Raw genomic sequence first — 236,221 nt, 5'->3', positions numbered from 1 at the left:
TGCTTTCGGGGGCGAGTTTGGGGGGTGTATGGGGGCAAAGAAAACTGGGAGGAGGGAAAAAAATGTACCCCGCTGATCCCCAGCGTGGACGTTCAGCCCTTGGGCGATGTCTGTGCTAAGTTTGTAAAACGCTGCAGCGCTGCGGGGGGCTGGGAGCGCCCCGAAATGAAACGCGAGGTCACCTTGGAAAAACAAGGCTCTGACCCGGCCACAGGCTGCAGCAGCGCTTCAGGTGCGCCCTGCTGCCACCAGCCGCGCTCCGAACAAAGGACGCCCAGCTCCTGTAGCTTGACAAAAGTTTCAGGTAACTTCCAAGCCGGAGTTTGGAGCTCCAGCTCACGGCTCTGACCCCCGCTGCTACAGCTGTGCGCTCTGCTTCAGTTACAAACATTAAGCAGGTCGTTTTGTTTAAAGATCTGTGACTCTGCAAAGTTCGCCTGACTTTAAGCACTCACTGTATTTATTAAAAATGCAATGACAAAAACTTGATTCAGAAGATCTTAAAAGCATACATTTTTGCATATTTCTTTTACTTAAAAACAGATTCTTAGCATGAAGAAACATGAGCTAATGATAAATCTTTTCCAAGGTCCCCTTCCCATCGGTAATCTTAATTCCCAGGGATGTACAGAGAGCAGCCCTTCATTTTTTTTTTTTTCTCCTAAAAAATATAGCTTCATTAAAAGTCTTCAAGGGGAGGGTTTGAAGACTTTAGTTAGTAACATTCTTCTTAAATAGCCTCATGGCTCAAAAAATACACTTTTAGTTTTAAAACATAATGGCCCAAAAATGGATGTGGGCAACGCACTGAGCGGAACTTCTTCAAGAAATGCTTGGGCAGGTTTTTGGGTTTTTTTCTGTTAAAAAACATATTAAAATTGTTTTGCTTTTAAATTAAGATCTGGTTATATTATCTGTAAGCAGCAGCAGTTCATATTATAATACAGGAAATAAAGGTTAAGCCTGGTCCTAAACACAAGCTGCAGCTAAGGTGCATCTGCAGTTCTTGTTTAATTGCATGCCCACAGCAGAAAGTCTCAGATCACTGCCTGCATGGGAAGGCCCGGCCTAGCATGCATCCAGCAGGTCCTTCATGCAGCCCAGGCAAACTATGCAGCAGCATATAGCACTGCCTGCTGCATCAGACAGTACATGAGCTGCACTTGCAAGGATTGTGAGTGGTCCATAATATGGGAATTGACACCACACGTTGAAGAGCTCAGCACCCAAAGTGCTCTTACTTCTGATATGAGCATTAGAAAATCAGAAAGGCCAGACTTTGATATCACAGAATCGTAGGGGTTGGAAGGATCTCTCCAGAGATGATCGAGTCCAACCCCCCTGTCAAAGCAGGTTCCCTACACCAGGTCACACAGGTAGGCGTCCAGGCAGGTCTTGAATATCTCCAGAGCAGGAGACTCCATAACCCCCCTGGGCAGCCTGTTCCAGTGCTCCGTCACCCTCACCGTTCTTGCACATATTCGTGCAGAACTTCTATGCTCCAGTTTCTGGTTGTTTCCCCTTGTCCTGTCTCCACACACTGCTGAAAAGAGCCTGGCCTCACCACTTTGCCCCCCACACCTCAGATATTTATAGGCCTGGATCAGGTCCCCTCTCAGTCTTCTTCTCGGAAGGCTAAACAGACTCAGTTCACTTAGCCTTTCTTCATAGGTCTCTAACTTCAGCAAATCTTCCAGTGGCTAAAACTACTCTGAATGAAAACCTGCTTGGCCTCACTGACTTCAGGGAATTCTGTGCAAGTAAGAACCTTTGCACTGGAGAGATGCCACAAGCTGTTCTGATTTGGTTCACAGAATGGAACTCGGCTTCAGAGGGACACCACTCTGAAACAGCCTGATCAGTGTGCTGCCATCCTCCCAGTCCTGCAGAAACCACAAACAGGAAATAAGCAATACAAAGAAGGAGGAGGAGGAAGGAAGACAAATGGTTTTGAATTGATTGCCTTGTCATAGGGAACACACAGAAGCTTATGTAAATTGCTGAAGACTAACATTGTTTACACTTATTTTCCCTGAGTGACGTTTCAGAGCAGTGCTGGCAGTAACCTTATGAGCAGGGACAGTACAAAAAATGTGTAGCTAACATCTACACAATGAGACACTTGAAGCTATAAGACTTCTCAGGATCTACACAAGTCAGCCAGCATAAGGATGAAAACCCTTCACATTGCAACTGAGTAGACAAAACCAAAGCAGAACCCATGAGAGCCATCCTTATTCTCTGCAGAGGCAAATCTGCATGTATTTCTCTATTTGCTATATCTGTTCAGAAACAGTTACTGAAAAAAAAGATAAAAGACAAGCATTGGGTGTGACTTTATTGGTCACAATGAAGTATATACCCTTAAAGCAAAATTAATGTTACCTTCAACACTAAGAAGTTTGAAATCAGTCTTCAGCTGTACCGTTCTCACTTGCTGGTGTCCTACAGAATTTCCCAAGGCACATCTGTAAGGCAGTACTTACTGCCTTTTGTGATGAGGTACGCATGCTTTTTTTAAGAGGATCACATGATGTTTCTGAACAGAGTCTCATTGCCCCAGGAGCTCCCCCCTCTTCTCACTGCCTTACTGCATTAGAACTGAAGACCCCAATGTGTCAGAATTCCTGTACCCCAAGGTCACCTGCCCAGAGCTGTCCTTCTTTACCAGCCCTATCCTCCAGATTACGTGCAGCGCACATTCAGTTGCTGTCTCTCCGTAGCTTCCTCAATCACATTCACTCATTTTCTCATTCAGTTTCTCATTCATTTTCATGTATCAGCTTCAGGAGGAGTAAGGGAAAATACGCATGAGAAAAAAAGACCAGTGTCAAAAAGGAAGAGGAGAAATGTGTGGAAGACAGACGTTGGCGTAGTAATTCTTAAGTACCGCTACCAGGAACATCATGTGCACCCGTCACACAACATAATACTTGGATATATTTTGACATCAGCTGTCAAACTGTGACCATGCTATTTAACAACTACGGCTCTCATAGGTGTGCAAAGACACCAAATCACATTTGGAATGAGCTGAGATACAGAGCCCTGAAATAACAGATTGTGTAGAAGTGAAAAGTAGGCTTTGATAGAGAGATGAAGAAAATAAAGGGATACAAACCACTCCCCGTTCATTCTGCCTCCAGGCTTCTCCAAGGTCAAAAGCCTGTTTCTCCAGCTACGTATCACAAGCATTCTTGTTCTCGTGCAATCCAATGTTATTACCCCAAAAGATCATGAAGATCACGAAGCAGCAGATTCGTGTGAAAGAATTTAAGGACTAAGCATTAAATGAATGAATTCCACAGTCATCCTGAGATTCTCACATGAATAGCTGCTTTGTAACCTCAGTGCACTGCATCCTCACTGAGCTACATCAGATGGAAAAGAATGCCATTTGCTCCAGTGCAGTCCTGCTTCCTCTTGCTGACTGCAGACCCCGTACTACTTCAGCTCTATTTATGGCACTCCTTCCTCCCATACTTCTTTATCCCTCCATCCCTTAACATGGTTGTTGTGTCAGCTCATCAGCAGACACAACACTTCAACTACATACTGCTTTTAAGAATTACTAATTTAGATAAGCATAAATAACCCTGAGCTTGACGGCCCAGAAACAAATAGGTCATCGTTAAAAGCTACGAGCAATAGAGAAGTAGAGGTCACAGCACTTGAGAAGTGGGGCACTCAAATACAGTAGAAACACAGAATTTAACTTGGAATAGAAGTGCAGCATGCTCCATAACAAAAATAAATCAGTTACCACCAACATGTAGGTGATCCACCAACAACATTTTCCTATTTCAAATTTCAGGCTGACATTATGCCTTACACAAAACATTACCTACAAAATGAGGGTCGCAGTTGCATGAAGTAACATACAAAAGCTGCACAACACAAGTATCAGTTATCAGTGCAGGACTATCTAACCAATACTTCTCTTGAGGGGTGACTGGTTACAATGTGGGTAGGAAGAGGAGGTAACTGAGAACAAGAGATTCACACCTACACCAGAGGAAAGGCAGGTTTGGTTTATGCGAGCGGAGGTTGTGTAAAGGCCAACAGGGCTGTTCTGTGATGGATTTAAGATGAGATTCTGGAGAATTTTGCCTCCATGAGAGGCGAATTCATAGCATGACAATTGATCAATAGAAACAAAAATGTGGCGACTGGACCACTCATTGAAACAAATTACACAGGAATATTACTACTAGAACAGATAAAGAATAACTTGATCGTGCTCCAGGTTATTTAAATAGAGGCTCACATTCTTCAGTTTAGACTACCATAAAATGGATAATTGAGTCTGAAAGATTAATAATTCTCACTCCCAAGTTAAAATCACCTCAAGAGATTCAGCTACTGGATTGTACTGAGGAAAAACACCTCTGAAGAGATGGAGCTTTACAGCAGTATCTGGAGAAATATTCAACAATGCCAGAATTTACAGAAGAAACATACAAAAGCTGCACAACACAAGTATCAGTTATCAGTGCAGGACTATCTAACCAATACTGCAAAATTGGTTACTATTACTATCTAACCAAGACTGCAAAACAATGGCAGAAAACTGAGAGCTGTTCATAGCTGGTTTTGAATACACAGATGGGAAAACAACGGGTAAACGTGGATACAGAAATACACAAAGTTATGTTTGCAAGCTGACACGAGATGAAAAAAATATAGTAGCAATTAAAAATAGCAATAAGGCAAAGAAGCTAATGAAAGGGCCATTCCTAAGAGAACAAAGTGTTGTGGGTGATTTAAGAATAAATAAATACGTTAATTAATAGATCTGGATATGAACAAAGACTGCTGTAATGTAATAATATTATCACTAAAAGGCGATTCAACATGAGTGGAGTTTAGTTCCTCAGATTTAGACTGGAGGTCAAATTCCAGTAAGAGGAGGAAGTAGTCTTTCAACATGATAACAGAGATGCTGTTCATCATTGCAGGGAGAAAATCTGTGCAGCCAAAGCTCAGTTAGAGTTGAAGCTGGCCAATACTGTGAGGAACAACAAAAAGGTCATTTTTGCGGAGCCATTTAATGCTGCCTTTGCTCGTCTTCAACACTGATCTGGAACCCCCAGAGCCCTCAGCTGGAAAATTGCAACTGCAGTAATGACAAACTCCCAGCCAGCCCTGAACTTGTGCAAGGTTTGCTACTCTCGCTGCGTGTATATATGAGGCACAAAGGGATTCATTCCATAGTACACCAAGAACTGGCTGATGTCATCGTAAGACCTTTCTCAATTATTTTTCAATGGTCTTGGGAATCTGGAGAGGTCCTAGTTGACTGGAAGCTGGCAAACACTGTCCTGGTTTTCAAGAGCAAGAAGGAAAACCTTGGTAATTACAGGCCTATCAGTCTCACTTCAGTGCCTGACAAAACCATGGCAAAGGTTATTCTGGGAATTACTGACAAACACCTGAAAGACAGTGCAGTCGTGGTCAACACAAATACACAAGGAAGGGGCCTATTTAATGAAATCAGTCTCCTTTTAGGACAAGGTTACCCACTTTGTTGACCAAGGGAAGCCAGTTTTTGAATTCCAGCAAAGCTTTCCATACTGTTTCTCACAATGTGCTTCTGAGTCTTCTGGACAAAATGAAACAGCATCTTCCATTTACATACTTGAGTCTTCAGAATTTAACTTAGGTCAATTAGCAAGTTGGGCCCTAAATATCAATTAGACGCTAGGCTTAGACTAAACCTAAGTACACTTCTGGAGCTTTTGCATTGTGTATTTGGGCCTTGCTTTATTAATCATTCAGTGTCTCTTGTCATAATGTGTTATGCTTTGAAGTCCATCTTGGCTGTTGAAGGATAGCTCATTTTAGTAGAAATGAATTTGTTTCTCCACCTCTGGCACTGGGAATAGCAGGTTCTCTGAAGTGACCAGCTCAGACTTGTTGCAAAACAAGTGCATCTTGACTGGTCAGAATATAATTAGTATCTTACACCTTCCCGAGGATTGGATTTCAAAGCTTTTGCATTACTCACTGCAATTAAGATGCACCAAGTCTTATAGTTGTTATTCTCTCTAATTAATGATTTTAAAAATACACATATTTTACATTGTCTAGCTTTTCCATATGGCCAAATGTTTAAAGAAGATCATTTTAGTTCAACAGAAGCTTCTTTAAAAGCAATTGGTGTAACATCCCTGATAAAGAAATACAGAGCCTTGACAACCCCTTCTAATGAAGCCCCAACCCACCATGAAAAACGTACAGTCAACAGTATCTTAAATGAATCATAATATAGCTTACATCTTTAATGCCTGATGACAGTGCCAGACGAGTTAGAAAAGATCTTAGTAAAACTGGCAGTAGCAAACTATGGTTGAGCAAGTCACCGAAGCACCTACTTTGCAGCCAGAAGTAATGACATTCACCTGCTAATCTCTTCTGGAGAAGCTCAATCTAACAAGCATTCACAGATTGCATCTATCAGATAAGAACTTACAAGAGACAGAGGCTGCTGCCTTTCTTGAAAACAGGGCTAAGGGATGAAACGGCACTTTCTGTGTTTTATGGTGCAATGTACATCTATTAAACCCTTTGAAATAAAAAGTGTCAGCATTGGAGTTATGTAATGATGATAAGGAATCACTGTGCTTCCTCCCTCTGAGAAGGTGCAAACCTACATCTCAAGACCACAGTTATGAAGTTCTTAACTTTCACAAGCTCAGGAACCTCAAGATTAAGAATCCACTGCACGTATTTTTCACAGACACTCAGTTGCTCCTGTTGGTCTTGCGTTTATTTCCCTCTCATTAAAATAATGCTCAAATGAGACAGGATCTTGAGCCTTCACTCTAACTATGCAGTACTATTCAGTCATTTCAAGAAGATGGTGAGTGAATTCTGTTGAGTCAGTATAAATCAGAATTAGCTTAAATCAGTACAGTATTTCCAGGAGGGTGGCATCCGAGGGCAATAAGCATATGATGCAGATTTAAGCCAAGAAACATGAGTTCTATAGCTCTTTTTTTTTTTGGAGTTCCACAGCTCTAGATCCAAGTAAGCACATGCAATCTGCAACTTTGCCTAAGACAAACAACAGCATATACTGCAAGCAACAGGAAAACATATCACTGAAATTAGTATTATCTACTTTCAAACCAAAGAGGAACTAAAGAATGTCAAGGGAAAAATCATTTTTTTCCCGAATGATAACATAAGCACAATTGCTCCTACCAGTATTACATACAATGGTGGGAGCAAGGCCTGTTAAGAAACTTACACACCTTTCTTATGAAACTAGTGAGATTATTTCCTTCTTACAGTGAATCAATCACACGCTGACATGACTGCAGGTACTGCAGGAGTAGATCTGACTAATACCACATTCTGATGGAACAGGCCATCTCTAGTTTGTTGTGCATCCATTACAAGACAGCAATACAAACACCTTGCAGGTTCCACCAACACGCTCCAAAGTGCTGCTGCTACCAAACAATCATAGAACCATTAGGGTTGGGAAAAGATCATCTGGTCCATCCACCAACCCACCCTCACCGTGCCCGCTGACCAGTCCCTCAGTGCTACATCTCTACCTTCCCTGAGCACCGATAGGGGCAGTGACTCCATCACCTCCTCAGGCAGCCTGTTCTAGTGCCTCGCTGCTATTTCTGAGAAGTTCTTTAATGCCCAAACTGCACTTTCACTGGAGCAACTTGAGGCCATTCCCTCTCATCCTATTACAGTTACCTGCTAGAAGAGGCTGACTCCCACCTCACCACCACCTGCTTTCGGGCAGTTGTTGAGAGCCCCGCTTCTCCAGACCGAACAGTCCTAATTCCTGCACCTGCTCTCCATAAAACCCGTGTTCCAGACCCTTCACAGCTTTGTTGCCTTTCTCTGGACAAGCTCTGGGATCCTCAGCCCTCGGCATCCCTTGATTTCTCATTGTAGCAAGCAGGAAATATATATATTCTGTATCTCAGTGTAAGTTCTAACAGCACAGTTGGAATACCCACTCTGAGTTTATTATGCTTTGATATGAACGGATAGTTCAGGTTGCATTTTATTTTATTGTAGGCAATTTTGAAAGGCGAGGGGAAGGCATGTGCTAGCTGCAGGCCTGCAGAGGGGCCGCACTTACATCTATGTGCGCACACGTGCTTGGCGTTCACTTTCTTTGCAGACATTACCGTTCCCTGAAGCAGAGAGTGAGCCGCTCTCAAGGAGGCTCACGAGAATGACGGTCCCTGCTGTGCTCCACATCCATGTGCACTCCAGTCCTCACCGCACCTCCACCTCAGCCACCTCTCACATCATTTACACACGCACCCGCAGCTTTAACAGCCACTGCCACATCCCGTGGAGCTGTGTGCGGACATCTCACCCTGCTCCGCCGCACGGACACCGCTCTGGCGGCCCCTCAGCCCCGAGCGCCCTGTGTTACAAAGCGCTGCGCTCACACCGCGGGCTCACAACAGCACGGCACCTGCCGTGCACACAGCTTGTCCGCGGTCACTCCGCTGCGGGAAGGAAGGCCGCGGAGAAGCGTATAAAGCACCACAACCGCATCCTCCAATAAGCCATCCCACGAAGCATCACGCGGGCCCGCACCCCGAGCCCGGGTCCCTCCGGAAAGCTCTGCGGCCGCGACCCTCCCCCCGCCCGGCTGCCGGCTCTGCCGCCTCCGGGCAAGGCTGGGAGCGCCCGAGGGCCGTGCGCGCGGCCGGCGGAGGGGAGGGGAGGAGCGGGCAGCGCGGCGCGCACGGAGGCAGGAGGAGAGCGGGCAGCACAACCCGCCGCCCGTTCGGGAAGCCGAGGCCGCACCCCGCGGCGCCTGGAGCCGGCACTCACCCCATCTCGCCGCACGGCAACGCCCCTTTAAAGGCCCCGCCCCTCCCGCCGGCCGCCGCGCAGCGCAAGATGGAGGCGGCGGGCGAGGAGCGGAGGGCGCCGGCCGCCTTCGTGGCGGCTGTGGGACCCGAGGCCGGCGGTACCGCGGTGCTGCCCGAGCGGCTGCAGCGGCGGGAGGCGGAGCGGCAGCGCGGCGTGGCGCGGCAGCGGGAGCTGAAGGAGGCGCAGGCGGTGCGGGAGGAGGGCAGCGAGTTCTTCGCCGCCGCCTTCGGCCGGGAGCGGGAGGCGGTGGAGGCGCTGCTGGCGGCCGGGCGGCCCGAGGAAGCGGCGGAGCGGCTGCAGGGGCTGCGGAAGCTGCTGACCGAGAGCGTGCGCTTCCTGGCGCCCTACGAGGTGCGGCAGGGCCAGGAAGCCGTGTCCCGGCTGCAGGCCGAGCTGGAGGCCCGGCGGCAGCAGCTGCAGCCCAAGAAGAAGTTCGCCTTCCGCAACCTGAAGAAAGAAGCGGCCCCGGGCGCCGAGCCGCGCCACGCCGAGCCCGAGGAGCCCGCCCAGCCGCCGGCCGCGGGCAGCGCCGAGGGGGAGTCGGGCGGGGCTCCGCTGTGCGGCTTCAGCCGAGCCGAGGGCCGGGAGCTGGAGCTGGGCCCGGCCGAGCTGCTGCAGCGCGACGTGGTGCTGGAGGAGCTGCGCGGCTGCCGGGTGCGGCTCCGCGGCAACCCCAACACGCTGCGGGTGCGCGAGTGCCGCGGCTGCACCGTGCTGTGCGGGCCCGTGTCCACCTCCGTGCTGGTGGACGGCTGCAGCGAGTGCCAGCTGGTGGTGGCCTGCCAGCAGCTCCGCACGCACCGCACCCGCGGCAGCCGCTTCTACGTGCAGGTGACCAGCAGGGCCGTCATCGAGGACTGCAGCGACGTGTCCTTCGCGCCCTACGCCTGGAGCTACCCGGGCGTCGAGGCGGACTTCGAGTCGTCCGGGCTGGATAGAAACAGCAACAACTGGAACCTGGTGGATGACTTCGACTGGCTGGCGAGCGACAGCCCCTCGCCCAACTGGAGCCTCATCCCCGAGCAGGAGCGGGTCAGCTGCTGGGACTGACCGAGCCACGGAGCTGCCGGCAACACGCCGATCTGCGGGTGGGAGGGATTCGCCCCTGCGGGCCGTAAAGTGATTGATTGCACGTGGTGCTTCAATGGGACTTACAGCCTGTGGCTGCCTCTTCTCCTTGAAAAATGCCACTGGGCTGTAGTTTACTATTACTAAATTTGCTGCTGTAATCTGTACGTATCGCTGTGGGGTTGGCCAACTACTGCAGTACCTCATTGCTGAATTTCTTTCATTAAGATGGGGCTGGGAGCACTGCTATTCATATGGCAGCAATCCTCGATTGGAGCCGCTGTGCTGCTGTCATTCAGCCAGGCAGAATCCAGGCTCCCTGCTAGTGCAAGCTGTAGTCAACTGAAAAGAGGGAATGCCAGATCCATCCCGTTTCTGTGGTGCTGCAGTTACAGACTGCTGTTATGGGTATGGGGGAGGGAGGTGTTCGGTGAAGCAGCAAATGGAAGTTTAAAGAGGGAGTTTGTACACGGGTGCTCTATGTCTGAGGTGAATCCTGGGCCACAACACGTCTGGGCCCCAGGTTCTGCTGTGTGGGTGACAGCTGTTAGTCAGAATTCTGTTTCAAGAAAAAGTTAATGCAAATATAACACTGTCCTGTTGTATTAATGATTGAAATGAAGCAGCCTCCAGAAGGTAGATAAATACTAAACAACAGCAGTCTCAAAATGTGTGAGAGGGAGCTGGCTCTGTCAACAGCACAAACCAGAATAAGATTACACTTGGGGTTACCCCTCAGGGCACACACTGCTGTATGCTGACAGACATCACACGTTGCAGGGCAGTGGTGCTCATGCACCTCCCAATGGTTGGTTTTCCTGCCTGCAGCCAGCGAGCTTTGCTGTGGGTGTAGCTCACAGCGCTGCCACTGACTATCACATGCAGTGCTGACAGAGGGACTTCATAAAACGTGACAACAGAGTATGGCATTTGGGTTCCAGAATAGCATCTTGGTGCACAGTTACTTTCCAAGTCCCATTTATTCACTCTTGTTCAATACCAGAAAAAAAATAGAATGATTGGGGGCGGGGGGGGTCTCTTTATAATGACCTGTTAATGAGCAGTGTGCAAAACCAGCCCCTTAGGAAGGAAATCATTACCTTGCTTAAGCAGCAGCTCTGAAGTTGTATTTAAGAACTCTGCCAAATATTTATGCTGCACTGTCACTGTATGTGCCTCTAACAGAGCAAAAATACTGGCTAATCTATTAAAACTGCATCACTGCTATGAGGAATACTTTAAGTTCTTAACTGCTTTGGGGCAACAGAGAAACTTAACCTGTTTTTTCAGCATATTTATTTAAAAGGGGATGAAAAAAGGGGTGATTTTTTAAAATGTTTTTTCCACAGTTTCACAGTTTTGTTTACTTTTGTTTGTACTTTTTATGAATGAACTGGATTTTGCATTTCAGTTTCTGGTTTGGGGTTGAGTTGTTTCTTCACTGTGCATTGACAGCATCATAAAGTCATTCAGAGGGAACACCTACACTCTTGCTTTCACATATACAGTGACCCTTTCCAAAGGTTGGCTATTGAGATCTCAGTTCACATGTACTTCACAAAGTACTTTTGTCAAACCAAAATTACTTAATAACGCCTCTCAGTGATGTGACTGCACAGCAGACTGCTCTATTTGCAGTTACCTCCTCTTGAGGGTTCGTCATTACTTCAGTCATACAGATTTGCTATCTGGATCTTGGTCTCCAGCACAACACAAGGCGAGCAAATCCAATCTCAGGCAGTGAGGATAATTGGTCAGCCACCTTTTTTAATGTAAATTCACAGTTCCATGTATGATAAAACACACAGCCAGGTAGTTGAACATCTGTGCACTTTCTGAGAAGGTAAAATTCATAACAGAATCATTTTAGGAGAAACAGACCAAACTTCTGAAGCCAATGGGCGTTAACAGTACTGTGTTACGTGAACACAAGCACTAGAAAAGCTTTGTTGAATATTCACACAGCCTGTGAATGTGCCAAACTGCAGCTTCTGGAAACCTTTTTAATGGAAGAAACGAATAGCCGTGTATCCCTACCTAGGGAGTGATCTGAGCACTGCCAGCTATCTGTAGGATAACTTCAGTTAGGGGAAATCACTGCTGTCCCTGAAGAAAGCCTTCATGCTAGTATGGCAGTGCAGGGCACGTTCACTCACCTGTGTGGTGTTTGCCAGCACTCTAAAGACATCTGCAGGAAGGAAAAGAGGACAGTTAAACAAGGCAAGCGAAGGAGGAGCCACCTCTATTTAAAATGCTTAGTCTGCTAGTAAACCAATTTCTTCTCACTATGTTGGGAACAATTTCTTTTAGCAATGATAGACTCTCATTTAATGTTTTGGAAATAGCATCTAGAGGATACTTTGGCATGTCTATAGAGTGTGGGGTTATCCAGACTGTTGCATTGGAACTACTTACTGAGCAAATACTGAACACTGAATGACTAAGAGCCGAATCTACAGTGCTTGCAGCTTGATTGTGTTCGTTTACCTTCTGCCATCAGAAAAATCACTTCCTGCTATTTTCAGGTAAGCCTGGAGTGGTTTATTCCAGAGGACTGATGATATCTTCAGTATGTTAGCAACAAAATGCACTCAGTGCCTGGTTTTACCAAGTCAGGAATTCGATGGCATCTTGTCTCTGTGGTGGAGCAGCTCATGCATGGTCCTGTTCAAGCAGTACGTGAAGATGTACCTGGAGCTGTCTGAGCAAGGCTGATTGCAGCAACGGACTCAGCTGCTGCTTTTTCCTCCTGAATCACGCTCCTCCAGCACCCAGAGGCAGAGCTGGGCACTGCTGGGGCAGCTCTGTTGGGAGCTGTGCCAGCCTGTCAGCATGCTCCTGGGTCAAGGAGACTCGCAGTCCTGGCTGGTCAGAGCTGCTTTGTGTCCCTGCTAATCGCAGCTTGCAGGAAGGAGAGTGGCACGCTGCTCCTCCTTCCCTCAGTACAATAAGCAATGCTGACACAAACTAAATAGCCTGACGGCCTCTCCTAGGCCAGAAGCTAGCATTGCTTAATGTCTTACCTATTAGAGCTTGCAAGAATCTCCCGATGCCTGTGGGGGAAAAAGCAATTGTATTAAGGAGACAGTGCTCAGCCATGGGCTGAGCAGAGCTGGTTTGTGACTGAGCAGATAGCAATGAAGTCAGGCTCACAGTCTAGCTATGGGGAATGTGAAAGCAGCATATCTGCTTCGAAAGAAAACTGATTTAATGCTACCTTGCCCAAAAGGAAGGCACAGAGCCTAAGACCTAATGCAAGGGAGAAGATGGAACTCAGAGGTTGTCTCACCAGGTAAGCAGGAACACCAAGAGTTGATTGCTGCCTGCAGGCAGGGCAAACACCAGCAGCATTCACACTGTTCCATCTTAGCACCTGCACTGTTCATAACATGAGACCAGAGCAACGTCTGCTCAAGATCTGTACTTCAGGTTTGCGTTTCATTACCACCAGAATAAACAAAGCACTTTAGAACCACACGTGCACAGAATTACTTTTGCTAGGCTTCAGAGGCTGAAAAACAAATGCCTGCTGGGGCCACGGTTATGAATACATCATGAGGATAATAAACACTGGCACAGTAAAGCTAGCTGTAAATTGGCCCTGAACAGAGGGCTCACTGGCAGAAAAGCAGAAAGTCTGAGCAGTACAAAGCACTGAAGCATGGAACAACAGAGAGTTGCAAGAGCAAACATTCTTGCAAAGCGATTTGGTTGGCTTGTCCTTCCAGACAGCTCCAAAGCAAGAGTTACTGCATTAGTTCACCACAGCAACCTTGCTCAGCTTTTAGATTTCATGTGCCCATGAACTAAATAAAACAGTTTAAAAAAGGCAGTGCTTCAGCACTGCACAGATCTATGAGTGTTCATATCTGTTGGCATATTGGGATATAGCACAGACAAATGGTGAGAAACCTTGACCCTAGAGAACAGAGAATTCTGCTTCTGTTTCCAGTGAGGGCAGCAGTGCATCTGGACATCCATCCTGAGTATGGGGTCAGTGCATTTCTGTCTGTCTCTCAGGTATCATTGCTTTGGTGCTTACCTCCCCACTCTTCCTTCCTTCTTTCCACCTGGCCTTCCCCACTTGTGACTGTGGTATCTTTTCCAGGTAGGTCCATCTGATCCACACAAGAAAGCTTATGTTCTACACTGCACTGGAAAGCCAGTTTCATCACCTTTAAGGAAAAAAACCTGTGCTACTTGGGGAATTTCAGCATTTGTATTCACAACCTGATCTAATTTGTCTGATTGACTTGAGGATCCATCTGTTTTGTTGAGATGTTTTCCAGCAGTGCCTACTGCGAGTCTTTTATAAGCTTCTTCTATTTCCCAACCTATTTCTCTCCTGTCTCTGCAAGTACAAACGCTGACTTATGACTCATTCTTTAGCAGTCAACTCTACTCTTTAAGCATTACAGCAATACAAGTAAATACTCATAATGAGCACCTCATGGGAAGCATGGTCTGCCTTTGAACCAGCATTCTACCCACACTGCAGATAAAGAATGGCTTGAAGTGCCAGAAACTGTCCAGAGTAAATCTATGCTGAAGACCCACAGTACACAGGGTACGTCACGCTGCCCTTTGGGACATACAGCAGTCACAACACGGAATTCAGCCACACACCTCTGTTCCCAGCTGATCTGGGATACTTTGTGAGGGATACATACAGCAAGCTACCCAGTTGCTTGCATGCACAGGAAGGGAAGTCACAAAACAGGCTTTTTCTGCTACCTGTTATTTATGTAACATGGTACAGCCTTGCAGCACCTTGCATCTTAGGGCTGCCCTTGAACACTCTAACAATCAGAAAGATCAGAATGGCAATAGAAGTGATGCAATAACAAATGGAAAGGTGTTACAAAGGAAAAGCACTCACCTGTCTCTGAACATCCAGGTTCACAGGGAAAATTCTACAAAGAATGATCTCCAGAAACAAATGTGTCCCTGATAGCAGTCAGCCCTTAAATGGGGTCTAGGAGAGGTGTAGCCAGGCTCCATCCCTTCCAGTCACACAGCTGAATTGCCTTCACCTGTGCTCCCACGGCTGACCAAGTCCTTTCCTCAGGTGCTCAATCAGTGGTTCAGGCCATGACTCAACAGTTCCTATACAAACACTGCATGGTTACAAATCCAAGCAAAACCACCAACTAGAGTGCATAAACACATTTCTTATCTCTACACAGTGACCTCCTATGATATTTAAAGCAGACACCTTCACCCTCGTGGTCAAAGCATCATAGAAAAAGAAGAGATACAACAAGAAAACCACCCATTTTGTATCACAGAGCAGAAAGATTAGGCCACGAGTTTTTTTGTTTTGCTTTTTTTTATCACTATACACTTGTGATATTAGCTTTAGGTTTTCAAGATTTTTCCAGGTGAAGTACCAGGCAGGAAATTCACCCAGTTAATGGTCAGTCTGAGCTGAGATAAAGGTTTTCAATAAGAGCAAAGAGCAAATAAAAACAACTTTATTTGCTGTATTGCTTACCCCACAAAACACTTCTCAATGATCCTCCCCATCACTTTTCTCTTTTCTATGTTGCTGTGCTAGAGCCAGCCCTCAGCTCATCAGTTTGATGAAGCTCATGTGTTGTTACTTCCATTTGGCATGAGCTAGAAACATCATCTCCACGCTTCCTAATTCCTAGCTTCATTTTCTGAAGGGAGCATAGCCAAAAATTCACTGTTACCAATCACTGGTAAATCTTGCAAGCATGGTGATTTGATAAATAGGAAGTTTTAACTACCATGAGCCCCAGGTTGGTATTGAACTCTTGACACTATTTAAATAAACAGCAAATTTCCAAATTGTTGTTGTTTTTATATTTCCCTGTGATAACTTTAAAGGAGTCACCTGAAGTCATAGAAGTCCTGAGCATCAGGTGAACCAGGGAACATCTCCCAGAAAGCATTCACCATTTGGGAGCAGCTTATTACAATTCCTTCTGTTGCCTGTGTGTAAGGAAAGGACTAAGACAGTAAATCTGGAGATACTATTGAGCCTTGAAGCATACTGTATGGGAACTGTTGAGTCATGGCCTGAACCACTGATTGATCACCTGGGGAAAGGAGCTGGTCAGTCCTGGGAGCACAGGTGAAGGCAATTCAGCTGTGTGAGTGGAAGGAATGGAGCCTGGCTGCACCTCTCCTGGACCCTGTTAAAGGGCTCACTGCCACCAGAGAAGGATCTTTGGTTGGAGATCCCTCCCTTGTGGAGTCTGTGAGCCTAGATCTTTGGAGATGGGTGTATTCTTTTCCTGTTTGTCCCTTTTGCCATTTCATTCCTGTATCACCTTTCCACCATGCTGATCTTTCCAATGTATGCTACATGTTCATACTTTACCACTCTTGTTCCTGAATTAATAGGAAACACCAGAGTATATAAAATTAAATTAAATCAGATTTATTGAGGGCACCTGAATGTTAGGTTATTAAGGCAGCAGGTGTTACCTATGCTCCTGAACTCTGAAAGCTTCTCAGTATCACAGTATCACAGTAGCTGCAGTGACACCAGGCTTACAGTTGCCGTGGGCAAGTTACTGTTTCTCATCTTATTAATTGCACTGCAGAATGTATTTCACTGTATTTCACAGCTGTTCTTCCATCTAGATGGGGAGGAGCATCAGGAAAGTCTGCAGCTTTATGTTCTTCATCACCACTTGAGCAGTTTCCAGTGTCTCAGGATATAAGGCAGCAACCAAGTAGTGCACATGGTCCCATGTAGCAGCAGGCTACAAAAGTACTTCTTTGGAGCACTGCACTCTTCTGCTCCCCTTCCTCCCAAGCAGACCTGACCCTGTGCTGGTAGCCGATGCCCTCACCAAGCCCTGGGGCTGCCCCTTTACCCTCTGCCTCAGCACCCACACCCTCACCCACCTGCCCTGCTTCCAGCCTTACAGGGCCAAGTTTTTCCTTGCTTGGGTCCATTTTTCCCTGCTGCAAAGCTTTTCCAAATAGGGTGTAAGGTTATTTATTGTGTTTCTCTTAACTTTTCCTTTCGCCTGGAGATTGTACAGAGCCTGAAAGTAAAGAGAAATGCCAGGTGTGGGTTTTTTAGGTCACTATAAACGACACGCTTAGCTGCTTTCAGAACACATAAGCCACGGGATGTCATCTGGGGTAAACAGGGGAGGCTGAGGACTGGAAAGGTGTTGGTATGAATAAATTGGGGTCACACAGAGGAACTGCACTTATGCATCCAAGCAGCTGCTTTTATCTCCACACCCTCTTCCCTTTTCCTCAAAGCATCCATATCCTGCTTGTAACAAAGATCTTTTTGTGTCGCTGGGTTTTCACATTCTGTCAGGCAGCCTATCATAAGAAAGCCCAAATCTACTCAATAGTAAAACGAGGGATTATTTCCACTCATCTGTTGACAGACATTTCTCCAAATTGGATCAAATGATTAAAGGTATTAGAATGACGTCTTGCAGATCCAGATCAAATCATTTGAAACCTTGAGACTGTCTCTCCTTTGCTTGGAAGGAACCACCAGAAATAGTTGTAGGTGCTAATTGCCCATTACTCTTACTAATGTGAATTTGTGAATTTGGATCTTATTCTACTTGCTTGAACCCGAGTGTGGGGAGCTGAAGATGGAGGGACCATGCAGCACTTCACTCTGGGCTGTGTCAGCCGGAGCTTTTCTAAACGCCTGAATGGTTCTTTCTCGAATCGCTTACACGGAAAAGAGAGGTCCAGGCTGCAAAAGGTTTCAGCGTCTCACGTATTGCGACGATGGCTCTGCTGAAAGTCAAATTCAACCAGAAGAAACGGGTAAAACTAGCCCAGGGACTATGGCTCATGAACTGGTTTTCAGTCTTTGCTGGAATCATTGTTTTTAGCATGGGGTTGTTCCTCAAAATTGAGCTCCGGAAGCGAAGCGAAGTGATGGACAATTCTGAAAGCCATTTTGTGCCCAATTCCTTGATACTGATGGGTATATTATCCTGCGCCTTCAATGGTTTTGCTGGCAAAATTTGTTACGATTCTCTGGATCCCGCTAAATTTGCCAAGTGGAAGCCTTTGCTGAAACCTTACCTGGCACTGTGCTTCTTCTTCAACATACTCCTCTTCTTGGTCGCTCTGATTTGCTTTCTCATGCGGGGCTCCCTGGAGAGCACACTGGCTCAGGGGCTGAAGAACAGCATGAAGTTCTACCGAGACACAGACACCCCTGGAAGGTGCTTCATGAAGAAGACAATCGACATGCTCCAAATCGAGTTCAAGTGCTGTGGGAACAATGGCTTCAAAGACTGGTTTGAAATTCAGTGGATCAGCAACAGATACCTGGACTTCAGCTCCAAAGAAGTGAAAGAGTAAGTGATTTAGCAGGGTTTGTATTGCCTTGTATCGTTATTTGGTCAGTGTTTTGCTAGAGAAGGGTGTGCTAAAACAGGTGCTGAATGGATACTTTTTGTATTTAGTGCTTTTCTTTTTTTATCTGTCCTTGCTTTAATAGGGATGTCAAATGTTCTCCTAGATTACTTTCTCATCTGCCAAATTCCTCTAACATTACACAGAATGTAAAACGAAATGTAGGGAAATATCCCACTCTTAATTGGTACAGTGTAAACAAACTCCTAAAATATTCTCTTGTGTCTTTTACATCTTTATAACTCTTTACATAGAGCCGATTCCCAAAATCAAGTGTGCGACTAACAGCAAAGTAGCAGAAGCCCACTATATGTAAAGGAGATCTCTGTGAGACCCAAGGTCCTGTTCAGAGGCTTCTAGATAGACACGGTCAGCACCACTTTTGGAATTCCACCTTAGATACTGGTAATTAATCTTCAGGACACAATCAGAAAGACCATCGCTTTAGCAATAACCTGTGTGCTTTATATCCTTCAGATTTAGAATTTCATGTTAAAATTCACTCAGTGGATTGCTTCAGCCCTGAGACGATTCAGAGCTGTCAGCATCTATTTATGTTCCCTGCTTTACATATTATCTCTTCTAGGAGTTGGACTCAATGATCCTTATCCCTTCCAACCTGAGATACTGCCATTCTATAGTCAGATGCATTTTATGTTTCCTCATGTACGAACAAATTCAGAATCAATACTCGTGCTGAACTTTTTAAACCTGATATGAAAATCTCACTATCTTCCTCTTTGCAAACCAGAACATATTGTTGAGCAGAAACACCATTGTGGCACTAATGTCAGTGTAATAAGAGGTATTAATCTCAAAATGAGCTTAGGCACATAAGCACAAGTGAAAAATAAATGTGAGAGCTAATGAACTTTTGAAATGAAGAGATGAATTCTTTGGGACTGGCGCTCATTAAGTGGGTACTGTGTGGCTACACAGAGGGGCCTTCTGCTTTTGAGGTATCCAGTGTATGTTAAAAATGTCTGAAGTAATGCTGAAAACAGCTTTGTGTACCTCATGGGATCCCTGTTTGACTGTATAAATGCGGTTTCATTTGTGTGCCTCTGCATATTGCTTTGCCGAGCTGGGTGGTCTGCTTATTTTTACAGTTCTCAACCAGGACAATATAGTGAAAACTCCTCCAGGGATAAGCTATTGCACTGCAGGGTTAGAACAGATACATTCACTACTTAATGAAGGAGTATCTGCGTTGTGAAGGTATGCCCATGGGTATAAATAACTTCTTAAAAGTGTAATAAGTTCACCTTGCCAGCATTATATGGAGATTTGAGAGCTGTATCTTAATCCAGCAGCAGTGGAAGGGCAAAGCACGGAGGGAAAACCAGGTTATACTGCCCTTATAAATTATGTCTTATTCAGGAATGAGAGTCATGGCAACTTCTTTGTGCTGCTGAAAAAGGGAAATAGAGCATTAAAAACCAATCCACAAGTAGTTGTTAATGAGGGAAATCAGAGTTTGAACCGCATGGTGAGGCATGATCTCTGTTCACGTTCCTGGTGGGGTGTCCTGGCCCCTTTCAGGTCAGTAGCAAAGTTCCCCTTATTTCAAGGGAAGTCTATCCTCTGCAAAGCAATTTTCATATTATTCATAGAGTGAAGGTCTGATCCAGTCTCTTTGAAACTGGTGGAGCATTCACACATCAGTGGGAATTAGACCCAACTCAAAGCATCCAGAGATAAAACCTGCATTTGGCATTTAAATGGATTTAGGTCATGACTGCAAAGAGGAATTTTGTCTTACCAGGCTTTTGCCATCATCTGCTCTTTATTACACAGCTTTAAAAAAAAACACTCCATTAAAAGCTACAAGCAACTCTCAGGCCTTTTTCCCCTTTCTAGATCAATGGGGCTCTCCATTCATTCTGTACCATTTTCTTAGTGAAATGATATTTATTGGAGCTGCAGCGCTCTCATAGTTTTCTCCTGTATTCTTGGTGGAACTACTCACAGCCTAAACATCTCGCGTCTTAACAGCTCAAGAAGGCACCAGACTAAATGGCTATCTATTGGGAGCAACCATGGTCTCAAATGAATTACAGCTGGGAAGCTCTTGCAAAGAATTCATGAATTCAGCACCTTGTAGCTGAAGTACATCTCGTGTTTCCAATACTGGCTGCCTTCTGTGGTCTGGATTAAATGCACGGCCCCTTCCTGGAGCTTCATCATGAAGAAGATATTAGATTTGCTGGATCAGTGGTCTAGCTGGTGGGTTACTGTGGGTCCTTTTCCAAGGTTACCTCCAGTGCTCTTTCCACCCTAGCTATGTTGTGATCACTCTTTTTCTGAACGCCTTTCATGAATTTTCTCTCTACTTTTCTTAAAAATTCAATTCTTTGAAGGAGCTCCCTGAGAGGGCATATGTCTCTATTTAACTATTCCATACCAAAGAGTTAAATATAGAGTCAGCATAGCCTTGACCAAAGCCACCTGAGGGGAATGGCGCTGAGTAAACAGGAGATGTGGAGAAATTGCACATCTGGGAAGCACTGAGGAAAATCTTCATTACCCTTACTTCATTTTCTCATTTGAGTTCGTTTTGGTGTATCTTTACATGTGCAAGTGTGTATTGATGCTTCCTTCTGCCCTTGCCTGCATGCAGTCGAATCAAAAGCAACGTGGATGGACGGTACCTGGTTGATGGCGTCCCCTTCAGCTGCTGCAACCCCAGCTCCCCGAGGCCCTGCATCCAGTACCAGGTCACCAACAACTCAGCTCACTACAGCTACGATTACCAGACGGAGGAGCTCAACCTCTGGGGCCGTGGCTGCCGGGAAGCCCTCCTGCACTACTACAGCAGCATGATGAGCTCCATGGGTGCTGTCGTCCTCCTTGTCTGGCTTTTTGAGGTACTCTGTCAGCATGGTAACGCTCACCCCTAAAAATTTGCTTAAAATACATCAATTATTCACCACCATGGTCAGGAAATCACAGAAGGTCCCAGGCTTAAGATGGGAAGGGAAGACTGGAAAGGGCTGAGTTTACAGTCCCATCAGGGCCTTGAATGTCCCCACAACCAGGGGAAAAAGCGAACCAGCTTTGTGCCTGATGCAGAGCACTGGGTGGGGAGTGTGAGAGCTGAGCTCTCCAGGTGCATTATTTCTACCTGTGTCACCCTAATGGGGAATAGAAAGTGCTCAGAGCAGCGTACCAGAGGGAGATGGCTGAAAGTTGTGGAGTACAGAGTGGAATTAAGGGTTTTATATGATGATAAAAATAAAACCCAGAGCCTTGTACAGTGTCCAGCTTCAGATCAGCATTTGGTTTAAGGTTCTCCATCAGCTTTGTCTGCTATTTTTGATCACAAGATGGAATTTTGGCAAAGCAGGCAGATCAGTTTTGTTTTAGTCTGCTATCAGTTACCTCAGTGTGTGTGCAAACTGGTGCTGACATGGGCACCATCACCTGGAGTGCAGCTTTGTTGATAAAATATTGTTTAGTTGATGTGCTTGAGGAGAGGGCAGCTCTGCTGTACATGAAAATCAAGAGATCCAAAACTCGAGCGCTGAATTGCACAAAAATGCTGTGAAAAAATCATGAGCAGAGCCTGTAATACACCTCTGCTGCCTCCTGGGAGAGCAATGATGGTGATAATGTTAATAGCAGCAATAAAAATACTGCATTTTACTTCTAACTTTTCAAATTACACCCTGGCAGCATTTTCAACCTGTGGAGTAATGAGGAATATGATCTTCTCTTCTTTTTCCTTCATCTTTTTTGAAATAAAAGGTGAGATTTTTTTTCAGGTAATCAGAGGATCCTCCAGGCAAAGCTTTATGGAGCTCTCACCTGCACTCACAGGCCTGAGTTCTATTAATTGTCCTTCTGGGTATTTATGACTTGCCTGATATTCCGTATCAGGAATGGAGCCATATTTGGGTCTCAAACTTCTGCTGTTTGGGGGAACTTTGGAGGGAGGAAGCAAAGCAGGAAGCAGACACCAGTTTGCCCTCTCTTGGAACACAATTGCTTTCTCTAAATTGCAGTTTGGATTGTAAATGGTTTTGTGCTGAGCTGTGGTGCAGCAGAGAACCGGGGCTCTTGGCAAAGGTTGGGCTCCAGCCTCATGAGGGTGTGACATGGGGAACAAACCCCAAGGACCCTGCCAGTGAGATCAGGCGGTGGGAAGTGTGGCAGGGTCCTAGAGAGATGTCCTCATGGCTCTTACCTGCACGTTGCGAGATGCCAGAGCACCACTGGGCAGGCTGTTGGGTCTCAAGTTTCTGCTGTGAAGTATTAAGACCTCTATTTGAAAAAAAAAAGGCAGGCTGTCATGTTTTCTGGAAGTGTATAATTATCCACATGCTGCTTTTACTAGCAAAGCTGTAGGATTCCCTGGAGTGACGGTCAGTCATGAGGGTGACAAAAAAAGATCATACTGTGCCCTGGCTAAGCCGCCTCAGGCTAAAACCTGGCAAACAGATGGGCTTGGCTGCAGAAGGTCAAGCAGAGCAAGCTCAGCCATCTTAGTGACTTCCTGAGACAGAAAGAGGAAACTAGGGGGTTGAAGAGTGCATTTCTAGAGCAATGGTGAGAAGGCTGGTTCTCCAGACAGTTTGTTGGCCAGAGGAAATCATCACTCTGCAAAACTGGGCTTGCTTTGGGATGTCCTTCTCTTCTGAATTGTGATTAAGCACAGATCTACAACTCAGAGCATCACAAACTGAGTGGGGTCAGCAGGGACCTCCAAGCCCCCTGATCAAGCAGGGCCACCTAGAGCAGGTTGACCATCACCTTCCCCAGTGGCTTCTGAAAATCTCCAAAAACTGAGACTCCAAAGCCTCTTTGGCTTAGTCACCCTCATGTTAAAATAGCTTTCCCTCATGTCAGGATGGAACCTCTGGTGTTTCAATTTGTGCCCGTTGCCACTTGTCCTGTCACTAAGCAACAGTGAAAAGAGCCAGGCTCCATCTTTGCACCGTCCCTTCGGGTATTTATATACATGGACCAGATCCTGCCGAGCCTTCGTTTCTTCAGGCTGGCAGGCCCAGGTCTCTCAGCCCTTCCTCACAGGAGAGGTGTTCCAGTCCCTCAGTCATCTTCATGGCCCTACACTGGACTCTCTCCAGTCCACGTCTTTCCTGTATTGGGGAGCCCAGAACTGGACCCAGAACTCCAGGCAAGGCCTTACCAGTGCTGAGGAGAGGGGAAAAAGTCACTTCCATCCACACACTCACAACACTTTCCTAAAGCAGCCCATGGTACCATTAGCCTTCCTTGCTGCAAGGAAACATTGCTGACCAGTGTTCAACTCGATGTCTAGCAGGACTCCAAGGTCTTCTTCTGCAGAGCCGCTTTCCAAAAGGCAAAAAGCAGAGCTTTTCCAAAAGCCAGCCTGTACTGATGCCTGGGGCTGTTCCTTCCCAGGTTCAGGACTTTGCATTGGTTGAACTTCAGACTTGCTGTCCGTTTCTTCAGCCTTTCATGGTCCCTTAAAGTACTTCTATAAACAGAGGCCAATTCAAACTATCTCTACAAAGCTGAAGCATGCTGAGGCATTAACATACATTTCTGAATTAACAGAGAAGTGCAGCTGCCATTCATGATTTCTCTGAGAATGTGATAGACTCAAGAATGGAAAGCAATGGGGCTATAGGAAAGTTATCTATCTGCATTGGAGGTTCAGGATAAATAATTTACAACACAAATTACTTCTGCAAAACTGGATGTGGGAAATGGTTTAGCAGATAGTTGTCTCTTAACTTGCTGGACCCTCTTCCCATCCAGCAGAGGAGGCAGGTTCAGGTCAGAGGCTACAAGAGCTGAAGCACTTAGGACTGCTTTTAGCAAGCCTCTTAAGCCTGGGAACTCAAAATCTTTCTGAGTATGACTTTTAAGAAAAGGAAGTCTTAAAATGAGAGAAAATGTCATAGAATCTCATTTGAAGGCAGGTCTGCTGGTCCCTTCAATGTAAGCAGTTTCCTTTTTGAAGCAAGACCATATTTTGTGACTAATTTCTCTCCAGGAAGCCTGAGAGTATGATTAATTACACTGCCAAGTAGTGGGACTTAGTAAATCAGTCACAAGGGAAAGCTACTGCTGACATACAGTGAGGAGGCACAGGTAGAGAACAACATGGAGACCACCTTTTAGGTCCAATCCTATTAATATATTAATCTTTACCTGCAACAACCATCCATATGGAAGTTATTAGCCTCATTACTGTCAGCAGGAAAATAGGGGCTCAGAGTGAAGGGAAGATGCCAGATGTTAAAATCCAATGACTAGTAAGATGTAATTTATCACTTCTAGTGGCCTTTATAGGAGGGTGCTTCAGTTGATTCACACCACTGTAGTATTAGGTAGATTCAGAACAAAGTAGGACTGTCTCCAGATTCAGAGCTATGAGAACCTTTTTGAGGACCAAGGAATCAAGGAGGTTGCTTGATTCATCCTGACAGGATGAGAAGTTGCTTTTGGATACTGGAGTACTTGATGAAGTTTGTTTGTTTGGCTGAAGTCCCTTTTGTGGCCTTGAGTGAAGACAGAAAAACACAAACATCTGCAAATGCTGAGTGCAGCCAATGATTGCTTTTGTCTTCCACAAGTTTGGAGGTGCTGATCACACACGGACAGCACAACCAGGATAAGAAAGTTAAGGAATAGTCCACAGGCTTGCCCAGTGCTCTGTCTTAAAAGAGTCTAAAAGCCAGATGTGAATTTTACATTTATCCGTGCAATGGGTCAGAATCACAAACATCCCAATGCATTGTTAGGAAACCGGCAGCTTTAGCAGGGTGAGCACCGTCCTGCTGATAGCAGAGGTCAGCAAAGACATAAACAAGGATAGGAAGCCTTTCCTGACCGTCCCTCTCTTTTCCATTGCATGGCGCAGATGTCTGTGATGGTTGGCTTGCGTCTTTTGCACACCTCTCTGGAAAGCATCGCAAATCCTGAAGACCCCGAGTGTGAAAGTGAAGGGTGGATTCTAGAGAACAGTCTGAAAGACACTCTGAAGTCTGCATTGGAGAGCTTGAAAAAGATTGGTAAGTTCAATCAGGTGGAAGCAGGTGCCGAAGGGGCTGAAGGAGAAGAAGCTGGGAAGACTCCAGCCATCACAACAGTCAGTTGAGCTTCTAAATGATGCGAACTCTGATCAAAGAGGAATGAAAAAACTGAGGATTGGGTATACCTGCTTTTTGAAAGCTATGTATCAACCATCAGAATGCGCGTTTCTACACATGCTATTTTTTTTTATTATTGTTATATACAGAAGGATACAGCATAGTGCACCTTGGGATGATGCATTTATCCACTCAGTGAGTACACCATATTCATAACTTCTGGGGGGAAATGACCCCCCTAGGACTTTCAGTACTCACGTGTTCCCTTACCAGGGACTGCTAACATTAAAAAGAAATCATCATAATCGTTGGCACCACACTGATCCATTCCATCTTATTTTGAAATCAAAAGTGGCATTTGAAATGTTAGTATTTTTTTCTCAAGTTGGCTTACCATCATGCTTAATGTACGTTAACCTATAAGGACAAATGTCTTGGTTTTCTGGAGAGTAACACGTTAAAAGTCAAAGGAAGAATAATATCCAGAGCTGTATATAATAACTTAGTGTTTTGACAGACCTCTCATATCATGTGTTTTTTTGTTGATGTGCTAAGCAATGGTATTTTCTGCTGTATTAAGATGTACTTCATAGAACAAAACGTTATTCTGAGAACTTAAGTACTAAACAAAAGTCGTAACTTAAAGAACAGAGCGAGCATGAAAACAAGACCAAGGTAAGATTTATGGGTTTTGTTCTTGTTGTTTTCTTTTTTCAGTCGGTATATCCTCAATGTATCCTCATTGTAGATTTATGCTTTACCTTGTACTCAAACAAGCAGAAGTTTAGGAGATTTCCTCAGGTAGTGGGTGGAACCAATGCTATGAGCATGTGCCAGTCAGGGCTATTCTGGGTGTCTGTAAATACATAATCTCATAGCTTTCTCCATGGTATTCAAGCCCAACTACTTCTACATCTAAAATTAAAAAATTTTAAAAATTAAAAAAAAAAAAGAAAAAAGAAAAAAAAATTAAAAAGAGGATACTTAGAACAAACACTTGAACTGTTTTCCAGTGTCATAGCAAATGGATCCCATTCATTGGTAAGTACATCAAGCCTCAAACTTTGAGGCTGGAGAAATGTAAATTTAAATCTGCCCCCAGCTTGAAAACTTCGCAACCCTTGTTTTCCTTCATCAGTGACCGAGTTCCCTTCATTGTATCCTACAAGTCAAAGGGAAAGTATGTTTTGCATGTGCTGCCTGTCTCCAAACATTGGTTATAGATGGAGGACCCTGTTTTAATACATAAAATTGCAATAAACCATGGGAAGCTTGCTGTGGTACACATCCTTCAGTAAAGGAGCAGGACATCATCTTGAGTCTTCCTACAGCTGCCAGATAAGTTCAGCTAAAGGGAAAGAAACCAGAGAGAGCAAAAGCTGACCTTCCTGTTCCGCACACCACCATCCCTCAGCTAAGAGACAGACTCCACACTCAGGTCTTGCTCTGCTGTGCAACACTTCTACTCTTCTGTGGTGCACCTCAGGGAGTTTTCTCAGCAGGTCCCGTCCACTGGCTGGTGGCCGTTCTTCAAACCAGCCATGTTTGTGGCTGCCTGAGCATTGCACAGCTCCTTGGTTTTCATTCTCAGTTGTTTGTGCTCTCACTCCAGCGGCACTGCAGAATTACAGCTCCTCTGGCTTTTCAGAGTGATACGCATTTCCTCCTAGATGGGCAGACCAGTCCATGACAGGACAGGTAGGAATGTATCCATGCATCAATCTGGGGTCTCTGTCCCAGGGGCCAAGCTGCTTCAGGCCACCTGCATGCAAGGCTCGAATTTGACAGGTATTTATGGCACACTTTAATTTTTTGAAAGCTGATGACAGCTTTAACCTTTAGTTACAATAACAAAGAAAAAACGCAAAGCCAACTCTGAAGTACACATAAGAGCAAATGGAAAGAGGGGACCAAGCTAAAAGCCAACTTGCTATTCACCACAGCCTATCGTTGATTGCTTTGCTGAGGGAAACTGCACAGCAGAACTGGGTAGAACAGAGCAGTTGCTTTCTTCTCGGTGAGAAATCCATTCAACCAGCCGCTCGTCTCAGCTGGCCCGTGAGAGAAGAACAAGGTTTCAAAGGGTGTGTGACGCAGCCCCATTTGGCTGAGAAGAGCTTTTTGGAGGAAACACATTATGAACAGGGGCTGCATTACAAGGATTACAGTTTTTCCTTGTGAAGCTTCAGTGTGCTGTGATCCACACAGGTTATTTGGCCAGACATCAGGTTTTTCAGAGAGATCTAGATCTATTGCTGTCTTAGAAATTCAGTTTAGGATGTTACTTTAGACGAGACTCTGCAGTTGTTTGTGGTCTCCATCCTATTCAGTTTGTTGCTAGGGAGGCAGATTGTCAGATTATCACTTTGACACCACCTTGGAGAAGCCAATTCCAAGAGCAATGCTGTCACTGCATAAGTTGGGTAGAGACCATCTGAGGGCGGGTTTATGAAGAATAATACTGGGATTGGGGTTTTGTGCAAGTAAGAACCAATATATGTATGCTCACACTGTCTAAAATAAACCCTCTTTAATGAAGATCTCTGTAACATCTCATGATTATTACAGAATTGTAATATGGCTGTTTTGTAAAATATTACATGTAATATATCATTGATTCAATCTTTAATATATTTTCTTGTGGCACAGCAAATGCTGTTCTAGATGAAGATATCTCCGCTGCACGCAAATGTCAGTTTAGGTATTAATGTTCTATTGCAAGTAGAAAACCTCTTTAAAGAAAATATTTAAAAATACATTCAGTTTAATACAGGTTTGTCTGATTTGCATTACTACTGACTTTTTGCTTCCACGGTCATTTTCTGGCCCATTTAATGTGTTCTTATTGGGAAGTTTTCACCTTTACAAAACAGCTCAGAGAAAGCAAAACTTCCCCTTGCCTTGTTCCAAGCCAAGCTCAGGATGTACAGATTGCCTTTTCCTTTTACTAGAAGCAGACTTTGCCAGAGCAGTTCAGCGTCCTTTTTTCCAGTGCACCAGAATTATATCATCTTCACAGGCCTGCACTTGTAGAAGTGCTCAGCATCTTCAGGATCTTTGGCAGTCATCTCAGCTGGGTTTGTAAACCCCTATTTTCCCCCCTCAATCCCAACCTATGGCAGACATTCAGAAGTAAGCGCTGCTACAGTTTAAACTTGCTCCTGAATCCAATGTAGCCAGATGTGCCTGAAGCAATCCCAGAACTTCCTGGGCACTGCCCTGATTCTCAAATGAACTTCAGAAGGATGTGAGCTTAATTTGTACGATCTGGGACATTTCTTTTTGGGGGCTTCCATATGGGTTACTGGCTTCAATCTCAGTACCCAGATCTGAGAGCCAGCCCAAGGCCTTGAAGTGCAAATTGTTGAGAAATATCCTTTATTTTAAAATATACGCCTGCACATGAAAAACATTTGTTCGAACCGACACAGAACATTCATTAAACGCTTTAAAGGAGAAAATATAAACAGCTTCCTTAAAGCTATTAATTCCTAAGTAGCCTTAATACAGCTGATGAGATTAGCCTCCATGCATTACATGAGCTCGGACATTTTGTAATAGCGGCCAAAGGCACGCACGTGGCTTAGCGAGGAGCATGGGGCTGCTGCACTGAGCTCTGGGTATCCCTCACCAGCAGGCAGGGAAGGCTGATAGAAGAAAGAAGATGGGAATTCCAGCAAAACTCTTTCCTTCTGCCTGGTACGTATGTTCAGGTTAAGAATAAGGAAGTACTACATGTCCCATGATCGATGCAAAATGGGGACGGATCACAAATGTAAAGAGCATTATTAGAGATTAGTTAATTAAGAGATAAGGACAGAAAAATAGAATGGTGTCATGTGGTAACAGCCCCCTGCGGGACACTGAGGCTTAGGCAAATGCGTTTATTTATGGGAACAGGAACGCAGCCATATCAACAAAATCTGCAGCTTTGCACACATTAAACTTCTTTGTTTGTTTGGTGATATGAGATCTGTGCTGCTGGGTGACTGACTCAAATACAACAGCTCTTCCCCAGCCATTTTGCAGCCCTGGGCCTGGCAATCCCCATGGAGCCCTTGGCACCACATAGTGCAGAATGAGCCCTACCTCACCAACAGCGTGTTCCTGCCACGAGTCACCAACTAAGCTCATTATGAGGTTCATTTCCAAACCCTGGCACAATCTTTATTCTCAGAGCCATTTTTTCCACAGCAAAGGCAAGCTTGAGGATCAAAGGCCACAGGAAAACTCAGAAACCCCCTCATAGGCATAACACTGCTGTGTGCATTCAGGGCAGCTCATTCACCTGCCAACCTGTCCCTAGCAAGCAGCCCCCACATGCAAAGCTTCCTCGCTATGAATTGCTTTCAGCCTTCCCAGGTTAAGCTGTTTCCTATGAGAAGAGGCAAATGCTTTCACAAATGAGATGAGTTTTCCCATTAACACCCATGCACTGTCTGGCACAAAGAACCAAACTGAAGAAGATAAGAAACCACAGGTGCAAAGCACAAACAACTTCACATGTATGAACCTGGCATTCATTGTAAAAATTAAGAGAGGAAATAAAATTAATCCTATAACGTTGCTGTAGGCATATTTTAAATAAATTGTGACAGCATTTTTTTTGTTTGAACCTCAGAATCTAAAATTAACAAGTACCTAAATTTTAATTTATTTAAGTACTTCAGATTATTCTTCTGATTAGGTGGTTAAAAAATGGATTAAATCCATTTCAGGAAGCATTTTGCAAGCATGCCTGGATCTCAGGTACAGGTTTCTGCCATTCCCTACTGCAACACAGCCCCAGGCCCAAAGGACAGGATGGCTCTGTCCCCTCCTTCCTGGCCATCTCCAGCCCTACCCAAGCAATTAACAGCTGTGTCATCTGTGAGGGCCTTCAGGTGTGTGCTGGGGGTGTGGGCAGGAAACAACCCTCCATCCTTCCACAGCTGCTACAGCCCTGTGAGCCCTGAGCACGTCTGCTGCCACAGAGCAACCACAACCTTGGTTTGGCTGTCTCAGGTGGACGGGACGCCTTCCAACACCCACATAACCACTATCCTTCTTCTGCCCAACCAGGTGTAATGCAAACCACACTGAATGTTTGCCCTTAGAAGCATCTCCCCCACACAGAGACTGCATGGAGCAGTAGATTACATCAGCTGCCCGTCTCCTCGCCTTCGTTATTTTTAAATAACCTTTCATCTGATTTATCAATATGCTTTAGCATCCCTCGTGTTCAGAGTACTGCAAGTACAGAAATATGTTCCACATATTATTCCTCCAAAAAATAACCTTATTTTGTAAGATCAGTAAAGCATCCCACACAGGGTTGTGCAGATGCCACCCCCGGCCTGAGCCCGGCTGTCCCACCCTGCCTGCCGCTCACCACACAACCGGTTTTCATGCAAGGAGCCGATGCAAAGGGCAGGCTGGAAAACTTGGCATCCCCAGACTCGTGCTGTCTGGCAAGAAACCATGGGAACATACATTCACAGCTGATGAAAATAACATTTAATCACTGCTGTCATGGAGACGAAGATCAGAACTTGCCATTTCTCAGCTCCTACACCTGGTGCACTGCGGAAACTCTTCCTTTTTCTCCTCCAAAGGGTAGAGAGCTGACAAAGCTCTCCACTGAGACACAAAGATTTGGGCATTTAAATGTTTGGTGGCTGAGAGTGGCAAAAGAGGAGAAAAACAGTGTGAATGCGCACAGCAGTATTAATACTTGGCATAGAGATTAGTAGGATAAACGTTAAAATTGATATAAGCACAAATAGAGACATGCTTGCACTGAAGGGCAGGTGAAGTAGACAAGCAAGAGTTAGAAAAGTAGCCTGTATTGATAAGCATAATATCGATAAGCAGGGAGGTGACTAACTGCAGTGAAACAGCAGGTACTGATACCTTGCCTAGATGCAGACCAGGAAACCTGAGCTCCAAAAAGGCCATAGTACAGCTCTATTAGAGACTGATCGGCACTTTGGTCACAAGAGAAAGAAAAATGAGGCTATAGTGTGCTATGTATTCCACGCCCGTTCCTGTGTTTCCTTACTTTCACAGTAGATTGAGCATCCAGCTTCTAAACAACCACCAAGAAAGATGGCACACAGTAAAATGCACTGAAGTGAGGTGCCAGGCCGGAGCCTAAGAGCCAGCACAGCTTTGGAGCAGCAGCACAAGCTCAGAACTGAACACCTGTGCACCCAGGCCACTGACACCCACTGTCCTAAAGACACAGAGCACAGCAACACTGAATCCTTCACAGTACGGGTCATTAGCAATGCTAGCAAGGAAAATAAGGCCTGAACCCATCACTGCTGCAAACCCAAACTCTCACACACCCCCTGTATAAAATATAAGTTACAATCCTTTTAAAAGATTATTAGACTTTTTGGTAGAGGTCAGGAAAGGTTTAGCTGACCAAAGCATACGACACTAATAATATAATCATCTTACATTTGGAGCTGGGGAATTGCAGATGTTGCATATCCAGTCCTTTGTTAGCTGATGATTAACAAGGTGACACGCGTGAAGGAACAAGCTCAGCAAAACTCTACCAGCAGTTTAGATGTTGTTTATGTAACAACAGCACCAAAACCAGCTGATACCTTCACTTTCCTTATGTTTTCTGTTGTGACGGTTTCTGGTTTGGGGATTTTGTGCATTTTTTTCCTTGTTGGGTTTTATTTGGAGCTGGTTGGGCTTGTTTCCCTCCTCAGACACAGAACACATTCCAGACTCTGTAATCTGCAAATATTAAAGTTATACCTGATTTATTACAGAAATGATTCCCCTGATACCGAACCGTTAAAGCAAACTATTTTTACAATTAATGCATGCAAACAAATAAGAGATGCGAAGAAGTACCAATGCTCAGAAAACTGTTGATGTGTTTATCCCCCTTAAGTAGGGAGACAGCAGAGATGAAGCACAAGAACCCTTTTCTATGTGCTACTTCTGCATGGTTCTGCAATAGAGGTGACAAGGACGGATACAGGATGACATGTGACATGCAGTAGAGATGAGAGCAGCCTGTGCTGTTTTCAAGAACAGGGAATCAACGTTGGCCAAGTTTATTTATTTTGCATCTTCACTCAATACTGTTACCGAACGTGAAAATCGCCCCATACACCGTGAATATACAAAAGTTATCTGAAGCATTAGATCTGTAAAAATAGAAACAATCCAGAGTGACGCCAAGTGGAACTGAAGATACTGCAGACAGTAAGGGGACTGCTCGTCTGGGCTGAAGATACAGTCAGAAGGTAAGATTTATTAAGGAAAATACAGTTATTAAGGAGCGGAACTATGTAAGTTATTACTATTCGTCAAAAGATAGGAGAGAGAAGGGTAATGGATTTTATTTTAAATCAATAAAGTATAATGTCACTTTTTAGAGACACCTTGGCGGTCTAATTACATACAACTAGAAAACTCACTGCCTTCAGGCACCCTTGTATCAAGTGCAAATCTGCGCAGTTATAGAATATATTTATAAAATATACTATATGCAAACATCTTTACAGAGCTTTAAATCAAGCCAAAAGTAAATATACTTGATGGTACAACAAAAAAAAATGAACAGAGGCAAAAACGTGGGCAGTGTGATTGCGGCCCTTCAATGTCAGAAGAAGCCACTCAGCTCATCCGCAACAAAATGTAGGTAGGATCTGCACCGTGACAGTTGACTCTTAACAGAAATGAAGGATATTCCTCTGTGCTTCTGCAAATCAACAAAATCAGCTCCCATGGCATTTTTACACATCGCCGTTATCTTAAAATATCTTCTAAAGCACAAATGTCAACCCTTGAATAGCAATAACCAATCACAGAACTGACGTGGAAGGGTTTCCCAGCTAAATTCAAATTACAAACTACATAATTCTAAGGAGTGCAATGCTCTGGAAAAAGCTTTAAATTAAGTTATTTTACTGATACAGCTAGTGTTAGGGTTTGGGGTTTGTTGGGTTTTTTTCCTGTTTTTTTCTAGTTAAAAACAACCGGAAGCAAGAAAGCTGCAAGAGTACAAATAACAAAATCATTTCAGGTACGCCAAGTGTAAGATTGAATTATCCACCGATGCAGACAGAAACATCCATTTGCTACATTATTTGCTTCCTTACTTCATTCCATTGCATGTACACACAGCTTAGGTATTAAAATGCAGAATAATAAATAAAACGGCTCAGATTACTAGCAAGGGGCACGACACAATCCGTGATTGTGCTCTATCTGGTTTCCGTTTCAGCAGTCTATTTCCTCTGGTAGTTTGTAAGAAATATCATAGTCAGACTTCCAAAAAGAGTCATTCTTTTCAATCAGAAACTCAAGTTCGTTTGCCCAGGTTTATAAACCCAAGAGGTTTCTGTGAAGGAAGCACAGTGCAAATTATATGACTAATAAAACTTGCTTACATACAAAGTTTACTCGGTTATTGTTAACTGGTATCTTTATGAAATACAATGTAAAACAAAGATTAAATAAAAGGACTGGGTTTATTTCATTTTCTCAGACCTTTTTTTCTTTTTTTTCCTCCTAATCCCTCCTTTGAAAAAGCTTATTGAATTACAAAAGTCTTAATCAAGTTCCAGTCTTCAGCAGATGACCATTATAAATGCTGCCAATCGATGCCAACTAGCGTCTGATTTGCTTCCTGTGCGTGTCCAATTTCCTCCGTGATGCCGTGCTGCTGCCAGAGTTTTTGTATCTTTTTAAAGCGTTCTTTGCACAGATGTAAGGGATTCCCACGCCTGAAAAAGAGAGAATGCTTTTCAGATATGATAAATCACTGCAACCAAGCGCAAACACTCCAAGTGCAATACAGAACACTGAGACGACCCTTTAACATTGTTCCCCCACCAGAGCAAACTGGCAGTGACTTTATGAGTAAACCGGAGCACTATCTGGTCTGATCTCCCAGCTGATCACCCAAGGGTTCCCTCCACATCTTGCCACTCAGTGCAGGTAACAGTGCTCTGAATACAGAGCTTTTCAGCAGCCCCTCTGTGCTGACCCAGCTCACATTCCATGATTCTGACACATTTCAGAAACAGTTTTAACAACACGAAGGCCTCAGCCTATTCCCATAGGAAACAGAGACAGAAGACATGATTACCACATTAACGTCATCTCCCAACAACTTCACTTAGTATTAAAATAACACAGATGGTACAAATACTCTATACACATATGTTGGTTGCTCCAAAAGTAATGTCCTCCTATTAGTTTCTATGGAATCTACAACACTTACATTAACACTGTTTGATAGAGCAAATTCTCAGCTATAAAATACTATTTTTCAACATAATCACCACCCCTGGCTATGCATTTTTGCCAGCAATGAACAAGCCTGCATGCCATACTTGTAAAAATCCACACCAGTGGAGGTGACATGTTGTTCTACAGCTGCTATGATGGTGTCATTGTTTGGAAACTGTTGTCCACACAAACTGTCTTTCCTCAGCCCAAACAGATGGGAGATAGAAGGCATCAAACTGAGATTACATGGTGGGTGTGGTAGGACAGTCCAGTCATGACTGGCAATGTGTTCCGCATCCTTCAAGAAAGGCTGTCATCTTCTCCGGTTTGACTCTAGAAGTTCCAGCCTTCAGCTTAGTCAGTGTAGCAATCAGAGTTAATATTTGTCTGGTTTCACAGAAATCTGGAAGGATTGCCTCCATCCTATCCTTAAAGTTAGTGCACATCACATTATCTGCTGCAGGCTGCATCTTGAACTTCTTCTAAGATGGAAAACCACATGTCGCCACCCCATGGACTGCTGTCTTTACTCCAGCTGATGGTGGTGACATCACTTGCAATGATGCAACCCAGGACACCGTCACCTCCAGCCTTGTCCAGAATGTAGCTTGTCTTTCACACTGCCATTGCAACTGATGAAAAGCACCACCCACTGCCTCCCTGTGCTCACATCCATTGCCTCCCAAGCATTCAACAAGCATTGATGGCTGTCAGTGGATGCCACTTTTTCCACGTGAAGGAATTCAGTGACACACCTTTGCTTCATATGCACTTCCATCTCAGATGCCATTTTGTCAGACTGCACCCTCTGTTGCATGGCAACAAAACGTAACAGATTACTGGTGGGAAGGTTCATCCTCTACTGCCATACCACCAGCATCCTCCTCTGATGTTGAGGGACAACATCACAAAATAGGAGGCACTACTTTCAGAGCAGCCCTACTGTCTAAAGCAGCCACAAAGATGCTATAAATTACAGTTTTTAGACCTCAAAACCGTTCATAACTGCAGAATTCCTGTCTTTAAATGTTATTTACAAAAGTATTTACCGAAGTCCCTGGTCTGTCTCTCCGTAGTCATCAAGGTAAGGAGGAGGATAAAAGCAGCCCTTTGTTTTGCCAGCTAAAAAGAGCACCTGACATTCTCGTACTCTAGACAGAAACGCAGAGAAGATTTTAGGTGTTGATTTTTAGACATAAAATTCCTCATACTTTCACAGATTCTATTTTATCCAATTCTCAACAACTTTCATTCTGCGTAACCTGCATGTGCAGATTTTTAAAGGCATTTATTTTTTTTTGACCTACAATCTTATGCTCTTCCTGCTGTAACTCCTTAGTAAGTCACATCACATCACCCACAGCCTGTAAATTAATGCACACAACCACAAGAAAATAAAACAATATCACATCTCACTAACCTTTGCCATAGTGAAAATAGATATTATCTAACCTTTCCTTGCATGCATGTAACAACATAATTACGGCAATGTTATTATCCAACTGCCAAGAGAATTGTAAATTAACTCTGCAGGAAGCCAACTAAAACATATTCTAATGTTTTCAACAGCAACAAAAGAAGCAGTCAAGGAATTCACCTTGTTTCTTAGTACTTGAGTGAAAATAAACAGAGAAATCTACTTCAAGATGAAATTCCTACTTCCTGTTTTTCCAAAGAAGTGACCCCCAAACATACAAAATATAAGGAAGATGAATACACTCCAGTCTATTCACCCCACCAGCTCGTCTACAGAACCATTCATTTCATGTCCACGCATCACCTAGCCCAGCAGGATAAGCAGAAGCACTCAGCAGCACACAGTTCCTTACCTAAGGAATATGCCCACTCCAGAACCACAGCTGTATGTATGTGCAGTACAGGCTCCAACATCTTCCCCTTCTAACTCAGTCTGACAACAGTAACTCTGAGAACACAGCATGGTCCCACACACAAGGCACAATGTTGGAGCTCTGCTTTTGTCACCACCTGATTTTGGACACCTTTCGTTAAGCAAAAAGAAATAAAATTACGTTGTATTTATGCTCCCTATGTCATTAAAAAAATAATCCAAAGGTTTTTTATTTAATGCTTATACAGTTAATAGTTACACCAATGCCTGCAATTTCCATTTCACTGAAATACAGTGTTTTTGCTGGAAAAGATGACAACCAGTAACCGCTATTAACTTTGTGATTCCATGAACAGTTTATGTGAGACTTTTAGACTGGATGTTTTCCAGTTCGTCAAAAGCAGCAGAAGACTTTAGGGGTTCTCACTATAATTGCATACAACTTACGAGAAATTAGAAGCTTGGTTAATGAGGCAGCTGTAGTCGTCCGGAAGGTCTATTAACTTATTGGATTCTCTTGCATAGCTGGAATGAAGCAATCAAATGAATCACTGGAGGTTTAAGAAGCAATACACAGTGATTTCAAGCTAATTCATATTTTCCCAGATAATTTAAACAGCGTCTGCCAATAATTATTTTTTTTTAAAGTTTTCCTCCTCTCTGCTATTCAAACACTAAATGACACTGCTTTTACTGACAGCACAGGGAACCTAATATTGACTTATAATTATCACTGATGACCATTTAAGTGAAACAGATCTTTATTTTTACTCATTCTTCATAAAGTAAACACTCCAATCTAAGTTCGCTATACTCGGAATTCAGAGAGCATTAAATATAATCGCTTAGCAAACAGAAACGTGTGTGTGAAAAGTTGTTGTTTTTTTTCCACTAAGTGTTCATTTAACTGAAAAATATGTATTATTTCAGGATATAACTAAAGATTTTGAGTCTTGCAATAAAAGTTAAGTGCATGTATTTGCAGAAGTACAAAACTTTAGAAAATTCAAGAAGAAAAGCCACGGGCTCTTTCTACTGCAGATCAGCCTGAACAGAACTGTCAAGTTTTACTTTCACATCAAAATCTATCAATATAAGCAATATTTCACTCGCAACATTCTGAAATTTCTTTGCTCAACCCTTCAACTCTTTGCCATTGAATAACACAGGGCTGCTTTTATGTTCTTAGAAATGCCTTCTAGGAAAAAAAAAAAAACAACACTGAGAGAAAACTGCAACCTCAAAGCTTGTTGTGTATGCTTAACATTTCTCCACACCATTACCTGATAGCATGCCTCTTGCCTTCTAGATATCTCTTTACCTCACTGTTACCGCACCAACTGCAAGAAAGCACAAAGGAAAAAGATTCTGACTTCCCTAGATAACGCACGCCATGTTATATCTACGTATTGATTTACATTTCATAATATAGCTCTCAATCCACAACCAAAACAACTTTTCAAAAACATTTCTTTCATAAACGCTCCTAAAAACCTGATTAACTTCCACTTTCATATATGGACCCCTTGGAGAATTAATTACAGAACTGTGTTTGTGTAGAAATCTATATTAACGTAAGCATAAAAATGAAGCTTACCTTTCTACCAAGGTGTTCATAATCTCATTATTTTCTTGAAAAAGGCAGGTGAGGTTGTTTGGCAAGCAAAGATAGCTACATAAGTGTTCAAACTGGTTTGTTCCATTCACTGTTAAAAAGGAAAAAAGCGAGATTCTCATAATAATCTTCCTTAAATTACATCTATGATAAATGAAATACAGCCTGAAACAACAGCTATCTTAAGAAGTCACAACTGAGTTGCCGTCCCTGGTGTGTTTAAGAGTCGTTTGGATGTGGTGCTCAGACATAGGATTTAGCAGAGGGTTGTTAGAGTTAGGGTACTATGGTTAGGCTGTGGTTGGACTTGATGATCTTCGAGCTCTTTTCCAACCTGACTAATTCTATGATTCTACAAAAAGAAAAGAAAGAAAACTAAAAACAAAAATGTGTTGTTCCACCCCGAAGTGTGGTCTGAAGTATGAAAGAATACAGGTAAATGCAGCAGACAGCAATGTTGGAAATCTGCCAGCAATGACAAGCAAATTTCCTCATATACTTGTATGCATATGTATACATATTTGTGTCTTTCGGAAAACTGACTTAATACAAAGTGTTAAGTACACTGTACCTTGAAGTTCTGAGGGTGCTGGGACTCCATTTAAGTAATGAAAGAACATAGCAGAACATCTCAGAAAAGGCATGATTCCAGCTTTTAGATTCCTCCACAGGTGCCATCCTGAGGAAATTTCTTTCAAGGCACTTAAGAGAATAACAAAAAAAAAGGCTTTGCAGTTTGAAAGCTGTATTTAGCAAGTCTTCAGTCACATTTCCTATTAAATAAAGCTTGTTTAAACTGAAGTCAGTAAATGTAGTGTTTACATCAACACTAAGAACAACGCTACAACAGATTCAAGAAAAGGTGACTAAGTTGGACACTTAATTAAGGGAAACTGTATAGGTATTTCAGATTCTAACACGTTTACTCAGACATGGAAAGACTGCCATACCTTCCTGTACACTGGCAAAGAAATTTATACAGCGTAAGCACAGCTACTTCTTCTTCACTGCTAGTGTTCTCTTGATCCATGCCATTCTCTTCTGACAAGCAAAGAAACAAAAGAAGTTACTTCTATAACTCGTATAGCAAGAATAAGGTTAAAACTAAGTGAAATATTCCAGTGGACAACTCTTAAAGAGAATACCACATGACAGTCATGTTTTCTGCAGCTTATCTTATATCCTAATAATATACTGCTGTTAATTCCACTGAGGTGTCAAGCAAGGAAACTTGCTTGACTGCTTTTGTTTTTATGGTAATTGCTTGGAGTTGTTTTTTGTTGCTTTTCTTATACTATACCTTTCCCAGTTCCTCTTGCTAGAAGAGGCACTGAGTCCTTATGCACTAACTGCAATTTAGACATCACATAAAATTTAAGCTGTTTCTGCAGTAAGCATTTCTGGGCACAACTATATTAGCTGGAGAGCAGGGTTCACAACGAGCTAGGCTACAAACAAGTCTCTAACTTAAGTAATAAAGACAGAAGGGTGAATTTTCATGAGTTATCAGTATTTTCAATGGAAGGAAAAAGAGCATCAGCAATTTTATTTTGCCACAGCAAGCGGCATACATTTACCATTAGTTACTGATGTGTTTTCTAAGTGCAGATTTGAATAATCATTTCAGTAAAAACTGAAAGAAAGTGGCATTACCTGTCGATGAGGTAAGTAAAATTTGTATTATGTGTGCCATTGTGACAAGATGAAACAGGCGAAGATCTCCAGTGCCAAGACTAATCCCTGAAAAATCCTGACAATGTATGGCAGGGAAAGAGAGCACCAAGCTGACCTGGGAAAGAAAAAGCAGATGTATTATTTCCTTTCTAAATCTTCCAGTTTTCTCTGTTTATAATGCAACTAGGCTAATTTTAAAGCCAATTAACCAACCACTGCTTAACAGAATGATGACAATCTTTTTTTCTGCTTAAAAACATCCAGAGATTTTACATTTCTCCTCACTTAACCCACTTGCATTTAGAGAAACAAACTGCAAGAAAAAAGTCTTAAATGCTCTAAATCAGTGATAAATAAGGAAATATTGTAACGATGGATATGCTGAAAATGTTGAACTTTTTTGAAAGATTCCTCACACAGAGTTAAAGTTTCCAAGGAAGTTTTTACATGGTGTTACCTACTGGAACACAACGCTGTTAATATATATTAAGGAACACTTACCAATAAATGAAACATGTCGATGTCAAGTATGCACGGAAGGTTTCCATTTTTTTCATTAGGCACCAGTGCTAAGTATTTCAAAGAAAAAAACACATTTACTGATTCAATATTTAAATATAATAACATTTTAGCTTATGTCAGTTACAAAATGAGATCAATCTCCTTGGTTAAACTGCTTAAAAAATGTAACATACAAATATATATATTTAACCAAAAACGTGAGCTTAAGAGTTGTTCAACACTAACGGTACAAGACTTTTGCTTACTTTCATATACTGTATTGAAATGACGTAAAAGCAAAACAACTGCAACTAAATGCTGCCAATACTACTGTTGATAGTGCCCTCTCCTTCACTGCTATGTTCCCAGTGGGACAGAAATTGTCATAGCATTTTGAGTTCTGACCACAAACAGACTCAACCAAACACTAATCCTTGTCAGTCAGACAGCCATTCAAATGGAAGCTTCTAGTTTGCTTAAAGCTCCCTGACTCACCTCATTTAAATCAACTGACTTATAGACTCAAAAAGCGCACTGCTAAGTCTTAAATTCTTTTTTTTTTTCTTAATCTCTAATTAGGAAAAAGCTAACAGTTAGCTATTCTGTCTCACTAACACTTACAGTAACCATGAAATGTGAACTGAAGCTCTCCAGATGACAACAGAAGTCCACACACTTAATAGATTCCAAGTACCTCAATTTAAAAGCAAGCATAAATAAAATGACTTGAAAATGCCATGACTTGTTTAAAACAACATGGGAATGGCCACAAACATCCTTACTCTGAGCAGTAAAAACTGATTATATAAAAAGCTGAAACTGCAGCTGTGAGAACAGTTCCACAATTCAGCTGTAAGCATTAAGTTGCAAAGTATAAAAGCACTGCTACAGTGGAAAAAAAAAGAATCTCATAATCAAAGAATACCTTAGTTGAAGACTGAAGCCCGATGGCCAAAATATTAACAGCTCAATATTTGTGATGTTTTACAACTATTTCTAGTAACAAATATTTCATCACCACTCAGATTTTGGATGTTTTTCCTTTCATAAGCATAACACTATGGAACTCAATCCATATTTCTAAACAGGCTTCTGTAAGAAAAACCTGACAAGGGTCTTTCAAAAAATCTTTATGAATAATTCATTGAACACTGTCAGATCAAAAGATTATGTACTGTACAGAGGGACTGCTGGAAGGAAATAGAGCTGTAAAGAAACATATAATCTCAGATTTAAAACAAAAACAACAAAAATAAAAAAGCAAGCCATGTAGAACTGCATGCTACAAAGTTCCAGTCAAACCAGTTGGCAACATCCTGTTCTGTGGCTCAATCATTACTACTATAAACTGATGTGAAATAAGCTCTGTCTCACCAAACTGTCAACCATTTGCTGAAGTAGGTGGCATCAGTTTCACCAGTAATTTCAGTGTGGGAATGCACGTTAAAAATCTCCCTGCTCTACCTGACTGTAAACACTCAAAGTAGCCCAGCTTTTAATACCCCTTCAGAGCAGTCCCCATGTGTAACTACTGTTCCTCATCCTTCAGCTTCACTACAATTCTACCCCTTAGGAAAGATTTATTCCACTACGGAACTTAAAATTTGACACTGGAATCCCAATGATATTCAAACTAATTTAATTATTTCATTCTTAGTACCGTTATTACTCATTAAAAACTTCCTATGCTATTTAGAGAAGTCTGACTTCAGAAATGTCAGTCACCTGTAACCTCTAAAAAAGGCCTCATATATTCACTTGACTTACACAGTAGGCCAAATTCCAGATATTTTTTTTCTCCTATTTTTTTAAATCCCAAGATATAACTTTTCTTTTGTGAAAGACCACACTTCTTCCTCCTTCACTCTTGAACGCTTCCAGAAGTAGCAACTAAAATCCTGGGATAAAAATCAACACAGCTTCACATGATTTGCTTGAAATTCATGTTGGAACTGCAAACTAAGAGATTTTTTTCAACAGTACAATGAAATACATGGGTACACAGGTAGAAATACTGCCCCTTGGTCTGTAAGCATCTTTCTCATCTTTGTGTGGGGGGAGAAGGAGAAGAATGAGGTGGCAAACTTACATGCTAGGAGAGTACAAAAGTGACCCTGTATAGCTGAAAGAGATGAGACTGTCCAGTGAGCTGCTGCAAATCTTGTTAATGATTTAAGGCAGTCATCCTTTAAACACAAAGAAAAAGAGAGATTGTCACAGTTAACTAAATTCTTCATTATGAAAAATGCCTTCTGATTTACAGCAGTCTTTTTGGGCTCCTCAGCTGAAGTTTGAGGGAGCAGTCTGAGTGTTTAAGTCCACAACAGAGATAATGATGTTCATACAATTTTACACAAGTTACCTTGGTATTCTCATTTTGACTGCTGCACTGAGAAACTTCGGCTTCACTGAACTGCTGCGCACTAATGAACATCATTTTTGTCAGTATACTTAAAAAATAATTTAAAATAGATTTTTTTAATAATTAGATACTGATTGACTAGACAGAAACATCCTGAAAACTATCAGAACTATAGCTTACAATTTAGACATTCTGCACTAAAGAAGCACAATTCACTTTTTCTCCTGATAGAGAAAGAAATTGCTATTTAATCCTTACCTGTCGACAAGGTAAATGGCCAAATAATGGCTTATCTTCATCAGATAGAATTCGTTCTGGGGAAGACAAGAAAATACAAAAACATTTTAATGCTGTACGTTTAACTAAATCCTGAAATCCATGTCGTAAAGGAGCAAAATGATTACAGTAGTACCTATGGTCTGTATTGTGTAAGCACAGCTTCCCCAGCACATTACAGGTACACGTGGATCTTCTTCATTTGGATGAACCTTCAAGCCCACTTTATACGTTGCTGTACCAAATGTTGTCAGCATCTCCTTAATACTTCCAGAATATGGATTCCTGAAACAACAGAATATTACTAATTCATTATTTCCCTACTGACAGCATAATACTTTTAATGTTGAGCAGTCATCCTATAGATTCATAAATTTTCAAGTGAGAACTCCAGTATCTCTCTGGATCTTTGGACTCTTTAACCTCTTTTCTGTGCTAGCTATGTTCTTTGTTACTTTCTTGTTTGAACCAGTTTCATACCTTGGCCTTAACAATAGTCTTCAATGTAAATAGTTAAGAATAAACTAAAAGAACCACGGGTTAGTGATGACAAAATCCATCAGCACCTAGGATGGGTATCTTGTTTTTTTGTGCACAGCCTGAAGACTCATGTCCATAGCATGTAAATAATTATTAACTTCTTCCTAGATCAAGAAGTGATAGAGCCAAATACAAACATAGTAATAGCTGAAATTACTCTCAGTCTCCAAGACCCCCTTCATGCTTTGCTTGTTGTGCTGAGCTATAATGCCAACTCCTTAATCCATTTAAAAGTAATAGAGGGAAAACATCCACAATCCTCACACTGAAATTTATACAACAGCAGGTCTTCCCTGCAAGCACATGAACCATATCTTCCTCTGAAATTCTATCACACAGTTCACTACTTGCAGTTTGGACTCCAATATCATCATAATAATCAGCTTTTCAAATAAAGCAAAATTCATATTTTTCCACATCAACTGTTGAAACAGCACAGAAGTCCCATTCTATTTCTAAATTATCGTCTCATGAGAAGATTTTAAAGATTTTAAATGTTAATACATACTTCGGTTTGTAATCTGGTCTAAATCCTTCAGGTAGTTGTAGTTGATCCATTGTTTCTGAATGACCAGAATTACCTGAAACAAGAAGTAACAAAACACTTCTTATTCACCCATACAGTCTTTACATTATAAAAAGGTACAGGAACACATCACCAGAAACTGAAACGCTAAGCCATTCTTGTGTCTTCTACACCCTCCCTGAGCTCCACAGTGGTAGAACCATAACACACTAGGTCTTCTGCATGAGTAACATAACACTTACACATACAGACACACAGAGTTTTTCAGACTTACTTGAACGGTCTTCATCTCGAAGTAAATACAGTGCTTTTATTTGCTGAGATATTGTTTTGATCCATTGAGCAAGGTTTGGTTGGCCTGAAAAGTCTAACCTGTCCAAAAAGAATTATAAGATGACACCTTATTTGAAGACAAACTATATACAAAATTAATATTTCATATGCATCTGATGATCTTCTGTTTCCTCAAGAGGGTCATCCACATTTTTTCACTCTCTCAGTGGCCTTTCACACCATTCCATACCATATAAAAACTGAGAAAGGTCCACAGACCAAAAGAAAGAAGCAATTTGAGATTACCAAAGGAGAAAACAGTAAGCATTTCCAAAGGCAAAAAAGTAACCCAGAGAGAATTTGTTGTTTCTGAGACCATTAATTTGGTCCAGGTGATGGTTTGGGGAGATTTTACTTTTGTTTTTTTTTTTGTTTTAAGTAGATCCCAGAGACAGCAGTGAGAGACCGAACCTGCAACTTACAGTACCTGGCTCTTGTAACAGTTTGTGAAGCATTAAATTGCTTAAAACTAAAAGTATTCATATCTCATTCATATAAGCTGATTCCACAACATAAAAAAAAAAAACAACACAGCTCACAAAAAAAAACACCCCATATCTAAAACTAATTTCAGGTAATTTTAAAGTCAAAACACTGAGTTTAGCTAAGGGTTGCCTGGAGCATTGAAACTCTAAAGCAGTTTTGAGGTTTGTGTTTTTTGGGAGGTTTTGTTTTTCACACATAGCAAAGGTGTACATAAGCAAACAGACCTGTTAAACAAAACTCTTGGTGGTGGAAGCAGAGGAATAACAGTGTTGCTTAAACATTCACAGAGCGGGCAAAGGAATTCACCATTTTCTACATCATAACTTGTGTGTACTCGTAATCTTTGTTGTCTTCGTTGCTCTTTTGCTTGGACAGCATCAAAATACCTACAGAAAACAGCAAGATGTATTTGAGATGCTATTAAAAATTTCCTGAGTACAGAAACTCATCAATACCTATGAAGATACTAATTTTCGTTTTGCCAGACAAGTGTAAGAATTATTTGAAGGAAAAATCTCCACCCTTTCAGTAATCAAGTATGCGATCAGTCAAATAATTGCAGACTACCCCAGTTCTGAACAGTCACAAAGTCCTCCAGTTTGTTAGGCAATCACATTTAAGCTTACCAATATCTTTTTATAAGAAGGGTGAGAAAGAAAGTTAGAAAAATGCTGAAGGATTAAAAAAAAAAGTCTTCAGTTTCCCATAAAGTTACAGAAGATGCCATGAGCAATGTGATTGTGATTACCCGTGGGCAAGTGGAAAAACTGGTGTTTGATCTCTGAACCCTACAAAGAAAAGAACCAAATCCAACACTTTGCTACGTGTAAGAGCTGCCAGAAGTCTCTAGGACACTTTAGAGTGTGCCCTGCAATGTCACACAGCTGGTCTCTGAACACAGGCAAAGGACGTTTCCAGGAGTTAATGGAAACCACATAGGACTGTACATCAACTATACACTAAGAACTGAAGACTTCTTCAGTGAGCACAGATCATAGACTACGAATGGAACTTGCATGGGAATCACCACACAGCTGCAGATACAATCTCCAGGAGCTCCTAACAGCCTTCCCAAGTAAGGCAGAATTTGCAATGAGGCACCTCAGAAGCCACACCAAGGACCAATGCAAGGGCCTAATAGAATACAGAGGCTTACCAGTTCATGTTTGCCACATAGAATTGGTGATACAAAGCACGTTTATCTTTATACTCTCCCACAAAAAAAGAATAACTGAAAAGGGTTAACAAAGAGCAAGGGATAAAGCTTATCTTTGTCAAAGATAAGCTCAAACGAGGACAATATGCTTCTAGTTCAAATGAAACATTATGGAAGAATTAGAAGCGCATAAAAAGCACAAGCAGCAGCAGGAAAGTGTGTATTGCTGAGCAGCAGAAAAAGAACCTGAGCTTCAGTGTTCAGATGTACATGTAACACAGGGTATGATGTATATGGATAAATATTCAATTCAAAAGGAATGAAAGCTGTCACGTGCAGCTTCAGATTCCCCGCCACTGAGATGACAGAGCAAATGAAAATTATTTAAAACATGCCTACAATCTTTATAACAACATACATATTTTTCAAGCAGTAAGTTGCTTTCATTGCTTTATGGCGCTGCTTTTTATATTTACTACAAAGTATTAGTTTTGCAATTAAATGTTGTACATGCTGTGCTATTTGGACTTAACTGAAATATAGCTTTTTACCTTTGCCAACAATGAGCGTGCATAATATGGCCACAGCTACCTGTGTGCGTTCCACATGACAGATCTGGATGCATGAACAAAGGGTCATGATTTTCTGTATTCAAAAATGAAACAAAAGAACATTGAAATTAACATTTATCTGAAGAGTTCACTGCAGATAAAAGATTTAACTGCATTTGCATTACAACTGAACTTTATTACAAAAGAGCAATTCATTTAACGAAGCATAAAGCGCACTACCTGATCCACAACTGAAACCGTTTAGCTCATTTTGAATTTTTGTTTTGAGAGCATGTGCTGTGCTTAGACTTCAAACCTGGATCTCAGAGTTTCTGGACAAAAGTCCAAGACTTATCTGCAGTTTTGGTGATTCAGTTCTATCAAATAAGGAGACTAAGAACATTAATCTTCAGGGTCAGAGTGCAACATGATTCAGTATGCAAATTTTTTTTGTGTGTTTGCATATATAGAAACCAGAGGCATCTTTATAATGTCATTAATCAAAAGAAGTAAGCTGCTGCTTCGCAAAGACTTTTTCTTTTAAATCAAGACCACTATGAAGCATTTCAGATGATTTAACTGAGAAGAAAGCACACTACTGTAAAAGCACCAAGATATACCAGCACTTCTTTCCCTATAATGTTACGAGTTAGTTTAAAAACAAACATTTCTGAGCTTGGTTTACTGGTTTTAATATTTATAAATAATTTATCAAAAAAGGCTGATAGAACTCTTTTAGATAACGTTTCACAGTTACTTCATGTAGTTACTTAGGACATGTTAGCACCTCACATAAAACTCAAAGAGTTTTACCACTACTTGTAATGAAGTCGTTCACAATTACACAGTTAAGAAGGCAACACTGCTGCATTAAAAGAAAACGAGGTCATTACAGTGACTCTGACATTCATTAACAATAAGGATTATGAATTCTACATACCAGGGTCTGGAATAATTCTGTTTCTATTTTTAGATAATACAGTTGATCTCTGAATGAATGCTGCCAACACCATCGCTCTACTGTCCACTTTAACTTCCTGTTCCTCCTGACACAATATACACATAACAATCTGTCTGTGTTCAGCTACCCTAGTTTGCTCCGGTCCCAGGGCTGTGAGTTTTGCATCTGAAATTACAGGGCTAGAACATACAAAGAATGTTAGTGAGCACATTATTTGGAAAGCATACATAGTCAGTTTGATCATGCTTCAAATGTAATTAATATGCACTTTAGCTTTATGGTAAATGCTCTCTGACAGAATACAGTTTTGGCACATACGTAACAATTCTTATGACTCCAGAAAAAGTTATGCAAAAACACTTTTTTTCTCCTTAGTAAGAGAGCTGTTCCAATTCAACACAGAATTGTATCTGTGACCCTCCAATACCGCTGTATCTTAATTGCCTGGAAAACACTTCTCCACAAAATCATTAACACGCTTCAATTTGTATTTCCAGCTACAAGCAAATTCTCTTTCAGATCCTCACATGCATATAATCAACTATTTCCTATTTACTGTGTCAGTCTTTTCAGCATTATCAACAAGCTACTGGATGACTCAATACAAAACAAAATTATTTGCATGTTGATGTTAAGCCCTGCAAGGATGGGAGAGATGGGAGTAATAAATATGCATCCATCATCTTGACAACAAGTGGGAGGAAAGGGCTCAATTAACTGCTCCTTTCTTGGTATTAAAAAAACCCTTTTAAATACTTTTCCAAGAACACTTTTTTTTTTTTAAACAAAAAGAAAAACTCACTTTTTAAAGCAGTAACAATAGACAAGATGATATAAAATTGAAAAAGAATAAAAAATAGGATCTCATTACCTATTATCATGCACTCCAGAAGTTGAAGTATCCAGTTCCTCCAAAGTCTGTTGAAAGAGTTCTTTGTTCTCATTAATGAAGTGCCGCTGCATCTCTGACATCTGGGCCATTATCTTCTCTCTGCGCAGCCGAGCAATCTCAGCTTTTCGCTTCCTCTCAGCTTTGTCTTTATCACGTGAACTCTGAAATTATAACATTCAATTAGTACTAATAATCAGCCATTCAAAAACAACATTATAATGGACAACTTACGTTAGCTGCTGCCGTATGTAACTTACATTAACCTCTAAGCAATTAGAGTCCCTTAAAAGAACAAACTAGTCTACTGAAAAGCTTGAGGGCCCTCTTGTCTGGCTCACGTTCAATGCCAGGAAGAACTGCAGATCCAGAACAGTACTTCCCCACCACATTTCATGTTTCTCTTCCCTTTGAGCACTCATAAGATAAAAAGGGAAGTGACAGAAAGGGAAGTGACAGGTGCCTCATGCTGCTCTCCCTTTGCACTATCTATATTCTTAATTGCACTACAGAGCTTTAAGGTCCATGTTTCTGAGACACTGTGTCCAACTAAATTAAACAGCAGAGCTCATCTGGAATGATCTGCAGAGTAAGAAACAATATATGTGTATTTTTAACAATTTTCAGTGAAACAGAAATCATAAGGAAGAGTTAAGTCTCCTAACTGTTGTGATCAGTGCTATAAAAAGTAGTGGTAAACTTGCCTAAGATTTGGAGGCTACAGTACGTAAAGCAAGGTAAAAATAGACCTGAGATTCTCCTAATAGGTCTTGCAAACAGACAGGTCTGTTTGATCTACAAGCTGAGACAGAACTAAAGTTGAAGAAATCCACTGACGTTTTCCATCTTTGATTCAGAATAGCAATCAGAAACACAGACTGCTGCTAGTCACAATGTAGACCTGTTTCAGATCAGCAATCTGCCACAGCTTTGTGTTACCTCCTCCATAACAGTTCCTTCGGTCTCAGCAACAGGACTTGTAGAAGAGCTTTCTCTGAGTTTCTTAATGGCATTAAAGGTCTGTACAAAAACAAAACAAAATCTCTCAGTTTGTGACACGAACATAACTGCACAAACTACAGTGCTGGCCAGATAATGTGTTGTCTATGATTCCAGGAAAAGCAAAAATAAAAGCTAGGTAGAATAAATCAACATGGAAAATGAGAAAATCATTGAGAAGAATTAGAAAAGTTTCAACAATCCATGGTTTTCATAAACTATATGGAACAGATTTACCTTCAAAATCCACCTGATCATGTCCTTGTGCACTTCCAGATGAGGTGCATTTTGCAGTGTTTCTAGCATAGCCAGTATACTAGGAGAATTATTGGGAGCCTCTCCTGGCCCTGAGAAAAACCAGAATGACAAACTCAATGCTATCTGCCATCAAAGAAAACAAAAACCAACCAACACCTTCATACATTCAACAACTACAGAATTCCTTCAACTAATAGATAACTTTCACCCCCTAAACATTTTCATTAATATCATCTAAATCCTGAAAGGTTAGAGGAAATTGTCTTAGAACTCTCATTCACAAACTTTACTTTCAAAACCAAACGTATTGTACACACAACTCGAATGTTTATTAACCTGGAAGCTGCTTTGTCAAACTTGCAACATTGTATTTCCCACCTATTTTCAATTGAAGAACTCTAGCAGTTTCATGTCTTAATAGAACTACAGGCACTGGTCAGAAGATGCAAAGAAGTATCAAACAATTCCAACTTATTAAGACTTTAGCAACAGTGTCTGATCATCTACAACAATCTTCGTTAAAAATGCCACACTGATATTAAAAATCAGATTTCATGGGAATTATTCCAATTATGGATTTTTCTGTACAAAGGATTAAGCCTCACTGCTATCAAAGCTACTATCAGTGTGACACATATTTGAAGTATATATATATAATCTGGTCAGCTTTTCCTGTATAATCTAAAAATTTTTATGTATTAATAATATTGAAAACAATTTTTGATGGATCAACAAATATACTCCTTATTAATATAAATACTGTTACAGAAGAAGAAAATACGATGGACTGGCATTTTTGTTTGCTTAAAATTTGCTCTACTTATGAAGAGAAGGACATACTTGATATTTTCTGAGTGAAGGTAAATGTTACAACGTTCTCCTCACTGAGATTCTCCAGGTGCTGTTTTTCTTCTTGTAGTGCCATTCCAATCAAATGCAAAACCTAGGTAAAAATTACCAGGTTTAGTTCTTTTTTATCTTTTAAAGCATGCATAATCTCTTTACATAGTTCAGGTAATGCATCAAAAGCCAAGGAAGTCAATATAACTAAAAAAAAACCACACCATAAATAAGAACACATTTGAAGTTACTTCTATATTTGTAGGACCAAAGCCAGTACTCCAGACATGCAGTAAGCCATCTAAATCTACAAAGGAATCCATTTAAAGGGCTGAATCACATACTCATTCTTTACCATACGCACAACACTAAATAAGGGATCGTACCCTTTGCAGCATGGACTCTGACCAGGCATAGCCATTGTGTTCTACTGCCCACTGTAGTATTGTTCCCATAATGCACAGCATGACATCAGACTGCAGAATATTAACCAGACTTGCAAAAAGCGGGCAGAAAGGAGGCAACACTGGTGGCGGAAGTGCTGAAAAAGAGAGATGAGTGACACATTTCAGCATATTAAATTTACAACACCCACATCAAATACCTGACTTTCAAACAGCTTAAACCCTGCACAGCATACATTCCCACCAATATCTGGTTAATCCAACACGTTATTCAGGGCAATACACAGGTTGACAGGTGCTTTTCCCTCCTTCCCTCTTCCCTCTCATAAGAAAAATACCTGTATCTTCTCTGTTCTGTCTCTTCAGCTTTCTTTGTGCTTCTTCAGCCTGAAATAGAACGATGCCAATATTTTTCAAAACCTTCAGAAATACAAAACTCTAAAAAGTGCTCCTATTTTCTTTGTTATACTGCTGCTGTTTCTCTCCTCCTTACCCTCACCTTAAATAAAAGGAGCAAGCTTCCATGTCTTTCTAGCACACGTTATATTTTTCATGTCAACCTCTTATAAGGCTTGCATTTTGGGAATTAAACTTTTAGCTTGAGCCAGCCTGGATTCTTTAGTAGCATCAAAATCATAAGACAAATTATAAAACAGTAATGCCCATAACGATTAAGTAAAAATACACTATTAAAGCACTTTCAGTCTAACAAGATGTAAGGGAAGCCAGAGACAAAACTCCTGAAGCTCCACTGCTTCCAGCAGCTCTCTATAAGATAAAGCATCTAATGAGGAAAAAAAATCGCTGCAAAATCTGGGACAAATTCTGTCAAAAGTCTCAAATGATTCAACTTCAAGAAGTAACAGCTGGTATTTCCTCACAGAGTAAAGTTTTGTGGAAAAAAAAGAAAAAAGAAGAAAATTCAAAAGAAAAATGAAAAACAGAAGCTTGAAATGAATTACCTTTGATTGCTCTGCCCTTGAGAAGTGATAGAAATACAGATTGAAGTTCTTGGTACATTCTGGTTTTAATTCATACAGTCCTCTGCCAGTTAGTCCAGGTTTCCTACCGAGAAATTAGAAAAACGTGTGTTTGTCAGTTATTAACATTTGAGCACGAATGGTTAACTAAAAGAGCTAAAAACATCGTTCAGTGAGCACTCTAAAATGAGCACTAAGAACGATGCACTTCCCATTGGGAAAACCCAAGGTGGGTGACAGGGAAGAGATTTACTTACTACTCATAGTAAATAAAGTAAGATTACTTCTGATAGCAATCAAACTTTGTTCCTATGAAAACAGACTGTTATGAGACAAATAGCAGCTGGGCACAGTTTCCACTGATACTCAAGCCTAATTCTCAGCAGCGAATATGGAAATCTCTCTAATGACTTTCATGCTGGACTGCTATATCGTCATAGATAAATATTCCTTTTGAGTTAACTTTCACAGGGGACTGTCTTTCTTGCTTTCATTACTCACCACTACTCCTTTCCTCTGTCCTCTCATTCTCACCAATTTAAATATTTCATTTTCAAAGATAAAATATTAAAATAGAAGGGAAACGTACTTGAAACAAGCCACTTCTTCAATTACGCTTTCCATTCCCGTCTCTCTGTTCTCCTATATTGAGTCAAAATGCAAAACAGCGTGTTACTACAGTTCCTGGATTTAAATACATCCAAATAACATACAGCACTAGATGAACGAATAAAACAGATGCAGAATGAAGTAACTTTCACAACACTCCTAAAAATGCTAAAATAGAAAACAAGAACATACAATCAGGAATACCACATCTGCAAAAAGCTCTTAAGAATACTGCATCTTCACTGTTTTTCCCCTGTCAAAATAAACTTAGAACATAACAGAAGAAAACCGAGCCAGGTTACTCAATATAACTTAATATACAGTCACTATTTCCAGTATCTAGGCATTTAAAAATGATGAAGAGGATAAAAGGATAAGGCACTAAAAAATGATCATCATAAAAAGAGATTTAAATAAATCAGCTCAAATAATCTGTAAGTTCTTTTTCACAGTCCTTTCCCTTCCCCTGTACAGCTGTTAACAGGTGAGGGAAAATGTATTTAAGGCTGAAAGTATAATTGTTGATTCTAGCTTGAATTAGTAGAATAATGCAGTATAAGAATAATGTTTTAATGTTGACTTCCCTCTGAAATCACATTTAAAGGTCACTTTAACAATCTGCGAAAAAAAATAAAAATAAAAAAATCATACTTTGCCATCCTTACAAAAGTACTTATACTGGAAATCCAGTAAAACCTTCTATCCAGGCAAATAAAGCATTTATGTTTCACAAGTCATTATAATGTGTCTGGTTTCATATATTTTCAGTTACTTAGGCTTTCAAATATGAGTTTATATTTCTGGGTAGCTCTAACAACCCACCTGCATACATCTATTTAGGATTTACAAGCAGACTGCTGTCCAGATGGCCTGATAAGAAAGTATATTAAAGAGCTGAAGAAGCTCTCGGGCTCCTGCCTATTTTATACACTGTTTCTTCCTGTACATTGTTTTCTTGCCTTCTCTATGACAACTGTTAATCTGTCCTCATGTTAACTTTACTCTGCATAATCATGCTGCTACCATTAAGCAGCATTAACTCATGTAAGAAAGTTCATTTTCACCAATTAACTTTGTAAAACTGAAGGCTTTGTTTTGTTTTCCAAGTTACTCACATCTTCAGGTAATGCCTTTACTAATTCGCTGTGAGCCATCGGCCTGATGCTCAGCTGATGGATGATCTCTCGTTTGATTTCATCTGTTGCATTTACCTGCCCTATTCCAGGACTGAACCTTTCCCCTAGAAACATTAAAAAAACAGTATTTTATTTCAGAGAATTTTTAAACATTATTTGTTCTTTTCTTGCCATTTAAAGGAAAAGACTGGAAAATAAGTTTCTGCTGTGAAATCTTGTGTTAGCCCACTCAGAAAATCATTATGTTAATGAAAAATACACAATGCTAAACTAGTTTCAAGAACTACGAAGCATTCAAAGTAGAACTGAATTTGACATAACAACAACGAATGTTCATTCCAGATCATTATACAGAATCTTAAAAAAAAAAAAAAAAATGGATTAAGTGTATTCTGAGCTTACCAACAATCATTATGATGAGGTACAGCATCTCCTCTATAAGAGTATTATTTTGTTGAACAACATCCTGAATTAAAGAAAAAGAATTTACATGTTTCAGTTAAAGGCTTAAAAAAAGTCATATGCTGAAAAGATTTTTCCATGCTTCAAAACATTGCCTTTTTTCACCCTTAGTATTCCCCATTATTTCTGCTGTAAAGCAGTCACAATTGCTTTAAACTTCCTCAGCAACATGAAAATCCTGCAGCAGCTTCTGACATTTATCATTTTGACATGCATAAACATTATACATGTTTTAAACTGGCCAAACTAAAGCAAAATAATTATTTTTTAATCAAGAAACTGCATAGATGTAGCACAACGACATTCAATATATTCTTGAAAAGAAAGTCACAGATTTTCCCATAAAGTCTGTACATAAGATACCTTGTTAGTATTTTCTGTGCTAAATCTTTTGCCATAGTCTGGAGTACTAAATATCTGATAAAGTTCAAAGCGACTCAGCATTATCATCAGGAAGTGGTTTGGATCCATCATAGACACACCTGTCTATTAAAGTAGAAAATGATTACAACAGAAGACAGATTCAGTATTATTACAGAATGTTTTTATATTCATATACAAAGTCAACAGTATATTATTTAATAAATTCATCTCTCTCTATCCTTGGCATGGAGATTTAATTAGACTTACTCTTTTAGGACTCCAACAGTGCAACAGCACAGGTTTGAGTATGTAGGGTGCTATGATTTATTAATAATTTTTGATAGCATTTAAGTGCAAAATATTCAGGATTATTCCTTCCATCTCTAATCTAAATAAAAAACAGAGAAAGACTTTCATTTGTTTTTGTCTCTACTACTCTGTTCCCATTGATCCAAGTTTTAGAAGGCATAATAAGTACCATCCATTATCACTCATTATATAGCACGTAGTTTTATAAAACAAAAAGATTTTGAACTCCCATTCTCAAAACAAGAGCTAGAAGAATTTAAAGAGATTTTCCAAACTTACTGTGAAAGAGTACAAATGTCTTAATGTAGCCACACACCTACTTCCATTTCTGAATACTATATTCCAAGACATTATTTGCTTATTAAAGAATGTATCTAAATTAGCCAATTATTTGTTCTTAGTTCACTAATGCTAACGAGACCATTTTTACACAGAATCATTTCAATGTAACCTCAGGATATCAACCCAAATAAGCAGATGCTGAAGATAATTAAGAATCAGGGGTAGATCAAACAAATGCACTTGAATCCTGAAGGTGCTCGATAAAATGCAAACCAGCACACAGGGTTTACCTGAAGCATTACTATGTCCTTGTCAAACATCTCTCTCCTGCATTTCACATTATGATAGTAATAAATCTGGAAGAAAAAAACCAACCAAAATTACTAATAAACATCACATTTTACATACATTTATTTTTATTCTAGAGAATTACACGGAGCAGTTAGTTAGGTGTGCCTTCCTCTATTTTCTCAAACTATTGATCCACACACAGGTGCCCATTCAGATCAGAAAATATCCAAAAGCAGTTGGCTGAATGTGAGCCATAGTCAGATAAGACAAGAATTCCAGACTGGGGGAACCACAGTACCTAAACTAAACTCAGGTCACCTTATGATGTTGGCAGCCAGTGCAATTTAACACAGCTTTGTTCCTCTATCAAAAGCTGAAATTTCAGATCTGGTAACTTGAGTGATGTTAAAATTGTATGCAACCAGAGCTGCTTTTGCATTAAATAATGACAAAGGCATTGCCTTACAAAAATAAGCTTTGGGTTTTTGTTGGTTTTTTCTTTGTTTGTTTGTTTTTAAGACTAAGATGCAAGAAGCATCAGCAAAAAGAGTAGCTTAATTCAACCTCCCAGAATGCATACTCTGCAATTATCTACTGAAGAGGGGGGTTTATGGGACAAAAGACACAAAAGACACAGAGTTGATTCTAATGCTTCTATGTGCCCTTAGGATTTCAGTTGCCTCAGAAAGGGTAATAATCTGAATGAGGTATATTTTAATATTCAAGGCACTTTTATGTAAAAGTAATGAATGCATTATCAAACACGCACAGGTCTAATTGCTGCTATTACTGGGCAGCATACAGGGAAAAGGGAAAGGGGCATTAGCTGTGTTATACTTTGTAGCTTCTTTACACATGAAGCACTAAGTTCACTGAGCACCACAGCAGACTTAAAACAACAACAAAAAAGCAATTTCTGACTAAGATATCAAATTTTCAAGTAATACATGAACTGATTTAAGTGCCTACCTCACACAAACCTTATGAAAGTTAATGCAAGTGAAATTTAGAATGGACACACAAATAAGAGATTTGGAGGTCTGAAATCAATCCTGGGGGAGTCATCTGAATACAGTAATTACCCAGCTACGACGTACTTACCTGATTAACAAGAGAGAAGCCATTTCTCCTCCACATCCCTGCATGCACTTGAGCACATAGAACTAAGCATCGTAGAGGATGTTCTATTAACGTAGGTGGGCTAAGTTCACTCTGAGTTAAAATAAAACACAGTATTTTGATATATTAAAATAGGAGGAAATGGAACTGAAAGAAGGATGGTATTTGTAAAAAAGTAGATGTTTGAGGAATACAAAAGAGAAGTAAATTCAATGAACATATTACAAAGGCTTGATGTGCCTTTTATGATCTATCCAATCAACGTTAACCAGCCTCACACAGACTTTGCCCCACAAGGGTTTTCATTTATCCTTAAAAACAGTAAGTTTTGTATTTTAAAACATCAGCTGGTCAATTCAGTAACATTAACTGTATCTTCTGTTTAAACACAAGAGGTCTCCTTTGCTAATTACAGTTTCTCCTTTTAAAATTTATTTTGTTCTTTTTAAACTTCCATTTAAATAAAGGAATCAGTGAGAACATGCAGGAAGGAAAACAACTGAAGAACGAAATTAGAATCCACGGCAGGGAGAAGGAAATCAGGTCCTGCCAGTGGTTTCTATAAATAATTTCTATCACAAAAAGAAAGTAATGAATGAAGAACAAAATACAAACCTTCCATCAGGGTCTTAAATAATTCAAGAGAGCAATGCTGATTGCTCATGCTCCAGTTATGATTATCCAAATATTAATCTCTTAAGAGGTAATTTTATCTATCAAGGATAGTCTTTGTAAACAGTCTGCATGGCCAAACAGCCCTTGCTTTTATTTAATAATATCCTACACTTATTTAGGCAATTTCATCTTTAGCACTAATTACATTTAATGAGTATGCTACATTTAATTACATACCAGGGGTAGCAGCTCTGGAAACTTATATGCCACTTCAGTTTTACTCAGCAAAACATGCAAGCCTACATGAATAAATAAAACAAATGCATATATATTACATACAATAGCTAATACAATTCCAAAAGGCCAAAAAGCATCACCTAATTTTCTGAACATAATTACAAATCTGTAACATTATTATTCTGGAGCTACACAGCTATTTCCTAAAGAGAAATATTAAAAAAAAAACCACAAAAAAAAAACACCCTACACTTTATGGAAAGTTGCATCTGTATAAAACTTGTAAAGCAACTGAGTTTTGCCTTTCTTTTGTCCATGTCATATCCCCTCAGTGACAGCCAAATATCATTGGGCATCCACAGCAAGTTATCCGTGACAGATATATCATCCATTCTGTCGGTCATGAGAAGTTTATAAAATACTTCAGGAGCTATAATGAGGCTCCTGCAAAATACATAAGGATTTTCTCATTTGCTTCGCTTTAAAACAAGGGAGTTTGCTTATAGATTGAAAAATCAAAAGTTATTAGACTCTGGTCTGTGTAATATTTTACTTAAAAACATCACTCAATTATCCATAAATTAATTTTATTATCATAAGACTATATGTTCAGATTAAAACAACATTACCCCCCACAACACAACTGTTCAGCAGGTTAGGCCCAGTGCAAGTTGAAAAAACACACCGCTTAATTTTCTGGTGACATGTCCCTGATAAATCTATTCTCTAACAGACTGTTGGTTTGTCTATTCAATCTGACAGTTAAATATACTTAAAAATAATCAGACAACAGCAGTTCTGTTGCATTTCTTTTGCACCACGCAAACTACAAAAGCAGCTGTAACTTCCTACACCCACCAGTGACAAACACATAGACAGGAGACAACCTCCCCCCAGGACTAACACAAACCTCTCCAATGCCTGGGTACATTTTGCCTTCAGGCTATCAAACTGCTAGAAAGTGGCTAAATTACACCCAAACTTAGGCCCTCAACAGCTGTTGTGTGGTTCATTGTATCCACACAAAAGCAAATTACATTCATGCATTTATATTTTGCATTTCCTGAAATCTTTTTAAGCAAGTTTATACCTGCAAGTAAACGTGAAACTGGGAGATGAATGCTGACTTTTTCCTGGGAAACGCAGTATCTGATGGTCTCAACTGAATGTCCACACATACTGAGAACAATAGGCTGTTCTCCATCAGTAAAGCCACTATGACACTGCATCAGCACAGCCAGGCATTTCTTGTAAGCTTCAATTAACACTTTTTCCTAAAAGAAAGAGCACAGTTCACAAAAATTATGAAAAAAAGCAGAGCTCTGACAAATAGCACAGCAAGCAACAAGAAATCTGACAGGTGTTAACAGGCTTTGGGTTTTAACTGTATTAACAGACCTACAAAACTAAGATAAGGAACTCAGTACTGATCTGAATTACTGAGATGTACATAGACCATGAAACACATAGATATGTCTGACCAGAAGAAAAAACAACTACCAAGCAAAAAACAGTTGCAAAGCTTTTGTTTTTGTAATTATGGGAACTTTCTGAAGGTTTTCATAATCGTGCTAGGTTAGTCAACTTGTACATTAACAGACAGTGACAGATTAAGGTCAGATTGAATATTTAGACATTCCAGGATCACTTGTTCCACAACAACATTTCATCATGCTGAAGTTCTAAAATGCTAGAACTTGAAACTTACATGCAGTAGAAACCTGATTTACAATCCTGAAGCATTAAGCAGATGCAGCGCAAGTTTCTCTACACCCTGTTGTTTGGCATTGTTAACTATAACCTAACAGCGTTGTGATGATCACAATTTTTTTATGAGGAGAAAGCACAATTGCACACAGCAGATTTTGACTTATGGTGCCATTACGTGTTTTGTTCAACTTCTTACACACATTGATGCTTCCTTTACCTTCTCATGACCACCACTTCCATTACTACATATTCACACAGAGAAAATACTTCAGAAGGAACTTACATCTAAAGCACACCAGTCCTGCATCATTGAAATAACAAGTGTTAACTTCATTTGCAGTGTAAATGCTGCTTCCCATTCTGGCTCCATTTCGATGTGCTGTCCTACTTGGCGGGTTATTGGGTCCATACCCTTAAAGAGAAGCACTGCACGTTTCAACATTACCACTTAAATAGCTTCACGTTAGCCTAATTAAGGTACAGTGGTTACCTATTCTTACAAACATATTGCTGCTATAACAAGAAATACTTGGGGGCATCAAGACAACAAGAAAATGGAACAGGAAGTGCAGAAGATAAGAACACTGGGTCAGGGCATTTGTCAGGTATTAACTCTGTTATTAACACCTTAAAGTTTCTTTTCAAAGGATGTTTACATACATACATTAATCATCTTAAACATTTATTTTGCTTTTTAAATGTATTTTCTAGGGATGCACTAACAAATGCAGGTAAATGCTAAGTAAAGACTGGGCACCCATAATACCTAATCAGATCTTGGGATAAGAAATAAGAAAATCAACAGCATGATATAGGAGAAAGTACATAGAAGAGACTGCTATCAACAGGCTAATAAAAGCTAAAACGTTGGGATGGGTGTGCTAGTGAAGTACTGAAAAAACGCGAGTAATTCTGATTCATGCAATACTGATGTGAACTTCTTGCTATAATCTTAACATAGTGCAAATTTTCTAACAGATTTACATACCTGCATACATTTGAGCAACTCTAAGAAGGCATCAAAACCCTCTAGAAACTTGTGTCTCAAGTCTTCTGACCACTCAGTTGGCTTACTTATCAACACATACCTGAGTACATTAGAAACAGATACAAGTGTTAATTTTCATCCTTTCTGTTTTCTCTTTCAATTGATCATATCAGCACATAGCTACTGTACTTACTTGAGATCCAGAATAAGGCTCTGAACACGCCTGAATTTGAAAGCCTGCAGAGCAGTGTAACGTTCGAACTGAAACCTGCCTTGGATGTCACGGTGTCTTAAATGGTCCATAAAAGTTCTGATGATAGTGGTCATAAGATTTTCCTCTGTTATTAGCATTCGAGCCTATATCAAAAGTATACAGAAATTTGCTGTGACTAACAGACAACTATATAAGAGTTTCACATTGTACCACCAAGTTAAAAAAAAAACGTTTTATTCAAAACAGTTACATTGATAATTAAAACAGAGGAATATACTAAAAGTCAATCATTCAAATATTCACAGAAGAAAAATGTGTTCTAATCAGAAATTGTCATAATTCAGATCTCTTTTCAGTCTCCTCCTGTACAGAAATTTGACTACGATTAGACTCCTGCTAACTTATGCATGCAATTATGACAAAACATATTATCTTTCTTATAATTAACTTGTACCTCCCTTTAAGTACCTGTCATCTCCTATGTAATTTAAGAACAAGCCCTTTGGGGTAGTGACAGTTTTGTTTTTCTGTTTACAAAAGGCTGAGCACTGTGGCAACTGATGAGTTTTCTGAACATCTAAGGAGCTATAAAGAGCAATGTCCATGTAGAAATTATGTGAGATGACCTTTAATTCCCATCAATGGCCACTGCATATTTCTGTGCATTGCAGGAAACAAATCAACACCCATCACAAAGACCAGCATTGCCAGATGGCAATATGGCACACCCAGCCTAACTGTCATCTGCTACTTCCAAACTCTTCCAGAACTCCCTCGTCCTGCTGGCTCTCTAAGGTAAACTGTATTAGTCTTGCAGTTTCCAGGACCCATGATGTTTATCTGAGTGGCTAGTATATTCAAGAACACTGGCTCTTCTGATCTACCACAATGACAATGCAATTGTTGGCTAGAGTTTCTGTGTTCTATGGTTGCTAATGAGGCTCCAAATACATATTTTAAAATGCTATTGAGGGGGAAAATCTAATGGTTAACATGAAAAATAAATTACTGTCAACACAACCCAGCATCCTTCAAACCAAGCAACCTCAGTTACTTGAGAGCTCAAACTCAAATTACAAACGCACGTTTGAAAATGTGAAAACCACCCCCAGTAGCATTATTCAACTTATTTACTCAACTAAGAACGAACACAAAATGGGCCAAAACCTAGAAAAAAGAATTTTTCCCTCCTATTTTACTTTCAGACCATCACCCTATTTTCTTTTCTATTAAATTAGCCCATAACAATTTGCTCTACCCTTGTTTTGCAGGCTTTAGAAATAAAAAAAAACAAATAAAAAGTGAAACTGCAATTCTCCTCCTCTAAGGGAGCATTTGAAACCCTTATAAGATATTTATGCAAACATATTTTATCACTTCATCTGTCAGATAAAAAAAAATGAATAATACTAGTTGGATAAATGTATGACTGAATAGTGGCAATATTCTTCCTGCCAGCATCAACATTAAGAGTTACAAAACAATGTCCCAGCCCATGAAAACAAAATCCTGAGGTTACAGATTCCCATTAATAATACGATGAACCTGTATGAAACTAAAAAAACAACTTCTGGCTCAATATCATAAAATGCCATTGTACTATTGAATTTTAGAGCTCAATTAAATTTGGGAGGATTCAGAAGTATTCACCACTGAAATAAATAAAAAAAGTGGCTATGAAAATCAAACTTATATTTTCAGTACAGCTCCAAACATTAGTTTGTATTGCAACCAAGGAGAGACGTCATTGGTGACTGGAGCAAAAAACAAGCATAAGCTCAAGAATGAGGGGCGGTATTGTTAGTGAACAGGATGAAACATAACTTGAAGCGCTGTAACAAAAATTAATTGGAAACTTGAAAGAAGGCACTGACTGAGTCAAAAAGCATCAAAGGAAGTGGGGAATATTATGAGACAATTATTGCCTGCACTTCATTTGACTAGAAAATTAAGATAAACAAAGTGGATCATGTATAAAATTGCACCCAATAGGTACACTCTGAAACTATAATAAGCAAATCACAATGCAGATTTCTACAAACATAACAATTTGTTGTTTATAATGAGAAATGTAAATGTTGCGTGTCTCTGAACAAGCATGGAATACACAAAACACAATCCTAAAATTAAAAGGTAAAATGAAAAAATACCCAGCCCACTTTGGAAAGTCCAATCCAATTTTTGCAGTGCTAAATTTCTTTAACTTCTAAACCCATAGTAATGTACGTAAACAGACTGACTCACGTGCAGTAGCAGTGCCCCACATTTCGACAGTAATGTTAAAAGGAATCTGTGGTCTGGATTCGAGAACCTCAAGTGGCTTTCAACAAATAAAGATTTCCTTTTTTGGTCTTTTAGTACTTACAAGAGAAGGCACTGTGAATATCTGTATCGAGAGGTCAGCAATTGAGAACTCTCTGTCGTGGTCATCTTTCATAAAATCACTCTGCAATCGCTCATAGTTCTATTAAGAAGGAGGCAAAAAGAGGCAAGGAGTGCCAACTATCAGTTTTGAAAAGAAAGACAGGCACTACTCACCAGAGTAGGTACAGTGAAGAGTTGGACAGACAGAGCAGCCACCGACACTGCTCGTTCGTGATCATCCTCCATATAATCTCTCTGCAACTGCCGGTAATTCTAAACAACAAGGGGAAATTCACCTCTAATCCACAGACCTGATTTTTTAATTTAAATGTCTGCTCTGGGAAATTTTAATTCCACGATAAAGGGAAGAGTAGTTCTTACAGATTATGATATCAATACTTTGTAGAAAAACAATTTATCAGCTCACAAGTGAGAACTTCTCACTCATTTTCACAATAAAAGCTAATATTTTAGTTCTTACATACACGCACAAACTTGTCTTCAGCAGAGTGAGCTGAATTTTGTATCAGTGATTTAAAGCATTTCAAGTACTACTTACTGCAGAAATAGCAATCAGCATAACTGAATTTCAGCCCTTGACAACCAGTTTTTTGGAGTGCTGTAAGACCTTATGCCTCAGCAATGAGATGCAATTAGCTCTCAAGAAGAAGAGCCCGCATAGCTGATGGTGAAGACAAAACGTGAGCTACTTCAGTTCTGGGGAACTTGGAAAGTTTACCTTCTCACCAGATGAGATGCCATTTCAACTAGTATTTTGAAGACAGAAATAAAATGTTGGCATTTCATTCCAACTTTCCACATTTAAAAAAGTAATTCTGGCAACAGCTCATTTGAAGTTCTACATGCTAACTAAACTCTCTTCACTAGAATGTTTAGGCATTTAATAGCTCTTTTAAGAAAGATACTTACTCTTGCAAAACGGATAGCGAAAAGCTTCTTGTATTTCAAGTCCATAAGTAGACTGCTCATGAATAACTGGTGATACACATTTCTAGCTCCTGTCAAGGAAAACAAATGATATATGTCACTATTTTCTAACAACACACTACAGAAACATTTAGAAATACAAACTCTTACAGAATGAAGCATATCTGCACTTCAGAGCAGAAGTTGCTTTGACCAAGTCTCTCAGGTGGTAGCAAAGAATTAAGAAGAGCAAAGAAAATGAAATGCTTCAAGTGGCATTATTTATTATTCCTGTCTGGGTAGGATCCCAGAAAATACTATCAATGCCAATAGAGAATGGACTGTATGTAGCTTAGAAACATAAGCATGTTTCTGTTATTTCTTTCCATAGGTCATTTAAGTCAAAAGGCATTCAATTATCTGCTTAATACAGAGTAACTATGGAGAAGAGGGATAAGCAGAGAAATATTAATCTTGAAATAGAAATGTAGAAGTTGAACATTACATCTTGTTTACATGAAAAAAGTTATCCTAACAAGTTATGAAATCACTTCAATAACATACCACAGTAAAAATGATCGCACACACGGTAAGGAAAGAACATCATGCATAGCATTCCTCAGCATTCCCCAAAAGCTTGGAAAAAAAAATCTCACCCTTCCACAGTTTAGAATCATACAGCATCAGCTTATCCACAAGAGAAGAATTTTCCCCATCCGGTCCCTCCTGTAAACCAACCTGACACAATACTCGACGAAGGCCATCTTAATGAAAAGAAATGATGGGAGTTAGTAATGGCTTCAACACAAAACTTATCCATTATTTTGACATGCCAGAGTTTTCATGAGACACAACAGAAGACACCTGGCCCTATTTCCTTGACAACCAGTTAACATTTCCTATTTTGCTGATAGAAACACAAATATTCGATACCCTGATGTCTTATACCAGCCTTATGGAACATCAATGACCTTTATGAAAACTACCAAATGGAATGATTTGTTTCAAAGTTAGCAAATAAAAACGTGTTCCTTAGAAATGCTACTGGATTATGAATATAAGTTCTTATACATCAGGCTAATTTTAAAGTCATACTTTTCTCATTTAGAGTCCTACCAAAAATAAAAGTTCACATGATATTTGTCAGTTTTTTTCTGTATACTTAGTACCCATTATTATAGTAAAGCTTCTCTGTTGTTTTGTTTGTTTCAAATGGAAAGTAATAATAATTGCTGTCATATGAACAAGTTATAATGAATCTTCAACATACCACAACACAGACACTCAGATGCTCAATCCAGCTATTGACTGCCAGAAACTTGCTCTCTAACAGAAATAATATGGCTTCCAAGTAGTAAGCCACTGTCTTTGCACTCTGCTGAGACATCTTAGCTTCTTAGGTAGAGTTGGCAGTGGCTCAGTGCCATGCATACCATACCATGCACTACATCGTGCAGTTCTATACAGTTTGTGAACACCTATAGCAAGACTATGTCTGTGTGCACCAGAGAGTTCAGTTTGACCTATATTATATGACTGCATGCCAAGGTCCAAAGGCAATTTGAGAAGTCAAACACACACATCACAGACAAAATATATACATACTGCTCACTGAATAACATTATGATTCAGAAGGGCAAAAATAAAATACAATGGATTCAATGATTCTGAAATTCTGCAAAGTTACTTTCATACATACTCAGACTATAAATTCTATGCTTTTACGTGCATTTTGGTATCTTACTTTCATTAATGCATTCACGTCACATCTTTGCTGTTGCAAAAAATGAACAGTACTAAAATGAATAACCTTGGTACCCAGCACAAATAACATGGCAGAGAACTGGGCTCAAAGAAAATGAGAAATACAATGCTTGTCTACAGGTCAAATCAGAAGGAGAAAAATATGTCAAATGAAATACCCCTTAGTCTCTCCTTTCTACTTCTATCCATTATTCGCCAGCAAATATTGTTTGCCATCAAAACTAGCAAGTACTTGAACAAACTTCTACAATAATTTTTCAAAAGTTTGATTTATGTATCTTAAAAATACGCTTATACAAACAAACTACTTATCCATCAAAAATAGCATCACAGAGAGACTCCATGCTTGAAATTGCCTTTTTTTTCCCCAAGTATCAGTTTAATATATAATGTGTGAACAAATCTTGCATTTACACAGAAGAATTTACACGTGATTTACATGAGAATCTCCCCTCATTATCTGCAACCTCACAACTTCAATTCATCGAGACAAAGGAAAAAACACACCAGAAAACAAAACAGTCTTCCCAAAAAAGTGCTAACATGCATCTTTTTTTTTTCCTTTTCTTAAACTGTGCATACTGTTTCTTTGAAGAAACCTCTAAATATCTGATTAATACTTCATTGGCTTCTATACTTGTCCTAAAGCAGCCCCCAGCAGTTTCTCTGTTCTACTTACACAGCAATAAACCTGAGGCAACCGCTTTCATCACCATCAAATGACTTCTGATTAATTTTGTATTGTCTAAGTAGAGAGGTTATTTTCAGCTTACTGCATTCATCTGAAAAGAACTCGGGACTGAAAAATAGCTAGTTGGCATGTAGCACTTGACAATGATTCCCAGCTTCTGTTCAATATCAACTAAACAGAAAACAGTACATGAGAAGACTAACCAAAACTGGTAGCACTTACATATGGAAGTTAGAACAGCTCTTCAGTGTAAGTTAAAAAAAAGGATAAAGCCTGACAAGACATGAATTGCTTTACCTTACGTGCTGCATGCCTGAAATAAGAAGGCAACATTAAGAAGCAAGTTGAATTCCTGAAGCAAATATTCTGTGTTCTCAAAAAAGTTCAACTTTGCCCACCTGAATATCCAATAACGCTGCCAAGCCAGGTTAGGAGCTTCAGACCAAAGCTCTGATGGGCAACGATGGATGAGTGCATAACCTGTACTTTCAATGGCTTTGTCTGACGACTGGTATTTCTCTTAAAAAAAGAAAAAAGAGTTAATGCTTTTTTAATGAGGACTAGCACACATTATTGTACAGAAACACAGCATTCCTATGATTAATTTCAGTAACTTGTAATATTAATACATATTCCAATGACTAACAACTACATGGAGAAGTAAAAAAAAAAATCTGAACTTTGTTTATCCTATTAGTATTTGAATGACAATATTATGCAAAAACAACATATTTAGGCCAATTCATTTCCCACTTTCTCCCTCTTATCAACACACACATGGATCTACTGCATTTTACTGATAAGCAGCCTCACACACAGCCTAAAACAACTGCTCACATTCGTTCCTCACCACATGACATGCAACTCACACAGCAGCCCACCAAAAAAAGAAATTTATCATCCTCAAACTGTTTTCAAAAATGAAAAACAAGTAGAATTAGAAACAAGAAAATATCTCCTCATCTGTGGTGTTAACCTTAAGTTAGACATTACACACAGAAGTAATTTTTCCTTTAACTGCACAGGTAGCAAATTAAATAAATTGCTTAACAACCTTTAAAAGAGATCTTAATGTTTTCAAAATATCTTACAAATAGTTTAAGTCTAGTAAGTCTAGTTGCAGCATTACTTTTTCCCAGCAGCAGCAGCATCATATGTAAGTTGTTGCATGTAATTAAGAACCCCACAGCTTAAACTTTGTTCTTGCATGGAAGGATCTGATATTGTGTATCACGAATATACACACATTCCACAATAAAAACAGAAATGAAAATGTAGTTGTACACTTGGGCTCAATCCCTCGGTTACAATTTCAATGGTTGGGGCTATCACAGAAGGACAAACAATTTGATATTATAGGGGAAAAGTAGTTTAACTTCACTGATTTGAGCTACTTATTACTCTATAAAACTGCATTTTAAGTTCCTATCTGTTTTCTGAGAGCAAAAGTTGCCTAGTAACTTACTGGGAAATGATTTTGGGTGCAAGCTGAACTACAGGAGGAAAACAAGAACATAGTCTAAAACTGCATTTTGTTACCTATCCCATGTGTACCGTAGTGTTTCCAATGTTTTATATTATATGAAGAGTCACTACAGTAAAAATACCACAAAACTCTGTACGAAAACCATCTTTCAGCTAGATGAGGAAAATAAGTAGATACTACTTACCACAATTACTGATTTTGCTTGATCACAGTACTGAAAATCTCCATATCGGACAGACCTACGGCCCTTTAAATTTGTGAGAAAGTAACATTATCACCAGTATCTAAGCAAGAAGTACAAATGCAGTGTTGTACATTAGTATAAAAGATGTAGGAGAAGTTTCAGGTGGAACATAACCACTCTTGTTTTCACATCATTTTCATCTTTTGAAAGTACTACATACAGTCAGATATCTGAGTTTCCAAAATGCACACAGTTCTTTTACAAAGAAAATAAAGCTATGCCACATATGCAATTACATGCTAGACAAAAATTTCTGCATATATTGATTTTAAGGCACAGTTATTACTTTTTACTCTAAACACTGAATACTCAATCACAGTATTTTTCTTATAGTTCAAATATTTCAGAGATTCCAATGCATTTTAAAAAGCAGTGCTCCCACTGCCATTTTGGAAGCTCCTTGTTCCACTCCCCCCAAAAAAGAGGCATAAGGAATCAAAACAATATAAAGGACACATTTCCGCAGCAACAGACTATGGCACAAGTAACAAGATGCAAACGTCCCTAGAAAGTTGCCCAGAAGAAAAGACACCCTTCCTTAAAAATAAGTTATAATCACATGAGCCAGAAGACAAATGCAGCTGGGAGAGTGTTCCACAGATCAACATACTAGTTAAAATTATACTCGGCGTGTTATTTTTTTGAACTCATTGTTCTTTCTAAGTGCTGCATAAAACGCTTCACCTCTTCCTGCCATTATCATCTAACAACTATGAAAAAAGAAAATTAAATTTAAAAACCACAAACAGTTTCACAAGCACAGAAACAAAAGCCATCAATTAAGGACTTTTTCCTCATAGTTGATAGCTGTTATTCCCTTCCCACGTTCAAAGCAAGCACAGGGGATCTTCCAGCATAAACTCCCTGGTGTCCAGTAAGCAATGAGCTAAAGCTGCTGCCTGCCCTTGATAGAAAGGGCTAAGAAACACCCTGGTATCTATGTTCATGAGACTTACTAGAATTATGCTGAAAAATATATTCCATTTCAAATGTAATTTTCCTTGGTCAGTTAGTGGCCTAACACATGTGGCTTAATCACATTAGCCATACACCAAGAAAAACTGAAGTATGTGCAGTCATAAATCAACGTTAACATAAGTATAAACTCTAACAAGGGATTTACTTACATCTCTATCTACTGTTGTTGCAAAACCAATAGCTTCCTTCTGTGTGCAGTTGACAGCTTTCTGAAGAGTATAGATAACTTGCTCATAGGTGTGGACTTCATCATTAAAGAGCATGCAGTAGTAAGTGTCACTCTTCTCACTTCAAAGCAAGCAATGAATTTATACAATTCAAAGTTAAAAATTATAAAACTTATATAATTCAAATTCAAAAGTAAACTCCTAGTTATTATTTTACCATTTGTTTTAAGGGATTTCATTGTAGTAATACGTCTTTTCAATTGGAGGAAAACAAATGTATCACAAAAATTATTTCACCATCTTTATAGAAAGAAATGGGACGCATAATCACACAAAGACAAAGGCAGTTATTTTGGTCTACTGTCTTCAAAATATCCCTGATAATTTTAGGAAAGAGAAAACAGGATTATAGTAAGAATCTACATTTCTATTGTAAATATCAACATGTATTTAGAAGGAAAAGGACAAATACTGTACTTACGTCATTTCTAGGCCAGGCAATTCATTTTCTTTCTCCCATGTTAATATATCTACTGCATATTTAAATGCGATAGCAAAAATATTATAAGCTCTTGCTACCATATCTTCTGGTAAGTGCACGAGAGGATCCTGAAAAATAAACAGGAATTGAGAAATTAAGTGGTGCTCAGAACAGGTATTTTGAGAAATCTGCATGCCTTTGCACCAAAGATGATGCAAGCATCCTTAATGGTGCCTTCCTTAAAATAACTTCCCACTTGGAAGGAACAGTCAATAATCTGTTCATAATAATCTTGTTTTCTCTTCCCTGTTTTTCACAGAAAAAAAAATCAGCAAAGCAGCCATCTAGTATTTAATGTCCAAACATTAACTTGCCTCTGATCACTCAATTAGATTTTCACACTTCCATATTTTCACTTTAATTGTTCCCTCTTTCATCATCAGCTGCATTAGAATCTGCTTTTTCAGCAACGTATTCAAAAAAGCCCCATCATTTGAAGTAACTGTTTTGTTCTACTTAGTTAAATGCAAAATACAAATAAATATGCATTTATTTCTTTCTTTCATATGTAGTACGCTTTTAGAGGCAGAAGTCCAAGATTCTACAGACAGCACATGCATGGATCATGAGTTATGATGCAGGTTTCTTACACACTACAGTAGGATATGCTCACATTCACAGACATCTATTCACCTTTTGCATGGGAAACACACATCCACCACTTATACCCATTCTGCACTCTCAAGAGTGCCCTCCATTTGATGCCAGGTCAGTCACACCTACTGCTGACTCACATTCAATTAGATTTTGACCAGAACCCCCAGTCCTTTTCAGCAGCGCCACTCTCCAGCTTCTCATCCCAAAATCTGTATGTATGCTGAGATAAGGGAACTTAAATGAAGAGGAGAAAGAAGTGCCACCTCAGCTAGCAAATGCCAAGTAACTTCTTTCTGGAGCAGAAAAAGAGAACCACTACCAAGTCACACACTCATAGTTCCCTAACCCATGACAGCTGGACTAAGTTAAATTCTCAGTCAACTAGTACAAGCAACACTGCCATTCCCTTCCAAACCATTTAATGGGATTTGCGTATAAACAGACATTAATAACCCCATCTTTTAAGAGCTTCTTCTTTTATCAATTCACATAACATGTTGTAAATAAAAGCAGACCAAGACGCAACCATCAGCTCTCAAAGTTTTGATTCTCTAAACAGCTACAGCTTCTTTTACAAATCTGGAAAGAGAACACTAAAATATCCTCTTCTGCTAACACTATTAGAGTAGCACAATTTGCATCCCAGGAATACATAGAAATAAATTCTGTGCTTCACTAAAGTTTATCAAACCATACATAATAATCTTCTCTGAACAAGTCTGTATTTCTTACAGCAAGCTCTTGATAGTCAGGAATTCACCTGTACTGTGAATTGTATGCTTTGCCTATACTGTAAATTATATTCATACTGTAAAAAAACAAAAAAGAAGTGTATTTATACTGCAAATCTGTTAAGGTTTTTCAGCCATCCACATAATCCAAATTCTTTTTGAATACTTGGAACCACAAAATCTTAATATCATTTGAATTGGAAGAGACCTTTAAAGGTCATCCAGTCCAACTGCCTGCAATGAACAGGGACACCTACAGCTAGATTAGGTTTCTCAGAGCCTGGTCCAACCTGATCTTGAATGTCTCCATGGCCAGGTCATCCACCTCCTCTCTGGGCAAACTGTTCCAGCGCTGGAAGTTTTACAGAAATGTTAATATCTGCCATTTCTGGGTTTTGAGTCATTTAAAATGTATCTAGGGCATGCAGTGTAATCAATCGCTAAAAGCAAAGGCAAACCTTACACAGTTGCAGTGCCTCCATTCCCTGCACTTTCAAAAAGACACATCTGATCAAAGAGAAAACTGGCTACTACATTACTCAGCAAATGCACCTTGATGTCCCCTGGCATACTACGTTAAATAAGCGATCCTGATCTGATCATATATCATGAAGAAACACACAGTATACCCAGTATCTTAGCTTTTACATCGTCCACAACATTGCCACCTTTCATGAACTACCATAAGTATCTTTAAACATAGCACTAGCAGTTCACCCAAGATTTCAGAATATCAGTCTTCTAAAGCTGTCCTATGACGTAAGCTGCATGTAAACCAAGCAGCAAGGCCATATAGCAATTCCTAAGCATGAGACAGCAAGGACAGATTTTAGAACTGTTGTTACTGCAATACAGTTAGAGTTGTTTCACTCAGACCAAGAGATCAGCAAAATTAGTACAAAAAGTTTTCTTATATATTCTCTTCAAAAAAGATTTCACAAATTATATTACACAAGAACTGCTTTAAGTGGCCAGACAAGAAGTCCCACTAGCCACTATCATTCCTGAAATGTAATAAGAGATGGTTAGGAAAGAGTATAATGGCAGAATACTCCTTTAGTCTTCAGTAACACAAGACGTGGAGATTTCTCAAGCTAAAGATGGGGCCTGTAATTTTACAAAGCTATCAATTATTTTTTCCTCCCCAAACTCATTAAATAGCTTTCTGAACAAATACAAATTTTTAGCAAGACCACTGTTTTGAAGCATTAAGTTCAGTAACTGGAATTTATACCACTTCTTCTTTTGCTAGCTTCATTTCACACACCCAACTTGTGCACACCCAACAGCTATAAGAAATAGTGAAGAGATCTTCCTTATTTACCTTCTTCATACCAAACAAGCTTTTAGAGACTTCCATCCAATAACTCCATTATGGCATTTCCACAATAGCCAGTTATTTTGATATATATATATTTTTAAATTTGTCTATTTTACTGTGTAAGAACCAGAACATAAGTTGCACAGACAGCTTAATTTGGCTTATTCAAGCACGTGATTACATACAGATTTTTTCACATTGAAGATTGCCTTCAACTTTCAGAATAAGACGGAAAAACAAAGAAAACAGAACTTAAGGCACAGCTGCCCAGGAATATAAGAAGTAAAGTCCTCAATTAGAAAAAGGCATTCTAAGCATCTCTAAGTTCGTGCTGCTCATTTGAATTATTTCCTATATGCACATGTATACACACACACACACACGGTTAACAGTATTTCAAAGCACAGTGTCTCAACCTCTTCTTCTGCAGTCTCTGAAGTGTTAAGTTCGTGCTTTTGACAGTAAGGACCTTCTTTCCAAGCCTCAGTATCACCACAGTCACAGAAACCTCCTCCACCTGATGTTGTCATCTATAATTTTCAAAAGCAAAATAGTTCATGTGAATATGCATATAAACATATATGTATGCACAATACATGTGCATTAACACAAATAGTCATGGCTAAACTACAAAAACCAAACAAACAAACAACAAGATCACAATATCCAATAGCTTTTTCCAGTACCTTGTTACAAAAAGTAGTGAAATGAAGCTCATTTCTATAATGACTGAGAACTTCATCAATCTGCCTATACCAAGAAGCTCAAACATGTCTATTCTCCAAGGCTGTGTAGAATTGATGTACAGTTTATGACAACACAGTTGAAATGTGTAGTTTCTCTGAATTCATTAGCTGTGATGCTACCTTCCCTATTTTGAATCCTCACACTGTTAAACTGAGCAAAGATTTTTCACTCCAAACAATACAACTACAGGGCGAGGTGCAGATGTGCTAGTTATAATAACAGGGGTTCTCAGGCAAAACTCTAGGTTGTTCATGTTGTAAATCTTCATGAGCATAGTAAACAGGACTGCAATGACTATATATACATAGCTTTGATTTGAAGGCAGATATCAGCTCATGTTAATAAATTTAATGCTCTTTAAACAACAAATAAGCGATTCATACAAGAATCCTTCATTCACCAATGTGTGGCAGAAAAGTATATTCTACACATACAGGCACTTCCTACAGTATCAACTGAATTAGATATCTGAAATAACATTTGCTTACACTTTGAGTATAAAGGTTTTTCAGCACCTTCTAAAAATAAAAATAGTCAAGCATCAAGTTCAAAGTGAGTGAAAATGAAGACTAATGCTGTAGAACTCTCTGAAGAGTGCAGATTAAAAACAGCACACTCCTATTTGTAAAGTTAACTGTTGTGCATAAAATTTCATTGCTCAACACTTTAGAATAGCTTCAGAATTTACGCTCAAATAAAAACACTCAAGTTCCTGTGAGATTATTGCACAGACTTAATCCAAAACTTTGCATGCATCCAACATTTTGGAACTATGTGTACATTCTTAAGCTGTGAATAAAGAGTTTCTCACACATACATAAATACTAATGACTATATCACATACCCCACCAGTATTACTTACCCTGTATCGGTGCTCTCTGTGAATACTTCCAAGAAAGCACTCCATGCACAACACACAAGTTGGGTCAACTGCACAGTCTCTGAAAACAGCAGGAAAAAAAAAGAAAAAAAAAAACAACAAAAACAGCATTAAATAATTTTTAGCCTCTGTTAACATAATCTACAACAGGTAATTTTAAAGTATGACCAGTATGAGCCTTTTGACTACTGTCTGTGTTCCTCAAAGACAAAAAGGGATAGATTTCAGGAGAGGGGAGGAAATTAAATGATAGTGCAAAAAAACACTTGTTCTTAAAAAGAAGAGATTATAAAAATGTTGTCTGAGTGACATAGCCATCATTTTCCAAGAGATGAGACATGTATATAGGCAAGTGTAAAGACAAACTACAAAATGCATTACAGGCAGGTACAGAATATAAAAACAAGCAAATTTTTGCAAGTATAGAGTATGAGCACTAAGAATCTTCAGCTATTAGAGAAGCCTCTTTTTTTTCTGAACAATGGAAAGAAAGACAGCGCTCAACAGACGAGATCTGCTTCTAAGTTTAGCCCTACAAACCTACTAAGCAGGTCCAAAAATGCAATTTCCTCAATCAGAGGACTGTAAAGCATAATAAAGCCCTGTCTACAAGCACTGTTGTATTAGATGGAAGCAAGGGCCTAAACCAACAAAGGATACAATTATGTATTACATTTAACTCCCTCCCTAAGAAGCACTGTAAATACATGAGTTTATGTAAGGCAATTGATTTCAAGGCACCTCAAGATTAAGGGCCTCAGATTTTGCAGAGTAAAAACAACCACCAAGAGAATGAGTATTATGACAGTTACTTATAAACAAGAATTCCATGAAGTAACTCATACTCATGAACTCAGAAAAGTTTAACTCCCATTATTGCTCATTACCAGCTGTAAATCAAAGAAAACTGCTAAAATACAACAGATATCGGTACCGGTTTTACATATATGTCCAGTACATGTAAGAAGAAATGAGGAGTTTTCTCCTTGATTGAAAAGACCGAACACACCCCCCCCAGTTAGATCTCACCTACCTCATGATGAGAGGCCTTAAAACACTACTGACATTAAACGCTTGAATTACATGACGTGCATCTGCCCACTTATTTCTGATTAACGTACTTAGATCACACTGACAGTTCGCCTGAACTATTTTTTTATTCTTGCATTTCTTTTGTACAGAAAATAGTCCATAACTTATTAATAATTTTCCATTTACAAATTTGAAGTAGGTTATTTTTGCCCGGTCCTTCCCCTCGTGAAAGGGAGCTGCAAGTTTACTTTAAAAATACATTGGAGGTAGTAAATTTTCACTAGCACAATATATTTCTATCACCTCAATTTGTTCTCTGTTCTTCACAAATGAGAAATGCTCCAAATGCTAATTGGAACTACCTGCATGAATATGTAGGTTCTCCCACTTTAAAAACACGACCACAGAGATGGGAAGGTTTGTTCGCTTGCTCCAGCTTTGGAAAACCAAATGCAGAATCTTCTCCACACAGATACCATTCCATTGGTCCCAGCAACACATGTTGTGCCAGCATGTCTTCTCTTTCTGGAGCAGGGTTGGGACCCCTGCAGTAAATTTTTGGTACATAGTAGGCCAGATGCTGGTATACTTCCTTCTGAAGCTCATTTGCTTGTAGCCATTTCTTTTAAAATAAAAAGAAACAGTAAACATATCACACATTAATAAAAATACAAACCACGGCTCTACCCATAAGAAAGGTTTTTTCTGTTTCTAACTTACAAACCTAAAGTGGCATTACAAAACTCCAAGTGTTAAATCTAAAAGATTACATGAGAAAGACATTACAAAAGGCATCATTTGTTTACTAGTTTACATATTTTGCCCCTTTGACGTATTGTGTTCTTTTCAAAAACGTAAGATTTAAGAGACCAAATCTTTATATGTTTTCATGACTAGTGAAAAGTTCCAACATTTGCAATGACTTTTAGAGTTATATCAATATATCACTATTATCAGTAAAATCATATCAAACTAAATGGTTTATGTTACAGGTTGTTTAACTCTGAATTACTTAGATGCACTCTTAAGAAGTTGTTTGAGACAACACAGTTGCATGGTAAGTGATGAAGATGCTTCTTATACAATATGAAGAGTCAGCAGAGCATCTGGGCCATTTAAGGGTGGTTGTGTTGTTCTTTTCTGGTTTTGTAGGTCCTTTCTTGGCTTTAACAGATTGCAATGTTTTCATTTACTAAACTGCTTTTTTTCTAATGCAGATCTTCAAATAAAAAACTTATTTGTCAATATAGCCAAGACTTTTTCCAAGTCAGTCCATGGCAAAATGCTGCTAACAAGCTCTAGCCATCGAATAGTTTACATATCATGTCAGTGATTCAGCTGTGGGTTCTTAAAGTTAGGGCACTACGGTCAGGTTGCAGTTAGACATGATGATCTTTAAGGTCTTTTCCAACCTGAGCAATTCTATGGTTTTATGATTCACCATTACCACAAAGATACAGACAACACTGGAGGGGAAAAAAGATTCAACTGCAAAGGATTTCATTTTTTTCCCCTCTAACTCACAGAATCACAGAATGACCCGGGTCCCTCAAGAATCATGTAGTTCCAACCCCCCTGCCTGGCAGGGCCACCAAACATTCACCTTTACTAGATCAGGTTGCCCAGGGCCCCGTCCAACCTGGCCTTGAACACCTCCAAGGACGGGGCATCCACAACCTCCCTGGGCAGCCTGTTCCAGGGCCGAACCACTCTCCTAGTAAAGAACTTCCCCCTAACATCCAACCTAAATCTTCCCTCTTTTAACTTAAAACCATTTCCCCGTGTCCTGCTATTGTCAGCCCTTTCCAAGAGTTTACTCCCCTCCTGGGAGTAAGTTTCCTTCAGGTATTGAAAGGCTGCAATGAGGTCACCCCGCAACCTTCTCTTCTCTAGGTTGAACAAGCCCAACTCCCTCAGCCTGTCCTCATAGGGGAGGTGCTCCAGCCCCCTGATCATCTTTGTGGCCCTCCTCTGGACAATTCATGAATATTTTCATCTTCTTTCATCATTTGTGCCAAATATCTCCAACTGTTAGGAAATGACACAATCACACTGCAAGTGACTTAGCCTCTTCCATGACTCCTATTCAACAAGACCATTCTTTTGTGATTTTCCATAGTATATATTAATGATTACACTTGCTTTTTTTCTCAGCAAAGTATCCTTAATTGCAGCCTTTTAGTAGAACCTTACTAATTTCTGTCTGGAAAACAATATGGTGCACATTAGCCACACTCGAGCAAGCTCAGACAAATACCTGACCAGAAAAAAAACACCTCATTCCCTGAGTAAACAGCTTTTCCATCCCCAGAATTCTGGGAGAGATTGCCTGCAAGTTAAGTGTAACAATGCTAAAGGTCATCACACCTAAATCTCTCTGTGGATCCACATCTATAGACATAACTGTGCAGACATCTTTGAATATCAGACCCTAGCTAAAAAAGTAGCAGAGGGAAGATGGTAAGGCCAAGTAGGACACAGAGACCAGTGCCACTCCAAGAGCAGCAGGAAGGCAATGCAAAATATTGTTGTGCAATATACGTGTACACGTATCTAGGTTATGCTACTATTCTAAATCACTGCCTGCACTGAAGTGCTGGGAAATTACTCAAAACTTTGGAATGTATTCTTTAATAAACACAATTCATATTTATTCAAGTTTTCCACGCTAATCTTCTATCCTGAAGTTGCACGTAAATAAAGGGGACAGTCTGCTCTTCCAAGAGAAGTTGTTATTAAGAAGAGAGGATTATTTCTCACTTCCTCTCCCTTTAGAAAGGGGTAACAACTTCTGACAGCCCTAACAACTAACCCAAGGAGCACTAACCAAATAACATTTATATGTAAGCAAGTGGTCCATCAAGAACTCCTCTTAAGACTATAATTAAACGAGATACTGGAGAACAAAACTTGCAATACAAGTCATGAAACAACTTATAACTTCTAGATTTTGAAAGGATAATTTCATTAATCTATGTTTTGTTAGTTGTATAATGGCTAAATAACATCTAAACAAATACCTGTGCTTCAGGTTAATGTAATGCTGTAGGTAATGTAATACATATATATTTTTTATCATTGCTCTTCCAAAGTTTATAGTTACAGTGTTTCAAGAAGAGCTTGGATTGCAAAGTTTAGTAACTGTTACTTTGGACAGGTCTTCCCTTTTGTTGCTACTGTGCTATAAGCAAAGTAACACTATTAGAAAGGTCAGAGAAAAACAGAGCTAAAAATCAAGGGCAGTGCTTATTTACACAACCAGGCAGAACCAGGAGCATTTAATTGCTGGCACATAGTAAATGTGACAGCGCTAGAGCCCTGAACTGTAGATTGTAATGGAGAATAAAAACGAGGAAGAGTTGACTATGGTTAAGATGGCACTTGTTCCTACAGTGAATCTGTAAAAATGACCCACTTAATGGACCTTTGTCTTGGGTTTATCCAGTGTGACCCAGGAAAGCGGCTGCTGCTCACACAGACAAGGCAGCAAGGGCTTGATTTGTGCTATTTTATGAAGCGTTTGATGGTATTTCTGGGACTGAGGGGAAGGAAGAGTCACCCCGCAGCTAAACCTGCTAGAATACAGCTAACTATGCATGTTTGCCCCCTTAATCATAGCTTTTGCCTGTGAAGTAGATTTACCACGATAAAAACACGAACTATAACATTGCCTTCTGGAAAGCAGCCAGCATAACTCAGGTCCTCCAGGACTAATCCTACAGAAATACGTTTAACACACACATATACATATATATATTTAACACATATATCCAACTCCTCAAACGCAAAAATACTTAAAATCCAGCACCTACATGTTATTAATATTTCCTCTACGAGGATCTCATCCTCTCAAACCTGAGCGCTGGCACAAGCTCTCACCCCAATTATCTCTTAGTCACGTAGGGGTAGAACGCTGGGACAGAGCTTCAGAACCACAACGCATACGATCGAAGCAGCCCCCACCCCCAGCGCAGCTCTCCGGTTAAACGTGGCTTAACACAGCCGCCAGGCAACAGAACGCTCGGAAGGCCGGGAGCGACAAGGTCCGTGCGGGGCGCTGGGGGTCACCCAAGCAAACACCAAGGCCCCGTTCTCCCTCGCCCGGCCCTCCGTAGCCCCGAGCGCTCCTCGCCCCTCTCACCCCCGCGATCTCTTCGGCCGAACACTCCAGCAAGCTCTTGTCAATGGCCTGCACCTCCTGCTCCAGCTCCGCCGCCATCTTCTCCCCGCCCCGCCCCGCGTCGCCGCCACGGAAGCGACGCCCGGAACCGGAGCCGGCGGCCGCTCAGCCCGGGAAGCCACATCCGCCCCGTGCGTCACCGCGTACCGTGCGTCAACGCGGGGCATTCTGAGAGCTGTAGTCTTTCCTCGCCCGGTCGTCTCCTAGGAGATGGCGCTGAAGGCCTGGGACCTAATCACAGAATCACACAATGACCCGGGTTGGAAGGGACCTCAAGGATCATGTAGTTCCAACCCCCCTGCCTAGCTTAAAGGTCATCCAGACCAACTCACCTGTAATAAACAAGGGCACCTACAGCAGCTCAGGCTCCTCAGAGCCCCCCCAGCCTGACCTTGAGTGTGTCCATCATCATCTCTCTGGGCAACCCGTTCAAACACCTCATCGCCCTTATCTCTGCTTCCCACACTTTATGCTTCTGAATATACTCCATGCACTAGAGGTGAATAAACAATCAGGAGAGCAAAAACAGAGTTATAACTGCCTGAAGTACTAGCTGCCATTGCCAAATGGGACTCATTTACAACAAAACTATTCATTAGAAGTGAGTTCCAGTTAGCAGCTGATATTCCTTAACAATTTTTAAACACTGTCATCATGCACGTGCAAAGCTGATTTTTCACTTTTACATCTCGCTTCATTCTTATTCCTTCCCCTCATGCTCCTCTCAGCTGTTAATTTAAATACTGAGTTATCCAGTAGAGGAACATTATCTTCTTACATGTCCAAACAGTGATGAATGCATCCACAGCTATGTATTAATAAAAGAAAGAAGGTGGGCTGCATGCCATTGCCTGGCTCCTCCTGAACAGATTTAATGCTCTTTGCATCAGGGGGCAACAGTGCGTGTTCGCACGTTATTCAGACCATGTAAGAACTTAGTTCTGAAATCTCAAAGGTTTATAGATCATCACATTTACTTTATACTATGTTTGGGAATTCTGGTGACTTGTAAGATGGAGGGAACATAAATGGCTGAAAAAACTGATGGCAAGAACTGAGAAAAGAAGATGCTTTTAGCCAGTGCCACAAGAAAATTATAGAAGAATTTAGAATATTAATTGTATTTAGAATATTAGTTTAACCTCCTAAATTCTAGGAATAAGCTTAACTCCCTTCTGTCTAATTGTACCCTTAATACGTGAAGAGTACATCTTTCTACTCTATTTCTTTTTAAATTGTTTGACACTTCTTGATGATTGTTCACAGAATGCAGAAAATAATTATCTATTCCTCAAAAGATCGACAAAGCCCACACTGCTTCTTATTCATGTGCTGTTGATGCCTAAGAAATACAGAAGATGACACATCTTCGCAAGAAGGCAGAAGGTGAAAGAAAGCTGTGATTTAATGGTTTCTCCTGCAAGTTGTGTAGAAAATGCCAGGAAAATCCAGGGGGTTAGTAATGTGAAAGGCATCTTATTTTGCCCAGGAATGTGTGAAGCCCAAACAGAAAGCAGAGTGTAAACACATTATTTCAATAGGAGTGTAACAGCTTCCTCTAGATAGAATATTTCATAACTTTTTGTCTCTGTCATTAACTTCATAATAGAAGATATTATTCAAATTCAGGAACAATAGTTAAAGCTGAGGACACATACCACCTCTATCTTCTGCCAAAATGCCTAACTCATCTCAGGTCTATTATGAGATAGAAATTGAGGAAAATAGATCTATAGAATGTAATTTTTCAGACAGGCTAATATTAAACCTTCAGAGCATCTCCCTTCTATAACTGGTATGTCTCTGTGCTTCTCCTTGCTCCCAACATAATATACTTCATGCAATGGTTGTGAAAGATGAAGGTATTATCTCTCTTTTTCACCTTCTGACCTGCCTGTTTAAACATCTGTTTGTCTTCACCACAAAAACAAGCAAAAAAACAAATAAATAAAATAAATACAACAAACCAAGACAAACCAAACCAATCAACCAAAGGAAAATAATTCACAAAACAAAATGTGAATGTCACTTTGACTGGGGTCAATTCCTTCTATTAAATCCCATTATGGTTAATAAATACTGTATCAATTAAAAAAATGTAAATAGGCATAATATTATAATAGGCATAATATAATATAATTGGGTAAGTATTAATCATGGCAGCGGAGATTAGTGGTTCCTATCTGCCTATGAAACAGGGTCTTCCACATTGGAAGACTGTCTCTTGCCACAAACACAATAGAAACTACCAGCAGCAGCCAAGCTGATGTCCAGCTATTTTGAAGAGACTTCAGTAGAGCATGCACCAGAGGGGTGCTCTGGTTACAGAAATGGGCTTCTTGGCTGAATACTGTGATACGTGATCATCTTTAGGATCTGTTGCAGGGTCCTTTGCAACATTTGAGCATAGGAATGGATGAAATCATAAGATAAAGGGATGCTGGAGGAATTTAAACTATCTGGATTGCTGGCACATTTACTTAAAAGCAGTTGGTTTAACATAGCTGTACTAATTTGAATGCAAATAGGAAACTATTGCATATCTAGACTGCAGGGACAGATGTCTTCTTACAGACTTAAACAAAATGCTACTTATTTTTCCCCACATCAAAGGGTTCTTCTGGCAATTATTAGGAAAGGTAAATCCTAAGAGGATTCCAAAACATGTTCTGTTCACTGTGAAAGGTCCATCTCCTGGTACAATTCTTTTTCAAAATACCAGACAATTTGAAAGCATTTATGCCTGTCTGCACAAAGTTTAGTTATTAAAACAGATGATCAGAATTTTACTGCATTGGGTAGATATCACTGTACCTATATCTAACACCACAACCTTGCAAAAACATCTTTCTCTTTAATCTTTCCTAAGTCAGCAGTCCTTTTTGCCCAATAAAGCATGTATCTAAGATCCAGATATTTGTAATAAAAGTAAGATTTACTTCCTAGGCAACCAAAGTAGTAATTTTTACGCTAAAAATGTGTTTTTTAAAGCTGTTATCATTATCATTCCATCCCTTCCTATCCAGGATGAAGTAGGTCTGTAGTCACCATCCCCTACACTGTCTTCAGATAAATTCAGATAGTAATTCCTTTATTTCTGTGCTGCCGATTCCAATGACAAATTATGCTGACCAGAATAGAATTTTGCCTGTGATAACGTTAATTAAAAGATGAATTCTGTATGAGGTGAACAATGACACCCAGTACTTGGTGGATTGATAAGACATAGTTCACTAAGCAAGACATTATTCAGAACAAAAGAGCACACGGTAATCTGCAAACACGGGTTATTTTAAGAATGTGGTTCAAAATTAGAGTATTAAAAATACTATCTGACAAACTGCAGGCGATGCTTTGTTCTTTTTGCAGCAATAATGCTATAATATCAGCCCTTTTAGTCACAAAGCAGAATAAGCTTATTTATTTTCCCTTCTTCATCTCTGCACAATCTTAGAATTACAGGTGTATAGATTACACATGAAAAAAGCAAAGATGTAAAAAGTATCCAAACCAGAATATATAGCATAGTAGCGTTGAAAAGAAGACATAGAGGAAAGCATAAAGATACTGTGGCCATCTTCCCTGTGAATTCTCTGTGCAAGTCTAGCAAAGGCAGTTACATAACTGATTTTTATTGCATTAGGCAACAGCAATATTACCATGCAAAATGATGTTCAGAATGAGAAAGCTTCTTCCACAGTGAAAATAAAGAAAAAAGACAGTGAAAGGGTTCTCACTTAACATCCAGTAGGAGGGCAGGGCAAGAGGGTGTGTATCTTCATTAATGTATCATGTCAGAATGACAACATGATTTATTCTCATCACGCAGTGTCTTAGAAAAAATACACTGCAAATTCAATCCGTGATAATTTTGCTGCTTTCTGCAGTGTAATGTGTCAACTATATAGAACTCAAGCTGGTGAGTTAAAATGCCAGCCTCGGAATGAGAGAGGTTTCAGGGGAGTGAAGACAGTGGTTAGTTAATGAGTTATACAGGGGGGGGAAATTAACACAAGAGTGAAGGAAGAAATACACGCACACCAGAATGTGCCTCATCTCACTCATTTTCACTGTAAATTCAGAATGCTGCGAGCGTATATTTAGACACATCAGTAACACAAACAGTCTGAGCTTATGCTAAGAGCCTGTGTTTGTGGCTGGTTGGTGGTCACCTTTGTCACGCAGGAGGATGTAAATACTACATGAAACTTTTGCTGTAGCTAACGCCCTTTCCCAAGCTGGTTCTCTGGTGCCTGTGACCATGCAGTCTGATGTTGTGACCTCCTCCATAGACAACTTTTTCTTCAAAGGGCTGATTATTTTTCTATCTATCTTGGACAGACTCAATTATTCTTGTGACTTCTTCCACCTGTGTTGCAGCAAGTGACAAAGTTGCATGGAAGGGTGCTGTAGTCACCTGTATGAAGTGTAATTGTGTGCTGTGTTGTCTCAGGAGCAGACTTAAAACCTCTGTATTAAAGAGAGTAGTCATGATTTTAATAACAGCAGCCAGGCAAGGAAGCGCATCTCAAAGTTGAGTCTTAAATTAGTCTTATTAATAGGTACAGGGTACAGTGAGGTAGGTGGGCAAACGGAGAGGAGATGAGGATTAAGGGCAGGCTCTAAGAGCCCAAGTGCTGCCCATTTCCTCACCTCTTCAGAAGAGGAGCCTCGCGACCACTCCGGTGGCTTCCTGGCAAGACGCTCAGCCTTGAGCTGAAGCAAGATCTTGCTTTTCCTCACTGCAGCACTAGGTGGCAATGCTCTGCACAGGCAGTGCAGAAGTCCTCTTCTGCTGCTTCCACTCTAAGCCCTGCCAGCTCCCACTCGCTCCAGTCTGCGACCGGAAGGGTGTGGGCGGTAGGGATGGAGGAGCAGTCCGACTTCACTTTTTTTTTCATCTCAAATCAGGCTTTAACTACTTAGTGGCTGCTCTTAGGAAAATTCAAGGCATTTTTGAAACGAGACAGGTGTTAGGAGATGAGAAATGTGCTGTGAAATTCCTGGAAGCAGCAGACAGGGCCTTGGGCATGAGGAGAGGATGACAAGGTAGAGAAGCAGGCCTAGTCAAGGTGTGGACAAGAAACAGAGGTCCTCTGGAAGAAGAAACTAGAGCATTTTTCTCCTCCTCTCACAAGGCCCCAAACCCCAGCACTTCAGTGTAGCTGCTGGGTGTTAGGAAGAGCTGGGCACTGGGACAGTGACATGCGATGACATTGCTTGTTCTCAACAGATGTAGATGAACTGACACCCAGATGCTGGGGGTAGAGACCTTGGCTCAGGCTGAACTCTTGTTCAGTTACGTGGTGAATGCAGAGAAAATGGGAGCATAAAGCCCACGAACAAAGACAGAGGGGATGAAAGATTTATCTAGGAGTATGAAAAAGCTTTGAACAAGTGAACTAACTCTTCATTTTTTCCTCTTCATTTGCACAGCGGAGCAATTTTAAATTAGAACAGGTTGTAACAGATTTAATTTAGATCACCATGGTGCTTAGTGTAATGCTACAGCATTTTCTAGTGTTTTTTTTTCCTTCTTCTTCTTTCCTGATTTTTAAGGGCTAAACAGTTTTTAAACTGTGAATTTTACAGACTGCATAGCTCCCTGATGGTCCTAACGAAGCAGAATTTTCTTACTGCAACATGATTAATTGTGTCAGACAAAACTACTGCAATACAACTGAAGGTAGAAATAAAAAGCATATAAGTGCTGTACATCCACGATTTACTCTTCAGAGATGCATTTAATACTGTCTCCAGCAGAACAGCTTCATCCATTTTCCAAACATTCATTTGTTTATTTCAAGATTAGCCTCAGTTATAAACAGACATTAAATCACCTCCAAGCCCTAATACATTGTAATGAAGTATTGTAAACCATGTAGTATGTTGGTTTAAACAATGTAATCAAAAAGCAACCAAACTATTCTCTCCTCCTCGCGATGCCTCCCCGACTTGCGCTGCCTGCTGAAAGAAAACTTCTTTTGAGTTTGTAAATGTCAAGGTCAATCAGAGGTCAAGTTTGTGCTTTTGAGCGGTGGTTCCTTTCAGGTTATTGGCTTTGTTTTATTACTGAAAGGAGCCATCCATTTTGGCATATAGAGCAAAGAAGTCATGTAATCCTATTAAACACAAAACCAGCCTCTACAAATAATGGGGAGGGGTTGACAGTCACACAAAAGCCCCCTTTTTCTGCTCATGGTTAAGACCGAACCAAGTAATTAATGGTCTTTCTATGAGCCCGCTGCAGTGGGAAAACTGCCTAAGCAGTTCTCTAAGTGCTTGCTTGAGGATGGCCACAAGAGCTGCTGGTGGGAGAGCTTGTAGCAGCATAGAATGACATGGATGGGAGGTGGACAGAACCATAGGCAGAGGGACCCCAAGAGGAAAAAGTGAGACTGGAAAGAGCAAGGCTGGAGGAAGGAAGCATCTGCAGAGAGTTAAGGATAAAAGTAGGCACTCGAGGTTATTAGAAAATCAACTTACTTTGTTGGCAGCAGAGAGGAAAAGGGGAAAGCCAGGGTTACAGCACACAAGTGAAGATGTAACTGGATCATGATGTACCGGGCACAAAATCTGACGCATAAAAAATTAACTATGAATATGTCACCAATTTCCTTAAGAGGAATGTTTATGCGCAGTACAAGGTCAGTAGAAGAAATAAAATAGGAAGGGGAAAGAAGGTTAAAAAAGAGGTTAAAAAAGAACCAAGAAAATGAAGGGTAATTTAAAGAAAACTGTCCTCAGAGTGGTCCTCTCAGCAAGGGAAAAGCTGAGGATTTTTGTGTTCAGTTAGTGACAAACAGATGTAAACAAGGGGCTGGTGATGCCATCATCTCTACTTGTCGCTTCTTTGAGGGCGGTCAGATGCAGCGTGTGAAAACTACTGAGGCTGTGCAAAACCCAGTTTTCATAAACAACACTCACAAAATTGTTTTCACATCCCTCAGACAAACAGATATACGTTATCACAGCATTAAAATCTGTTTGCTGGCAAGGCAAGACGTTACTATCCTAAAGCATACGCAACATGCGAACCAGCAAGATCTATCACTAATAAAAAGAGATGAGCTGATTGAGAGTGCAGATAACAATTGCAGATAAGATGATGAACTGCATGAAATGTAGGCAGAAGCTGTAGAAATGAGCACCAAACCAGACATACAATTGAATATGATAAACATTACAGAAGTGGGAATGGGAAGCTGAGAAACCTACATTACCCAGATTGTGAAACAAGCCTTGCAGAAAGCCAAGCAGTAAAAGTTTCCAGCCTATCATATTGCAAGGTCAGATAGGCAACAAAAATGCTTGGAGTTCAAGTGTGGAATGGGTCCAAGATCTTCAGATAGCTTGCAATAGCAAGGGAAAAACACTGGCACATCTCTAGCAGGGACCTCCACGCAGGACCAACCACAAAACACAGGCTCCAGAGTTTTCAGCAGATGCTTCAACAAGAACGGCCTCTGACATTGCAGTCTTAGAAGAAGACTGGAACAGGCCTCACTCTACTCTGTACTCGCTCCTTGGGCTGATCATATTTTAAGAAGGCAGTAGGTTCAGAATGAATCACCAGAGCTGATTATTTTTTTTTTCTTTTCACGCTCCTTTCTTCCCAGCGCATCATTCAAGCAGTGCAAAGAAAGTGAAATACACCCCCAACTGCCCATCGGGGGATTTCCAGAAGTTATAAGTAGCTGCTTTGCCCCTCCCTGGGCTGCAGAAGACTTATCGATGTCTCAATCTCCAGCTATCACTAGCTCCCATATTATTCAGCGGCGCCGGTCTCAAAGCAGAGAGTCAAGGAGCTGTACCTTTACTTCTGAGGGACTTGTGAGAGATAATCTGTGCAATGACAGAGCACAGATGTTATAAAACAGAACCTGAAAAACAAAGATACATGTCTTGCTATTGCTAAAACTTTTGAATACAGAGAAATGGATCATACAGACCAACTAATCATCTAAAGCAAATGTCAAACTGAGAAACTTTTTTCTCTTCCTCTTTGTGATGGCCCATATTCCAAGCCTTTCTGGCAAGCTGGCAAAGCCTTGGTTACCACAGACTCAAGGGATGAGGCTCCAGCCCTTACATCATGCAGTCATCTTTGGCGAGTTCCCTGGGAGCTCTCAGACACAAGAGAGCAAGTCTGTACTATACAGAGCTAGAAGAAAGCTTCAGAAGCTTTCACGGGAAAATCCCTCACTCAAGTGACATGGGAGAGAGTCTTTCTTTTCCTTCTCTGAAAACAGTCTTGCTCCCAATTTGCACCATTACCTCTCTCTGCAAGAGAGAAGACCCAACACTCTGAGATGTTTTGTTTCAGAAACTGAAGCTTGCCCCAGACTTTTGCATTTGGAGCACAGCACAGAGATTGTTTTGAGGAACTTCTGCTTTGTTTCCCAGATTCTGTACTTATTTGGAGAGTCACAAGCCATTTGAATGTGGTGGAGGCAGTTTCTTCATCGTTAGAAGCAAAATTTGCCCATCAGGAAACATATACAGTAAGACATTACATATTTACTTATCATCTACTGCCAGCAAAAATTCCACAGCTATCAAATTGCTCTTCCTCTATTATTAATGTTAGCCTGCTCTGCAAGGGTCTCCACAGGCTCCCAGCCTCTCTGCATCAATACAATAACTCCATTGCATTCTCTGCTTTCTGTTTGTCAGTGCAGAACTCAGCTCCCCAAGTATTCTGGGGCAACCAAACAAAAACAGTGACACAGAAATGTAAGTGTGCTTATTCTCTACCGTAAGTGCCTTTCCATCACTATAAAACTATGTGAACCAATACTGCTTATTTCAATTTGATGTATAGCACCCTACATCAGTAACTATAAACACATATATTATGTATACACTGGATGTACGGTTACAGTCTAGACTTGTTAGTTAACAGTATGATTTTAAATCATGACATCTGCATCCTTACATATCTATGCATGGTCATGTATGTCAGAAATAACTAAGCAAGAAGCAGCGAGAGCTACAAGTAACCGGTAAATATGACTATCACAGATTCAGGTTACAATTCTGAATGGGAGGGTCAAGAGAAGAACATGTGGATGGTTTCTTTCTTTTAAAGTCTCTCAATGAAACAGACATAGAGCACATGCAGATCTGCATAAATCAGCCAAATAAAGCACTCCCATGCTGAGGAATATGGAATAGAAAATAGAGAAAACGATGATACAATTACAGTGATAGTTCCAATCAGATGCTTTTTCCAGACAATGAATGGTGCACTATTTATGGTGGTGTATCCACTTCCAAAGGACAAAATCCTGAAAAAAAATAACACTGTTGTAACTGGACTGAAATTCACTGTGTGCACTGGAAAACTTTAATCTCGACCTCTGCTGTCAGCGTGGACTTGGACATGTTACATGTTGTGGTAGGGAACCACACTGACTTAATCATATCTGTAGTTAGATACCATCCTCCTGTTACAGAATATGACCTAGATTAACTGTAATTTAAAGTTAAGATGCCAGGCTTTCTTCTGCTCCCATCACCTGTCTTTTCCATGACTGTACACCTTTTATCTTTAAAAAATTTTTGCATACAATCAGCTTAATTTTTTTCCTTCTCATACTCAGAAAGTATTTCTCCCATGCAGCAAACACCCTGTAAACTAACACAGCTCTGTGCCATAAGCCCCACTCAAGCCTCTTTCTGTTTCTGTCGATTTAACTCCCTGACAGGAATGTAAAGCCAAGCAAGCACAGTTCACAAGGACTAGTGGGGGGCACTCAGCAGAAGTCGGAGGAGATTCAACTTTTAATCTGCTACTGCATTTTTCTGGATTTAAATTTGTCAGGGTCTCCGTAAAGATGGTTTCCCACTGTAATTGAATAGAATCTTTGTCTGCAAATGAGACTCTGTAATTCTTTCTAGCAAGAGGGTATATACATGTGTTTCTTCGTGTAGCAGTTCTCAACTTCTACCACCAGGAGGGCATGCAAAGCCAGGAGGATAAACTACTTCTTGTGTGTCTGTCAGAGCTCCACACACCCCGAGTTTTGCGGCGTGCAGCAACAGAACAAGGAGCAACAGGCAGAAACTGGAACACAGGAAGTTCCATAGTAACACAAGGAAGAACTTCTTTACTGTCAGAGTCGTGGTACCCTGGAACAGCCTGCCCAGAGAAGTTGTGGATTCTCCTTCTCTGGAGATATTAAGGATTTACCTAGATGCCTGCCTGTGTGACCTGCCATAGGGAGCCTGCTTGAGCCGGGGGCTTGGACTCAATGATCTCCAAAGGTCCCTTCCAACCCCTATGATTCTGGGTGTTGGACATACAGCCATAAGAAGACTTAGAAGACTTTGTTTCTTGCTTTACCTCAGGATCTAGTTTCCAGGGTAATGCTGGACTGCTTCTGCTCCCCATTTTATCCATCTGAAAAACGAGGAGAGCATTATTGGGCCCCTGATTGCAAGACCCTCTCAGATCAAGTGATACTTTATTCAGTATTATACAGACTTTAACATGGTTCAAACCACAAAATCAACTTAAAATCTGGAAATTATTAAAAAATATATATTAAAAGTTCTCAGTTGTGTTATGTTTATGAAGATAAATGAGTTTTAGATGTTTATGCAATCATAATGTGTAAACTTACATAACTTATACGACATGTATATGTCATAGATTTGTAAACGTATAAATACATATGGTTATTCACTTTATAAAAGAAAACATCTCCTTTTCTCTAGTGTGTGAAAAAGCCACACAAACATCCATGTTATTCCCTGGGATATCATCTGCAGGGTGGTCTGTGTCACTGTACCTTGTGCACACACGTCCATGCCCACGTTATTCCTCACAGGATGTCTATCTGCGTGGCTCTTCCAAGAGAAACAGGAACTGATGCACAGAAAACAAAATGTCCCCTTTAAAACTCCCAACGCCTCTATCTTGTGTTCCTCCCTACAGCTCTCACACGCTTGCAAAACAGTAATAAAGTCATTGAAAAAAAATCTCTGACTCGGCACTATTTCTGATTTGCATATCTGCAGCTTCTTTACCAAAACATGCCAAAGCACTCGTTGGGCCTTGCTTTGCTTCAGAGCATCCCTGCAAACAGCTGAATCTAGAGACGGGAAGTTTAAGGTTGGGGTCCTACTGGAAGTTACTCCATTCCCCAGCTGCCCTATTCCACAGTGCCTCTGCCACCCAGAGCCAGCCCAAAGCTCCTGGAGGAGCAGCAGAGAGATGTATTCATACACAAACCGTGCTGAGCCATGGTAAAAATCCTGTGAGGTGCAAGGCGAGAGAAAACAGGTGCCCATGGGCTTACAGAGCAAACTGTGGTGCATGCAAGGGGGGCTGTAGTCACAGGTGTGTGTGCGGGTGTTGCTTTTCATTCATGGTTTTTTAAAAATAGAACTTTTCCCTGCCTATGTGGTGGCTCTCTGCTTTGTCGGACATTGTTACGGAGTATCTTATCTGCTGGGTAAGACGGCAGCTGTGGTTCCATGCTGATTAAAGGCAATTTAAGCCAGCGCTGCTGTAAATCCCACTTTTGGGCGCTTGCTGCTTGTTTAGCTGATTCAGCGAGGCAATTCAGGGAAAAATCGCACGGGCCTCCTGCCAGCTCTGGGCGTTGATCTGGCACACCAGGGGGAGCAAGGAGTAGTGACAGCGGTGCCAGACAGTGGCAAAGCCACGCACTGGGAACTGACTTGTGCAGGGGACAGCAGGACTATGTGGCTATGTAGTGTGGTTCCGGATGGCCCGCCCACCAGAAAGGGCTTCTGTGAGTTTAAATGGCCATTTTTTCCCAACGCGCAATGGAAGCCATAAGAGGTGCTAACAAAGAGCCAAAGCTGTTCTCTTAAAGCTCTCGGCACCCTTTGCTTCCCACAGAGCGATGCAGCAGTGATGAAGATTGCACTTCAGCACCCACAAAGGCAAGGAAGACAGAGGCAGAAGAGGGGCTGCAAGCATTATGCTTGCTGATCTCTGAGAAAAATCATTGCTGACCATCATTGTTTGGCCTGTATTCAAGTATATGGGATTCTGTACCCATTTCCCTTTGGATGCACAGTGAATGTGATCACAGAAAACATATATTCAGTGTTTTAAACTGTTTTTACCCTACTAGTGACAATTCTGAGGGGCTCTGGTGTTTCTCATTTATAACAGGAAAAAGACAGAGGTAAAGACTGACTAAATCCATTCAGACAATCCCAAAATGATTTTGAAGAGAAAAAAACAACAACAACAACAACAAAAAAAAAACAAACAGCAAAGTCATGCTGGAAAACTGACAAGTCAGAATGAACACTCAGGTTCAAACATTCAGTCACGAGACAACTGGTAATTACACCAAAACAACTGCTGGTAGGGAGCAATCTTTTCTTTTCATCTCCAGCTTGGCAATTTTTTTGGTGGGAGAGGGGGGGTGGGGGGGGGGAGGACTTAACTCAGCAACTTCTAACCTTAGTTACAAATGCCACGGCCCATATTATGTAGGATGTCAGATTCTGAGACCAAATTTGCTTTTAATGTTGAATCCTGTGTTGGTATGCAAAATGGCCCAAAAAATCCAGGTCAAAACATACCTAAACCTACCATCAGTTCTGTCCAACCAACTTGGTAACTGAGATCTAATTCATTTGTTTATTTTTTTGAGATAATGCCTGCAATTCAAAACTCAGCTTGGAAGCGGTCATCCAACACTGAGGGTCTGGGTGGATAGCCATACTTCTGCCGCTGTGCCTCTGAGCAGCGACACTCACGTAGATGTGATTCACTAAGGAGCCCTAAGGGATGTATTTTCATTGCTCCAGCTGAACAAGGATTGGTTGCTTCTACCACAACCACATTCCGTTTTCTTCAGTGCAGTCTTTCTTGGAAAGCCCACAAATTCAAGGCAAAGCCTACTAATAAAACTGAAAGCATTTGGGAACATAATGACACAGCATTCCTGTATCAGAGAGGAATTAACCAAAAGGCTGATCAGAGACCTCTGTTGCTTCCCAACTTCTGTACTTCTTTCATTTCGGAAACAGCTCTGCTTAGCAATAATTAAAATTCATTAATCTCTGACAAAAATCTGACAGAGCGATAGCAGTTACTGTAAGACATTTGCTACTTCTCTGTTGTTCCTAAGTGGTGGGAGGTTTCGGGAGACAGCTGAGTTGCCCTGACAGTTCACTGCAGCAAGCGGCTGCCCCAGTGTTCCCAGCCAGTTCTGTCTGCGCATCCTGCAGTTCCCATCCCTGTTGTCCACAGAGCCGGCAGGAAATCAGCCCAAAAGAGGGACCAGCTGTCTGGTCTCACTAGGGTCAGGCAGTGAAGAGTGAGCAGATCTCCCTCTTGGGCTGGCAGTGAGCTGGCAGTGGGTGCCTGGCCAGCACCCACATACTTGCCGGTTATCATGGCCAAAATGTTAAGGAAAATCATGACAAGTTTGTAGAGTTTTTCTGGGGCTTTATACTGGGAATAGGAGCGTGATTTGTCATTCGAAACAGGAAAGCTTGGTCTCTAAATCCTCAAAAATTAGAAGAAGGATCAGGAAAACTGAGAACATTAATTAGGGCTTTGTGCTTCTGATGAAGACCAATTCATAAATTGCAGGATAAGTATAAAGAATGCGGTATAGCTAAAGCCAGCCCCCACATTTTTCATGAAACATTGTCCAAAGCTAATAACCTACTTGCCTTCATTCAGAAATTCTATGTATGTACTTGTTATGGCAGAGCAATGCAGGTCGAGCTCACAGCACGTCAGGCGGAGGCCAGATAATGATGCTTTGTTCAAATTTAAATTATACCATTCATTTGCTTTTGCTTTGAGAACTGCAACTCAAGCCCGCGAGCTTCAGTTAAATGAAGTACCACCTCACCAACTCAATGTGGATCTGTTCACATCCATCGGTTGAACAAGTTGAGATGCTGAGAGAAAGCTATACAGACTGTTCTATCACACAGCTTATTTTCAGAAGTCATTTTGGAAATCGCAAGCAATATGGGCTATTCTGGGCTTCAGACTAGACTCAAAAAACAAACAGAGGCAAGGCACACGTCGAGCTGTGGTTTCAATTCTATTTTCAACATAGTTTATGTGACTTGGGACTCCAGTGAGCAAACAAGCCATCCATTGAATCCAAAACTCAGTGTAGATTCTGCACAGCTCAGCACGGCAGAGTTACAGTATCTGAATGCGATTCTTCACTTAAGTAAAAATAAGATTAGAAAATGACTGGCTGGCTGGGGAAGGAAAATGAGACCTCGCTCCTGACGTCTTCAACAGTGGAGACCTTTGCATGGGGCGCAGAGGAGCCAGCAGCCAGCGGGTGATATCATGCCTTTTCAGTCTGCTCTAATCTGCACTGTAAATCAAAACGATCTCATAAAAGGTTAAATTATTAAGAACGGTGTCCCAATAGAAGTGTCATGCAACCAAGAAACCGGGATGACCATAAAAATGAAACGAGGCTGCTGGTAACCATTACAACGTAAGGCTGAAACAGAGACGCTAACACGCCACAGCCCTATTTCTGTTGCAGCCGTAACCAGGGAGAGTTTTGTCTTTTTTCTTCTTCCTTCTGTTCTGAAGGCAGAAGTGGGCCCTCACCACCGCCCCGTTTCGGTTTCTCTCTCCCCAGCCATGGTCTCTGGCAGTAACTCCCTGAGCTCACACGGAGCGCCGCAGGAGTCGCGCGCACCGCGTCTCCGTCCTCGAGATGCGAAATCCTTCCCCGCAAGGGAACGTTTTGGTGCAATGTAACGTATATTCCCAGCTCGAGGGAGGCAGGGCCGGGAAGGAACGCCACCAGAACCCTCCTGCGGAATTAACGGGGAAAGAAAGGGACAGCTTAAGACTAGCAGTGGCAAAAACCAGCGACCTGAGCGGCAACTTTCCACGGGGCTCGCTGTGCGAGAGCGTGAACTTCCCGGTTAACCCTCAGCCCGCCCGGAGCCGCCCGGCCCGCTGACAGCCCGGCACAACTTTCCTCTCCGGCGCCGCCGCCGCTTCCCCCCGCCCCAGCTCGGCCTCGGCTTCTCCGGGCGGTGGGGCGGGGGGGTGAGGCGGCCCGGCCGCTCCCTCACAGCCCGGTCGGCGGGACCCCATCTCCTTCAGCCGCCGCCGCCGCCGGGCGCCCCCTCCCTCAGCGCCGCGGGGGAGGGACGGCGGTGCCGCCGGCCGGGCGGGAGCCGGAGCCGGCCCCGTCCCCTCCGCCCTGCGGCATGCGGCGCCGGGAGCCCGCGGCCGGCCCGAGCCCCGCCGGCAGCCGCTGACAGCTCCCCGCCAGCCGCCCGGCACCTGCGCCGAGAGGAGGGGCCGCACAAGGGGGGGCCGCGGCTCGGCGGAGCGGGCGGAGCGGGCCCCGGGGGCGGCGGGCGCCCCTCGCCCTCGCCCCGCCGCGGGGCCGGGCGGCCGCGGCCGCGGCGCCGCCGACACCTTACTTCCTGCTTCGCTACCCAGAGCCAGACCCATCGCGGCGGAGGGATCCCGTCGCCTCCAGCTGCCTCCTCCCCCTTCTGCTTCTGCTTTTTTTTTTTTTCTTTTTTTTTTTTTTCCTCCTCGCTCTTTTGCGAGAAAATAATTTGACAGCGATTTGCTGACAGCGGGATTTCGTGCATCACGGGCGAGAGACGAGAGAAGGGCGGCGCGGCCGGAGCCGCAGCGGGAGGCCGTGCCGGAGGTAAGCGCCCGCTCCGCAGCCTCCCCGCGGGGCGCGGACCCGCCATGTGCCGGGCGGGCGGGGGCCGGGCCGGGTGTTGGCGGCGGGGCCGGGCCGGGCCGTGCGGGCCGGGGGAGTTGCGTTTCCTGGCGGAGCGATATTTGTTTACGGGCTGCGCCGTAAGTAAAGTAGGACCCGGCCCCGGCGGCGCGGTGATCAATTAATAGTGCGGTCGCTCTCGCGGCTCCCAAAAAGAGAGAAAAATCAGAGCCCCTCGTGCCGGCCCCCGTGCACTTGTTGCAGACTTGGCGCCAGGTAGGGCAGCGCTTCGCAAGTTTCATTTTTGCATGAGCCGGGGCTTCGCTTGCAGAATTAAAAAAAAAAAAAAGAAAAAGAAAAAAAAAAAAAAAAAGTTTGCAGCTGACTTTCGGTCCGCAGCGCCGAGGCCCTGCCCGAAGCCGCCTCATCCTCCTCCTCCTCGCGGGGCCGCGGTGGGGGCTGCCCGGCCCCTACCTGCCCGCTGCTCCGGGCTGCTCCGGGCGGGGCCGGCGGTACAGCCGTGCCGAGAGAAGGGACGGAGGGAGGGAGGGAGGGAAGGAGGCGCGGGGCGGCCGCGAGGAAGTTGTCAGTGCGCGGGGCCGGGCGGGGTGTGCGCGTCCCACGAGCCGCCGAGGGACCCACGCGTGTTCCCGAGCGAGGTGGCGGCATCCGAAGGGTCACGGCGCGGAGGTGCCTCGCAGGGTATAGGGGATGACTGCTGCTCTACCCATAGAGTGGGAAAGTGCTGGAGTGCGGGACGGCTGGGGTGTGTGTGCTGTCACAGTGCGGGGTAATGACCAAAAGCTGCCAGCCAGATGCTTAAGTAGCGGAGGGATGATTTGCAAGTGAAATGAACTGGCAGTTCACCAGTCAGTAAGTGGATAATGCCTACTCATCCTCTGCCGGCTTCTCAGATCGGTTTCGTTCCCGCCGCCCAGGCTGGAATAGCCAGGGTGTGAAACTCGGTGACGCCGACACGCTCACCCAGTAGCATCCGACCTCTTGTCGTGTCCCGGCACAACCACGCCGACCACCACCAACACCAGTGATGTTCGTAGGGTTTTACAAACTAATCTCATAGCGGTGAGATAGATACAGTGACCCATAGCTGAACTATTTATGGCAAACGCTGCAAAGCGCTTAATTGTGTGTTAAGCGGGTAATAACAAGGGTGAAGTTTTGTATCTCTGACAACTGTAATTCTGCTGCATGTGCTTCAGAGAGCCCTATGGGCCAGCCTGGGCCTTGCCCTGCTGCCCTGCATCCCAGCTGGCCTGCGGGCACTGTGCTGGGGCTGCCTCCTTCCTTGACTGGAGGCTGTGCTCCAGTCAATTCCTCATAATGTTTCCCTAGAAATGCCCATTTCACTTTGTCACCCGCCGTGGGGACATGGCATAATGTTCCTTGTACGTTCTCAGACATGGGGTTTGATTTTTGGGTGTTGCTGTATGAAGCCAGGAGTTGGACTCGGTGAACTTTATGGATCCTTAACAACTCAGGATATTCTATGATTCATTGTTACCTGCTTTTTTGAGCCTTATCCAAGGTTGGAATTTTAACATCCCAAGTGCTGCTTCATCAACACTCCATCTATGCATATATGGTGTGGAAGTTAACCTGTGGCTTTGTAGTTTGTAAAATAAGGTCATGCCAAATAGACTGTTAAGTTAGAATTTAGATAAGCAATTCTTTCATATAAACAAAACATATTGTGCGTTTTTCTTCTATAGCTAATTATCTCATGTACTTTAGAAAAAGGAGAGGCTCCTATGTGCTGCACTCCAAGCTTTTGTTGCAAATAAATGCTTTTATGATCCTTTCTGCTGCAGCTGATAAGTAGATCAAGTTTCTAAAGTTGGGAGACTCCAGCAAGGGGCTGAGTAGCATTATCAGGGCGTCAGTCAAACCAGCATGTCTGAAAAGCTCAAATACGAGTAATTCAATTTGAATGGCATAATAGATCACATAGGCTTCACTGTGGATGCCAGCCTGGGCACAGAGCGTGGGCTCAGCCTGTAGGTACAGTGGTAAGGGTGGCACTTGGCAGCCCTGTCATTTCTGAGTGCCCTGCCCTGGGCACAGTGGGGCCAGGTAGGGTCCTGTGAGTAACCATAGCATGAACAACCTCCCTATCTAACTCTGACTCATGTTACATTTGGAGGCTGAATAAAATCTCCATGTGATATGCACTTTGTGTTGTTGGCCTCTGCCGATCACGTGCCTCTGGTTTGGGTTTAGGACCACAGAGCAAGTCCTTCTTTCAGGTTACTTTGCTTTTGGGAAGCACTCAACAGGACTGGGTAGGAAAAGGGACTTAGGTTTTGAGCTAGGTTTTAAGCTCAGAATTCCATTGCACGTGCTTCTTCAGGCCATTTCCAGGGATACACGGAGGTTTGCTGTTGTAAACCAAGATTGTAATTTAGCATCTGGTAACGAGTGTGAGAAAAGTATAAAAAACCCAGTCATGTAACCTACTGCAGCTTTCCTAAAGCAGTGAGATAATATACTGCTCTGAATGTTTTAAACTGCTGTACTTTTGTTGCAATCTAGCAGGGAATATATGTCTCTAAGAGAGTTGCTTGGCGAGGGCCTTCCTCCCCTTTCCCAGTTCTGTAAAGAGCGGTGAGCTGAGGGAGAGCAGCCCTGGGATCTGTGGTGTCATTGTGAGATTCTGGTGCTGGGAGGCTGTGTCTCTTTATGATGTGTCATAGCAACTTGCGAGATAAGGCAGTTTCATTTCAGCTTCCTTAGAAATACTTCAAAAAACAAAAAAACAAACAAAAACCAACAGCGTTTGATAGATGAAAAGTAATTTGTGATGTGGCAACAAATTGTTTCTTCTCTTAGGCCTTTTTTGATACTGTATAGCTTCCAATGAGGAACTGTGATCAGAACGGTATAATTTTCTGCCTATAAAACCAGGGGGATTCTTTTGCCCTCTCCCACACCTCTGCAATGGAGATAACCACATCTACAAGTGCAGATGTCAGTTTTGCCTGGTCTTGGCTTCCAGGCTCTCCTATACTTACGCAAGTTCAGCAGCACCAGCAGTGGCAGTGAGCAGCTGGATTGCTCTGCCTGTCAGTGTCGTGGGGTGGGGAGCTGTGTTTGGCACTACAAAAATGAAGGCAGCAAACTCTGTATGGTTTGCCACATATGAAGGTATAAAACCTCTCTGACTTGTCTGGCTCTGAGAAACCTATTATTGTCATCAATTGCAGGGCTGTAAGGGGAAATCAGGCCTTCTATGATAAAGACAAAAATAGCACATTCAAATATATTTTAAGAAAGACAGTCTTCCTCCAAAGAGCGTGTCTGAGCATGGCTCAAAGAATGGTGGCCTAAGTTTCATCTGTTTTATTTATTTATTTATTTATTTTTAACCCTTTGCTTGCAACCAGACAGGTTGCAGAGGTGCATGGCTCCCACTTGTGAGCAGCATGTGTTTGTGCGTGATTTCACCTTGCAGAGTTTGGGGCAGGCTCTCCCCCTAGGCCTCAAGGTATTGAGCACAGACCTTGCATCCTCTCCGTGCTTATCTCTTTCAGTAGAGGCCAGCCAGGAGACTGCCCCTTGACCCTGCTTCATGCTGGTTGTTTAAGGCTGGCGTCTATTTTCCGTCCCTTGCTTGGCTGTGTTGCTGTAGGGTCCCCAGTGGTGTCCATGTGACGTAGGCTTGCTGGAAGCAAAGGGCTTGGAGTACCACCATGCTGAGACCTACAGGCCCCACAAGTGCAGGCCCAGTTCTGGGGAACAGCCCGCTCTTACAACATGGGCACTTGGTATCAATAGGAAGAATCAACCTAGATCCTTTCAGAGAGTTCTGCAGAGAAAAGGACAGCATCGATGTGTGTGAAAAGCTGGAAAGTGCATTCAGGCTACAATCTGCCCAGAGAAGTTGTGATGCCCAATCCCTGCAGGCACTCAAGGCCATGTTGGATGGGGTCCTGGGCAGCCTGGGCTGAGAGAGAACATCCCTGCCCACGTTTGGGCTTGGCTATGGGTGGGCTTTGAAGTCTCCTCCAACACAAACCATTCTGTGATTCTGATTCTATGATACATACTGCTGCCTCTGAAACTGATAGGCAATCACCCAGTTTGTGTTACTTTCTCCTCAAGAAGTTGTTGATTTGGGGGACTCACAGCACGTTTTTAATGGATGCTACATTCCCGTGTGATGGTGTGTTTTTCAGAGATTAGACTTCATGTTACAGTGGGGGTCTTGCAACATTTTGGGTGAGTTCTGTAGTGTTGGGTATATTTTGAGGTTCTGAGTGAAATGAGTCTTGTGGTTTCATCTTAACTCCGTAACAAAGGGTAACGTGTCTCACACAAACAGCCCACCTAAGTTTTCATAGTGACTGATGATTTGCTCTGGAAAGACCCAAGGTGCTGATATGATGTAAACTCAAAAGGTAGCAGGTTTGGTTTTTCTTCTTTTTAGGGGGTGTTGGGGGGAATGTGGGTGTTGAGGGGAAGGAGGCTTGTCTTTCTCAGTTCAAAATCTGTTAGAATTTAATCCAAATCTCTGATCTTCAGCTTTCCATCTGCTGGTCACTTTACTTTCCATATAAACAGCCCCAAATGCCCCAAAAGTTTCCCTACTCTGCTGCTGAGACCTTTGCGAAGCAGCCATCCCAGGCCTTATCACAAATTTTTTCAAGTCTTTTTAGTCCAGCAAGAAAATGGTTGCTGCCTTTCCCCTCCCTCCTCTCGTCAAGTGCTCATTGTAAGATTTTTGATAGAGACTGCATTGTGATATGTCCTTGAAGTGCTGCGCTGCAAGGTTTTGTTTTGGCTTTTTATTTTTTGTTCACGTTTAGACTTAGTGGCATTTATAGCAAAGCAGGATTGTTGTAGATGCTCTTTTTTTGATATATATTATTGTTATTTTGTTGTTTGTCGAAAATCTTTGTTCAGTAATGAGGGAAAGCTTTGAGTCGGGTACTAAAAGCTCCAGCTAACCTTAGGGTGGTGTTAAGACTGCAAAAACATGGGCTGGGGAAGAATTGCTCCAGCAGAACACATATAGGTTAAATGTTGAATTGTTAGCTGCTCTGCTTTAAAAGGTGGGAGATTTTTTGTTCACCCTGTCACAAGGTCCCTTCAAGGATAACGGAGTCCATTTGAGATACAGAGCCTACACCAAGTACTTTCTCTTTGAGTGAACTTTAAATCCTAAATAACTCCTTCAGCACTAACGTGTCATAAATAAACCTTACCCAAACCTGTGAAGTAAGTGACTATTACATTTAAAATTTGGTAATGGCTGAATCTCTATCTTAAAAGTTGGTTCTTAGTTGATCATACAGAGATGCTCTACACACTCATTTTTGTCTTTTTTCTCTACTCTCCCCCACATACACTATTTTCATTGATGGGGAAGTTTCATTTCCTTTATTTATATATATATATATTAATGTATGGGTGTTTAGGGGGTGTGGGGAGGATAGGAGCAAAGTCTGTATGTGACTTCTTCATTTAAAAGAAAAAATCTGGTACTAAGAAAATGCATCCTTGAACGCATTCTCCCATTTAAACCAAAAACTTGGCTTATGAAAATCTGCATGTTAGAGGATCAAGGGGTTTTGCAACCATTCTGGGTGGGTAAGAATCTTGTCTGATCTCCAGTTGTATTAGCAGAACAGTATTTTTCCCAGTATCATCATGTTTCACTTGCCAAATCTAAACTAGAAATGCCTTTTCTTGGAAGGATCACTATTTACATTTGGAGGGCTATGCCAATTACAGCTATATTAACAAGCCTTTTTGTTTTTTTTTCTTTTTCTTCCATCTCTCTCTTAATCTTACACTTGACCTAAATAGTAACTTCTTTCATTTTCTTAACAGAACACACAGTACAGTCCTGGCACAGAGTTTTGAAGCAGTCAGTGGGGTAAACAGTGTTGTCCTGTGGCACAAAAGCAGATGGGCACTCTTGTAATATGATGTTCTTAAGGAGTTCTGGTGAAGTGAATGCTCTTGTAGCTTTGCATGAGTAGAAACAGTCCTATGTAAGAAGGAACTGTATTATTCATATGCTGTAATACTTTTTTTTTTTTTTTTTTTTTTTTCCTCTTCCATGTACTTTAATTTTGGATACAATTTCAAAGTCCTGCAGATTTGGAAAATACTGTATTATAGATTTGTGAAGGTTTGAAGGCATAAGATAAGATGTTATTACTACTCAGTTTGATCAGAAACTAGAGATTGTATATTCTTTTGGATGGCATAGTGATACATGATGTAGGAACAGGTAGGTGGGGTTGTTGGGCAGGAGGCCCTCTCGCCTGCCGTGCTTGCGCCCTCAGTGCTGTGTCTGTGCTGCTGCCCTATGGACTTCTGGGAACAGAGAGGACACACTGTTGGAAGAACCCGTTTGTACCAGAAAATCAGCTTGGTAGGAAGTAGTACCATTTTCTTCACACGCAAATTTCCTAGTTATTAGCTCTTTCCATGAAGTTAAGATTTGAAGTGTTAACAACAGCAGTGGGGTATTAAATAAAATGGGGATGCTGGCCATTCTTCACGTGATTTACATCTGCCACAGTGATTAGTACTTAGAAGATCTTACGTAGCTAAGCTGAGCTTTCTTTTCCCAAAAATTCAGTCTACCAAAGCCCTGAGATGGAGGCAGAACTCCTTAAATATCTTCCCTGTTGCTTCCATTAGGCTGCCTCTCATTTTGTCTTATCCTGAGCATAGGAGCTGGGTGGTCATCTTTGGGTTGGATGTGTGCTTATGTTAGCAGCAAGCACTACACTTTGTATTCTCTCTGGAGGCTGAAAGTAGCTACTTGCAATAGCTCCTGGGTTGCTGTGGTACTTGACATAAACTCTGTGGCAGTTACCAAAGCTGTGTCTGCTGAACATGAGAGGTTGTAGTCTCCTGAACTGCAAGTTTATATTATATGTAGCTCAGCTTTGAGCACAGTGGTTTGGTTGCTGCTCATGCCCCTGGTGTATTGAAAGGAATGGGTGGGAGCACTCCAGTTGCTAACCCTATGAATTTTGGCGGAACAAAAGAAATATTTAGTGTTTACCTGTACGGAGGCTTTTCAGGAGCGTTGATACCTCAGCCGTCTTGTTGGCCTGCCGTGCAATTTGAATTCAAGCAGGGGTCTCCCACGTGGTTATTTGCATGTGTCCTCCTATCTCTGCTTTATATCTGCAATATCAGTATGTGCTTCCAGAATTACTTTTTCATTCATTTCCAATCATTCTTCAAAGATAACTGGCAAAACCAACAGGCTGGTTGTGACTTTACAGCAATAGAAGGTATAAAACTTTGATCTCCTTGTTAAATGAGTTTTCTTCATGTGTGGGCTGGGTGTGTAGTGCATTGACTTAGTTTTTATTGATCAGTGTAAAAACGTGAATTCAGCATCACAGCAATGATAATGAACAAATACTTGCAGTGATATTCTAATGAGTTCCTGGCGAAAATAGGGCAGAAAACCAGCTTAGAGATTGGCATGGTGAGATGCTCAACAAGGATGCTTGATATAAAAGGACTGAGTGAAGCTGTTTGAAGTTCTTTATTTGGCAACACAACTCAGCAGAGAATTCCAGGCAGGGCAGGATGCAGTATTTTTGTATGCATTTGAGCAGCGGTATTCTTTCCGCTGTCCAGAAGAACCCTCACCATCCTAGTCACACCAAGATAGGATGGGTTATTAGAGCCAGCTACCTGCTTTGGTAGGTGCCTCTGAGTGCAGGCTCATTGCCTTGCTGTCTTCATCTGCAGGAATGCCCTGTAAAGCGTCCGCACCTGTTTCTGTAAGTGTGCATGGCAAAGCATCAGTTACAGAGAGGAGGGAGAGAGGTTGTGGAATTAGCAGACGATTTAAGTATGAAAAAGTGAGATTCGTATTCATAACTGTGTTGAAACAAAAATGTTATGAGTACGGTAGGGACATATCTTCATTTAAGATGGCAGTAATTCTTCTAAGCCTGAATTTTTGCAGGCGGGAAGCTTCTCTCTTCTTTTTTTTCATTGATGCTGCGTGTTTTCAAGACTAGAAGAGTCTTCTCAGTGGAGGTGATAGACTGAAATCCTCTTGATTTTTTTCATCATTTAGGCTTGTTCTGTTCTGTCAGCTGAGTAAACTGGTATCTGAGCTGCATGGATCAAGATAAAAATGTATTGCTGCTGCCTACGTGTGTGTTTGATAAAAGCAGAAAATGAGAAGAAAAATTTACCCGAAGAAAAGTGATTTTTTTTTTTTTTTTCCCTAGGACTGTGAAGTTTTGAAAGAGTTGGATTATAATGAACTTTAATATATTTCTAAAGTTGCTGCTATTATAATGAAAAAACATGAATAAGAGAATATGCCTTGCAGGTAAAATGAAAAAAGGCTTCTCCATTTGTACGCTCGCAAACCAAAAATGCATTGCAGAGGATGAATTTTACCCTTCATTTTGCTCATAGTAAGAATTAGTCTTTGAAGTTAAAAATGGCTTTGGATTTAAAGAAATAATACACCTGAGAAGGGAGGTGCAGAGAAAAAAAGACTCTGGGTTAAGTGCTGTTTTGTTAATGAAAGGCATGGTATGGTAAGCTAACTGTGCCTGCCTGCACAGTGAGATTCTGCCAGATACGAGCAGGGGTGATAAAGTGCTAGCAGACTGTTATTTCCAAGATTTCCAACTTTCAGAAGAAATTTTAATCTGAATATTGAGTGTGCAGCTATAAATGATAGCCTAGTACAGCAGAATTACAATAATTTATGAAGGGAACCATACTTACTTGCTTCAAGTCTGTTAGCATATGATCCCTAGGCTAACTAACTGATCGTTAGTTAAAGTAGAGGTTCATTAAAATAACATAGGCTCATCTGGTTTTAAAGACCAGCTCTCAGCCGGTAGGCGCTTGTCCAAAACTCATAAGGCTGCGACGCAGACTTTGTGGAAATAGCATGTAGATTGCTGCATAAAGCTGGGGGATGGAGGAGCTTCTGTTGGATTGAGTGCGCTTTGTATCGGGCCTCAGTTTTCATTTTTTAGTCATCTGTAGCAAGGTCTGTTCGTACTGTAGGCAGCTGAACTACTTGTGTGACTGTTTGAACGAAGGTGCAGGATTGGGTCAGTGTATTAAGGCAGCTCTTACCTGCAGTTATATTATATTATGATAAGTGTATTTTTCTAGTCGAAGAGTTGTAATTACAAAGCAGATGATGTGCTTCAATGATGTGAAGAAAATCCTTCAATTTAAGCCTGTACTTAGCACAATTTTTCTCAGGTGCCACTTTTACTTTCAGGTTATTTCTGGAAAATCCGTACCGCTAATTATGTAAATTGCGAGAAATGAAAAAAGAGAACAAATGAACAGGGCATCTTATTTTAGCTCCCATCAAATGCAAAGTCATACGTGGTCATTCCAGCTGTCTGCAGTATGTGCCCATGTTGTTTGGCTGCTGCCAGACACTTAAACTTAGACCAGATCACTTAAACTTGTTCTTTCTCACATACTTCACACAACTAGGCTGCCAAACTGTTACCAAAAGTGGGAACTGGGGATTTCTTTTGGTACCTCCTTCCTTATGAGGCCCAGCGTTTTGTGCTCATGGCAAATGTGGCATCTTTTCTGGTTGTCTGGTTGGCTTTTCTGCAGTTGTGCGGGCACCTACCTTTTATTTAGGTCAGTCTTGTTCTACAGCAGGACATTTTGAACCCGCACCTATTGCCTATTAAGGCAATAAGAATGTCTCCTTGAATGAAGTGGAGTCGCATGTCAGGTCTGTCTGCAGATCAGAGCAAAGGGGATGGAAGAAGCGGCATTCGAGTGAATGAACAAACTTTCAAGCTGACTCAGTGATACACATACAGTACGTGCTGTAGAGATTAGTCACCACTTACTGTAAGTCTTTCTTTATGGCGCTTGGTGGACGAGCGGCTGTATCAAGCTGCTGTAAGCAAGCTTTGTAGGCTGGGAATTCAGGTAAATGTTATTTCCACACTATTTTCCCATCAAAGAACAACAAGAAGAAAAGACAGAACCTGAAGTCTTGTAAATTACTGAGCTAAAGGCAAAAGAAATCTTTTAGTTATCTCCTAGTGTTGCTATCTTTCTTAATCTGTGAAAGTAGTAAGAAAGCAAATAAATTATGCAACGACCCCTATTTTTTTTTTAAGTTTAGATACCTGTGCCTACACGTTATTAGTACTGTTCTGCCCCGTCCTGTGCAGGTTGGTTTGATTTTGTTGCTTTTTTTTGGTTCTCATTAGGTAGTTTTCAAGCTGCATTTGTGTGAAATACCGATTTACATGACGGTAACAGAAAAACAATTACAGGGAAGGATATTCATATGTAAAAAAAAAAACAAAAACACACACCAAAAAACAACAAACCAGTGCACTGTTTTCATTTGCCAAGTAGAAACTTCAGGAAAATTACCCTCCAGGTTGAATTTTCTCATGAATGTTCTCAAGTTCTGAAATTATTTACTGGTATAATAGGTATGCAAAGCACTTAAGGCAAAGTTTGTATTCAAAGAGTTGCTTTTGGGGGGGAAGGTGGAGAAAGTGATTTTACTGTTTTAAAAAGGCAAGTAATATATATACATATATAAAGGTGAAATTCTTGTGCGTTCTTTCCTGAGTTACTCAAATGCAGTAGCTTTGTGGGTGGTTTCTAGTCTGTTTGGTGGAAATTTATTTTTTCTTAATTTCTCTGGGTATTTTTTGTAGTTCTTAGATGCTCTTTCTCTCTGATCCCAACCTGTTTTGGTTGGCTTGTTTAATCTGTCCTTAGAGAAACATTAATTTCACCTATGATTGCACCAAAATTGCTTGATAGTTGTTACAGCAAGATACATACATATATATATATATATATTTGATAGTTTGTTTAAAATTACTTCCTCCCAAAAGAAAAAACACAACAATCAAACATGGTGTTGAGGAGTGAGAACCAGACGGTGCTGGCACTGCCGGGTGGGACCGCAGTGAAGCTGCGTGCCTGTGCAAGTGGCTTGGCTCCTGCTCTCCGGAGGATCTGATCTTGCAGTAGTTTGGAAGCCCTCTGAAGAGCAGGAATGAAGGCTGGAAGAGTTATTAAGTTGTGGGTTATCTCTCACCATTTATTTGAAATGGAGGCCAGATGATTTACATATCTCTGTAGCTTGGATCTGAAAAAAGATCTTATTTTTTATTTTGCCAGTCCTTGTAGGGAAATGACATCACAGCTTATGTCAGCCATGCTACGGCATTCAGGCTTTTTTCTCCTCCCTGTTGAATTGTTAACCAAGTGCTAGCTGGATGCTGTGAGTCTTTCCCTGCAGCCCGTGGCACGCTGTTAACTTCATCTCAATTCAAGAGCCGTAACTGCATCTTTGTACAATGAAATATGAGAAATAAAGATCTAGTCTAGAGCCTTTTGAAATCGATGGGAGTACAGTTTACTTCATTTCTGTGTGCCTGACTGGGTGTGGTGACCCTCTAGCAGCATAATATCACAGTATTAAGTACATGAGGGACAGCAAGCAGGCTTCTTGGAGATCCTTACTCCAGGAGAGCAGGCAGGCCCTGCAGGAAGGTGCCCCTTGCAAGATGGATGAGGTTTTGGGACTGCAGCTCTTAGGTGTTACCTGTGTGTCCCATATGCAAAGCTGAGCTTGGCGTAGGGAAAGCTGTATGGCAGCGATACAAGTGTCAGAGCTAGCATGGCCCTGCTGGGGTTCAGGCAACCATTGTGGTGTGAAGCAGAGGGGAGGGGATCTTCCTGCAGTAGTTTAAGGGGCTGGAATGTGGGAAACAGGAATCAAATCCAAGTTAGCATTTTGGAAAGTTGACTGTTGCATTTGTTAATCATAAGGCAGTTTTTAAGTAAGCCACTTCCCAGAGGAAAAATAAACACATTCAGAAGAAAAAGGAGAGAAATGTGTTGTTGAATTCAGATGATCCCATGCAGCAAACAGTGTATGATGATGATGGTGATGGTGATACCAAATACACACAAATATGAAGCAAACGATCATCCAGACTCTTGCGTTTCCAAATTTCCAGACACAACATTCTATACGCAGCATGATTTTATCTTTACTATTTGGGGAGGTCTAGAGGTCTAAGAAGGAGGAAAGGACTGATTCCAATTACTGTTTAAAAAAAAGAGAAAACTTTGTAACAAAACCATCCACTGCTGCAGCGGACGTGGAGATTTGTGTTCTCTTCCTGTGTTTCTTTGGTCATGGGAGGAGGGCAAGGAGGCCTTCAGGTCGCATTCAGCAACAACTTGCATCAACAGTTTTGGATCAGACTCAGCATGTAGTAGTTACAGACTCCCCTTCACACACCTTGTATTTTTTCATGCTGTTCTTCCTCAGATCTTTTGTAATAGTCCTATGGAAGGGACTGGAGGAGGCAGTGCAGGGGATGCTCACAGAGAGCACGAGTGTGCATGTATCCAATGGGCTGTGCCCAGACACAGCACCAGGGAGAAATGTGGGTCGTGTGTTGGCATTGGTGTGTGTGTGTGTGTGTTGGAACAGGAGGGGCTCACACACATTGTACTGGTGGTCTCTTAGTAAAACCTAGTGAAATCCTGTGTCCCTTCTAGAGCTCTTCATCAGCACAGTTAGCTGTATGGCCATATGCTGTTCTTTTCTCTTACATATGTTCTCTGATAATTGTCAGTAGCAGGTGTCTGTGAGCTGGAGCAGAGTGGTATTTTAAAATTAGACTTTTAATGGGAGAAAAGAATTACATGACTTCAGTGCTAGCAAAGAGGTTGTGTTGAAAATTCTGGCCTCTGAGGCTTGTGTTCCTCACAAAGCAGCAGCATGGCTGTTAGCACTGCTGGTTCTTTGGCTTTGCTGTTTAATGTCAGAGATGTTCAGGGATGTGACTTTTGAGGAGAAGTCACTAATCCTGGTTTAGAGTCTGTGTGTCTGGCTTGGCTGAATCTGGGAAGGAGCACCATCATTCTGATATCTACATTGGCCCACAGGAACTATGCTGGGTGTGCGTGGCACTGCTGAAGGTGGTACAGGCTGGTGAGTGAGATCTGTACGCTGGTTGTTTCCCAGTTTCTGACCCCACCTTTCCCTGTACATAGTGCTGAGCATCCTGAGCTGTTTGTAATACCACTGGTTGCTGTTGCATTGTGTGCGTTTGTATTAGATCACCATTGGTTACTACTGTGATAGCCTTTTTTGTTTTTTTTTGGTGTTTTTAACCTTTATTATTCATCTCTGGAGAAATGACTGAGAAGATAGGGAGAGACTTGTAGTCACTCTGGACTTGGAACAGTGCAACTGTGTTTACTGAAAATCATTTTGGGGCATTTCGTGACAAGAATACCCCAGTATCCCATGTTCTTCTTTCACACCATCTCTACATCCCAGTGAGTAGGTCTCTGAACTGCCATTCCTTTCGTGTTTCAGTTGGGGAACTTGTAGCCAGGTTTAACAGGAGCCTAGCAATTCAGAATTGCCCTATTTCAAACTGTCAGAGAAGACATAATGCCCCAAGCATTCTTTTTGTGGTGGTCTTCTTGTTTTGTTGTTGTCATTTCTGGTAAAGAATAAGTGAAATACGGAGCACATGTGGAAATGTCAGATGTTGTGTTTTTCATTTTTTATTGTTGTCCTTGTTTCTAAAATAAAGCATTCACGAGTCTGCAAGATCCTGCAAAGAATTGAAACTGAGTTGTATACTGATGTGTGCAAGGAATCTTTTTAGTCTAGTCACATATATGTACAGTGAATAGATCCAGGTCTAAACAAATAAATTGCACTAAGGAGAGACAACCCAAATGGAATAAAGATGAACTACTGCAAAATATTGATGATTGCAAACTAAGGTTAGGTTTTGCTGGCGGCATTCTGTTGTTTCCTTTTCATTGTCCTTGTTGCCCTCCATTGCTCTTCCTTATGCAACAAGTCCAACTTCCGGCGTCAGCTGTTCCGCTTATCCTTAGCAAAATGTCGGTAACTGAAAATTGGATCACTTGAGCCACATTTTCACTCTCTGTGTCACAAAACTAACAGTAGCTTAACAGTCCTTTCCATTCCCGACCATGCATATGAGTGGTAACTTTTCAATCTGCCGCTGCAATATGTTTCTTAGCTTGGATTCAGGAGGAGCTGTGATCTCACAGCATGACCACAAATGCGCTTGGTGACACTCTCAGAGGAAGAGCTAGTTGCAGAATTTGGGTCAGCAGGGCAGTGTCCTGATGAGCTGTCTGGCATGGGACTCTGGAGGCTGCAGCACCTGCTGAGCACGCTAACATAGGCTTGCTGTTCCTCTGTTTACCATCAAGACTTTCTTGAAGGATTTTACCTTTTCATCTCCTGCATTTAAACTACTACTACAGAACTTCCTCCTCCCTGAGACGGTTCTGGTGGCGTGACTGATAACACTTCAGAGTGTTACTTAGGTCAGACACTGAAACAAGTTTGTGCTTTGTAACTGAAAAGGATGTACAGCACGTGATGTAATTGCGTATGATATCCTTTTAATTGCTTCTGACAGTAAGCTTAGTAACTAGGACTTGATACACGTATATGTATGCACTGCAGATCTGAAGAGCAATAAGCATGCACATATATGCATTATGGCGCGGTAGTTTTCCCGTGTAGGTTTTGTTATTGTTGTCCCTTTCAGAAGTGGTGAATCTGTAATTTTTCATGGGCCGGTCCTCGGCCCTTTCTGCCAGAGAGGCTCGATCTATCATGTTAAAAAAAAAAATCAATAAAAAGTAGAGAGGTTTATTTATAAAGTAGACTGTGGAGAGAGGGTGCAAAAATTCCATTAAAATGGCAGTTTAGCTCTAGCTGTTTCTCTTTGGGACTAAGCTCCAATATTTTAACTATTAAAATTGTTGTAAGAGTGCTTTTAAAGTACCACAAATCACATTAAAGCTTTCTAGTTGAAACTTGCCTTTATATAATGCACTCAAACTCAGCTTATATATGTTTTTGGAATGTCTGTTGCTGCCCTCAAACGTGGTTTTAGCATCCATTTTAGGGCTTTATTATAGTTAATAATCTTACAGGTTTATGCTCAAGTGAAAATACCTGGATGCGAGAAGTCAGAATTTATTTTCCTTCAGAAGCATGAATGCATGTATGTCTTTGTGCAGATGCAGCTCTTTACAAATTATTTCTATGAAATCTACAGGTGTCTAATGTAATTCATCAGAATTGCTTGGTTTGGCACATGCTACTTTCTTAGAAGAATTTATAAATTCAGGTGGCTGTGGGTTATTTTATTGCTTAGCAGTTTTCACCAGTGATGTGTCGGTCATCTACTCCATCTTTTCCATGGAAAGAAATAAATGCATCCCTCTGCTCATAAATACGATGCTGAAAGGTTTATGGGATAGTATCTGTATTAAAACTCTCAAATAGCAGAAGCTGCGGGTTTGAAGTGCAAGTTTAACCTCCTTACAGTATCTTCCTGACTTGCTTTAATGGCTAAAGAAGATTGGTCTTGCAACTGTTGAGTTTTAAACACAAATAGCATTGAACGGTTTTTATGTTGTCATGTTTCTTTCCTGGGATGAGGAGATTTATTTCCAAGGGAAATACTGTTTATTTAGTTCAGAAAATGTCCATTAAAAAAAAGAAAAGGTGAATTCAGTTGGGCAAGAAAGAATGTGCGTGTTGTGGAGTTTATTTTCTAATCCATAAGGAAGTTTATGTTGAAAGGTGGTAGAACTGCACAGATCTGAACCAAAGGCAGACTTCTCATCTCCACGAGACAAAGCAGACATCGGGCAGCGTGGCACTGTGTCAAGGCTGCAAGGACAGGCTGTGTAAATGAATGTGACAGGAGGCAAAAGAGAAAGTCCAACTCACCAAACATTTGTGTGTGGTATAAATATGGGCCCTGTCACATAGTTGTATCCCTACGTACAATGAGATAACCTAATCCATCATTTCTGTGTTATTCATCCATCAGATTTTTCTTCTTGTACTAAATCACAATCTTCCTCTACCTTACTTCTTGCTGTCTTTGCTTGCGTGTATTTTCCTCTCTACTGGTTGTATGAAGTTTGAGTAAAGTAATGATCCCAGTAAGCTTAAAAAAAGAAAACTATGAATATCACATTTACTGTGAAATATTATTTGAAGTTTCAAATAAAGTAGCCTATATAATTCCCATAACGTTAGAAACCTGGAAAATTCATACTAGTGTTTGGAAAGGGGAGATTTTACAGGGAGAACACGAAAACTTAAAGAAACAAAACAAACTTCTTTCTCCATTTTTCAAAGTGAAAGCAACTAAAACTTGTTTCAGAAGATGGTTCCCTGTCTAAAAATGAAAAGCTTTAGTTGTGTTTATACAGTTTTTGGTGTAACTGATCATTAGCTTCCCTGCTTTTTGTAAAATAAGCAAGTAATGTTAATGAGGATAAAGGAAATCAGCACCAGTAAAGAAAATAGAGTTACCTGCAAAGCCCATCCAGTCTGGAGTCACCAGTCTGCCAGAAAGCAGGGTTGCAGGTGGGTTAATTGGATTTGGCCAAATTGTGATTGCTTTCTGCTGAGGTTGGTGGAAGCTCTTCTGTTCAGTACCTCCTCCTCACAGCTTCTCTCTACCTGGGGAGGGAGCAGGATGGCTTTGTCCTTTAGGACTGTGCAGAAATCTACAGGACAGTAAGAGAAGCTTGGAGACTGTTTGCAAAGAGGCAAAGGAGGAAAAATAAAGAAGGATAAAGTGTTGTGCTTGAGGTCCTTGAAAGACATCTGTTAGGGCAGGATGTTGCAATGTTGTGGTGACTGCCTAAGGTAATTTTGAAAGGTTGGTGTCCTTGAATGAAAATAAAGGTCTGTTCTTTTCCTACAGTTGTCTTGCAGCACTTTGGGCTGTCATGGAAGCTATTTCCTTACTGTTCTTCTTGCCAAGCTACTTCAATCTATGGGTTCCTATTTCTCTATGGTTTCCCATTTCATAGAATCCATTAGGCTGGGAAAAGCCTTTAAGATTACCAAGTCAACCATGGTGGTCGTACTCTTCTCCTCTTTGCTGCATGATTTTCTCTTGTTTCACAGATGTCCTTGTTGATCGTTCTCCATGCTGTGTGGGGGATATGGAAATGTGGAAAAAGCAGATTCTTTACAAATCACTTCTGCTAGAGTAAGCCTGCTGGGCGCCATGTCTTAGTGGTGTGCTGCTCGTGTGGCAGTGCTTTAGGAGTGTGTGTCTTTCTTGGTAACAACTGCTTCTTCACTCATTTCCTCTTCTTTCAACCCATGGGGCTATGTCCTTTCCTTCTGTACTTGCCCTCAGAGCGTAGAATCACCAAGGTTGGAAAAGACCTCTTAAGATCATCTAGTCCCACTGTTCACCTATCACCAACATTTCCCACTAAATGATGCCCCTCAGTAGAACACCTAATGTTTCTTGACCACCTCCAGGGATGGTGACTCCACTGCCTCCCTACTTCTCTGGCAGGGTACAGCACGAAGGGTGTGAATCTTGTGGGTTAGATAATCTCAGCAGCCTCTGTGCTATCCTACGTATGCATGTCTTGGAGAGTTGGGTAGGCTTGGCACAGTGCTAGGACAAGCAGAACGGGCTGTGGAGGAAAACAGGATGCTTGTCTCCTTGCCCATGGTGCTGGCCTTTTGCAAGTAGCAGAAAAAACACTTTTTTGTTGAGCGTTGACTGTTTCTGGTGCCATCCTTGAGGAGAACAGACTTGCAAGGTGCGTAGAGCTGGCACTGCGAGCAGCCAGCACGTACTTCTTGTAATTACTGAAATCTGTTGGATTGGAGCTGCACAGCTCAGATTTAGCTCTGGCTGGTAGCCAAAATAAGCTGTTCAGGTTTGTCTAAGGGGGAGCTGCTGATTGCTTTAGCTTCTAAAATTTCCTTGTGAGCAGTGCTGCTGCTTGTTAGCCGCCCACTGGATGAGCCTTGCCGGCCAGTGCTCTGTGGTTCCATCTGTGTTTCAGTGCATCCTTGTGCTGGGGCACAGCCCAGCTCCTACCGAGCTTTCCACCCAGTAAGTTTTCCTGTAACAGTTTTGAGGTATGGTGATGTTCTCCTTTTGGGTTTACTATAGGGGGTGATGTGTTTTTAGGATGTTATGTGGCCAGCACTGGTCCTCTCCACTCTATGGGGTACTCTGAGCAGGGATGAAAGGACTCCCTATTTTTTTTCTTTTCTCTTTTTTTCTTTCTTTTTTTTTTTTTTTTTTTTTTTTTAATTTTTATCTGAGAAGAGGAAGTGGTAGATACCAATCTTTCTCTGTCACACATCCTACCATGCACATCTTGCTGATGGCCACTCAAACTGTCCCCTAGCGATGCTACTCTACCATGACTAATTTCCTGTCTTTTATTTTGAAAACAGAGTCATCAGTTTGCACAGATCAGCTGGTACAGGCTCCAGTCTGTTCTATAAGTGAAAACCTAGAAAGCATACTGCTGGGAAGAGGTGCAGGAGACTTTTCTATTCTTTTGCTTGTGTGTGATTTGAGGAAAGGGAGGGCAGTAGTGAATGTTCAGGGTTTTAATAATTTAATTGGTGGATCTTGATTTCAGAATCAAGATTAAGTGTATTGGGATGCAAACTCAGCCAGGTATGAAGAGTAACTGAGGCTGTAGTAGTTAAAAATTTATACTGCTAGTTATAAATCTGTAAAGCTCTGAGTGTCGTTGGTGAGATGATCCACCTGTGTAATAAACACTCACATCCTTCCTTTGCTGTTTATGCGGATGCTTGTCATTAATATTTTGAGGGCAGCACCACTTAAGTGACTATGCGTGTTAGACGTAGCTGTTGGTTAAACTTTCTTGAAGAGATATTTTGACTAATAAATGTATAAGCACGTGGTTTTAGCTAATTCTTTACACATTGTTTTTCCAGCTATAAAAATGCTTCAGGAAAGGAAAGCGTTATTTTTTTCTCAGCAAGTAATTGCTATTATATAGGGAGAAAGTTTTGGGTTTTGCGTTTGTGTACATGTGCCTGCTTTAAAGAGGAATACTGACGGAACTGATGTATTTGGTTGAGGTATTAGTGATTTGGTTATGTAGGGCCAGGTATTTATATTTACTTTGTTGTATACCACTTGTTTAAAACCAAATGAATACTAACACATGCTTGGTTTATATACAGCTACAGTTGTTGTGAAATGCAAAGCACTGAGTAGAATAACAAAAGTTAATTTTAATAGGTTCCTAAAATTGACTGAGTTGCCTGGGGTAGTGCGTTTAGAATGATCAGAATCAAGAACTGTCCCACCTTGATCTGAGCAATCGTAAAGACAGCAGGAATCTGCTAAAAGTGTGTTCTTAAGGCCGGTACTGTTTTGATAACTTAATACAATTTATTTATTTTTTCATGGATTTTTGAGTTTGTTAATGGAGCTGTAAATGCAGAAGGATTTCAGTGTACTTGATAGAGTTCCTGCAGGTCGGCATCAGCCCAGCAGCTGTCAGTTGAGAGTCACTTCCTCGTTGGCCATAAACGCCAGCCTCATTCTTAAAAAGCTGTGGTTAAACTGGCTGGGCATTAATCTGAAATAACAGCTTTCTTGTTTAAGGGAAAAATACAAATATTTCAGATGGATTATTTCCTAGGAATGTGAGGAGGAGCGGTGAGCTAAGGTGCTCCCTGGTACCAGCCTCAGTCCTAGCACTGACTGCAGAAAACCAAGCCACTGTCTCAGACGGCTGGGTGAATGAAGGTCAGAACCTGGCTTTCTTTGTTTATAATTATTTATTTGCAATGTTTTGCAGTGAACAGCTTCAAAATGGCTTCACTCTATAGGAACTGTTTGATATTTAATTTGTTGGAAAAGTGAGGATAGCAGTTAGAATAATACTGTTGTGAAAGCCCTAGTGCAGCATAAAATAGATCAAGTTAAAAAACATAACATGTTTCCTTTTTTTAATACACATAAAACTACTTCCTCCTCCTTTATAGCTGCCCTGGAAAGCAATGGCAGCAGGCCGTGGCAAGGCTGTGCCACTTGCTATTTCAACTTGAGCCCACTGGGGCTTTGCTCCAGGGTGTGTGGCTGTGTGATAAGTCACCAGTCAGATGTGTTTGAGTTGCTGCACACTTGATATAGATTCTTTCTGGGCTGTTGTGGTGGGATTTTGTGGGATCAGGCCATGAGTGAGCTTCTCAACACACTATCAATGACCCTTGTCTCAGAAGGGTAAAGAGCAAAATTACACATGTGCTCCTAGAGATACGGCAAATAAAAGAGCAGTCCTCCTTCTGTGTTAATAATGGCTGGTGCGGGTTTTACTGGATTGCCATAAAAGAAGCTTACTGAGATTTAAAACACTTGTCCCAACTGTGTCCCAACATGGCATCAAAGCACTGTTGTACATCATGAAGCAAAGACAAACTTTGCCCGCTTCTCACATGCAGAGAGAAATGACATCAGTTCTGTGCAGACTTCAAGTCATAACTTCTCATAGCAGTTCTCACCGTACTGACTTGCTGAAGAAAAATGCCTGTGTTCAGTAGTGCTGATGTGGTCATGTTCTCAACTTCTCACGGTGCTGCCGGTTGCACAGACGTGTTACAGTAACTGCACTGAAACGGTTTCTGTTTGTATTGAAGACCTGATTAGCTAGGAAGGAATGGGAGCTACGGGTTTTAATAACAAGAAGTACTGGCAAGCTTTTTCCTCTCTGCCGATTTAATCATATTTTACTTGCTTTTATTTGCATGTCAGCCCCTGCAACAACAATATATGAAATGGTTTTAATTTAGAACCCTTTGTGGTAATGTATTTCAGTCAAATGTGCTGCAGAACTTGCTACTATTTAAAAGCAAATGCTCTAAAAGTTCTGGATTTGGGATTTTTTTTTTTTTCCTCCTTCTTTTGGAATTTTAACTTTTTGATGAATTCTTTTCAAGTGCTTCTGCTGCCTTCTGAAGTAACAGCCCGATACTCGGACTGTGGTGGGGTAATCCTGAAACCTGTGTAGGATGTGCACTGACATACCTAAGAAACCCATGAGAGATAATTACCACCTTTCTTAGTCCGCACACAAGCACACTTTGCAGACGTTTTTCCATGTGAAGAGTGTAAACCAGTTACGTTTTGGAAGCTGGATGCGTATGGAAAACGGTCTATAAAGGAGATGCCTATTTCAGGCAATTTTTGACTAGTTCCAGATTTAAGAAAAAATAAAATAAAATTATAGCATGTTAAATTATTAGGCATATTTACTAGGGTGTAAAGAAGATTTATACTGTAATGAAATATTGCTGTAACCCAATTTAGAACTTGACAAATCTGGTTTTATGGGGCTGAATTACAAGGGATACTTCATTATTTGAGGGAAAAACTTTTATTGTTATTTTTGGCACCCTTGTCTCCTCTTTGGTCGAGTTGCTCTGGGCAAGATGTCTCAGCTGATGCTTTTCAGCAGAGCGGTGCAGGGTGAAGTCATCAGCAGGGATCGCAGCCTGGCGAGCTTTTCTTTCCACATGTGGTCACTGATTTCAAGTTAAAGGCTTGCAGTCCACATTGCACCTCTGGACCCAAAATATGGGTCTCCTTAAAAGTTGTAGTTCTGCTCTATTGTCAGATGTATCTCACTGACGCTGTGTATCTGCAGCAGAGCTACACTAAAATTGCATATATACTGCTTTAAAAACAAACTTCAGAACGTCACGTTCCTTCTTTCTTTCTTGTCTCTCCCTTTGAACTGTGTGAGTTAACATACAGTCTGTGTGTTCTCAGTATGACCTGGCATTACAGCTTGCAGCAGACCGTAAAAATGGACATCATAGGAGAATATTTTGTGCTGTGTTTTATAAGTCTGCTCAAAACTGTGGTTAGCGTGTACCTCTTGGAGCATCTTTTGAGATCACTTGGGGCTGTTGCTGCTGATCACAGATGCTTTCCCCACTGAGAAACAAAACTGGAAACAAATGAAGTTTGTGCGTCTGACTGAAGTAGAGAGTGAATTTTTGCTGGAAATATTGTTTCTTTATACAGTAATGAGTTTCTTGTGTGCAAGGTTTGTTTCCTCTACTTCCTTGGCATGCAAAATGATTGATCTCAAGCAAATTGCGATACGCTTGCAGCTACAACCATATATGCACACATCAGTGAGCATATGACAAAGGAAAACAAAATGCACGGGTCCAGTTCAGCTTTTTCTCCCTCTTCCTGGGGAGAGGAGCATAATTCTCTCTGCCAACTGCAGCCTCCACACCTCATGGTTCTGCGTGCATCCTTCCTGGCACACTGTGCATGTGGAAAAGAATGGGAAGAGCATGGCTGGGGGTTTGTGTGGTTGGGTGGAAGCAACAGAGGGAGCGCTGGCCTTCTATGGGGCCTTGAAGTACTGAGTGTTTAGAATGACTTGCTGGTAAGCAAACTTTTGGAAGTTCTCAGTTGGAACAGTCACAGTTTAGTGTGTGCTGAAAACTATTTGCTGAGTTTCAGAGACCCTTCTGTTTAGTCTTTGCCCCCCACTGTTTAGACATCAGTAACCAGGTGTTATTCCTCTCTCTGTAGCCTTAAACTGCGCTTTTTTTTTTTTTTTCCTGATTTAGTCATCAGATCAAATTATTTATAAAATGAGAACATCCTTTTGAACCTCATGTGTAAACAGTTCTCTTAAGTATGTGCACAGGCAGAGAGATCCTTGTCTGTTTATCCACCGTTGAAGCCCTAATATTAATAAATACCAATATTAAATAATGCATTTTTCCACTCAGTCTGCATCTTGAATTCTCCCTTCAAGGCTCAGATTCTTCCTCTACGCTGCCTCAGGAAAGCTTCCACCCCATCCCTGATGGAGGTACCAGCTGCAGTGCATCCCTGCTGCCATGATTTATGTGAGGTAGGGCAAGGCAGCAAGTCCTGTTAGAGTGTCTCCTGCCAGGCAGGCATCAGAAGAATCAAAGCCAGGGCTGCGATCACTGGGGTGTACATTTGAGGACCAGGACTGCCATCTTTGGGCTGTGGGATGGCTCTGGGTCCATATGCTTTGGAATTAATGGTGAGAGCTGGAAGCCTGCCAGGTGTTGTTGAGTATTTGTTTGGAGCCATGTTGGTGCTGGACTGTGGTTAGTTGTGAGGAATCTCAGCAGACAGCAGAGTACTTTAGAGCTGGTGGGACTCTCTATGTACTTCCACTGCTTCATCCTCCTGTGCAGGATTTGACTGCCTGCAGCTTGAGGGAGAGAGAGAGGTATGAACAGGTGGCTGTGGAGCATGCAGAGAAAGGTACATCTTGCATCAGTCTTATAGGTACTGGCTGCTACCAGGGCAAATTCATGTATGTTGGAGGGTTTATTTTACCTCTCTGACTTTTTTTTTTTTTTCCAACACAACTTTAATCAGCCACTTAGCTAATGCCAGCAAGGTCTGCAAATCGAAACCAAATCTGAGCATAGCACTGTGCTAATCTAAGATGCACTTCAATTTCCTGCCTAGGGCTTCTCCTTCTGGCTCTGGTTCAGTGCACGTACAGTACTGTATGCTCAGAGGCATGTTTTAGACACAGAACTGCTTGAGAAATGTGGTGACAGCTGCTCCAAGCTCTGAATATGCTGTGCTTGCTGCCGGCCTGCTTTTGTTTAGGAAGTCTTGAAGTCAGGTGGGCTGCAGAGAAATCCTAGGTTTGTCAACATCTCACATGGAGTGGTTCTTCTTGTATGTTATAGGCTGCTTATGTTCCTACAATTAGGCAAAAATGTACTTTCAGTAAAAATAATCCCCATAAGAAATGTTATATGGTGTAAGTAGCGTGTGAGCAGAATATTTTACATAGCACATATATTTTACTGATGCGATGCTGAGCAGCCTAGCTCTGCTGTTTGCCTAAAAGCAGCCCCTCAGAGCGCTCTCATCTTCCACCAGCAGTGCTGTGGCTCACTTTCACTTTCCTTACTGTACAGGAGTCGGTGTAGAAGGGAGTTTGCAATCCATCCTCAGTCTGTGTTATCCCAGACAGGTCAGTCTCCCTGTGTGTGGGAGAGTACAAACTGCTGGTGGAGGCGTGGAGTAGGGATTAGCATTCATCTGTTCTATTCCATCTCCGAGGCATAGGAAGTTTATGAATGTGCTGCGCCTTTAGGGAGCATTCCTTCTCCTGGCCCTGATGTGAAGACTGCAGAGAAGCTGGTACAACTGTATGGATTTTATGTCCCTGGCTCAATAGGTATATGAAAATACTGAGTATAGCAGTACCCTCGGAGAGGTCAAAAGGGGAGAATGGAAGAACTGGTGTGAGTCTAGGCAGTTGGTAGGAGAGCTTTCCCAGTGTTTGTGCATTTGAGGCCTGTCATGAGGGGAGCTTCCATCCATCTATCTGTCTATCCATGCATCCCTCCATTCTTGTCCTTCAGCACCCTCCCAGTGCAGGTACTGTGATGTTGCATGCTGTGCAGGTGATACTTCTGCTGTCTGCCTCCTTCCACAGCAGCACTGCCCCCCCCAGCACTTCTGTTTCCCTTGCAGAACCAGCTACAACATTGTGGTCCCCAGGGTGTCCTGCTGCTGCCGCCAAATTAGAGTATTTCTCTCAATTAACCGCCAGGCATTCCTTCTCCTCCCCATCTTAATGGGGAGTGGTTAATAGTTGTCATTTGCTAATTTAGGCATCTGGAAGGCTTGCTCTCAATGAACTGCAGTCTGGAGATCTCACTGTTCATTCACTTTGTAGGCCCTGTAGCTGGGTGGGCAGTAGGTCCATGTCAACTGTTTATGGGCTGTGACAGTTCACCTGCTGCCCTCCTCACTTCCTAGAATGGACCTGGTATAGGGTGATCTGCAGGGTTGGGGCTGCTGGTGTTAGTGGTTGTGGGCAACATCACAGCATCTAGGAAGCCTGACAAGTGCCCTGCACAAATGCTGTGTTTTTGGGTGGATATGGTAAGATTTTTGCCTGGGGATGACATGGGAATTGTTGCTAGCAGGTATCAGATGTGCAGAGGTTGGTACAAGAGGAGCAGTGAGAAAGGCAGAGGAAGGGAAGCACAGTCACACGAGGGGCTGTTGGGTCTGAATGGGTCTGTGCAGAAACATGCCACGGGGCTGAGCTTCCTTGTTCACACACGCCTGTGTTCACGTTCCAGTTGGACTCAAAGAAAACAGGAACAGTACCATCTGTGTCCCACTTTATTTTTAAATAAAGTAAAATTCTGAATGCCAGCCATCTGCCAGTGGCAACACATCCGACGTGTGTCCCCTTGTCCCTCCTCCACCTCGGACAAGTTGTAGGTGATGAGAAAGCTGCAGGTACACGGGCCAGCTGCTGGGCCACAGCAGCACTGTGGTATGGCCCAGTGTCTGCTCTGCTGCCTTCTGTTGTGCCAAAACAGTAGTATGAAGCAGAAAAGGACTTGGGTCTCTTCCCACTGGTAGGATCCACAACACTTCACTTACGAAACTTGGGAGAAGGTGTTAGCATTTCTGTGGAGGGGATGCAATGTTGGTGTGGTGTGGAACTGCTCTACTGATGACTGAGGCAAGGAGATAGTCATTGTGGTTTTTTTCCTCCTTGTAGCCTGGTCACAGGGCGTAATGTTACTTTGAAAACAGCTTAGGTTATGGTTTTGTACAAGTTGGCTATAAGAATAGGTCCACTATCTTGTTGGGAGATAGTACGAGCCCTTGGCCTGGTGCAGGAATTGTGCAGACTCGTTTTGCTTTCATACTTTCCCTCCCAGGTCCCCCCAGCAGATTCCCCATCAGTTTTGATTCTGAAAATGCTTTTCCTGAAGCCAGCAAGCCTTGTTGTTCAGTCCTGTACTTCTGTGTTGAGTGCTGAGTCTGGTCCCATAGCTCTAGGTGAATGTCAGCAGTAGTAGGGCAGTAGAGTGTTAAAAATAATAATTATTTTTTAAAAAAATCTATTAATTAAAATATTTACATTGGAAGCTGCGAAGCATTTGCTCTTTGAGCAAAACAGACTTCCCCATTGTTCTTGTATGATTGTTGCAGTCTGCCTGAAAATAGCCAGGAAGAGGTTGAGCCATGAGGAAAGTCAGGGCAGACAGGAGAACAGGAGCACAGCGATACTTGGTTAGCCAGTGGCTGTTCCTCAACATTTTCTATCGTGAGAGATAATGACTCCTTTGTAGGAAAAATATACCCTCAGTGAGATTGATGTTGTTAAGGTATTTCTGGTAATTCCAAAACCAAAGTGATCAGTGGCCTTATGAATAAAAAGTATTTCTGAATGAAGTAAATGGCAACTCAGAAGAGGAAATAAGAGGAGGGAGGAGTAAACTGCGTCAGTGAAGGTGAGGAAATGGTGTTGAGTGTATGATAGGTTTCTTTTTAGCTCTACAAGCCTGTGCTAACTTACGCATAAGAAAAGAAACCATACCACATAAAGGCCACAGGACCCCATCTCACAGCATCCCTCCTTACTGGGGACCTGAGTACCTTTTTATCCTGCTGGTGGGGTGGTGGTGGCATGAGTTTGTGCTTTAGGCATGGGAATGCTCTTTGCACAGTCATTACAGCAAACATAAGTGAACATGAAAATAATTAGCTTTAAGTCCTTCAATTCCTGCTGTAACTCCCTTCAGATAACTGGGTTGAGAAATGAGTCTTTTAAAAAGACCCCATCCCTATTCTCTTCCAGTGTCCCATTTCATGTATGTATTTCTGGTCTTCGTCAGCCTGTCAGTGGACTAACAAGCTCTGGTGCAGGTGGGCAGAGCCCTGAAAACACTAACAGGGCACATGGAGGGGTTTGTCTGATGGGATTTTAGCTCCTTGACTCACACTTTTCTCTCTAGGCAGTCTCTTGAGCTTTTCAAGTTGTTTTTTTTTTCCAACTGGAAGTCTCCTGTCTGCCCTGCTGGCTCACTGACTGGCTGAGTTTTGCAGGTCACGCTTCCTTTATTTAACTGTGTCATGACAGGGTTTGCTGTTGCTGTTGAAGCCCACGTCTATCACAGTTTTAGATTATTAATTCTAAGGTTGCAGCGTTGTTAGGTTTGTGATACTCTTTTGGGATCTGCGGTATGCTAAATTGCATTATGCTTACCTGAAAGAACTTTGTATCCTTGAAAGATTGCCTTGTAAAGGTGGTAAAAAATTAAATTCACCTGATCGGTGTAGGCATCATTTAAAGCTGTGCATTAAGAGCTTTGTTCCATCCATGTCTTGCATGCTTTGCCGTATTTAAGAAAGTCTGTTCTGACAGTTTTTTGGCCTGCAGATAAAAGGTGCAATGTACCCTGGTTTGATATGCTGACAGAAAATTGTCTCCACAATATATAAGGCTGCTGTGATTATTTCTAGCCATTACCATTGGTCTCATTTTACAACCGTGCACATTATATAATTTGATGTTCATTTAATTTAATGAGAGGATGCTGCAGACTTATTTATGACTCGGTAGGGCAACCTGTATGCCTTGGCCACCTCTGTTAACCTTTCCAAAGGAGGAAGAGCATGTTTCTTACAGAACATGTTACAACATCATTAATACCTTTATATCCAGGTTTCCCAGATTGCCGCAGACAGGAGGGCGATTTGCCTGGGGTGGAGATTATACTGGAATGGGAGTAGAAGTTTGACTTATTTCTTGAATTGCTTATTAGTCTTTTGTTGTAAGGTTATGGAGTGGTATTAATGGACTTTTCCTTTTGTTGCAGATGGAATTTTGTGACTGGCTGGATTCTGAATAGGGCAAGGAGATGTGTCTGATAAGGTAAGAGAGAGGGTAAGATAAAGATCTTACACAAAACAGACTTACTGGTCTTGCATTCTGGTTGAAGACAACTGTTTCGTTCCCTGTCAAAAAAATCTGTGAATAACTGAAGTGCTTATTTGTACGTTCTCTGTTGCTGATCCTCAGAGCAGAAATCATTTTGGTTCTTTCTAGTTTCTGTCTCACTCCTTTCTCCAGGTGGATTGATGTACAAAGTCTAGACAACAGAAATGCCAGTCTTTCAGGCGTGGGTTTAGCCAGATTGGTTATACCTATCTTAGCATTGTAGAGCTTTCTTTAAGTTACAAGTGAGGTAAAAGCCTTTTTGTTTAGGTTTGGGATTTTCCCTCCTTCCCTCAGGATATTTGAAAAGTAAAAAGATCTTTGAGCTGTTTTAGCTTCTATACTTTGAAACTTGTTTTTCCTGTTGCAATATTTTCAAAATCAGATTGTTTTTATTAAGATAGAATGTGTATGAGTTAAAACCTCTGGGTCTAAGTGTGAAACAAGAATTTTCTGTCACTGTTGTTCTGAAGGAAGCAGTATGGTTGCTGATTTATAATAGCAACATTTAAAAGAAAAATTGGATTCAGATAAAACCTGAAAGATAAAAACTTTCTGGTCCAGATGCTTCCACTGGCAGAGAGGTCTAGATGTCTTTAAATCTGGAAATGTTGGAATGACCATACTGGAACAACAAACGGCTGAGCATAGTAGTAGCATGATGCAGGCACTGTTTTTCAACTCACAGTCCATCTAGCTTGTCACTTACTCTTCTCATTCATTTATGTATTTCATTTTGTCTCCTGTTGTCCTGAGCTCTGTGTAACTCAGAGGCCTCAAAATCCCTATTGTTCTTTGAGGCTGTTGGTTGGAAAGCATAGTGAAAAGAGCTGAATGCATTATGTCATTACAAGAGGATCAGGACTAAAAGCCTTTTTCCTTTGATTCAGAGGTTTAGCTCTTGTAGCTGGACTTGATTTATTTTTTTTCCATTTTGATTTTGTTTGCTTAGTGGAGTTACCGTTTTGGAGGGTGGCTACCCAAGCAAGAACTGAGAACTGAGGTGGCTCTTAGCCCAGCATGGAGTGTGCAAGAATCAAAGGCTCGCTTGTTTCTTAGTCTTCTGCGAGTGCTGGACCTTTTCCTCTTTGTCCATTCAAGCCACACCCTTTCACACCACCATTGAGTTGCACTATGAATATGTAATTTAATGGCTCAGGAGGCCACCTTTGAGTAGTCAGTATGCACATAGCAGGTAAAATACAGCTCTTCAGGTGAGAGGTCTGGCAGTCTGCAGTGCTATTATGTAAATGCATACCTTGCTTGTTATGTAAACCATCTTCTTCACTCCCACATGTTGGAACTGGCCTACCTATATTCCAAGAATGGATAATTACATCTGCATTCAGGACTTCTTAGAGTGTTCAGCTCAGCTGAACTACCATCCTCTCGCGTGTTGGCTACCAGTGTCACCATGATGGTGACCACAGCAATGATGTTGCTGTGGCCCATGCGCAGCCAGTGTGTGGAGTCAAGCATGAATTAACTATGAATGCTTGTGTTCAAGCTGGTTTGGTCTAGCAAATTCTGTTGATTTTGGAAATGATTTCATTTTTCTGGTGTGAATGCAGTGCTTTTGTGTACCCTACTTTTTCACTCAGGTTGGACTGTGCCTCAGTACCCAGCTGCTTGCTTTCCTAAGGTATTGCTCCTCATACTTATTGGATGGATCTAACTCATTCATTTGATTTTTTTGTTTAAAGCATTGCTCTTTGCTGCAAATTGGATGTTCATGAATCTGTGCTCTTTAACCTGTGCAGTTTGATATGTTTTTAATTTTTTTTTTTTTTTTTTTAAACTTGCTCTCTCCTTATCTCATAAAACAGCCACCAAGGGACCTTTGCGTCTTGAGCCTGTTCTGCTGCTCAAGGCGTTGACACCTTTTCTCACCATGGCTTTATTGCCAGCCCCAGGCAGGTACAAATAACGAGTCAGGTCCCTAGAAATCATAGAATTGGCTTTGGCTTTGAAATGAGATTCTGAGAGAGTGAAGTTAGCACTTCCCGCTGGCTCTCGTCTTTTACCTCTAGAAGGCTGTGTCCTCACTTTGTGCGATACTGTTTCAGGGTTGAAATTAATCTGGAGATATGAATGTCTGTGCCTCGTTCTCTTCTCTTGGCTTTCAGAGGGGCTTCATTTGTTCCTTCCCCAGCAGCCTGGGGCAGAGAGGTGCCACTGTTCTACTTCCTGTCTTCCTGCCTCACTGGAAGAAGTGGATGGTCCTGTTCAAACTCTTTCTTGCTCAAGGCCATCACTGTCAGCAGTTCTGTGTTCTAATGTATATGTAGTTGCATACAGTTTTAATGGATATTTCCTAACCTGTTCCCTGTTACTGCTCCTTCTGGTGTGGTACTGGTGAAACGTTCACAAGATCATCATGAGACATGATGGGCTTGTGCTGATGTTGAAGGATGCCAGAGCTGTTACGCAGCATATTCTTTTCCTTCTCCCATATTTCCTTGTGACCTTCTCGCTTCCTTCCAAGGATCCTGAGGCCCTTGTGAACTGCAGGGGTAGTCTGATAATTTGGATCATAAACATAAAATCATTCTATAAGACCTAATCTATTTTCAGAGGTACATCTGTGAGATAAAAATGGCTTTGATCATTGAGACAGCGTTGTGTCATATTTGAAAGGAAATGACAAGGAAGTAACTGTTACCAGGCCTGCTTTCACCTTCCGTTAGCTTAGACCTGATGGATTGCTGCTTCAAGGTCGCTTGTCTTAACAGTTCCAAATTAGATTGCCAATTAATATTGATTATCTGAAAAGCAGTGTGTTGATGTATATTATGTTATTAATAGCTGGGGCATGCTGTGTTAATGCATTTTATAGTAGCAATCTGTTTTGCAAACATTTCTGGTTGTTCTTTTTGAATGATTCTTGGCAGTGAAAAACACCCGTTTAATACATTGAGAACTACAGTATCTCACTGAAGTGTTTATGTTGGCTTTTTTTTTCCCCTCCATATTTTGGATGTTCTGTTCTTGTTGTTTTTTGGTTTTTTTTACGGGGAATAACAAGTGGTTTTGATGAGACCAGGCTGAGGTGAAGTGAGAGAATGATTTCTGTCTAATCTTGTTGGTGCAGTGTAGTTTCTTCTTATGTTAATGCATGTACGTGCAGAATTTTGGCATCGCTTTTGGATTAGAATTACTAATTTCCTTTGACACTGCTTATGAATATTTTTGTCTCCTTAAAAGACATCTTAGAGAAGCATTCAAAGTAAGAGAGTTTGTTTGAATAAAAAAGTAACAGGTATTTTGAGTTCCCTTTCTTGTGTTATTTGGTTGTTTTGTCACAGTATGTGGAAAGTACCTGGAAAGTACAGGGAGGAAAATGGGAAATCTTTCATGCATAAGGAAAAGCTTCTAAATAACTAAGTTTTGGGGGGAGAAAATATCTACATAGATGTAGACATCAAGGTAAATGCTTTTTCCTTTTCTTTCTCTTCCAGAAAATTTGAATATTTGCACAACTTGATGTTGCAAGTTGTAAATACTTAACGCTTCTGAAAGAATAAATTACTTCAGCGCCTGACTGCGTAGATAACTGTCAGCTTCAAAGGATGAAGTGAGTTAGAAGGAATGTCTGGAGAACTCAGGGCTGACTAATATTAGGCAGAATACAGAAAGCGAGAGAATACATTCAGCTAACATAACAGAGGCCTAGTTATAAGTTTCCATATAAGTTAAGACTAATTGTGTTATGAAAAGCAAATTTCTGTGGTTCTGCTTTTAAAGTGGAATACTCACTTCCCCCTTCCTGTCTCTGTTGCACTAGGTTTCCCAGGCTTGCTGTTATAAGATCTGTGCTTCTGTAAACATTCAGACGGACAATTGACCTATCCAATGTTTCTCAAGCTATGTTTATGGCAAAGGTCACCTTTTGCTGTAGGGTATTCACATGATGAACTGTGTGGTTCTGTAGGATGCAGGTACCTTTGTCTGCAGTCTTGATCAAACAGCTAAGATAAACTGAAATCGGCACTGTGAAATGCTCAGTCAAGCTTTGAGGCTAAAATGGAAAGAGCCATTTCACTTTTTACTTGAGAAGTGAACTGATCTGAAGTTCCTCTCTGAGTACATAAGCACAAACAAAATGGAGTGTAATTGTCGTTGCACGTTGGATAGGGTTGCATATTGCCTATCTCTTGCTGCCCTGGCACCATTTCTAACACTTGTGTGGCTGCTCATTGAGCCAATGCAGGGCACTAGGTCTTCTCCTTAGAGTTATTTTTCTGGTCTGAGTCCCTGGGCTGTGTGTATCCACTGCACTGACAGCTTGACCGGAACCAGGAGATGTGGTGTGGCGATCGAATGACCTCCACCTTGGGGTGGGTGCTGTGTGCCCACTTTGTAATATAGGTGTGAAAATAGCACTGGAAGCCAAGAACTTGTAACTGCAGATCTGCTAATGACTACCCTGTGGTTTGGGGTAACTCCCTTGGTCCTCTTTGAGTCAGCTCCCTTCAGTAACAAGGGGATAATACTCCTTTGTAGCTTATTGCTGAAATGATTGTTGTGTATGATTCTACAAGTATCAGGATCCTACCATGTATAATTACTGTTGGTGCAAAGAGGCCTCTCTCAAATCCGGCTCAGAAACCCGAGCTAAAAAAAATACAGAAGGTTTGAGGGTTTGTTTTTGGTGGGGTGTTTTTTTTTACCTCTTCTGAAACAAATCAGATTAATTCTCGATACTAAAATGTTAACCACCAATACCAGCCATCTGGACCATGCCCGCCTTGCCTTCTTCCTCCCCACATCTCTCATGGCTTTCTATTCTTCATACCATTCTTTTCCTAACCAAATTAAAGACAGGGCTCTGGGAGAGTTAAAAGGGAAATTTTAGTTGAGGCTGATGGTGCAATTCTAGCAGAGAGGCTTCGCTGCTGATGTAGAGAGATAGGGAAATGTTCTGCTTTTTTTTTTCTTTTTTTTTCTCTAAAACTCATTTTGGGTGGAGTCTGCAGTTTCCAAGCTCTGGCTCCTCTTGCCAACCTAAAAAGTGCTTGAACAAAAGGGTTCAAAAAATAAATTCCAAACATTCTAAAAAATGTTGGGGAGAATGCAGTGAAGGAAAAGTTGCAGAATTCACATTCAGTATTAAGCTTAAAATGCCCTAGATAATGAAAGTAAAGGAGAATATTAGTTCAGGTACCCAGAGTGAGAAGATGGCTACGCGCTGAGAATACCAGCAGTTTGCTCACTGTTAGTCTCCCACAGAAAATGTTCTCTCTTGGCTCATGATTGATCCTCAGCGTGGATTCCTGTTCCTGTTGAAAGAGCTGATGCCTTGAGAAGCTGAGCCTTGCGTAGTGAAGTGGGGAGTGGGGAGGCAGCTCTCAGTGTCACTTGTCAAGTGGCAACCTGCCTGCAGCCCCACAGGCCAGCCTTTCAAGCTGCCATCTTCATTCTCAGCCAATGTGCCCCAAAGTGATAGGGGCAACTTGGCATTTGTGGACTTCATGAATGTCGAGGAATGGGCTGTAGTTTTAGAAGATGTGTTCTGTGGAAAACGTTTATAGATGTCTGTCCCCAGAGTGAGACTCTGTTACCATTCTACCTGTCCTAACTAATGCAGATCATGAACCCTCACTTGGTGACTTTTATGGAAAGACTGTAGCTTCTGTTGTTACTTTGTAGAGTTGCTCATTCTCAACTATAAATGACAACATGCAACATGTTGCAGTTGTAAATGACACTCATTTCCCTCCAGGAGAGTAACAGAGGTTCCATTTTTTGTGCTTTATAAATTCTTGTGTACTTTGTAGTTAGTAGTAGAGTGTTTTGCCAAGAATGCAGCAGTATGGCAAACTCTTTTGTCTGCTTATCCATAAGGTGAATGTAGTATAATGCCTTGTCCAGGTGTCCTTGTTTAATGGAAGTTGCTGCGAGCTGAAAAGTGGGGAGAAGATCTTAGCATTACAAGCTATTGTGCTTAGATGTGCCTTCAGCAGTTATTTGGGAAGTTCGCTTCATGTCCCTCAGCTAGCCACACGAAAATATGAGTCTCCAGGAATGGTTATTAATAGTTAGAGCAGCAAGCCTATGGCGTGCAGTCTGTCCTGGGGTACTGGGAAGATCTTTAAGTATCTTGAGCTGAGGTCATAGAAGAGCTGGAATGGTGAACTTTCGGTTTAATGTTTCAGTAGTGCACAGGGAACAGCTTCTGAAGTTGTCCTTCAAGAGTTAAACTGGCTGGCTTTGCTGCAGAGATCTGCACGTGTAATGTACAACATTGCTACAACTGGTGAAGATGCAAATGCCAGAGGAATGGGACACGGCTTTAGTCAGCTGGGTAAGATGAAGTGTTTCTTGAGGATACTGCATTTTGCCACTTTGCTGCTGGTAAATGTCTGAGCGTACTGCACATCGTATCAATTAACTGTAATTACATAGAGGAGATTTATTCTGAACTCTTCAAATTGTTTTCTCTGCCCACCAGCATCTTTTTGGGCTTAGTTTTGACTAATACATTCCTTATCTTTTGAGTAAACTTTTGTAGAGACATCTAGCCATTTTGTCACTAAGTCACTGATAACTGTTATCCTCTTTGATAAGCCAAATACGCTGACTCTTTAACTCTTAATATAAAATGTGGTGCTATTTGTTTTTCTGAATCTTTAGCTATTCTTGTGGTGTTTTCTTTTCTTCAGTGAACAGAAGAGAAATGCATGTTGTTCTTGCTGCTATTTATCTTAGATAATGCTCTCCCTCCCCTCCCGCCTCATACAAAATCATGTTCTTATCCATCCAGTGGCTACATTTCCTTGCTTAGCTGCAGGATTGTGCAGGAAGTTCTGTGTCTGGATTGTGCCTGCTATGACCCGCAGGCTTTTTACAGGATTGTTGCCCAGGGGTATTTCTTGTGATCCTCTTTTATTCAAGTAAGTTTGTAACTTTTGCGTTATTGCTCTATTTAAAACCAGTTGCTGTTTGGGTAAACTATTCCTAAACAGAAAAAGCTTTTACCAGAAAGTAACTTGATTATATTATCACTCACTGTTACTTGAGGTTGTGTGTTCTGTGCAGACAAGTGACTTCACGCCTTCTTTCAGATCCTTGGTCAAGGCAAAGACTAGCATCCTCTCAGGACCTCAAAATAAAAAATATGAGAGGAAGCGGGGTACATGGTGCCATTAGAGATAATGCATAAAGGATTTGGACTCCCAAAATTGAACTGCTTGTACTTTCTAGATGGGGTTTGTGTGACCATAATTGCATCTTTGGATTCTTTGTTTTAAATACTGCATATATGTGGGGGAGTAGCTGTTTTGTTTTTGCTAAGTAGCATTTTCTGGAGAATTGTATTCCTGCCACTTGTGTTCTTTTTGAAGGTAAAAAAAAAATTCATGTTGATGCTTTTATTTTTCCGTCTAGTTTTTTGGGTTTATGTGCCAGACAGTTGCGTAGTAGCATCAACTAGTAGTCAAAATGTACAGTCTCATAAAGGCCTGGCTAAAACTAAATGAATAGCTCTCAGTTTCCTGTGGTGGTGGTTGGGGGTTTTTTTTGTTTATTTTTTGGTGTTTTTTTGGTGGCTTTTCTTGGTCTGTGTGCTGCTTACCAATAAGGAATAGAGGAACTTTTTACATGTGAGATAGTGTTATTTCCAACTTTTGTACCGTTGAAGTAATTTTGTTAAACAGGAAGGAAAAAAGTTAAACTTCAAAGGGAATTTGTCTGCAAAGTGTGCAAACAGGGCTGGGTTCTTTTTTCCTCTTCCATTTTATCAAGAGGTAAAAAAGCTTGTTGCTTGAGTAGTTCATTAGCCTTTTGCTTTCAAATGCTGAGCCTTAACAGTATGCTACTCTAATGAGTCATTTTAACGATTGCCTGTGAGTACAGTACTTGAATACCTCATAGAGATTAAAAAGGTCAGTGCCTTTGTTTCCACAGGGATGTTTTACACAGCCTCTTTTTATGGATCTCACTGCCCATTTGCGACTTATGGAATTTGCCCAGGAAGTCTGTGGGAGCTGGAGGGGTGGAACCCTCCATCTTTTGGTGTCTAGGGAATACTCTTCTTTGGATCTGTCTTTTGCAGACTTGGATAGTTTTTACCGAGGTAGTGGTGTCATTTCAATCCTCTTCATTTCTGGTTTGAAAATGTGAATTCCAATTACATGCTGCTTCTTATAAAAGGAAAAAGATACGTTCACCGGCCCTTTTCCTAGTCAGTGTGTTTTAGACAGGCAAATGGGTAGACTTCTGTGCCCCGCTTAAACTTCCTCCAGATTCTTTAAACTGACAGCTTGGAAGAAGAAACTCTCCTTTTTCTCTCAGCTTTCCTCTGCTAGTTTGCATCTTCAAAAACAAACCAAAACAGGAAACAACAGCAAAACAACAGCAAAAACTATGTCCTTTTTGTAGTCTTAAGTGAGGGCAATGAAGTCTTCTCTGAGAGTGTCCTCTGAATTTGAACTAGTTATACCATCACTCTCACTAGTAGATCTCAATTGAGGTAGAACTTTGACACAACACTTAGGATATCCAGCAAGCTTCTACTGAGTGAAAAACATGCTTAGAGTATATTTGTGCAGCTTCTTGAACACCTTTTGACTTTAATAGGATTTTGGATGAACCTTGCTGCTTAGAAACTTCCCATTTATACTGAGAAGCTCTCAAGGGGATTCTGCATTCTCTCTCTAGCAATAGAGAAATGCACATACCATGGGTCACATAATTGGAGTGACCAGCTGTTCTTGAGTTTTGGGTTGAGGGTTGGAGCTGTGTGTATTTTCTTGTTTCTATCCAATTTCTGGGCAGGGTGTGAGGGAATGAAGGAAGTAGGATGGCATGCTCTGAATACCCTAGTGAAGAGAGGAGTCCTGGTCTGCTTTGTGGTTTTAACACTTCTTGAGAGAAAAAAGGAGGCGAATCCTATTTTGTGTTTAGTAGCTTCAAGATACATAGGGGTTGTCAGTAGATTAATCTGAAGTTCAACCAGCAGTTTCTGATGAGGCCTGTTTTTGCATGAGGTTTGGGTAAAAGTAGCAGCTGTCATTTAGAAAAACCAGTGGTTAATGATGAGGTATTATCTTGTGTGACTAAAATACTTTTGTTGAAAAGAGGCTGAGGGTTGTGTGTCCAGAGGCCATGGTGATGGATCTTTGTGTGAGAATCAAATAATGTTCTTTATGCACTAGTGAGTCATGTACAGTTTAGGAGCTCTTGTGATGTCTGCAATGTAAAACAAGTTTATGCTCATTTGACCTGCCTTCTTTTCATATGTGATTTTGGTTTTCATTACTGGTTAAATTTGAAATCACTTTCTTACTCAGATATTACCATAGTATTAAAATGTTAATCCTTTTTTGTTTGCTTGTCCTTTCTTCTGTATATGCTTACAGTTCTTATTAAAAAATACAATTGTGCAATTACATCAAAAGTGTATCTGAAGAATAGCTGAAGATGAGAGAAAAAGGCTGACCTATGTTCTTTTTCTCCTGTTTAAAACAAATTGAGACTTTTGTGATATTTGACTAGCAGTCTCTTGCATATCCAAGGATATTATTTTTAAAGAACAGATCCTGAGAGTATTCTTTTCATTTGAAAGGGGTTAATATTAGCTTTTCGTACTCAACTAGTGTGGCTGTTGTCTGGAATGTAAAAGCATAACCACATAGATTGTCGTTGGGAAAATGTTTTCTTTTGTGTAGGTAGTTTCCTTAAGAGACGGTGAAATTATTCCTTAACGATTTAGCCATTTAACATTGGAAAAATCTTTGGAAAAAAATAAAAATCACACACAAAAAAACGTTTTGCCAGTGACTAAAAGAGAAAAGAGGAGGCTGCATTTTCTGCAGTTAAATGTGGGGCAGGAAGTGCAGGAGCGAGTGTTGATCAGACATGTTGAAATGCAGAATGAATGTGGGAAGGTAGGGCATGAGTTCTTCCTACGGCTCCACCAAGAGCCAGTTACTTCAACTTAACTGTGCCTCTGAGCTTCCACCTGTGTGGAATGAGTTAGAACACAAGCTTCAGATCTACTGTGAAGGTGCTAAATTAGTGCTTTCAGAGGAAGATCACAGAATGCTTTGAATAAAGCTTTACAAAGTGCATAGTGTTCTTACTATTAATACAGAATAGGTTGTATGCATCTCTTAAACGACAAGGAAAATGAAACGTGCCAGGTCTGTGTAGCTAGAGAAACATTTGTTCGTTGTTTTGAAATAGATGGAAAGTGCAGATGGAGAAGGGAGAAATGAATCTAGATATGGAGGAAAATTCCCATGGACTATCATAAATGGGATTTTTGAACTCTGTTGTCTTATTGCCTCACATCTGTGAATCTTTTTTATAGATGACTGAGCCAGCCTTTATGAGCACGATGAGGGTGAACACAGTGCTCACCAATGCAGAATAATGTATCACTAGAGGAAGCTGCTGCTGAAACATCTTATTTGAAGAAAATGTGACAATCCAGGAACTATTACAGTCCTTCTCTTAAATAGGAAATAAGCCTAACCACAAAAGACAAATGCAGTGCTAAGTGACTGGCTAGAACCTATATTAGAAATTCGGTGTTTAAAGAAACAGTCTCCTCTCTGTCATTTTGATGATACTGGAAAAACTGCAAAAAGGCCAATATGTAACCTGCCAGCAGAGTAACCGCTAGCAGCATCTTAAGCTGCATATCCATGGTAGGGTTTTCGTTTCAGGCAACGGCCTCATCTCCTAAGCTCAGTAGACCTGAGGCTCAGGCACATTCTGTAGTGAGGAGAGATCTGCCTTTTCTTCCTGGGACAGAATTGTGCTTGTTCTGAGTTTCTCTGTCTGCCTGGCCTGGTCTGCCTTATGCAAACCCAGGCGTGACACTTGAAAAGATCTTTTGGTTTGTTTGAAGGCAGCTCATAGCGAATGGGAAAGATTACCAGGTGGTTGGAGCTGCTTGAATTTCTGTTATATTTTAGTTGGTAACAGTGAGGTGTGAACTTCCTGTGAGGAGGTGAAAATTGAAAACCCTGCCTTTTTCTTGCTTTGGATACCAGTGCACTCAGAAATGAAGAAGTTAGCACCTTTTGACTTAATGATGTGGATTGAAACAAAAACCCAAACCTCTTAATCGGAGAAGTGAGTCCTCGGCTTGGCTACTTAGGAACTGCTACATGATGATCCTGGTGCTCTTCTGATAGACAAGTTGGACATCTTTTGAACTCTTTAGCTCTGACTAATTGAAACTAGATGATCATTGTGGTCCTTTTCAACCCAGACCATTCTATGATTCTAATTAAGCTTTTTAAAATATATGAGCTATGGTAAGTGTGTTGTTAGCTAATCAGTTAAATATTCTAGGCAAGGCTTTGTGGCTTGTAATTAGTCTGCTGTTAAACTGGGGTTCAGTGAATAGTTGCACTGGTTTTACTGAAGCAGTGCTAACCTCAGGAGATATGTTGAAACTTTGACCTTTGGTAAAAAAAAGTGTAAGTTCTATTAAACTTTAGCCCAGGAAATGAACACTTCTAGATTAACATTAGTGTTAATGTGCCCTTAATAAATCCATGTGGGCTAAACAACACTGGGTACTTGGGTTTTGATTCAGTCCTTGCTCTTCAAGAGTCATCTCAAAGTCTGTAACATCAGCTGACTTCTGGATCCTTTGACACTGAGTTCAGACACTTCTGCTCCTGTACCTGCTTGTGCATGCTGCTTTTTTAGCACAGTGTCACAACGCTGGTGCCATTTGTCTAAAATATATATTTTTTCGCCTTTTTGTAAGATTACAAAAGCTAACTGTGTAAGTACTTTGGAGCCATAGCCTGGGAAGCACTATGTTCTGACAAGCTGTGCTCACTTAACTTCAAGTATGTGTTTGTGTGTGTGTACATAAACAAGCATTTTTTTTGTACTGGAATAATAAGTATCTGATATGATAGCATAGAGCAAAAGTTTATTATGCATATACAGATGAGATAAGTTAACTCGTTTAAACTGTATTGTAGACACAGTGCCCCTGCATTTGAAAAAGTTTCATGACTCCGTATAACTATATCAACATGTTTCCATAGTTAATTTCCAGCCTACAATTATATTATCTTTTGTCTAATGGAACATCATCATATTAAGTAAACTAATAACCATAATGTTAATGTTGCTGATGCTTTATTAGGTACTTTAAAGAAAAAAACAACAACAACAAAAACAAACAGGCAACAAACCACAATCCTGCATGCACTTCCCAGGATTTATTCTAACTCGTGAATCTTTCCTGAGTGGGAAAGTGAAGGCTGCATTTGAAATGCTGCATCCAGTGGTCAGAATGGAGCAGTATACAGCAATATGCTGTACTGTTGCTTGTCAGGACATAAAATATATGCTCTTCAATACTTTTCTGTGAAGAGGAGCAAATTTTCTACTGGGATTTGTATTGTGTGTGTGTTATGTCTGTATGTATTACACAAATAGAGAAATAATGGCACTGAGTATAAATGAGCGATGAGGCAATGTAATTACTAGCAAAGGGGAGGGAGAAGTAACTACAAGCTTTTAGTTGGAGGAACTGAGACAGAATTGTTCCAGGATCACTAATAATCATGCTAAACAAAGTTACTTCTTGTTAAACTTGAAAATGCCACCAAGGAGCAGGGGTATGGTAAATAATGGTATGTTCTTTGTCTCACATGAGATTAATTCCCTTTTTGTATAGACTTATTTGAGTAGTACATTGGCACAGACCAGTCCGCCTCTGTATGTAATGCAGAGGGAATGACTTAACTATGTTCTGGAGAGCATTTTACATTGGGAAGAAGTTGGGGGGGTTATGGTTAAGCTAACAAAATACAGACTCCTTGTAATGCTACTAAAAGACTGGATGCAGTCTTTGGATGCAAAAGCAGAACGTGTACTGTAGGAGTATATAGTATTACCAGCGTATAATAGCACAAAATCAGTACTTGAATGCTGAGTCCAGTACTTGTGTGCCTGCTTTAATAAAAAATGCTTAGAAAAACCAACACAGATTTTCAGGAGGCTGAGAGATTGATTACAGTTGGAAAACCTGTTTCACTCTTAGATTTTTTTTTTTTTTAATTTAAAAGAAAAAAAAAAAAGGCCTAGCATGCCTACTTAAAGTGAAGTGGCTGAGCTGTATTTCACAAATATCTATAGAGGAGAGAGAAAACACAAAGCTTTCCAGTTTCGTAGGAGGAGGTGTAATGAGACTGAATAGCTGAAAGTTGAAACCAGATGAATCTGGGCTAGTTGTAACACACAAATTATTAAATAGGGTAAATTACTCACTGAAACAAATCCTTCTGAATGTGAAAGATTCCTGAGCGCAGTGCTCGTGAGTTGGATCTAGATGCTGTTAGCAAAAGGGATTATTGCTGATATGTATGTTCTGGTCATCAGCCCATCTTGGGAGGAAGGTCAGATGGATGGTCACTGTGGTTTGTGCTGCTTTCAGGGTCTGTGGGAGGGATGGAGATCACCGGATGCTGTGCAGTGACATACTATCCAAGTCTGATGCTTTTACTTATTACCAGTACCAGGGTGGTTTGTTTGTTTTGTTGTTTCTTTTTTCTTTGCGAAACTTACTTGCTGCTTTCAAAAGGAGGAAAACGGACATCTAGTCCTGCCTATCTGTCCATGTGGAGGGGGGCATCTGTAGTTAGAGCAGGATGAGTTCTGTGGTTGTTTGTTTTCAGGAGGATGAAGGGACGCTGGCAAATGAAGTTTTGCATCTGTACAGATATCTTGCTGGAGTAGAACCATTCAAGTAGAATGGAAAGCAAAATGAAGTATTGAATGTTCTTTGTAAAACAGCAACTACTGCTTCCCTCAGACAAACTTACGATCAGGTACTTCATGTAATTTTTGCTTGACCCTTTTGGGAAGTAGGTGTATCTGTGTGGGTCGTGGAAAAGTAAAACCTAATGCACGAGGAATCCTCCACCTATTAGAATGAATCTGGATTACCTATGTCATTCACAACTTTTTTTTTTTTTTTTAAGTTATTTTATTTTATTTTACTGCAGCTGTTTGTTTACATATAGAAATAAAATTTGTCTTAATCTAATCTAAAACAGAGGAATGTTTCCATCACTGTGTCAAGTCTTTGGCATAGTTTGTACAATAACCGCTGCCCTAATTTTCCACAGAAAGGCAGAGGTCACACTACTTAAGTTTCCTGTCTGCTTCTGTGTGTTTGCTTCTTCAGGTCAAAGCAGCAAACACAAGGTAGAGCTATGCAACACTGTACACAAGCAGTGAATGGAAGCTATGAGTTCAGTATTATTTACAGGGATAAAATTAAAACTCGTGCACAATTTGATGTCTGAAACAAGTGAATAGCACTTCCTGTGGCTGCAGTGACGGTGCTTGTGTAGAAATCTCTATACTATGTTGGTGGGGGAGACTTTGAACAGAGGATTGGTATCATTTAAGGAAAAATCAGTACCTGTTGCACATAGGTTTTGTTTCACTGAGTATAAGGATCTTGGTAAGAATGGCAGGGAAAATGCCACTGCCTGTTTTGTGGAACTGTCTGCTCTTATGACGCATATTTAGTGTGAATTATTTATGGCACTTCATTGTAAATGGAGTGTTCTGTAGTATATTTGTAAATAATGAATTCTTTATGACAGGACATCTGTATCTCTGCTCTGGGGATCCTGTGTTACAGAACTGGTTTTCTAAATATGTTTTATGATAAGATAGCTATTCTTTTTTCCAGGCTGCCCTCTAATAAAGTATTTTGTATTCCTACTCTATTATCCATTTTGACCCTGGCCTATAAATGATGTATATAGGTAGAAGTTTATGCAGTTCGAGAGTTGACATGATGTTAGGTTTACTTTATAATAAGAAACAGATATCCTTAGCCATTCTGATTTATTTTTTTATGCTGTGTAAAATTAGGTTAGTGAAAGACTTGTGCACCATAGAAATTAAGTTTTCTGCTTCTAACTTTTCAGAAGCATACATTTTTATAAGTAAACAAATCATTTCTGGCAGTGCCATGGGTTTGTTGAGGTAATGAAAACATGAAATGTAGTATGTGGTTCAGAATGGCCATAAAAAGATGGGCAGGATTGCCTGTTTGTCCCACTTTGCAATTTTAGAACTAACCTGTTTGGTTGCTTATCTATATGATTTGAGTAGGACTTACTTGAAAGCTTAGTCTATGTGAGGCTCTTCTAACAGGAAAGTAGTGAAACTTCTCTGGATTTTTAAGATAGTCAGTGGGAGTGCAGAGTGTAAACCACCTCCTATGTACGTTCTGCTAAATGTTATTGCTGGACTTTATATGTCCCTCTTGGATACTGCTTGCCAAGAGGTTGCAGAGGGGACTTCTCTACCTGTTCCTGTCTGCCATTTCCTGGCACAGTACAAGTGAGTGGTGTTTGCATGCCTGTAAGTGCCTCTGCAGCTGAGGAATCCTCTGTTGTCATCTGTCTGTGGTTTAAGAGGAGGAAATGTTCCCTACAGGGGAGATTTAGATTGGATATTATGAAGACTTTCTTCATGGAGAGTGTGGTCACTCATTGGAATTGGCCCAGAGAAGTGGTGGAGTCCCCATTCCTGGCACTGTTTTAGAGATGTATGGCTGTAGCACTAAGAGGCATGGGTGAGGGATAGGACTCTATGTAGAATCGTAGAACATCGTGAGTTGGAAAGGACACTTAAGGATCACCACGTCTAACTCCTGACTCCACACAGGAGCATGCAGGATACTGTTGACCTTTCTGGCTGTCAGGGCATTCTCTTGACTCTTACTCAACTTGCTGTCAATCTAGACCCCCACATTTCTTTTCCTGGGGCTGCTCTCCAGCCTCTCATCCCTCAGTCTGTGTGTATACCCAGGGTTACTGCTTCCCAGATGCAGAAACCAGCTCTTGCTCTTGTTAAACTCCACGTGATTGGTGATTGCCCAGCTCTCTTGGTAGAGTAGGTTGATAGTTAGACTTGGTGATTTTTCTCTGATCTTATGACCTCCCATGTGAGTGCAGGGAGGGTACAAAGGAGAAGCGGCCTCCTTGGAGGACTGCTGTTCTGCAGCCTCATGGAGGGTCCCTGGGGAGCCACCCTCACCTGTGCTGACTCATCCCTTTGGGTATCTGTAACGTCGTTCATGTCACTGAAATGATCCCAGCTGGAAAATAAATATATATATTTATATAATTGTACTACAAGGAAGCAGTCTGCAGGTTAGTCCATTTTGCTGCCCTTCTGTGTTTCCTGGTTTACAGATGATCCCTGCCAGCTGGGTAAAGAGTGCAGGTAGCTGCAGGTCAGGGCTGAGGTGTCTCTGGAACAGATCTCCAGTGGGGAAAAAATAAAACTGAAAAAATGCACTTTCTTAATTTATTTGTATTATTTTTGCAAAGAGGAGGGAGGTGTCTTCCCTCGAATCACCTGCATACCCCACTGCCATCAGTGCGCAGTGCTTGGGCAGGCAGCAGGTGAGCCTGGTGCCCTGCTACCCTCCCATCTCCCACCCGTCACTTCTCTTACCACTTTATTATTTTTCCCCGTAACAATTCCTGGAGACTCAGTGCCAGTAATCAGTCGTCAGTTACTTGGTCCTACAGCTAATGCACTGCTAAGTCCCTTAATTCCTTCAGAAGGAGGAACAAGCTGGTGCTTGAAGCCTGTCTGCCCTGCACTGCCGCAGTTGCCTAGCAGCCAGTGGGAGGCACGGTGAGGAGCATGCTCATCCTGCGCTGAATCATCTGCAAAGAGACATGAGAAGACAGTTATTACTGGTTATGCTCGTTAACCATTTTTGTCTGTCTCTTGCATGCGTGTACACACGTGCATGCTCTCACACATGCACAGTTACCTGCCTCTTGTTTCTTACAAGCTTTTAGATGGAATTTCCTGCATTTGAGCAAAGCACTGAACAGCTTTGTGCAGCATAAATGTAGGTGGCAGCTGGCAGGGCTTGGCCCATGCCATCGTGAATGCACAGCATAGAATGGCTTGGCTTGGAAGGGACCTTAAATGTCACCCAGTTCCAACCCTTGTCCCCTGTGTAGGGTCACCTCCTGCTAGACTGAGCTGCCAAAAGTCCTGTCCAGTCTGGCCTTGAACACCTCCAGGGACAGGGCGTAAGTGCACTCAGGTCTCTTGAAAGAGCAGAGTTGTTGAGATACTTCAGCTGACAAGGCTCTGGTTTTGCATATCAGCTTCTAAAATTTTTCCCATTTTTAGTTACAATGTGCTTAGTGCTTCTGCTAACTTTTCCTTGAGGTTTCTGAGAGTGGCTCTGCCAAGCTGACTTCTGGTAGCATCCTTGGCCTGCTGCTGCCTCACTGTGCTGGGCACAGTGGGCTCTGGCTATTAGAGCAAGGAGAAGGCTGTGTGTGCCCTGCTGGGGCCAGCCAGGTACCAGTTGGCTGGAGGTTTGAATGGGTGGTGGGCTGTGAGCTGAGGAGGCCAAGGCTTGGAAAAAAGCACCCATGAGTGTTGGGTTAGGAGGGTGGATGGGGATGATGATACTGTTCTGTCTGTCCGGTTCCTCCTTTTTCCCCGTCCTCCCCTCTGATGGACTGCTCACAGTATTTCCTATGATTCTGATCCAGTCCAGGCTTTGAACAGGAGTCGAATAAAAATGAGTACTGTCTAGAGTGATCTTGTCTGTGGATCGAGATGTCATTTGCAAAATTTCAGTTTTGCTCCAGAGGGTTTTCTGAGGGTTTGAGCTGGAGGAAAAAGGAATCGGGAACGTCTGTAACCCCAGTATACTGAGTTAAATTGCTCATCTTGCCAAGGTTGTAAGCACCAGTACTGTTCTGGAGCAAGGACTCTTTTCAAAGGGACACAGCTGCAGCGTGCCCAGTGCAATGAGATCCCTCCTTGTTTTCTTCTTTCTCCAAGAACCTTTACTTCTGACTGGCACCTCTGACTTCAGTGCAGTGAACGATGAAAATAGAGAAGCTGCTGGGTGCAGCAGGCAAATGATAGCTGGTTTCGTGTGTCGTTATACCTTTCATTTTAAGACAAGTTCCTAGATGGCACTGAAGCTAGAATTAGAGGATCCAGCGTATGATTTATATGAATAAATGCAGTGGATACTACTTGGATTTTCTTTTAAAAAGGATAATTGTGTTAATTTGCTTGAGACGCAATTATCTCAATGGGATTGATTTGTTTAATTAACTTGGGATGCCTGCAGGTTAAACAGTGAATATAAATAGGAGGACAATGGGGAATGCATCATTAATGTTTGTATTGCAGAAGCATTGACTCATATGTAAATGAAGTGCTGAAAGCCTGCCAGGCAAAGCTAGTTCTGGTGTGCTTTCAAGATACAAAAATCTCTCATGCTGTCATGCAGAACATGGGGTACATACACTTAAGAATAAGTTGATGTAGAGTGTGTATTCCAATATGAATGGCAAAAATACTTAGCTCCCCTTGTGAACACCTTGTACGTGAACACTTGTGAAACTGCAAAGGGATAGAGGCTGAAGGAGGCCCATTCCAAATGTTGCAAAGACAACAGTATCTTTGGATCATCTACACTGGATCTAGCACTGAAGCCTCATAGTAAAGCTTCATCCATCTTCTTGTTCCCAGCTTCCTCTGCTTTACTGCGTGGAAACACCACTTTGGACTTCTGAAGAGGATTAGGAATCCTAATGGACCAGTTCTGCAACCTATGTTTGTCCTTTGCCTGCCATTCAGGAGGGCAGTACCAGATACTTCTAAGTGCTGTTTTTCCTAAGGTAGCAGCTATGTTGAAGCCCCACTAGGGAAATTCTGAACCTGTTCTGTTTGATTCTGCACTATGGAAATCTCCCCTGCAAATCTTTCTCATACAATGTACTCATTGTCACAGACTGTATAAAACTGTTATCTTTCTCTGAACTTTTTTAGGTCTTTGTCATAGCTTGCAGCAAAAGATGGTGCAAGTTGAGCAGTGAATAAAAATAAAATAAATAACAACAAAGCACAACCACAGAACCAAACCAACTAAACAAACATACACATTTCCTTTTAGCTGCTGTAAGCATATTGCCCTTTCAAAGATGTCATTGCTTCTGCATGCAGAAAGTATACAGGAGTGCTGCAGTCTTTTCTACACTTCTTTGGTGTTTTTTTTTTTATTTTGTTTTATTTTTTGGGTTTTTTTGTGTGTGTGCGTGTATCTCAGATATTGAATCCATTTCCTTCTGTGCAGCAATCTTTTTGTCCCTAATTATTCTTGTCTCCATTTTCTGAATCTTTTACTACATCTGCTGGTTCTTCATGAGATCAAATGATAAGAGCAGAATGCAGCATTCTGGGAACATGCTACTGATTTGTGCTGCCGCACAACAGCGTTGTCAGTGTTATCCCTTAGATAATCATGGGAACGCTTTCGTCTTTAGAATGGAAAAAGAATGTTTCTCAGCTGTATCTTTTCATATCTAGCAGTGATTTTCTTTTATTTGCTGAACACTTGATTCAGATATTGAGTTGCTCCAGAAGTGTTAAACCCAACAAGTACTTTACTTCTTTCATTTAAATGCACTTTGCTTTTTATTGATCTGGACTAGATTTAATTTGCCCCTTGGCCTGGCCTTGTGTGTTTCATCTGGAATTCTTTCCAGTTTTCTGATTTTGAACAACTATAAATGATTTTGTCATCTGTGAGTTTCAGCTGTTCAGGGTTTTTATGGTGGGATGGGGAGAAGAGGAGGTATTGCCTTCTTTCCAGTTTGTTTAAGAATATAAGAAATATTGCTTTGCCTATTGCAGAGCCGAGGATGTCCCCTCCCCTCCCTTGATCTCTTTTTGCCTTATTGAAAGCTATTTCTTCTGTTCTCATATATTTTGTCTCTGCTGCTTTCCAATCTACATAAATGCTCTCCCTAGTAAGACTCAATTTTCCTAGTAGCCTAAAAGGATTTTGTCAAGTATTGTTTGCAAGTCAAATTCATAGCCTTTTAAAATATGTACTTACATTGACAAGTCCAAAATACTCATGAGCAGTAAAGAAAAAAGGAGAAATTCTGTCTCTGTTGAAGAAATTTTGCTTGGGGAATTATATCCTGCTGAAAATATTTGAATTACATGCATCAAATCTGTAGCTCATGCACCTTCAGGACATTATTGCCTTTGTTTGCATTGCCCTTTGTCATGTCCTAAGCATATTATTTATGGATAGTCCTTTTTGAATGCAGAGAACTGTTATTCTACATCTTTCAAACTATTTCTAGTCACTGCAATTGTCTTGCTCTATTATGTGTCTACCTGAAGGAGGCTGGTGGTTTGGTTTATCTGGGGAGGTTCTAGAAGCTGGAAGTCCTCAGCTTTTCCCACCCCTACATTCTGCCTTCATCTGAGAAAATGCCATCCATGTCACTTGAAGGCAAGACATTTATATTTAGGCCATTTGTGAAAATACTGGAATCCTAGGGGAAACATCATCTTCTGTCCACCTGGCCAGGTGACCACTGAGGGCTGGTACCTTGTTTTCAAGATAGACTTTTGACTCTTCTTGGTCTTAACGTATATACTGTTTTGCTCAAGCACGTGGGAGTCACAGTGCTCACATTCACATAAACGTTCAACAAATGTCAGTGAATGTCAGTGGGTGCCGTTTTTTCCACATGAAGGAACTCAGTGACACACCTTTGCTTCATACGCTCTTCCATGTCAGACGCCATTTTGTCAGACTGTCCCTCTGCTGCCATCTGTCACACAGCAACAACATGGAATGGAGTGTTGTTGGGAAGGCTCAACCTCTACTGCCCTACACCAACATCTGCCTTATAGGGGACCAACATAATAGAATAAGGGGCATTGCTTTTAGAGCCGGCCTCGTAAAATATATAAGAAATGATGTTTTTTTTGACAGTCTTGAAGCCTCTCCTCAGATTCTTTTGATTTGGATTTTGTTTATTTTTAAATTTCTTATAGCATTGAAGTATTAAATAACTTAATTCTACAAGGCCTTATTCTTTTGTTTTTACCACAGAAATGGCTTTTTTCCCCTTCTTTTTTCCTGTGGCACTTTAGAATCCCACATCTTCAAGTAGAATTGAATTTGTCTTGCATTTGTTTTCTTCTTTATATTGTTGACATTGAGTTATCTACCTACTGGGTGCATTCTTTTCATACAGACCATTTAAGATGTCACTGAGGTAAAGTACTCCTGCTGGTTACTTTCCATGTGGACCTAAAAATACCATTCTGAAATTGAAAATGTTTTTTTCCATATTGTTGTTCAAGGATTTAAGTATTTTATCCCTGATCCACCGAAGTGCAGAAAATAGATTGACTGAAAGGCTGACTATCAAATGAGATTGGTGCATGTTTTAAATAACTTTTCACATTAAATCTTCAGAGAATTTTCTCCCTCTATCTACAGAAATGTCAGTGAAATTTATCTTAGTCCAAGTTTTTGCCAGGAAGAAATCTCAAAAATGTGTGCAGTCATTCCCTTCACCCTGTTCTGAGTTCTTCGCCAAGTTGTGCCTCTTCTCCTTTCCCTCGGGTGCCTCTTCCTAGTGCTGCTCATCCAGATGAGTTTAGGCTTGAGATAGACAGACACATCTGCTTTCATCAGCCAGCTGTTACACTGGATTTGTATGTGCAATAAACCTACTTGTTTATCACATCTAATTTATAGAGATGGAGGATCTTAGCACTACAGAATATTCTGTGCGAGGAGAGGCTGCTACAGTTAGGAATAACTAGTTCACAAAGTAGGACAGAGCTGTTTTTACAGGAAAACTCGCTCTATTTTGCATCTGTTTCTTTGAGTGATGAGTGGAAAAAAAAATCATGATTTTTGCTTTTAATTCTGTGAATTCCTGTAATGTTCAGAAAAAATGTGAATAGAATTTACAAGATTATTGCAGGATTATGCAATGGACCCATATCTGTGAGCAGTTCAGGAAAAAAGTCACTGTTACTTGTACTGTCACTTAAATATGATATGAAAGAGAGACGCTTCCCTCCCCTGCTTCCTGCCTCCTTTTATGTTCTTTGCAACGTGTATATACTAACATCTATTTGAAAGCTATTTTTGTTACCTAGGCCTTCTCCTTCATATCCACCTCAGAAGCAATGTGTGCATCCCAGCAGCATGTGTTTGTTTAATCTAAGCAAAACTCATCTAGATAATCTGAAGAGCAGGACCAGTTGTTTGCTTGAAAAGATGGTGGCATGTAATTGTTTACCTCACCTGTTAGGTAGGCTTTTTTTTATTTCCAGATCCAAAAGATAATTTCCAAGGAAATAGCAGTTTATAATTCACATAATATTTGCGTCTGTTCTCACTTCAGCCTACCTTGTGCTATAGCAGAGGAAGAAAAGGAAAATGGATATTGGTCCTTGTTCTGCAGTGTGTTGAGGGCCCTTGACTTACCCTGAGGCAAATAAACAAAACAGATAGATACAATAGATATAGCAAGAGTAGAAATATATTTTTTTTTCCTTTTTTTTTTTTTTCCCCTCTCCTTCAGCTTCTCACTACTTCTGGTTTTGCATAGATATGATGGAACTGTTGTTTTTGAGTGTTAAATAATATACATACTTATATAAGAACAAGCTCTATCCCCTTTTTTGTGGGAGTGGTACTGGGTGCTGGGATTTTTTTTCTCCAGACACATGACAGCAGCTTTAGGGGCTGATTCTTGCAAAATCTCTCCTTGCCCTGTGGGAAAGGCCACGCTCGATGCCTTGTACCTTGTGCTGGAGGTGCTGCTCGGCCTTTGCTGCAACGATGGTCTGATAGTAAACACAGCACTTCGGTACGTCCTGAGGTCATCTTAATTTGCGTATTTTTAAAGGGTGGCTTGGGGTGGGTGGGCAACTTTACTTGCCTGGGTGTTTGGGTGTGGGGTGTGTTTGGGGGCTGTTCAGTTGGGTTTGTGGGTTTTTTGTGTTTTAGTGTGAAATAAAATTCCAGAGGTGTCGGTCTTGTAATTCTCCAATGTAAGAACAGAGAAGTGTTGGGCCTTACAGATGCTTTTGCCTACTCTGCATTCTGTACCATTGCACTTACTTTGTTGCAAACTACTTTCTTGTTACATGCAGCAGTATGTTTCTTGTCTTTGTTGCCATTTCAGTTTATGGTCTCAACTGCAAAATATAGGAGTGTTAATACAAGTAGTTATGTGTTACAATTCTCAGTTTAACTTGATCAGTTAATTTCATTAGGCTTCTTTTGCAGTCAGTAACAGAGAGGCCCTTCTTCAGGGCAAGGAATTTAACTTCAGTGCTCTGGGCTACCTGCTTTTCTGGGAACTTTTTTCTGTACATAAGTTGTGTGGGAAAGGAGCTAGGAGATATGGTTTAGTGTTTTTCTGTAGGTATGGTAAAGGGAGGATGGTTGGACTAGATGATCTTGTAGGTCCTTTCCAATCTTGTAATTCCATGATTCTATCAAACCTGGAGGGACAAGCCAGCTGGGCTGGTGGTGGTATCAGTGGCATCCTGTGTCCAGGGCTGTTGAGTGGGACATCTTCAGAGTGAATAATGAAGGCAGTGGTATGAAATACTGGGTAAGTAGTTTGCCTGGTGCAAAAAAGCTTTTACAGCCAAAAAAAAAAAAAAAAAAAAAAGAAAAGAAAAGAAAAGAAAAGAAAAGAAAAGAAAAGAAAAGAAAAGAAAAGAAAAGAAAAAGCACATCATTTACATCTTAAGACAGTATATCCTTGCATTTCTTCTGTGAATGCGGTATGCGTTGTTAAGAGCAAAATACAAACTGAAACTACTCAGTCAAATGGTGTGCAGTAAGTAACACACATAACTTACTCCTTTTGGTGAAGTGCTTGCTTGCATGTCAGCATCTGTGTAAACAGATCCTATTTCTGTACCACTAACACCTGTTAATAGGCATTTTTTAGGATATTAGAAACTGTCTCAAAACATTCTGCCAAAAGGATGTCCAAATTTGAGATTTTTTTTCTTTTAGGTATTTATTTTTTAAGTGAACTGATGAGCTGGAGAGCAGCGGATTTGAGATACTTTATGTGCTTGTTGCAACCTCATGAATTTCAATGGATGGAAAGTTTGGGATATGGCATGATTTGGAAAAGTGCTGCTAACAGAATAAATTTATTTTGTTTCCATTTTAAAAATGAAATGAAAAATTGCACAGGAGTCTTTCCCTATGATGTTATGTTTCTGAGAAGTGTAACAGCTGAGACAGGGCTAGTAGCTGGCTGATGGAAACACAGCATGGATGAGTTCACTCTCAGTGCAGAGAGGCTGGGAGGAATAACATGGCACAATTCTATATGATGCCTTCTGCTGAGCAAGCAGGTCTGCTCTTTATCCCTGGAGTTTATGGCTGAGGACTTTCTTCACTGCAATAGTGAGAAAAGCTGTGGGTTCATTAGCTGAAGGGGAAGAAGGACGCGGGGAGTGCAGCACCAGCTTGTGCCTTGCTCATATGAGTAGGGCACAAGGTGGTCTACAGGGGCTTTACCTTCCACTATAGATGCAAGGCTTGTCCTTGGTGAGCTGCTCTGGTTTCAGGGAGATACTTCAGCTGCCATTTGGAGACGTTAATTGCTTGTATATATTGGTTTCTCCCACGCGTGTGCTTCTCCACTTATCTTCAGCACTCCTGCTGTGCACCTCCCATATACTGCTCTATCTGCAAATAATAAAAACGGTGCTGAATTGGTTATGGCTCTTCCTCAGTCTGACTGAGATCAGTGAGAGTGGACTTGCTGAGCATAAGAGACAGATTTCTATCTCTAGTGGTCACGTCTTGGTTTTGAGGGCAGAGAGGGAGTTTTTGTAAGTTGCTGTTGAAATGCTGAGTATCTTTTATGAAAAATGTTAATTCTTTTTTTGGGGAAAAAAAAGACCTATTTTAAATAGTTCTTTGAGGTAATTGTCCTTGACATAGAACTTTTTATTTTGTTAGTTAGTTTTGAGTCACCTGGTCTTTCTGAATGCGCTTAACATGACTGTTGTTCGTTTGTACTGTTTGTTTCCTGACTAATTATGTAAGTTAACAAACCACTCCAGGGTTACCTTTGCTTTTCTTTGCTTTAGAAATTGCACCATGAAAAATGCGCTCATTGGGTTGCCTGCTGTTAAACTAAGAGCCATAAATGAAGTGGTTTCTAATTGAAATATAGCAGAACCACAGAAGCGTTACAATTAATATGCTGTTTTTTCTTTCTTTCTTCCTTTTTTTTTAAAATGTTGCCACGTCTTTTTCTAAGACGATGTAAGTTTTTCTTCCCCCTAGTTACACTTACCTGGAAACAGTCACTTGTTACTGAACCAAGTGCTCCAGAGCCCTGTTGGACATTCATAACCTTTTGTACATCTGCCTACCTTTGAAGCTATTAAAGTTTCTTTGTGCTTTTCTGGATAGCTGAATGTTGCTACAAATAATACCAGAGGCTGCCTTTTCACCTTTTTTATTTTAAATTCTTTCTTTGTTTTCTCCCTTATTTCAGAATTCACTTGTAACCAAGTACATTTCGAGACAAGAGTAAGGAAAAAGTATTTTGTGGGAAAGCATCCGTGTGAGCATCTTGTGATCTGCAGGCAGATGTTACTGTGAAATGATTTGCTGTTTTTGACTGGGAGGGTGGGCACATTTTGCCACTTGTGTTTTAATGGAATACTCCATCTGCTGTCTAGCCAAATCTCTTTCTGAGCGTGAAGATTTGTGCCAAATGTAACATTAAATCAAGTGAAAGGAGGTGGTGTATTTTCTTCAGTTCTCCCTAAATGTTAAAACCCGATGTATCTGAGAGGGTGGGTGAATTCAACTCTCTTTGTGTATCTGCTTCCCTGCCTATTTTAAAACAGCAAATAAGTGTAATTCTAGTTGGTTGCTAATTTGGAAACAGTCAGGTTTTCTTTTTATTTGTTAAATGACTGTTTTGGTGTTCTCCAGTTAACTAATTTGGTATTATCTACTGTACTCAGGGTGTTTCCATCGTGGACTACCTAATGTGTTGAATTCTTGCCTCTTGTGATGAATATTACTTTTCCTATTTTTGCAAAGGCAGGTGGTATGCCAGTAAATGTATGTTTTTTTTTTTTCTTTTCTTTTGTTCCAACGTTAAGGAGATGCAGTATGTCACCCATTCTTAGGATTCAGAATTCATAATACTCATACACTTTCATCATCTGTAGTTATATAATTTTTAATGTCCTGATTCTGCTTATTGGCATGATACTATTTAGTTCAGATACGACAGTCATGAGTCATTCAGTGAGTTGTTTGATTGATATGGATGATGTTTTTTAAAGCATCATGGGAAGGAATTGGAAGAACGCTCTTTTCTTACTCGTTCACCAGACTTAGGAACAGGAACTACCATGTTCTTCCCTTCTACATGCTGATTACAAATGAATAGATGCTAACAGCTCCACAAGGCTGGAGTTAGCCATTTGTGGTGAGATTTTAGGCACAGGAGTGGAGTGAAAATACCGATGTCTGTCAGGGTTTTCCGTCTGACTTGAAATCTTAGAGTTTTGGACTTTCCAAAAGACTTGAACTCACTGGCAACAGTCACATTCTGAACTCCAGAGCAAGTTCCTTCTGACCTTAGCCCAACACTCAGGAGACTTTATTCATTTACAGACATAGCTAAAATTACAGTAGAAATGAGTTCAGTGTCTTGGTACTGATTTTATTTTTCATTGAGCACCACCATGTTGTTAAAATCATTTAAGAAGCTCAGAAATAGATGTGAGGTCTGGTAATAGTAGGGAAAATGTTGAGATGGCATGAAGTAGAAACCTCATGCCGACTAGGTGTTCTGTGCTTGGGAGCATCTGAAATATACCCATCTCTTGCATGTGTGAAAGACCTAAACCTTTGGCAGCAGACCATTAAAATCACCTACAGAGTGTTAACCTATCAGTTTTATCCCGGGTTAAATGAACTGTGTAATCCCCTTGAGAATTAAAGTTGCATTCAGCCACAGACTGTAGAGCAAAGCTGTGTAGCTGTTGGAGATGGAAAGGATGAGCAGAGCACACTTGCTAGTCTTTGGGCTGTGAAAACTGTGGAGAAGTAGGAGCATTCTCAAATCGTGCCTTTCTCAGTCAATTCATCAGAAGTCTCAAATGAGAGAGATCTAAGGTGTAATCATCTCAGGATTTTATGATTTAACTAGTCCTATGTTTTCTGGAAACAATTGCTAGTGATATACATAGCTTGAATTTGCAGATACATAGCTTGAATTTGCAGTCCAGGGGTACTAAGAACATGGCAAAAAACAGTGCTCTTTTGATAACCTTTGGTCTCATGACAAAGGAGGAAGCCTCATCTCTGAATCTTCTGTTGAGACTATTTGATTTTATAGTTGTTATATTTTCTGGGTACATCTGCCCATTGCTTATTAAAAACAAACATGTTGCACAAGTTGAAATAACATTGATGTTCAGGCCTAATTCTAGCATTGGAAAGAATAGAAATGTTTGCATGTCAAGCATTAGGAGGTAACTTTAAATCATACGTGCAGTACTTAAATTGTTTGTTGGCAGTCCTTGTCCTTTTAACTGAAGCATGGTAATAAGAAGTCTCTGTTGCAAGATGAAGGAGCACTTCTATTACAGAAGGTTTTCTATACATAGAAAAACCCACCCATGATATTGTAGCCCTCTTCATAAGGTCTCTGCTTGAAGTTTGTGTCAGATGTGACTAGTGTTTGAACATTTACCTTACATTCATGCAGTAAATGTGGGCTAATGTCTTCCTCATTTAGAAGTCTTAGGGGATGGCTGTTGTGAAATGCCCTGATGCTACACTGGGGTCAGTCTCCTCATGTGTCCCATCATCTTTGCTGTTGGTGAGGGTATACAGTTACAATTGTACAGTTATAAAGTCAATGGATAAACAGAGGTTATGTAATAGAAAGAGGATTAATGATAAATGCTCACTGATGTTGAGGCTCACTGTAAAGATAGATGCTCACTGATGTTGAGGCTCGCTGTAAACTCCACACAGGAGCAATCTCCAAAAAGAGATGCTGCCTTAGTGGTGGTCAGCCCTTAAATGGGAACTAGGAGAGGTGCAGTCAAGCTCCACCCCTTCCAGGAGCACAGCCAAATTACCTTCACCTGTGCTCCTGTAGCTGCTTGGTCACTCACCTCAGATGGTTAATCAGAGGTTCAGGCTGTGATCAACCATTTACCATACATGAGAGTAAATCTTGATTTGCAGATGTTGCAGTGCTGTAACCTGCCAGCTTTTAGAAGAATTCTTTGTATCTTTTTGTTAACAATGGATTCATTTTCATGCATTATTGAGACTGCTTCTAGTGCATTCCTTTCTTGAGCTAAAGTGGCTTACATCAGTGCTGAAAAAAACACTCTAAAAAAAATGTGTTGCAGAAAGCACTTACACTAAGGACTGTTCAGTTTGACCAAGAGGAATTTTGGTGTTTCCATAGCATTGAATTCAGGTGCTGTGCCATTGGTATTACATACATTGCTCTGAAAATATTGCCTCCTATTTATTTCCATGAAAACTGCAATTGATACAGAGATCGCTATTTTGTATAACAATAGATGCCATTTTTCCACATGAAGGAATTCAGTGACGCACCTTTGCTCCATAAACACTTCCGTGTCAGATGCCATTTTGTCAGACTACTCCTCTGCTGCATGTTAACAGAGTGTAATGGAATATTGTTGGGAAGGTTTAACCTCTACTGCGATACCACCAACGTCCACCTCTGACTTAGTGGGTCAACATAATAGAACAGGAGGCACTACTTTCAGAGCAGCATTTCTAAGTGCAGGGGCACAATGGCACAGCTTTTCACCTCTATGAGCTGCTACCTCTGGCTGGTAGAGGCTGAAGTGCTGACTGCTCAAGCTTGGTTGGTATTGTGAGAATTACTTTTACTTCTGGCTTGCTCAGCATGTTTATGAAGTTTCTCACCTTTCTTTGCTGTTGCAATTGTTTCTACCTCCTGTTTTAATTGTGGTTTTTAAATCAACTTAGAGCATGTCCTCCCTCATCACTCCAGCCCCAAGTTATCTTGGCTGGTATTTGTGGTGATGAGGGCTGTTAAAACAGGCATTATCTGTTGCATACTTCAGTCATGAAGAAGTCTGCATTCGGAACTAAAAATACCTGAGGTTCGTGGCATCACTTCTTCATCCTTCGGTCATAGTGCCTGTAGCTACTGGTTCCTGGGCAGCTCCCAAGGATGTGTGGAGTGTGAGGTTAGCATCCACCCTAGTCCAAGTCACAAATTACTTTTCTAGTCAGATCTCCTGGGCAGATACTCCAGAGAGGCTTGAGGCTGCTGTAAGAGAAAAGTGAGCAGAAGGGAAACCACGAGTATGTCAGCACAACCATTTTCTTTCCAGAATCCTGCGATAAATCAGATAACAGTCTTCTCAGAATTGCTTGCTTACTAATTATTGAAAAAGCATTACCTTTTTCGTGTCCTTAATTAGCATTTCAGCTTGTATCTAGGCCTTGATGGTAAGTGGGCCTTGCATCCCAGAGATTCAGTAAGTGATGAAAAACTCAAGTCTCTGTCGCTTACTTATATCCTCCAGAAAAACACAAAACTGTGCTAATCTCTTAAGTAGAAATGATGTCAGAAATGATGTATTCTATAAATGATGGTTGCTTTTTTTTCCCCCCTCCGTTTCCTCATCAGATGGCTTGCAGTACATGTAAACAATGCAGTAAATAAATAATCTGATGCTAAGATAGCCATGGAAAATCTTTTTATGCGTTTCTAAATCAGAGGATAAAATGCATCTTCTTCAAACTGGTAGGAGAGCTACAGGGTAAGCCTTTGAAAGCACAATCTGGACCATTCTAGATTTCCAGATAGCACACTGTGAAACTTAATACCCACAAAAAAAAAAAAAAAAAAAAAAAAAAAAAAAGATGGATGAAAAAGGTTGTTGTAAAAATATTGTATATCTATTTGAGAGAAACTTTTTTAAAAAGCTCAGAATGAAGGCAAGCTCCATATAGAGGTACTGGGGTGACCGGCATCTGCTTCACTGACTTTTGGAGTATGAGACTCGGAGCTTGATACATGGGCATCTGAATAGCACAGTATTTGTATGCAAGACTTACCTGAGCAGAATTGATACTAGGCACATTACCTAATTTGTTTAAAGTTATGGGAGCTTATTCTGATGATGTTGTTGATCTTTTGCAGGCTGTTTGTAGAGGTAATTCAGAGAGGTGTCTCTAGAAGACAGCAGATGGGAAATCTCAGATTTTAGCAGAGGTCAGATAGCTTGAGAAAGTGAAACTGGTGAGCAGTGTGAAAGGCTATTCCAGAAAGGAACCTGGTGGACTGAAGTAAACAGGATCTTAGAATATGTCCTCTGAAACCTTCTAGCAAACAAAACTTTTGAGAGGTTCAGCTGGCACAGATCCACTTACTTAGTTTGATTATGCATAATTCCTGCTGGAATCAGGTCGCTGTGACCTCAGACAGAAATTGGGCTTGAATAGAGAGCTGATCCTTGGCTCCCTGTCTCAAGCCCCCACTTTGTGCAAAGTGCTGTGCCACGGCTCTGGTTGGGCAGTGGGGAGCTATGGGCAGAACCTTTTGCTTCTTGAGCCGCGACAGTGTGCCAAGTGTTTCATAATACTGCTAAAAATAGTGTGAAATGGTCAGGCATATACTGTTTTTACTTAAAAGTTTGATGCTTGATAACATGCCAGGAATTCTGAAGGATGACTTGGTCAGCTGTTATGTAAGGTAGAGCCATAGGTGTCAGATAAGTTTATTACTATCACTTTCATGTTTCCTGCATAGCTTGTTTCTGGAACAGGCTCCGATGGTGTTTGGCTGTGCCTTCTATCAAGGTTTCCTCCCTGCTGCTTGTTAGGTGCTCTATGGAAACTGCATCCTATTGTTCTGCCAAGAAACTAGCTGGCAGTTCTGACAGAAACAAAATGTTAACCACTTATTTATACTAAAAGCCTTTTCCTTAGGGCGCTCCTCTGTTCTCCCCTGCCTTCTCCCCCAATTGTCCACAAACTAAAAAGAATAAAAACCCAAACTAAAAGCTAAAACAAACCAATGACACAGACAGCGGCCAAAATAATTCTCCGTAGCCTATCTGGGAAAGAAGAAGTTACCCTCATCTATTTCTCTGCTTACATTTCTCTCAGGTAAGTACTAAGCAGGATGAGCTTGCTCCTGTCAGAGTGATGCGTGGTTATTTTTTCACTTCAACATTGGTTAAGTATTCTTGTAAAATGTCCCGTGTGATTTGTCACAACATCACAAAACTGAAGAGAGTGTTGTGCTGCTGGACCTGCAGTTAATGTGGGAAGTACCTTGAAAGCGAAGTTAGAAGGACTGGGAACAGGGTATGCTGCAAATGTTAGGCAGTCAAACAAAGTGTACAAGTTTGTGGGCAAAACTCCAGAGGTTTTATATGTGTGTCAATAGGATTATCAGGCAAAATATTGATAGCTGAGCTAGGAGACATCTGGGAAGCATTATTGTTGGTTTTTGCAACTATAGAATGCAAAATCTGAATTTCTTACAGAAACAAATCATAACATTTTCCTTGTTTGGCCAAGCTGAAGGCACCGTGGTATGAGAGCATAGTTCTTATGCCTTTGTGTGTGTGTGTATGTGCACTGTTTCTGCTTACGTGGAACAGTTGTGGAGGAACGTGAGGATCAGCAAATAACACCTTCTGCAGAGAAAAGCCTATACAAGGGAAGAAAGAGATTTGTATAGGGATAGCCAAGGGCTTTGAATATAATGAATAAAAAGATGCTCAGTGGAGCTAATACTTGGGGGGAATAAATTCATCACACAAAGTTGAGAAAGCTTCTGTACGTCAGTGTTCCTCTGAAAATGGTAAAAGTAATTCTAAAAGTTGAATGGCACGGCATTTAATTATGTAAGGAACCAAAGGGGCTAAAAAAATAATAACCTGGTATATCAGAAAGCAATTTAAAATGTAAGCTAGGGAAAATGGAATATTTCTGTCACAGTAAGACAAATTTCACCACTAGCTGCATTGATTTAGTGCCTAAAATTTTGTTCCAAATTGATCAGTAACTATAGAGGAAAAAAAGCAGACTTTCATTCATTCAACCTCCCAGTCCAACCCATTTCACTTCTCAGCAGGAACAGTAAGGAAGATTTGGATAAATACACAAACAGGACTTAGGAATTTAATTAGCTCTGTTGGTTGTTCAATCTCCAGTTGTCTGATTTAATTGTCCCTTTCAAAGGGATCATTTGAAGCAGAGCTCCATATGCGATGTGAATGTCAGTAAACTAAGCTTGTTAGTGTACAGTACAAAGGCCAAGGCTGAATTCTTGTGGGTATTCACAGCCTTTAATAAGTAGCGCGATGGCTGAGGAGAAATCGTTCTTTACGCCCACACACCCTGAAGATGTTTCCCTTCAATTCAAAAATGAATATTCAGTTAAAAAGTTATTATACATCTTGTCGTTCAAAATATTCTTAGCACTGCATAGGATTCTGCCTGCAAAGGGGCGGGTTTTTTTTCCCCCTCCTTCCACCTTCTTCATGGAAGATCTGGAACCGAGCAGTAGCTGTTTAGAGTTTTAGGTTTGTCTGCTTGTTTGTTCTATTTGTTGTGGGGTTTTTTATTGACCCAATAGTGCTATTTCCTCAGCTGTGGAGTCCTTGTTCTGTCTTCTTAGGGCAGGACTGGCTTATTGGTGTGGTGTGATAGCTCCAAGCCTTAGGCTGTCAAGCTCTTGACTCTGTCAAACTGAAACAATTAGGGTTAAAGCTCATTAAGGGGAGTGCCTGCTTGAAGCATTTTTGAGTGATTGGGGAATTTCATTTAGGAGAGTGGTTGTTTTCCAGTAATTTTGCTGAAGGAAAGTGATGTTTGAGGGTTTTTCAGAGAATCAGGGTTGTTTACTGCCGTCATTCTTGGCGATGATTTGTTTGAACAGTTTCAGTTGCCTCATAGTTTAAAGTAGGGAACTGAAATTTTGCAAGAGTGTAGGCTTAGGGTATTAAGAATAACGAAGAGAAGAGCTGACAGCAATGTGTTGCAGGAGAACTACTTGTACTGAGCGAATTGGATGCTAAAATGCCAGAGGAAATTGCTTGTAGATAAATGAAAGTAATGCATGTGGGAAGAAGAGAGAGGGGTCACTACTCTGTGTATGCTGAGACGAATTCTGCACCAGGTGTTGCTGTTCTGGAAAGGGGTTTTGTAGTTAGTTTTCTGTAAAAATGGCAGCACAATTATTGGTAAAATGAGTGTCAGGATTCATTAGTGGAGGAATAGAAAACAAAATAGAAAGCATCAATGTGCCGCTGTGTGTAAATGTGTGATGTTCACCTGTCTTGAGTATTGTGGGCAGTTCTGGCATCTCCTCACCTTCCCTCTCACCTCCCCCATGGTCTTTATATTACCAATAAGGCAGCTCTTGCATTCCTTCATGTCTTTCTTGAGCTTTTGTGAGTTTTCAGCCTCTTGGCAACCCTGTCAGAAAATCTTGTGCCATGTCAGATTTGCAAAATCTAGTTTTACATCTTAATTTCATAAACATCCTGCATACAATGAATGTCTTCCATATCTCCATGTTCTGCGGTGCTGAACTTTGGTACTCACATAATGAACATCATGTCCAGTGGAGGGGAGGCCTTCCCTTGTACACTTGAAGGTTGTGCCTGCAGCTAGGCCCGGATACCATCCCAATTCTACCTGGAAGTCGAAGGTGTATTTTGTAGAACTGAGGGAAGCTGGGCTGGAAGAGATGAGCAAATGTGGAATAAGGGCAGACTGGCTGGGTATCAGTGGGGTGAAGCATGATGTGGAGCAGGAGAAGAATGTGGATCTTGGTAGTGGAATCACTTTTGGAAGAAGGACTGGATTTGGGAATTAAGAGAAGGGAAAGGAAGGAAGCAGCTGAGTGAGAGAGTTGTAGAAATAGGCAGGGAGGGCTTTGACTACTGAAACACATTTCAAAGGTGGGGAAGGAAAAAGGAGTGTTAGAATCTGAGATTCTGCTGTCAGCGAATGCCTGTCAAACTCAGATAAGTGTCGTGCCAGCGTTCCTTCCCCCAGCAGATGACAGCCTATTACTGGTATAATTTTACTTTGTTCACCTTGACTAGTCTGCGCTGAGGCCATGTTGCAGACTGAAGAACCATTCTAACTTTTAGACAATTCTGTAATGGAATATCCTTTTTAAATAACAACATGTGGGTAAGAATATATTAAGCTACCTTTCTGATATTAAACACCAGAACAAGAATATGCTTTTATAACTTCCTTTTAGCCTTGTTTTACCTAAATGCATTTTATAAGGAACCTGCAAACTGCTTTTTGTTTTTTTTCCTTACAACCTTCCTGCCCAGCTTTGTACATATGGTGGGTTTCCTGTAAAGATTGTAGAATCATTAGACTCCAGTTGAAAAAGACTATGTTGGATCTCAGATTTGTTTGCTGCAATTATTTGCAGTTACATAATGGATGTAAGGAATTGTATAAAAAAATAGTCTCCTGAATAGGACAAGCCAAACCTTGCCCAAGGGATGGGTTTGACTTCGGGCGGTGACACAGAGCAGCTGCATGATCTGTCATTGAAAGTGGATGTCACCCAGGTAGTCATCAACAGTGCCCATGGTGGTCTGTTCCCAGGTTTCACCTAAGTCACCCATTTGCTTATGTGGCTGGCAGGCATCTAACCAGTAACTGGAATCAAGACTGCTTTAAACATAATCTAATAACATACAGCGTCTGTCATTTGAAGTGCCAGATCCTGCATGTGGAAATCTGATTCTGGAATTCCTAATCTATCTGTATTGTAGCATCCCATCTGTAAGATGCGCCGTTTGTCTGAGAGATTAGCTGTGGAAATCAATGGAACGCAACACTGCTGAAGTGTGTGGAAGTTGTAGAGATGAGTACGTTAAAAAATAAGTCTAGCCTGCATGAAGAATCCAATCCTCAGAAGGGCATTTGAATTTCTGGAGATAGTGAGGAGTGGACTGAAAGCTGAATTTGAATCAAGGTAGAGACTAGTTGTTAAGTGAACAAATTTAAAGGTACTCAATCGATGATGATAGTTCATGAACTTCCAACTTTTTTGTTATTGGTTTTGTCGTTTGATATCATCATCCTTGTTGGTATTGCTTTTTAACTTATGTGCTCTTACTTTTCTTATGTTTCTTATCTTAAGATGGCTTTTTTCTCTTCCAAATATAATTTAAATACTGCTTAATTGAGATCAAGCAAATTCAGATAAAAGGATGCTTTCTCTTGTTGCGATGGAAATAATGGAAGATACAGTGGAGAAAGCTCTGGTCTCATTCATTTAGAATAGGCTTATTGAACTTTGGGAAGATTATCAGCTGATATTTGTTTGCAGTCAGTTGGGCTGCCACTGAGGAGGAGAAATCACTAAGTACTCCTGAGTACTCTGAGGGTGCTCTGATGGTATGTGGAGAATCTGAGTCACTAACTCTTTCACATCAGTTAAGTTCCTAATGTCAATTGATACAAAAGCCCTTCACATTCAAATAAATAACACTATTCTATTTGTTGTGTGTCCAGTGTTGTTAGTCATTTTACTTTGACTGAGGATACGAGTATCCTCATCTTTGACCCATCTAGCTTTCCTGTGTCAAAACTGCTGTGCAATCACAGCTGTAGCACTGCTCATGGGAGCATGTGGGCCATGTTATGTGAACTCAGATAGCATAAGGCATACTTGCATGGCTTCCTCGTTGCCCCTGCTCATGGTGGTGGGAGGGCATTGCAACTTCATCTTCCGCACAAAGCTTCATCTCACCCCAGGCTGCTGCTAGGCCTCTGTGTGCAGCCAGTCCTTTGGTGTTTTGCCTAGAGTTTACTGACAGCTTCCATTTTATCCCTGGAAAAATAACTAGTTTAACTTTTAAGCGTGAAGCTTTGCTGATCAATATGGTATAAACGTAGTCGAGTTCAAGAAATTGCCTTCATTACTATCTTGAGATGAGAAATTGATTTAGTTGAATTCTCTTCGTACTAATTCGCTCGTGCTTTACATTCCCATAAAAGGTATTATGTGCTCCTTATTTTCCAGCAGTGTCATCAATCCTAATGAAGAGAGAAGAAGAATTTATATTGTGTGTATGGGATAGCTGATCTCTGACTTAGCTCTTAATTTGTAAATGTTGCTGAAGACTTCCCTTCTTCTTACTGTGCTTAGGTTCCATCTAGAATCTTGGGGGTGGGGTAGGAATGAAAGCAAAGAATATGGCAAAGGAATATTCATTTAGGCTGGTTTTGGATCCAAACTTAAAAAATGAGACGCTGATGAAAATTTAATGAAAGCTATTTTCAAGGCATTAAAACATTATTTGTGAGTTTTACGTACTTTTGCAGTTTGGTTTTATCCTGCACTAATTACACTGGGACTATTTTCAGTGTTTTATTAGTCATTAGTTTGCTACCTCTGGCTCTGAGGTGCACAGAATTTTGTTCTTTACCTGTGGTATTACGCAAAAGAGCTCTGCACGTGCCTGCTCATTTCCATACAACTGCATGTGGGTATTACTGTATCTCTGCTGATGGAGGTGAATGACTCAGCAGCATAAATGAACGTAATGAAACAAATGAGCAAAGAGGTGATGTAGAGAGAAAAGCAGCAAAAAGAAAGACAAGATTAAGGACAGCGTTTTCTTAGGCATTGCTGTTGTTGCTTTTCTCACTGTCAGTTGGGCTGGCCTCTCTTGGAAGCTGCCTGGGATGGTCTGTCTGCAGAATGCTTTGACATTTTTAGATGGATAAACTAAAAAGCAAGCAAAACTATGTACTGTGACTGTGGTCAACGCTCATGATATAGCAGTTATTTTTTAATGAAGTTTAAACAGATCTTGGCAAGTTCTAAACAACTGTGTTGAACAGCTTTTGTCGCTACCAGAGTTAACCGTGGGCTTTCCGTATGCTTCTAAATGTATTGTGTTCCAAATGTAAGCAATGGTAGTCAGTCATCTGGAACGTTCAGTGTGCCTGTTAGACATCTAAAGGTATGAAATACCCGTACAAAAAATGAGATGGATAAAGCAGTAAATAGATGAGACTTTATAAAAGCCTTTCTTATTTCAGCATATTTATTAAAGAAGTTATACTTTCAATTTAGGTTTTGCTGAGAAAAGCCATCAGCAGAAAGGTCGTAAGCAGTTAATGAACCGTTTGCTTTCTGGGATAACTGCAGCATTTCAGCTCATATTCATAATGAAATTCAGGCATGCACAAACTGTAGTTACTGCAATCCAACACAATGACTGCATAAGCAAAAACTTGATTTTATCCAAGGATATCCATGTGTCTCTGTACAGTGGTGTCAGTATTTACTATCAGCGGAGAGGGGTTCTTTAAAAGAAGGACATTTGGGGTAGATTAGGCTTCATAAGAAGCTCTGTTATCTCCTTCGGTGTGTAGTTTGATCAGATTTCTTTGGATTATGCTGTGAACCCCTCTATTTCCTTTGGCTCTTGGGGATCATGCCATGGGCTGCAGAGGTTAGTGCTGGGCCAGGTGAGGAAATGCTTTGGATTCATTTCCTCCTGCCTTGGGATGTTGAGGGAGGGAAGCTGTGCTGTTCAAGGAACTACTGGATTTGGCATCAGGGTTCTTCTTGCTGCGTGCAATCATGTCATGGTGCTTAGGACCTGTTAGCAGAGAGCTTTAGAGAGTAATTTCAACTGATGGAAGATGTGGAGTGCTGATCAAGCTGACTGGTGCCACCTGTGTCCTCCTGTGAGACGTTGTTTATACAGTTGCCTCTTACTACTGCAGTAGCTTTCCAAAGCCTACTAGCAGGGTCTGATGCAAGTGGAAAGCTTCCCATTGACATCAGTGAGCTGAGAACTGTCTTCCAGATTGGCTTAATGCTTGTTAGTGCTTATAAATATCTAAAGGGCATGTGTCAAGTGTACAGGGCCAGCCTCTTTCCAGTGGTGCCTAATGCCAGGTCAATGGGCAATGGACAGAAACTGGAACATGGGCAGTTCCACCTGAACATGAGGAAGAACTTTAGGCAGAGGAGTGGAACAAGCTGCTGAGAGAGGCTGTAGAGTCTGCTTCTCTGGAACTCACCTGAGTGCTCTTCTGTGTAAACTACTCTAGGCAACTTGCTTTAGCTGAGGGTTGGACTGGATGATCTCCAACGGTCCCTTCCAATCCCTACAATTCTGTGGTTCTGTGATTCATTCGTGGCCTTCCCTAAAAGCTGTCTTGGCAGCAGCACCAACAAAACAAATGCGTTGCTTTTATTTAAATAATTTAAGATGCTTTGACAAGGTATCTCTTTTGAATTGGTTGACAACCTGATTGTATCTCCCACATCTTTGACTTTCATTAATCCCTCCCTTCCTGAATGCTACACCTTCATCTTTAAATCATGTTCATCATCTGGGCTGCAAGCTGTGGGACAGCAAGGTCTCCTCTTAGCAAGAGCATCTGGCCTGCCTTTGGGCTCTGTCAGAGAAGCATAAAATGCTTAGAGTTCTTTACAGTGTCTGTGATACAGGCACAATCTTGTTTTATTTTTTGAGTCAACCTGTTCTTCATTTTGCAGTTGGTGCCAAGATAAGTAAGAAGGAAAGATGAATTTACTGATGTGGCTTTGTAATTTGGAGGACCATGAATGTATTGGTCCCAGAGATTTGACAACAAAGCAGTCAAATATCAATATGGAAAAGGGGTTCCTTGCTGTCTTTTGAGGGAGTTGCCTTGCTGATGGATGTCCCCTGCAATACTGAGTTGAATAACTGTGAGTAACTCAGGGTAGTGCAGATACCATAATGAATAGAAGTTAATATTTGATTGTGCTGCAATAGGATGCTCATTCTTGCAGGCTTGCTGATGGAATGAGTTGGTGATACTTTATAAGGTAATGGTTAAAAAATGGTTTTCTGTTCTTTTGCTTTATGTTTAGATACATCACTTTGAGATCACAGAATGAGAACGGCATGAAATGTTATGGCGAAGACAGCACGGCAAGATACAACAGTCTCACAAGTAATCAAAAATCAGGTACTGTTGGAACATCGTGTGTCCACTTTCTATGAGGCTGGGTTGGTTAATGAGGCTCAGTGTGTGCTTTCTGTCCATTTCCCAAAATTCATGGTTCTGAGGCTCTGTAGTCTTATTGGTCGACTTCTCAGATATGACTATAGCTGTATGTTGACTCTGTTCTCTAAGACATTACATTTTATTTACTCCAGCATGTATGACACAGGAGATTTGCATGCATTCATATGTTTCCTAAAGGCCTAAATTGCCTGCATTGTCACATACAATCAAAATGGGCATTACCGTAATTAAAAGAAAAGAAGCTGTGGTGCTCAGTTCCGCACAGCCATTCGGGGTTGTTTTTTTGTGGCCCCACAGCTAGGTGCCAATATGGTGTGTTTAGAGGAATTGATTTTTCAGAGGATCCATTTGCAAGATTTTGGAAACCTTGGCCTCCTTTGAGGGAGGCACTGGCTCAAGATTGCTGCTGCTTCCCTACGGAAAGCTTATCCATATGCTATGACACAAATGCTACTTCTACCTGCTTATATTATTATTATTATTATTAGCATTAGCATTTTCCTAGTTGTTTATCTGTCTCAGAATGTTTCCTTCTTGCCTGTTCTTGCAAATCTCAGCACATGTTCTCTGACTGTTTAACAATGTTCACAGTTCACAGTTACAGAAATAGTCAATCACCTTCCAAGCTTCAGGTGAGATGTAGCATAAGGGCGCTCACGTTATGCTCAAAGTGTCCCAGCTGCTTTATCCACAATGATAGCTGATGGATTTATGTTTCAGTGGAAAGGCATGAAAATGTCCCCCTTCTCTCCCAGTTCAGCTCTAGTGAGCAGGGATTTTAACGTGACGTAGTGGGCAAAGTCTAACCCGTCTATCCTTATGATCTTCATGCTGAGGTCTTGCTGAGGAAGAACAAATCACACAATTCAGTAATACCAGCAAACTAAAGCATGAAGTTGAGGGCAATAGGGATAAGAGGGCACATTCATATTCCAGGAAGCACATGGAAGTATTGCCCTTGATATAGCAGCAGAAGCTGTTACAATTTCTTTCATATAAGCAGTCAGTAAACCTGGATTGGGTAAAGACATTTCAAATGAAGTTTCATAGACAGCTTCTACCTTGATCAAATATGCAATAATATATCGGTGAATATTAAAAATGTTTTTGTCAGTGCTGATCAGCCCCTTTAATAAATCCTGTCATCCGTAAGCTTCTTAGTCACTTAGTTTTGGGATATGCAATTCCAGTGCCTTTCTGACCTTAATCAAGGTTTCTGTTTTGATTTTTCATCAGTATTGTGAGATGATCACACCATTTTATATCTGTCATTTTTATGAAATAATGTGCTACCTGCTTCAGTCACAGTTCTGAGAACACTTCAAAGTAGCTCAAAACTGTAGCTCTGTTCAACTGACAACAAAGATGATCTGGGTTGCTGAAGCAGCTTTCTTCATTTCTTTGGGACTCATGGAACTTTATTTCCCTTAAACTAAATCGAGTTACTGGCTTTATTTAGAAATCAGCCTTTTCTTCAGCCTCTTCTTCTTGAATAACAAGAATGCTGTTAGTTTTAGAAGAAAAGTTTTCATTAAATTACCGCTGCCTCAGAATGCATTTTCTGCTTATAACTTAGATCAAAAGGAGAGGAAAATGTTATTGCTTGTTTGTCTTCCTCTCTCCTCCCCCTTTTCTAGAAACTTTCCTGAGATGATCAACTGTTGTTTTTTCTGTTGGTTTTTTTTTGGTTGTATTTTTAAACTTTATTGAAATGGAGAAATTGCTCAGCTCCCCTCCCCCAAGTCCAATGTGTTCTTTATTAAACTGAATTAGGACATTCTAGTTTTTCTTAAGAGTGGAAATGGGAACAGCTCAAATGAGCAGCCACATGAGACTTACCAGCCTTTCCAACTGCGCTGCACTGCAGTTGGAGCTCATCTGCAAAGGGAATGATATTTTTTGAAGGATTTGTGCAACTATTGAAGAATTACTGTCATTAATATTAAAAAGCAGCTAATCTGTTCTCTCCTTCCATTTTAAGAGCACATAGCAGTATGCTTTCTATAAAATCAGTATACTAAAGATTTTGGATCCTTTCCATCTCCTTTTCACTTTTGCAGTTATTTTATTCCTGTTTCTACTACACTAGAATACTCTTGTGGTAGCCTTTTCACCTAACAGCTCCAGCCTTTGTGTTCATGTGCAGATATGGGCATGGATTTGCAACCTCTGACATTCAAAGAAAGTCAGAATTCAAGCACAGTGCAAAACATACAAGTGGTTTTATCCAGGACTGGGATGAAAAGGTTTTCAGCCCTGAGTATTTGTCCTTGAGATAGCTATATAAATTATAGTTGGTCCTTGAAATTCATATTGTGATTTTGCTATTTATTCTAGCCATGATTCTGTATCTTTTCACCCTTCTTTTCAGTCTGTGCCTCTATTATTAAATCTGATCCATCTTCAGAATTTCTATAGGAAAACAGGCAGTTCTTTGGATTCCTATCTTTCCTCCGCTTGTTTTCTCTCTGCTAATTCCTCCAGCCATCTTGTTCAGCATTAGAAATTATTCATTCTGTTTCAGTACTGTGCTACTTTTCTTCCATGTTTATTTCCTCTGCCAAACAAACAAACAAAAATGGAGTTTGGGCTTGAACTGTGGCTAACCAAGTTGCCGTGGAGGCAAACCTGGTATCTCAACAGAGGCTCTGAGGCACAGGGGTCTCTAAAACCTACTGGTCTTCCTTTCCCATTGCTGTGCTTCGCAATAACCCACCATTTACTACAGTTAACACATCTGAAGAGGTAGGAATAGTGTCAGCTCTGCTCCTGAAGGCTGGTTTTGAGTAATGCAGGTATGTCCTTTCTCACATAGCTCTCTCCTTGCTTTTAAACCTACTGTCTTTAATGGGTTCTTAATACTGGTTGTATGTCAGCAGTGCTCGGCTGAAAATCATGCCTGTCTGGGCTGTCACTTACTTAGGGGTGGGACTGTAGGCAGCCCAGGTAGTAGGGGCTCCTGGGGCTTCATGTTAGCAGGAGAGAGTGTATCAGGGAAGGAACTGCTGTATATTTGTGTGTCTGTCCTAAAGGAAAACAGAGACAGAGATGATGTGAGTGATGACTGGCTAAATGTAGGCATAGCATAGCAGATGATCTCGTGTTTCTGAATTATAAAGTAAGCCAGTAAAAACATTCCAGTAAAAAGGCTAAACACTGAATAAGATAAATCCTGTTTTGTTTATATTGAAGCTAAGTGGTAGAAAAAAAGTTGAAAGGAAGAAAGGAGGAAAACAGAGAAGTCCTGTTTTTGGATTTTGAATTATGCGCGATTAAAAATGAAGCTTGTAGTCTAATAGAGAAAATATAGATGTGAGAAAGCCATGTCTCAGCCTGTCGGACTGAAGGGCAGTAAGGCATGATTAAAACATGTCTCCAGTGTTGGGAGAACACAAAAGTTGTGACGCATTTTTGTAAGCTGGCTTGCCTTGAGTTATTACTCAAAAAAAAAAAAAAAAAAAAAAAAAAAAAAAAAAAAAAAAAGAGAAAAATAACCGCACTACAAAACAAAACCGTTTAGATTGCTGAAAGTGGTGGTTAAACTTATTTCAACTGAAGTGTTACAATCACTGGCTGCATGTGCCCCAGCAAATTAGCATCTCCTAATGCTACTGTTTGTGGGTGGCTCTAAGTGCTCCGTCCTGCAGAAGCCAGTTGAATGGAGGAGATGTAGGTTTTTGTTTTTGCTTCTGCCTCCTGCTCTCTTGCCTTTTGTTTTCAGACTATATAGTAGTTCATCTATTGAAAACATGTAGGTTTTTTTATTAATGTTGCTGATGAAAATTTTTAAATAAATTAGACAAAATATAGGATTTAATTCCATTTTGATTTGCAGCCATGCACTACACTGCAATGGCTTAGATCAGTGTCACAGTACTTTGATGGTCTATTAATGTGTCTAATTCCTTCAGTATGTATTCTCCTATGGTCTTTTGGCACCTCTCCCCATAGTTCTGAAAGTAGAATTGACTGATGTTCAATCCTGCTTTTGCATTCTGTACCTGGCACAACTTGTGACCAGTGACTTATTTGGTGTGATTGTCTCACTGAAGTTCATGTAGATTCAGGGAGTTAAAAAAATGTGATGGATCTGTTGTTTATTGAAGTTGAAATGTTCTGCGGATTTCTGTTTTTGTGTTGTGTTATAGGGCTTTTTTTTTTTTTCGTAAAGCAAGTTATAATTATTGTCTCCTTTATATTTTGCTGCCTGCCTTCTGTAAGATTTCCTAACTATCCAGTGATATAACTTATGAAGGATGTAAAATCAGATCATCTTTATTGAAGACTGCTAACATCAGAACATTCTTCCATTTTATGTACACCAGAATTAAGTTACGGTGTGCTTCTAGGAGCAACTGTTATTTCTATTACCTTAGAATTGCCTGTGTTTGAACAGAGAGGTGGTTGAAGTGTGTAAAGACATTTCAGCAAGCTCAAAGTGTTTGTGGCTTTCAGTCTGGAGAATGAAGCTGTGCAGCTTGCAAGGACCACACTGAAACAAGAAGAGTTGAAGTGAAACCTTGTCTGTGCTGAAATCAATTGAATTCCCATTAGTTTGGGTCCAGATATCATCCATAATATTGAATAGGGTGTTTCTCTTCCCAGGCAGTCTACAGAAATGTTTTTGTCCTTTCACATTTGTTTTTCTGTTTCTTCCTAATGATTGCGTAATTGGGATATATCTGCAATGTCGGAAATGTAATAGGTTAAGTAGTGTGAGTGACTGTTGGAAAGAAAAAGAAACATACAGCTGCAGAACCATTGTCGCTTTAAAACTGCTGCTTTCAGAAGTGGAGTTGTTTGATTTAACCATTTAGTAGTAATGGTTGTTGTTGTGACAAATTGCAATTAGAGGTGTTTAAGTATGAGTGCTTAAAAGGAGAAAAAATAACCTTTTCTTCCTGTCACTGAAAGAAATAGAAATACATTGCCAGTGGCTTCTCAGTTGGCAAGAGACTAACTTTTGTGCCTTTTAGACCTTAATTATATTTTGTACAGCTCTGAGATTTTCTTTCTTAGGTTTTAATCCAACAAGCAATGTATTCTGTTGGCATTTTGTTAAACTTGATTGCAGATGCTATTGTATATAACATCATGACCTTGAATTTAAGCCTGTTCAAGTACTAAAAAAAATATTTGTTATCACAGTGACCATGAAATAGTTGAGTTGAAATTCTTTGGTAGTATGACAAAAACTTCCATCAAATCTTTGGCCCTGGATATGGAGAGAGCAGATTTAAGGGTTCTGGTTAACAGCAAGTTGAATGTGAGCCAGCAGTGTGCCCTGGAAGCCCAAAGGGACAACTGTGTCCTGGGGTGATGCAGGCCCAGCACTACATCCATTTGAGGGGAGGAGTTGTCCCGCTGTGCAGCCTCACATCCAGCACTGGTTGCTTTTTGGTGGGTACAATGTAAGAAGGGCACAGAGCTGTTAGAGAGTGTCCAAAGGAGAGGCCTACCAAGATGGTGAAGAATTCAGAGGGCAAGGTGTGTGAAGAGCGGCTGAGGTCCCTGGTTTGCTCAGCTCAGAGCAGAGGAGCTGAGGGGAGGCCTCATGGTGTCTGCAGCTCCTCACAGGGAGCGGAGAGCAGCACTGAGCTCTGCTCTCTGTGACAGCAACAGGGCCCAAGGGGATGGTATGGAGGTTGGGGACAGGGTCTGCACCGAAGGGTGGTGGGCATGGAATGGGCTGCAGTAGTTTGGACAGCGCTCTCAGACATAGGGTTTGATTTCTGTATGATCTTGTGTGGAGTCAGGAGTTAGACATGGTGATCCTTGTGGGTCCCTTCCAGCTCAGGGTATTTTATGACTCTATGAAATCACGTTATTTTCTGCCCTTGGAGTAAGTGCTTCTATTGCCTTTCTCCTGAAAGTCTTTTTTTCTAGTCTTTTAATTGACTCCTGGAGATGTCTGCTCAATTCACTGGCTTGTGTCAGTATTAGTTCTTGTCCTTTGGCCAATACTTCTCACTTGAAACAAAATGACAAAAAAAGTCAGTTATTGTAAATTATAATGCTATCAATAAGTGAAAACGGGACATAATTCCTCTAGAAAAGTTAAGGTAGACAGATCCATTCGTGCCCTGTTCTCGTGGAAGGATGTTCAGAGTCTCAGCTGTGCTTTCTGAACTTGGCAGGCATGAAAGGGGATGCATATTCCTTTGCAGCGTACCCCTCTTTCTGAATAAGTTGATGGCCTTTGAGTATGAAATACCACATAGTGTTTATTTTTATGCCCTTCGAATGTTTTTGCAGGCTTTGTTTAATTTCTCGTGGTAATTTAATAGGAAGTCTTTGAAGCTGAGTTGTGGCTAAAAAATCTTTCTGGCAACCTGACCATTGACTCCCTTGGAATGGAGTGTGTTCAGAGAAAATAGGAAGCAATGTATATTTCTAAAAGGGGAAATAAGCTCATGTTTATTCTCTGCCATCATTCATCATGTGAAAAAGTTACATGCTAGTGATTGCTTATGCAAAAACTGTGTACGCACTGAAAGCCTTCTTCATTGGGAGCTATGGTTTCCTCTCTTACATTGTGTTAGAACAAAAATGTTTGGGTTTTTTTTTTGTGCCTAAGCTAAATATTATCCCTATTTACTGTTGCTAGTGCAGAACTCATTATTATACACCTGACAGTTGTTAAAATTTTCTTTATCAGTGACCTCACGTTTATTCATCCAGGTCAAGGATGAAACTCTCCTGAGTTTATAAAGGTAGACATCAATACAAAGGAGCCCGTGATGGAAAGTATTACGATTAGAAAGCCAGATGTGAAAGGGGCAGGGTTAAGGTTGTTGTCTAATATTTTTTTTTTTTGCTCCTGTTAAAGTTCAGAATAATATTTTGCTTTGAAACTTACTTGTGTGAGCGTAGGCATGCTGTGCCTCTGTGCATGTGTGCACAACGTTAGACAATGTGATCACTTCCCACTGTAAATCAGAGAAACAACCTTGTAATATGTAATATTTTTTGTTGTTGTTTTGTTCGTCAAAAACAGTATAAGCATCTTTAAAATGTTGCTTTAAATTGCAGCTTATATGGTAAGAATGATAAATGGTTGCAGTTACTGTAAATTAGTCTGTTAAAATATTGCAAACTGAAGAAGGGTGAGAGAGGAGAGCAGAAGTTGGAAATCAGCATCCCTGCTGTAAGATGAGCAACTTTAACAGATTTCTGTTGATTCTGTGATTTTCAAGGACCTATTTGGTTTTAACATTGAACAGATTCCAAATAGAAAGCCAAATAAATCTACAAGCACAGATGCACTTGAGTATCTATGCTTCTGAATTTTGATTGTAGTTTGTTTGTTTGTTTTATTTGTTTGTTTGTTTGTTTATTGTTATGGTGGTGAACATTAGTCTTACTTCTTATTTTTCAGTGACAATGTATTTTCATACTGCTAGAACATGTTGTAGGTACCCTAGAAGATGTGAGAAGCTCTGCAGTTCTCTGTGCAAATTCTGGGCAGCAATTCACATTTTTGTTTGTACTTTTAGGTGTTGGTCCTTTACATGTACTGGTAATCCGAGTAGTGTCAACTTTGTTCAAAGCCCTGGCTTTTGGTTTACTTTCAGATCTTTGTGGAGACATTTGTTATTATTTTATGTTATAAAATGTCTTTTGCTTCTGACAACTAGCAACATTAAAAAGGATGGTTTGGTTTGATGGTAAGCTAAAGCTACTCAATAGAGGCCAGCTAAAATTGCTTGAATGTTCATATATATCAGGAGGAAAAAAAAATTGGTGGGACTTTTGGATATGGCAGAATGATTTTATGTGAGAACCAGGTATGAAGCAGGATAATGGGATGAGATGAAGTAACCTAACTGCGCTGGAGTAGCCCAGCTACTACAATTTTGCATATGGTTGTTCAGTTTGAACTAGGAGATTTTGGTTTCCTTTGAGGCAATAACTATAACACCTTATATAGATGGCTAGCACTTACTATTTCTTTCTCTTACTCCATAGATGCCTGGCACACTGAACCTATTAGTGTGTGTAAGATTTGCGCTGTGGTCCATTTTTTGAAGATGTGAAGCAACGTTGAGTCTGATTGGAATTACTGACAGACTGGAGGAAATCTTAGTCCTTCTCTTGCACACGCACATGCTGAATTATAAGTAATCCTAGCTTCTCTTCCCGCCCCTTCCTCTCCCACACTCAGCTATCTCAGGGTTCATAGAGGTTTCAATGGTTCGCGTGCCTGTAAGATTGGAACAGAAGTGACCAAAAATGGGGGACCAGCAATTGTATAAAACTAACCATACTGCCAACAGCAATGAGAACTTATACTACCAACACCAAATGAACTCCCTTCCATCTCTAAATCATAGTTATGGGACATCTGTTATAGATGCTCCCCAGGCGTCCCCTCTCTCCCCTCAGTTTCCCCAAGATTCAAGAGACAGTATAGCTTTGCCTGTAGGCTCAAAAAGTCTTGGGTCAATGGATACACTCAGACAAACATGGACGCATTCTGGCTCAGGAAACCATGTCCCAGTGCGGAACAATTTGAGTAATCAAAGCGCAATGTGGAGCCCCCTCGGGCAGGGGGAATCTCACGATGGATACCAATATTCTTATTCTCAACCCAGCGAAAATCGATCACAAAAAATTACCAGTGGGGTCCTGCATAAATTGGACTCTTTTACACAAGTATTTGCTAACCAAAACCTGAGAATTCAAGTCAACAACATGGCTCAGGTTTTACACACTGAGACTTCGATGGCAGATAATTCTGGTGACAGTGCGCTCAGGCAGCTTCTGTCCCAGAAGCCAGCAGTTGAGCAACAGCCTGTAACTTCCAGCGTACAGAGATACCAACCAGTGCCACAGCAGAAACACCAGAGTTTTGCAAGCACAAAGCTAAAGCAACAAATGCAAGTCATGCAGCACCAACAGTTGTACTATGACTACCAGCATTTGTCACAAATGCAGATTCATTCTGCGTTTCAGCAAGGACAGACACATGTTCAACAAATGCAGTCCCAGCAGCTCTTACCGCAACAGATGCAGCACTTGCAGCAGACTCAGTACTATGCTCAGCCACAGCAGGGACATCAGCGGCTCTCAATACATGAGATCCAACAGCAGCAGCAACAGCCAACTCGGCAGCAGCAGCAGAGACAGTGTCCAATGCAAATAGCTCAGTATTACCAAACGCAACCTGTCATGCAGCTACAGCAACAACAGCAACAAATGCAACTGCAGCTTCCTCCATATCACAGGGAACCCGATCCGAAGACTGTGCATGAACCCCACCAGTACCCCCAGGATCCAAGTCATCCTGTGCAGCTCATCCAGTTGGGAGCGGCGCCTCCGTATTGCTACCAGGATCCCCACGAGCAGTACAGGCATTTGTATCCACAGGGTTTGCTGCAGCAGCACGACCAGCAGAAGCAATACACAAGTGAGGGCAGAGCTCCATCTCTGAACTCCCACGTCGGCCTCACTCCACCGGGGACAGCGGAGGATCCTGCGCGGTCGGAGGTGAATTCTGCGGGTAATGCTGTACCTCATCGAACTCTTTTGCCACCCTCAGGAGCACATCTGAACAACAAAAGCTCTCAGCAGGACTCTCCTGGCCCTGGGTGGCCTCAGGTAGGTGACATTTTGGATCCCTACTCCAAACGAGTTTAGCGAAAAAGCAGCCAGGTATAGAAATGAAATGCTATGTAGAGCTGCGTCAAGATGTGAGCATTAGGGATTGCTGGGATGTTTTTGGGGAACTGTATTAACAGAGTTTTACATTGATGTGTTGGCTTTGGGCCAGGTGGGCAGTAGAATGAAGCTGCTGCTGGGAGGCTACTGGTTCCCTCATGAGAGGGTTTGGGGAGCTCGGAGTTGAGGTGCTCCTGCTTATTTTTCAACACTCAAATGCCTGAGTGTGCACAAAGATTTAGCTCCTTGTTTCCAAAAGAAATACTGCCGCAGCAGAGGAAAACCTTAGAACAGGAGGTGGGTGTAAGAGAGCTTGCACCAGCTGTGCTCATCGAGGCACTGATTTGCTGGATAAATGTAAGGTTCTCAATTCAGAAGCATGCAGTATTAGTAGAAGCATATGCAAAATACAAGAATAAAGCTGTAAGAACCTTCATTTATATGTCAGTATTTCCTGAAAAATTATTTTTGTTTTTTTTTTCCCCTTTTTTCCCCTCTCTTCCTATAATGGCAGGTGCAATTGTCAGATGGCAGACTGCAACCACTGTCCCCAGAACAAAGGTATTATGGTTTTTTTTGTGTTTTTGGTTTAAATGTGAGAAATACAAAGGAGTGCTGCAGTTTAAAGAGAGAGGAATGCCCTCTATGAAGATCACAGATGTTACTTTTCTAGAAACATCTTTATCTAAGTACCCTGTGTCTATAAGCTTGTGTGATTTCCATTCCTCATCCCTCCATAATAAAATCAAATGCTTTGTCTTCACCCACAAAACGTAAACCAAACCAAAAAAGGAACAGTCCATGCTCAACGCTGCATTTTTAAGAGTAGGGATGATGATGTGTGGTTTGCAGTCGTACTTCAGCAGCAGAAACCTTCTGGGCTTGTTTTTTTTAAGATCTCAACCTTACAGGGTTGAGGTGTCTTCCAGCGCTGTTGTCTGCCCTGTGTAGGGACATTACATCCAAGTGTTTGGGATATGAAGGTCTGTCACAATCATTCTCCTGGGTTCTTGGATTTATCCATACCAAGGGTCACATTTTGACATGCATATTCTACTCAAAACCTTCCTTCTCCCTGTCTTGGGAGCAACTGATCTAGGTTATCACCTAGTATTCTGGAACACTCACCCAGTGCTTACCAGTGGCTTCATAAAGGTATAGCTGTAAAAATGTATCGACTTCCTTGACAAAAAAAGCTTCCTCTGCTATGAAAGGAACATGCCAAACTGATGTCTCTTCTTCTGTTCCATGCTTAAAAAAAATTTCAAATAACAATAGTGGCCCTAACAGAGAAACGCTTCCTGAGAGAGCCGATGGGAAGAACAAGCTAACGTGTTCAGTATGCCTGAAGGAATTTAAGAGTTTGCCTGCTCTGAATGGTCATATGAGGTCTCATGGAGGAGTAAGAACATCTCCTAACTTCAAACAGGTAGCAGTTCATTTTACTTCTGTATTTGATTCTCTTCTCTCCATGTTGATGTTTGCTTGCTTTGCTACGCTTTGCTTTGCTATCATACCTGTTCTCCTCTGCACTGTTTTATGTCACACCCTGTTTATGTAAAAGCACACATAATTCTGATAATTTACAGTCTCACCTAAAAGTGAGAGATGGTAGAGGACAGAACATTTGTGCCTCTCTGCGCATTACAAAAACAATCTACAAAATCATGGCACAAGCTTCTGAATTTTTTTCCCCTCGTGTTTGTTTATTATATCAGAAATATCAGGAACATCAAGTCTTCCTTATTTTCGTTTGGACTCCTTGGATGACTAAGGGATGTTTATTGGAAGCATTCCCCGGCTTTAATTGAAGGAGCAGGACTGTTGAATCTTTGACAGCTTTCTTCCAAAGTATTGTAGTTCGACAGGTATCAACAAAAAACAAATGAAAAATGTGGGTTTGAATCGTTCTGAATAAAGACAGCTTGTCCCATCTATCAGTTTTTCGGTGTCCTGATATTTTAAACATTCTCTCTTGATGGGGGAGTACTACAGAAAGCCGAAGAGCTACCAGGGTTGCACTATGTCTTTTTGGTTCTAAGTGAGTGATGGGGAATTCTGCCTTTTTAGTGATAAAAGAAGGGCATGTGTTTATTGTCCCTTCTGCAAGTGATCCTGTAAAGATGTTTAATGTGGTTATTTGTCACTGAGGCTAAATCATATATGGGAGTCAAGTAATCTGTCAACTTCCTTCAAGGCAAATAGAGAGTCCAAGAAGCAAGGCTATTGTGTGTATTGTAACCCTGGCCTCTTCTTCTCAGCCACAGTGCATACACTGTATAGTTTATCAATCCAGAAGTGGCCCTCCCTCATTTGGGCTCAAAGCCTTTAATTGTCTGTACAGGATGAAGGAGAGAAACCACCACAGCAGCCGCTGCCTAAAGAGGTGGATAACCTCGCGCCCATCGTCATGCCAGTATCTGTCCCTGTAAAGCTTCTGTCACCTGAACCCAGCACACAGCCCTCTGCCAGCACTGCCACAGTCAAAGACAAGCCTGCCAACTCTATGTCAGATGATGAGATGCCTGTTCTCGTGAAGATGACTTTCTCTCCACCGTGCAGTCCAAAAGTGGCCAACCCCTGCTCATCCTCTGTGAGTGCTGCGTTTCTTGCCGCTAAGTCTGCTGTGTCTGTTAAATCCCTTTGCCTATAGTGCTGCTGTGTTCTAAAATGTCCATATTCTAGAACATTTTCTAGAATCTTAGAGATGCCTAATAAACAAGAAAGGCCGTGGCATCATATCATTTCTTCCTCAGACCTTTGGAAACATTAATTTTCTCCTAACTGAGGAATCGAGACTTCAGCTGAAAACAAGCCATTTGAAAATGGAATGTCATATTCTTTTTATCCCACTAGAACAAAGGGATTTAGTATCTTTTTACTGGTTTTGTTTTTCCTTTTCAGGCTGCTTTGTTTTTATGTATTGCTTAAATTCAGCAGTTTCATTTCTTCCTGTTTTTTAAATCAGATGTATGTGCTTCTCATTTCAGCTGTAAATAGGAAAGCAGTGTGCAGTACTTAATGTGTACTCTACGCCAGTATGAAGCTTGCCGACTGAGTTTTACAATGAAGTCATTCTTCCCTTTCTGTCTGCATGCATTAGATCTAAGGGTTAATCACTGGGGATTCTGACATAGGAAAAGTAGTGATGCTTACTGCTTTCGTGGCACTTATAAAGCTGAAATTGTCAGGCAGCACAAGGAACTGATGAGCCCTTGAATGAGATGTGAGAAAGCTCTTTATTGTTTTCCTGAGGAGTCCTGAAGCAAGCAGTATTGTTTATTTCCTATTCCAGCACAGGAATAGATGCTGCTCATTTCTTTGAATCCATACTTGCAGACTACATCATGATAAGGGATTACTGAGGAGTATAAGTACGCTACAGTATTATCTCTATTATGTAGAGTCATGCTCTGGTGACTTTTTTTTTTTCCTCCTCCTCATGAATCTGGTGTCAAGATGAGGCAACAACGTGTACAGTTGTGGGTAGCTATAGTATTTGTGTATTTACTGCTCTCTCCTGACCCTTCTTTCAGACATACACATCAATTTAAATATGCAGAAAATCTTTATTCCATTTAGATGTAAGTTGTACACATTAATTTCCATTCTGTTGTGGAAGCAGCATGTCACAGTACTTAGCTTGTAACTCAGCAGTGCAGCTTCACTGTACTATTTCTAGTTTCTGGAGAGGAAAGGGACAGTCTTTTCTGAATTCGTGAGCTCTGAGTGGGAGATTTCTGGAGACACCAGAGTAGGTGGCTTGGGCTTGTGTGTTTCTGCAACATTTATAAAGTGACTGTGATTAAATCTACCAGTGTCTGGCTAAATGCGCATTCATTCACTCAAAATTATGCTTGCAAGCCTTTGTCATTGCCCGAGCAAACTAAATTCACAGTTTCCTTTCTAGATCCTATCTTTTATATAAGAAATAGCACTGGGAATATTCAAAGATCAAAAGATCTACAGTTCCCTTTTCTTCCATAAAGGAATTGTGCTATTGGATGCTCTCACTTTTTTTATACCAAAGAACAGGAGCTGTGTTGTATTTCTACCGTGCTTTGAGCTGTCCAGAAAAGCACTCACAAATTGATGCAATCAGTGAAAATCAGATAGCAAAAGAAAGCAAATATACAGCAAGAGTACAGGATGGTGAGGTGATAGGTCAGTCCAGTGAGGACCGCATTTGTCAGTGTGGGGCAACAGAGTGCAGGTAGATGCATAAAATCTTGAATAATGGGCATCAATTCCTGGAGCCTCAGATAGGAACTGGCATGATTCTTCATTGAAAGCCTATGAATGTCCATATCTCTTAGTACTCAGCGTTAGTTTGTATTTGCTGTTGTTTTCTTAAGTTTAGGAGCTTTCCCCCTTGACCTCTGTTGAACGCTGTATGTTACCATGATGATGGGCTGTGTCTCTGGTTATAGGTGACCCTCATCCTCTCACTATTCTGAGTGCTCATTATCTACAAAATTCTCTGTAAAACAGCTCTCTGTTTGTTGGTTTGGTTTTTTTTTTCCTCCAAAAGGAAGAATTTTCTGAAACTTAACTTTTGGAGAGCAAAAATGTCAACAGCTGTTGGAGAGGATACAGCCATGATCTAACAGAGAGGACAGGACCTCTGTAATCAAAAACATTTCCACAAGCTGGAATGCATTAACATAAGGGATAAAGAGTGACAGTGCTAATGCTTCTCTAACATGAGTTTTATTGGGTGAATGTGATTCTCAGGAACCACCCATGGTGTAAAGATACATGTTGTCTAAACATACATCATAGTAATTTACTTTTATATAGTCATAGTATTTATAAATGATGCAGACATTCTGGAGTAATTCATCTGGAGTATCTGTCTTCTGCTTTGGAAGTTAATCCTAAGTAAGATCTACAGTCTGAACACCTGGAGGTAGTGTACTCAATGCTGTGTTCACCTTCCAGCTTCTGTCCATTTTTAAAGTATATCCTGTAAACATTTTTCTTGCTCGCGCCCAGGAAATCCAGATTTGAGGATTCACAAATCCTGTGCCTTTTACTTTCTATGGTTTTTGGGTATTTGGTGCTAAATGATTTATAATGTTCAAATTCTAGAGCAAATTCTAGTCATCCAAGTGGGTGACTGCTACCCTTTTTTCCTCCAGGAAAAGAGGAGAGAGTTAAGTTTAGGATTTGTTGCAGCTGGACTGTACTCAAACTGATGGGAATGCAGTGATAAGAGCTGAAGAATTTGAATTTATTACTTTTTTTTTTTTTTCCTTGCTGCTGAGTGCTGCAGTAATTTCACTGAGCTCGTATGTCCTTCCTGGTCTAACAAGCTAAATGCATCAGAAAACATCTTATATAAAGTGGGACTAGATAAGGGAGCGACTTCCAATAGCCTGTATGTGTTCAGTGCAAACAGAAGTACTTGAGGTGCTGTGAATGAACTGAAGGATTGTAGCCCTGGGAGGGTTGTTCTTTTCACCTTCAAAAGCCACAGCAGCAGCCTCCCCAAGTCACTGCCTGAGGCTCAGCCCTGCCTTGACCCAGAGGGATCCATGTGGGAGAGAAAGGCAGTTCTTCCCGACTTTCCTCTCTCCCATGTGGTTTCTGGGTAGGACCAGCTTCTGTACTGACCGGAGTTATTGTGGCAGCACCCAAATAACTGCCCACTGGTAGTTGCTTTACTGTGGCTGTAATATATGCCCTAGGCTGTAGGGAATTATGTGCAATGCAAACAACATTTAAGCATAGCTAAGTATTAAAGTTCTGTATGTTTTCATGTAGGAAATTAGCAAAAAACCTCATCAAAATGCTGCAAAATTGGAAGAAAACTTCAAACCATTACCAGACAAGAAGAAGTATCGGCACAGACCTGAACCTCTCTTCATACCTCCTCCTTCCTTCAACTTCAGCACGTCCCACTCCGGTGCCACACTGTACCAGAGCCAGCTTCGATCTCCCCGTGTCCTTGGAGACCATCTGCTGGATCGAACGCACGAGCTCCCTCCCTACACTCCACCACCAATGCTTAGTCCTGTTCGGCATGGCTCTGGACTCTTCAGTAGTGTTATCACATCATCTCATAGCACCTCGCACACTCAGCTGCCACTCACTCCACTGACACCAACTCCACGGGTGCTCCTCTGTCGGTCCAGTAAGTGTTATGTTTGGAATGTGGCAGTTACGTAGTGAATATTTCTATGCTCTTTCCTAGGATTATCTCACTGATGATTTTACATGTACACATGAGCATGGCTCATTATGTTACAATGCCATAAAAATGCATTTTTGTATGCTCTGCATTGGATTTTATAGAGCTGGCACTGAAAACATAAAATGAGTGGAGAAGCCTAACCAGTGAATAAAGCTGTAATTTTTCAATGGGGTCTGCCTCTGTCAGGACTACATACAAAACTTTTCCTTCTGAAGTGGAAGGAAAAGGTTTGCTTTAAGACATAGGATTAATTTTCTGATTTTGTTCAGTGCTTCACAAGAAAGGTTACCTAGTCATACTTGATCATGGTAGTAGCAACCTGTGCAAGTTAAGATGTTTCTGATACAATTTGGACTATTTCTATATCTAAATACTGAGAAAGAGTCATTTTTCCATATTAGAAGAATGTTCCCTGTAGAAAGAAGGTGGTATCTGCACTCTGAGTCACTTCAGACATGGTCACCAGAGGCTTGTATATTTTATCATAACAATGCCTTAGAGCTCCCATTGCCATCCTCTCAATTTGTTTTTAGCTTTGTAAAATGAGCAGGTTACTAATATGAAAACTCAAGAAGCAAGTTAAAAGTCTTACCAGACCACCACCTCTGTCTTGTAATCCAGAAAAAGAGAAGCTCATGTCATTTTTCCTACTCACCGCTTGCAAGCTGGCAAATTGATATCTGTCCTGTCATCAGAACCACTGACTTGAGAGCCGACAACAGCCATGCAACAAACTCCTGTAACTTGTTCTGATTTGGTTTTCGCCCCATTTTCCTTTCTATGGTGCAGAATTGCACCAATGCTCAACAAATGACAAAAAGACATGAACTACCTATGCTAAGTGGCTTTTTCTTGGAGAGAAGAAGGTAAATGCCATAGCCTTATGTCATGCCCTGGGGAAAGCATGGATTCTGAACTATTTTAGTCTCACAAATTTGTTGTAAAATCTCGTGCCTGCTTGCCTGCCTACTATTATTTGGAGCTATTTTGATATTGGGATTGACTGTCTTCTCCTTCAGGAAGGTGGTCTGTGTGCAAATCTTTTATGTTCTCATGATGTCGTTAAAATCTAGTTGATAGTTTCCTAAAAAAACTGAAGCCAAATGGAAACTCCTGACTGCAGGGTTGGTTTTTTGGGGGGGTGGGGGTACTGAAGGTATAACAAAGATGTGATGTTGATGGATACTGTCAGAGGCAAGGGTAAGGCATTGCAGGGGGGCCTTACAGATATTACAGTTGCATAGCCATGTAAACTTATAGCGTACTGACAGAAAACCACCTATTTTCAGATAGAAACAGGAAAAAAGAGCTAAAGTTTTCTTTCAAAGAGAAGTGCGTATGGCTGATTTCTGTATATGCAATTACAGGTCCAGATACCAAAATAAGGATTGCTTTAAGGTACCTAAAATATTGTATGTGTTCTTTGTATTCAGCTGTTTTACTTCCCTGACTAGTGCAGACCAGCAAAACACAGAAAACTTTTGGTTGTTACTGATGCTGTGACCTTTAAATTGAACTTGTTTTAACCTCCCAGCTGTTTCTTAATCCCACGTATTGTGCCTGATTGCTCTATTACACGAGAAATGTACCTGATTATGCATGAACAAGATACTTTTGAGCCAAACATATCCCAGGTGCTGCTGACTGTCTCATATGTACCCTGATGTCTGATTTCTGCAGGATGTTAGTAGGAATGTGGCAATGTAGCCTGGGAGGTGGAGAATCAGCAGGGATACAGTGGTTACCAAAATACTTTGTAAACTCAGAAATCCTTTTCTGTTTCAGATAGCATTGATGGAAGTGTAATTCCAGTGACACCTGGGCCTGGTGAACAGACTGTTGAACCGTGAGAAAAACATTATTTCTTTTGTCTTTGTTTCTGTAGAATAGCTTCAGCCTAGGATTTGTGCATGAATTATTTTGGATCGAGCAAGTAGAGTTGGACTGGATGTGTTTAAGGGTACTACTGCATGATGGAGCAGTGCTTGTGGAAGACATGGGTGTCCTGGTTCTATAATGCTAGGAGAGGCTTAGTTGGAGCTGCTGAAAGTGGAAGACTTGATAATGTCCAAGGAAAGGGTCACAAAAACATGTGCTGCTCCTCTCCTTTTGCTTTTATATATGTGTTGCCTCTGGAGCTTTGGAGGAAGATGTTGTCTGGTGGGTTCCTTGGGGCAGTCTGAACAAGGTTGCCCTCCTGGCAGTAACATCTTTCTGCTCTTTTGTGTGGAACAGAAAGTGTTTCCTGCATCTAGCTTTTTTGCTAGGCAGTATGTGCATAAGCTTGCTCAGGTTATCTGTAAGGTATGATGTCTTATAGTTTAAATCACGCACTGAAATTTTAGTTTCCTCCCAAGAGATCAATTCTCTCTAATACTCAAAATACTTATCCTATTGAGAGTAAAGCATTTCATAAAGCAATCTGGCACAATTTCCTGCCACTCCAGTATAATAAAAGTTGTTTTGGGGGGAACAAAATGAACACTAATGCAACTTCAGTTTTTCCTGCATATTGCATAGTTGAATACTTATTTGCTTGTTTGTTATTACAGACGAATTAATATTGGGTCCAGGTTCCAGGCTGATATTCCTGAGCTGCAGGACAAATTGCTAATGGAGAAAGATGTGCACAAGGCTACTCTGGTTTGGAAACCATGGCCAGAACTGGAGAACAAAGTCTTCCAACAAAGAGGTACAATGACTTGCTGGTTTAGAAGCTCATACATCAGCTTGTGCCTTCTGAAGAAATTCCCATTGATTTTTCATTTATATACTGTACGAAACATTTTAGAGAACATTAATTACTGAGAGCACAGACCAGAGCTACATACTACAGATTCAGAATAACATAGGCCTTTAAAGTGAATTGCAGATGAAGTGTTCTCTGGTAGCCAACAGGCAAAGGTCATTGCTGAGGTTTTTGGGCAATGAACTGCTTCAAAAGGGCAGAGATCACAGATGAGAGGTGGCTCCTGGGTTTGTCCTGTGACCATAACATGGATAAAATCAGATTGTCTCAGTGACTCCTTCTAGACCTGAGCAGAGTTTGTTCCTGCTTTTAGTGCAGTACATTTCTCTGTCTATGCCCTGCTTGGAGTCTTCATGGTGCAACAGCATCACTGACCATATATGCCTATGCAAGCCACTGCTCGCAGCCAGAACTCTGCCCCTAGCTCTGTAATACCCCATCACACCCCAGGGGTGCACTCTGTAAATCCAGGCATATCCTCTCTTCAGAGAGTGATCCTGAAACCAGGACATAGTTGCTGGGGAGGGAGAATATGAAAGCTGCTGCCCTGAACTACATTGTCTGTGAGTGACATTGCAGGATCCTTGTCTCAGGTTAACTGACAGGTACTGCATTGGCAATAACATGTGGACTTGTTTCTGACAGTGGAAGACCTCTTAAATATGAGCTGTTCCAGCGTGTTACCTGGTGGAGGAACTAACTCAGAATATGCTTTGCACTCTCTCTTTGAGGCGAAAGGAGATATTATGGTAAGATAAGCTGAAAAGGGAGAGATGCTCCTCTTTGCAGATAAGTTAGCATGCCTTATTAAATGGATTTAGATACGGTTATATAAAAAAGAGATTTCTGATTGATTAGCAGTGATGCTTTAAACATCCTGTAACATTTTTGGGGAATGACTTTTCCCTTTTATTCTTTAATAAATTTAAATTTCAAAGCACTGCCTCTCTGAAGGCTTACTGTATATTTCAGATAGATAAGATTACTTAGTTTATAGCCTTGGGGCTTTGAATGTCTCCCAGTGATTTCTCCAGACCTGATATTTCACAAGCTTTGTATTTGGTCACAGAAAGCTTAGTCTTCTTTTAGCCCTTACAAAAACTCCGTGTTTTTGTAGCAGCAATCACATCTACTTATTTGCTCAGAACTGCAAGGTAATTGCATACAGTTCTCATATAAATAATGTATTTCAAATATTTGCATTAGCTTTGCGATGGGAACATTACTAAGGCTAAACTTCCATTTTGCCCAGCGTTCAGGCCTTGCCCCAGATTCTGGAAAGCCAATTTAAAACAAAATACAACAGAACACAGGGCTTCAATGAATCTGGCAGGACTGGCTAAAGAACAGTGTTCTTTAGCTCACATCTCAGTTTCCTCAGGCTCCATTATATGTAACTGAGGGCTCTGAGACAGGTGACGGTCAGAAACTGAAGCTTACTGTATGGTGGTATGCATTGTCAGGGATAAAAATCAGGAATCCCCCAAGTCATCTTCCTTCATGATCTGAATTAGAATTAATTATTTTGGTGTTGTTCTTAGCAGATGGTGACATAAGTAGATGTTTTTAAAAAAAAAAGTTACCAAATCATCCGTTAAATATTAGTATTAGTACTATAAAATTTAACACTATAATCACATTGATTTGTGGCAAAGAGAAGGGAGAGAATTGCTGGAAGTTGTTGATAGCCACATTTGTGCTAATTAAGGATAGACAAGTGTGCACTAGTTGCTCTTACATGGCCTACAGACTTAATGGGGTTTGGAATAATTTGTTGTGATTTTTTATGACAAAACAAACAAACAAAAAAGACAAACTGATTTCATATTATCCCTCCAAACAGACTTCTAAATACAAATGTATGCAGCAACTGACTGCATTTGCTAATGCTTTTTTTTTTTTTTTTCCTTTGCTTATTCATTTAGGTTACTCTTGAGAAGCTGCTGTTGAGGAAGCCAGTGAGATTGAAGTGTCATCCTTTGGCAAATTACCACTATGCTGGTACGTGTCCTTGCGATCTTCGTATCTGCTCTGTATCCAGAGTCCAAGGCTGGCATCCCAGGCTGGTGTGTGGGATCCCGCTGCACTCTCTGCTGTCTGCTGCTGGGATGGCAGCCTCTAATAGAGGGTGATATGGACAGTGCTTACTGGTACTTCCAGAGCCTTTTGTTTACATATTTGACAGTTTTGCCTGACTAATAATGTACAGAAACCTCGTGTTTATGTTTCTATGTAGGGTTCTGCAGATTTAAAACTGCCTTGGGTATTTATTTTTCTTTTAACTAAAATTTAATATGTTGATCTTCTTTCAAAAGTGCTACTATTCATAGATCATTGAGATAGAAGCAGTAAGGCTTTCCTGCTCTGCTGTGGAAATGTCTGCTGTAATGCCTTTTTCTTCTGATGTGGTGGTATGATAAGTGAACGTGATAATCATGAGCATCCATCGAAAGAGACAGTGCTATAGCTCTCTTGTGTCTTAGGGCTGAATGCAAAGCCTCTTTTTGCAAGGATCTAGCCTAAAAGAAACGGATTTGAAACGGTGTCAACTTTAACAAACACAGCAAGAATCTCATTTTGGTTATGGAGCGGAAGTGCTCTGTGAAATACACAGAGTGATGTTATCATCACCTAAACATTGCTCAAGGTAGCAAATGTCCCTCCTCTGCAGAAGACCACATTATTGCTCAAGGCTGTGTAGTGCCTAACAACTACTTTGACACATTCCTTTACATAAGGGACTTAAGACTTTATCTCCAGTTTAGGACCTGGTGGAGGTAAGCCAAGAATCTTCTGGTAGTCTGTCAGACAATTGCAATGTTCAGGGTCATATACTCATTTACAATTATACTCATTGTGTCACTTAAGTGTAGAATCAAGTTACTTGCTGACTGTAGCAGCTCACTGCAGAGATTTCTAGGTAAGAAGGATTCTTTTGTAATGAACTCCTGGCCGGGACCTCAGACAAGAACAGAAATGTGTCTGGTGGTGTCTAATCAGAAGAGTGAATGAGGGTGAAGATCTGATTTGATTCTTAGAGGAGGGAGATGCCTTGTGCCTTTGAACTCAGCTCCATTGCAGTCCAAAGGATGGATATGGGGCTGGATGGAGGAGGATGTCAGCCAGGAGCTGTAACTAGGGCTCCTGGGGGCTCTTGTCTGAAGAAGTAACACCAAAGCATATGTGAGGTGGTTCAGGGGAAGAAATCAGGGAGATGAATAGAGATCCCAGCAGCCTCATCATCAGCAAGAAGCTCAATTGGCTCAGCAGATGAGAAATTTCTGCTTGTGTGGCAGAGGAGCAATAGCCTTTGCTGAAGCAAATTTTTAATAAGTGTATTATTGTGAGGCTGGGAGGAGCTAGGAAATGTTTTATTTCATCTTTCGTATGGGAAAATGCTAATATTTATACCTAGCACTGAGACCTGTGGACATTAGAGTAACTCTGCTTTTTAAGGAGGAAAAGTAATTGTCTGCATATTACAGCCCAACAAAATCTCAGTAGTGTGGATTTAAGCAACAGAAAATAACAAGACAAAGCATTACTTAATAATGCTCTTGAATGCAGCATGTGATTGCAGCTTACATTGACAGCTATGTTCTAGCACCGTGTAGCTCTTGAATTATAGTCTTTGTGGCTGATAAGCAGCCACTCGAGGCATATGGGAATTTCTCAAAATCTAATGTTTGAATATTTTAATATAACTTCAAGTGGTATTTGTTTCAGTTAACTCTTTGGGCTTCCTGCTCTGTGTTCAGAGGTAACAGCTATCAGGAACAGCAACAATTTAAGGTGGAGTAGGCCACAATGGAGCATGACAGTGAACTCTTTGAGAATCAACTGATACCACAGACAGTAAATATCCAGACTCAGCATTGCCCTCAGACAAGGATGCAAGTGATGGCTTGTCCTTGAAACCTGTTGGTTTGTGAGAGGAAGTTGTAAAACTTCAGACCTTTCTGTTCACCCAGGTAGTGGGGCATGTTGACTGAGGGCTGCTCAGAAGAACACACTAATCTCTTCATCCTAATCCTTTGCTGTCTGCTGGAGAAGAGAAGGCTTTGGGGAGACCTCATGGCGGCTTTCCTGAACTTAAAGGAAATCTGTAAACACGAGGGAGACCAACTGTTTTCTTGGTCTGATAGTTATAGGATAAAGGGGAATGGTTGTAAACGGAGAGGGAAGATCTAGAGTAGATACTAGGAGGACATTTTTTACATATAGGGTGGTGAGGAACAGATTGCCCAGAGAAATTGCGATGCTCCATCCTTGGCCCCAGGTTGGATGGGACCCTGGGCAGCCTAAGCTGGGGATGGGGCTTGGAAGTGTATGAGCTTTAAGATCTCTTCCAACTCAAACCATTCTTCTGTTCCATGATTCTATGATTTGTCTGGATGGTGCATTAGGAAAGAGAGAGGGAGCACATGCCCAATATAAGAGGGGTGCTTGTTCAGATGCTTGATTTGTTTTTCATTGGAGCAGTGGAATTTCTCAGGTCTGAAGTTCTCCTGCAGTTAGAATGGCAGGAAAGCTGGTCTCTGAAGTAGGGTGCTTCAGGCAGTCTGAAACCTTCTGATAGATGCTGTAGTGTGTGGATCAGACCCAACATATGCTGAATGTAATAAATTTGAGCAGCCTCTTAAGGGGATCTCCCTGAGTAGAGGTGTAGTTCCCTTGAAACCCACAGATTGGGCCAAAAGCCTCCAAATCCTTAAAAGATATTTTTGTGAGTTGATCAGAGCAAAAACAGTAATTTCATATTTCATACTATACATATACAGAAATGTATAGTAAATGTTTAAGCCTAAAGACCGTCTTTAAAATTTGATCTGTATTCCTAAGTCCAAAATTCTTTCTTGCTGCATTGCAGATTTCTCTATACGCGTTCTGTATGTCTCCCTCAAGCTAACAAGAGCAAAAACGGTTTCCCAGCAACCAGAGTTAAAAACAGCTTTTCTTCTGTTTCTTTTCCTAATGCAGGATTTATTCTATTAATTAGGTTACTTCCAATTAACCCTCATAATCTTATAAGGGTCTCTGCTAATACCATAGCTACTGGGGAAAATCTGCAAGGCCTGAGTTCTCCATAGTTGTACAATAGAATTAGTTCAAAGAAGTGATTTTTATCATTATTATTATTATTATTATTATTTCGGGAGTGAACTGGAGATGTTTGCTGAGAACTAAAATCTATCCTTGGCAGTTGTCAAGCCTTTTAAAATGTTATTTCAGCAGAGTAGAGTAGGTTTCTGGACTGAATCTGTGCATTTACACCTCAAAGGGAGGGCAAAAGCAAATGACTGGCAGGTGGTGTAGAAAGGGAACAACGCTGGTTCAGGAAGGGAAAGGCAGCAGGGCAGTGTGTCAGCAGAAAGATCTTTGGGTGATAACAGAATAAATAAAATTTGCTACTCGAAGCCAGTGTCTTTTTCTGACACTTAGACCGAGAACTTTGCTGTAAATCTCTGTGGAAATAGCTAATGCATGCTTATAGCCAGTACTGGAAAAGCGTACAGAAAACAGGCTGCAGAAAAGTTAATTTTGTAGTTTTCAGTATATAACAGTGGTGAGATACTCTCTATAGGCTTCTGGGTCTGGGAATTGACATCGAAAAACAAAACATTTGCAGTTAATAAAAAAATGTATATATTACGAGACTTATGTGGTTGAATATCACACATAGTGGCAAGCCCAAGTTAATTGAGTTCAATGCAGAGGCAGGTGTATGTGTGGAGAATGGTAACACTGACAGGAATATTTGGGATTTCTTTTAATGATGAAAGTTCCACATACTCTCAGACAGACTGTAGTAGAATCTTCACGGAGTCATTTCAAAGGCATCTGCTACATGGCTTCGTGTATATTCTTCTTTTAATGTATGCGATACCTACTCTTACAATCAAGACACTGGTATTTGATGCAGTAGAGCAATTCCGTGTTCCTTCTGTTTGACCAATACTGAGGAAGCACACATTCATTTCTATTTAAATGTTGGTTTTGCATTTTCATGGGCAGTTAGGCTGGTGAAGCAAATAGAATAATAATATTTGAAAGCTTTATATACAGCTTCTACTAACTGATCAGGAAACACTTTGCATGATTTTCATACTGCTGTACCCTCTCCTTCTACTTGAGGCTTCAATCACGAAGGATTTGTGTCTTACCTCAAGCCATACAAGTGAAACGCTGCAAAGGGAAGGATTTTTAGAGAGTTAGTGTCTGGAGAATTAAACAATAGATGGACTTCTGTGTAGCTGAAGATAAAGTGGTGTATGTAGGAATAGGCAGTACAAGCATTGTATCTAAAATGATGAGCTCTGTGGTGATATTTGCCCATTAGAAAGAAACCTTGGGATTATGATGGTAGTTCTATGAAAACATCAGCTTTGTATTTTGCAGCAGCTTAAAGGAAAAAAAACCCTCACAAGTTAAATGCTAAGAAACTAGAGAACATGGTGATGCCACCGTGCAAGTCTGCAGATTGAGTATTATCTACCTTTCTGGTCCCTGCATCTCTAAAGGAATGTTTTAGTACTGAAAAGTGTTCACAGAGGGACGGCAGTCATGACCAGCAGTGTAGAAGTGACTTGGGCATATTAGTCTGGGGAGGAGGAAAAAAATGAAGTGCCAGAAGCGAAATGCAATCCCAAATAGCATGGAGGTGAAGGTAAAGAATGGGTTCGTTTTCTCTTCAACTAGAAGAACAAGTGGTCATCCAGTGAAGCTACTTGGGAGCCAGGAATCAAAGAAAAGGAGGTGGTTTCTTCGTGCAGAAGGTCTACTCATCTGCAAAACATAGTTAAAGGATATTGTGGTGGCAAGAGACCTAATTAATTGGAAAGAAGATTGCATCAGCACTTAGAAGGATGGTTACGAAATAATCACATCGCAACAGATTAAAGAAATCCCCTGAACTGCAAGTGGTCAGAGGGTAGGAGAAGTTAGGGAGAGGCGTTGTATTTGCTTGCCCTGATTTTACTGTTTCCTTGGTAACTGCCTGTGACTGCTGCTGGAGACAGAGTGCTGGTTAGGTGGACTTGAAGTCTGAGTCAGTACAGCCATACTTGCATTTGGGTAGCAGCAGTCACAAGCATGTGCTTGAGGTTTCCCACTTTTGGTGTTGCATCAACATAAAGGTGGTAGGTTTTTATTGCTTTTAATTAATTCACTCTGTGTGTTGTCTTTTTAAGGCTCTGACAAATGGACACATCAAGAAAGGAGGCTGTTCAAAGAGGCGTTGTCCACCTACAGCAAAGATTTTATATTTGTACAGAAAATGGTAAGGTGGTTTCTGTCCTACCAACTCTTTTTTTCCATTTGCCGCATTCCATTTCCTTCACTTTCCCTCCAGTGACAGACCAGTTTATTGCAGGCATAGAACCAGTAGCAGATAGAAGGATGCTATAAGGAGTGGTGTTTTCCATTTGATGTATTTCTTTATGCCACTGCAGCACCAGTGAAAAGATACAAATAATCTGTTCCTCTTATTATTATATGTAAAAGCTGGCACATCTGAAATCCAAGTCATGGTGTTGTGAGTGTGGGATACACAAGGTGACCAACTAATGCCTTTGTGTTCTTCAGCAGTTCATTAACAGCTACCCATGTCACAGGTGTTGCGCCTTGCACCCCATAGGGTTGAAACGTGTTCTTAAAGTGAGATTGTGTTGGAGCTTCATTTTCGTGTTGTGTCACAAAGAGAAAAGGACAAAGTGTGTGTGTCACAGGGCAGAATTAAGTACCCTGGTTGTTGGCTAAGATGTTGGAAAGCACTTGGGGTTCTGAAAATCAAATCTTAATCCTCTGAGATATTGTACTTGTGAGCTATAAGTGAACATCCTCGGTCATTATCCATCTGGAGTCTAGAGAATTATGGGGAAATGTACTGGAGCTGAAACAGTCAACACAAATTTGACTGCAAAACAAAAAGTAAAAAAAAATAATTCTGCATATGTATTTTTGTTGTATTTGAATTGCCTTTGTTTCTCCATTTGAATGTTTGGTACGTAAAAGCTTCCTCTTGAAGTATGTTAAGGTTGTGTTGAATTAAAATGAAAACTTGAGATTGAACTATTTCTGCAATTACTTAACTACAGGTTAAGTCTAAGACAGTTGCACAGTGCGTGGAATACTACTATACCTGGAAGAAAATCCTGCGCTGGGGGCGGAAACACAGAACGCGTTTAGAGAAGAAAAGAGAGGAATGCATGGTGAGTCTAGAAGAAATCATATCAATGTAACACTTGATAATTTTGACATTTATCTTGGTTTTGGGCAGGAAGTTGAGCTAGGTGACATAGGTCTCTTCTGACCTCTGTTGTTTCATAATTCTAAATTATATTCTGTATGAACATTCTGGTAACTCATCTACACCGAGGTTTTGTATTTCTGGACTGTAGTGGGATAGAAGTATTTCGAGCAGTGCATTGTCTAACTCTAGTTCAACTATTACTGCTTTGCTACCAGTTACATAGATAGCCATCTATAGATCAGTCCTCTGTGTATGCATGTGTGAACACACATGCCTGAGAAGTGCTCAGACACTGTGATAAATCTAGCATTTATACAGACTGGCCATGAATTCATAGTGTGCGGGGTCTGAATTGCAGGTACTCCAAGCATTCTTAAGAGGCATGTTTGATTTTTTTATTATTATTTTTTAAGGTAAATCATTTAATTTGACAGTTTCACCATCCTAAAAATGTGGGCTGGAGTATTGCACCTTGGTGTCTGTAGGCTTCTGGAACAGAGCAATCTACTATAATAGGAGGGTATTTTGAGTGCTGCAGTGAAGCTTCATTACCTGTAAGTTATCTGTGAAGTTGTGGTAGCTCCAGCAAGACCAGAATTTCAGCCAGGATGGGGAAAAACTGAACCCCGGAAGCAGACTTGGCTATGTACTGCTATCCACTAGTGTCTGTACTTCGCCATATTCCTAGTATTTCTTAAATGCTCCATCTATTTCAGACAAGTGGAGAAGAGGAAGTGTTAGAGGAAGATGAGGAGATTGAAGAAGACAGAAAGGAAGAAAGGGAAATGCAGAAGTCTCCTGACCCACCAGCTATCCCTCTTGTTGGACCTATAGACCTACCTACCCTTCAGAGTCTTTCACTTTCTTCATCCTCTTTCATCTGTGAAATGCCAAACTGTGGTGCTGTACGTGTGTTTGATGTCTTCAAATAATAGCAGGGGCTTCATATCTTACCATATAGTGACTTTTGGAAATCAGATGTTTAGGATATTCCTGGCCAGTGATACCTCCTGAATATCTTCAGACAAATGATTTTGTCTGCTTTGAAATCCCTTATCATTCAATACAGGCAGTATGCAGATCTGTACGTAGAATTGCATGATGTAGGGATGAGAAATGCTATATAATGACAGCCCTGATTACCTTTTTATTAAACAACTATAATAGTAAGATAGCTCGCTGTTTTTCTATTATTATGACTAAGTTAGTTTAATTCTAATGGGAAATAGCTGAAAGCAACCAACATTTGAACGGGAACATTTTTTGTGTGCATATCTGACATGTACAATTGTTTTTTGCAGTCTTTCTTGATTTTTACTTTTAATTCTCTCCACTCTGCTCTCCATCAGGTGTTCAGTTCCCGGCAAGCACTAAATGGCCACGCTCGCATTCATGGAGGTACAAACCAGGTGACAAAGCCACGATGCACCATTGCAGGCACTAAGCAGAAATCTGGTACACAGAGCGGGTACTGCTCCATCAAGAGTTCACCTGCCCACAGCACAACTAGTGGCGAGACTGACCCAACAACAATTTTTCCTTGTAAGGAATGTGGCAGGTAAGTGAACGGAACTGTCTGCAGTACTGCACCATGTCTGCCTACTTATATTTCAAACAAATAGCATTGCAACAAACCATTTATTGTGGTCTCATGGTCTTGAAAGAGCAGTTTCCCCATAAGGCGTCATGTTCTCTGACCAAAGTTTTCAGAGGTTTTGCATGACAGTTTGGAGGTTTGCATGACAATTTGGATGCTTCCCTTCATCTAATATTCCTGAATTTACTTCTCTATTAGAGTTCCTGCATGTGACGCTCCAGTTTCCTGCTTCATTACAGACTTGCATGGCATGGGCGTGGGTAACTTACTCTATTTCTTTGCTTGAGTTTATCCATCTAACGTGAGATTCCTTCACTTTCTGCCTTTTGTGTAAGAATGTAGTGAAACTGAGCTCAGGCAGAATTAGGATGTGCATAAATACTGAAGCAATTGTGGGAACTGCAAAATAGCTTCAGCAGAGTCAGAGTAGGCCATTTTGATGCTGACAGGATGTACAAATCTGGTAGTCTGTCCCTGAAATTCTCACCATGGCATTGCAGACTTCTATTTCAGGACAAGGAGGCAAATGTACTGATAGGTTGTTGAGTGTTTTTTGGCTCCCTTCATCAAATGCAATGTACTTTTATCTGCTTCTTTTTTTCTTTAAAATTATAGAGTGTTTTTCAAAATCAAAAGCCGCAATGCTCATATGAAGACACACAGACAAGAAGAACAGCAAAGGCAGAAGGCTCAGAAAGCTGCAGTGGCGGCAGAAATGGCAGCCACAATTGTGAGAACTACTGGGCCAGCTGGGCATAGTTTGATCCCTCTGGATCACATGAGTTTGGTTAAACATGTTGGAAATGTCGGTGACATTGACGACGATGTTGTTCAGGAGTTAGGCGGCGTCATGGAAGAGAATGAAGTCATGGATGCTGACCTTTTATTGGATGACGAAGATGCAGATCTACTGCAGGATGATGCTGAGTTGTAAATAAAGTTGTTTGATAAAGACAGCTACTGAGCACACCCTGAACGCATCAGTCAGGGAACCTGGACTGTTCCTTTATTCCCCATTGATTGTAAACTACCTGATGAAAAATGAGAATTCTTTTATCCAGGTCCAGAAAAGAAATATGCTTTTTTTCCCTTTTTTTATTAATTTGTGTTTCTGGTGGGGGGGTGGGGTGGGGAAATAAATACTTGGTACAAATATTCTTATAAGGTGTTTTATCTGGGCTTATTTTCTGGTATCTTCCAAGGCCGCTAATGGGAGAAGTTCACGGTTCTGCTGTCATTTCCCTCTGCAGGATCTTTAGTCTTAAGCAATTCCAGGTTTCACTTTACCCACTTACAAGGATATTTTCACACATTTCTGATGGATTTTTTATTTTTTTTTATTTTATTTTCTGCCTGCACTGGATCACTTCCAGCATCTTCTAGAAACTAAATGTCATCTTTATTAAGGAGGTGATTATGTTCTTTTTCTTTGTGCTGTCATTTTAAGGGAAGTAGAGAAAAAAAACCAAACATCATTGCTTTAACTGAAATAAATTCAGGAGTGACTGTATCGTCTTTAGTATCAGTACTTTTTCAGTTCTGTCTTGCCTTAATGCATATACGTTAGGCAGTTCATAAAAGCTTTGGTTACACTGTACATTTTAGAGCTTCATTTCTAACAAGGCTTTGATCTGCTGATTTTAAAATGACCTAATTCAAGGATTGAAGAAAGATGATTGTGCTGTGGTTCACATCAACTCATGGGAACACTGAATCAAGAGCACTGCCTCGGCAATCAGATTGCACTGGAAATATATTTTGATGTGACAATAAATCACGCTGTTGAATAGCCATGTCAGTGATTTTAGGAACATATTTTTGAGCAATGCAGGAGCCTACTCTCCTAATAGACAAAAACAGGGAGACATTCTTTCCTGTGGAACACAGATTGATGGAGTATATGCCTTCAGCATATGTTAGTTATTATTCTTACATATGAAATGTTGTTCTTGTGCCATTTTCAGTCTTCCTCGTTACATCAAATTCAGTGTTGTTTACTTCGTAAAACATACTCCAAAGGAGATATGACGTCACTGTTTAATTACTGTTTCTCCTCCTTCAGGCTCAGATCTACCTGCCTGATATCTAAATTCACTTATATACATTTGCTTTTCTACTTCAATAAAATAATTGTGCCATACAAAATCTTTAGAAAATCTGGAACCACGGGAAGAAACTGAGTTGGATTGAGTGGACCTTTAACTGCAGAACAAGAGCACTGATTTCTGAACTTCCACAGGTAGTAGCACTGATTTTCTTGTGAATCTTGCACAGTGGAGTAGTGTTGCTAATTTTATAAACTATTTTGTAAGACTGACTTCAGATCTTCCAGTTTTTTGCTGGGTGGGGTTTTGCTTTCTTCTATTTTGTTTGTCTTTTTTTTTGCTGCATTTTTAGCATTTTAAGCAGAGTCTGAGAGATGGAGGATTTTGTTTTCTACTGTCTTGTCTTTTTTGTGTAACTATGCAAAATGAGGGTAAACCACAGTACCTTTGTATAGGAGTACTGGACCACGATTACAAAACCAGTGGGACTCACTAGCAGAGACGTGACTTCTCTGTCAAAGCCAAATACGCAAATCCAAATGGCCTGAAGTTTTTACTTCACATCAAATGTTCTGATTGTGAAGAATGACCCTTTAGAAGAATGGCAGTCACTTCTCAGTTTTAGTTTAGTGAAGTTCCGGTCTATGTGGTTTGTTCTGGTAATCTTGGGGGTTCAGAGACTTTTTAGTTTTGACCAGAGGGTGGGATTTTGCTCCCATTGCTACAGAATGGATGATGTTCTCAATCGCTGTGCCTGTGTGTTTTAGGAGATGAGGCACCAGCATTCTTTTCTTTCCTGGACTATCCCTCAGCACACTCCCGAACAATTCTGTCCGTGCTGCGACACATCACTTTCACAGGGCTCATGCAACCCAGGTTCAGCTGGCTGAGTGCTCAGCTGTATGCTCCCAGATAAATCCCAGTGGTAGATCTTGTAGTCTGCCCAAGTTGTCGTGTTTGCAAAGCGGGAGCTCTTGTGAGCTGTGTCTTGGGTTGGCTTCTGGGGGCCTATGGCACAACTGGTGATGCAGTACAGCCTGCTTTCTCTTCCAAGCCTGTATCATTTTGAATTTCAAGGACCTTTCTGAGAAAGGCTGCTACCCTGGCAATATGGAAACGTTTTCAGGTTCCTGTCTTGGTGGTGGGAAGAAAGCTGTGTGTAACCAAAATTGGCATAGAAGTCGGTGAGAGTTCTTGAAGAACGGAGTGAAGTACAGTGGGAACTTGCGGGCTCCATTCTGAAGAGCAGCTCTGTGCTAAAGAATCTACAGTGAAACCTCTCTAGCAACACTTGGGCAGGTACACCTGGTCTGGTATGGATATATAAATACATGTGTATATATGCCTGGTTCTGTCATACCGATGTGGTGCCGTTGTGCTGTACAGCCAAGATGATCGTCCGACAACAACCAAAGAAACCAATCACAAAGAGGAAAGAAGCAATTCCTTACATGGTACAACGTTCAGGCACCCGACATGGACTAACCCGAGTGTGGCACTGGCTGATGTTACACAGCTGCTCTACTCTTTGTACATCTGTGGGATGGTTTTGTTTCAGACAAGTTGTTTTCTTACTGATGGTTGATGATGGTAAACTGTTCACTGTTCAACTCGGTCCTCTTTGCTACAAACGTGTACATACAGAAAGCATATTTTATGAGAGAAAAAAAAAAAAAAAATCTTATTTTCAGTATTTAACTGTTATTTTATTAGAAGATGGTTGTACATATTTTAGGTGCTTTAGTGTAAAACACCAAAAAAAAAAAAAAAGCAAAAAAAAAGCAGACTGTTACTTTTAGGCGGCAGAGGAAGTAACGAAATAAAACTCTCGATGCGTTTGATGCAGCCTGTGATCTGTGCTGGTTTCAGGTCCTGCTGTCAGCAGGGAACTCGTGTGACAGACAGCAGCACATTTGCGGGCATCCCGGCTCTGAGGGGCCGCCGAGCAGGAGCTCTCAAACCCATCAGCCCGGCCGTGGGCGCCATACGGGCTGTGGGCGCCATACGGGCGGTGTGGCCCTGCCCGCCGGTGCCGCAGTGCTGCGCCTCACGGGGCCTTGGCTCCGCCATACCGGCAGGGGGAGCTTCTCCGTGACCGGGACAGCGGGGAGCGGAAGGTGATGGTGAAGAGGCCGCTCTGTGCTTCCTGGTCGCGCTGTTCTGGCTGGAGGCAAGATGGCGGCGCGGTGCTTGTGGAGGAGGCTGTGTCAGGTGGGGAGTGTTTCCTTGGGGCCAGTCCTGCTCGTTGTTGTTGTATTTCAAATAGGGAACTGGATTCTGTGTCGCTTTGATTGTCCTTTCTACATCCTATGGTAGCCACTAGTGAGAAGGCATCAAGTATTTAAGTCAGAGGATGAAAGAAGCTGCTAAAACATTTTAATGCTGAATGCCACCTTTGTTACACGGGATACTCCAAGTATTGTTTTATTCAGGTTTACACCTTTAATTTTAATTTACAAGAATTTTATATATTCGGTGCATAGTTGTACTTCTAGTTACAAAAGGGAGCTGCGGGTAGTTGGGATAATACGCACAATCATGCAGTGCTGTAAAGGCTTTAGTTTGGTAAGTGGGGTGGAACTCTACTGCTTCATGTTGAGTTTTTCTTTATACGGGGACTGTAACTTACACATGCTAAAGCACAGGATATGGTACATGCTGTAAGGGTGTGCATCTTTGCCTGCAAGTAAGCAATCTATTCTCCAAGGACAGGTAGATAAAGCAACAGACTATAGAGCAGAGACTGTGTACGCACAAAAACAAAGCACTGATGAATTCCTGGTTACTTTTTTGGTCTTCTTATAGCAGTGTATTACTTACCCGATGAGTGCCCAGTCTGTAATCTCCCCTTTGTCATCCGCTAAGTTCTGTGCTGTGCACTCACATGCATCAAGTCCTACTTATGTTCACCTAAGGAGGTTTCACTGTACCGTCAAAGTAGGACTATAGAGAAAACATTACTGTATATAAAAATGGTCTCTGATAGCACACAGAATGTATTTTCTAATAAAGAGTTGCTTGGTGATTGCTGTTTGGGTGTCTGGTTCATCACAGCTGCAAACTGTTGTATGATTTCCCTAATGTGTGGGATTTCTCGATTGTTTTTGTTTGATGGTTGTTTGTCTATTTGCTCTGTGAAATTTGGCTCCTGTTTGCCTGTGTTTTCCCATGGAGGAGGTTTTCAGTTTGGCGGATGGATGTCAAGCAGTGTCTTATGCTCTGTTGCTCATACGAGTAACCTTTGATAAACCTGTGTTATTAACTGGCTCCTTTCCAGTGAAGTAAAAAAGCAATTTGACCATTTGTTTTATACAGGGATCATCTTTTCCTGCCAGCTATGCAAGCAGAGTTATGCAAAAGCAATGTTTCCTTCGGTAAGTTTAAAAGACCCTCCTCCCTTCCGCTTTTCTCCCACTCTCCCTCAGAAAGTGCAACTTTAACGTTTATTTTATGCTCTCTCCTTTACCATAAACCTAGAAACTTTGACTTGATGGGAGGACGATTCTCTGGATCCCATGTTCATACAGAGGAGCCTAAGACTAATCCTCTGGTAAGTGTTTCATAGAACAAGGTATTGTGTATACCACTGTAATTATAAAGAGAAAAGAGATAAGAAGTAAATCCCTCTATTTCAGGTCGTTGGCTTATTTTTTTTTTTTAAGTCTTGATAATGTCAAATTGGTCTTAGAGTAAGAAACAGTTTAGATTAGTGCTGTTTGAGACTGTATTTTCAGCAGGATTCTTGTAGCTCACAGTCACCTCTTTGTCTCTTTCCTCCTTTGTTGTGTCTCTGTTTTGGCTTTGGGAGAATAACCATGTTGATAACACATCTATGTTTTAGTTACTGCTGAGCAGCACTGTACAGAGCCATGGATGCTTCAGCATCTCAGCTTCTCCTACTGCTCTGCCAGCGAGAGGACTGAGGGGTACAGGGAAGGAGCAGGAGCAGCTGACCTGAACTATCCAAAGGGATATTCCGTGTCATAGGGCATCTGCTTCTAAATGCTTTGGAAGTGGGAGGAATTGACTGAGGGGCTGGTGCTGCTTGGGGACTGGCTGGGCATCGATCAGTGTGTAGTGAGCAGATGTGCTGTGCATCCCTTGCTTTGTGTATGCGTATAGAGTGAGAGAGGAATACACAGATACATATTTCTTTATATTATTTATTTATGTATTACATTACTATTGTTTTTGTCCTCTTTCTTTTCTGTTGCAGTAAATAGTTTTTGTCTCAACCCACAAGTTCTACTTTGTTGGTTTGTTTTTTTTCCCCCTCAGTTCCCTCCCCACTGGGAGGGGGCAGTGAGTGAACAACTTGTGGTGCTGAGCTGCCTGCCAGGTTCAACCACCACACAAACTCAACCTTTTTGATATGTCTGCTGTGTGCTGGAGTTACTGCTCTGAACTGCACGGGAGTAAACCAGGGTTTTTCAGATGAACAGTGGGCCCAGGCCATTAGAAATGAATGGTCAAACTAACAGTCATAAAATTGTAACTTGAGATTCATAGACTTCTAACCTGGGCAAATAGGAAGGATAATATGTGTGGAGAAGACTGGTGTGTTTACATAGCTTTACTTTAGGAAGGTGAGAATTCTTGTACCTGACCATAATGATAACCAAGAAAAACTTGAGAATTTCATGTATTTTCACACTTCTATTTAAAATGCTCATATTGCTGCTCCAGACTTGCTTTAAAAAGAAGTTATTTTTCTTGCCTTTGCAAGTGTTGCCCTTTTAGTTGGCGTTCCCTTTGCATTCTTGATTGAGAAATTTTGCCTGAATATTCAGAAGTCAGGTTTCCCTTTACACTTAGCAGGGACAGTAAGATGAAGGACTGTTGATTGAGATTAATACAGTTATCCTCTTGCAGGTAAATATCAAATGAGCAGTGAGAGATGTGCATGTGTATTTTTTTTCCTCTTTTACAAATGGGGCACATGGGCTAAGAAGATACGTAGTGACTGGGTTAATAAAGGAGAACATGGGGTGGTAACACTTGCCTTTTCTTAAAAAATACAGGTGTCTATTTCAGATGAACCAGAAATACTCTACCGGAGGCTGTCCCTTTTAGTTAAAGGCCACGATAAAGCTGTGTTGGACAGCTATGAGTATTTTGCAGTGCTGGCAGCTAAAGAACTTGGCATAACTGTTGAAAAAGTGTAAGTAACCAATCTGTAGCACGATGTGATGCTTCTTACATCATCTGCTGTAACTCTAGTTCCGCGCTTACAAGTATTTTCCTTTTGTAGAAGAAATGAGTTTAATCTGACATTCTTTCTCAAAATATAAATCTGACACTTCCCAGATGGTGGTGTGGGGATGAGAAAGCAGAAGCAGTGCTACTTGCAGTGCTGCCATAGTAGGATTGCATTGTAACTGCGTGAAAGACACCAGGAATATTCTTGTTACAGTCATCGGTGCTGCTGTAGTGTTAATGCTAAACTGTACCAGTACTTCATACTGCCTTGTGGATCTTCTAAATGTCAGATAAGAGCAGATTTCACTGTAATCTCAGATAATTTATATTAACATCATTTATGTAAAATTCAATATTACAACATTTTCTCTTTCTACTTTGTTCAGACACAGACCTCCAAAGACGATAGAACGACTTACACTGTTAAAATCTGTACACATTTACAAGAAGCACAGAGTTCAGTATGAAATGAGAACACATTACACCTGTTTGGAGGTAAGAAAGATGTAAAAGGAAGAAATATTGATTTAGGTAGTGCTGGGAATATAGTAAGAGAGAGCTGATGTAGGTACATCAAATGTAGCAGAAATTGTTCTGAATGTACAGTCCATCTAATTTCTGCCTATAAGGCTGATTTTGACAAGTATATGGAAGAATGATTTAAAAATAAGGTAGGTATCAGAGTTACCTTTATATATTTTATGCTCTCAATTTCTAATCTGTGGGATAAGAACTTTCTCAAGGAAGGGAAGATGCTGCAGGTAAGTTACAGTCATTGCTAGTCACTGAGCATTCTCTTCTCCATGAGTTTGCTTCATATTTTGAATGCTTTTGCCCTGTGCAGCATCATGTGACAAACTAAAACTGGAAGGGGAGAAATACCAGAAAGGAAGTGTGTACAAACCACTCGCTCTGTGGCTGGTGACGCAGACATATATATGGTCTAGAATGCAGCTGTGGTTGATTTTCTTAGAAGAAGTTTACTGCTGGCATTTTGTGGCCTCTAGGGTCTATTATGGTATAGTTGTGCTTAGTGAAATGTGTCTCTGCCCTCAGTGCTCAGACAGTAGAGCAGTGCCGATGGCTGCCCACAGACCATAAATACAACTTCTGCTTTCCAAGAGAAACTAGAATCAAGAACGTGGTAAAATTCTGGAGTTGGGGGATTGCTATCCAGTTTGAATGTTGAGGGGTATAGCAAATCTGAGAGTTCTTGCATAACACACAGTTTGATCTGATACTTGCAGTATTAAGGTCCATCATTTCTATCATAATCAATACGTATGAACACACAGTATATACAGTTCTGCATGAAGTTGCTGCTTTGTACTTGCATAAGATACATACTGCTTACCTGCCTGTGGTGAATTCTATGGGAGCTGGCCTAGTGTAAGATGCTTGGACCCACTGCAAAAACTAGAGAAGTCAGAGCAAACTCCTCCTTTTCTATATTCTGTTTGAAGTATTATCCTTCATTAATAAAACACATGACTTCTGTTTTAGTTAAAACACCTCACGGGCAGTACCGCTGCAGTGTACTTAGAGTATGTTGAACGAAACTTACCTGAAGGGGTTGCCATGGAAGTAAAAAAGGTAAGTTCCCATCTCATGTTCTTAACTGCTGTGAGATTAAATCCAGATGCAAGTACTAATAATTACTGAATTTGTTAGAAAGTCAGTATACACATGTAGTTGTAAAGACCATTTTGTGTTACTATTAAAAGGAGGATGTATTACTGAAAAACGTCACTAGGTGGCACTATTAATCCAATAAATATCTGAAACCAAAATAAAGCAAAGCAGTTAGATGTTGACTAGTTGATATAATAAATCGTTTCCTTCCTTCTGTACTAGACTAAGATAGAGAAAATACCTGAACACATCCAGGAGCCAGTTTGGGATACACTACCTCAAGCAGAAGAAACAGAAGTGAAATCATGAATTCACCAGGTATTTGGGTGTTGGTACTGGAACTAGTTGCTCCTATCAACCTCAATTACTAAGACAGTCTGATAAACTGATAAATAAATGTCCTGTTTTATAAAATAATCATGTATATTCTTGTTTTACTGAGTTATTCTTGATCGTAGCTCCAGAACTTGTAGACTGATGGAACATGTATGAAGTGAAGAAGCTTGACTGCACACTCTGATCAAAAATCGTGATCATCTGTAATGTTATTAGAAAGATAAAGCATATTCCTAAATAACCTAGATCTCCATTTGATAATGAGTGGCGTCTGAATTCTGAAATACTTAGAAAATCCTGCTGGCGTTAGTGTAATATTTAAGGTAAGGGATGCCAAACTGTTAGATGTTCTTTTGATAGCGCTGCTTTGAAATAAGTAAATCCCAGTTGCATATTCAGCTTGCATATTAACACGCAACAAGTCAGAGAATGCAATCTTAAGGAACACTGAGGCATGATGAGACTCTTCTATGCTCTTACAGTTCCAATAGCGTCACTTCCAGTATTAACTGTTTGCTAAAAGAACAACACATTGATTCCAGTACAAGTATCAGCTTTTTACAGGTTTAAGTCTAATTTTATTAAGTAGCTGTAAGACCACATTGCAAAGTAAATGGATACTAGAGAGCATCATTGTACATAGGACAAACAGTGTACTAAATACTTTATTTCATGGCACCACTCTTTCTAAAGTGGTGGGTTGGTTATTCAGTAAAGCTAGTCTAGCTGAACACTGGTTATGCTTAGAGGGAGAAAAACAGTACAGATAGCAAAAGGGTGTTCAGCTAACTTGAGGGTTACTTTGCTGTGAATCAAAAGAGACACTGCTAGATGCAGAACAGTCAGTGGCTTCAGACTGCATTAAGCACTTTGGCTTTACTAGGCTGGCAGTAGCACAGAGCTGTGGAAACCTATTTTGACTGTAATTTAACTACTGTTAAAGTAATTCACATAAATAATGCCTATGACCAGACAGCTAAAGAGCCTGGACCATACTTGCTGGCAGTACTTAAGCTCACATTCACTAAAGAAAAGAAGCTTAGTGTTATTATCAGACAGAAGTACACAGTTTTAATGGGAAATAGCTGAAAGATGAGAAGCCAAGTTTGTGCTTGAAGATCAGCTGTGTTTTCTAGTTGTAGAGAGGCCCAAAGCTGTTTTAGTGGGTGTTTCAAGACAGTAGAACTGATACCATTCATGACAGAGGGGAAGCTGCCTGAGCGTGTTCTGCAATATGCCCCAGAAAACAAAAAAAAAAAGTATTTAATCAAATCCCTTAGAAGGAGATATACTGCCTGGTTATCCCTTGAAACTATTTGCTATCCACAGTTTCCAGCTGCTCCTCCTTTTAGTAATAATAGCATTTCTTAAAATCATATCAGTTATATAACAGTAAGGAAGAAAGTATGTGCTGACCTGGTTAAATGATGCCCCAGAGGAGCAGCTTCTTTCAATTCTGTATGATATTTTCTTCAAATTCCTTCCAATTGACATGTCTTAGTTTTACATAAGCCACCTGCCAAATCCCGGCTGTATATAGTATCACAATGCGCTTGTGCTGGGCGCTAAGTCTTACACCTCCTAGTTGGATGCTCAGTAAGGTTAAAGGGCTGTCTTTTATTGTCTTTGCTGTTCTATTCTGGGCCTTCGGTTTCTGACTAAACGGCCGGTCAGTGTGGCTTTTCAGTTGGCTGAGTTTTAGTTATCAGCCCTTAATAGGATCAGGCTTAGGTAGGAGCTGAGGAAAACGTTAACCCACACAAGCAGCCGCACTCAGCACGCCGCCACACGGCAGTACGACAGTACGACAGCCGCCCTTGACGGCCGTACCGTAAAGCGCCTCGCTGCCGGCATGGGGAAGCGGCGTGGCGGCAGGGAGCTGGTGCGGGGCCTGAGCAAGAGGCAGAGGAAGCACCTGCGGCAGTTCGGGGAGCAGCACCCCGTGTGCGACCGGTGAGCGCTGCTGGATTGATGAGCTTTGCCCGCAGCACGTGTGTCTGTTGACCCCTCTCGGTGTGTCAGTGCTTAGTGCCCCGGGTAGGAGCCCGTGCTCCAGAGAGCAGCCCCCAGGAATTGAGGAGGGAGTTTAAAATGTTGCCCTTCATGACCGGGGAAATGGTTTTAAGTTAAAAGAGGGAAGATTTAGGTTGGATGTTACGGGGAAGTTCTTCGCTAGGAGAGTGGTTAGGTCCTGGAACAGGCTGCCCAGGGAGGTTGTGGATGCCCCGTCCTTGGAGGTGTTCAAGGCCAGGTTGGACGGGGCCCTGGGCAACCTGATCTAGTAAAGGTGTATGTTTGGTGGCCCTGCCAGGCAGGGGGGTTGGAACTACATGATCCTTTGAACAGTGAAGCAGGAAGCAGATGCTCCGCTAAAATTCGGAATAAAGGGGGGCTAAAAGGGGGATAGTTAAAGGTAGTTTATAGAAACAAGTAAAGGAAACTTAAAGGTAGTTCATAGAAATAAGTAAAGGAAACTTAAAGGTAACAAGTAAAAGAAACAAGGGGCCTAGGAGAGCAGAGAGGATGCAGAGAAGCAGTGAGACCTCATGGATGCCCAGAAGAGGAGTTGCATTCCCCCTGATAAGAACAAGAGGGGGTCTGCATGCTAAAGAACTATTGAATATGTATCAGAATTCCGAGAACTATTGACTATGTATTAGAATTCTGAGAAATCATTGACTATGTATTAAATGTACCTATATCTGTGTCACTATTTTACAAGTCGCTGTGCAAGTTTGGAGGAGCTATCCCCCTTGCACCCAGCGCTGTGCAACACTGGAATAAACATACCTGCTTTATAACCCATCTCTGGATTATAGAGTTTGATTCTGCAAGTCACCCTGAGGTCCCTTCCAACCCGGGTCATTCTGTGATTCTGTGATCGCATGCACCCGGGCTTCACACACAGGCTGCAGCATCAGCTCAGAGGATTTTGTCAGGGTGAGCCCTGACTCTTTCCTTAAGGAGAGCTGTGTGATGCTCTGCCTCTCAGTTCTCTTTCAACTGCTCTGAGGCTCAACAATTTCTTCCTTTTCTTATCTGTGTTTATTCTGTGCAAAATATCATTGACAGCAAGATATTTTTGTGTTTTTTTTTTTTCTCAGGGTTTCTGGAAGACCAGAAGCAACTCAAATATGTGAACTGGTAATATATTTTTATTTCTTCCTCACTTTACTTGTTGTATGGTTCAGCGAAGTGGAATGCTGTGCCTTTCTTGTTGTTCCTTTTAGAAAACCTGCTTTTAGAAGGAAAAAATGAATGATTTTTTTTGTGATTCCAAATTGTTCTGTATAGTGTCAAACTCGTAACTGCAACAACAAGAGACAACAGAAGAAACGGGATACAATATTGCTATTCTTGTTTGTCTTTTAATGCTACTTAGCCCTGGCAAAAAGTGAAACATGCTGTAAGTTATTTTATTAATACACAGTGGTGCTTGAGTTAGAGAATGAGATGCTTTGTTCTCTGCTGAATGAAGAAATGTTGATGCTCGTTTCTGTTCTTCAAATTACAGTGCTTCAGTTTTCTTTCAGTTAGGACTTGTGAACCTCCTTTGTCATCAGACCAGTTAAAGACTTCACAGTTGTAGTGTGGAAAAAGTAATGAATGACTCTTATCTGTTAAGCACTTTTTTATTTTTATTTTTTGCATTTATATTGCATTTACTGAGTTTTCGCTTTGTGCTGAAAGGAGCTAAGAAGGAATGGTGCTGTGATTGTAGTCCTGTTTTTGCTGTGATGTTGGCTGTAACCTGGCACATTGTTCTTAGGCCTGTTTGTCCACGAGAACAAATGTGTTCTCCAAGGCTGAAAGAAACTAATCTTGTGATGCTCTGAGTCAAATCAGTGCAGAAAAAACACCAGGACATGGGTCTGCCATGGTCCTTTCAGAATCTGTGTGGAAATGTTCAAGATAACTCTTCACATAGAATGGACATTAGGGGAAAATCTCATTGCATCTGCAAAGGGCTGGAATGACAAGAAGGAAATGTAGTATGGGAGCTGGAGCTGAGGGTGTTTGCTTGCTGTCTAATGGACTGCTGCTGTTAATTGTTTTCACATTTAGTCTGACAATTCTGATAAATCAAGTGCGGAAAGCGATTCAGAGACTGAGGTGGAACAAGTCTCTGTCTATCACAAGCTTCTGGCTACCCTGAAGGCATCTCCTGAGTCTGAGAGTGAGGAGGAGGAAGATGAAAGTGAATCAGAAGAAGCTGAGGAGAGTGAGGCAGAGCTGGACAGTGAAGGGTCCCAGGAGCCCAAAGAAGCTGTTGGAGATGAAGAAGAGCAGGATAATGTACCAGAGCAGGAAGAAGGTAGTTTCTTTTGCTATGCTTTGGCAATTATTGTTTCAGTTAGAAAGTTTGAATAATGTCTGGTTTTACCCCTGATCCTGGTGTACATGGGCTGGTTGGCTGGGTGCTCCTCTGGCTGGGAGACTGTTGCTCCATTGCGACTTTGTGATTATGAGTAGCAGCTGCTGGAGTATTTAGCAGGGCAAAGGGTAGCTGTGCTCATTTCCCAGCAGCCAGCCTGCTGCTTCTTCCTCAGATGTTTGTGCAGCAGCGCAGGGAGAATCCACATGGAGCAACATACCAGGGGTTCTCACCCACTTGCTGGGAGATACAAGCTGTTCTCTCACACAGCATCTGGCTTGGCTGCTGCCACTGAGCACAGAGAAAGGTTTGCCTTACAGCAGAGGAAAGAGTGTTTAGATTTTAAGGAAACCTCCTCCCATATGAGGAGACATCCTCATTCATGAAGTCCCCAAGTAGATTCTAGGATGACGGAGTCAACTCTTTGTTTTCTCAGTTGTTTAGGTTCTTTGGAAGCTAAAACTTGTATTCTCTGAATACATTTTTCCTTAAGTTTTCTCAGAGAAATTATGTTTTATATTATTTAACTTCTGGCATGTTAGACAAAGGTAGCTTAAAAAAAAAAAAAAAAAAAAAAAGCCCAACCCAAAAAAGGTAAAATACAAGGCCTATTCTTATCTTTTTGCGTAGGATTTTTGAAGGACAAAGTGAAACTCAGAACTGTTTGACACAGGCAGCCAGAAGTGGCTTTTGGTAATAGCTTTTCCAGGAGAATATAACACATTTCTCTCTCTAAGAAGTTGCAGCTAAAGACCCACCAGAACAGGCGCTTGGCCAGGAGCAGGCTAATGGGGCGGAAACTTCCTGTGACCCGAATCATGGAGCAGCTGAGGAGTTTACCGATGTGAAACATGAAGCTGAATTTAGCTTGGAAACCAATTTCATGGAAGAGGAGAGTGGAGACGGTGATGCAGACAAGACAGAGAGCAATTCTTCACAAGCCCTTTCAGAAGGTAAAAATAGTATTATTGTACGCTAGTGATCTGCCTCTTGAGTGTCTGTAAACATGTAAATTACCAAACTCTTTAATGAGATGCTGTATAGTTGCCAAGTTCTTTGGCTGCGCTATTTATTGTGTTGCCCACGTGTGAGCCTGTTACATAAGGGACATTTGGAGTTAACGCATGCATACAGCTGAACTGTTTGTTTCCTGTAGCTCATATGGGTGTGCATTTGTGCATGGTTTCTGCTGTAACTAGTAAGGCCCAAACCAGTGGAAACCAGAAATACACATGGAGGATGTTATCGTGTTCTTACAAATGCTCAGGGCTCTCTGGGTTTTGAAGCATGTACAGAGGAGTCTGATTACACCGAGGTCAGGGAGGCATCAATAGAGAGTCTGTGTGGTATCTTTTAAGGGTGTAGCCCAGAATGCCGATGCTGCGGTGCAGCGATGGGTGAAATCCGAGCTCTGCTGTTGGAGTTGTCCCACCTTGTGTCACACAAATAGCTGTGCAGACGGGTGTGTGATCTTTCAGCGATATGCCGCGTGTTGGCACTTGCAGAGCTCCTATTCATATTTCATGCTCTATGGTTTTAATATCAGATGGCGTAGTTTGAGAGAGAGAGGAATATGTATGTAGCATCCCTAGTGATGCTGGCTTGTCATCTTAGAGCAGCAGCTGACATTAGATCTGGGAGGCAGCTTGGTTGATACACGGAATGTGTGGAAGCATCAAAGGGCCATGTGATAGAAGAAACAGCTCATTCTTGTTACCACGAGAATATTGCTTAGGCTGTTGGCATTGCATTTTAATGAGAACCACCGCTTTCCACCTGCATGCTGAGTATCCTAGAAGCTTTGTTCAACCTATAAATAATGCACTACTTTTCAGTGGATTCTTACAGAAGTGGCTTTATAACTGATTATGGAAGATGAGTCACCTAAGACAGCAGAAAGTGAATCCTCAGGGTCACTTGAATTGCTGAAAATGCCTCGCATCATTCCTTGACTTTATTTTACAACTGCTGGAATCAGTAAAACCTACTGAAGAGAGAACAATACCCTATTCATGTGCATTACTGGGATAGTATTTTCAAGTGTCCTGCATTAGCAAATGTCTGGACTTCTTGTGGATAATTTTATGTAGATTAGAAATCCTTTGGCAGGCACTAGTGTCCTCTCATTGCTCTTCCTTAGGCAGTGAGTGCTACAGTGATGCAAGGTATATACAGGGTTTGGTTTTCAAAACAAGCTTCGCATATCAGGCTCTGAATATAAAATGATTTTACAGTTTCTTGTCTCTTTCCACAGAGAATTGCTGATGAGATAAATCATACTTCTGCTTGCTTCCAGCAATCCTTGCTGCCTTTCCTCTGATCTGCTCTTTATCTGCTTTATCACAACCTGTGCTCATGTCACTGCCCAGCAATGCAAAGTCTTCAACAGAACCATAAATTGAGGGCATTAAGCTCACTTGAGTCTTTACTGTTGACATTCCACTTCACCTGCAAGGAGTGGAAGCGCTAACTGATGTTTATCAGCATCAGAGCTTCAGGCAGAATATCACTAATCTTTTCTACTGCACAGTGCTTTCCTGTCCAACATTTGTTTTGGGATTTAAACTTTGAGTACTTTAGTAAGTGCTTTTTCTTTCCCTTCATTCCTTTTTTATTTTTACTTTTTTTTTTTTTGTTATAGGCAATCTGTCAAATCTGTTCCATTTTTATGGAGAGAATTCGACATCCTTTCTCTTGTCACCCAGTGCTTTGAAATAGCTGGTTGGAGCTGCAGTGTTGGCCGGCAGAAAAACTGTCCATATCGCTTGCAAATCTGTTCTGAAACTTTTGATCCTGCCATTAGCTGCGGTAGTTCTCAGGACTTTGTTATTTCTGTTTTAAAACAGATCCCTTTAAACAGCACATGGACAAAGAACTCGAAGAAAAAGAAGTAGAAAAAATATCTATGCTATCGAAGACTTCAAGTCAAAGCAAGGTAATGTTCTGTAGCAAGACAGAGTTTCTCGAGATGCTGGAATAAAAATACCTTTGTATACAAGTGAAGTAGTTTCATTTTGTTATTAGGTATTGGCTCTGGAGTTGTCAAGGTTTTGTCACTATTGCTGGTGAAGTGTTTCTTCTTTGCTTAATGCTGAGAGAGAGTTGAGATACAAAGTCTTCTGATATGTCAGCATATGGTGACACGTCTGAAAGTCAGAGCTTTTGAATTTGCTTTGTAGTCATGAGATCGAAGTTTTGGTGCTACTCTTGGCACTGGGTGGAAGCAGGGCTGATCTCTGGGTGGTGGCGCTGGGGTGCAGCGAGGTGCACTGCAGCTGAGTTCCTGGGGTGGCCACACAGAGTCTCAGCAGTGCTTGTGATGCACCTTCGTGTTCTTGATTCAAGGTGGTTCTAACTTTGTACACACTTACAAGAAGCTAAAGAGGAATTCGGTACTTTAGTTAATAGTGGCAGTAATATGCGGGAATAAAACCAACTCATTATTTGAAACAATGCTGTTTTTCAAAATATTCTTTTTAGACAAACTTTTGCTTCTTAACTTTCTCACATCTGATTTTGTTTTGGAGCATTGCCTCACATTCTGGTCACCCATATGTTGGGTGACATTCCTTGGAAGATACCCAATGGTGATGCAGTCAGAGCTAACTGGGATATATATTTTTTTCCCTTTTTTCTCTTTATTTATTTATTTATTTATTTATTTAATATGGTGGTCAGAAATACCAGTGCCACCTAAAGCATTGTATGGCGTATCTTTGCTTAATTTGATGCAGCCACATTATAGAAATAGAATGGGATTTGTGTGACAGGAGACTTAAAGGCAAGAGTTTTTTCTTATTACACTGAAAGGATTTGCCTATAAAATCAGTGCATTGGTGTGACTGACCTGCAAATGTCAGTTGGATTCCAGCGCTGGCAAAACTGACATCAGTTTATTCACCTGCAAAATGGTGGCAGTTGTAGCCATATCACTGCAAAATGCATCCAGATCTTGTGAGCTGGAGTTAGATGCTAAGAGACTGCTTATTGAAAGAAATGTTTCAGCTTTTATTATGAAAAGATAACTGCTCTAATTTCATGACATTGATTAAACAAGCTGTGATAATGTGCTTTAAGTTGTACTGGGTCTGCTCCATTTGACTCTTCTGTTTGCTTTTTTTCCTTCAGTGGCCAAGGCTGGGTCAGCTCACTTTCTCATCCTCTTTGGAGAAACAGACAACTTTAAAACCAGTCAAAGAATTCAATGTGAAACAGCTTTATCTTCACAAGACTTTAGAGTCCACTTGGCCGAAAGTGAATAAACATTTCTTGACCTCAGGAAACAAACCAGGTGATTCCTCTTTCACCCCATTACAAAGAGAGCTCTTCTGTATCATGAATACCTACAGGGACTTGTTCTATCCGGAGAGAGATGCTTTAACAAATGGAGAAGAAATCCGTCATGTTTACTGCTTACATGCCTTGAACCACATTCTGAAGGCTAATGCCCAGGTGCTCAGCAACAATGCCAAAAAACGTGACCAAAAGCCAGGGACCGACAGTGACGACTACAGGGATCAGGGGCTCACCAGACCTAAGGTGAGAGTGCTTCAGAAATGCGATTCCCTGCCTGCTTTGGGAGTCTGGTCAGACTATGAAAATGTCTGAGCAGTTTACTGGAAGGTATTTCTGTTGCTGCTGTTACTTGATGTGTTGCAAGGCACGTGACTTTCCACATCTCTTTGGTTGTGCCTGGAAGACTTTCTGCCTCAGAGTCCAAAGTATCGTTGTGCTGGGGCTCATGTCATTAATCCACAGCACCCACTGGTTAATTATCAGGTAGATTCAACTTGGACTAGTCTGCCTCTTGTTGTGCCAACTGTCTGCTGAACAGTTTCAAGTCTGGGTTTCAGTGTTTTCTGCACTCCTGACAAAGGCTTGCTTTTGGTTTCTGTGTTGACTTTCCAGGAGTGCTTTGCAGAGGTTGTTGCCATCCATTCAGGAGCCAGACTTTATCCTTGTCTGCATGCTGAGGGAGCTCATGTTTGCTTGGGGAACTGAGAGAAGCGTGTGCTTGTAATTGTGCTGGGTATACGAGATGGAGAACCAAACCGAACTTCAGGCCCCTGCATGTTTGTGAGCACACTGTTTGCCAGCATGTTCTCTCCTTGCCATATGTTAGAATTAGGCTTATTCTGCTTCCATGCGGATCCATTTGTATCTGTCTTTCAGAAACAGATCAGTGAAGTGCAGTAAGGAAGTCAGAAGCTAGGGGACTGTTTGAGGGCAGAAGTACATGCCATGGCTGCAGGGTTTAGACCTATCTGGGAGGTCTTATTTTGTCACGTAGGCACAGTGGTTATGTCAGGGAAGGAGGGTGATGCTTGTTTTGATTGCTGGGAGGCCCAAATGTGGGCACTTCAAAGACAAAGCAGTTACTTAACATGCTCAGCTGTGGATATTGATGTTTTTTGGGTTGTTCAGTTGTAACTGTTGATCTGTGCAGGTGCTGATAATAGTGCCCTTCCGGGAATGTGCTTTGCGAATTGTGCATATTTTCATCAGTCTTCTTGAAGTGAACGAGAAAAGAAAAATAGATGTAAGTAATAAGAAGCGCTTCAAAGGGGAGTTTGGTTCTGACCCAGACGAGAAGCCCCCCAACCTGAAAAGACCTGAAGATTATGAAGCCGTCTTCGCTGGCAACATTGATGACCACTTCAGAATTGGTAATGACCCACAGAACATGAGTTTTGCTTATAAAGAAGTGAGGGGTAATCTAACAGGTTCTTCCTTAATGTCTGGGAGCCATCGGGGCTGGTGAGAATTGGGGCTCTGAGGTATTTGTGCTGTGTCTGCAGTGGCATCATGAATACTTCTGAAAATATTCCATTCCTTGCCATTAAAAAATAGAAGAGAAAATATAAAAGTAAACATTTTCACTCCAAGTTCGGAGTCCCTTAAAATGCAGTGATTGCTTTATTGTGGCAGGGTTGCCCGCACCTCATTTGAAAGAGGATAATCTTGATTATGCAGCAAAATCACCCATGTTATGTAAAAAAAAGCAATAAAATCTCAGGTCAAGTTAGTGTATTCACGGTGTATCTTAAAATCAGTAACAGTGGAAACAAATTCAAGCTCAGTACTGAGCAAAGCAGTTTTCTACTGTATTGCCCATGGTTTTTATGAGCAGTAAGGAATGGACAGCAATTGGGACCATTGGACAAACAGCAAATGTACGACTTATTTTGTAGTAATTTCAAGCTGTTTTAGTAACTCAGTGTGCAAAGAATTAGTTTGGTTCCCGGAGCTGCCACAATGAGTAGGCAGTTTTTTTCTAACCTAACTTGACAGATAAGAGCTTCTTGAAATGATTGTCCCTTGAAAGATAAATTGGCATCCCAAGAGGTATAATGATAGTGTGGAAGGTGCAGGTCGTTCCCACTCAATCTTTCATGCTTCCCCAGTGAGTATCTGTCTTGCTGAGAACATCTTACATTTTGTAGCAAAATAATTTGCCTTGCAGTCCTCTCCTATAGCACAGTCTCCTCGATCCACTTACTGAGTGTGAAGAAATGCATGGGGGAACTTTGGGTGCTGTTACTTGCAGAAGCAAATCATAGAAGCAGCATAATTATTCCTTCCTAATGTGCTTTGCATCCTGTTACTTCAGCACTAAGATTGAATTCAGGGCATGTTTGTTATGCCTTACTAAAACCATCCTTTCCCATTTTTAAATCAAATACATTTAGAATTACCAAAATGTTTATATGCCGACATGTTTTGAGATAAGTGCTGTTTTCCTGGAAATTCAACCTTTTAATTATTTTATTATTGGGTTAAAATAGCCAGCAGGAGATGTCCCTATGGGTGCCTGTGTGAAATTCTTGACGTGCCTTCAGATGTGCTTATAGTCGCTGGCTTCAGGCAGACAGGGCAATAAGCTGAAAAGGCACCTGTGTTGGGCAGTGTGTAGTGGGTGGTTTGAATGTGGCCCAAATGGAGATTTTAAAATCAGAAAACTGTGTGTCCATATAGTTATAGGTAGCAATTTCCTCCTTTACTTTCTTGCTTTTCCTTTATCATCAGAAGTGATGCATGAGCTAGTTGACACTGCAACGTGTGTCTTGAGAAGCCAGCTAGCACCTTCCTGGTAGAATTTGCAGGGCTGTCTATGTTTTCTGCCTTTGTAACATGATCAACCTTGTCCTTGGTCTTTTAGTAGTGTCTCCTGTGGCCCTGTGAATGAAAGCAATCAGTGCTCAGGAGATCCACGCTAAATCTTTCATGACAGGTTGAAATAACTGTTACTACAGTAGATAATGACGTGGACCAAAGCCTAGAGGTGAGGGTGAAAAGGAGTAGTTAATCATTTCTACTGCTTTTTTTCATCTTTTTAGCCCCTCTTTCCTCTTATTTTTCTTTTTAACAGTAAATCAAGAGAAATGCATTTTGGCTCAATAATGTCATGCAAGCTATGAAAAAGCTGAGGAAAAAAAAGAACTGCTGGAAGAGTTCTAGCAATGAAAATCTGCCAAAGGCTTATGAAATGGAGGAAGGGTAGATAAGCACATTCTCAGGGAAGTTTCAGCTGGATTGGTTTTGTCCTGCTGTAATCACAAGCATGTGCTAAGGGAGAGGAAATGTAGGGAGTTACTGTTATGGAGTCTTCTGGAAGAAAATGGTTGGCCCTTAACTTTGACTAAGAACTGCTGTTTGTGTTCTGACAGGGGTTGCTATTCTACAAAAGAGCATGAGATTATATGCGCCGTTTTATTCATCAGACATCATTATTGCCTCTCCCCTGGGTATGAGGACTGTCATTGGCGCAGAGGGAGAGAAGAAGAGAGACTTCGATTTTCTGTCATCCATAGAGATGCTCATAATTGATCAGGCAGACATTTACCTAATGCAGAACTGGGAACATGTTCTGGTACGGTTTCCCTGTTTTTTTGTGTTGCACTGTGTCTTGTTCATCTAATTACAACTTACTGTTAGGAATGAATAGTTTTGCTGTTTTCTACTGACTTTATTCTAGACACTTGTTTGTTCATTTTCATCCACCAATATTTATTTTCCTTTTACTACAAATAATTTCCTTGCAGCTTTTGGTTGTATTCAGTACCTGTTCTCTGTAGATCTTAGAATTTGGATATTAGGAGGAAGTTAAGCACACAGAGGGTGGTGACACACTGGGGCAGGTTGCCCAAGGAGGCTGTGGTGCCCCATCACTGCAGGCATTCAGGGCCAGGCTGGATGTGGCTGTGGGCAGCCTGCTCTGGTGGCTGGTGACCCTACACGTAGCAGGGGGGTTGGAACTGGGTGATCATTGTGGTCCTTTCCAACCCAGGCCGTTCTATGACTCTGTGATACGGTGCATTACTATTGTATTTCATCGTAGTTTGGTTGTGAGGTTGGGTTTATTTTTTTATTGACTGGCTTTTTTTTTTTTTTCAGTGGCTTTTTATTTGACAACTATAATTATTTTGCAGGATTAGATGGTTATGATTCCTTTAGTCACCTCTGGGGGAAAATCTGCCAGTTGTCTGACTGCACCGTGTCTCAGATCACAGCTGTGTGAGGAGTTTGTCCAACCTCACTGAGGTTCTTCCAGAAAGCAGTGGGCACTGGTGCTTGTTGCCATTGACAGTAGAGCCGCCGAGCATTAGTCATGTCCTAATTGAAACAGACTTATCCTGCGTGTATAATGAATAAAGCTTTAGGATTGCCACCAGTATGTGGTAATGCCCATGTTTTATGGCCGCAGGTTAATAGAAGTTTTCAAGCTTGAAAGTTTGGAGTTGTTTTTGTTTGTGTATTTCATATAGAAACACCTTTGAGGAATCTGAACCTATCATTTTGGCAGCCTGGCATTACTGTACATTTTAAATGAGCCTGAAAGTGTCTTATTTCCTGGGGAGTCCTGGCAAAGGCTCATGAGCCTACACGATGCTCCTGGAGTGTCCTGGAGCCCATTTTCCATTTTTGTTTTTGTTTGAGTGCATTTGTCTGCTGTGCAGCAGCAGCAGTACCAGTCCTGGGCATTGCCAGGTTGCCCCTTCATGCATTAGGAGCAGCAGTTCAGCTGCTTCTAGCTCAGAAACCTTGGACCTGCTGACGTCAGTACATACAAACAGATCCATTAGGCTTCCCCCACGGGAGAGGATTAGAAGCAAAGGCTGCTGTTACTGATGGCTGAGGAGATGGCAGTTTTGAGTCCCGTGGAATGAAATTAGGTAAATTACTCTTGATGGGGTCAATAAATCCCAGGCAGTCATCTTGGGCAATCACTGCTGTTACATTCTGTGCTGTCTTGCTTATCCTTGTCCACTTTCTTGCTGCAGTTAAGGCTCTTTGCAGTCTGGATGCAATTATGTCAGTCTGCAGCAGTATGTTTCTGTCTCTGTGTAGCACCTGATGAAGCACATTAACCTGCTGCCTTTGGATTCCCATGGGGTAGACTTTTCCCGAGTGCGAATGCCAAACCTCAATAACTGGTCCAAGTACTACCGCCAGACGCTGCTGTTCAGTGCTCTTCAAGATCCCCAGATTAATGCTATCTTCAACAAACACTGCTTCAATTACATGGGGCAGGTGAGTTCATGTCAAAGCTGAGGCCGCCTTTAGGCATAATGAAGGGGGAGAGGAGCAGAGAAGCCAGCATGGAAAAATTCCATAATTCAGTTGTAGAAGCATCTGTGTGGCAGTAATTTCTATTGCCCTGAATGTTTCTGTCTGAATCTCCACAGTGCTGCGTGATGGTCTCTGATGCTGTGCCAAAGGCATAGAGAGCTACTCTTTTTGCAGCAATACTTATTTGATTCTTTTGTTTCAAGGTGCTAGTCAGGTTTTGTTCTTTCTGAATTTGGAGTATGTAAGTTATATGTAAGCCTGTAGCACAGCTTGCAGGTGTGTGCTGTTGGCAGAAGGCTGCCTGTAATGGGGCTGCTTTTGAGATGCTGCTTTCCTAACCATCCTGCTTTGTTCCCTCAGGTGGCTGTCCGCAATGTGCCGCTGAGCGGCTCCATTAGCCATGTTGTGGTCCAGCTCCCCCACGTTTTCCGGAGGATAGAAGCTGAAAATTTAACTTCTGTAATAGATACAAGGTACTCTGTGTTCCGACTACTTTGCTGTGCCCTCTTGACTGCAGTTTCAGATCTAGTGGAGCGTACTGCTTCCTGCAGAACATAGGGCCAGTGGGATTTCACAGTAGAAGTCTTCATTAGTCTTCTGGTGTGGGCTGGGCCCTGCACAGAGTCAGGGGATGCTGAATTTCTCTTTGCCAGAGGCAATGGGTAATGAAACATAGGAAAGCAATACCAATCTCCTTGATGTTTTTGTGGAACTGGTGAAGCCTTAACCCTTTATCTTCTACCGGTGTAGAAACCCTAAGAAGTTAAAGAAGGAAATGCATAGTCAAAACCCTCAGTAGTCTGTTGTGTCTGATGATATTCCTGTCTGAGGTCATGAAAGCCAGGTATTATTCTGATTAAAACGTACATGTTTCCTTAACTTAGGTTTCAGTTTTTCGTCGACAAAGTTTTGCCCGAGTACCGTGATGCCATCATGTCACACACGCTCATTTATGTTCCATCATATTTTGACTACGTGCGACTTCGAAATTACTTCAAGAAAGAGGAGCTGAATTTTACTCACATTTGTGAATACACTAAAAAGGCCAGTATCTGCAGAGCAAGGCGGGCCTTCCTCAAGGGAGAGAAGCAGTTCTTAGTGCTCACTGAACGCTTCCACTTCTACAAAAGGTAAACTGTGGGCTGAGTTTTCCTCTGGGTTGCTTATGTGTTGTTCTGAAAGTACAGTGGCCTTAATCACAGGTGGGCCTCACTGCCTTTTGAACCCGTTGAATCTCGCTGAGGACTTCTTAAAACTTTTGCATGTTGCCATAGTTTCTCTGAATGCCTTGGTGTACATGGGGCTGTATTCAGGAGGTACGTGCTGCCAAGACCAATGATGCCAGGATGGAATGATATATCCCGCAAAATTGGGTTATTTTTTCCTTTACTGGCATTCGTCTGTGCCACTGTAACTGCATACAGTTCTGGGGGAAGGCATGTAAATAGTTCAGTAAGGCAGTATAGCACGCTGAGACCACCTGGAAAATTTGCTGCATCCTGACAGGAGCTGTTTGGAAGTTCCTCATTGAACGTCTTTTTTTCTGTTAGCAGAAGATGTTGTGGCAAATAGAAAAAGTTTCATGGACATGAAACTTGAATATGAAGCCAAAATGATTCGGGCTTCACCTAAGATCCATGCCAAAGAGGCTGAATACTGCAGAAAGTGATGGTGGCTGGTACTTTAGGGGAAGTCATGGTGCCTGGCAGCAATAGACCTCCCTTAATTCCACATCTGTGGCAAGTTTACTCTGTGATGCAGGGTTTGTGGAGTCGAGCCGCAGCACTGAAATGGGTAACTGAGATAGGACTGATGTTTTAACGTACACAATGCATAAAAATTGGTAACAAAGTTACCCTTCTCACCTCTTCCCCTCCCCTGCTACAGGTACACCATAAAAGGCATTAGGAACCTCATTTTCTACGAGTTACCAACCTACCCCCACTTCTACAGTGAGATTTGTAACATGATGAAGGCCACTGACAGTGGAGTGGATGCTACTTGGACCTGCACTGTGCTCTACACCAAGTACGATGCTCAGAAATTGGCTGCAGTGGTTGGCATAGATCGCACCGCTCAAATGCTACAGTCCAAGAAAAATGTGCACCTCTTTGTTACAGGAGAAAATGAATAAGATGGACCTGGATTTTACTCCTGATGTATCTTTTGATGTTCAAAAGAACTTCAAAAGAGCGTTTTAAACTTTTTAGTAACTTTTGCTAAGTATTCTGTTTATACATAATTTTTTGTATTCAAGTTTCTGTCCAACAGGAAACATAGGCTGTCATTCAAGAAAACATGGATTGCATGGTTTCTTCTGTATATAAAGAAAATCAATTCGGAGTTGTTGTTATATATTGAAAAACTCACTGGTTAGTAAAGATTGGTAATTTGATAAACACCCCTCGACTGAATAGCTTCGCTTCATTTTCTGGTAGGGCAAACTCTCCTTCTGTTATTAAAGGAGACATTTTACTTTAATCTAAATGAACAATTGTGCCTGGGTGTGAAGGCCGATGCTGTTTTGTAGACCAGTGGTTGTTCATGCATACCAGGGAGGTATCATTCAGCAGATGTGCAAATGAATCCACGTGGTTTCTTCCTTTGCCTTTTAATTTAGGGTTGCTGTGACATATCTCCACTGTAGCACACAAGAAGTAAGAGCCAAAGCCAAATTCTCCTCTTGGACATCTACAGCTGAGCAGCAAGGGCGGCCAGAGCAGCAAATGAGGATTCCTGTTGCATGTGGGAGAATTGTGGATGCGTGTATAAAAGCAAGCACACAAAACAGGATTAAGGCATTTTCTTCCTACTCCGGATGTGCTTAGCCCAGATGAGTAACTGACCTCCGAGGAAGCTAAAGAGGTATAGCTACTTAGGGAGATAAGTTGGTGTAGTGCAGTGACTGTTTAAAGAAACAGCAAGAGTTGCATTCCAGAGCCTTAGTGAAGAGGTTTCTGACCCCCAGTGAAGCTTACAGCAAGGCACCACGTTGGGAGTTGCTTTGAAATTTGACGTGTGTGGACAAATTGTACATATTTTATGTTGATTACCAATGCTAACTCACTAATTTGCAAATTAACAAAGAAATAACATCCTTACTGCCTTCTGAAGGTGCCCTTAGATGCAGTCACACATTTTATGTGAGATTGTCCTTGGAATGCTCATACAGGAGGTGATTCTGCCCTGGCACAAGTTCACATGCTGTAGTAGGGAACCTTTAAGCCAAGGCTGGAAGTCCTGCCAGGAGGCAACGCCTGCAGACTGGGGATTGTTGGTACAGGGACCTCTGTGTCTGCATTGCTTTAAAGGAGTTGCTATTCCCAGGTGCTTCTTCCTACCCTTGTGCTGTGATGTTCCCACAGCTCAGCTATTGCCCAGCTTGATTGTAGAGCTGTGGTGAACCAGGTGTAAGATTTTGTTGTCTTTAAAACTCCTCCTCTGCCCTCTTTTTATATTATTCTGAACAATTCCCTGGTGCAGTTCACAGCAGGGCTCTGCAAAGCAATTTATCCCAGAGCGGTGAGTTGCCATGAAGGGGCAAGCCCTGAAATCAGCATCTGCCCTTTCGTTGATGTGTTGTTTTTCAGGCACAAAACAGAACTGATGATGGCGAGCCAGGCTCTGAGCCTGGCTCATTCCTGTGGGCACTCCTGGTCACTGTTAGAAATGGAATATCTAATATGGGAATTGTTTGCTTGTTTTTAAGCTTTGACGTACCTGAAACAAGAAAAGATGCTGTCTTATAGGATGTTCTACCTTTTTATTTTCTTAAAATTCCTTTTTCGTCAACATTTCAAGAGGATCTCTGAGCATGAAAACTAAACCCTGAGTTTGTTTGGGAAAGATGCATCACAGTAAGAGCTGACAGGCAGGCAGCAGGTAGAAGGGCTCTCCAGCCATTCACATGGCAGTGCCAAAGTGTTAGCAGCTCTTGGGAATTCAGACTCAAGGGTGCAAATGAATTGGGATTAGGATGTTTAACAAGAATTCCTTTTCATCATCTCAAGAACTCCTAGTAATGTGGCCAAGAGAAAGGCATTTGAATACCTGTCTCTGTAGGAATGTTCTTTCAGCAGATGAGCTAATTTCATAATGGATCTTTTCTTCACTGGTAAAACTTAATCAGGATAATAGGTTTGCTGTGTTTTGTTACTCACTTCAAAGATGACAGAAAGGCACTGTATTTTTTTTTTTATTATTATAATGAAAATGTGATCCTAGGACAGGAGCCAGCTCACGGCTGTATTAATGCGGCTGAGGGAGGGAAAGGTGAATTAAGGACAGTTTTTCTGTAGCTGGGAAGCTGGCTGTAGGGGGGCAGATTGTTAGCGTCATAGCGGCCATTGGGAGACACGGGACAAATCACAGGAGGGAAAAAATGGAGCGCTCTTGTTAACAACAGGAGAATTAGCAATTACTTTACAGCTGTGCTGCCCCACGCTGCCAGGATTGCTAAGCTCTGCGTTAGTCATGCTCTTGTGGCCACGGCCCCAGGAGTTCCTCCCTAGGGGATGTTTGATTTGTGCTTGGTAGTCAGGTCGATGAAAGACATTGCTTTGCAGGAGCTGGCCCACAGTGCACACACAGTGGGTACAAGAGGAGGCTTTATGAGGTGAGAGGTGTTGCAGAAGCACAGGGTAGCACTTCTGCCCAGGGGTCTGCACAGCACAGGACCCCTCTCCACCATATGTCTCTGCTCAGAGCCCCCTGGGCTGCTGCTCAGCTCAAAGGCGCAGCACGAGGTTGGTTTGTGCTACCATAGCCTGGCTTTCATCCCAGTCGGTGGGATGCTTTGCCCACACTGGATCAAAGGTGTAGTTCAGTTCTGCTGAACTTAAATTTCATCCTTCGTGCTGAGCTTGATGGCAGAGGGTAATTAATTAGCCCCCTTCTGGTTACATTTTAATTAACCATTAGCTTTGTTCTTATGGTGGACGGCTGTGTTTTGTTTTGCTGGGCGTACTGGGGTTGGTGGGTTGTACTTGGGATGGAGACATTGGAATGGTTGTAACATTGCGTGGTGCTTAAGAAATACGTATGTGATTATGTAGAAGAGTTGCTGGGATCTTCAGTAAAGGATGTGACAGAGATCAAGGGAAAAGAATGTGCAGAGCAGAAATGGTGACCTCAGAGCAGTTAACAATGTAATTCTGCCACTGCAGCGGAAAGCTTGGCCATGGTCTTTGAGGCAAAACAACTCAATCACACTTAATGTCGCACACAGCACACAAGAATTACATTTCCTGGGTCAAGCCATTTCCACTGATACCTGCATAAATCTAAAGAGATGCTTGTGACATGGGATTCTAGCAGCATGCTACAAAGCCCCATTCGCTGACAAAGGGAGAATGTGGTGGTGGGGCCATACTTGAAAAACACGGCCAGCATCTAGCTGCTGTTAGTGAGAAAGGAGCAAGGCCTGCAGCATGAGGTGCGCCTCACTGCCTGTCAGCCTCCCCAGGGGTGGGGTTGTCTGTGGCATGGAGCACAGCCTCCTGATGCTGCCTCCTATCTCTCTGGTTGCTTTGTGGCTCTGTTCTGGTTTCTCTTCTCCTGCACTGTGAACAGCTTTTTAGAAACTAGCAGCTAAAACAGGAAGAAGACCTGGAGGGTTAAACCAACATCTGAGTTAGCTCCTGTTATGGGTGGAAATGCTTGATGGCTTTTGCTTGAGTCCAAAGGAAAGGGAGCACACAAAGATTTTGTTTCTGTGTGGAGGTTCTCAGAGCACTTACAAAGTGTATTAAATTGCTTACCACAGGTGCTAGCATGGGCTCATTTGCTGAAATCAGCTCATGGGATGCAGGAACCCAAAGGCACCACAGCTTCTCTGGCGGCTGTGCCACTGCCCTACCAAACTGGAATTTTTTTTTTATTTTTCCCCAGACTTTGCACGATACAAAGCAATTAATGGTTTGAGGGAACTCACATGATAAGAGCTTTGAAATACTTTATTTCTCATCCCCCCCAACCAGATACAATCAAGTATTTTTTCCCTTCTGCTGATGTGTGCTTAACAGAGCAAAACAGCAAAGGTTCTCTCTCCTCTGGTCATATAGGACCAGAAGTCAGCACAGGAGGAAATAAGAAGGAGGGTGCAGTCAGAGCCTCCACCAAGCTGGAGAAGAACAAATGAACTGCCGTCAGCTGTTACCTATATACAGTAATGAGACTGACAGCCAATTTGTGTGTTAGGGGTGGGAGCAAGCAGTGCTTACAGCATAGCAGGTGGGTCTAGATTGGTATAAGGTATTGTTTTTCTTTTAGTTTTCCCTTCATTGTTGTATGTGTTTTCATGCAGCAGGAGCTCAAACGGAATTTTGCAGTGTGTTACAATATAGAAATTCTGCCCCAGGCAGCAAACACTCAGTGTTTCTGCTTCTTCCAAAGTGAGGGAAGGGAGGAGCAGCAGGATTTGTGTGTGAGCGTTGCAGCAGGAGTCCCAGCAGCCTGTGGGAGGCTGAGGGTTGTACTTTCCCCATATTGTGTTCTACTGAAATTGTTGAACTAATGGAAATAAACTCAGTGTACAGCAGAGAAGTGATCAAACCAAGTGAAAATCTGTGACCTTCAGCTTCCTCTCTTGTATGGGAATTCGCCAAACCTTCCTTAAGGAAAAGGAACGTAACTAAGGCTGAAAGTCCTCAGTGGGCAGAACGCTGATGCCTTCCATTTCCAAGCAAAGCGTTAGGACTTCTCAATGAAATAAATCTCATAAATCGTTTTGTTCTGCAAGGTTTAGCGCAGTCTCTTAAGCCAGAACTTTTTGCTGGGACTCATCTTCTGCACAGACTTCTCAGATGCTCACATGTGGGTGCTACTGAGGTAAACGTGTATGAGGAGCCCAACTCACAGAAGGGCTGAAACATCAAAACAAAGGTACGTGGGGTAACATGTTTCGGTGTCTTTGGTTCTTATCTGAGTAGGATTTTTTGTAGTTTCTTCTCGGTTTCAGGATACAGGGCCTTGTTAGATTCAGGCATGTTGTGGATACCCCATCCCTGGAGGCCTTTAAGGCCTGGCTGGATGTGACTATGAGCAGCCTGGTTTAGTGGGTGGTGACCCTGCACATAGCTGAGAGGTTGAATCTAGATGATCTTTCTAACCATTCTATGATTCTATGTTATTGCATGCATTTTTTTGTGTTCTAAGATATACTATTCCAGAAAGAGTCACTATACACAGGAAACCATTTAAAAACCAAACCAAGGACAATTCAGTTCTTTGGCACCTGCAGTTGCCTGCAGAGCATTCAGACATTTCCCTGTGCTGTGCTCCCACTTCCCCTCTCCTTTCTCCACACAGGTGGGTTCCTGACTGTCCTGTCACATGGGAATAACGATAAGAAGTCTCAGTGATTCACAGCTAGGACGTGAGGAGTGCGCGGCTCTTTGCTTGCGCTGCGAGGCAGTGCAATTTGTGCTGTATGGCTGAGCGAGCAGTTAGGACTGAAGCATGGAGCCATCTGTTCCTCCAGCTGACAGCAGGCATGGCGGGTAGCAGCCCACTTCTGCTGGGAAGAAACATCTCACTGGCGTTAAGGAAAGGTCAGGAAGGGTTTGTTCTCCCTATGTTTAAAACAAATTCTTTTGGATTGTCTTGTGGCTCAGGCTGTGTGCTCTAGAGACTTTTTGGCCTGTAGTCATTGTGCTAGGAGAAGGGAAATGGAAACATGGCTACATTGAGCACCTTCTTTTTTCTTTTCCTACTCAGTTTTGGGGGAAACCCATCAGAGTGAGTTATATGCAACTGTTTTGCACTTCCCTGGCTTTGATCATCTTGCAGTGCTTCTTTAATTGAGCCAAAGGCCACAAGAAATAGCTCCCTTTGAAATCAGCTCTTAGGAAGGTTTTAAGAATGTCTTCAGGGTGCCATATTTCATTCATGGCAAATACTAGAAGATTTCTGCTACAACAAAAAGCCATTATCTCATTAGTAACAGGAAGACCAGGAGAAGGTCTGGCCAGATTCTCAGTGAAGAGGAAGAGCTTGCTACAGATGATACTGAGGAACTGGGCATCTGGTGTCTCTTCTGCATTTATCCTCACTGAAAAAGAGTTAAAGGGAACAAATGGCTTGTGCAGCTAATATGAGCAGCAAAGGAATAAGGTGAGCCTAAGACAGGGAGAGAGCAGCATGGGAAGGACTTGAGCAGACTGTTTTAAGATGAGCCTGACTGTCTGCACCTCTGTGTGCACAGGGAATTGTCAAAAGCAATCTCAGGAGTTCTGGTTGGAATTTCTAAAAGCTGGTTGTGGACAGACAAGGTACCAGAGGGCTAAGAATAGTGATCACTTAATCTGTACTTAATATGGCCAACTTACATCCTGTAAACCCAAGCAGTAGCATCTGAGATTTATTTTTTCCTTTCTCAGTCATCAGTAAACAAGCATCTGGCTGAGACACCCTTGGCATTGTTTAACCAATAGGCAGTTATGTTTTATGAGATCGTGGCACACTGGGCCCAGTTCCAGTCCCACTGGAAATCCCTGGTCCCTCTCCAAGGAATTCAGTACAAGGACAACAGAGCCGTCAGGGTGTGGTTTTTCATCCTTGTGGGTGGATCTGTCCATGCTTTACTGACAGCTCTTTAGCAGTATTCAGGGTGCCAATCTGGAGCTGGATTTACATGCTCAGCACCAGCCTACAAGACTAAAGAGCACCAGGCAGCAGTTCAAGACTTAGTAACTTGATCTATCAACTAGAGATGTTATTTTCCAAAAGTTGTTCCTAAACAATGCACAGAGACATTTTGGCTGCCTTAGCGGTTGTTTTCTTCTTACAGCATATGCAATGTTTTTACCTACTTATTTGGAGTGCTGGCTAGGATTCTGTAGCAGGCAATATTTGGTTGGAAAATGATGAGGAGACTAACTGTGCTTCGTATCTTACTTCAGCAATTTAGGATGAAATTTCACAGTTGTCTGTGTATTGTTATAGTGGGGGAAAAAAGTAGTAGTCAAATAACATTATCTCCCTTTGGCATGAGCTCTATGTTATTGCGCATAGTGAGCCTTTACACTTCTTTCCATCTAGGCACAGTAAAACCCGCTAATGACCTGCACTTACTAAACAGCCTTTCCAAAATTCTTTCTCTCGAGTGTGTTACCAGACTGTCATTCACAAAGCTGTTTTCTTGTGCTTGAGATGGGAGTTATGTCTTGACCTTACAGCTGCTCTGAGTGTCCCCAGGCTCCTTGGGCTTTCCGAGGTTCACAACTGCAGTGGTAGTTACATGCCAGCTAAATATTCTGTACACTGTAGGAGCATTTTTCTGTCAGGGCAGATGGTGCTCGGCTGATAGAATAATGCATGAACAGCAGAGAAGATGTGGGTTGACTAAATAATCAGCATACTGTGACATTTGATCACTTAGCTGTAACTTAAAGCTGGGTCAAAGTGTTGGTCTATTAACACGCCTCCCTTCCTCCTTTCCTTTTTTGAGTTGCTGTTCTGTTTGTTCCAGCTGAAAGTTTTACACAGTGACATGCCCTCTTGGTAGCAACATGTAAGAATTTTTACTTGGCCTTGTGCATTATGGATTAAAAATAATAATATAAAGGAAATTAAATTTTGGTAAATGAATTTAAGTTGCCAGGCAACCTCTCATACACAGTGCAGTATCTAGTCAAGCGTTGCAAACAAACAGGTTAATGCTGTATAGGCCAGCATTTAGACCAAAATAGGCAAGGAGAACTGGAGGGAGGACAGAGTGCTAGTGTGCCTGAATAGCTCTCGCCATCATTGTTTGGTTGCATGTCCACAAGTCTAATTAACTATATCAGCTCTACCCCATCCTGTCTCCCTGCTTGTACTCATACAATAACAATATTTAAAAGCAGTTTTAAATATTATTTAACAATATTCAGTCAACTGAAGAATAAACAGAGAAAACATGTTTCTCTCAGCAGGGATATCTTTATTTGCTAACTGAATACAACCCACTAAATTACTCATCCTCTTCTTCAAACTCTGTTTTGGTTCTTTTAATGTTTTGGGTTTTTTTTTGTCTTTTTTTCGTGGTTTTGTTGTTGTTGTTGTTTGTTTGTTTTGGTTTGGGTTTTTTTGAGTTTTTCTGTGAGTAAAAATGAAAGAGGTACCACTAATGGGCTGTTCTCTTGTTAAATGTTAGTGCTAACTGAAATCTGACACATCTGGCTGTCACGTAACCACTAGCATTGAATATGGGAGAAGTTGCCATATTGTATTTCTTCTATGCAGAAAAATGGAAGACTTGGTCTACAGCCTAAAATGTTAGTCCTGTTTCCAGAGTACTCTTCCAAAGTTCTCTTGCCCAGTACTGAAGCTCTAAGATCTTGTAGTGTCCAGGAGGAGTCCCACAAGCCTCGCAAATCGCAATTCCTTGTTTTGCTGTGGAATTAATGTTTCCCATGCTGATGTCAGTTCTAGAGGTGATGATCAAAACTTCACATTTCAGATGGGTCATGAAATAAACCTGACCAGAAGAGGCAGTTTGGGTCATCATCTGAGGTGGGTTGACATTGTGAATGAAGAGAGCAGCTCTTGCTCCAATATCTATCTGAGGTTAAAAACAAACAAAAATTTCTCTGTCAAAGTGATGCAAAACAGTCAGAGCTGGTAGCAGAATCTAACCATGCAAGAAATGGTTATAGCACTGGGTCCCCTTAGAGATTACATTTGGAAATCAAACTTCTTATGGTCCCTTGGCTACTTTAGATAACAAACTTTCCAGTGTGATATTAAAACAATCTGGTAAATATATGTTAAATTCTCTGAAATAGATTTAATTCAAGTTCTGTAGCTGAAGATTTGTTTCTGTGAATAAGCACCAAATATATGTATTTTGTGGCAGTAGACTGTCAACCAAAAACAATATAAGATGAAATCACCTGCTTACAAACACACATTGGGAAAGAGGGAGCAGCTGCTTGGCAGGTGCTCTGCTACACAGCTGGCAGCTCAGCTTCTGACTTGTTTGCTTCCTCCTAAAGTCTGCAGAAGGATTTTGCTTCTCAGGTGTGTGTTGTGTGGATTGGGTGCTGTGCCTGAAGGCATCTCTGCATTCTCAGTTCTGGGTGAACTTTTATGTGGAAATGCATCTTTGTTTCTGGTCTTAAACTATTCATATGATACTTGCCTCTTGTACTAAAAGGGCACTTCTTCTAAGTGGTTAAATGCTGGAGAAATTATTTCCTTAGGCTCATGTTTATCCCACAGAGTATTATACAGGTGAAATTCCAATTTCTTTATGCAATTTCCTGCTATTCTGGCTTTTAAGTTCCTTATCAATAGAAGCAGGGTAGGAAATAAGAATCGTCGCCAATTTATTTACACTCTGCTCCTGACCTAAAGGAATGACGTGGTGAACAAACTCCTACTGGAGAACCGAGGCCAACAGTTACATCTCAAAATGTGAGCTATGCTGACTTAGATCACACACGTCAGATTCACTTCCCTGTTTAATCTATAAATGCACCTTGGAAAAACAGCTTTGCTTCACGTGAGATTTCAAAGTCAAATAGAAGAGACTGGGCTGGGAGAGCACAACCTATTCAAAAATGGCATCCCTGTGAGCTCAGTCCTAAGCTGCAAACTGACAGCTTTCCTGAGGTTCCTATTTAGATGAGTTATAGCATTAATTTTCTCTCTAACCTAATGGAAGGAAGAAAGCTGATTATATTTAGAACCCTCAGCAAGGGCAGGTATAACTTTTCATCTAGTTATTAACGTTTACAATCGTTATCAGATGGATTCCTTGGAAATGCAGCAAATTCTCCTTCCTTCCTGACCTCTGGAAGACATGAAACACCAAATATAAAGCATTCTCCATCAATAAAGCATTAACAGAACTGGTCTGGTTTATAATGTGATGCTTTGAAGCAGATAATGAAAGAGACACGCTATGAGTGTGAAGCAAGTGATTTTGAATAAGAATGCAGTTTGCAAAGTATGCTTAAGTCATTAAGCAGGGATTCTGAGGGTCTGTGTGGGCAATGGATGTTCAAATAATTCTGCAGTCTCATTTAATAATTTTTCACTGTGACCTAAATTATGTTCCCATAATATATATGAGGGGGCATCATATTAGTAGGGTATGAAGGTGATTTAGGGCTGAATGTCATCGTTTGGTTTGAGAGATGCTTGAGACATACAGTAATGCAGACATAGTCCGCAGTGTTAAAGTGGCAGGCAACAGGCTTTGAAGGACAGAAATGTTTGTTATTTGGGCATTATAGAAGTGAAGGGGCTTGATCACGTGCTGTAGAAAGTTCAGTAAGCTTCATCATTTATCCTCTTTTAATCTGAAGAAATTAATCTGAAAAAAAAGTTCAAAGGATGACACTGAATAACGAGCTTGCAAGGATACTGATTATGGTATGCATTCATTATGAGTCCTGGCCAGCCTCCATTTTGTTCTATCTAATGAGCAAATGTGCTTTAAGTAAATCTGTTCTATTGGAGACCTCATCCTGAAACTATTTCCTGGGAGTGGGGGCAGGATGATGATGATACTCAACAAACAAACAAAAAGAACGAACCAACCCACACAATGTCTTGAAACAAAAGCACCATTTTGAATCTCTGGTGCTTTTATACCTCTCTCTCTCTCACTGCGTACAATTTACAGTAAAACGAGATTATTCATTATTGCGTTTGCATATATTTTGGCTTTTACCGTTAGTTTAAAGATTGCTATGTGGATATTGCAAATACTCCTTGCTTGATAATCTTTCTCATTTCAATAGTATTTTGTTTGAATTATGAGATAACTCTCGTTATCTCATACTAAAATACATTCTTGACTAACATTATCAATAAGATTTCCTAAAAAAGCCAAGGAGTGATTGAGCTGCATTCTGGGTTTGGTTTTAGCATTCATCTTATGATTTACTGAGAAGGTAAGTGATGTATATGAAGCATATGGGTGATGTACTGTTCTGAAAGATGCTGTGACTAGAAGTGCTGAAACACGAGACGCTGACTCAAAGGTGAATTTATATATATGATTATGTGTTTGGGTTTCTTCCAAATAACGGTGAAATGGATTTATAAAGCTGTTCTTTCTTGATGGAAGAACAAAAGCAAGCACTCGATTTATATATTTTTTTTTCCACAGAGAAACATATAACTTCCCGGTACTTTAATTTGTGCAATGCATAACTATTTTTATAACTCTAATTATGCAGGAAGCAAACCTGTTTCCTCAGAATTCACTGTGGAACTGACTAGAAGAACATGATGGTCATGGTGAACTGACTAGAAGAATGCAATGGTCCTGCTGACCCGTCCCAGAGGCCTACCTGAATTACTGTGGGAAGCCTGCAAAGGTAGGTTGCTTCCCAGTGGCCTGTCAGCCAAGTACAGGGCTGGTCTCCGTGAATAATTTAGAGATGTCTTAGATTACTCTTACTGGAAACAGTCTTTGAAAAGCAAAACAAGCGTGTGGATTGGAGGAGCACTGTGTGCCTGAATGCATCTCCATTCATTTGCTCTGCTAGCAGTATGAAGCATAACAGAAGATGGTAGGTCAGGTGCCCACATCACGGTTGTGCTTTGTCTGTGCTTGCGTTGCTGTATAATGCTTGTAGTCCTTCCATTTCCTGTTTGGCACATTTAATTATTCACATGGTGCTGATCCATTAGTTGATAGATAAACTAAAAACGTTCAAACCTACATGTTAACAATTCTGATGGTAGAGGGAAAAAAGTGAGAAGTGTTTCATATTAATAAACAATATCAAAACTGGTATGCTATACTTTTCCAAGGTAGGATTATGAGTTTATTATTAATATTTTAAATGCACCCTTAAGTTCAGTGTCTGCAAGCATGAAACCATTTTCCTACAGGAGTTTAGAAGGTCTTTTTAAACCCATCCATGTGAGCTTGATACGAGTGCTGTGCTGGAGCCGAACTGATGTTTGAACTTGTAAAGTGTGATTGAAGGAGACAGAGGAGGGTTTTAGGAACTGGCACTACCTCAAATGAAATTTTAATTCAGTCATATGTAGCACTTATAACATTTTATGTCACTGGCCTCAACATTAAATATATAGCTGTGAAGTTGTTCCATTAATAAATAGCCATCCAAAAGCTGGCTTTAGATTTCTCATCGTGATAATGAATTTTAAAAATTATTCAAGACCTAACTTGTTGATTTTCAAAAAGCCGGGGCTGCAAACAGAACAGGGTATTGTTAGAGTGAAGTGATTTTAATGATCAGAGGGCTTGAGCACCTCTCCTATGATCCATCCATGCCATCCATTAGTGCAACCATCTTGGACAACACATGACATGCAAGTGTGTTTACTCCCAAGCTCAGGCACAGGTGCACATGCATTACAGCTGATGTAGAAGTGCAGACATGGGAAAATGAAAATCCTTACAGAGGGTAAGCCTAAAGTTTACTGTAGGCAGCAACTCTTCAGTAACTCATCTGCACTAATTCTTCGGTGTTGTCTCTGTTGTCTCTGTTTTAATCATATAACTTAATTGGAAACTATAGGAGAAAATAAAAAGTGAAAAAGCTACAATTTCAGAGTGAAATTCCTTGGGCATATATTGTACATTGTAGCTCTGGAGGAACCATCCTCTGTTTTTGTGTTTTATGTTTTAGATTTCAAGAACTGCTGTGTGTTTGGGACCAACTTGTAATTGTTAAGATGCAGTACAGAACTGTTGCATTGACCTGGCACTGTTTGCATACAGCTCCTAACTGAGATAAAGTGTTTAACCAAGACATGAAAGGTGATGAGACAATAGTACTTGTTCCTGTTCACCTTGAAGTCCCACAAAAGCTGAAAATTACATTTCTGAGTATTATTTCTGCATGTCTGGCATGCAAAAACGTGTAAAGGAGACCTATGTATGAGTACACCAAACAATACTATCTAGTTAAGCTGAAGATCAATTTCCAACTAAACACAAAGCTTTTATGTTGAATAAATATTTCTGTTGCAGTCATCCCAGTACCTGGGAACAGTTAAGTAGCCTGTGGGGGTTGTACTGAGCATTACATTCCCTCTGTGATGAAATGGCTTAGGTCTGGGATAGTGCTTGTAACAAGGAACGTAAGAGAAAGCTTTTTATAACAGAGTACATGAAAGGAGGGTCAGAAGGTACAAGTAGCTGCATTATCCTGTGGGTGCCATGTGTGCAAGCTCTTTAGAACAGACCAGTGCTTAGGCTGTGAAGTCTGTGTGTCTGTGGGAGAAGATCCCTTCATGCAGGTTGTTGTTCTGTTTGTAAAACCAGTTGTTATCTTGTAGTGACTTAGCCGTAGCATTCTATATTCACACCTCACTGTGTTTTCCTGTGTCCTGTGTTTTCCAGGACCTAGCATCAAATTTCTGAGTTACTTGCTATAGAATGTTATGCAGCTTGCTGCACCAGCTTGCTGCAGCCTCTGCACTAAGGATTTCCTGTGTCAAACTGTGGATGGGGAAATGCCAGCATGAAGGAAGAAGCCCCAGGAAATGGGGCCACTGACAGGGAACTGGACATGAGGGTTGAGTGGTCCTGTCCATAGAACAGCTTTCAGTGGCCTTGGGAATGGGAGAAGGCTTCTGTTCTGCCTTTAAGCAGAGAAGTAGATTATTGAAAAGGATTTCTGTGTGCTTGGTGATGCTTAAATGCTTTGATTAAGTAATTGTGTATCTTACTTGTTATGTATGGATAAGTTTCTAACATCATGTTATAAATGCTATTATCTTATGCAACAATCACAAATTCATTATGCAAATTATACAAGTAATTGTACAAAAGCTACATGTTCTTCATGGCTGTAGCCCTTCAGCATGTTAGTTTTCTACTACAAGTTTTCCATGAGGAAAATATTTGCAATCTTAATTCTGATGTAATTGCTTTGCCTGGGAATTTTATGGTCACTAATTAGGTTAATACTGATCATTTGAACACAAACATAATTAATGCCCCACAGTATTAAAATTAATCATACATTTAAATCTAAATTAAATTAATTAACAGTGAGAGTGAACAATGGCCATGTTTCTGATTATACAGTGTCAAGGCTTCCTGAAGAAACCCCTCACTTAAATAATAGAGATGGATCACATGTGTGTTTCAGTAACTATCTGTTAGTAATAAATGAATTAAGGAGTAAAGAAGATGCAGGCCTGACATTCTAGAATATTAAGTTTTATTTATTTATTTTGGGATGCAGAGGGAATTACTTGTGGTAAGTTCTTGTGCTTCTTTGCTGAACAAAAATGCGCAAAGGAGTCTAGAGAGCAAATCTTCATCAGCTCTGCTCAGCAAAAGAGGTCCTTTGTGCCCTTGGGATTCCTTTTGGCATTTAGGGAAGAAGAGAGAATGCTTCTACAGATGTCTGCTGTACAAAGGGATGTGACGCAGCCTCGGGAGCCTTCTGCTGAGGGCTCAAATCAGAGTTTGCACAAAGGTAGCTGCATGAGCTGGCATTGTTGTCCTCTTGCAGCTCCACTATTTGTCCTGTGCCCAGCTTTTATGGCAGAGTTTGGGTCCTGGGCTATTCACATGCGTTGGGTCTGGTGAATGAGCCCAGCGGTGCAGCTAAGCTGTCAGGCTGAAGAGGATCAACAGAGCTCAGCTGCTGTGGAACAGCTCCTGTCCTGATCCCTTCTGATCTCTCAGCCTCCTAGGGCTGGGGAAAGGAGCAGGAGCTCAGAAGCCATTGCATACTCAGAGCTTCCCCAGTGTGCCTGGCAGGAGACAAACTGGAGGGACCTCTGCGTGCAGGCCTCACCACGAGGCTCTTCTCATTGGAGGTGGGGAAATCTCTTGCTGGATTTAATAGAAAACCTAATTAGGGTTAACCTGAATTTAAATAATTGTTAGACTACTTAATAGCTATTAGCATGCTCTATCATTCCCTATCAGAGAAATGCAAATATGTGTCACTGCATCACTTTGTGAGAACACAGATTGGAAGCTGATAATTGTCGCTGTAATTTTCCACCCAAGATCTCTTAAAAACTCCTCCTATGGATTTCCATGACAGGCAACCCAGAGACATGGGAGGTTTTTTGTTCTTATGCTACGAACCTCAGCACTTGTGATAGTCTTTCTATTAGCAGCAGTGAACTAAGGTGGGTGTTGGCAGAAATATAAAGATATATTCATTCTGCATTTGCAAATTAATTTATGTTCAAGGATGAAGAATGGGTATACACAGAATTAAAGCTCTCTGCAATTTTATACAGCATTAAAGTAATCATTTCATCCTGCTTTTGTCAAAGGCTAAACTTTTTGATGAGCATTGGATAAATAATATATCTTGGCACAGGTTCTGTAAGCTCACCACGTTTACAATGTGTATATATATATATATATATATTATTTAAATATATATATATTATTTAAAAAGCCTGACGTCCAATTTAGCGTTAGGCAACTTCTGCAAACAGACTCACAGTGGATGTGTTTGGCAGTTGTGTAACGTTGTCTTCCCCAGCTCTAAAAGGATCCAACAACAGCAGTTTCTCTCTGCTTTCTAGGCCATGAAAATATACTCTGTAAAGCCACGTAACAGGAAATTTAAAAGAAATACCTGAAGACAGGCAGGCTTTTTATGTGCATTAATTACCTCCAACAGAACTGAGGATCAGTTGAAAATAGCTTGAAGTTTGTTTATTTGTTTGTTTGTTTTGGAAAAAAAAGCCCCAACCATCAATGACAGTAATTGTGTGAAATTCTGATCCTATGATAAACTGGGTCTAATCTATGGCTGTTTTGGCATGAAGCAGTTCTTGGTAATGAGCACTGTTGCAATGTATTAAGAACACGATTTGATCCAGCTTCTGAAAATCACATTCCTCAGAGCGTGGATTAGATTTCTCTTCTCAGTATTTATTCTTGTGCTACTGGTGTCAAAATAGAAACCACATGCAATGTGATAAAAGAAAAAATGCATTGTTTCCTTGCAGCTTCTGTAGTTGCCTGTTTTGAATCGGTGTTTGGTGACACCCCAGAGCTCACCCATCAGGAAGTGGCACTCTTTGCACTTTCCATGCTACAATGGCAGCAGTGCTGTAAAGGGCAGTGAATGGACCTGGGCACATTGAAGTATTGTCATAAAAAAATAAATGGATGATTTCTCTCCATTCATATTAATAGATTCTGTTTGGGGAATGTTCAACACAGGCACTGTGCTGGTGATACAGCCACCCCCAATCTCCCCCCGGGTTGTGCAGAATTAGCATAAGTACTCTGTGCACACAGCTGCAGCAGCTTTCAGTGTGCGGGAGCCTCTGCAGCAGCTCCACTTCCCCGGGAGGGGACTTTGCCAGAGGAATGGCATTGGCATGGATTCAGCAGCCACACACCCACCCTCACTTCCTACGCACACTTTTGTACTGTCACCATGGATCAGCGTGGGAGCACAGCTTCGCAGGTCAGAGGCTGCTTAGACTCTGTTGAACACACTGCCTGAGTGCTGTTCTCTTGCTGTCCCCTGCTAGAAGAATCTATTTCCTTGAGCAAAATGTAAGCCATATGGGATAATGCTTTTGGAGGCTTGGAAGTCGGATCCTTTGAATTTTTTGCTTTACAAACTTAATTTATGCACATACAAAAGTAAAGCTTGTTTTCCTTTCTCTTCTCATCTCTTTCCTATCCAAACCATATTAAGAAAAAAAAAAATCTTTTCCAGTGATGTTTGAAAAATAATTCTGAAATTTAGAAAGATAACCCCTGAATGACTGTTTTGACAAACGATTTGAAAACAAGCCATCAGGTTTATTTTTTCCCCTCTATCATCTGTAAGAGGAATATCTTTAAAAATGTTGCTGTGTCTAGCACAGCATCAGCAGCATGTGTTAGAGCTGGCAATAAATCCCAGTTCTCCAGTGCCTGCCCAGTTCTTAATTGAGAAAACTATTCTTTCTCTCTTTGCAACTCATTTGTTGCTGTGCATGTCTCGGTTTCTAAAATAAAGTGTACGAGACATATAGAAAAGTCTCGCCTTAAAATTAAGATTGTTTTTGTTTAAAGAGCTCTGTTCAGTTTGTGCTCTTAATCTGAGAAGGCTCCAGTGAGAGCAAGCATCTAACAGGAAACAAAGATCGGTTTCCCTCGTGTTCTGATTCTGGTGTCTTTGGTTAGTTCAGAATCACTTGGGCACATTTCATTCATGTTTCATTTCATGCACTGAAGTTTTCAGAGCGAATTTCCAGGTTCTGCTACATCTGTGGAAATGGTTCTGTGGCTTCCACAAGGGACTGCATGAGGTATGTTGGATTTAGACTTCAACTTTTGACAAGTCAAAGGAAGTCAAAAGGTGGAGGAAGATAAATGTGAATAGGTTTATGTTACTGATCTAGTGTTTTGTCCTACACATACTGACCGACAGCAAAAAGTTTGTCTATACTTTTCCAAATATTACTGTGGTATCTGGGACTAAAGATGGAAAGTATTCATCCAATGTTTTGAATTTGGCAACTCCATAAGCAATTGAAAACAAGATTCTATGAGGAAAATAATGTGGATCACCTAATTAGAGTTATTACTAAGAAGGATATATGACCATTCTCAGGCAGCAAAATATGCTTATTTTCTTTTCAGAAGCAGATGCTTTTAAAGGATTGGCATTGAACTTTGATGCTATGCCTCAGTGCATTTCTTGTTTTTCTTTTAATCCGTCATTAGATATCATTTATCACTGAAGTTTCTCAGGACTATTTGCTGCCTACTGAACATCAGCTTGTAATTGCATACTTTCTGTTCAGTCACATATTGCTGTCTCATTTAGGTCATGGAACACTGTATTATCCTTAAATATAAGTGCCTACTCACTAATTCTGACAGAAAATGATATTGGTTTTGCTGATCTGGATGGTCTGACATGATTAGAATATGCTGGCTTCAAGCAAATGCAGACTTCTGGAGGAAAAGGTATGTTTTGTTGCAGAACCTATGGGTGGGACCTGTTAATCATGGATCTCATTTTACATAAAGCTGGATTACCTCTACTTCTTTTGACTTTAAATCATATCATGCAGGCACATGATTCTGTTAAAATTCCCTTGTGTAAATACTTTCAAACAAGGTAAAGTTCAAAGTTCATTTTAAAAGTCTCAACTCTTGAAACTGTATATCTGTCCTTCTTAAAACAATGGAAGGTTTTTCTATATGAGCCATTGATCTGAGCCATTAGCCATTGATCACACCTGAAGCCTAGAGGTCTAAGCTGTGTCCAAGACTTGCTAATTACCAAAATAGTACCAAAGCAATGCAACTGAGAGGTGGCTTATCCAGTGCTAAATAACCGCCCAATGGCTTGCTCATTATACAGGAAGCACAGTGGCAGCAGCTGGCAAACCAAGTCTCACAACTTCAGACCCGTGTTCAATGCAGTAGATCACAATGGTCTTGTTTATCTGGATGCATTTTCTCCAAGTGGTGTGAGCTCTTTTTGGTTTTGTTTTAAATCAGATTCTTGTAAATTAAGTTGCTGTAATCATAAATGTGTTTCTCACTGACTCTGGCTCACATCCAAGCACACTGTTATTTTTGCAACAGTACAGCATGTTCCTCTCTTATGAATGGCAGGAGAGTATGTCGTGATTTTGGTATGATCAGTTGTCCTTTATTACGCGACTACTGCAACAAGTAGTTCTGTCATTATTGTTTGGTTTAACAGAATTGATTTCAGTGAATGGTATTATTAGTAGTCTAATAAAATGAAACAGCAATTCCATAAAGCTACTCACCAATGACCTTGGTGGACATGTTTTAAACTGAGGAAGAATATGGAAAAATAGTACATTCTTTAGGCTTAGTTTTTCTACCAAAAACTCTGTGTGGACTGTCTTCCCTCTGCCTGGATGCTACAGAAAGTAATGTATAAAACTAAGAAATATATTACTCTTTTCCTTAGTACCTTGCCAAATAACTGCAACTGCATATAATTAGTCTGAATATTAAATAGAGAGATCCAGTAGATTAGTGAAACTATACATTAGTAGTTGTTGATAGCATGCTGGTTGACAGCGTGTGTGAGTGATTACTTTGTGAATCATCTGAAGCATACTTTTTATCATGCCTACTAGTTACAAACTATTTATTTTCATGAAGTAAGATCATTCTGTAGTCTAAACCCCGTCACGCTGCCAGAATATAATTCATGGATAACTTTGTTATCCGTGTTAGATGTTTAGACTTACATGGATTTGCTTTAACTAAGAGAGCTGTACTCTGGTTGTGCCTAGGCAGATATCCAGAAGCACCACTTGTTCAGATGGGTTAAATGAAAGCACTGGTCTGTTAGCCTGAATACACTGGGTTTCTGTTCATCTGTTTCTGATAGCAGTGGTAATATATACTTGAATGGCAGAGTGTTTCCACGCAACGTCAAGCCCCATATGTTATCTCCTTTTTGAGTCTGTATATTAATTCATTTAACATAAGTTTTTGAATTATTGTAAGTTCATTAATTCAGTTTGTATGACAATTCATACTTCATTAATTGTGAATCTTATTAACTTCTTTAAATAGTTAAATGAGTACCTGTTTCCATTTCAAACCATATACCAGCATAAGATCGGTATCAGTGTATTTGCAGTAAAAAATGAAAACAACAACAGAACTCAGCCACCATAAAACACTGCTGAAGATGAGACCTGTTTGACAATAATGTCTCTCATGTGTTTTGGGAAGAACTTTTCTGCAGAGGAAAGTCAAATTGTTTTATGTCTTCTTCCACGTTATGAATTGCCTGGTATCGGTATCATTGCATTACCCATATTCTGAAGGACAAGTTGTAATCTGTAGGTTTACATCCTAGAGAAGTGCTCTGCACTTAGTCATTGTGAGAAAAATTGACTTCATTGGATTTTCATGGCTGGAGAAAGCAACCACAGTACATCTAGACTACTCATTTAGTTCATTTAAAAGATACAGATCCCTGCTTCAGGGAAGACAGCTCCTTAATCTCATAAAAAGCTTGTAAGCCATTTGTCACACCAAAAGTTTTCTACTAGGTGGCAGAGAAAACACCCTGTATTAGGTCTCTTTGCCCTACATAGTTTTTGGATACATTCCCAGCAGATTTTTCGCCCTTAATTACCTCTCTACAGTTATAACATGCCTAACATGCAACACACACCTGCGTATAAAAAGGCCATGAGTACGTATGTAGGTGGACTGCATGTAGTTCTTACTTCAGACATTCTGATTAGGAATAAATGTGAATGCAATAATAATATCATTGGACCATAGAGGCCCCATGCAAGGTCAAAGTAGAACTCAAGGCCCTGAACATTATGGGAACATCCAGGCTGTGCCAATTGATGGCAGAGACCCAGCATCATTCCTTGGTCCTGATTTATTGAGCAATGTAGTTACTGCTTCCATGTCACTGTTATTTATCTGTAAAATCATGAAAATCACATTTCCTTCCTTTGCTATAATATTATGGATGTGGATACAGTGAAGATAGTAAGATGTAAGATACCAGACAGAATGTGAAATTTCAGCAAATTTTGCTACATTTCTTCATGTAAGAACTATTTGTATTTAAGACTCAAATTTGTCTGAGATGCAGCCATTCCCATCATTGTTCCATCTGATTTAGTCTCTTACTGACGTTTCTAGTCTAGACGTAATTCCATTTTTTTTTTTTCAGATGATTTGCTACATATTTTTTTCCTACTGGGTTTTCTACTTTTTGTTTACATAATAGAACTAAATATTCCCTGGCACAAAACCCGGATTGTTAAACACATATCTTAGGATGACCATCTTTTGCAACCAATGGAGATGTATGGAAATGTTGACAAAAACAACTGTTCCTTCTTATCATTTAGAATATACACAATGCAACTCTGAATAGTCTCGCTCAACATTTGCCATTTTAATGACAGCAAGTGCAGACTCTGAGATAAAAATATAACAATCATACAATACTAAAATTTAGCAGTGGTTAAAAAACTTCATTCTTAATGAGATTTTATGTATTGGGTCTTATGCATGGGGTCTTGATTTCACTTTGACCAAAATATTGTTATGTAACAAATGATTAATCAGGTAAGTGTCTCGTTAAATAATTTAAAGAGAAAGGGCTGGATTCCATATTAAACTACAGTGATGTAATTTCAGGACTTTTCTCTTTTGGAGATTCAGACAGTCTACAGTTGGGAGAATATCAAAGTTGAGGCTTGGGAGGAGTGGGTTCAAATGAAATGCACAGCCAAAGAATGACCTCCCAAGGACAGTGTAGGTAGAGGAGATAGAATGAAACACACAGATGATAACCAGCAGCAGGGACCAATGGCTTTGTGAGAACTGGCAAAGGAAACAGTGGTGAGCAATACAGTTTTTACTTGGACCATTTCTTGGACCTGAAGCAATTCTGGGAGCCAACAAGAACTGCCAAGGCAAAGCAATTGAGTAGATTGAGGCTGGCAGGAAAGAGATTCCAGAGACTGGGAGTAGCATGTAGCTGGAGAGAATGAAAAAGGAATTGAATACTGGAGGACAAAGAAGGCATA

The 236,221-nt window shown here is 41.1% G+C and overlaps 6 protein-coding genes and 1 long non-coding RNA gene across 14 annotated transcripts; 5 read left to right on the top strand and 2 right to left on the bottom strand.

Moving 5' to 3' along the window:
- Positions 1-8,743: 8,743 nt before the first annotated feature.
- On the top strand, positions 8,744-11,412 carry TBCC (tubulin folding cofactor C). The gene has a single exon (XM_015857405.2). It carries the CDS (start codon positions 8,893-8,895, stop codon positions 9,913-9,915), a length of 1,023 nt encoding a protein of 340 aa, XP_015712891.1. The 5' UTR covers positions 8,744-8,892; the 3' UTR covers positions 9,916-11,412.
- Positions 11,413-16,110: 4,698 nt separating this feature from the next.
- On the top strand, positions 16,111-27,934 carry PRPH2 (peripherin 2). The gene is made up of 3 exons (XM_015857357.2): positions 16,111-18,257; positions 20,936-21,182; positions 25,169-27,934. The coding sequence occupies exons 1-3, from the start codon at positions 17,677-17,679 to the stop codon at positions 25,403-25,405; spliced, it is 1,065 nt and encodes a 354-aa protein (XP_015712843.1). The 5' UTR covers positions 16,111-17,676; the 3' UTR covers positions 25,406-27,934.
- Positions 27,935-32,420: 4,486 nt separating this feature from the next.
- Positions 32,421-78,975, bottom strand: UBR2 (ubiquitin protein ligase E3 component n-recognin 2). Of its 5 annotated transcripts, none has more exons than XM_015857390.2 (47): positions 78,790-78,966; positions 75,011-75,270; positions 73,599-73,677; positions 72,406-72,519; positions 69,281-69,408; positions 68,782-68,920; positions 67,595-67,657; positions 66,323-66,443; positions 64,126-64,233; positions 63,473-63,561; positions 62,717-62,815; positions 60,158-60,321; positions 59,965-60,064; positions 59,260-59,388; positions 58,357-58,540; positions 57,267-57,328; positions 56,397-56,507; positions 55,295-55,360; positions 54,414-54,536; positions 53,991-54,054; positions 53,568-53,692; positions 52,433-52,485; positions 51,826-51,928; positions 51,202-51,250; positions 50,846-51,000; positions 50,460-50,562; positions 49,599-49,708; positions 49,302-49,382; positions 48,345-48,526; positions 47,453-47,652; positions 46,513-46,606; positions 45,030-45,191; positions 44,261-44,358; positions 43,969-44,041; positions 43,057-43,205; positions 42,903-42,958; positions 42,372-42,468; positions 40,283-40,350; positions 39,761-39,896; positions 39,058-39,148; positions 38,679-38,809; positions 38,090-38,198; positions 37,776-37,832; positions 36,940-37,017; positions 36,473-36,643; positions 35,693-35,794; positions 32,421-34,135 (listed from the first exon to the last, which is right to left on the bottom strand). In XM_015857390.2, the coding sequence occupies exons 1-47, from the start codon at positions 78,865-78,867 to the stop codon at positions 33,994-33,996; spliced, it is 5,256 nt and encodes a 1,751-aa protein (XP_015712876.1). In that variant the 5' UTR covers positions 78,868-78,966; the 3' UTR covers positions 32,421-33,993. The 5 variants fall into 5 exon arrangements, with proteins under 5 accessions (XP_015712876.1, XP_015712875.1, XP_015712878.1 ...); XM_015857389.2 differs by lacking the exon at positions 62,717-62,815 and adding an exon at positions 62,544-62,642; XM_015857392.2 differs by lacking the exons at positions 62,717-62,815; positions 78,790-78,966 and adding exons at positions 62,544-62,642; positions 78,461-78,480.
- Positions 78,976-92,866: 13,891 nt separating this feature from the next.
- LOC116653113 lies at positions 92,867-94,300 on the bottom strand. Its single transcript, XR_004306478.1, has 2 exons — positions 94,252-94,300; positions 92,867-93,627 (listed from the first exon to the last, which is right to left on the bottom strand). It is a non-coding gene; the product is annotated as an uncharacterized LOC116653113 (long non-coding RNA).
- Positions 94,301-94,373: 73 nt separating this feature from the next.
- TRERF1 (transcriptional regulating factor 1) lies at positions 94,374-193,481 on the top strand. 3 transcript variants are annotated; one of them, XM_015857358.2, is made up of 17 exons: positions 94,374-94,490; positions 122,062-122,117; positions 160,985-161,082; positions 169,111-170,742; positions 171,317-171,363; positions 172,081-172,231; positions 173,147-173,395; positions 176,569-176,938; positions 178,784-178,844; positions 179,551-179,690; positions 180,393-180,496; positions 181,673-181,748; positions 186,938-187,026; positions 187,844-187,957; positions 188,715-188,903; positions 189,348-189,556; positions 190,211-193,410. In XM_015857358.2, exons 4-17 carry the CDS (start codon positions 169,375-169,377, stop codon positions 190,527-190,529), a joined length of 3,486 nt encoding a protein of 1,161 aa, XP_015712844.1. In that variant the 5' UTR covers positions 94,374-94,490; positions 122,062-122,117; positions 160,985-161,082; positions 169,111-169,374; the 3' UTR covers positions 190,530-193,410. The 3 variants fall into 3 exon arrangements, with proteins under 3 accessions (XP_015712844.1, XP_015712848.1, XP_015712845.1); XM_015857359.2 differs by lacking the exon at positions 94,374-94,490 and adding an exon at positions 94,613-94,784 and having other exon boundaries at positions 190,211-193,481; XM_015857362.2 differs by lacking the exon at positions 173,147-173,395 and having other exon boundaries at positions 94,375-94,490.
- A 238-nt stretch (positions 193,482-193,719) lies between these two features.
- Positions 193,720-198,888, top strand: MRPS10 (mitochondrial ribosomal protein S10). Its single transcript, XM_015857371.2, has 7 exons — positions 193,720-193,851; positions 194,956-195,014; positions 195,118-195,190; positions 196,662-196,801; positions 197,226-197,334; positions 198,343-198,432; positions 198,694-198,888. The coding sequence occupies exons 1-7, from the start codon at positions 193,816-193,818 to the stop codon at positions 198,778-198,780; spliced, it is 594 nt and encodes a 197-aa protein (XP_015712857.1). The 5' UTR covers positions 193,720-193,815; the 3' UTR covers positions 198,781-198,888.
- Positions 198,889-199,013: 125 nt separating this feature from the next.
- On the top strand, positions 199,014-215,153 carry UTP25 (UTP25 small subunit processor component). Of its 2 annotated transcripts, none has more exons than XM_015857370.2 (12): positions 199,014-200,760; positions 201,912-201,951; positions 202,873-203,122; positions 203,923-204,135; positions 206,029-206,117; positions 207,311-207,721; positions 208,629-208,848; positions 210,850-211,052; positions 212,531-212,713; positions 213,113-213,225; positions 213,637-213,882; positions 214,640-215,153. In XM_015857370.2, the coding sequence occupies exons 1-12, from the start codon at positions 200,660-200,662 to the stop codon at positions 214,884-214,886; spliced, it is 2,316 nt and encodes a 771-aa protein (XP_015712856.1). In that variant the 5' UTR covers positions 199,014-200,659; the 3' UTR covers positions 214,887-215,153. The 2 variants fall into 2 exon arrangements, with proteins under 2 accessions (XP_015712856.1, XP_015712855.1); XM_015857369.2 differs by having other exon boundaries at positions 203,920-204,135.
- The last annotated feature ends 21,068 nt before the right edge of the window (positions 215,154-236,221 follow it).

Source organism: Coturnix japonica, chromosome 3 (assembly GCF_001577835.2).
Source record: "Coturnix japonica isolate 7356 chromosome 3, Coturnix japonica 2.1, whole genome shotgun sequence".
NCBI lineage: Eukaryota > Metazoa > Chordata > Aves > Galliformes > Phasianidae > Coturnix > Coturnix japonica.
This window is presented reverse-complemented; position numbering and strand designations above follow the sequence as displayed.

Coding starts and splice junctions, on each gene's coding strand:
- TRERF1 (XM_015857359.2), top strand. CDS start 169,375: ATGGGGGACCAGCAATTGTATAAAACTAACCATACTGCCAACAGCAAT. Junction 180,497..181,672: donor AGGCGAAAGGAGATATTATG/GTAAGATAAGCT, acceptor TTATTCATTTAG/GTTACTCTTGAGAAGCTGCT. Junction 187,958..188,714: donor AGAAAAGAGAGGAATGCATG/GTGAGTCTAGAA, acceptor CATCTATTTCAG/ACAAGTGGAGAAGAGGAAGT.
- UBR2 (XM_015857390.2), bottom strand. CDS start 78,867: ATGGCGGCGGAGCTGGAGCAGGAGGTGCAGGCCATTGACAAGAGCTTG. Junction 54,537..55,294: donor AGGACATAGTAATGCTTCAG/GTAAACCCTGTG, acceptor CTACTTTAATAG/ACAGGTGTGTCTATGATGGA. Junction 51,001..51,201: donor ACAGAACAGAGAAGATACAG/GTATTTTTCTTA, acceptor TCTCTTTTTCAG/CACTTCCGCCACCAGTGTTG.
- MRPS10 (XM_015857371.2), top strand. CDS start 193,816: ATGGCGGCGCGGTGCTTGTGGAGGAGGCTGTGTCAG. Junction 196,802..197,225: donor GGCATAACTGTTGAAAAAGT/GTAAGTAACCAA, acceptor TACTTTGTTCAG/ACACAGACCTCCAAAGACGA. Junction 197,335..198,342: donor CACATTACACCTGTTTGGAG/GTAAGAAAGATG, acceptor CTTCTGTTTTAG/TTAAAACACCTCACGGGCAG.
- PRPH2 (XM_015857357.2), top strand. CDS start 17,677: ATGGCTCTGCTGAAAGTCAAATTCAACCAGAAGAAACGGGTAAAACTA. Junction 18,258..20,935: donor AGCTCCAAAGAAGTGAAAGA/GTAAGTGATTTA, acceptor GCCTGCATGCAG/TCGAATCAAAAGCAACGTGG. Junction 21,183..25,168: donor TCCTTGTCTGGCTTTTTGAG/GTACTCTGTCAG, acceptor TGCATGGCGCAG/ATGTCTGTGATGGTTGGCTT.
- UTP25 (XM_015857369.2), top strand. CDS start 200,660: ATGGGGAAGCGGCGTGGCGGCAGGGAGCTGGTGCGGGGCCTGAGCAAG. Junction 206,118..207,310: donor AGACTTCAAGTCAAAGCAAG/GTAATGTTCTGT, acceptor TTTTTCCTTCAG/TGGCCAAGGCTGGGTCAGCT. Junction 212,714..213,112: donor GCTTCAATTACATGGGGCAG/GTGAGTTCATGT, acceptor TTGTTCCCTCAG/GTGGCTGTCCGCAATGTGCC.
- TBCC (XM_015857405.2), top strand. CDS start 8,893: ATGGAGGCGGCGGGCGAGGAGCGGAGGGCGCCGGCCGCCTTCGTGGCG.